This window comes from Macrotis lagotis, chromosome 5 (assembly GCF_037893015.1).
Source record: "Macrotis lagotis isolate mMagLag1 chromosome 5, bilby.v1.9.chrom.fasta, whole genome shotgun sequence".
Classification (NCBI taxonomy): domain Eukaryota; kingdom Metazoa; phylum Chordata; class Mammalia; order Peramelemorphia; family Peramelidae; genus Macrotis; species Macrotis lagotis.
In genome coordinates, this window is record NC_133662.1 from 260587413 (window position 1) to 260812059 (window position 224647).

Below are 224647 nucleotides of genomic sequence, written 5' to 3' on the forward strand. Positions count from 1 at the left end.
GATCAAAAAGTGTGGAGTCTTTGAATCAGTTTGTGCTTGCTCAGCAGGATGTGGCTCTTGAGAAGGGTGACCACTGAAAGAAGAACCAGGTAGACCTGACTGACCATGAGGTTAGACTAGGAGCTGGGGCTCCAAGAGTACAGATTTGAGCCAAATGGAAATATCTATTCAATGGTCCCTCACCTGGAGAGTATTATCCCTAGAAAAAGCATAATAGAGAAGATGTTTCTTAGTTTTTGTTTTAAGCAGATGCAAAAGTATGTTTTTATGAGGCTTAAACATGGATTTTATTTTGTACAGTGAGTAACTTTTTTTTGGTTTGTTTGGTTTTTTTTTTCAAAGCAATGGGAGTAAGTGACTTGCCCAAAGTCATGCAGCTAGGTAATTATTAAATGTCTGGGGTCAAACTTGAACTCAGGTCCTCCTGATCCCAGGGCTGTTGCTCTATCCACTGCGCCACCTAGCTGCCCAGGTGAGTAATTTCCAAAAGGTACCTTGATCATTCCTTTTGGGAAGACTGGACAGGAGCCATTCTTAATCTTAATTTCAGAGATTTCTCTCTGCTTCCCTGAGGTGAGGGCATGAAGAGAGAAGAGACTGAGAGATAAATCTGATTCTCCCTCTGGAGGTATTGATTTCCCAGAGACTGCGCCCAGGCTATAGAGGAGTCCAGAAAGAAACCCTTTTAGAGAATATGCTGCCTCAGGTAACACAGGGACAAGAGAACTAGTGTGGGAACTCCTCAACAAGTGGGACCAGATGGACGTCATCTTTCTCTCATGTTAAGATATGAGCTTTCCATGTGCCTTTGTTCTGGAGATCTCCAGCTTAGATCCTAGTCACCCAAGTGGCCATGGTCTATAGATTCCATCCTCAGAAAGAATACAAAGTTATATAGTCAAACTTGTCAACAACATGCTTATATGAATCCAACTGTGCATGGGACTTAGGATAATATCATTGTTATCTTCATCATCATCATCATCATTATCATATATCATAGCCTTCACATAGATCTAGAAGGTTTATAACGTACTTTATAAATATTAGCTCACTTTGCCTTCACAAAAACCCTGGATATAGGTGCTGTTCTTTGAAACAAACAAATTTTACTTAACTCTTTGGAATGAAGAAAACTGAAAAAAGCTAAAACAAATTACTATTTAAGAAATGCTCCTATAAACTAATACCTCAAGTCATTTCAATATTTTGGAAATTGCTCACAGAGTAACTATTTCAAAAATCCTTAAACTCATCTCATTGAATTTAAATGCAGCCATGACAAATGTATAATCTTTTGTGCCAGTACTGTATATGTATATGAAATATATTTTAATGAGATTATATAACATACATAATTTTATTCTATTTTATTTTTATGTTATACTAATGTATTTTAAGAAATAAAACTTAAACCGGTTTATAGTCTAGTTTAGATTTTGGCTTCTTAGAAACAACCACTTTTCTGACTGTTTTCATGAAATCTTCTGCACTACAAAATCATGGTCAGCACGAATTACAAACACGCCTATTTAAGCACAAACATTTCTCAGAGCTGCTCCACTAAAGCCACCTTACAGTTTCCCAATTACTTGATAATCTATTTCACCATCTTTTCTGATAGGACCTTCTAAAATCGTCCTTATGTCTAATCTTGCTTCCACACAGCTAGGAAATGGAGTTAAGTGACTTGCCTGTGGTCAGTCACACAGATAGTAAATAATAAGTGTCTGAGGTCAGATTTGAACTCAGGTCCTCCTGACTCCAGAGCCGGTGCTCTATCTACTTCACCATCTAGCTGCCCCCAAGATGACTTTTTACCACTATAGGTATAACTGAGGAATTAGGACTACTTTTTTTTTTATTTTAGGCAATGGGTTTAAGAGTGACTTGCCCAGGGGCAGCTAGGTGGTGCGGGGGGGGGGGGGGGGGGGGCAGCTAGGTGGCAGTGGATGGAACACCAGCCTTGGAGTCAGGAGTTCAAATCCGGCCTCAGACACTTAATAATTACCTAGCTGCGTGGAACTTGGGCAAGTCACTTAACCCCATTGCCTTGCAAAAAATAAAAATAAAATAAAATAAAAGAGTGACTTGCCCAAAGTCACACAGCTAGGCAGTTATTAAGTGTCTGAGGTCAGATGTGAACTCAGATACTCCTGACTCCAGGGCTGGTGCTCTATCTACTTCACCCTCTAGCTGCCCCCAAGATGACTTTTTACCACTATCAGATAAAAGTCCCATACCAGAGTGTTCCATATTGCCAATCACCCAGTCAATATCTCCTCCATATCATCAATGTCATGGATTGGCACTCTCATATCACTTTACAGATTAACATCAGATAAGTTTTTCAAAAGAAATATTTACAAGAATGGAAGTATATTCCCCTGAATAAGGGACACATCCTACTCCAGAGCTCCTTGGTCCCTGGGGTGACTGACTCAAACTGCAAGCAGTTACTATAAAACATTTGACCTACCCAAATTCTCTTCCAACATTGATAGAGATGATGGACAAAGTTTCTCCCTTCCTTGCAAGAAGTTGAGAATTGGAGGCTTAGCAGTCATTGAAGCCAACCCATACTCCAAAAGAATCATCACTATAACAGATCTAACAAATGGCTGCCTAGTCTCTGTTTTCTTTAGGAGCAAAGGAACCATGGCTCTTATACAACAAACTGCTTCTGGTGATTCCAGGTGAAAGATTCCCTCTTGGTTCATTGTCTTATTGTGGCAGAGAGATTGGCGTAGTTCAATGAAACTATGAGCAATGCCCTAAAGATTTATCCAAAACAGACAGGTTATAGTGGAGAGTTGTGACAAAAGGTGATCCACTGGAGAAGGAAATGGAAACCACTCCAGGTTCTTTGCCAAGAAATACCCCATGGTAGGAAAATGATTAAAGAGGCAATATCAGAAGATAAGCCCTTCAGGTTGAAAAGTATTCAGTAGGCTACTGGGGAAGAGCAGAGGATAACTACAAATAACTCCTGAACTAAAGAAGTGGCTGAGTCAAAGTTGAAAAGAAGTTCACTTGTGTGATTGATTGTTGTTCTTTCTAGGAAGACCATGACATCAATGAATAATGACATGCCATACACATTATGTTGATTATAATGAGGGGGATGTTGTGCAAAGACATCCTCCTCACTGCCTTTTCAAGAATCCTTTTCACTCTGTGGCCTGACTTTATAGGAAACAGGACTTCTGATAATGGCCTGGATGCTGTGGGAGTCCTTGGCTTTATGTTTGTGGATCCCTTCCACATCATTGAGGCATGGCGCTACAACAATGCCAGGGTCACACAGTCATTTATCAAGAAAAGTAGCTAGTGGTTCAAAGAGGAGATACCTTCAACTCAGGTCTTCCAGACCCCAGACCCAGTATATGATTTCTTGGCAACAAATTGTTGAAAACCTGGATATACTAAATCTGTCTCTCGATGGTCTAATCATTAGTATGCTGCATACTCCCTCTGGAAACCAAATACTTTGGTTTCCCAGAAGTTGCCCATCAGGTCATGGAAATAATGCCAATATATCACTAGTTGACATCATTTATGGTCAAAACTATGAAGGTATCTGGTCCTCTTTGACCCACCAACTACTATTCTTGATAAATGAAAACATTCTTAGCAAATGCTTTCTCTCTGGTCAGTCCAACTGGGTTGGCAGTCCAATGTGAGACAAGTCATCTCCTATCCCAGTCCCAGTCTCTCAGCACCCCCTTAACACATTTAGCTGAGTGTCCCTTGAGGTCAAAAAATTTACTTGGAAAAAATTCAGAGCAGGTCTGAGTCACCTGGATACCCATCTAGGAATAATGGAAAAAGACCTTGGTTTTATTGTTGGTTTTCAGAACTGCAGCCATGATTAAGAGGGAGAGCCAGGGTCATTCATACCCTCTCACTAAGGTTGTATATGTGTCTGTTGATGAAGGAAAATTCAATGCTGTAAAGATCAATATTGTATAGGAATCTGGAATGTGATCTATGAACCAAAATCTGTAGATGGTCAAACAGAAGATGGAAAAATTAAACCTTGATATCTTGGGTGTCAATGAACTTAAATGGGAGAGAATGGGTCAATTTAATTCAGGTGATCATTACATCCACTACTATGGGCAAGAATCCCTTAGAAGAAATGGAGTAGCCCTCTTGGGTAATAAAAGAATATATTATCAAAAATGACAGAGTGATGTCTGTTCTAATCCAAGGTAAGACTTTGAACATCACAGTAATAAAAGTCCAGGCTTCAACCACTGATGCCAAAAAGGCCAAAGTTGACCAGTTTTATGAAGATCTACTACATCTTTTAGAAATAACATCCAAGGGGCAGCTAGGTGGTGCAGTGGATAGAGCACTGGCCCTGGAGTCAGGAGTACCTTAGTTCAAATCCAGCCTCAGACACTTAACAATGACCTAGCTGTGTGGCCTTGGGCAAGTCACTTAACCCTGTTTGCCTTGCCAAAAAAAAAGGAAATAACATCCAATCAATGTACAACATGGAAACAAAGTAACGACTGGCAGATTGCTTTCCGTGGGGGGGGGGGGGAGTAAGATTGGGGGGAAATTGTAAAACTCAAATAAAATCTTTAATAAAAGACAAAAAAAGAAATAACATCCAAAAAATGAAGTTGCCTCATCATAGGGCATTGCTAAAGTAGAAAATCAAAAGATAATTGGAATGAGAGTTTGATCTCGGAGTACAAAATAAAGCAGGGCAAATACTAATACTAAGATAACTCGCTGATCATACCAAAGACTTTCGATAACCCAAAAGGCAACTCTCTACATAGACATCACCTGAGGGTCAATATGGAAATCAGACTGATTATACACTTTGTATTCAAAAGTGGAAAAAGCTCTTTACAGTCAGTTTAAACAAGAGCTGGGGCTGACTGTAAATCACATCTTGAGTTACTTGCTGTAAAATTTAGACTTAAACTGAAGAAAGGAGGGGAGAACCACCAGACCATTCTAAGGTATAACTTAATGTCCCCTATGAATATGAAGAGGAGAAAATGAATACATGGGGTTAGCTCTGGTAAATGGAATAACAGCTATGGACAGAGGTTTACAATATCGTATAGATTGCTGCTGGTGTTCAGTCACTTCAGTCTTATCTGAAGCATCATGATCCTATTTGGGCTTTTCTTGGCAAAGATACTAAAATGCTTTGCCATGTCCTTCTCCAGCTTATTTTACAGATAAGGAAACTGAGACAAACAGGGTCAAGTGACCTCTCCAGTCACACAGTCATTTATCAAAAAGAGTAGTTGGTGGTTCAAAGAGGAGATATCTTCAATTCAGGTCTTCCTGATCCCAGACCCAGTATTATTCACGGCACCACCTCGCTGCTCATTGTACAGGAGACAACAACAAAATCCCAAAGCAATTCCCTAATTGATAAATGGTCAAAGGATATGAAGAGTCAGTTTTCAAATGAAGACATTGAGGCTATATATAATCATATGAAAAAAATGTCCCAAATTATTATTGATTAGAGAAATGCAAACTAAAGCAACTCTGTGGTATCATCTCACACTTAGCAGATTGGCTAAGGTGACCAAAAGGGAAAACGATCAATGTTGGAGAGGTTGTGGGAGGATTGAGACACTAAGACATTGTTGGTAAAGTTGTGAATGATCCAACCATTCCGGAGAGCAATATGGATCTACGCCAAAAGAGCAATAAAACTGTTCATACCCTTTGAGCACTTCCAATTCTAGGCCTATATCCAGAAGAAATCATTAAAAAAATGGGAAAAGTCCCACATGTTCCAAAATATTCATAGCAGCTCTTTTTGTAGTGGCAAAGATTTGGAAATTGAGGGGATGCCCATCCATTGGGGAATGGTTGAACAAATTATGGCATATGAATATTATGGAATACTATTGCTCTACAAGAAACCATAAAGGGTCAGATTCTAGAGAAGCATGGAATGAATTACAGGATCTGACACAGAGTGAAGGGAGCAGAGCCCAGAGTGCATCGTGAGATGATCAACCTTAATTGGAAGTAGCTCCTCTCAGCTGTTCAAAGAGCTAGGACAACCCTATTAGATCAGCTAGGGACAATGCTATCCCCATAGAGAGGAAGAAAACAAAACAAAAAAACCATTCAGAATCACTACATTCACTTTTTAAAAATATATATCTCTTATGCATTTCTTTCCCTTAATCCTAATTCCTCATCCTGAAAATGACTACTCTGTAAACATGTTTAACACATATGTTCATGTACTCTCTGAGGTACCACCCCACACATCTCAGACTGACCAATATGACCAGAAAGGACAATGATCAATGTTGGAAGGGATGTGGGAAATCTGGGACACTAGTACATTGTGGGTAGAGCCGCAAACTCATCCAACCTTTCTGGAGAGCAATTTGGAATTATGCTCAAAGAGCAGCAAAAATGTGCCTCCCCTTTGATCCAGCAATACCACTACTGGGTCTATACCCTGAAGAGACTATGATAAAGGGTAAAAACATGACTTGTACAAAAAAATATTCATAGCAGCCCTGTTTGTGGTGGCAAAGAATTGGAAATTGAGTGAATGTCCATCAATTGGGGAGTGGCTTATCAAACTGTGGTATATGTATGTCATGGAACACTGTTGTTGTATTAGAAACCAGGAGGGATGGGAATTCAGGGAAGCCTGGAAGGATTTGCATGAACTGATGCTGAGTGAGATGAGCAGAACCAGAAGAACACTGTACACCCTAACAACAACATGGGAGTGATGATCAACCTTGATGCACTTGCTCATTCCATCAGTGCAACAATCAGGCACAATTTTGGGGTATCTGTGATGGAGAATACCATCTATATCCAGAGAAAGAACTGTGGATTTTGAACAAAGACCAAAGACTATTATCTTTAATATTTTTTAAGAAACCATTATCTTATTATATAATCTTGCTATCTCTTATGCTTCATGTTTTTTCCTTAAGAATATGATTTCTCTCTCATCACATTCAACTTAGATCAATGTATACCATGGAAACAATGGAAAGACTAACAGACTGCCTTCTGTGGGGGGTGGGGGGGAGAGAAGCATGATTAGGGGAAAAAATTGTAAAATTCAAAAGAAATAAATAAACAAATGTGCATGTACAATACTAATCTAACTTCATAGCTGAGGAGAGGGAGGTGGAAAGGGAGGGTGGAAGGAAATTTTATAATTTAAAATTATGCATATGCATATGAATGAATGCTAAAAATTTTCATAACATGTATTTGGAAAAATAAAATATCAATGGAAATTTTTTTAAAAAATAAATTCTAAAGCAAAAGAAGAAGAATAAGAAAGCAAAATTGTTAACTGATAGAGTTTTACAAATAGCTGAGCAAAGAAGGAAAGCAAAAGGGAAAATAAAAAAGGAAAGATACCTAATTGAATATAGAATAACAAGGAGAAATAAGGTTTTCTTAAATTAACAATGGAAAGAAATAGAAAAAAAGTAAATAGAATAGGAAAGACAAGAGATCTCTTCAAGCAAATTAGAGATATCAAGGGAATTTTTCCTGCAAAAATGGGAGTGATTGGATTAGGGAAGAATTTTAGGGCTAGACAATATATAGAGAGAGCAATACAAAATGGATTATTTTGGTTATCTAAAATTAAAAAACTTTTGCACAAACAAAACTAAAGCAACCAAAATTAGATGAAAAGCAGAAAATTAGGGGAAAATTTTATAATATTTCAAATATATAGAGTACTGAGCCAAATTTATAAAATCTTCCAACTGATAAATGGTCAAAAGATATGAAAAGGAAGTTTTCAAAGAATACCAATATGACTACCTATAGTCATGTGAAAAAATACTCTAAATCTCTAATAATTAAAGAAATGCAAATTAAAACAACTCTGATATACCACCTCACACCTCAGATTGGTTGATATGACCAATAATGTTGGAGTGGATGTGGGAAAACTGGAACACTAATGCATTACTTGCGAACTCCATTCTGGAGAGTAATTTGGAACTATGCCCAAGGACATATCTTTGATCCAGAAATACCATTGCTAAGTCTGTATCCCAAAGAGATCAAAAAGGAGGGAGATGGGGAGGACCTGTTCAACCAAAAATATTTATTGCAGCTCTTCCTATGATAGCTAAGAATTAGAAATGAAGGAATACCTATTAATTGGGGAATGGCTGAACAAGTCTGTGGTATAAGATTGTAGTAGAATATTGTGTTATAAGAATTGACAAGTAGGATTATTTCAGAAAAACCTTGGAAGTCATACCTGAACCAATACAAAGGCAAGTGAGCAGAACCAGGAGAACATTGTACTTGGTAACAGTAATGTTGAATAATGAAGAACTGTGAATGTCTTGGCTGTTTTCAGAAATATAATGTTTAAAGATGATTCCAAAGGACTGGAGATGAAAAATGGTCTCCTCCTCCAAAGAAATAACTGCTATTGACTGACTACAAACTGAAGTATACTATTTGTCTTTTCCTTTCTTTCTTTTTTTTGAACAAAAAAACTCTTATAAAAATGGCTAATATGAAAGTATCATATATATATATATATAATTACATATAATTTTATATAATTATACATATATAACTTAAATCAGATTGTTTACATCTCAGGGAGGGAAGAGGAAAAGAAGAGAGGAATAGAATTTGGAAATGAAAATTTTAAAATGAACAAATGTTAAATATTGTTTTTACATTAATTAGGGAAAAAACAATATTTCTAAATGGGCATGATAAGAGACAAAAATGGTAGGAACTTAACAGAGCAGAAGAGATTAGGAAGAGGTAGCAAGAATATCCAGAAGAACTATACAAGAAAGACTTTAACATCACTGATAACATGATAGTGTGGTCACTGGTCTAGAGTCAGATATCCTGGAGAATAAAGTTAGGAAATATCCCTAACACCTAATGTAGGTGACAAAATTCCAGCTGAACTATTTAAATTCCTAAAAGATGATACTGTTAAAGTACTACACTCAATATAACAATGAATTTGGAAAACTCACAATGACCACTGGATTGGAAAAAAATATGATCCTAAAAAAGGGCAATCCCAAAGTATATTCAGATAAGATATTTAATATTAGATTTTGTGTTCATCTCACATTCTGGAAAGGTTAGATTTAATATTCTGAAATCTAAACTTTAGTAATATGTGAAGTGAGGATTACCAAAAGAGGAAGTTGGTTTTCAAAGAGGCAGAGGAACTAGAGACCAAATTGCCAACATTGGTCGGATTTTGAAAAAAAGCAAGAGAGTTCCAGAAAAATATCTACTTTTGCTTCATTGGCTCCACTAAAGCTTTTGACTGGGACAGTCACAACAAAATGTGGCAAATCAGGTCATCCTACTTGTCTCTTGTGGAACCTATATGTGAGTCAAGAAGCAATAGAAATGGGGCGGCTAGGTGGCGCAGTGGATAAAGCACCGTCCCTGGAGTCGGGAGTACCTGGGTTCAAATCCGGTCTCAGACACTTAATAATTACCTAGCCGTGTGGCCTTGGGCAAGCCACTTAATCCCATTTGCCTTGCAAAAACCTAAAAAAAAAAGGCAATAGAAACAAACATGGAACAGCTGATTGGTTTAAGATTGGAAAAGGACTATGATAAGGCCTTATTTATTGAAATAAATGTAAATGTATGTAAATGAATAAGGTTGTCACCTTATTTATTTAATTTATATGCAAAGTACATCATGTGAAATTCCAGGTTGGATGAATTGAAAGCCAGAATTAAGTATGCTGGGAGAAATATCAACAACCTCAGATATAGAGATAATTCAACTCTGATGGCAGAAAGTAGAGAAGAATTAAGAAATCTTTCGATAAAAGTAAAAGAGGGGAGTATAAAAATTGGCTTAAAGCTCAACATTTAAAAAATTAAAATCATGGCAACTGGTTCCATCATCTGGAAAATAGAGAGAGAGATGAAATGGAAGCAGAGTCAAATTTTATATCCCTAGGCTCAGAGATCACTGCAGACAGTGATTGGAGCTATGAAATTAAAAGGTGTTTGCTTGGAAGGAAAGCTATGACAAAACCAGACAACATACTAAAAAGAAGAAACATTGCCTTGCCAACAAAAGTCTATAACAGTCAAAGCTATGGTTTTTTTCAATAGCAGCATATGGCTGTGAGAATTGGACTATGTGAGAATTGGACTATAAGGAAAACTGAGCACTAAAGATTTGATTCTTTTGTGGTGCTGCAGAAGGTTTTTGAAAGTTCCTTGGACAAGAAGATCAAATCAGTCACTACTTAAGGAAATTAAGTCAGGCTATTCACTGACAAGTCAAAGACTGAAGCTGAAACTTAAATACTTTAACCACATAATGTGAAGATAGACTCATTAGAATAGACCCTGTTGTTGGGAAAGAATGAAGGCAAAAGGAAAAGGGGATGGCAGAGGATAAGATGGATTGAGAGTATCATGGAAACAATGAACATGAACTTGGGACAGACTTTGAGAGACAGTAGAGAATAGAAGGGTCTGTTGTGCTTTGGTCCATGGGATTTTGAGGAGTCTGACATGACTGAATGGTTTGCCAGCAACAACAGTGAAAGGGATTCCCCCCCCCCACTTCATCTGGGTCTGAGGAGATAGGCATCCTATGTCAAGATTCCAACACATGCCACCATCCATGTGAGGGTCAAAGGAGAAACCTTCAGCATTGATACCATTTGAGGCTGGAATGTCAGAGCTGCAGAGGAGTGGGCAGAACAGATGGTGGAACTGAAGTGCTGTACTTTCAGAAGGAACTATCAGAAGTGAGGGAAGACATACAGCCTAGGGAAATATCTAAATTCATTCTATACCTGTTAGTCATGTAAAGAGGGAATTCCTGAGAACATGAGTATCTTAATATCATTGTTCTCCCATGTGAATATGTGAGATTTCAACATGATTCTGTATTAGAGATCTCTAGCCCAGGATCCTGGATGTGGCCTACATATTTTTCTTTCTCCAGCCCATGAAGGAGATGACAGTTAAAGTCAAACGTAGAGACAGTCCTTGAAAGAATTCAATTATGCATGATAAACTTAGGATCTGATAGACTTTAAGCTAGATAGAAACTTAGAGGTTATCCAGTTCAACACTATAATACTTCCCTGTATATCAATGAAATGATTGAGGCCTAGGAAGAGGAAATGTTCACCTAAGATCAAACAACCAGACAGAAGACAAAATACAGACACAGCATGAAGCTTTGATCAGAGCTGCTTTTTTTTATTAAATGGGGAAAAAAAACATATTTCTTGGCAGGGGAAAGATACTCTACCATGGTCTGTTTCTAGTATAGGAACAAGTGGCATAATGGTTGAAGGATTGAAGTCAGAAAGATGAGAGTCCAAATCTAAACTCAGACACTAATTGTGGGACTCTAAGGCAAGTCATTTCACCTCTATTTTCCCTCAGGTTCCTCATCTGTAAAATGGAGATAACAGAAGGTACCAGCTACTTTCCAGGACTGTTATAAGGATTATATGAGATGATATTTAATAAACATGATTTAAATGAGAGCTGGGAGTAGTGGCGGTAGTGGCGGCAGCAGTGATGGTGGTACTAGCAGCAGCTGCAGCAGTATTAACAATAGTATTAGTAGGACCAATGGTAGTAGTAGGAGTAGATGTTCTAGGAATGCTTCCATGATGAAGAGGAGGCATAACGTATAACTATCTCACACCCTAGATCCTACCATCATCCTGATTCATCTCCAGTCATCAGCTTCTTTAGCTCCTCTGGAATGGAATCTCTGGGGCACAACTGGTACCTAACGCTCTCTGCCCTCTACTGATATGAGGACCAATAGTGCCAGATGCTACAGGGATCATAGATGCCAATCACCAGCAGAGCAGTCTCGGGATCAGTAGGTACCAGAAGAAGAAGGTGATGAGGAACATGACATCTCAGGTTTACCTGTCCTCCAAGGATGGCCAGTAATTGGATAATAGAAAAGCTCCCAAGTGGGCAAACCATAAGCCAAGCTTGAATACCCAAAGCACAGGTTGGTTCATCACCAGTCATCACCAGTACAATCAGAATGTTGAGCAACACCAGCAAGAGAGTGATGATGAGCAGGGCAGTCCCTTGAAAGGTCAATGCCAGGGAAGTTTGCTCCAATTTTATCTGTCACCTGGTTAACCAGCCCCAAATCACTACGTCCACCAGACCACTGATGATAAAGAAACCATACATGGTCACATGCTGCCAGGTGTTGTTTTACAAGAATTGCCACCTAGGTTCTTTCTAGACCATGATTGCTAATCTATTTGATGCTGGTAGATAGGAGAGTTCATCTATGATGACAGCTATGTAGACGGTAGCCTTCACCAGACCTTTGATTAGAGATCTGCTGCAACTAGCCCCATGGACAACCAAGAGTCATCATCAGGCATGCTGGCATCTCATAATACCAAAAAAGGAAGAAAACAGAACCAGGAACCAGAGGTCCCATGAATGAGGCCATAGGAACTCAGTTCCAAGAATAGACTAAGAAGCACAAACTCTGAGTGGGATTGTTCCCAAAGAGAAAGAACGTCTGGCTTGGAACTTGCCCATCCTGGCCACTCAGAAGACTGAACTCATCATAATTATCAGTTCCAGGATAAATTGCCCCATCTGCTTCTAAAGACTGGACTGTCACAGTTGAAGGAAAGATGCCACCACCTGGCCATCCTTGGAGGGCATTGACATGAGCTCTCCCCTCAGTTCTACTAGTGTCCCTGGTTCTTTTGCCCCTTCCCAGTCCTGCCAGCTGAGTTGCCCTCTCTAGCCCCCACGCTCCTGATACTCTAGGCCTGGAGAGGCTGGGAGGAATAGACTGTACAAAACCGAGGTTCTTACTAAACTGCTTCTCATTCCATATTTCATAATTGAACTGCTTCCATGTGAATTGCTTCAGGAAGATTCTGAAGATTACCTGGCAGGATAAGGTGCCAGACACTGAGGTCCTTTCTCAGGCTGAACTGCCAAGCTTTTAAACTCTACTGCAGAGAGCTCAACTCTAATGGGTTAGTCATGTGGTTCAAATGCCAAACATATGTTTACCTAAAAGATTATCTCACAGAGAACTTACACAAGGCAAATGTTCACATGGAGATCAGAAGAAGTGACACAAGGACAGTCTCAAGGTCTTTCTGAAGGGCTTTGGAATGAGTTGTGCAACATGGGACACCCTGGCACAAAACCATCCAGAATGATGTGCCCACATCAAAGAGGGCATTGGGCTCCATGAGCCAAACAGAATTTCAGAAGCTCGAAAGAAATGTAAGATAGACAAATCTAGAGACATCTCCATCTCAAATGTTCAAACAGAATATTCTGTCCGTGACCTGTGGTAGAGTGTTATGTATTTATGTTGGTCTGATCAGCCACAGTCAGATACAGAGAACTTTGACCCCAACATAGTGAAGTCTTTTGGATCTCTTCAAGGACAAACAACAAAACTGCTGGGAAACAAACTCTATCACCTTCCACACAATCGGCACACAAATATTCTTATTCCCTAGGCCTTCATCACCAGGCAGATTTGGTTTTAGGGTCATAGGCTGCATAGCAATAACAACATTCTTTTTTTCCCTATTCTCCTATCACCACTTCCTTCCCCTTCCATTCCTCCCTTTCCTTATTATCTTCTCCCTTTGTTTTTCCTGACATCTGGCAACGATTTAATTAACCATTTGTGAGAGAAAGATCGCCCTCTAGATGGCATCTGGAGTACATAGTATGTGGATATAGTATCAGAGTTGGAGGCAGGAAGACCTGGATTTGATTCCTCCATCTAATGCTTATAGATTTTAGGACCACAAACAAATTCGAGGTTAAGTGACTTGCCCAGAGTCATACAGTTTGTAGTATCTGAAGCTAGATTTAATTGCAGGTCTTCCTGATTGCATAGAAGCTGGGGCTCTATTGACTGGCACCACAGCTTATGGTAGAATGACTGAAGGGTGTCTCATGATCCTAGCACAAGGTAACTCTCGGGCTGTCTCTGAGTGATGGCTCTTCTCCTTTCATCACTTGCAACTGAGCAGAAGCCCCATATAAGGAGACTGGAAAATACGATCTGTACTTTGTGATGTCCAATTGGCACCCTTTCTCTTTCTCTTCTACCCACCCTGCCTGCTATGCCCTGTTTCAGAGAGAAAGACAGACAGACAGACATTCGACAGACCAAGAGGAGTTCCTAAGGCATGACTTGGACAGTTCCTGCTGCTAGTGCAAGATTTCACATCCCACTTCTGTTATTTACTACCTGCGTGATCGGATAAGTCACTTAATGTCCTCAGGTCTCAGTTTCCTCAGCTGCAAAATAATGAGGTTAGACTAGAAGGGCTAGTCTTGTAAGTTGAGTATCCAATGAAGTCATGGGTAGGATGTTCCAACAGACTTGGAACTCGTAGACTAAGTGCCCTCTGGTGGTCAATTGAAATACGGCAGCTTCCCAGAAAGACCATCCCATTCACTATAGAAGTCAACAGCATTAAGGTCTCAAGAATTATAAAAGCAAAGAATGAATATCCTTGGTCTGGTATCCTTTGCCTCCATCTCCCCAAATAGACGATTCATTCAATTAAAGAAAAGATCTTAATTGCTGGTGACTAAGTCCATAGAGGGAGTGTATTGTTGATCTAGGTCAAGAAGGAATATCCTTTAATTAACCAAACCAGGAAAAATGATTTTCCTTCATTTCTCTGGGATCCAATTAAGAGAATTTCATGATGACCTAACCAAAAGAGGCAACTGGATTCATTCTGAGAAGGGAGATCTTCTTCCAAGGGGACACCTTTATTAACATTGTTGGTATTCTTTTTGGTAAGTCAAAAACCCTAACTGAACTGTTGATGTTTGTTTTCTGCCACTTCAGGAATTTCATTTTCTGATATCCATTATTAATATGGCATTAAACCTGTAAAATGATTTGGCAGTATCATCATCCTATCGCATAGTGCAACAACAGAGCTCTAACCAATATCTCTCCATCTCTTATTTGTCTTGTTTTATTTCTATAAAGTGGATTTAATAGTTGAATCTGTAAAGCCCTGAATATATCTTCATAGATGATATGCCCAACTGTGACACATTTCAGTTGCTCCTCCCTCCCCCAGATATATTGGACATGAAACATTAGAGTAGCTCATACATGCTCCATTTGACAACATAGAATGCTTAACTCATTTTCATAGAAGCAAAAAGGATAAAAATCAAGACTTGCTATCATGTTTTAGGGACAGCCTTCATATAGGATGCTTTGGTTTTCATTTTCGAAGACCATGATATCAGGAAAGTGATGCCATGACAAGGACACAAATGGGAGTTGAGTGAGATGGTTACTGGACTAAGTCCCCAGCCTCACTTTCTCCTCCAGAGCCATCTGAGTCCAGTGGCCTGATAGGAGTCAGGACATCTGCAGATGGTCCTAGATGTGAAGCGATCAGGGTGAAGTAATTTGTCCAAGGTCACACAGCTACTGTCAAGTGTCTAACAGTGGCTTTGAACTCACTTCCTCCTGACTCCAAGGCCAGTGCTCTATCTACTGTGCCATGTAGCTGCTCTAATATAACCCTGGCTTTCTCTTTACGTATTACTAGTACACTTTCTTTATTTATTCTCCTCCCGGTTTCTAAAGTAATCATGGTGGTATGGAATATGTTTATGTTAATTACTAAAAATGACATCTCTCACTAATGAGTTAGTTCTGAGGCCCATCACAGTTTACTAAATACAATTCATTTAATAATTTGGTAAACTGTTACCTTTTTGGTAAATGAAAGAAACTTCTCTTCCCAGAAGTCATTGAACTTCTCTAAACCTCAGTTTACTCTTCTGTAAAATGAGAAGTTTGGACGTGCTCAGTTCTAAATGTGTGATTCCATTATCCTATCTGCTCATTTTGTCAAACGCCCTAATTCCTCAAACTTCAACCTGACTAACATCATTCCTGACTATGTTGCTTATTACTAGGATACAAAACAAAATAAATAATGATTTCCAGTTATGTCCAATTTGAGAAAGCTCATACTCAATTCATCTTTACCATTTCTTCTTCAATTCTTTTTTTTCTTTTTAGTTTTTGCAAGGCAATGGGGTTGAGTGGCTTGCCCAAGGCCACACAGCTAGGTCATTACTAAGTGTCTGAGGCCGGATTTGAACCCAGGTACTCCCGACTCCAGGGCCAGTGCTCTATTTACTGCACCATCTTCCCCTTCTTCAATTCTTGAAACTCTGTGCCACCATTCAGTTTTCTCAGGATACACAGCTCTCTTCTTCATAATTATTTTTATGTTTCCTTGAAAAGCATGAGCCATTTCGGTCTCTATTGAGATCTTGTTCTTTTTTTTTTTTTTTAGGTTTTTTTTTTGCAAGGCAAACGGGGTTAAGTGGCTTGCCCAAGGCCACACAGCTAGGTAATCATTAAGTGTCTGAGACCGGATTTGAACCCAGGTCCTCCTGACTCCAGGGCCGGTGCTTTATCCACTATGCCACCTAGCCGCCCCAAGATCTTGTTCTAAAAGAATCAGGAAGATTGCTATTGCATGTGGTAGACTGAGACCGAGAGTATCATCATAATATTGCACTAGTTAAAATAGGGAATAGAAAGGGGAGATGGGAAGGACATGAATCAGTAAAACTACTTTTAAAGTGGGAAATATATTGAGAAAGAGACTACTAGGTGAATACAGCACTGGGCCTAGAGACAGGAAAACCTGAATTCAAATCCAGCCTAGTCATGTGACCTTAGGCAAGTCTCTTAACCTCACTTACCTCGGTTTCTTCATTTGTCAAATGAACTGGAGAAGGAAAGAGCAAACCATTTTAGAACTTTTGCCAAGAGAGGCAGCTAGGTGGTGCAATGGATAGAGCACTGACCCTGGAATCAGGAGGATCTGAGTTCAAATTCATTTCAGACACTTATTAATTACCTAGCTGTGAGATCTTGGGCAAGTCATTTAATCCCATTGCCTTGGGGGAAAAAAAAAAAGAATTTTTTTCCAAGAAAACCTCATTTGGGGCCACAAAGAGTTGGACATGAAGGACATGATAGAACAGCAACAAATAGCAACATATTGGGAAAGGAAGATGATGAAAAAGGTTGTCAATAAAAATAATTATAAATTTTATTTAAAGGCCAAGACAGGGGCGGCTAGGTGGCGCAGTGGATAGAGCACCGGCCCTGGAGTCAGGAGTCCCTGAGTTCAAATCCGGCCTCAGACACTTAATTACCTAGCTGTGTGGCCTTGGGCAAGTCACTTAACCCCCCTGCCTTGCAAAAACCTTAAAAAAAAAAGGCAAGGACAAAACTCATTTCTCTCCCTATTCACTGCAGACCTAACTACCCCCAATATAAATGACCTCTTGCTTTTTGAGGTGTTTGCCCAGCTGTCTTCCTGTCCCTGGAGTGATCTAGGCCTGCCCTTATAACTGGTGCCTGGCCTGGCCTCTCTCTTGCTTCATGGCAGCCCATCACATTTCAAGTCATTCATGCCCTGGGACTAATGGCATCGGTCCAGGGGTCAGTTTTCAAGCCTCCTCTTGTGTGTTGTTTGTAAAACTCCTTCAGGATAGAGACCATCATTCTTTTTTTATTAATTGTATCTTCAGCTCTTAGTAGAGTGATAAGCCTACAGTAGGGGCTTAATAAATGTTTGTTGGACTAGATTGGAGTTAAGCGTCACTTGTGTACAAGTGACTAGTCCAAGATTCCTTGAGGGCCCAGTCTGGGCCAGGGTGGATTCTAGGCCCAGGCTGGCATAGAGCTACCCTCCCTGACCAGGACGAGACTGGCTTCCAGGAAAGAGACAAGGCCAGACAGCTTCATCTCTCTCCAGCCTTTTGGAAAGTTGTAGCTTAGGAGGCTTCTGGCTCCCGTTTTGTACCAAAACAGGTCGGAGTGAGAAGCATTCGCTGTCTGTCTGGGTCTTGGCAGAGCCGGCAGGTTAGCCAGGCTTTTTGCCAAATTCTTACTCATGGGCCCGCCCAACATGCCCGAGGACTTCCATCACTGACCCAGCTGCCAGAAGTGAGGCAGAGAGCCCAGGGCAGGCCCCGGGGAGACAGAACCAGTGACAGCAGAGATGAGAGACAGGTGCCTCTCCTGGCAGCATGGGCAATGGCCTGTCCTGCTCCCAGGCTTGACAGCCCCCAAAGCCAGGCCAGGCACAATTGCTTTCTAAACTGGGCCTCCTCCCTCTTTCTTTGGACGACAGTAAACGGGAAGCGCCACCAGCCCCTCACAAGTCAGGGGACCTCATCCCCTGACAAGTGACCTGCCTCCCTGAGCTCCTACCCCATGCCCATGGCTCTTCCTTCCCCCTCAACCAAAAGACAACATCAGAATGATGAATTGGAAAAAAAAGTTTTTTAATAAATATACATATTTCCAGTAATGACTCTGCTCAGCTCAGGGCAAGGACAGTGAGGTTGGAGGAGAGGGGGGAAGGAGCCTTTGTGCTGAGTGAGGATAAATTAAAAATCCCAAAAAGCTAGTGGCACTATATACAGGGGGTTAGGGAGGAGAGAGGGACAAAGGGACCCAAAGGCCAGGGAAGGGGCCTTTTAGGCACTTGGGGCGGGGCACAAGTCGGGGGGATGGGAAGAGGCGGAGCAGGCAATGCAGTGTCGGGGCCTGATACTGGCTCCAGTTCGGGACATCGGTCCCAAATAGAGAAGGGAGCTTAGGGTGGGAGAGACAAGGACTCTGCTGGCATCGGTTTTCCCGTAGACGAAAGGATTTTCCCCATGCACCTCTCTCTCAGTCCAGCCTCCTACTCCCTTCGCCCCCTGGGTCTTCTTGTACATGCTTTGTTTGATGAATCACTTAAGAGTCCCCAGCTCCTTTGTCCAGCTCTGGTTCCATCCTGGTCTCAGAGGCTTCAGGAGACACAAGGAGAGGGGGTGGGGCAGAGCTCTTCCCCTCCCAAGTCCCTGGCTCCTCGGCTCCCCCTGAATCTCTCCAAGTCAACATGAAGCCCTCGGGGATCCCACACTTACCTCCCGATGAGCAGTGGGAGCAACACCGATTTTCCTTCCCAGAGCCACAGGCCAAGGCAGGGGGACAGTCATCCCTTTCACAATGAGGCACCCCAGCCTAAGGGCAGGACAAGACGGGTCACTCAGTGGGCAAGTTGGTTCCTCGCACACATCTGGGCTCCTCGTGTCTCTTCCAATGCCTTTTCTCCCCATCTTGTGTCTGCCCGTATGTATCCCCTACTCGTCCCCCCCTCGAGGCCTCCCTTCCATGTGTTTTCCACTATGACCCCCTCCCGTATTCACATTCATCCTACTCACCCCACACCTGCAGGTAATGCAGGTCATTTCTCCAAAGGGGGGCACTGACGGGTGCCACCGCTGACTCTCAGGGAACCACTGACCCCCAAAGCGGCAGCCTCTCGGTCCGTCCGCCTGCATGGGGTCCCCCAGCCAGGCCCGAGATCCAGAGCCTGCTGTGGGAGACAAGGAAGGAGGAGGCTTGAGGAGTAAGCAGAGACCCCCTTCCCCTTTCAGCCAGGTTGCTCAAGATGAAGGCCAGATATTCCTTGGGGCAGAGAACACCTCTCCTTCCAGGAATTGGGCTACGATTGACTCCCTCACCTGGGCACTGCTTGCAGCAGTCAGTGGGGTTGACACGGATAGGCTGGGCACAGGTCAGTCGGGGACATTGAACCTTCTCACAGTGGACTTCCCCTGTTGCTCCCTGTAAGGGGAATCAGCAGGGTGGAGGGGACAGGGAGAATGAAAGGGGCCAGCCATCCCACTTGCCCCATCCACCCATATAGTTCATCTTTTTTTTTTTTTTTGGCAAGGCAATGGGGTTAAGTGACTTGCCCAAGGCCACACAGCTAGGTCATGATTAAGTGTCTGAGGCTGGATTTGAACTCAGGTCCTCCTGACTTAGGGCCGGTGCTCTAACCATTGTGCCACCTAGCCACCCCCTATATTTTTCATCTTAATACAAAGCAATAAACATTCTTTAAGTACCTACCATGTACTGGCAATGGCACTAGATGATGGGGATACCAAAGCAAAAAAATCATCCAGGCTCTCCCACCCACACCCACCCCTCCCCACCTGAGTCCCTGTTCTCTCTTCTCTAGTCTAAACATCCTCTGTCCCTTCCACCAATTTTCCTCTGACACAGACTCTGGCCCTTCACCACACTGGCTGCCCTTCTCTTCACACTCCAGCTTGTGAATGCCCATAAGTTGTGCCACACAGAACTGAATACAATAGGCCAGATGTGGGCAGAGCAGGGCAGAGCCCGGCAGGACTGTCACCCCTTGTTCTTGGAGGCCAGCCCTCTCTTGATCAAAGCAGCTTCTCTGGAGGCTGTGCTCCATAACTGACTCATGCTGAGGCCCCCAGAGGGATGGGAGACCCGAAGGTCACAGGTCTAGAGACCAGTTTGGGAGTATGGTCATACCTTGCAAGTGCAGATGGCACACTTGATGAGCCCAAAGGGGGGCACCACAGGATGCCAACGGGTACCTGCCGCACGCCAGCTCCGGTCACCATCAAAGTAGCAGCCTGGGGAGAGAAAACAAGGTCTAAGGTCAAATCACAGAGTCTAGACCAAGGTCAACCAGTCAAGAAGCAATTGTTAAGCATTACTTACTATGTATCAGGCACCATGGGACGCAAGAATCTGACATTCTAAACAATGACAACATAGAAATATCTATGCACATGCAATATAAATGAGAGGAAATCCCAGTGGGAAAGCACTAGCAATGGGAAAAACCAAGAGAGGTCCCCTGAAGAAGGCAGAGCTTGAGCCAGGAGGCCAAGATGACATGGCACACAGTCGGGAGGAGGACTGTCATACTTGGAACAGCCAGGAGGCCCTTATCACTGAGCTGTCGAGTTCACTGAATAAAGTGTCAAAAGCTGAGGAAAGCTTGGGAGATGAAGAATTTTAAATGCCAAAGTATTTTATCTTCAATCCTGGAGGCAAGAGTCAAATTTCAATTCTAGAAACATGGGTAAGAACCTACTAGGTGCCCAGGCACTGTCCAAGGTCCTGGAATAAGCTCCTTGAGAGTGTGTGATTTTATTCTTGGCAGCTCCTATCCCCACATATCTAGCCCCAGCTCCTAGCACAAATAGGAGTTTAATTGATCTCCATTGTATCATTGATTAATTGAATACAAAGAGAAAAAAAAATAGACCATTCCTTCAAGGAACTTCGAGTCATCAGTGGGGGAGAAAGGGGCAAAAATTAATAAGACAAGGTAGAATGTAGTGAGTACAGAAGGGAGGGCTAGAGAAAGAATTAGGAGAAATCTGAAGAGAGAAAGATTGCTTTCAGCTGGGGAGACTAGAAATGGCTTCTTGGAAGGGGTAGCATGGGAGTTCAGTACTGAAAGAAGGGAGGGGCTTCAGCAATGAAATAGAAAGGACTGCACATGTGAAAGCCAGGAGGTAAGAGAGGGTGGACAAGAAGAGATTGGGAAACACTTCAGCTTGGCTGGGATGTAATGAGGAAAGGGAAGACCACAACATCAGGGAGGTGATGCCATGGAAAGCACATAAATGGGATTTGAGTGATGGAATGCTGTGCTCAGGCCCCAGCCTCACTTTCCCCTCTAGAACCATCTGGGTCCAATGGCCAGATATGAATCAGGATGACTGGAGATAGCCCTGGATGTGAGGTAATCAGGGTTATGTGACTTGCCCAAGGTCACACAGCTAGGGAGAATCAAGTGTCAGAGGCCAGATTTGAACTCCTATCCTGACTCTAAGGCCAGTTTTTATCCACTGCACCACCTAGCACCACCCATGTGGAAAGGGAAAATATGGGCCAGACAATAGAAAGTCTTAAATGCTAAGCTCAAGAGGTTAGATTTTCTCATGAGAGAAAAGTCAGGAAAGGCTTTTGAGTGGAGGAATGATATGATCAGATGTGTGCCTTAAGAAGGTGATTTGGATATCCGATAAAAGATGGAATGGGGAAGAGAGAGACAGCATCATAGCATCAGCACTCAACTGAAAGGGATTTCAGACCCATCTAGTCTAGCTCTCTCATTTTACACTGGGGAAACTGAAGACATCTCATGGGCATGTCAAACTCAATAGAGACAAAGAGAATTTATTTTTCTCCAAAACTTTTTCCTCCTCCAAGATAACTGATTCCTGTGGAGGGTACCCTCATCCTTCCAGTGGCCCATGTTTGAATTTTTGCAATCATCCTTGTCTTCCCTCTTCACTCCCATATTCAGTCCTCATATTCAAAATGTATTTCTTCCTCACTTCTGCCTTCCTGGAGACTCTCTCAATTCCTTGAAAGCACAGGTCCTGTGCGACCTCTTACCTCTTATCTATCTGTCTGCCTCTACCCCTCTGGTAGAATGGAAGCTATTTGAAGGCAGGCAAAACCATTAGATTTTTGTTCGTACACTGTCAGTACCTTGCTCATACTAGATGTTTTATAAATGTTACTTTAAATGCAACAGTTTGAAGGTGCCCAGTCAGAAGCCAGTTAGCCATAGTCCAGGGAAGAGATGGTTAGGATCTGCCCAAGAGGAACAGCTTGCCAGCTGTTAAGGATCCCTCTGTCTCTGTCTTTGTCTCTGTCTCTGTCTCTGTCTCCCTGTCTGTCTCTGTCTCTCTCTATCTCTCTGTCTTTCTGTCTCTCTGTCTCTGTCTCTGTCTCTGTCTCTCTCTCTCTCTCTCTCTCTCTCTCTATATATATATATATATATATATATATATGTGTGTGTGTGTGTGTGTGTGTGTGTGTGTGTGTCTGTATCTCTCTGTCTTTCTCTGTCTGTCTCTCTCTCTCCCTCTGTCTGTGTGTGTGTATGTATGTCTCTTTCTCTCTTTAGATACTCATGAATTGGAAAATGCCTAAGCAAGCTGTGATGCATGAATAGAATGGAATAACATTGTGCTGTAAGAAATGATGAAGATAAAGATAATGACAACAGAGAAGCCTCAGAAGATTTCTGGACACTGAAACAGAATGAAGTCAACAGAACCAGGAAAACAATATTTGACCACAAGATAATGGAAAGACAGATAACGGGATAATTGAAACCCAACATGGTGAAATTATAAATACCAAACTAGGCCCCAGAGAAGCACCATGAGAAGGCACCTCTTTCACTTCATTGTTAAGTTGGGAGAATGTAAATGAACAACACTGCAGATAATTATCATAATAATATGGACTAATACTTATATAGCATTTTTGTTCCAAGTATTGTGCTAAGTTATTATCACAGCTGAGCCTCATAACCACTATGTGCTTTATTGTGCCCATTTTACAGTGGAGAAAACTGAGGCAAACAGAGATTAAGTGACTTGCCCAGGGTCACACAGCTAGTAAGTGTCTGAGGCCAGACTTGAACTCAGATCTCCCTGCCTCCAGGCCACTGTAGCACCTAACTTTCTCAGATAATATCAGATGCTTCCATTGTGTTGGTTGGGTTTGCCAACCTGGTTTTTTGTTTTCTCTTTTTTTTTACTCTGTCTTAAAGAAAGGCTCTCTGGGTGCAATACCCATACCACGGAGTAATGTTAGTTCTACAAAAATAAAAGAGTCAAAATTTGAATTTAAAACAATGACTTGCTTTGCATTTCTTTGGGACTGCTCCGGATAGACTTAGTTATCTATCTGTCTGCCTCTACCCCTCTGGTAGAATGGAAGCTATTTGAAGGCAGGCAAAGCCATTAGATTTTTGTTTGTACACTGTCAGTGCCTTGCTCATACTAGATGTTTTATAAATGTTGCTTTAAATGCAATAGTTTGAAGGTGCCCAGTCAGAAGCCAGTTAGCCACAGTCCAGGGAAGAGATGATTAGGACCTGCCCAAGGGGAAGGGCTGGGGGAGGTAGAAGGAGGGCAGCAGATTCAAGACTTTAATGAGGAATTTTCACACTCAGTGCTCTCATACCCCCCTTTTCTCCTGCCCTCCTATCTCCTAGAGCCACCCCCCCCCCAGGAGCTCCCTCTTTCCCTCCAAACCCTCCTTCCTCCATCACCTTCTCCTGGGTCCCGACTCCGATCCAGCCCCTGCCTGTCTCCAGTGTCCAATTTTTCTGCAGTCAAAGAGGTGGGAGTGGAGGGTCAATTTTCCCGCGCCCCCGAGCTGCCCCCTTCCCGCGCCCCGCTCCTCTCCTCTCCTCTGTCCCCCTCCTCCCCCCATCCCTGTTTGGTTACTGGGACAAACGGGACAGCATTGGCCTGGAGCCTGCACAGGGTGAGGGCAATTCGAGGGTGGACACACCACGGGGTCACAGATCACTGTTCTTCTCTGTCAGAAAAGACGGCAAAGGGGGCGTGAGGGGTGGTGTTCCTGGCCCCCACTAATATCAAGTCCCTCCTTTAACTCCTTCCCAAGCTCCTTCTTACCTGACAGGTGCAAAGAGAACAGATTGGGTCATAGTTGGGAGCCCAGCGAGCTCCATGGGGGCGCTGCTGCCCCTCAAAGAAACAAGTGTTGGCATCATGCAGGTGTCCACCCCCACCCACTTTAGAGACTGCTGGAGCAGAAGCTCCTGGCATGGGCTGGGGAACCGCTGGATCCACAGTCTCGGGGGTCACAGGCGTTGCCATATCTGGTGCTTCAGAGTTGAGGAATCTCACAGGCGCTGCAGCCCCAGGCAGGGCAGGAGCTGTCCTTTCAGGCAGAGGTGCTGCCAACCGAAGGCTGCCCACCTCACACTGATTGGGGATGTGTACCTGATTGGGTAGGAAGGGACAGTGGCTAGATCCGGGCCTAGCTCCCTCCCTTGATCCCTCCCATCCGCCTCTCCCAGGGCTTCCAGGAAGCCTACCCATGCCCAAAGTTCCTTAGGATGGTTCAGACCTTCCCATCCACCTCTCCCAGGGATCCCAGGAAGCTTACCCTTCCCCGAAGTTCCCCACGGGGGCTGCTCTTGGTGCTGACTAATAGGAAGGCCAGGCCTTGGGAGAGGTGCTGCAGTAACTCAGATCCCAGGTCCTTCACGATCCCCTGGGCCTACAGACACAGGAACACCCAATCAAAGACCTGATTTAGAGCTGGAAGGAACCTCAGGGGCCATCAAGTCTGACTCCATATTTTACAGATAAGGAAACTGAGGCAGAAAGAAAGTGACTTGCCCGAGGAGACGCCTACGGCACGTGGAGCTCTGCCTCCAAGTCCGAGGCGTGCAATAGCACACAGAATGGAGTAAGCTTAACCTTGGCGTATCTTCCCAAGCCTCTAGAACTCTAGAACCATCAACTGAGCACGGAGAACAACCCTCTGATGACCCAGAGGAAACATAAGCTGAGAGGAAGGGGCGTTCCCAAGGCGGGAGGGTCACCACAAGCGCCAGCCAAAGCCAGACTTGGAGCTGTGAGTACATCCATGGCTCTTCCTATTGCACCTGGGCCACCAGCCTCCATCTTCCCCAGGAGGAGTCCAGCTAGTGTAGAATGAATGAACTCCTTCTCCTCACTCCCTGGAGGGCCATGGGCCATTCCTTATTTGCCCACACAATGCTCCCCACTGATGCCCAGCAAGTTCACTCACCTCAGGACCATAGAATCCCTTCAGCAGACGTTGGGGCCCTGGGAGGCCAGGGGGGCCAATGAGGTGAACAGTAACAGTGCCCTGCTCAGAACCACTGAGCCCGGCCAGCAGGACCTCATAATGCAGGTGGCAGTGCCCATCCAGGAAAAGCCAGGCATGCCCTGCAGCCTGGCTCCGTATGGGGGGCAGGGCCAGAGCTCCTGCTAGGGGCACAGGAAGCACTAGAAAGGGGGGGCACAAGGTAAGGAGAGGAGCTTCCACAACAGAGAGCACCAAACTCAACCTGCCTTCTCCAGGGAGATCCTGCCCCACGATGCCACCCACATGCCTTGAAAGTCAGCCATTTCATCCTCCTGTCCATAGGTTCTCGGGGGCAAAGTTGCAATGGGCTGAAAGTACTCACCATCTTGACGGGCACTGTATCCACTATAGGGCACAGTGGCAACATGTCCACGGAGCTCTCCTTCAGGGAAGTCCTTGGTGCCCACATTCAGAAACAGTTCATTCTGGAGTAGCATGTGGACTCCTCGGGCACCTAGACCTGGACACATGCCCACAATCTGGCAAAGCAAGGCAGGGGAGAGGGGGAGCCCATGGAGTGTGATGGAGAGGAACCATTAGTACCTGAGTATTACATAAGCATACACACATACACATACACACACACACACACAAAACATGCACATACATACATACACATATGCAATTTCTATGAAGAGGTGGGGGATTCTGGATGTGAATCCACTACATAGAACATCAAACTTTTTCAATGGTCTATTTAGTCTTGATTATTTTTTCTTTTTTCTCTTTTTTATTCTTCCTCACAAAGGATGACTCTCTAGGAGGGCAAGGGGGAAGAATATATTGGGGGAGGGGCAGCTAGGGGGCACACCAGATAGAGCACTGGAGTCAGGAGTACCTGAGTTCAAATCCGACCTCAGACACTTAATAATTGCCTAGCTGTGTGACCTTGGGCAAGTCACTTAATTGCATTGCCTTAAATAAATAAAAATGTTTTAAAAGAATATATTGGGGGCAGCTAGGTGGCACAGTGGATAAAGCACTGACCCTGGAGTCAGGAGTACCTGGGTTCAAATCTGGTCTCAGACACTTAATAATTACCTAGCTGTGTGGCCTTGGGCAAGCCACTTAACCCCATTTTCCTTGCAAAAAAAAGAAAAAGAAAAGAAAGAAAGAAAGAAATTTTTTAGGGGAGGCTAGGTGGCACAGTGGATAGACCACTGGCCTTGGAGTCAGGAGGACCTGGGTTCAAATCCAACCTCAGACACTTAGTTTACCTAGCCATGTGGCCTTGGACAAGCCACTTAACCCCATTGCCTTGAAAAATCTAAAAAAAAAAAAAGAATATATTGGGGGATTTAGGTGATATAAAACAAAAGCTTATTTTTAAATGAAGCCCTCATTCCACCTCCTCAGCCCAGAGGAGGGCTCCCTCCTCCAAACACCCTTCCCCAGGATGCCCTCACCATCTGCCCTCCTTGTTGACCCCTGGTCATTTGACACAGGACACTGCGCTGGTTCCTCCTCCGAGGTTTGGTCTCCAGGGTCACAGCCATGACCTCACTGGCTGTGCCAACTACCTGAACCTAGGAACCAGGGGGAGGGTCAAAGGCATGAGGCCCCCAGACTTTCCGATGCCCAGCCTCCCCTGTAAGCAGCTCTCACCCCACCCCACCTGACAGTCCCTAACCTGGTAGAGCAGAGAGCCATTCCCTAGGAGTCTGAGACTGGCTGAGCCTGCAGCGCCAGTCTCCACTGGTACCAAGGCATCTGCACCACAGAGGACACTTTGCAGGGCTTTGAAGAAACACAAATAAAGCTGAAGAGGAGGGGGGGGAGGCTCAGGCCATGACTGTGATCACTTCTACTGAATGAACCCCAAGCTTTGGCTTAGAACTCTACCCCAAGCTTGCCACCTCAGAGATACCTCCCCACCCCTTTTCCCCACCCAGGTCTAGGATGGTCCCTTCCACCTTCCTCAACTTCCTATAGGCATTAAAACCCATTTGCACTCCCTCCCTAGGGGTGGCGGTCCCAGGGCAGCCACTCACTGTCACAACTCTGCCTGGCAGTGATGTACCCACTGATCCGGGGACCAGGGCCCTCCTTCCTCTCCAAGGATATCTGAAGTTCTCCTAGAGCCAGCCACTGCATCTCCTGGGTCGTAAGGTCAGGCAATACCTCAGCAAAGCCAGGCTCCTGGAGAGAGAACAAGGGAGAGCATGGCAGGGCAGGGCTCAGCCTCAAGAGAGAGGGTTGAGAGGATGGGCATGGGCATGGGCACTTACATGGGCAGAGACATTGGCCTGGAGCTCTCGGAGGAGCTGGTCCTGATGTTGAATCTGCAGCTGAAGAGGAGTGTGGGAAGATCCTGCCAACACATGGAGGGAGGCCTGTCTACTTTCTCTGCACACCCCTGTCCAGTGTTAGATACCCACACACTATACCCTCCTCCCTCCTGGCTCCCTGAAAGAAGCTATAAAGCCTCATGGAGGGAGGGCCAGGTCACACTAATGCCTTGGCCCAGTTCTTCTCACTCACCAATATTCTGAGAGTCCAACAGCCCCTGGGAAAGTAGGAGGAAGTGGAGAGAGTCTTCTGTGTCACTTAGAGTGAGTAGGGCAATCCCCCCAGTGTTGGCTTGGGGTGGTCCCTCTACAGTCAGGATGGCACTAAAGGTCTCTAAAGGGGACAGGGGGAGAAAAGGAATTTCAAAGCATCTCCCTTTCCCTAGGCCAACCCATATCTCCCCAATACTGACTCAAAAGAAGGGGGTGGCAAAAGATCCCCCCCTCTGCTGAGACTAGGGCTTTCCTATGGATGGATGGATGGATGGATGGATGGATGGATGGATGGATGGATGGATGGATGGACAGATAGAGGAAAGGATGGAGGGAGGAATAGAGGGATGGATAGACAGATGGATAGATGGAGTGAGGAATGGAGGGAGGGACAGACTGACGGAGGGTGAGAGGGTGAATGGAGGGGTGGATGGAAGGGCAAAGAGGAATGGAGGGGTGGCTAGAAGGAGGGAGGGATGGATGGGCAGGCAGGCAGATGGATGAATGGATAGAGGGAGGGAAGAATGGAGGGTTGGATGGACAGATGGATGAATGGAGAGATAGATGGATAAATGGAGGGAGGTATGGACAGATGGAGGGAGGGAGGGATGAATGAATGATGGAAGGAATGGATGGGTGGATTAACAGACGGATGGATGAATGGATAGAGGGAGAGAGGAATTGAGGGTTGATGGACAAACTGATGGTTGAATGGATCAATGGATGGGTAGATGGAGGAATGGAGGGATAGAGGGAGGGAGGCAAGGATGGACAGATGATGGATGAAGGGATAGAGGAAGGAATGGAGGGAGGGATGGAATGAATAGACATGGATAGATGGATAGATGAACAAACAGATGGATGGATAGATGGATGGGTGGGTGGGATAGAGTGGATGGATAAATGGATGGATGGATGGAAGGATGGATGGATGGACCACATACTGCAGAGATGAGGGCAAAATAGAAAAAAGCAAAATGTTCCCTCCCTCAAAAAGCTTACATTCTAATAGAGAAGAAAATAACACAGGGTAAGGTGCCCAGAGAGAAGTGTTTTGGTGAGGGAAGTCATAGGAATCATGGGGGGGGGGGGGGGGGGGTCATGAAGCAATTGATTAAGAGCGCCAAGTCAGGGCTCAGTTTCTCACGGGTTCCCCAAGCCCCCTGTCAGTCCTCACCTGCTGCCAATGCCCGGTGTCGGATCAGGGCCCCCCAGACCTCACCTGAGGGGTGAGTGGGTGTCACCAGTACCACGTGCAGCTGCTCAGCCCGAAGGAGCCGAAGGGACAGCCGGGGCAGGGCCCGCCACATCCCACAGACCTGAAGCAGACATACAGACAGAAAGACGACACAGGGGAAGAGACAGATTCATAGAGACAGAGATAGTAGACAGCACCCAAAACAAGAAGACTTGGGTGGGGACCAAGCACAAATAGATGTCATCCAGGAAGAGGACTTTAGAGAAAAGAGCCCTGAATTTCTCAGGCAAAACCCTATGTGACTTTGAGCCAATCACTTCCTTCCCTGCCCCTCTGCTTCCTTAGCACCAAAATTCAAGGCCTAGGTGGTGTGGAAGGGCTCCACGAGCTTTAACTCTAGGATCCTCCAAAAGGATCAGCACATGGGCGAAGCCCCGCTCTCCTACAAGCTCCCCCCCCTTCACCCCAGTCCTGCAGCCTGGTCCAGGGAGCAGGCAGGGAGGGGGAGGGCCAAGACTGCGTCCAGGGCTGGGGAAAGGGCTCACCAAGCCATCCTGGGCTTGGGGAGCAGGGTGTTCGAACAGGATGCTGCCACTTGGGTCTGTGAAGCGAACTCGGGTGACACGATCCAGCCTGCGGAGGGGGAGGAGGCGGGGACCAGAACATGGAGCTCCCAGGGCATCCCTTTGTCAATCCCTCCCTGCCCTTTCCCCAGGCTCCTTTTCTGGTTTGGACCCTCCTGGGGACCCTCCCTTCCTATCCCTCTCTGCCCCTCCCTCAGGCCCCACCTCTCCAGGACTCTAGTACCCCAGTCTTGCTGAACCCTGCTCCCACTCAGCTCACCCTCGGTAGGAGACGGAGAAACGCAGGGTGGACCGCAAGAGCAGCACCCGGCATCTGCCTACTGCCTGCGACCCCCTACCAGTCAGCAGCGCCACAAAGTCTGCAGGGAGAGAGGAGCCTGAGTCCTTCTCAGGAACCTCCCAGGCCCCCAAAGCCGAGCTCCCGGGCCAGGAGTGCTCTCCGTGGATCGGTCTTTAGACACCCATTTCCCCACCTCCCCCTGCCCCTATGTTCCTGCCTGCACACACCAGGTGCCCCGGGTCTTGCCAGTCCCTTATCCTCCCTGCCCCTACCCCTCTGGTACCCGTGAGTCCACCCTTCCTGGCCCTAATCTCCTGTTCCGGTGTACCCACCCTCCCTACCCTCCTATACCCATGCGCCCGCCCTCCCTGGCCATATCCACCTTATACCTGTGTGCCCACCCTCCCTGGCCCTACCCCTCCGTACCCGTGCGCCCATCCTCCCTGGCCATATCCATCTCATACCCGTGTGTCCATGCTCCCTGGCTCTATCCCTCCGAACCGTGCTCCCGCCCTCCCTGCCCTTACCCCTCCCTGTGCCCGTGCGCCCATCCTCCTTGCTCCCGTATACCCATCCTCCCTGCCCCTCCTGTACCCGTGCGCCCGCCCTCCCTGGCTCTGCCCCTCCTGTACCCGTGTGCCCGTCCTCTCGCGCCCTCTTTTCAGCTGCGGGGTCCCCGCGGTTGCTGTAGCTGCGGTGCTCGGGGTCCCGAGGGTACTCGAAGGATGCCGCCGAGTGCTGCCTTTCGAGAGCGGTGCGTTCTGGCCAGTGGTGGAGGGCGGCCCAAGAGACAGAATCAAGAAAGTTTCACTCGGACCACGAACGCGGGGAGGCGCAGCAGGGGGAGGGTCCCCTAGGACCAGCCCCTTCCCAACCTCCCAAGGGCTGCTGCCCCTGCACCCCAGCAGGGCTACAGGGAAAGCGGAGGAAGAGCTCAGTGACCCCGAGGAAACCAAGGGGCTGAAGGAGAGAGGGGATGCAGCCGGGATCCCGGACCAAGAGCGGGGGGCGGAGGCGGAGCCTGGGGCTAGGGGGCGGGTCTTACCAGGGGGGCAAGTCTGACAGCAGTGACCCGGCAGCTGGCGGGGTTGCCCGCAGTTCAGCACGGGACACTCCGGTTTGATGTTCTTGCAGCTCACCCGTCCTGGACCCCTGCCCCGACGGCCCCACGAGGGCTGCGGCCAAAGTGGACATAGGAAGGGAGAGTGGTCAGGACGGGGGGGGGGGGGGGGGGGCGGCCCAGAGACTGGCTGGAGAGGGGCCCCTTTGGGGCACAGGGGGCGGCCCTCCTTCCAGGGAGGAGGAAGAGGGTCAGCGGACAGGGCGGTCTGGAATTAGGGACCCCGGGGCCCTGGGATGAGGGCTAAGTCGGACGGCCTGCCCTCTCCCGTGCTTCCCACACCCAACCGCCGAGGCCGTCGCCCCAAAGGGGCCCGGGGGGCCCGCGCGCGCCCCCCTCGTGCAGCCCCCGCCACCCCGGCCGCCCGCCGCCCAGAGGGTCGGTGCCCCAAGCGGGGCCCCCGGGGGGGCCCCTTGGCAGCGAGCACTCACCAGCTCGCAGAAGCAGATCACGCAGCGCATGACCCCAAAGGGCTCCCCCAGGTCCGGGTGCCACGTCTCCTCCAGAGCGTAGAGCTTCCCCCCGAAGGAGCAGCCTGCGGGACGGGCAGCCAGCTGGCAGCCGCCGCCGCCGCCCCTGCGCCCCCCCCCCCGCCCTGGCGCGCCCGCCCCCCTCCTCTGCGGCGCCCCGGGCCCCGCGCCTCGTGCCAGGCGCGCCCCCCGGCCCCGCGCCCGCGGCGGCGTCGGGCACCTGCGCCCCCGTGCCCGCAGCCCCGCGCGGCCACCTACCTGCAGCGCCCCGGGCGGGCAGCGGCTCCTTCTCGGGCCGGATGGGCAGCTGGGGGAGCTCGAGGCCGGAGCCGCGGGCGGCCCGGGGCCCCAGCAGCAGGAGCCCGAGGAGCAGCCAGGGAGGCGGCGGCCGGGCGGCCGGGGCGCGGACGGGCCGGGCCGGGCCCTCTCCCGGGCCGGCCGGGGGCCGGGCCGAGCCGAGCCGGGGCATGAGAGCGGCGGCGGCCGGGCGGGGCAGGCCGGGCGGACCGAGCCTAGACGCGGGCTCCCCGGCCCCGGCCCGGGGCCCGTTTTATGCCCGCCGCCCTGGGCCCCGGCCGGGGGCCTCCTCCTCAGCAAACGGGGCGGCGGCGGCGGCGGCGGAGGCGGCGGCGGCGACACGGCGAGGGGCCGGGCCGAGCCCAGGCCGGGGGGTCCGGCCCTGCAGACGCGGCCCGCTGCGGCTGGGGGAGGGGAGGGGCAGAGCGGGAGGGAGGGGCTGGAGGGGGGCCAGGGGAGGGAAGGGCCCCACTCGGGGGCGGGGCGGGAGCCCCCCCTCCAGGGGACGCCACCTGGGGGGGGAGGGAGCGAGGTGCGGGAGGCACCCCTTGGAAGGGAGGGGGGGCGCCTCTGGGGCTCGGGCATCCCGGGGACAAAGCGGGGTCCTCCCCGGAGAAGGAGCCCGGCCGGACACCCCCCCTCCCCGCGGGGGGGAACCAAGGGAAGACCCCCCCCCAACACCTGTCTCTTGGCGGGAGAGCCCCCCTTGCCTCAGTCCAACTCCGAGGGCTAGCTCCCCTCCCCCCTCCTGCGCCTGCCCTGCTCCCGCTCCAGACTCCCGGGGGCTCCAGCCTCCCGCCACACCCGGATCCGTCTGCCTTGCCCTCCGTCCAGTCCCTTCCCTGGATCCTTTCTGCACCCCAAACTCCAGGGGGGCGGAGACGTCCGGCTCGGACAGGTTTGCTGAGCACGACTCGTCTCCCACCGGGAAACGCACTTGCCTGCCTCGCTTTCCCCCTCTGAAGCTCTCAGGCCAAGCCTGGCCTGCCCCCCCCCACTCCTTGGACTCTCTCTCAAGACCTCCCATCTTGACCTTGTTTGCCTCACTCCTCAGCACCTGCACACACACCCCCCACACACACACACCCCACACACACACACTCACACGCACACACATGCCCCCCTCTACCTCAGCTCCCCACCACCCCTCCCTTCCTAATCTGAAAAGCCATCTTGTCTGGCTAGACTGGAAAATTCCAGAATTTAGGCCTTGTTCCTGAGGAGACAACATGCGAAGGAGAGGAACTGGGGGAACGACACAGTGCAGGAGGCCAAGGGGGCCTCGGCAACCTGGAGTTGGGGTGTTCCCAACGGGGCGCTGGCTAACTGTTTAACAACCAGCTCCCTGCTCTCCCCCCACGCCACCTCTTAGCTTTCCCCTGCACAAGTCAGGCTGCCTCCATCACTGTCTGGGGTCTAGATGATCAACCAAACAGCAGGTCGAGATTCCCTTTGCAAATGCTCACACTGAAAATTTAACGACCGGCTCCGGGGCTCAGAAGTCAGGCATTTGGCTCCAGGAGACTAGGGAGTGGGAGGAGCCATTCACTAGGAGGCCCAGCAGTCCCTTCCAACAGAAGTCCACAGAGCTGGCCATTTCCTCTGTCACACCAGCGAGTTGTTATGTGTTAGACGCTACTTTGCATTGGAGATAGACAAAGCAAAGCAAACACAGTCCCTCCCCAAAAGGAGCTTCCATTCTGATGGGGAGACACCAAGAACACTCAGTTTGGAAGGGATGCCAGCAGAACTGGTGCCAGTTATCTCAGGGGAAGAAATGGAGCAGCAGAGAACAGGGAAGGGAGAGGAAGAGTAGAGGAGGGAATTCCAGTGACCCGAAGTAATGGCCCCACCAAAGGTTACATCTCCATTCCCTCCTAATCTACCCCCCCCAAGACATCTGCACTGCCTTCCCTCAGCAGTGTCCCCAGTAGGATCGTTTTCTATCATAAGAAACGTCCAATTGGTGAAGAGTGTAAAAAAAGAAAAATGACAACCAGTGGAGTGGGAAGCCAGGACAGGGATAGTATTCCATCCAAGGATGTCATTAACAAACACCATTCATGGAGAAGAGAGCATGCGGTGGTCTGGAGAGAGGCAGAGGCAGAGGCAGAGCCAAAGACAGAGACAGGCAAGCCCTAACTGCAGAAGGGCGCTCCATAGACTTGACCTCAGACAAGAGGATCTGGATTCCGGTCTTGCCTCTGATGCTAGCTAAGGGAGACTGAAGTCCTTGATTTCTGCGTACTCCCTAGAATTTCCCAGTCAGGATGCTGACCGGAGCTGAGAAGAGGAGCTCAACTCTATCAGTGAGATTTCAGTCCAGTTCCCACCCTAAGAGTGGGGGAGATCTTTTCACAACCATCCCAGGAGAAGTCTTGGGTTCCAACTCCCAACCATCCCCCTCGCCTTTGTAGAACAGGTGCCACATTTGCCCTTTCCTGGAGAGGAGGCCCCAAGTTCAATTGAATAGAGCGTACTCTTTTGTGGATTTGTGGAGGGGCTACTCTGGGTGAGTGGACCAAGGTGCAGACTAGGGGCTGTGGGTCCAGAGTGGGCGGGCGGGAAGAGGAGGGCGTCACATCCGGGGGCCCCAGTCAGTGCTTGGGTGGCTTCCTGCTCTGATTGGGCAGGAGTGACCAGGACAGGCCAGTGACCCTACTGCTCTGGAAGGGCTGGGCCCCGCTACCCTAGGCCTCCTGCTGTGCCATCTTCCAAGCACCTGGACACTTGGGCTCTTCTCCACTTGGTGAGTATGGGTAGGAGGGCTGGGGGGGGGGGAGGTGGTATGGCTAGTTCAGGGTACAAGAGGTAGGAAGGAGGCATTGGGCTCCCAGCTGGGGGAAGGGCAGCCACACTGGATCCTCCAGTCACTGACCTTTGTCAGGAAGCCTGGAGCCTCTTCCCAGAATGGGAGGAGCAGGCCCGAGCCTGAGCTGGAGTAGGGGGTGGGGTGCGGGGGAGAGTAAGGAAGGCCTTGTTCATGAGGCAGTTAGTTCACGATGGGGAGTTATAAAGGGGTAAAAAGAGGAAAGGGAGGTGACAGGTTAAACGGGGCTGACACAACCCTGTGAACTCTAATGTTGGGAGTGGGGGGCAAGGGCTTCTTAGGATGAATGCAAACCTCCCCATCACTTTTCTGGACTGTGCCAGTCCAATCAGAGGCTGATTTCAGGGCCTTGGGATCTGGAGGCTTGAGGGAAAAGAAAGGCAAGTCGGAGAAATTGAAGGTAAAGGGGGGGAGGGTCTAGCCCTGTTGACAGACTTACAGGAAATCCCAATATTGAATCAGGTGCAGACCTCTTAAAACAACTTGTGAAAAAGGAAGCCATGTGGGGGGTCCTATGAGGAGATGGGAAGAGGCCTGCTGGGGGCAGGGAGGAAGGAACAACCCTGAAAGTGTCTAGACCACAATTAGCCCCAGAAGGGGGACATGATCCTATCCAATGAAAAGTCAATTCCTGGAAGCCAAGAGCCTCCAGGTCATGGCAAGATCCCCATTCCTCTGCTTGAAGCCACAATCTGGTCTGCTTAGGAATCAGATTCCAAGAGGCAAGTGGGGGGGGGAGAAGTGGGGGAGGGAGTAGAATAGGGAGGCCAAGTGGTTTTAGGTGAATGTACCGAAAAGAAGAAAGCTAACAGCTAATGGCAAGCTCTCCATCTCCCTTTTGATGGCCTCCACCTCCAGAGCCCCAGTTCTATCTCCCAGGTGCCCCCCCCAGATGTCCTCCATGGGAGCCCTAAATCCTTGTCCATTCACATCACCCCCAACCCTACATGCCATCTAAAACTCAGAGCTTAGGGGCCCAGGTTAAGCCAGTAGCTGATCCCCTGCCTTTTTCAGTCCACCCCTACCCCCATCCCTAGGGCCATGGCCATCTTCACCTCCAGTCAAACCTTGGAGGATCAGGAAGGGATGCTACACATTGACCCTGCCAATCTTGCTGTTGCTTCCCTAGAGTAAGCACATAGATCCCAATGACTGCCTCTATTACCCCATAGCTTGGAGCTGGTCAGGAAGTATTCTGTTCTGGGACCCCAGCCCCTGTGCCCCAGTCACCAGCTGCCCACCTCACCCAGCAGTGCAGCGTGCCAGCCGCCTCCATGGCCTCAGGCAGAGCCCAGGGGAGCAGGCCCCACATAGGGAGCCGGCCCAGCAGCCCTCCTGCTCAGCATGGAGCTGCCTGGTGAGTAGAACAAGCGTGGGGAGACCCCCAGTGGGAGCAGGGGGAAAAGGGATCACACTTCAAGGTCGCCCCTGAGAATTAGGGTTTGGAGCATCGGAGTCTCTGGACAGCCAGCCTGCATTTAGAAGAGGAATTTCTGGACCCTCTCCAGACTAAGAATAGCTCCTATTTTTATAGTGCTCTAAAATGTACAGAGCACTTTCCTTTCAATATAGGGAGTATAAAGAATATCTTCATTTTACAGACGAGGAAACTGAGGTTTACACAGGGGAAGTAACTTGTCCAACATCATATAGTTAATGGGTGGGAGGGTAAGGATTTGAACTCAGGTCTTTCTACCATCCTCAAGCTGGCCTCCACGACAACATCCTTTATTCCAACTAATACCATCTGCCTCTCTCCCTCATGCCAGAGCTGCTTGTGGTGGCCATGTTTCTCCTCACTTCAAGATTAACCCTCACCCTGACTAGCCCTGCTCCCGTCTGCGATCCCAGACTCTTCAACAAGCTGCTCCGAGACTCTGCCGCCTTACACAGCAGACTGGTAAGATCATCCCTACTCCCCGCCATGTACCCGGGAGCCTTCCCTCCTCTGAGGCCCCCATGGAGAGCTCAGAGGGCCCTCACACTCAACACCCACACTCCTGATTCACAGAGTCAATGCTCGGACCTGGATCCCCTGCCCATACCCGTCCTGTTGCCCACTGTGGACTTCAGTCTTCGAGAATGGAGAGCCAAGACGGTGAGAGACCACCCCTCACCCCAAATTCTGTGGCCCTGAACCTTTCACCCTTGGCCCTGAATTCTTGGCCATCCTGCCCACGACGGCAACCTGCTAAAAGAAGGAATTCTGTAGTCTGACATCTATTGTATGGGTGACCCACGTCTGGGTCATTCAGAGATTGTAAAAGCAGCATCCTGTTTTGTGCGAGCTGTTGATAAAATAAAATTAGAATACCCACATGTTTATATATGTATACACAGCTATATTTTTATTTTACGTGTATGCATATAAGGATATCCATATCCATGTGTGGAGAGACATAGAGATATGTGTAACTAAACGTGTGTCTGCCTGAATGGATATCTGTGTGTCTCTATAGACATATAGATTGTGTGGTTCTAAACACATGTGTGCTGCCTTATGGATAGATGTGTCTATTTGGACATACAGATAGTCGTGCGGTTCTAAACATGTGTTCACATGTGTGGATGTCCGTGTGTGTGTAGACATAGCTATAAGTGTAGCTAGCCATGTGTATCTGTATGGTTATCTGTGTCTATAGAGACACGTAGGTATGCATGTAGTTCTAAATACATGTGTTCACATATGTGTATACATCTGTGTGTGTAGACATAGCTATAGGTATAACTAAACATGTGTGTGTCTGCCTGTATGGATATCTATGTGTCTATAGAGACATGTAGATATGCGTGTAGTTCTAAACTGGGGCTGATTTCAGGGCCTTGGGATCTGGAGGCTTCAGGGAAAAGAAAGGCAAGTCAAAGAAACTGAAGGTAAAAGGGGGGAGGGTCTAGCTCTGTTGACAGACTTAGGTGGATATCTGTGTGTGTGTGTGTGTGTGTGTGTGTGTGTGTGTGCGCGCGTGTGTAGACATGGGTGCATATGTAACTCTATAAACAGATGTGGGCCTGCAGACAGAGAGATGTATACACACATAGATATAGATACAGTTCAGACAGCTGGCCCCCTCCCTACGGGACAACCCAGTTTTGAACCAAAGTTCGGGGCTCATTCCCATCTCCTAACTATCTCCAGCCCCAGATCCCTTAGAACCTGGATCAGCCTAAGAAACGGGAAGAGCTACTCTTCCAGTAGAGGGTTGGGGGCTTCCCTGAAGCCTCCCACCTCATCTGAGGAGGCAAAGGGGACCCCTCGAGCCCCATCTTACACAGTGATTTAAAATGTGGGCGAATGAGTCCCACACTAGGATCAAGGATCAAGTGAGCTAGCACAGGGTAAACCTAGCACAGGACCTCCCCACACTTTATTTGGAACGTCTGCCACTGCTTTGGCAAACGGTCTCATGAAAAAGATCCGATTGTGTTTGGCCACAAGCTTTCCGTGAGCCAGCAAGGGGATACAGCGGCTATGCATCTTCCTTCCCCACTAGAGTATAAGCCCCTTGAAGGGAGAGATGGCTTTTGGTCTTCCTTGTATTCCTGGCCCTGGGCAGGGGTCCGGCCCACTTAAAAGCACTTGTTAATCCACTGACTGTGGGCCCTCCCTCTTAGGAAACACCTTCATAAAGGGAGGGACCTCCCAACTGCCGGGTTCTGTGGTCAGTCCTCCAGTTATGGGTCCCTGTCAGTTCAGCCAGGCTGGTTGGAGGATCATGGATTGAGAGCCAGAAGGGGCCTTCACAATCCCAACTGGGCCCAGCTCATTTTACACCTGGAGAAACTGAGGCCCAGAAGGTACTATGCCTTGCCTGTGGTCCTACGTGTGTAAGTGACCCGGGTGGGATGTGAACCCAGAGCTTCTGACTCCAAGGCCTGTGCTTTATCTACTTTGCCTCCGGTGAGGCTACCAGAACCAGCATCTCATCCCAGGCCACCCTTGAGAGAGGAAGGACATGTCCTTAGCTCCACTCTGACTGCACAGTTTGGGCCCCACGGTCAGGGACCGACTGACCTGGAAGGAGATCAACCATGAGCCACAGGGAGTGAGCTTCAGCCTTGGTGGGGGCCGTCAGAGAAGGTCCTGTGTCATCCCAATGGGCAGACTGGGCAAGCTGGGAGCCAAGAGCCAGATGGTTGGCCTCCTGGATCTGGCCTCTTCCTAGACCTGGCCCGCCCCTCGGTTTCTTCACTGTGCTCTTCCTGCCCGATCTTTCTCTCCAGGAGCAGACCAAGGGCCAGGAGGTTCTAGGAGCTGTGACCTTGTTGCTGGAAGGGGTGATTTCGGCCCGCAGACAGCTGAGCCCCAGCTGCCTCTCTTCCCTGCTCGGGCAGCTCTCGGCCCAGACTCAAGTCCTCCTTGGAGCCCTGCAGGGCCTCCTCGGGAGTCCGGTAAGGCCCACCCAAAGGCCTCCTCCTCCTCCCTGGTCCAGCTCCTTCCAGAGACCCCGGGACTGTCTACTGCTGGGTGGGCCCCCGTAGGCCAAGGGACCCCCTGCCCTTTCCAGAGACATGATCTCTGGCCTTGGGCCTCACCTCTGCTCCAGACTCTCCCCAAGAGCCAGACTGCAGCTCACAGGGAGCCCACGGCCATCTTCCTGAGCTTCCAGCAGCTCCTCCGAGGAAAGGTGCGTTTCCTGCTTCACGCTCCAAGACCCATCCTCTGCACCAGGCAGGACCAGCCAGCCACAGCAGTGCCAGCCAGGGGCTCTGTGGCCCCCAGCAGGACATCCGGCCTCCAAGACAAGACCCTTGTCTTGTTGGAAAGGAGCCCCGGGAGCTCCACTGGAGCTCTGGAAGCTCCCAAGGGGGCCCTCAGACCTCTAAACGACACAGCCAGCCCCCAGGACAAAGGCCCCACACACCTGAATGGGACTCTTGGGCCCTCCAACAGCACCCATGCCATTTCTCCCGTACCCTCAGCCCAAACACTGGGAAACTCAGAGGAGCCCCCTGCCTTCCAGTCACCCACTCCCTGGCCTGGATGGATTATTTCCCCAAGCATTCTTCCCCCTGGACACCATGTGCTCTCCCCTCCCTCGGCCAGCCTAGTCACCCCTACGCCCGGGCCTCCCATCCTTTCGACGTCCCCCTCAGCCACCAGCCCAGGTAACTGGGCTTCTGCAAGCTGCTGCCTTCACTCCCAGGATGAGACTAAGGATGCTCAGGATATTCAGGGCACCACCCCCTCTTCACCTCCCTAGGGCCCAGTCTGAAAAGAAGGTGCTCCTGGGAGTTGGCCAGGATACCCAGGATACCCCCCGCCCCAGTCCTGGCCTGCTCCAGGCATTGCCCAACCTTGCAGAACTCTCTGGAGCCCAAGACCAGGAAACAGGGCCCAAGAGGCCTCTCCACAATCCTCCTGGAAGCCTCCTCTTGCCAGACAGATGGAAAGGGAACATTTTTCACTGTATAATTTCAGAAAATATTTTTTTAAGCAGATAAATAATATTTGTCAGAAAAACTGATTCTCCTGGAACCTTCGGTTCATTTTTCCAGAACTCCCCCAGTCCCCTCTGCTTCTCCTCAAGGTTGCCTTTGAGCTCAGAGGAATACAAAAGGCAGGTCCCTACATTCCACATTTAGAGCTTATCCAGACCCAAGCCCTCCAGTCTCCTTCTGCCAGAGGGATCATCTCTCAGAGATTCCTCACGATGAAGAGGAGTCCCCCACCCTGGCAGGCTTCTGAAAGGCATTCCAAACACTCCCCCCACCCCCCCACTTGACTGCAAGGTGCTCCAAACTCCCCCCCCCACCTGCCTGGGGCTCACATCAAAGGGGTCTCCAAAAGTAGGGGAGAAACCCCCCTGAAGGTGTTAGAGGTGAAGTCAAGCCCTGCAGGAGAGGGTCCTTCTAGGAGGAGGCTGACAGGAAGCCCGGGCCCCCTCACACCTCAGCCCCAGGGAAGCCCAGACCTGGCCAGCACAGCTGAGCAAACAGCCTGCCTGGGAGAAGACACTTCCCCAGGTCCGAGCTCCTGCTTCCCTCCCGTGGAGGCGGGGAGAAGTGCAGGAAGCCGGCCAGCCCACTCCCCACAGTAGGAGATAGAGTCTAGGCCCTATTTCCCAGAAGCCCTGAGTGAGGAGCTCAGTGGTCTTAATGGGAAAACTGCCCATGAATCACAGAATAACAAGCTGCCCAAGATCTAGGGCAATCATTTTACTGCCCTTGGCCCCTACCCACAAGATTCCTCAGACCCAAGAGCGCTCTCTGTCCTTCATCATACAGTCTTGGGCAGTGAGGGCTTACTAGTCCAGGCAGCCCAGCCAGGAGGCGAGAGATTCTCAAGGACAAGACCTGCCCAGCTCACCAGTGGAATCCCTCTGGAATGACTCTCCCATCTTCCCCAAGGAAAAGCAAGCTGTGACTGCCCCAAGATAAGACCTTATCAGAGGCCAGGGGCTCTGGGCTCCCAGAGTGGATTCCATGAGGGGCAGGTGGGGGTCAAACAACACGAACCCACAAACCACAAGCATGCAGGATGGCAGTCACCACCTGAATGCCTCCTGGGCCGTCTAAATGGGGATGGGAAGACATTTCACCCTCAAAGGGTCTCAGGCTAAGGAAAATCATTCTGAGAGAAAAATGAAGCATTAGATGAGGCTTCAGAGCTACCATCTCTCCCTTCCCAAAAGAATACTGAAACTTAAAAGAGGGTCCAAAGCCATGAAGCCACCAAGGTGGCAAACCCGGCATCAACCTTCGGGCCGATTTCAGAAAACCGAGCTTTTGCAGGCACAGAAGTTAGCCAGGCCGAGCAAGGGAAGCTTCCTGCCATCTACTTCTGTGTAAACCCGATGACGGGCAATGGTCAAATAAAACTTTTTATAGCATATAAATGAGCCACTACCCAAATACAAACTCTGCCTTTGGTACCCCAAGATTCAGGATGATTTGAACACAAACTCCACAAAGTTTCAAGCAGTGAGTGAAGGTTGACCTACATAGCTCAGAACCAATAGCCCCCTGGCTCATGGAAAGAAAAAGATCTTTTTAGTCAGAACTAGTCCAGTCCCCAAACCCAGCCCACTCCTGAACACCTGCCAAGCCAAGGAAAGGAGCGCTTTTCTTCCCTCTCACAGGCCAGGACCCCAGTTTCACTGTCAGGACATCAATATTTCATGTGGATTGGTCCAACTGCTTTCCTGGGACAGTCAGACTTCCTATACCTCCAATTTTTTGGAGAAAATCATGTTCTCCCTTCATCTACTCTGAATCCACTCCCATTCCTCCCCCAAACTCAAGGCTTCAACAAGCTGTCCAGATTCCCACAGCCATCCATCCCCAGGCCTTCCCACACTGCCCTCCCCTTTCATCTCCCTCCCAGGGAGACCAACAGAAGCTTCTTTACTTTCTTCCTGCATAACTCATTCACTTTCAACTAATTTCCCTAAATCCCATTCTTAACACCTTCTTCATAGACCTGAAAATGGCAGGGAAGGAAACACCCTGGGCAGCACTGAAGGGAGGTCAACTCCAGGGGGCTCATGAGCTTCAAAAGGACAGCTCCTGGATGTCCCCCTCCCCCCACTGATATTGCCCTTCCCTCCTGGGTCCCTCCTTGCACACAACCACTAAAGCCTCCCTCACGTCCCCACTCTCCCGACACACAACCATGCTTCTTCATGACCGTGTCTGAGAGCCTCCAGTCATGGTCACACACACACACACAACACACAGAGTCTATCCAGAGGCTAACTGACCAAGAGCCCAAACAGTCAGCCACATTATCTCCCCCCCAGCCTAAGATCATCATCATCATCATCATCACCATCTTCATCAAAAGCTTCAGTAGAACCTGAAAAGACAATTTCCAGGGGTAGAGTAGAACCAGAAGAGAAATGAATACAAAAAAAGTACAGTTTAATTGAACACAAAGAATCTGAGAGCTCAATTTGAGCTCTTCCAAAGGGGTCCCAAGCAAGGGCTAAGAGGCAGTTTTTCCACTTAGTTCCGACCAACAAAGAGATTCCAAGTCTATGAGGTGAAGGAAGAACTTGTTCCTCTAGGGAGAAAAGCCCTTCCTCGACACTGGAGTCACGCCCCAAGCCAGGCCCAAGATGGGCAGCGAGAAGAGAGCCCAGGCAATCGGGCTCAGAAAGCCAGCTTCTTCATCAGCAGATACACTCTTGAGTCTACTTCAAAACCGTGCAAGTTGTTGGCATCTCCCTGGAGTCTCATGAGCAGGCCCCCGTAGGACACATAGGCAGAACTAAAGCAAGAAGATGGCACTCCGGTCAGCCTGGTCTCCACAGAAGCTCTACCTCAACAATTCTTCTTGCCAGCCTGGGGCCAAGTAACAAAACAGGCAAAAACAAAGCCCAAGGTGGCCCAAGACGAGGAGAACAGGACAGGGTCTATACCACAAATGCTACACCTACCCTCTGGTCCAGAATATCCCAGGTTATGAGATAAATGGAGCACCTCAAGGTATTAAGAGCCCACCCTTATCCCCCACCCCACCGGACAGCCATCTCTGTGCCAAAGCAGAAGGTCTGGCAGTGCATCTCTTCTCCAGGAAACAGAAAAATCAGGACTTTTACAGGCTGGGAAGGTACTTACAGACGAGTGGCTGCTTCCGTGGAGGTCTCATCCCCCTCGATTCTGTACACTTTCCCATACATCACATACTCAAACTGGTCAGCCCTGTGGAGTAAAAAGCAGACACTGCTGGGGTCCCTTTCCCCCAGCATATGTCCCCAGGTTTGGTAATCAGCAGAAGCCAACAGCTCCAGAGTTGGGCAGAGAAGAAACCCCATAAATGCTTGTTGACCTGAGCCCTTACATGGAGCAGACAAAGGAGGCATGGTTTCCCTTTGGTGCCTCAGGTCCTGCTCAGCACCCAGTATTCAGACCTAGGTCACCTAATTGTCCAGAGACTATCATCGAAGTAACTTAAAAATCAGGTTAAAGTTAAAAAGCTGGCAGGGCAGTTTCTCTTCCCTGACCCCTCACCTGGATGGCCGGTCATCTGTGGGGTTATACTCCCCATCATCCAGAGTCCCATCTTCATACAAGGTGCTGGCTATCACCAGTCGGAATTTGTCACCTGAAAATCAATAACTGATTTTATGGGGAGTCAGACTGTACATTTTGTCATCCTTACTTGGTTTTCTTCACTTTTTTCACTGAAAGCTAGTTCCCTGTCAGGACACCACCACTCTAGCTCATGCCAAGTTAGCATTTCTCTTCTCAAACCTGAGGTGTCGAATGCTCTTTGCCACTGCCCTGCACCAGGTCACTAGGGCTTTCAGCAGGACTTAACATGGGCTAGGTATGTCAATTGTTAAATATGTGTAGATGCCTGTACATACATACACACATGTATGGCTATCATATATATTTACAACTCTTTTTCAACATTACTTTCCCTTTCATTTTTATCCATCTAAAAACATGATTCTGTCATTACTTATTAGAGAAATGCAAATTAAAGCTTCTCTGAGATACCACCCCACACCTCTCAGACTGGCCAATATGACCAGAAAAGATCATTGTTGGAAGGGCTGTGGGAAATCTGGGACACTATTACATTGCTGGTGAAGCTGTGAATTCATCCAACCCTTCTGGAGAGAAATTTAGAACAACATCCAAAGGGCAACAAAAATGTGCACACCCTTTGATCCAGCAATACCACTACTGGGTCTATACCCTGAAGAGATGATAAAAAAAAGGGTAAAAACATCAGTTGTACAAAAATATTCATAGCAACCCTGTTCGTGGTGGCAAAGAATTGGAAATCAAGTAAATGTCCTTCAATTGGGGAATGGCTTAGCAAACTGTGGTCTATGTATGTCATGGAACACTATTGTTCTATTAGAAACCAGGAGGGATGGGAATTCAGGGAAGCCTGGAGGGATTTGCATGAACTGATACCGAGTGAGATGAGCAGAACCAGAAAAACACTGTCCACCCTAACAGCAACATGGGAGTGATGATTAACCTTGATGGACTCACTCATTCCATCAGTGCAACAATCAGGGACAATCTGGGGCTGTCCCAAGGGATACCATCTGTATCCAGATAAAGAGCCATGGAGTTTGAACAAAGTTCAAGGACTATTACCTTTAATTTAGGAAAAAAACTGTTATCTTATTGTCTGATCTTGCTTTCTCTTATACTTTATGTTTCTTCTTAAGTATATCCTTAAGGATAGGATTTCTCTCTCATCACATTCAATTTGGATCAACATAGAACATGGGAACAATGTAAAGACTAACCGACTACCTTCTGTGGAGGTGGGGGGGTAAGATTAAGGGGAAAATTGTAAGACTCAAAATAAATAAAATCTTTAATTAAAAAAAAGGCAAAAAAATGATTCTGAAAAGAGAAACCCAGGCTTTTCAAGGTCTGTCACAATTTGGCACCAGCCTACCTTTGGCAGCCTTATTTCACATTACCTCCCTTTCCCCCTTCTGACCCCCACAATTCATTGTGTTCCTGTCAGACCAGACTATCTGTTTCAAGAACCTGACATTGCCCACCCTCAACATTCCCTTAATGCACTTTTGCTTTTTCTTCCTCCTCCTTTCCCATTCTTTTTTTCTTCAAAGTTCCACCCAAGATGCTGCTGCCACCACTGCCTCCACAAAAATCTTCCCGGATACCCTCAGCTAAAAATATTCTCTTCCTCTTGAATTGTTACTGGAGTACTTTTTACCTGGAGCTCTCCTTTGTATCCATCACATTGTTCTTTTATCATAACTGTCTGTCACTATTTTCTTCTCCCTCCCCCGCCCCCCAGAAGATAAGCTCTTTGAGGTCAGGACTCTGTATCCCATAGGCTCTGACACAGAGAATCCTGGCTGCATTATATTGCACTGCTTCCTAAGTCTTGTTACATTTCTCTGGAAGCTTCCTATCTAGCACTTTGGATGGCACAAAAGTCTTCTGTTCATTTGCCATTCCCCAACTGCTGTCTATAAAGTCTCTCTTCAGTTCTTCATTATGACAAATGCTGCCACCATGAACGTCTAAGTGCTACAAGTCTCCCTTCTAACACACAGTCCTTGGAAACACCAGTCACAAAATATGAACAATTCTGTGCCTCTTCTACTTGGCTCCCCTGCTTTCCAAAGCAATGGGCCAACATCTATTTCACCACATCTTCCACAATAAGAAAGGGGATCATTTGTAACTCTCTTTGTTGAATTACTAGGTATAAGGTGGCACCCCTAGTTTTTGTATTTTCTATTTCTCTGCTGAGAGAGGCCAGAAAGTTTGAAGTGGTTACTGACCATGTGTGTTTCTTTTTCTAAGAATTTCACAAACTCCAACAAGTCTATAGAAAGGATTCAGAAGATGACACAAGCAAACTGGACATTTTTGTGTTTCTTTTTTTATTATAAATAATGATGTTTATAGTCTTAAGTACTATCTTCTAATTTTGTTTCTTAAATATTTGTTTTTGTTGGTAGTGTCTATGTGTGGAATACAAATCATTTTCATTCAACAGCAGTTATCAACAAGACCAGGAAAAATGGCAGACTGTCTGCTCATCTCCTTCATCAAATACTTACCCAAGTCCACAGGATAGATCTGGATGTTAACATCTAAGATGAGGTCCATCTTGAAGGATTCACTCTCACAATGCAAGCGGGACACTAACAAGAGATTAACAGTTACAGGAGAGATGCTTGTGAAGACAAAGGTAAGAGGAAATAATTAAGGATACCCATGCCTCTGGCTTCTGTTCCATCTTCTACCACTGATACACTGTGAATTGGGGCAAATCATTTCCTCTCCCCCCAGAAAACTTGTTTCCATATATGTAAAATGAACAGAGATGATCCCTGGGATCCTTTCCAGATGCTGCTATGACAGTGGTCAAGCATGGAGCATCCTCTAGAGGATTCTCACACTTTCTGAGTGGCAGAGGGCATCTTCCCCAGAAAGAGAAAATGGATGTGGAGGTTGTGGAAGTAGTTCTGACAAGAAGATATATATGTCAAGGAACTGGGATGAAGGAAGACAGTATCTATCTGTCTGTCTATCTCTCTCTCTCTCTCTCTCTCATATGTGTGTTTCGACCAGATAAGCCATGTGGGAGATGAAGAAAATGTCTTTGTGTTTGGTTAAAAAGGAGGGCAGTAATCTCAACAGAAAGAAAATCCCTTTGGAAAAGTGGCAAGAATGAGAGTCAGTGAATACTGGGCATAGGTGGACCGCTGAAGAAGAGAAGAAAGAAGATGCCCTAGGTCAATGGGGAGGCAGTTGAAACACCCCAGGACTTGGTGGGGGAAAATCCTCCTGGGAAGATGAGTATGTAGAGGGGTTTCCTCTGGAAGGAAAAGTATTTTCTGGACCCTAACCCTACAAACATTTATTAAGTAAATGTGACATGCCCTGTGCTAAATGCTGAAGATATAAAGTAAAAGCAACCCAGGAGCTCTCCTCAATGAACTGACAGTCTACTAGGGGAAAAGAGACAAGATAAATACCTCAGAGGAGAAGGCCCTGGTGTCTGAGAGAACAAGAGCCCTCAGCAGGACACTGGTGACATTCAGGCTGAATCTTGGAAGGAGGTAGAAAGGGGGAAGCATTTCAAGAATGATGGAGGGCCAAGAGGTGAAAGAGAGGGGACTGTGTGTGAAGAGCAAGGAAGTGATAGCAGGGCTGGAGAAGAGTGAAGTGGAAGAAGACTCAAAGGAGGCCAGGCTGGGAAGAGTTTTCAATACCAAACAGAATTTACATATCAGGGAGTCAGTCCAGAGTGTGCAAAGGGGGCAGTGACTGCTTTAGGGAATTCCAAGCAGCCAGACTGAGGATGGAGAAGAAAGGCAAGGAGGCTCCTCAACAGGCTGTTGGTATCAGTTCAGAGCAGGGGATGAGGGCCTGAACTTGGTCCTGACTGTGTAAGAGTGGGTGTTGTCTCCTTTTGTATCCCAGATACTCCACTTAACACAGGTTTTCTGACAGAGGAGATTCAGGCAAAAGATAAGAGTGGAGATTTGGAAACAGTCTGGATCTGTGAGGTGAGTGAGAAAGCGTGAGGATTGAGAATCATGCCAAAGCTGAGAATAAGAATGATGCAATATGTGGGGCAGCTAGGTGGGGCAGTGGATAGAGCACCGGCCCTGGAGTCAGGAGTTCCTGAGTTCAAATCCAGCCTCAGACACTTCATAATTACCTAGCTGGGTGGCCTTGGGCAAGCCACTTAACCCCATTGCCTGGCAAAAAAAAAAACCAAAAAAAAAAAATGAATGCTGCAATGTGGAAGTGTGGAAGAAGGGCAGCTTTGGGTGGAAAGGCTGTGAGGTGTTTTAGACACAGGAGGTGTCTCAGGCAGCCAGTGCGGGGAGGATGGGCCCGGACGAAACGGAGATGATAAACGCTGACAAGAGAAGGAGCCGGGCAGAGCTCCGGAGGGCCTCCCCCGGGATGGGCACCGGCTGTCTCTGCCATTACCGGGCAGCTCCTGGAGGGCACAAGCAGGGCCAGGCTTCCCTTCCCCGTCACGGGGCGACTCGGGGCCTCCTGTCTGGGGGGCGCCCTAGCCCACCGCCCGCCTCCAGCCCCCTCCCCCGCCCCGGGGCACCGGACCCCGCCACATCGCCCCCTCCCCAGCCCCCCGGGCCTGGAGGCTCCCCGAGGGCAGCATCCCCGGCGCTTCGCGGATCCGAAGGACGGACGGGGAGGGGGGGGAGAAGCGCAGGTTGGGGGCGGGGCTCCAGGGGGCAGGGAGGGGGGCAGTTGAGGGGCGCCTCACCTCGGTCGAACTTCTTGCCCTCGGGGTCGATGTCCTTGACGTCGAAGATGTCCTCGAACAGGATGCCCGCCATGGCCGGCCCCGGGGAGCGACGGCGGCCGCAGCACCGCGAGCGGGAGGCCGCAGCGACTGCCGCGCCAGAGCAGGCCCCACGCGTGCGCAGGAGCGCGGCACGCCGGCCTGGGGCGGACGGCCATGGACGCGCTTCCGCTTCCGCTCGGGCTCGGCCCCGCTTCCGGCCCCGCCCCCGCCCCTCCCCTCAGGCAGCTGGCCTCGGCGCGACCCCGTTCGGAGCATGCGCACTTCCCCGGGGGCGGGGCCCGGCTCGGCGCGGGGCTCTCCGGGCGCCGGCTCCGCCCCTGCCCCTGCCGCCCCAGCAGTTTCTCGGAGCTCTCCCCGCACCCCGCGTCGTCACACCGTTCCTAGTTCGGTCCGTGAGCCCAGCTGTGTGTCCCCGAGCAGCGGAAGCCGGAGACCCTGAAAGACCGACGCGCTCGGCCTCCTCTCGGGCCCCAGTCCTGCCCCTCCAGGCAGCTCCGAGGCCTCCCCCCAAGCCCCGCCTTGGGACCGCCCCCAGTCCCTCTAGGCCTGTAAGAACGCCGGCCGGGTGCCCCGCCTCCTGGACCCCGCCCCGCCCCCAGTCCCTCTAGGCCTGTAAGAACGCCGGCCGGGTGCCCCGCCTCCTGGACTCCGCCCCGCCCCCAGTCCCTCTAGGCCTGTAAGAACGCCGGACGGGTGCCCCGCCTCCTGGACTCCGCCCCGCCCCCAGCCCGCACAGGCCTAGGACGAAGCCGAGGGCGGGCGGGGCGGGCGGGGCGGGCCCTCCCCTCCCCGCCCTCCCCTCCCTCCCCGCCCTCCCCCCGCCCTCTGGATCCGGTTCCGCCCCGAACCCGCTGGGACCCCTCAGGGCGCAGAAGAGCCGCGGCCCCGCCTCCCGCTCGGCTCCGCCCCGGCCATGACCTTGAGCTGGGGGCTCAGAGTCCACGGGGCGCCCCCGCGTTTGGGACAGACTGTGCCGACTCAGGCCGGGCCTGGGGGCTGGTGCGGGCCTCGCCTCCCTCCCCTTGTCCTCCTTCTCCTCCTCCTCCTCCCGGGGCCCGGCCGGGGGCGGTGAGCACGGCCAGTCCTGGGGTGAGCGCTCCCCCCCAAGTCCCGGCCCGCTGCCCCCCCTGGCCGCCTGCTCCTGGCGCCGCCCGCACCTGGCACCTGAGCGCTCGCCCCCGGCCGGCCCCTCCCCACCTGGCCCTGGCAGCCCCCTCCCCCGCCGCCTGCCTCCCCTGCCCGGGGACAAGGTGCCTCTTCCCCCACAGGACTCGCACGTCAGCAGCTCCTCAGGTGTCGGGTCTGGGGCCCTGCCAAGAGAAAGCGACCTCTGCCCCCCCACACCCCTGCCTGGTTAGGACCAGTCTCGGGGAGCGGCCTTTGCGACTCCCTCCAAAGTTCTCCCCTGCCCCATCACGATCGTCTCCCGCCTCCTCTCCGGGCCCAGCTAGCACTGGAGAGAGGCACGAGAGAGAAAAAGGAACTCTCCCACGCCTCCCCCCAGAAATCCGCTGCTCCTAGCCTTGCTGCCCCCGTCCCTTCCACTGTCTTGCCATTCTGGCCCCAAGAAGACTCTCCCCCAAATCCCACCCAGCTTTTCTCCTGGCCTCCGCTGAACAGGCCTTCCCCCGTTGAGGAATCAATTTAACCAATTCTTACTAATAGAATAACACGCAAAAGAATTCTAGGAACATTTAGAGAACAGACAAACACCAAAAGAGCCCGTTCCCTTCGTGGGCTTGGGCCCTACAAAGAGAGGCGAAGAAGGATCAAAGTGCATCAGAGCAAAGGAGAGACTTGAACGATTCTAGGAAAATTCTGGGAAGGAGCAAATACTTTGGCCAGGAGAGGAAATTGCATGTTGATTTTAGGGAATTAATAATTCAGTTTGGTTGAATAAATGAATAAATATGAATGAATAAATTTATCAAACAGTGGGGAAGAAAGAGTGCATGGAGGCAGAGCAATGGAAAATAAACTTGGGAAGGTAGGTCAGAAGAAGCAAACTGAAGATCTTAAATCCTATTTGAAATTCATAGTCAAGGCAATAGGGAGCCACTAAATGTTTTAGAACAGGGGAGCAAGAAGATGCTTTGGTAACCCTATGAGAAAGGCTTGAAAAGGGATTTGAGGCAGGAAGACCAGTATACTCCAGGCCAGAGGTGGAGAGGACCGGAATGAATGAGGGATCTGGCCCAGTAGAAAGAGACTTAAGGCATCTAAAGGAAGTTGGGTGGGTAACACTTGGCATCTAAAGAATGTTTCTTGGTTATTGTAGCTCCTATATGACTCTGACCTCTTGGCCTCTCCTTGAGGACAGGAACTCTCACTGGCATGTAGTAAATGATTAATCCTGGTTGGCTGATTGTTTGATGACACTCTCATCCCCTCTCGGTCCCTCCCTCAGAATGATGCTAGGGAAAGAGGACTGAATTTGGAGGCAGAAGCCCTGAACCTGAATCTTTGTTTCCGCTAGCTAGAACGAGTCATGGGTCTGTAGAATGAGCTGGGATGGATGGGTCTTGTCCCCTCTAAGATTCTAGATTTCTAGAATTCCAGAAAGAGCAGCAGGAGTGGCTCCTTCTGTCCCCACATCAGTCCCTCACCAGAAATCCCATTTGCCCCGGAGTGAACTTCCTTCCCCCAAAGTCCCTAGGTCCTGGAGTGATGGGGCTGGGGGAAGATGGAGGGAGTAGGGCAACGAGAGACCCCAGCTCGGGGGGCAGAAGCCTGTTGCTGTGGCAAAGACCCCAACTCCCGTGCCTGGCTTGGCCTCGTTGGCCGCGATGGCTCCCCCAGCTCCTGGGATCCCAGATGTTCTGCTATCTCAGAGCTGGGGGGACCTTAAGCCGTTCTCTGCACACCACCTTCGCTTTACAGCTCTGGAAACTGAGGTTTGATAACTTTTCCAAGGTCACACAAAGCCGGACAGGAACCCACGTCCCCGGCCTCTAAATAAATAGGTACGATCCTGCCAGTCTGGGGCCGGGCGGGGCCTCGGAGGGGAGGGGCTAGCGCCCCAGTGGGAAGGGTCAAGGGAGGGGAGGGGGCGCCGTCCCAGGGAGGGGTCTCCCCCGCTCGGGCTTCCCTCTCCTGCGCTCCGCGGGCCCCCCGCACCAGCTGGGGCCAAGGGGGGTGGGGCAGCGCAGCGGCTCCGGGGTCCCGAGCCGCCCCGCTCCGGGCGGAGCAGCTGCTGGACTCTTGGGGAACCGCCCCTGGCCCGCCCGGGAGGGGAGGAGACCGGAGGGGAGTAGGGGCGACTCCGCCAGCCTCGGGCTGCACTTGGGAGCCTGCGGGGACAGGCTCGAGCCGAACCAACCGGGGCGCCGGGAGGACAGGCAGCAGGGAAGCTGGGGGGGCCCGGGCTCGGGACCCCGAGGCACAGCTGTCTGGAGCCGGACCCCCAGGCCAGGCTTGGTCCTACGTGGAGGAGATGGCGGCGGCCGTGGAGGAAGGGATGGAGCCCCGGGCTCTCCAGTACGAGCAGACCCTGGTGAGTGGAGACCCTGGGAGCCCATCCCAGATGTCTCACCACCGCGGCTGCGGCTGCGGCCTGGGGTGGGGGGCGAGTCTGGGCAGGACCTAGTCATTACCGCATCTGCCTCTTTCCCCTGTCTCCCCCCCCCCAGCCCCCCAGCCCATACACACAAAAGAAAGTAGGAATAAGAGATCCACCCATGTGGGGAAACTGAGGCAGGCCTGGGGTGAGTAACAGAATAGCCATAAGAAGCGAAGATCGGAAAGGCAGAGCTAAGGAGTCCGGGACAGAGACTCCCGTGGGATGTCCCCGGCTCAGGATGTCCCCGGCTCAGGATGTCCCCACCCTTTAACTCCTTCTATCTCTCTCACCTGGGCACAGCCCAGAGCCCCAGCACCACCCACTGCAGCTCCACATACCATCTCCTGCGGCCACAGCCCCCGTTCTTGCTGAACTCTAGCAGCCCCCAGCTAGGCAAGAACTGTGGCTCAGACTGACTTGGGGGTGGTGGGATGGTCTGCTTCGGTTGAAGCCAGACCCTGGGTGGTAGGGTGGAATGCAGGCCCAGTTCCAGTCCTGGCCCTTGGTGTCCTCTGACCCCATTAGGGGGCCTAGATGACTGGGGCTCTGGGCTGAGATGACTCACTGGGCTGATCTCCACTGTCGTTTGGCATTTCAGCTTCCATTTATCTCCTGCCAGCACCCAAGGGGAGGGCAATCAGGATAAGGGGATGCTCCCCAGATCAGCATCCAGCCGCTGAGATAGAACCTCAACCCTGGGGAAAGGCAGAGGAGTGGTTAGAAGAGCCCCAGCCAGCTTGGGCCGGGACTGAGAACAGAGAATGCCAGGAGATGCCCTGCCTGGAGCCAGTGAATGGAGAAGGAACTGGCCAGCAGGATCACTTTGAGGGAGGGGGTAGCTGAGGAGGGGGGGTGCTAATGAGGAACAACAAGAGGAAGGAGAAGGAAGTGGACTCAGTGGTGATGAGGCAAGGGGAGGGGAATCAGCAGTTTCGGGGACTCCGGGGGAGACTTCAGGAACTTTTCTCTGGAAAAACTCAACCTACATCAGGGGGAAATAGATCCTGAGAGGCTTCTATCTTAAAAGGCCTCTCTCTGTCTCCCCAGTCCTCTTGCCCCACCTCCTTCTAGGGATCTGCCTTCATTTCTGCCTTTGGGATGCAAAGCCAAGCCCCTTCTTGCCTTTTGTTAGGTGATGGGTCTGTCTTCTCCTACCACACTGCTCTCTTATCCCTCCCCTGTCTTTTCTTCTTTCTGTCTTTTCCTTTCTCTTTTTCTCTCTCTCCTTCACTTCTACATTCTCCTTCTCTCCTTTCTTATCTTCTTTCTTTCTCTTCCCCTTTTCCATTGCCTTTTCTTCTCTCCTCCATTCTCCCTTTCTCTTCTCTCCTTCCTTTCCTCCTTTCTTCTCCCTTTTGTTGTCCCTTCACCTCTCTAGCCTTTCTTTCCTTCACTCTGCTATTCTCCTCCCTTCTCCCTTTATTCTCTTTCCCTTCTCCATTAGCTAGTTTCCCTTCCTGTCTTTTCTTTTATCTCCTCTTTCCTTTCCTGTCCTCTCCCCATCTGGTGCCCTTTCTTTTGTCCCTTCTACGTCCTCTCTCCTCTTTTCTTCTCCTTCTCCTACCTTCTTTTCCCTTCCTCTTTCCATCTTCTCCCCTTGATTCCTCTTTCTGCTCACTTCTTTTTCCCTTTTCCTCTCTTTAACTCTCTTTCCTCTCTTCTCTTTCCTTTTTCTGTCCTCCCTCTGTCCCCTTCCTTTCTTTCCCTTTTCTTCTCTCTCCCTTCTCTTTCCCTTTGTCTTCCTTTAATTCTCTTTTCATTTTCCTTCCCTTTTCCTCTTTCTTCCCAAGCCCCTTCTTGTCCTTTCCCTTCTCTTTACCTCCATCCTCTCTCCTCTTTCTTCTCTTTTCTCTGCTTCCTCTTCTCTCCCTTCCCTCTCTCAGTCTCTCTCCTCTCTCCACTTGCCTCCCCCCCATTTTCCAGTCCCAACAGGAGTCCTTTGTGTCGTGCAGCTCTGCGGGTGGTGGCCGGAATTTACTCCCCCCCCACATACACACATACCCAACTTGGCTGATCTAAATCAGTAGCTCAGTGATTTTTCCTCTTTCCCCACCCCCACTTCAGCATCAAAGCTCAGAACCTTAGCCCCTCAAGTCAGCTCCTCCCCATCACCTCCACGAAAAGGTTTCCCATCCCCCACAAGTTACCCCTCCCTCATGAAGGGATCTAAGGACCCAGCGTGGGCTTGGAGGGGTCAAACTGGAACTTCCTCCTTCCTTGGGTATTGAGTCTAGGTCTCTGCTACTGACTAGGCTGGCAGGATTGGGGAAGGATGAGAAGAATGGGGGGGGGCACAGAAAGAGGATTAGGAAGGCAGCTGAGGCAGTCCAGGCCAGAGAGGCCCAGAGAAAACATCGTGATCAGGATTGCAGTATCCCCTTTCCCTAAGCCAGGGAGTCCTGGGCGGGCCTGGCCTTCAGCTCTCCTGCCTCCCGGCCAGTGGCCCCCGGGCAGCCAGGGCTCCCTGTGACCTTCTCTCCTCCCACTTCCTGACTTTCTAACTCAATTTGTCCAGTTGCCCAAGAACCCTGTTCCTTATCTGTGACCCTCCGACGAAGGCTGTGCCCACTGGGGGCGTGCCCCCACACCCTGGCTTGGACTCTCACTGGTACCCAACAGCCCCCACAGACTGTAACGTCTCTCTATTGTTCTCTCTAGCCCAGCTCCATTGGCAGTGCCCCGGCTGTAGGAGGAGGGTGGAGGCTGGGGATGATATGCAGGACTCTCCTAGGATCCTTGTCCTCCCCCCACCCTGCCTGATGCCCCTCTCCCCCCCACCCCCAGATGTATGGCCGCTACACCCAGGACCTCAGCGCTTTTGCCAAGGAAGAGGCTGCCCGGATCCGCCTGGGGGGCACTGAGCACTGGAAGGGGCCTCCTTCACCCCGAGCCCCCCCTGAGCTTCTGGAATATGGACAGAGTCGTTGTGCCCGATGTCGCAGTGAGATGAGGGGCAAGGGAGTGGGAGAGGGGCAGATTCACCAAGTGGAGGGGTGCCCAGGGCTGCTGCCCAGAAAGCCTGAGGCATCCAGGGTCTCCCTTGCTGTGGGGGGGAGGGGAAGAAACTGGCTTTGAGCAGTGTCCCCACTCCCCCCCCCCTTCCCTCCCTTGCCCTAGTCTGCTCTGTCCGCTGTCATAAGTTCCTGGTCTCAAGGGTTGGTGAAGACTGGATCTTCCTGGTGTTGCTGGGGCTGCTCATGGCACTGGTCAGCTGGGCCATGGACTATGCTATTGCCGCCTGTCTGCAGGGTGAGGGGAGGATGCCTTAGCGCCCCACTTAGACCAACAACCTGTCAGCCCCGGGGGGGGGCCCAAATTGATGTGCTAGGGCCTGGCCTGGCCGGAGTCCCATGAGCCACTGTCTTGCTCCCTTTCCCCTACCCAACACCCCCACCACTCACTGACCTTCCCAGCCTCAGTCACAGCTTCCCCAGAGAAGCCAAGCTCTAATCTCTGGACTGCCCGAATCCCTGGTCCTTTCCAAACCATGCTGACCGCTTCTGCTGCCACCATTCTGCTGTTCCTCCAGTGGCCACTGTCACCACTAATGACCCTCCTAAGGCCACACTGCTCCCCACAGCTCACACTCCCTCATATCTGCCTGCCATCTCCCAGGACATATATCCTTCCCTGATACAAGCCAAGTCCAGAGTGTGTGGGGGGAGGCAGGAAGGGAGGGAGGTCACTCACTGGGAGTCCGCATCCTGTGTCCTTACAGCTCAGCAATGGATGTCCCGAGGCTTGGACACTAACCTCTTGCTGCAGTATCTGGCCTGGGTCACCTACCCTGTGGTCCTCATCACCTTCTCAGCTGGATTTACCCAGATCCTGGCCCCTCAAGCTGTTGGTAGGGTAAAGAGAGAAAGGGGTGGGAAGTGGGAGGTATGGAGAGGGGGGACGATTCCTTCACATCCAGATCCTGTCTGACCCCTCTGCTGATCCCTTTCTCTTGCCCAGGTTCTGGGATCCCAGAGATGAAAACAATCCTACGAGGTGTCGTACTGAAGGAATATCTCACACTCAAGACCTTTGTGGCCAAAGTCATCGGGTTGACTTGTGCCTTGGGAAGTGGGATGCCCCTTGGCAAAGAGGTGACCTCAAAATGGGCATCCAGCAGTAGAAGGGGATCAGGGAGAGAGAGTCCTGGATGCAAGGAGCAGCTGGAGGGGAGGCCAGGCTTTTGGCTAGAGTGTGGTGATTCGCACTCGTATCCCTCTCCCTCCCCAGGGCCCATTTGTGCATATCGCCAGCATGTGTGCAGCACTCCTCAGCAAGTTCCTCTCACTCTTTGGGGGCATCTATGAGGTAAAGGGAATGCTGGGATCGGGGGGGGGGACACTGGAAGCCCCCAGGCAGGGAAGAAAGGAGCTTAGGACGACAGAACCAGAAGGAAATGAAAGAGAGGCCCAGGGTCTAGTCCTGTGGAGACTCTCCAGGCCTGTCTCCCTTGGTCCCTCAGAATGAGTCAAGGAACACCGAGATGCTGGCAGCAGCTTGTGCTGTGGGGGTCGGCTGCTGTTTCGCTGCCCCCATTGGAGGTAAGAGCCCTCAGGTCTGGGGCACCATCTCCTGGCCTTGTTTACCCCTCCTTCTTGGCAGCTCCCTTGCTCTGACAACCTTATGTACCCTAAAATATAGTGGATGTGCCATAAAGAGAATCCTTGATTTGGAGCTTAGGAAGTCCTGGATTCAAATTCTACCCCAAACATCTCTGCGATCCCAGACAAGTCAACAAGCCTCTCCTCCATCACTGACCTTCCCAACCTCAGTCACAGCTTCCCCATAGAGGCCAAGCTCTAGTCTCTTGACTGCCCAAATCCTCTCCCTCCCCAGGGGCCCATTTGCACATATTGCCAGCCTAGGTATGGCACTCCTCAACAAGAAAGAGTTGGGCCTGATGGTCTTGCAGGTGCCTTCCAGTTCTGGTGCCACCCTGGGCCCATCTCCCTCCCTTCTCTCCCTTTCTGCAGGGGTCCTGTTCAGTATTGAGGTCACCTCCACTTTCTTTGCTGTCCGAAACTACTGGCGGGGCTTCTTTGCCGCCACCTTCAGCGCATTCATCTTCCGGGTTCTAGCAGTCTGGAACCGGGATGAAGGTGGGTGAGGGATGAGTTAGCAGACCAGAGGGCTAGCGGCCAGGAAATGGGGTGAAATCGTTGTTATCAGGCAGACTCAACAAGAATAGCTAGCACCCTAAGTTTTTTGGGGGGGTTGGCAAGGCAATGGGGTTAAGTGACTTGCCCAAGGCCACACAGCTAGGTCATTATGGAGCATCTGAGGCCGGATCTGAACTCAGGTCCTCCTGACTCCAGGGCCGGTGCTCTGTCCACTGCGCCACCTAGCCGCCCCCAGGCACTCTAAGTTTTGCAAAGAGCTTTACCAACAGCTCTGGGAGGAATGTTCTAGTATTCTTGACCCTCATTTTATAGATGAGGAAACTGAGTCTGAGAGAGTTGAAGCGACTTGCTCAGGGTTTCCCAGCTAGTCAGTGTTTGAAGCCGGATTCAGGCTCAGGTCTGGAATCCAAGCCCAGCACCACTTCATCTCTCTCTTGGATCTAATGGAAGCTTCTTGAGGACAGAGACCGTTTTGCTAGTTTTGACTTTGTGTTCACATCCCCCCCCCCACCAAAGCACAGAGTAGGTTCTTTACCAGTACTGGCTGAGTATCACTGAATTGCCTTCTCCTGGGATAGTGAATAGAGGGCTGGGGGAACTGGAGATGGAGAGCACCTGGGTTCAAATCTTGATTTAGGTACTTACTGCTTTTGTGATTGTGAGTCCCCCCAGCCTTCCTGGGCCCCATTTGCCTCCTCTGTAGAATAAGGAGATCATGCCAAATGACTGTGAGGTGCCCTCCCCGTCAAATCCAGGCTCCTAGGAATTGAATGAGGGGAGTTCAGAGGAGACAGTTGGGGGGAGCCCTTTGGACCAAGATTGCCTCGCTCTGCTTTCTCTCCTTCCTCCCAGAGACCATCACCGCCCTCTTCAAAACTCGATTCCGCCTTGACTTCCCTTTTGACCTACAGGAACTCCCAGCCTTTGCTGTCATCGGGTAAGACCCAGAGGGTGGACGAGAAGGGTTGGGGGGACGGCAAAGAGTAAGCAGATGAGGAGGAAGGTGGTGGATAGCTGGAAGCCCAAGCAGCAAGGACCTGGATTAGGATCAGTCTTCTGCTTTACCCTCATGCTTCCTCCACTCCTAGAATTGCAAGTGGCTTTGGGGGGGCCTTGTTTGTCTACCTGAACCGCAAGATCGTCCAGGTGATGCGGAAGCAAAAGACCATCAACCGCTTCCTCATGAAGAAGTGAGTAGCATCTGGCCCCACCTTGCAGAAGCTGGGCAGGGGTACGGGGTTGGGGCTTAAGAGAGGAGGATCATGGAGGCAGGGATGGACCATCTAGATCTCATTTTATAGATGGGGAAACTGAGGCCTGGGCTGGTAAAAGACTCGCCTGAGGTCCCAGAAAGAGTATCAAAGACGAGAATGTGAACAGAGATCCTCTGATTCTTTTCATTTTGTCCCCTCACTACCCCCTCCCCCAGAGGACCAAGATATCAAAAGAGCAGTTAGGAGGGCAGAGGCCAGGCCACAGCTTTTCTAGGCCGAGAGAGCCCAGATCACATAAAGAGTGAGGGAAAGCAGACTGGTTCCTGGGCTCCTCATCAGCCTGGGTTCTTTCTGTACCCTGAATGAGGGGAGCTCAGAGGCCCCTACCTGCCCTCCCCCACCCTGCAGCCCACCTCTCTGGACCTCAGCCCCTTCATCCTGCAAGATGATAGGGATGGTGAGTTTGGTGAATCCAAGCGTCCTGAGTCCAAATCCCAGTTTTGCCTCTTCCCTGAGGAACCCTAAGCAGTTACTTTTCTCTACTGAACCCTGTTTTCCTCTGTAAGAATGCCGTCAGAGTAGATTCTAAGTTCAACATTAAGGCTATTGAAATGCCCCTTCCAGCAACAAGCTGAGACTTCAAGGGGGGGGAGGCTTAGCGAGGGTCTCTCGATGCCTCCCAGATCCTAACACTGATGAGCCAAAGAGGTCTAGGACCCCTTCCGGCTTGACGTCCTGGCTTTGAGGATGGCAACCGAAGCAGAGGGGGAGATCACGGGAGGAGAGGTGGGGCCCGAGAAGGGAGCTCCCCTTAGTGAACTCAGCAGGCACAGGCAGCATGGGGGAGGGGAGGGCAGCTCCAGTTGAACCCAACATCTGAATAAACAGCCCTGAGCATGGATGGCTTCCCTCTGGCCCTGACCTTCACCCAAGAATCACTGAGACATGGAAGCAACTCCTCTACAATCTCACACAATGAGCCCTTCAGAGGTGTGGGAGGAGGCTCAGCCCGGAGTGTCTCTGCAGAGGGCTGGGGGAAGGACGACATCCATCTGTGAGACCAGGCTCAGGCAGGCCAAGCTCAACCATCATTCTGGGGCCTTGCACAAGTCACTCCCCACCCTGTGCCTCAGTTTCCCCATCTAAAAAGAGATGCTTCGGCTAGGCAGCCTCTAAAGTCTATCTCCAGGATCCCGTGACCTCTTGGGACCTCAGGTTACTCATCTATAAAATGATCTCAATGGCCTCTCCGGGCTAGCTTGGAACCCATGAGGCTTTGGCTGGGCCTCTCCTATCAGCATCCCCAAAGGCAGCCTCACCACAGGAGATAAACTGGCCTTCCCAGCCCCCACCTCGACTGCTTTTGTCTTTAGGCGTCTGCTCTTCCCAGCCCTAGTGACCTTGCTCATCTCCACCCTGACCTTCCCACCTGGCTTTGGGCAGTTCATGGCTGGACAGGTAACTTTTCTTGGCTCTGCACTGCCTCTGGTTTTCCCATCCCCTTTATTTTTCCAGTGCCCCCCTCTCTGATTCTCTGCCTAAGGAGCCACCCCTTGCAACAAGGAACAAAAGAGAGGGAAAAAGTTAGGAGAACCTAACTTTGCATGTCCACCACAGCTAACAGTGTATGTAGTATTCCACACCCAGAGTCTCCCACCTCATGATAAAATGGAAATCTAACCCCCCCTTTGGACAGGGCTGAAAACAGCCCTACTGGACTCAGCTCTCAGGCCCTGGAGCCGCCTCCCTACTTTTCTCTCCAGCCCTAATAACCCTCTCACCTTCAGCTCTCGCAGAAGGAGACTCTGGTGACTCTGTTTGACAACCGCACTTGGGTCCGCCAGGGCATCGCGGAGGACCTGGAGATGCCCAGCACTTCCCAGGCCTGGAGCCCTCCACGGGCCAACGTCTTCCTCACCCTTGTCATCTTCATCCTCATGAAGGTGGGGAGGCCTTTCCCCTCCTGGGACAGTGGGTAGCAAGCCTCCTAAGTCTCAAATCCCATTTCTGAGCATTTTCCTGCCCGGCTTCAGAAGCCAGGGAGAGAGGTTACAAAGAGGTAAATTCAGACCCAATCCGAAGAAACACGAGGCAGCGACAACTCTCTTGGGAGACAGTGGGCTCCTCCGCCTGGCGGTCTTCAAGGAGACCTTAAAGGAGGACCCCAAAGAGAGGATTCTAATTCAGGGAGACGTGCTAATGACAGCTCTTAGATTCTGGGAGATTGGGCAAGCCTCAGTTTCTTCATCTGTAAAATGAGGATTATATTTGTCTCACCTCCCCCAAGGTTCTATCACAAGGAGAGTCTTAAAGTTCTCCAAGTGGTTAAATCTAGGTCTCTGCCTTCAGGAGCTAAAGAAACTTCTTGTGGCAAGAATAGTTAACAATAGGGGTGGCTAGGTGGTGCAGTGAATAGAGCACTGGCCCTGGAGTCAGGAGGACCTGAGTTCAAATCCAGTCTCAGACACTCAATAATGACATAGCTGTGTGACCTTGGGCAAGTCACTTAACCCCATTTGCCTTGCAAAAAGAAAAAGGAAAGAAAAGAAAGAAAGAATACTTAACAGTCATAATATTAAATAGCTACCACTTCTGTAACACTTCAGAAAGGTTAGGGCAGAGGTTGGCTGCTGCCCCCACCCACCTGCCAGTACCTGAGCATCTGAGAAGTGACTCAGCCAGCCAGGATCTCCAGCCGGGGCTTCTTCCCAGAAAGACACTGTTCAAGGGCTGGGGATACAAGGACAAGCAAAACCCAGCCTTCCCCTCAAGAGGCTTATGTCTTAATAGAAGAGAAGAACTCTGTAAATAACTAGGAAACACATCACACACATATATACATACACACACACACACACACACACACACGTGCACATGCACAAGTGTTTCCTCCGCAAACATCATTAGGCAAATGTGAGCTGTTATCCAGTAGTATAGAGAGTAGATTTAAAACAGTCTGAAAAAAAACAGTACTAGCAGCTGAGGAAGACAGGAAAAAAACCTCCTTCAGGAAAGGGTTCATTGCAGAAGTGAGGAAGGAGGGCATCCCAGGCATGGGGGACAGCCAAGGCAAAGACTTGGAGATGGGAGATGGAATGACATGTGCTAGGAGCAGCGAAGAGACAACTCTAGATCCTAGAGTATGTGGAAAAGACTAAAATGTAAGACCAGAAAGGTAGGAAGAGGACAGGTGAAGGGCTTTAAATGCCAAATAGAGTCATAACAGGGTATCCAGATGATGCAGCTGATAAGGCAAAGGACTTGGAGTTTAAATCCTACCTTAGACATCTGATAACTGTGTGCCCTGGACCTGTCACTAAATGTTTCTATTCTTTAGTTTCTTCAACTGTAATATTGGGGATAACAACTCATAGTGTTTTGTGAGGATCAAATGAATGAATATAGATAAAGCTCTCTGTAAATCTTAAAGTGTATAAGTGATGACAGTGGTGGTAGAGATGATGATGATGATGATGATTTTGCTGGTGGTAAAGATGATGATGATGATAGTGGTGGTGGTAGAGATGATGATGATGATGATGATGATGATGATAATGGTGGTAGTGGTGGTGATGGTGATGGTGATGATGGAGCCACTAAGGTTTATAGGTTGGGGTGGGAGTAAGACGGTCAAAGCTGCACTTTAGGGAGATCACTTTGACTGAGAGGAGTTGGAGTCAGGAGACAGTGAAGGCAGAGATAAGCTGGAAGGTGACAAAGGCCCATCCCTTTGTCTTCCCTCTCTGCAGTTCTGGATGTCAGCTCTGGCCACCACTATCCCTGTACCCTGTGGAGCCTTCATGCCAGTCTTTGTGATTGGTGAGTTGTCAGTCACTGGCTGACCTCTCCAACTCCCCAGCTCATCCCACTGGGGCTCCTCTTCCCCAGCCTATGCCTTCTAGGAGGTCAACTCCTTCCAAGTTTTGTCCGATCTTTCTCCCTCCCTGTTGAAGAAAGGTAACTGCCATGCAGTGACAAGAGGTGGGGGCTTTGGAAAGAGAGGGTTTGATTTCAAATCTGGGTTTTGTCACTCATTACCAGTGTGACCTTAGACAAGCCACTTCTTCTCTTTGAGCCTTCAATTCCTTATCAATAAAATTCAGGGCTGGGATTCAATGACCTCTGGGGCCTTTCCCAACAATGATCACTCTTTGTGCCTCAGTTTCTTCTTCTGTAAAAAGATGGGGTTAGCCTCGATGATCTCTGAAGTCCCTTCCAGCCCTCAGCCCTGTAGCTACAAAATCCTAAGGGCTGGTGCCATGAGCTCTGAAGGCTGCCTGCCTTTGGGTCACTCTTTGCCCGTCCCCAAGCTTCTGTTCTCATCCCTCTCTTCCAGGAGCAGCATTTGGGCGCCTGGTGGGGGAGAGCATGGCCGCTTGGTTCCCTGATGGCATTCACACGGACAGCAGCACCTATCGAATAGTGCCCGGGGGCTACGCTGTGGTGGGTGAGTCAGAGCCCAGAACCCAGGCTCCTCTCGTAGGGAAACTCCTACCCCAACCCTGCAGCCAGCACAGGCTTCTTGGCCTCTGCTGCCACCTGCTGGCAGAAAAAGGCCTTCCTACCTTTCCAGGTGCCCAGGGTTGGATGGGAATGCCCCAAATGTGCCAGGCCCTCTCCCACCCAAAGTACTCAGTTCTTAGGCTCCAGTCAAGTAATCAACCAACAAGTCTTTATTGAGCATCTACATTGTGAGAGGTACCAGAGGTACAAAGAGGAGGGAGGGAAAGAAGGAAGAAGAAAAGGAAGAAAGAAGAAAGGAAAGAAAGAAAAGAAAGAAAGAGAAAGGAAGGAAGGAAGGAAGGAAGGAAGGAAGAAAGAAAGAAAGAAAGAAAGAAAGAAAGAAAGAAAGAAAGAAAGAAAGAAAGAAAGAAAGAAAGAAAGAAAGAAAGAAAGAAAGAAAGAAAGAAAGAAAAAGAAGAAGAAAGGAAGGAAGGAAGGAAGGAAGGAAGGAAGAAAGAAAGAAAAGAAAGAAAGAAAGAGAGAGAGAGAGAGAGAGAGAGAGAAAGAAAGAAAAAGAAAGAAGGGAGGGCAGGAGGGAAGGGGAGGGAGGGAGGGAGAAATCTTTCCTTTCAAGGACCTTACATTCTATTGGGAAAGGCTCCATCCTGCAGTGGTCACTGGGTCGGCCTTTCCCAGTGGTGTGTGCCTCTTGGCTGTTGGGCTGGGAATCTGCCGAGGCAGGGCTCTGGCCCAGGAACCTTGGGTGCTCCTCCCCAGGTGCGGCGGCGCTATCAGGGGCAGTGACCCACACGGTCTCCACAGCAGTGATCGTGTTTGAACTGACGGGCCAGATCGCACACATCCTGCCAGTCATGATCGCGGTCATCCTGGCCAACGCTGTAGCCCAGAGTCTGCAGCCCTCCCTCTATGACAGCATCATCCGCATCAAGAAACTGCCCTATCTGCCGGAGCTGGGCTGGGGCCGGCACCAGTATGGGAGGGGGTGTTGGCTGGGTGGGGATGAGAGTGGGGGCTGGGAAGGGTTGGGGCTGGGGCTGAGGAAGGGGTCCGACCTGCTGAGGGGGTGGGGAGGATGCAAAGGAGCCAATCTGATCTCCGTATCTCAGGGTCCACCTTTGGTTTCAGCCCCCAGAATCTTGCTGGCTCTCTCCCTCCCTCCCAGCTGTCGGTGACTTTGAACCCGCCTCATGAACAAGTCTGTTCTTGTGTCCTGCCCTAGGACAACTGAGGCCCTGGCCTGTCCTAGGAGATCCAGGATCAACTTCCCCTCTTTGCCTCCCTAGGCTCTTGTCCCAAGTGGCCCCAAACAACTGAGATAGTCGAACTGACCTTAGTAAGGCTCGGTGACCCCTCTCCAACCCAGTTCAAACTTTTGCCACCACAAAGGCAACAGTGAATGGCCAGGAAGACTCCAAGTTCAAGTCTGACTTTTCACACAAATGGGCTGAGGGACCCTGGGAGCTTTCCTGAGCCTGTTTCCTTTTCTGTAAAAAGCATTTATACTAGATGACCTCTGAGCCCTGCTCTCACCACCCCCCAGCCCCAGCTCTGGAGCTGGGAACCTATGATGTCAGCTCTCTGTCTCCCATTGGCAGAAGAAATTTGCTCGATGGGAGTTCCCCACCCCGATGAAATCACAAGTCTGGCCTAAAATGGGCCAGGCAATGGGCTAGATAGACTCTGGGGATGCAAAGACAAACCCAACCATGCCTGTCCTCAAGGAGCTTCCTGGGCAAAGCTCCTACCTACCCCAGGCTATCAAGGTCCCAGGTGTTTCCAGCAAGTTCCTGAGGCAGCATGCTCTGAAAAAGAGCCCCAGCTCAGGAGGGAGAGATCCCAGGGTTCGAATCCCACCCATCCCTTTGTGACCTTGGCCAAACCCCTTCTCCTCTCTGAGTCTCAGTGAAATGGGGGGTGGTGGTGGAAGAGGTCATCTGCAAGGAGTCCCCTCCCTCTAAAGTGACAGTGCCCACTCAGCCGGGAGAAGCCTTGTGGCGTCCTTGCCTCCACCTCTGCCACAACTCCCCTTTGTCTTCCAGGCAGTACCGGGTACGAGTCGAGGACATCATGGTCCGGGATGTACCCTACATTGCCCTTAGCAGCACCTTCCGAGACCTGAGGATGGCGCTACACCGTACCAAGGGCCGGACCCTTGCACTGGTAGAGTCTGCAGGTAACAGGAAGACTGAGTCTGGTGGCGGTAGATAAGAAGAGCAATAACCAGATATTGCCAGAGCATCTTTAGTTATCTTACTTCCCTGGTCACGACAGGTTACCAACTGTGGACATGAGTTCTAATCCTACCTCTAACCCTTATTACCCATGTGGCCTTGGGAAAGAGAAACCCCTTCTCTTTAGGAGACAGTGATCTCAGATTGAGGGGCTGGTCTTGAAGTCCAGAAGGCCCGGGTTGGAATCCTGCCTCAGCCTCTTACCAGCTGTAGAACCTGGGCAAAGTCATTCCATTTCTCTTCTCCTCATGATGGGGCTGGTCCAGATGACCACTGAGGCTCCCTCCTCCCAGTTCTAGACACCAAGGATCTGAGTTCAGCCCCCGCCATCCACTCTATTGGGGTTTGGGGTGGACAGGTGACCGTGGAGGTAAAATGACTCCTCTCCCACTTGTATTGGGCATATTTCAGTCTCTCCCACGAGCCCAGTGGGTTTCATGGCTGCTGTGGAAAGAGCACAGACTTTGGAGTCCAAAGTCCTGAGTTCAAATCAACCCATTTCCACTTACTTTCTGACCTAGTCTCTTCAGGGCTTTAGACCCCAGCTTCCTAATCTGCAAATAATGGACAGCTGAGCTCCCACAGGAGTCAGAACTCCTGGGGTCCATGAACCCCTATTTGGAGTCTTTTAAAAAGTATCTTGACATGTCTCTCAACATGTCTGGTTTCTTTTGAATCCTATGAAGCTTAAGCATTAATTGGATGAAGGGTTGATGGGCTCGAGCAGTTAGCCTGTCCAGGGTCAGTGACATTTGAGGGCCTAGCCTGGGGATTTATGGAAGTCAAGTCCTGCTCTGCCATCCATGAACGATGATCTCCTAGGCGTGATTGTATTTTTATCATTTATTTTGTGAACTGTTTCCCAATGACATTTGGACCTGGTTTGGGCTCTGGAGAGCCATGCCAACTATCCAATGTTCCTCTGCTGGACCCGAGACTCAGAGGGCTTAGCCAAGTCACAACCCAATCAGACCTCAGCTTGGACACAGGCTCTGTCAGATCTAGGACCTCCTCTCTGGGTTGAGGTTCCTCATCTTTATAACCAGAGGGTTGGCATCAGTGACCTCTGGAAGTCTCTCTAGACCTAGATGCCTCTCTGTGCCTCGGTTTCTTCTTCAATGAGTTCTCTTCTGGACCAATCATTTAACCTCTTGGTGCCTCAGTTTCCTATCCTGTAAGGGACACCTAGCCCCTTCATTTGTGATAGAACATGCCTCCCTAGATGAAGCCCCCCCCCATGCTCATGACCCCTCCTCTCTCCAGAGTCTATGATCCTGTTGGGCTCCATAGAACGTTCCCAAGTGGTGGCCCTCCTCAGTGCCCAACTCAGCCCTGCCCGACGCAGGCAGTACCAGCGGGACCAGAGGACTGCCCAGGTCTCTCCCCCTCCAGAACAGGAGGATTCCCAAAGCCCAGAAACTGGTGTCCACTTTCAGGTGAGTGAGGCCCATCGGGGAGAGCGAAGGGCCAAAAGCAGATGGGGCAAGGGAGGGGGTTCACTTGAACCCTAGGGGTTATGGGGGCAGTAAGGGAGAGCAGAGGGGTGGATGCTGTAGATGCACAGATGGGACAGCACAGTGAGAAGAGAGGGATGAATCCAGGGCTGGATTCCTACTTTGTCATTTCCTTTTGGGGCAAGTCATTTTGAACCTCTGTAGACCTCATTTGGGGATGTGTCACTCAACACTGACAAGAGTCCACAGAACTCTAGAGTTGAAATCAAGAAGGTTGGTCTTCCCGAGTTCAAATCCAATCTCAGACACTTCCTGGCTAAGTGACCCTGGGCAAGTCACTTTACCCTGTTTGCCTCAGTTCCCTCATCTATAAAATGTTCTGGAGAGGGAAGTGGCAACACTTCAGTATCTCTGCCAAGAAAACCCCAAATGGGGTCCCAGAGAGTTGGCCGTGACCGAACAATAACAAAACCCAGCAGCCACAGTTTCCTTAAATGTAAACCGAGAGGACGAAACAAGATGGTGCCTACCAAAATGGGAGGAAAGGGCCGCGTGCCTCTGGAGGCTGAAAGTCTGAACGATCACTTGTCACTCAGGGGTTCTAAGTCGGACTAGGTCTCAGAGGAAGGATCCTTCCAATTTTATAATACCCTTTATTTGTAAAATATGGGGGTTGGGTTTGATGACCTCAGACATTCTTTGCAGCTTATGCTCCACTTATGCTGAGCCTCAGTTTCCCCCCTGTACAATGTGGGGGTTGGGTCTGAAGGGCTCTGAGGTCACTTCCCCCCCAGGTCTAGGTTCCTATGATCCTCTGCAGGTGGGCACTGACGAATCGGGTCTCCCTCCTCCCCGGGGGCAGCCACGAAAGCCACTGAAGCCTGCCCTCAAAAGAGGATCCCTCAATGCCTCAAGCTCTGGGGTGGAAAGCCCCCCCGGTGAGTCCTCTCCCCTTTCCCCACCAGCACCAAATCCCTTTGACAGGAAAAGCACTTTTGTAGTGGCTTCTGTCCACATGCTGATCACTCTCATAGTTGGCATGCCGGTGGCCACACCAGGACGGTCCCAGGCCCCATGAGGGTGGGGAAAGATGAGCTGAGGCCTCAATGATTCACTGGGGGGGGGGGTATGTTTGTCCTTCAGGGGTCCATGAGCCAGCTGGCATCGCCCTCAGGAGCCTCTTCTGCGCCAGCCCCCCGGCAGAGGGGAACTCAGAGGTACCCCATCCGTGCCCCACTGCCCAGCCTTTCCCTCTCTGTCTAACCTCTGTGCTTCCTGCCCCCTGAGCTCTGATCCCTAGCCCTGCTGCCAGGCTCAGTTTCCCTCTCCTCCTCTCCCCCCCATCCCATAACATTCTTCTCTCTGGTTTGGCTCTAACCAAGTTGGAAAAGTCGGAACCATGTGAAAAACGCAAGCTGAAGAGAGTCCGCATCTCTGTGGCGGTAAGTGCTGGCTGCTTCCTCCTGGTCCCTTATCCCCAAGCGGGGGGCGGGCAGGGGGTCTGGAGCCGGTGGCCCCTCCTAGCCCCATCTTCTCTTCTCATCCCTTCTAGAGTGACTCAGACCTGGACATTGAGATGACTGCGACAGAGGTGAGGGCCCAGGGGATTTTCTGGGAATGTATTTGGGCCCCGACGGGTCAGCCCTGGGGAACCCCCCCTCACCTCCTGATCTCCCCTTCCCCAGATTCTAGAGTGGGAGGAGCAGCAACTGGATGAGCCTGTGAATTTTAGTGACTGCAAGATCGACCCTGCCCCTTTCCAGTTGGTGGAGAGGACGTCTCTGCACAAGGTAGGATCCCCGGGGCACTCCTCCTCCTATTGCTGAGGAAGCCAAGGCCAAGGGCATAGCATTAGGCTGAGCAAGCATCAGGGCCTGGACCTCTGACCCCAGTGTTCTGTCTCCTCTTCCATGACCGGTTCTATCCCCAGAGGCTTAAAGAGAGATCAGAGGATCAACTATTTAGACCTGGAAGGGACATTTCGGGAAGCTGGGGCCAAGTCCCAATTCTGCAGAAGAGGAGTCTGAGGTCCAGAGGGACCCACCAAGGTCGACAGGCAGCCCTGTGGAGCAGCCCCAGCCCCTCCTGGGCTAGGATGCCTGCGGAGGCTTTTGTGCAAGATTACATTTAGGCCACAGAGTTCAACACTGAGGCAACCACAAAGGGGGAGAAAGCAGCTGGGGAAGGCCAGGAAGTTGGGTCCAGAGGGAGAGAAAGGAGGGAGGGAGAGAAAGCTCTGCCAGGACCCAGGAGACAGCTACAAGGCCAGGAGGACAGGAAGCTCTGAATACCCATGGGCACAGCTCCTGGGCTGGAGGGAGCAGGGGGACCGCCGGAGAGGGCCCAGGGGTCCAGAGAGGGAAGAAGACCCCAGAGAGGCCAATCATGTGACCCAGCACAGTTCTTGGAGGTGAGACCGATCTGAGTAGGGTCTCCCAGGAGGCTCCTTCCACAGGAAAGATCTGGGGGAAGAAAAGGCAGTAACTAAAGAGGAGGAGGAAGAGAGCCGGAAGCTGCTGCCAAGGAGACTGGTCCCAATGCCAACTCCATTCAGGCTTGACAGAAAGGACTACCGAGGCCAAGAAAGCACCAACAATTACAAGGCAGACTCCTTGGGGCCCTTGAGCCCGAGCCCAGGAAGAAATGGGAGCCAAAAAAGAGTGGGCCTGGGCAGGCAAAGGTCCTCCGTTCAAATCTCACCACAAATGAAGTCTTCTTTCCAAATCTCAAGTTTCCTTCTCTGTAAAATGGGAGGTTTGAATAAGATTTAAGGCTCCTTCCAGGGCTCAGCCTCAGCCTGTGGATCCTAAATTGAAGACCAAGGAGTCCCATGAGGAGAGATGTCCAGATATCTGAAGCCTCGGCCTCAAGCAGCAAGGGAGGAAGTAAAATCACCAACCACGTTTCTGAGGCCATCTTTGAGTTTATAGAGAACACTTCATGGCCAGCTGGATGGTGCCCTATGCTCAGAGCCCTGGGTCTAGAGTCAGGAAGTCCTGAGTTCAAATCCAACCTCAGACACTCACTGGCTGTTCAAACCCCACCAATCTGCTCGTCTCGGTTTCCTCATCTGCCAATAAGCTGAAAAAGAAAATGATAAACCACTCCAGCATCTCTGCCAAGGAAACCTAAATGGGGTCATAAAGAGTCAGCCATGACTGAACCGACTAAATGACAAAATCCTCACCTTGCCCCTAGGAGATGGCCATGTAATTATTATCATCATCTTTGTTTTTACAATTGAGAAAATTGTAGTTCAGCCTGGATTGAGGCTTGCCCAAAGCCCCAGAGCAAGTCGAGGTTCGAGTTGGCTGGAGGCCAGACCTCTGAGCACCATGCCTGGGGCCTTCTCCATGGTCACAAGCTGCCCCCTCCCCCTTGGGTGGAAAAGGATGAGCCATCCATCCACAAACATCTAGGGAAAGACTTAGGAGCCGAAGGAAAAGAAGAAGGGGACGAGCCTAGAGAGTTGGGGACTTCTGGGGCTGAGCTCCTTCTGCCCCCTCTCCAGCCTCACTTGCAAGGTCAGGTCAACATAGTACTCAACAGGTGGAACAACTTCACAAGTTACCCAGTCCAACTCTCGTATTTTACAGGTGAGTAAACTGAGGCTCAGACCCTAGGATCATAGACCTAGAGTTGGAAGGGATCTTAGCTTATGTGGTCTGACTCCCTCATTTTAGTGGTGAGTAAACTGAGGATCCCCGCAAAAAGTTAAGTGACTCACCAAGGCCACTCAAAAACTAAGAAGTGCCTGAGGATTTGAAGCCAGGTCCAGAGCCAATGCCCTTTCCCCTGTACCACACTGCCTTCCCACACTTTCAGAGATAGGTATTGGCAGTCTTATCGTTGCTATTTTGTGGCTAGAAATGGAAGCCTAAAAAGTGAAGCCATATGTCATACATACTGAACAGAGAGTCAGGGCTTGGGCTTGGAGTCAGGAGACACCCGGGTTCAAATCCTACCACTGACATCTACTAGCTGTACCAAATCACTCCCCCACTCTGAGACTCAGTTTCCCTCTCTGTAAAATGGGATAATTTTCTGTTCTTCCAGTCATAGGCCCAGAGCTGGAAGGGACCTTTGAGTTCCTCTCATTCTACAGATGAGGAAGCCAAGGCTCAGAAAAGAAAATGAAGGAAACACATTAAGTGCCTACTGTATGCACTGTGCTAAGCCCTTTACAAAGATGACTCCATCCGATCCTTCCAATAATATCAAGGCTGTGACTGTGCCCAATTTCAGAGATGAGAAAATTGCTGCTGAGATGGGTATGGGAAGTGGCTTAGATTCAGAGCTGACCTCAAAAGTCCTTCCCTTCATTTTACGGAAGAGGAAACTGAGGCCCAGGGAGCATAGGGGCAATGTATCAGAGAATCATGAATCTGGAGGTGGAAGGACCTCCGAGGCCATCTAACCCAGGGCCATGTTTTCAGACTAGTTGGCCCCCCAGGGCATTCTCATCAGAGGCAGAATTTGAACCCAGATTCTCTTATCTCCTCCGTGAGATGGACCTAGAGATCACTCTTGATAGTTAACTCTGGGCTGGATATACAGTAGGTATTTAATAAATGCTGGTTGACTAACTGATGCTCTTCATCAGTGCCAGTCAGGATCAGAACTCACATGCCCTGCCTCCCATTCCACTGTCCTTTGGGGGCCCCAACATCATGTCTACAAACCCTTCCCAGAACCAAGGCAAGAAGCTGACAGAGGCAGAGAGACACCTTCCAGATTCACCTCTGGTTCCATTTAATTCAAGAAACACAGATTAATTGTCTGCCTGCAGGGCACTATGGGGGGCAGTTGGAGTGCAGAAGTGATATACCTGCCCTCCTTGAGCTTACAGTCTAAAAGGAGTGGTCAAGATACACACACAGACAGGACAATACAGGAGGCCCAGCCAGGTTGCCTGTGAGAAGTTTCAGGGGACAAGGTCACTTCTAGCTGGAAAACAAGGGAAGACTTCTTGCATAAGTTAGGTTAGAGCTAGAGGGTCCTCTAGATACCCGCTCCAACCCCTTCATTTTATTATTGAGGGAACTGAACCCCAGAAAGACAAGAGACTTGCCTATCACTGCTAGTAAGTAGCAGAAACCCAAGATTCCCAGCTCCTGATCCAATCTTCTCTCCAGAAAATTGTGTAAGAAGAAACAAATAATAAATCAAAGCTGGTGATGGACTGTTGAAGCCTGAGAACAATGAAAAATGATCTACAGGGAACAGTGGACCACAAGCAAAGAGCAGCCTTGTCAATGCCACAGCATTCTAGGGTGCTTTACAGTTTACAAAATGCTTTCCTCGCAACAACCTAATGAAACAGGCAGTGCAGGGAATATCCCCATTGAACAGATGAGGAAAATGAGGTTACAAGTGGGTAAGTGACTCAAAGTCACTTGGTTAGAACAGAGCAGCAAAGTGGGGGCTTGAACCCATGTTTTCTGACTCCAAGACCAATTTTTGAAAAAGGGGAAGCAGCTAGATAGCACAGTGGGTAGAGTGCCGGCCCTGGAATCAGGAGGACCTGAGTTCAAATGTGACCTCAGACACAAATTACCTAGCTGTGTGACCTTGGGCAAGTCACTTAACCCCATTACCTTGAAAAAAAGAAAAAAGGGGAAAGGGTCTGTACACTACCAGTCTTTAAGTTTGACTTGATTCCCAGAAGAAAAAATTTCTTAGATATAATATTAAAAGGATGCTCTAGGAAGATCTAGAAAAGGAAGCAATGTTCACAAAGTCAGTCTAACTTCGTTAAGATTGAGTCATGCTGGGGCAGCTAGGTGGTGCAGTGGATAGAGCACCGGCCCTGGAGTCAGGAGGACCTGAATTCAAGTCCAGAATCAGACACTTGATACCTACTAGCTGTGTATCCTTGAGCAAGTCACTTAACCTCATTGCCTTACACACACACACACACACACACACACACAGAGCCATGTCAGACGACTCATTTCCTTTTTTGACAGAGTTGTTAGATTGGTAGAGCAGAGAAATGCTGCAAATACAGTTTGTCTGACTTTTAACAGTGTTCGGCAAAGTATCTTAGGCTAATTCTTGAGAAAAAGATGGAAAAGTGAAGGTAAAGCTGATAGTACATTTAGGTAGACTCGGCACTTGAATGACTGGACCCAAAGGGAGTCATTAATGGCTCTGTCACTTTGGAAGGAAACCCTAGGGGAGCGTCTCAGACATCTGGGCCCTGGCCCTGTGCATTTGAAGTTTGCCTAGTGTCTCAGATAAAGATGTTGAAATAATGCAGATCGTTTATAAATGTCCCAAAAGCAGGGAAGATGCTCCCATATTGGGCAGCTGCATCAGGATCCAAAACATCTCATCAGGATAGAATTGCAGGTCTACTCTATTAACTTGAAATTGAATAGGCATAAGGGCAAAGTCTTGCATTTGAGTTAAAACAAAAAATGCCAATGTGTTCACAAATACAAGATGCGAGAGGCATGACTGAATAGCAAAGGAAATGGATCTGTGGGTTTTAGCAAACCCTAAGTTCAATATACATCAATGATGTGATATGGAAACCGAGGAGAAAAAATTGAATACAGTCTTAGACAACATCAAGAGAGATGGAGTATCACAGACCAGGGAAAGGATGTAAACGCCATCCTCGTCCCTAGTCAAACATTATTTGGAGCATTGCATTTGGTTCGGGGCACCACCAAGTATCCTAAAAGGTGCCCATTGGAGGGTATCCAAAGGAGTAATCATAATACTGAGGAGTCTCAAGTTCAAGTTTATAAAAAGATCAGTTGAAGGAAATGGCAATATTTATTAAGCCTGGAGAAGATTTGGAGATGTCATCAAGCATTTGAAGAGCTGTTCTGTGGGAGAAAAAAAATTGAATTTTCTTCTGCTTGGCCCCAAAGGGCAGAACCAACAGCAACAAATGGGAGGAAGTTGCCAAGAGATCAATTTGGAATGAATGTCGAGCAAAGCCCCCAAGGGGACTGAGCTGTCAGGGTTAGACCAGGTGGCCAGAGGTCCAGTCTAGCTAGGAGCTTTGGGGAGGACATGATTCCTGACTCCTGGCTTCTCTCATGATAAAGTCAGCTTTCTTCCTCTGTAAAATGAATAGAAATGAAATCCAATTCCATCATTTTACAGTGGAGGAAACTGATGCTTAGAAAGTACAAATGATTCTCCCAAGGTCTTGAACTGGTAACTTAAAAAAAGAATGAATTTTTAATTTTTTTTTGTTTTTGCAAGGCAATGGGTTAAATGACTTGCCCAGGGTCACACAGCTAGGTCATTATTAAGTGTCTGAGGCTGGATTTGAAGTCAGGTCCTCCTGACTCCAGGGCTGGTGCTCTATCCACTGCCAACTGCCCCCTAGGATTTATTTTTAAAAAGGGGGGACAGAGAGGATCAGAGGGAAACATACTGCCCCCCCCCAGTGCCTGGCTGGTAGTAAGAATCTAATGTTTGTCGAAATGAATGAATGAATGAATGAAGAGATAGGAGCCATGAGTAAAAAAAAATAGAGCAAGAAAATAAAGCTATAGGATTGCAATAAAGCTATAGGATTGCACCAGTGAAAATCTCATAATGAAGAGCCCATTTCCCCTAAGGAGAACAATGGAACCCAGGCTAACTTGCAGCATGTGAATAAAGACTAGATGGACACATTTTCTGACAACAGTGCTGAATTGGTTTTACTAAGAGTGTGAGAGGTTGTGACCTAGAAAGTCCAGTCCTCTAGGTCTGTGTTCCTATCTTGGATGATCTTCCAGATGGGGAAATTAGAGCAGCTGCGCTGCTCCGTGAGGCTGAGCTGGACAACCGAGTCCTTCCCCCTAATCCCGTGGGCCTTCTTTGCAGGAGGGGATTCCTCCTGCAAAACCTTTGGGCCAAGTTTCCCTAAGATTAATTCTCCTGTTCACCCCCTGTAGACTCACACCATCTTCTCACTACTGGGAGTGGACCACGCTTATGTCACCAGTATCGGCCGACTCATTGGCATCGTCACGCTTAAGGAGGTGAGGGACAATCTAGAGGGAGGCCAAGGGCTACCTTCCTGTTTCCTTTACCCCCCCCCAAAAAAAAGCCCCACTAATACCCAGTCAGTCTCACCTAATAGAGCCTTGAAAAGAAGTTGCTTCTCCTCCTTCCCCTCCCTCGACAGCTCTCTGTGTCCCCTTTTCAGCTTCGGAAAGCCATCGAGGGATCTGTCACGGCCCAGGGAGTGAAAGTCAGGCCACCACTGGCCAGCTTCCGAGACAGCGCCACCAGCAGCAGTGACACAGAAACCACGGAAGTGCACTCCCTGTGGGGCCGGCGCCCTCGCCATAACACGCCCCATGAAGGCAGCCCCTCGGACAGCGATGACAAGTGCCAGTGAGTGTGGTGGGGACATCTGCATCTCCTTGGACACCAGCCTGCCCCGAAGCACCTGCTGCAGTCTGGAACCAGATTCTCTTCTGGGACACCCATGGGACCAAGCAGGCACAAGTCCCAGCAGTCTCCCGGCTAGGTGCCCTCCCCTCCCCACCGGACTGGAGCTGCCAGCTGCGCCCTGGGTATCTCCACCTGGGATCTGGGCTATGAGCGGGCAGAGGAGGGACCAGGGCTGCCCAGCTGCTGCTCCTCTCCTGTAGAACAGGACTGGAATGGGGGACGTCCTGGAATCTCCAGGGACCAGATGTACATAGAGATTTACAAAGATTTTTATATTAATTTAATAAAACAGATTCTTAAATAGAACAAAATAAACCCCTAATGAGCCACTCAAGTCTGGAATGTCTGTCCCCATGCCCTTACCCTGGCCACAATCTCAGTGCCATGCCTCCAGGGCCTGGTCTGCCTTTCTGTCCTTGGACACCTACCAGTGATGCCCTGGCCCAGCCATGGGCTCCAGGTGGAAGCCCAAGCTCATGTCCACCTTTCCTGGGACCACTCTTCCCCAAGGGGACACCCTCCCAGCTGGCTGAGGTTCCAGTCACTCTTGGTCCAACTCTAGCCCTTAGACACAAGATTTCACTCCTTCCAGCCCCTGCCCTCCTCAGACCCTGGATGAAGTTTCCCAGCTCAGGACTTTGCCCCACACGTTACTTTCCCCCCAGTTTCATTTGCTGGAATTGCTCAGGGATGGAAGACGGGAAGGAGAGGTACAGGGGGTCTACTCCCCTAGTCCCCATCCCCAGGGTGCCTTCAAGACAGGAGAAAGAGGAAATGAGGTGAGGAGGAGAATAGGAGCCAGGGCCCCACAAGGATACAAAACTGAATGGAGGGAGGGTAGGATGGTGGAGGAAGGGGCAGAGGCAGAGAAAAGGAAATGGGGGCAAAAAACTCAGGAGATCCAGGTTTAGAACTGGAGGAGACGTAAGATCCGTCTAGTCTAACCCCTCCTTTTACAGGGGAGGAAACTGAGGCCCAGGGGTGAAATGACTTGGCCAAGGTCATTCCTACAGGAAGTTAAGCATCCAGGGCAGAATCTGGCACCAGATCTGAGGTGCTGTCTCTATGACTGAGAGGAGAAAAGGAGATGAGGGCTGGCAGGGCCAACTGGCGGTTTGTCTCCCCTCCAGGGTAGGGCCCAGATTGAAAGAATAGACCAGAAACCCCATTTCTCGGGGGGGAAAGATTTAGCAAAGATGAGAAGCACAGCCTCCAAGCACAGAGCATGAGACAACACGAACCCAACTGGGCTGGGGGCCCTCCGTCCTCCAGTGCCAGAGGCCGGGAGGGAGGGAGGGAGGGAGCCGGCCCAGCTGTGGGGGGTGGTCACTCACTCAAGCACAGCATTTGAAGTGGGGAGGGAGAAGAAAACGAGGGCAGGGGGCTGGGTGGGGCCAGGGGGAAGGAGCATGGAGAGAAGAGATCCTTCTCTTTCTCCTGGAGAACAGTCCCGGTGGGGAGAAGTACCCCCCTTGGGGGAGTCACCTCTCTCTCTGGGGAAGGGCGGAGGGGAAGAGGAGGTATGTGAAACAACTTTGTGTTTTGTCTTAAGAACACGGACATGACTGCCCCAGCTGGAGCGATGCCTCCAGGGGTCCCCCAGGAGGCAGGGCAGAACATGCGCCCCTGGCCCCCAGCCCCCCGCCTCCTCTCCAAACACTTTCATGCAAAACAGACAATGGAGGAGTGGGAGCCTCCTGGGAGCCACCTGGGCGCTGGTGCTGAGCCCGGAAGCCTCCTGCCTCCCCCACTGGAGGTGGCCCCGAGCCAGGCCAGGGCGTGGAGGGCCCTGCCCCCCAGCCAAGGCCAAGGCCAAGGAAAGCATGCCATCAGCCACCATGGCTTTCAGTTCACTGTTCCTCGGGCTCAGCCTCCGTCTCCTCCAGGGACACCACCCCCGAGGAGGCCACGTCGGATACTTTCCGCCGCAACTCCCAACTGCCCCCGGGTGGGGGGCACAGCGGCTGGCAGTCCTTGCAGGCTATGGGCTCATCCTCGGCAGGCGACAGGCAGGACTCTGTGTAGGACACAGAATAGAGCGAGTCCCGGCGCTCCAGGGGGCCCAGGCTCTGGAAGGCACTTTCCCTGCTTGGGGGCAGTTTGGCGAGGAGAAGCTCTTCGGTGAGCAGCTTGGTGGCCAGATGGGCCGGGGAGCCCAGCAGCCCGTCCTCCAGGCTGCACAGGCTGGAGCACAGGGTCTCTGGAGACACGGTCTGCGAGGACTCGGTCTCTGGGTCGCAGGAGCCTTGACGGAATGGTCGCGAATAGCGCCGCCCAGTGAGGAGGTCCTGGAGATGTGGCCCCAGCTGCCCAGCTAGGTCTGGAGAACAGGAGGAGAAAGGGGTCAACCGGGTCACACTCCCCAGCTTAGGGACCAAGGTGGCACCAGGAGAAGCCAAGAGCCATACCCAAGAGCCCGGCTACCCTCTAGGATGCTACTGCCTCGATGAGGCTGGTGGAGAACAAATGGACAAAGCAGAGCCTCGGAGCAGAGCCACAGGCCCCAGCCGAGAAGCCCCAGCTGAGCTCGGGCCCACCTTGACAAGGCCCAGCTGCCAGCCAGCCGGGAATGCCAAGGGGATGGAGTGCGGGGTTGCCAAGCTCAGTGCGGTGCTCTTCCTGTTTGCCTGGGTCCTCTCCATCCCCAGCTCAGCCCTGAGCTATCTGTCCCATTTTTCAACTGGAGTCACCTGGCAGGCAGCCTGCCCCGGAGGCGAGGGGAGGGGAGGGGAGAAGAGGAATGGAGCCAGACCCTTCACAGAGAAAAAGGGAGGCCTCTGAGGAAAGGGATCGTCAGAGAAATTTCTGGGCTTGGGAGGAATCTGGCCAGGGGCTTGGGAGGAAAGGGGGGGACAATTCCTGAACTGATCATTTGCCCCTCATGCCATATGGTCAGAGACTTGGAGCTGTAAGGATGAGTGGAGATCATCCAGTCCTCGTTGTACAGATGAGGATACTGAGGCACAGGAAGATGCAGTGATTTGCTTCCTGGAGAGAAGGCCCAGGCCTCTCAGCCCCATTTGGGTTGGGAGGATCTAGTTAGGAAATGCCCTCCATTCAATCTGTAATGTACAGTCTCTGAGACCTGATTGAGGCAACCTCAGACAGGGCTAAGCAGCTTGCCTCGGGTCACACCACTAACGGGTCTTCCTGAGTCTGAGGTAGGTTCTCTCCTCATCAGTCTCTCAAGTTGGATCCTCACTCCACAGAATTAACAAATGCTCAGGGTGGAAGTTACCTACCCTGGGTGGGTCCAACAAGTGTCCATTTAGGGAATCCCCTTGAAAGCCTCCCCAGAAAGAGAATCTCCGGCTGCCTTCATGCCCTGCCTCCAGTGATGGAGAATTTGGAACCCGAGCTCTATTTCTTAGCAACTTTTTCCTGACATTCAAACTAAATCTGCATCTTTGCCAATCTACCCAACCCAGCCATCCTTTCAGGCTTTTCTTCTCCAAGATGAATATTATATGCCTCCCCCCCAAGTTCCTTCCACGGAATCTCATTATCCTTCTGGTGGCTGACAGAATCCTCCCTCACAGGAGTGGCCCTCCATCACATGGAGTTAGCATCCCCAGAGCAGAAGGAAGAGTGATGTGTCCGCCAGTCTTACCTCCCCAGTGAAGTGATGGGAGCAAAAACGGAAGGGACCTTGGGGGCCTCTAGTCCAATCCCCTCAGTTTATGGAGGAGGAAACCGAGGTCCAGAGAAGTTATAAGGAACGTAACTTAGGAAATGACTTCTAGAACCGAAAGGCGCCACAGAGGTTACCCACAAGTGGATAAACTGGGATCACACAGTAAGGAATGTGAAGCCAGGCCTCTGACTCCAAAGGCAATTGTCTTTCCATTGTCCCAAAGGGAAGGAGAATTATTGTTCTTTGCTAACCTGTGGGTTGGGGGCTGTCAGCTCCTGCAGTAAAGTCCTCATCATAGGATTCATCTGTGGAGTCCTCCCCATCCATGGAGGACCACGCCCGAAGCTTGGCTTCTGCAATGGCGAACTGCTCTGCCACCCCTGGGTTGGGGAGAGGGAGGAGCACCATGATTCACCACAATATCAAACTGAGTGGAAGGGATGGGGTGGGGGGCTGGGGGCACGGGGGGCAAAGAGGATGGACCACCATGTCACTCAGACCCCAGGACTCACCTGCTGCAAACCGAGCTTCCTGTTCCCCCTCACTGAGGTCCGAGTAGGAGGAGAAGGCAGATTCCAGGGCTGAAGGTGAGTCTCTGGGCTTACTCCAACCCTTCCATTCAATGAGGTGGGCTACTCGACCCTGAGCCATGGCGGTAGGCTTAGTCACGTGGTCCTTCACCACTTGGGAAATTCCTAAGGGATGAGAAGAGGGTGCTCTTGATGAGGGAAGTATGCTAGGAATATGTTCCCAAAGGCAATGAGGATGGTTATTGGAGCTGGAAAAGCCATTAGAGGTCAACTAGTCTGACCCTCCTATCTTACAGATGGGCAAACTGAGGTTCAGAAAACTAAGAGTTAGAACTAGAAAGGACCCTAGTGGTCCCCTCATTTTAAATATAAGAAAACTGAGGCTTAGAGATGTGAAAGCATCACAGACTTACAGCTGAAGAGACCTCAAAGATCAAATGGTTGCAGTCCTTCTTACAGATGGGTAAATAAAATGGTATTGGCAGCATGGCACAATGGAAAGAACCTGAGTTCTAGTCCCACCGCTAAGGTTTATTATTCATGTGACCTTGGCCAAGTCCCCTTCCCTCCCTAGGTCTCAGCTTCTTCCTCTGTAAAAATGAAGAGTTTGAACTAGAGGGCCTCTTAGGTATCTTCCAGCCCCTGATCTCCAACCCTGTGCCAATCACTTGTTCAAGGTCACCCGGGTAGGAAGCAGAAGAGCTGAGAATCAAAGCCAGGTCTCCTGAATCCAAATTCAGCATGTTTCCCAGTACACCATGAGGCAGTGGGTGTACGCACATCCACGCACATATGTCTGCCTGTTTGCACGGAGGGGCCGCTGGTTCATCCAAAGGAGGGGAGGGGAGGGAAAGGAGGTTTTGGAAGCATCTGGGAAGACACAGGGAAGAAAAGGAAGGATTTCTGCAGCATCTCACCAGAAATGATACGGCCCCATGACAGGGACCACACAGAACTCTTTCCCTATAGTCCGGTCGAAGAGAAGGCTGAGGAGGGTCCCCAAGTTCAGGAGTCCCCCCTCTGGGGGAGAGAAAGGAAGGACAGATCAACTGATCCACAAGGAGTGGACGCACAGGACGTGGACACGCTAGGGCCAGTCACTAGGCGCACTCAGAGGGGGCCAGTGGGGAGGGGAACTCTTGGCCTAGCTGACTTCGGAGGGTGCTGACTCTGAGCTCTGTGCGGGCTGGGATGAGGGGTGGCAGGTAGGGGAAGAGGAGGGGGTCATACCGTGCAGGGAAGAGCGGGCCAGGGCAGCAATCTCCTGAATGGTGAGTGCTCTCCGGGACTTGGGAAGCATTTCGACAGTGTCTTCAACATTCACCTGAGATTAAGGAGGCAGCACAGTGGGGGGTCAGCTAGCTCCCCCTCCCCAGGAGTTACACCCCAGCTGCTCCAGGGCACGGCCTGGCAGTACTACCTTCCCGTGGCTTCTGGGAAGAATCAAAGGAGTCAAGTTGAAGTTCAGGTTTGACCCAAGTGGGACTGGTTCTGCAAGGCGTCAGCCACCGGCAGAGTAAGGAGGTCACCCAGGGAGAAAGATGGGGAGTGGGGGGGGGGGGGGACAAGGGCTTCCCTGAGACACAGCAATCGCCACGTATGTCGTTCTTATAGCTTAGTAAGGTTTGCCAAGAGCTCGGAGGGAGCAGGGCAGCAGCAGGGTTCAGCAGGGAACGGCCACCCTGGACTCTCGCTCCCAGCCGATTTTTCACTTCACACACGGGGTGGGGGTAGCCTGCCCCCAGCGCCATTGGGCTCTTTGTGCCTGGGCCCCAACCTCAAGGCCAGCTGGCCCCAGACGGCACCTGGCCAGTGCCAGTGACCTCCGAGGGAAGCCAGAACCCGAAAGCCCAACGAAGGGGCGGGGGAGAGCAGCAAGCCTGTGGTCCTCGTCAGCCTCTAGCCCTGCCACGAACCCCATCCACGTTCCCTCCCAGAGCTCCGAGCTGCCGGCTGCCTGAGACAAGGTGTACATCTCCATGGCAACAGATCACCATGGAACAGTCTCCCCGGATACCATCAGGGATGCACTGACGTCAGCCCTGGTGGGGCTGGTATGCCAGGAGCGGGGGCGTGGGGTCTGGGAGAAGACGTTTGCCAAGAAAGGTACCCCTATATTTGTGGGGAGGGGGAGGGGAAGAGAGAAAGAGACAGGGAAAAGAAAAGGAGGAGGTCTGGCTTTACAGGGCTGCGGGACCCCCCCTCACCAGGAAGAAGTGGGTGCTCTGCCCCCGATTCCCAGTCCCATTGCCCCCACGCCCCCACCCCCAACAGAAGGAACCCGGCACCTCGGATGAGTCCTGGCTGTCCACGGATGGCGGGTAGGAGGGTCGGCTCCACCCAAGCAGGGTCCTCGCAGGCTGCCTGGGGGGCAGCCCCAGGACTCCGGGCAGCTCTATCCACTCCGCGCCCCACTTGGGGTCAGCAGCCACTGGGGAGGGAAGGCCGATCAGTCAGGGCATCTCTCTCCTCCGCGTCTTCTCTTCCAGCTTTCCTAACCGCCTCCGCCTCACCCTTTCCACCGAGCCTCGTCTCCTCTTGGGCCAAAAGAGAGCCCCTGCGGAGGGCTCCTGGGCCCCGAAACACCCTTCCTCCGAGGCAGGCTGCCCTCTGCCCCCCCAGACCCGTCCCCTCTTCCAACTTCTCCACTCCGCAGGGGCCACCTTCCTGCCCATCTCAGCAGCCCGGCACCGGGCTCCTGCCCCCCGGCTCCCCAACCCCGTGCCCCGAGGCGCCCCGGCCGCGCCCCGCCGGGCGGCCCACCATGCCTCCTCCTTCTGTTGCGGAGAGCCGCCACGGACACGCTCAGGCCCCACACGGAGATCCCGGCCATGTTTCCCGGAGCCCGCAGCCCAGCTCTGTGGATGCGCTTCCTCCCGTCCCCGCGGCTGGCTCGGGACCAGCTCCCTCCCCTCTCACAAGCCACACTCGGATTCACGCCCAGAGCACTTGGCGGCTGCCGCTGCGGGGGGCGGGGGGCGGGGGGCGGGGAGCGGGGGGCGGGGGGCTGGGGCCGGCCCGGGACTCACCTCTGGCCGCAGCAGCCGCGTCCTTCCCCGAGCCTCGGCCGGCGGGCGCTCCCCAGGATCGCTGGCGGCCAGAAGGGAGACGCAAGGTTACGGCCCCTTGCCCTCCGCGGGGGGCCCCCAGCTGCGGGGGGCGGCCTCCAAGGTCAGCCCACCCCGTGCCCGGCGCCGCGCGGAGGTGCCGGGGTGCCCGGAGGCCGCCAGCTCGGGGCCCCTGCAGTCCAGTGGGGCCCCGGCGGCCTGGGGGAGAGCAAGGGCTGCGGGGCCCCGGCCGCCCGCGCCCCCGCGGATGACCCATCGGGACCCAGAGCCCCGGCCCCCCGCCGTCGCCCCCCAAGGAGAGCAGAGTGGGGGCCCCGGCCCGGAGGCCAGCAGGCCCGGCGGCCAGCAGGCCCGGCTCCGGGGGCCCGCCCGGGGGCACTACAGGTCCCAGCATGGCCCGAGGCCGGGGGGCCCGGCCCGGCGCCCTGGGGGGGCCCTGGGCTCCCGAGCCCCGTCCCACCCTCGGGGGCGGGGGGAGGGGCCGCCCCCCGGGGCCCGGCGGGCCGTGAGCGCGCAGGGAAGAGGCCGGGCCGCCCCCCGCCCCCTCTTACCGGCGGGGCTCCGGGAGCCGACGCAGCCCATGGCCGGGGGCCCCGCGAGGCTGGGCGGGGGCCGTCACCTTCCCGAGCCCCGGGAGGGAGGGCAGGAGGGAGGGGCCGAGGCGCCGCCGCCGCGCCAGAGGGGGAGGGGAGTGCGCGGGGGGCGGGCCGTGACGCCGGCGGGGGGGGCGGGCGCGGCGTGACGTCACGGCCGGGGAGGGGCCGGGCCGGCGGCCGCTGTCCGCGCTGGCCCCTCCGCCCCCGGCGCCCCGCCGCGGGGACCCCCGTCACCCCGCCCCAGCGCCCCCCCCCCGCAGAAAGCAGAGAGGCGGATCTTAATTGAATTCATGTTTAATAATTACAGGCACCGTGCCCCCCCCTTGTCCCCTGCCCAGGCGGCAGCAGGGGAGGTGCGGGGGGCTGGGGCGGAGCGCCCCCAGCAGCGAGGACGGCCGTCCCAAGAGTGATTTTCTTAAAATAAAAAAAGGACCCCAGGGGTAGGCGGTGGCACCCCACCCCCACACCAATTTTATGACTTTATATATAATATATCTCTATGCCCCGGGGGAGGGGCGCCTGGCATCGTCCTGGAGGGGCCCAGGCAGCCCCGAGCCATGCTGCCCGGCAGCCACCAGAGCTCAGACACGCCGCGCCACAGGCGCCTCCCGGCCCCCCCTGCAGTCCTGCGGCCGCGTGTCCGTGGGGCGCCGGCCGGCCCCGCCTCAGTTGTGGTCGGACTCGTCCTCGGCCTCGCGCAGCCACGTGAAGAAGGCCGTGACGGACTTGAGGGCCACGCCCTTGCCCTGCTGCTCGGCCGGGTCCTTGCTGCTCTCCCAGCTGTAGAAGGCCTCCTCCTTGACCACGTCCTCATCGTAGAGTGCGTCGAAGAACATGCGGAGCAGGTCTGGGGGGGAAGCGGGGCCTGGTGAGGCGGGCACGGAGGGAAGACTGCCCGGCCCGGCCCCGGCCCTTACTGGCCCCGGCCCTTACTGGCCCCGGCCCCCCGGCCCTGGCCCCGGCCCTTACTGGCCCCGGCCCCCCTGGCCCCGGCCCTTACTGGCCCCGGCCCTTACTGGCCCCGGCCCCCCGGCCCCGGCCCCGGCCCTTACTGGCCCCGGCCCCCCGGCCCCGGCCCTTACTGGCCCCGGCCCCCCGGCCCTGGCCCCGGCCCTTACTGGCCCCCCGGCCCCCCGGCCCCGGCCCGGCCCTTACTGGCTGGCTGCTCCAGAGTGACCACCAGCGCCTGCAGCGCGTACAGCGCCTGCAGCTCCTTCTGCTCGTCGTTCACGTATTTCTGTAGAAGCTTCGCTCGGGCCTTCAGCACGGCCACGTCCACCCGCAGGGGAGACTCGACTGGGAAGGAAGAGAGGGCCTCAGTCCTGAACCCCACACGGAGGATCAGCGCCCCCCCCCAGAACCCCTCCCCAACCCTTACAAATGATGGCTGAATAGCAGACGGCAGTCATGAGCGCGCGGACCAACGTATTGGAAGCCACCTGCTGCTCGTTCAGGTTGGCCTGGGGATGAGAGAGGGGGTGCCATGAGCAAGACCAGCCTTCCCCGCAGGCCCCCCCCGGCCCCAGGCGCCCTCCCCACCTCTATCCAGTCGTAGATCCGCTGGTTGCTGGTGCTTTCCTTCAGCAGTTTCTTCAGTTGCTGGCTCAGCTCCTCGGAGGTCAGCTCTCGCTGGCTGGGGGTCTCCGACTCCTCTCCCAGAGTGTATTCCACTTTCTGAGACCAAGAGTTCAAGGGTCAGGTGACGGCCACAAACAAGATGGCCAACCAAACAAGAGAAGGGTGAGGGGCTCTGCCCCTACCTGCTCAGTGACAAAGGCGCTGATGTCCTGGTCCTCGGGCAGGAATTCCTTCCAGCTGAGCCCAGCCTCCCGCCACAGCACCCCGACCTTTTTGTGACCCTGGAAAAAAAAAGGCAAGATCCCTTCAGCACTCTTGTGCCTCCCATCTGGCAAACCAAGTGGCCAATGCCTATTCCTTAAGATTACTTCTCCCAAAAAACTAGATGAGTCTGGCAACCATCGGGTTTACACCAACCTGTCACACCACACCCTCTCAAGTTACAAACAGATGCATGAACTAGACAGGTGTCCTACAAGAATTTTACCTTTCCGATCAAGAACTCATAGAGGATTACTGAGGTAAGTGTTATCTAACAGGAAATTCAAGTTAAATGAATGAATTAAATAACTATAAGAAAAATAAGATGATCGGGAAAATCTGCAACAAATTTCTGAGAGAAAACCTGGAAAGACATGAACTGATGCCGAGTGAAGGGAGAAGAACCAGAACATTGTACACGGTAACGGCAACATCGTGTGATGATTTAATGAGACGAAGCTTTCCTCAGCAGTGCGTCAATCAAAGACAATTCCAAAAAAGACCTGTGGAGAATACCATCCACATCCAGAAAAAGAACTATGGAGTCTGAATGAATAGACCAAAGCATACAGTTTAATTCTTAAAATTTGTTTTTCTTTCTCATAGTTTTTTCCCTTTATTATGATTCTTCTTTCATAACATGACTAATATGGAAATAGGTTTAATATAATTTTACATGCACTACCTATCAGATTATTTGCTGTCATAAGGACACAGCAGGAGGGAGGGAGAAAAAATGATCTCAAAATCTTACAAAAATGAATACTGATGTATATGGAAACTGGAAAAATCATGGGGGGGGGGATTTTTGCCAGGCAAAGGGGTTAAGTGACTTGCCCAAGGTCACACAGCTAGTTAATTGTCTACAGGGGTCATATTTTCAGTAAGGTCCTCCCGACTCCAGAGCCTGTGCTCTCTCCACTGCACCACCTAGTTGCCTAAGAAATAGGCAGTTTTCAAAGAGAAATTCAAACTATCAATAATTGCATGCACACAATTCTCTAAATCACTAATAACTTTGCAAATGCATAATAAAAATTGCTTAATTCTATTCAGACTGGCAAAAGCCAACAAAAGAGGAAAATTTTTCAAAGGAGAACCTGGTGAAGTTGGGAGTTGGTATAGCCTTTCTGGAAAGCAATTTGGAATGAAGCCCACAATACTGTAGTCAATGACCATAAAACTAAGACTCCAGCTTTGAGGGTAAGAATTAGCCATATGACAAAAACAGCTGCAGAAACTGGGAACAGTTTTGGTAGAAAGTAGATACAGACTAACATCTCACATCAGATTTCAAGATGTGGGTCATTCCCCAATAAATAAATGGTCAAAAGGATATAACTAGTTAAGAGACTTCATGAAAAAAAAAATCAAAGTTTTCTATATAGTCATGTAAAAAATGTTCTACATCTACTGAGGAATACAAATTAAAATAACCATAAGGCAAATATAAAATACCACCTCAACTATCAGACTGGCTAATATTACAGAAAAGGAAAGTGATAAATTTTGGAAGGATTCTGGAAAAATATGTATTACTAATGCACTGTTGGTGGAAAAGTAATCTGACCCAACCATTCTAGAGAGTAATTTGGAACCATGTCCAAAAGGGCAATAAAATTGACCCAGCAATATTATTACGAGGTCTGGACCACAAAGAGATCAAGGAAAAAGGAAAAGGACCTACTTGTAAAAAATATTTATAGCAGCTTTTTTTGTGTGGTGGCAAGGAACTGGAAACTGAAGAGATGCCCAACAACTGGAGAAGGGCTGAACAAGTTATGAGTCTGATGGAATACTTAAATGAAAAGATGGTCAGATAATGACATATGGACCGATGCAAAGTGAAGTGAGCAGAATAACATTATATACAGTAACAACAATACTACACAATGTTCATCTGAGAATGCTTTAATTATTCCAAGCAATACAATAGACCAAGACAAATCTGAAACACAGGATGAAAATTACTATCTACCCTCCAGAAAAAGATCTGATGGAGTCTGAATGCAGTTTTTTGGTTTTTGTTTTTTGTTTTAGGTTTTTGCTAGGCAATGGGGTTAAGTGGCTTGCCCAAGGCCACACAACTAGTTAATTATTAAGTGTCTTGAGGCCGGAATTGAACTCAGGTACTCCCGACTCCAGGACCGGTGCTCTATCCACTAGGTCACCTAGCTGCCCCCCTGAATGCAGATTTAATTATCATTTTTACTTTATTTTTCTTGGGGCTTTTTGGGGGGTCTTTTCATTTTTGCAACATGGCTGACTAATATGGAAATGTTTCATATGCAATCTAAAGCAAATTGCTCACCTCAAGAAGTGAAGGAATTTCAAACATAAAATTTTTAAAAATATTAAAAAACTTTTACATGAAATTGAGAAAAATTTTAATATATTGACCCAACATAAAAGGAATTGGGCCCACAAACTTACTAAAATGTTCAGACCCAATGTCCCAGTTATCCCAGGATCATCGTTATGTACAACAATCTTCATGGCAGGCCCAAACTGGCAAGTAAGGAACAGCCAAACCAAGTGTGGCCTAGAACATAATAGGGTCTTACTGCAGCTTGAGAAATGAAGAAATTGGGCAGTTTCAGAGAAAATCACTAAGCCATAAGACAGAACGACGTGAGTAGAACCAAGAGAACCAACAAAGTCTTTAGAACTGAGATCCACACATGTGTCCAAAAGAAGGAGGCGAGCACAAGCCAGGCCCTCTCCTAACAGAGAGCTGGCATGCGCTTCCAAGGCAGAGAGGAGAAACAATTAGGCACATCTTATCTGTAAGGGTCTGAGGAAGGCTCTTTTATTTAGTCACATTTTCAAATGTGGTCAATGGGAATCTGTTCTGCTGGATCATCACACAGGTTATTTATCAGGGTCTTTATTAGCTAGTGCAATGGGAGCAGTCGCAAAACATGTTTAAGGACACGTGTGTGCATTTCAACAAGAACCTCTCCCAGCTGCTAGTTTTTTTTGCCATAGACTATCATCAACAGAAGCCAAGAGTCTTGTGGCAGAGGCACGAGCCCAAGTCCCAAGATGCCAATTCTTAAGTGCTATCACTGCTGTCCTCCATGAGACCCCAGCTCCGCCCCACCATTTGCAGTCTTCCTAAATACCACCATCCCCTGCCCTATATGATTGTCCACCTCCAAACTTCCTTACTTTCACACACATTCACTGCGATGATTGAGGAGGCAAAGAGGTCTTCAGCCTCCTCCCCTCTTGCCTGGATGACTGCCAGTCTCCTGAGTGGTCTCCCTGCTCATTCACCTCTCACCTGTTCATCCTCACAGCTACCATCACATCCCTGAGAAACAAGCTAGATCATGTCATTCCCTTTGGCTACAACAAAACCCCAGACTCTTCACAAAGTATCTCAGTAGTTAGTCACCATCAGGCTCCCGTGGACCTCTTTCACTAGCCAGCTAGGTGACCCAGTAGAAGGCTGGCCTTGGGACCTGCTTCAAACACCACTAAGTCACCATCTCTCCCATTCCAGTGACTATCTCTACAGATCTGGGAGAACTCTGAAAGGTGAGTTGTTCCTGTCCCTATGGGAAGTTCCTCTGGATTCTCCCAGTTGTTGTCTGAGCTTCTCAAGTTAGCAGCTACAGATTCAGCTTACACACACATGATTTCCTCCTACTAAGATGGCAAGAGCTAGTTTCCATGTTCTCTTTAACCCTAGAACTCATCCTTACTAACTCCTTAGAGCACTGGTCTCAAGAACACTGGAGATGCCACTGGGTGCTAACAGGCGGAATTGAATGAAAAGTTTCAAAGGGACTCGTACTACCTTCTAGTATCCATTTTTCAGTGAGGTTTTGCTTCATTGAGAGCCCCACCAAATCCCAGCCTCCCACAGGTCAGCTTGCTTATCTTCTCATCACTCCTTTTGTAAAATAAGGGGCCTTTTCCCACAGCAACGATGGCCCCCTCAATCAATTCAAAAGCATGTGGCTTAAGTGCCCACTCTATGCCAGACGCTAGAGAGACACTGCCCCCGTGTCTGAGCCACAACTGGGGAAGAGAGCATGGACACAGGTTGGTAAACAGAGAAAATCAAGACAAAACAACATGAGATAGTTTAGGACTGACTGTACTAACAGTCACAACAGGAGAAATCAAAAACAAAAAAAAAGGGTTGGAGCGGCTAGGTGGTGCAATGGACAGAGCACCAGCCCTGGAGTCAAGAGTACCTGAGTTCAAATCTGACCTCAGACATTTAATAATTACGTAGCTATGTGGCCTTGGGCAAGCCACTTAACCCCATTTGCCTTGCAACAAACCTTAAAAAAAAAAAAGGATTCATCAAATAGCAGAGTATGGAGTGATTTATCTGTTAAGCTATAGATAAGGGAAGTATTTAAGAACAAAGAAAAGAGCATCACAAAATTTTAAATAATTTTGATTATATAAAACTAAAGTTTTTACACAAACAAAACAACAAAACCAAAATTAAAAGGAAAGCAGAAAACTGGGAAAAATTTGTAGCAAGGAGGCAGTTGGGTGGCAGCACAGTGTTAGACCCTAGTTCAAATCTAACCTCAGACAATCATTACCTAGCTGTGTGACCTTGGGCAAGTCACTCAACCCCACTACCTTGAATAAATCTTTTTTTTTAATTTGTACCAAAAATCTCTTATATAATGCAAATATTCCCTCAATTGATAAATGATCAGAGTATAATAGGGAGTTTTCAGGAAAAAAAAAAATCAAAGCTCTCTATAGACATGAAAAAATGCTCCGAATCCCTATTGATCAGAAAAAAGCAAATTAAAACAATGCGCAGATACTACCACCTCACAATCTCAGACTGACTAATATGTCAAAGTAGGAAAATGTTGAAATGGGATGTGGGAAAAATGGGACACTAATGCACTGTTGGGAGAGCTGAGAAATGATCTAACCATTCTAGAGAACAACCTGGAACTATGCCCAAAGGGCAATTAAACACTGCACAGCTTTGATCCAGTAATATCTCTACTGGATTTGTATCCCAAAGAGATCATAAAAAAAGGAAAAGACCCACATATACAAAAATATAACAGTCTTGTTTCTGGTGGCTAAGAACTAGAAATAGAAGGAATGCCCATTAACTGCTGCTTGGCTGAACAATTTGTGATAATGAAATTGTGATGGAATATTACTATCTATAAAAATTGTCCAACAGAATGATTTCAGAAAAACCTCAACTTACACAAAAAACTGATGCAAAATGAAAGAAGCAGAACCAGAATACTGATAACAGCAACACTGTATGTATGATCAACTGTGAATGACTTTTTCTCAGCAATACAATGATCTTAGACAATCTCAAAAAGACTTGGAAGGAAAAATGTTACCCATCTCCAAAGAATTCCTTTTGTTTTTAATACAGACCAAAGTATAATATCTTTCTTTCCTTGTATAAAAATGACTATTATGGAAATGTTTTACATGATTATATATTACCTATAACAGATGCTTACTGTTCTCAGGGAGGTGGAGAGGCATAGAATCTGAAGCTCAAAATGTTAAAAATTGTTTTAACATGTAATTGGTATAAAAAAAAGTTTCAGAAAAAAGAAAAGTTTCATGAAGAAAATGCCACTGGAATAATTTTTGGAAGAATTAAGGAAATCTAGGTCAGTATAAATATGGTGAGATGGGAGATGGAATGCTATGACTGAGGAACACCAAGACCAAAGTGGTTGAACAAAGGGATTCAGGCATAAATAAGGTTGCAAAAGGTGCCAAAGTGGGGGCAGCTAGGTGGCGGCAGTGGATAAAGCACTGGCCCTGGAGTCAGGAGTACCGGGGTTCAAATCCAGTCTCAGACACTTAATAATTACCTAACTACGTGTAGCCTTGGGGGCAAGCCACTTAACCCATTTGCCTTGCAAAAAAAAAAAAAAAAAAAAAAAATGCCAAGGTGGGGCCAAGCTGTGAAAAGGTTTAAAAAGTCAGAGGACCTAACATTTCATTCCAGGGGATCACCAGTTTGTTGAGTAGAGGAATGAAGAAAACCACTGGAAATTGTGTAACAAATGATTGGGAGATTGGGTTAAGTTCAAGAGGAAAACCAGTCTGAGGCTAGTTAGGACCCTGGGTGCCTAAGATGGGAGAGCCCTTGACAAAGGGATAATCAGAAGAAGGGTGGCTCTGGGAGTGGGGGATATACAGAGCTCGTTTTGGTCATGCTGAATCTGATGCACCAACATCCACTAGGCAGATGGAAATGTGCAAACAGAACTAGGAAGAGTCACTCAGGATGCCTCACAGCCTGGGGAATCATCTACAGAGTTAACTGAGCCATGGGGGTTTCAGCCTGTCATGGTCCCAAGAGCCAGGGCCCAGGACAAATTTGGGCTATGCCCCCAGGAAGGGGATGGTGAAGAATGAACAGCAGTCAGCTCAGAAGAGAACCACTAAGAGAAACCTTGCCCGATTTTCCTGACCCTCCTCTTTTGAATGTCTTCTCCCTGGTGAGCTTTTCCAAGTCCTCCTATTTTTACTCTTGCCCCATAATTGCTGACCTCTAGGACCATGGATTCAGAGCTAGAAGAAACCCTGCAGTACATTCCTCAATAACCTCATCTTATTGTGAAGATGAAGATAGTGATGCCCAGAAATGAAGGGCCTTGCTCAAGGTAAAGAACACGGGCAAGAAGACAACCATCAGCCCATCCCTTCTCCATGACTCAGAGCATCTCTAAAAATTTGTGACTGCACAGCAGATGGGATGAGGGCAGGTTCTTGGGCCACTTTTCCTGGACTTGGCCCTGCAGTGTGCTGAGCGGCATGTGTGAACGGTTGGCCATGTGTCCCCACATGAAGTGAGCTGAGTTAATCTAACTTTAACTATCACCCGATGACTAAAGACCGGGACCCAACATTTGGGGATGGGATTTCTGGCTCAGCACTCCTACTAGAAAGCCTTTGCCCCTGCGCTCCCCCACTCACCACACTTTTGCACAGGAGCCCCAGGATCTCCAGCAGCAGGGGAGAGGCTTTGCCAAGGGGTTTCAGCGGCTTTGAGATTTCCCTGTGGGGACGGAGAAAGCCAGACCTTGGGTCACTTTGTCACCTCCCCCAAAGACAGTGCTAAGTCTGGCACGTTAACTGTGCAGGAACTGAAAATTATTACACCAAGGATTATTACCTGAAAAACTCCCCCATGGGCACCCCACCTTCCCGAAGGATGGGTGTCACCAGTTCTGCCAAATACAGCCATACATGGGGGATGTCAATCTCCATGTCTTCAGCCACTTCCAGGATCTCATGGAGCCTATAAAAGATCAGAAGTCAGGACCTGAGGGGCTCTGCCTAAGGAAAAACAAGTCCCATATGTGGTGGCTCGTCAGGTGCCTCTTCCCCAAGGCTACCCCCAACACTGGGAGGAGCCAGCTTACCCTTGGTAATATTGGGTGGTAGTGAGGTGACCAGCAGAGAGAAGCTGGTGCAACAACTGGCCCATGTGTTCCCGGGCAATGGTGCTGCGCTCCAGGGTTGACTCGATGCCGTTCCGAACGAAAATGAAAAGCAGCGATGGGGAGGCAAGTTCCTGCACACACTGTACCGCTTCCTGGGGAAGTGGAGGAGGGGAGGGGTCAGGTGGGCCCAGGCCCCCAAAAAGGTATTCCAATCCTCTTCCTGGAGCCTCTCCCTGCCTACCCTACAGCTTACCTTCATGTCATTGAGATGCAGGAACTCCTCAATGATGGCTTTTGACTTCTTTTCTAGCTCTTCCTCAGACAACGCAGCCTTGGGGGGTCCCGTGGGGGCAGCGGCTCCCTCCCGTTTCACTACAGAGAAGGAACAAGAGGGAAGTGGAGGGGCCCCCAACTTGATCTGGACATCCGCTTCCTCTTGGCCTCCGCCTTGCCCCTTACCTGCGTCCCGGCTGCGGTCCCGCTCCTCAGTCAGGCTGGCCGCCTTACGCAGCCCCTCTGGTTGGAGAGGTCGCTCTCGGCTCCGCTCCTCTACTTCTTTGCTGAAGCTCCTCTTGGGGATCTGGGCCCGAGCCCGGTCCAGGCGGTCCCCACGCTCTCCTCCCCGCTCACTGCGCTCCAGGCGATCTCCCCGATCCCCAGCTTTCTCCCCACGTTCCCGGCTCAGGCTGCTCCTGAAGGAAGGACCAGCTGAACCTCGGCACAAAAACCCGATCCACCCAGGCTGGGGGGGGGGGACCGTGGGCTGGCCTCCCCGAGTGACCCAAGAACTCACCTTTGTACCACCCGCCGCGTGTCTGTGCTCTCAGGGGGTGCTGCCTGTTGAAGGGCTGAGAAGCGGTTCAAGGTGCTGGTGGATGCCCGGGCTGTCTCAGAGGCTGGGGAGACAAAGACCCAGAAATGCAAACTCCCTCCTTCCTAAGGCCCTGGCTGTCATCCCCTCACACTCCAGGCCACAGCCCCTGCACTCCTACCTGGGTCTGCAGGCTTGGCTCCCATGCCCCCACTGCTGCCCTTGCCCCAGCTCAGACGTCCCCCAGGGGCAAAGAGTTGGTTGTTGGAGTCAATGGATCCAGGCTAAGGGGATCCAAACAGAAGAGAATCACAGGTCAGCAGCCAGAACCCAATCCCATTCCAACTTTTCCAAGTACATGGATCTAAAGCCATGAGGTGAAAATACTAGCCCCCACACACACATACATTCAGCCTCATCAGTTTGTGGAGCCAGCCCTGTGCTCTTCCTTCTTGGGCTTCCTACCTTAGTGATCTTGGTGAGTCGGGAGGTATCGATGGGTCTGCTGCCTTTGCTGATAGGAACAGTATTCCAGCCTCCGTCATCCACAATCAAACCCCCTCGGCCTAAAAGAGTGTGGGGATCAGCCTCGGCCTGTTAGGAGCTCAACCAGCCTCCAATCTCCTCAGAACCTCAGCTCCATCACGGGGTCTCAGTGGCCCAGACACATGGCACTAATAAGGTCATCACTGGAGAGTCCCATACCTCCAACACCCCCCACACACAATCCCACTGACCTTCTTGTACAGGGGATGGCACTACCAGTCACCCCATTGTTAGCTTCTCACATGTCTTCCCTCCCAATCACAAACCAAAGTAGCCTGGTGTCACCCTCATGGAAGGACTCACTGCCTGGGGGAGGTCCCGGGGGGCCCCGACGTTTGTCCCCGCCCTTGGCCATGAGTTGCTGGACTTTGATATGCTCACGATGTTCCTCCATCTCAGCCTCTTTATGAATCTGGTCAATGGTCTTGGGACCCTGGTCTCCCCGACGGGGCACCCAGCTGCTCTACAAAGACACGGCCAAAGACAACTCAGGGCAAGAAAAAAGCAGAAGAGACTCGAGAAAGGTGGGGGGGGGGGGGGTGATGAGGTCAGGAGTGAGAGATGGGCTTAGGAACTGGAAGTATACTCAGGGTGGAAAGTGCAGCCTGGGGAGCTCTTACTTTTCGGAGATCTAACACGTCCTGCAGCATAAACCGGATTCTTGAGGAAGTCTTCTTTTCCTTGATGATCTTCTCCATTTGGTTGAAATACTGATCCATCCGGGGCTAGAAGAACAGGCAGCAGAACCCTCAAGAGGGCAGGACAGGGTAGAGGCCCCAAGACCTAGGTGCTAGCCTTTCCTCAGAACCTTGCAACCCCCCTCCCCCAGGGAGGGGATCACTACCTTAGCCTTCTCAAAGTCCAGGTCTTTGCCAATGGTGGTGAGCAGCCGGCAGAGGCACTCTAGGGACTCCTCGTCGTGGTTCTTCAGCAGCTTGACCACACAGTCGTGCATGATGGCCTCTGTCAACATCTTCAACTTAAACAGTTCCCCAATAAACTTGATGTTGCCCAGGGACCGACGGCGGGCGATGTCCCTGGCCTCTTCCAGCTCCTCCTTCAGACGGCCCCGTTCCTCGGCCTGGAGTCACAGGAGAGGGGCAGAAGTTAGAGTCAGCTCTGGCGGGAGCCCACAATCTTAAGAGAAACAAAAGCCTCCCACCCTCACTCTGCCACCAGTTCTAACAACTACCACGAGCCCTTCACCAAGAAAAGCTACAGATAGATGAGATGGACATAGCTGTCTACACAAGTCACACTAAAGAAAAAGGAATCAAAGTATCTCAGAATTCCAAGTGAAATGAGTTTCTGCAGGAGTCCTAGCTTGGCTGCAAAGGCTAAAGGCCCCCCACCAACCCAGGATGATGTGGGGGCCCCTTAGGTAGTAATGCCCTCTGGTTGAAGTTCTAATTAGAAGGAAAAGACCACGAGATAATGGTGGAAAATAGCTCAGATGCCAAGGTGGAAAGTCCCAGAAGCTGAGCCAAGCCCAGACTTTCTTTGGGAGGCAATGGGAACCCGCCCAAGATTTCAGAGTTAACAGACTATGGAGGAATCGAGGGGTGTGCTGTCAGCCAGCCCCATGCCCACCCCCCCACCCCCCAGGCCTGAGGAGCGAGGGGCAGGAGATGCCCTCACCGTGGCAGCCTCATCCATCTCCTTCTGCTTCTTCTCAAATACTTCGTCATCATCTTTGTCTTTCTCAAATTCCTTCTGGCACCTGTTCAGCAGCAGCTTCCGGAAGTTGACAGTGACCGTGGGCTTGTCAGTGGTGGGCACCTTCAGCTGTGGGGAGGGAAGGGAGAAGTTATGGAGGGAAAAAGATTCTGGTGCAGGGCCTAGGGGGGAGCATTCAGGGAAGGCACTGACCCCCATGAGGCAGCGGCACATATTGGCGTAGGCCACGGAGAAGTTGGGCTCTGAGATGGCCTTCTCAAAGATCAAGTCAATGACCCCTTTGAGACGCTCCTCCGTGTCGATGGCCAGCTGCTGCACTTGTTTCATCAGCTGCTGGAACATCTGGGGCGTCAACTTGTTCAGAATGGATCGCACCCTTCGGAAGAGGTCCTGGAAAGGGAGGGGAACAAAGCAAGGCACGTGAGGCTTCAGCCCAGGGGAGGAGGTCGGGGCCCTGGAGAGGCCAGGGCCAGGAAGACCGCCCGCCCGCACCTGCGTCTTGCTGCCATCGGCATCCTCTTCTCCCCGGTCCTTTTCCGTGGGGCCCCGCTTGCTACTGGGCTTCCAGGCCTTCTCGGCTTTGTTAAGCTTCACGTCCTCGCTGAGCAACACCGTGGCGATGATCTTCCGCGGCTCCTTACGAAGGCCCTGCTGGGAGCGCCGGGGGCCAAGGCCAGCCGGCTGAGCAAGAGGGACTGAGTGAGAAAGGCCATGGGAGAAGCCACACGCCCCCACTCTCACCTCGATTTCCCCAAATCACCCACTGTGAGGTTGGCCCAACATTCTCACTCACCGGTCCCCGGGGGAGCTCACTGCCTGGGCCCCCTCCAGGCCCTCCCCTTGGGGGACCCCGATTGCTGAGGTTAGGTCGACCCAAGTTGGCAAAAGACGGGGTGAAGTCGGGGCCAGAATTCATGATCGTCAGCCGGGTGGGATCCAGCGGCCGCAGAGGCGTCTTGTTTGCCTGTTTGCGGAAGGGAAAGCGAGCCTTCACTGGCAGGATAGGAGCCCCGTGGGCACCCCAGACAGAGAGCGTCACCCCAGGCAGAACTCCTCCCTCAGCAGTCAGTACCCACCTTCCTGGCCACACTAACCTTGTCCAGCACCACGTCACTAATGTGAGGCAGGCCCTCTGGCTTCTGCATACTGGCAAAAATGAACTGGAATCCAAGCAGGAACTCACGGTCATAGCGCTTCTTCTCCTCAGGATTTAAAGGCTTCCACTGATCTGAGAACAGAGGAGCCAAAGCTTCTAGACGGCGTTGGTGGCCGAGGCCCCGCCATCCCCACCTGCCTGCCCTGTCCTGGCTCGGCCCCAGCCCGACACCCACCTGACTTGTACTGGTACTTCTGGTCCCCAGGCTGAATGTTCTCAGCATCGTCAATCTTGTCTTCCTTTTCCTCCCAGGTTTCGTCAGCTTCCTCGGGCCTGGGGCTTCGAGGGCCACCCTCCAGCTCTACCCGGGTAGGGGACTTGTTTTCCAACTCCAGTGCACCCTCACTGCCCTGGGGGCAAAGGATATTCTGCTCTAGGGTTGATGCCAACCCCCCCACCCCAGGAGCCACATCTCCTCCCCATGCCTCCATCCCCCTCACCTCCTTGAAGGCATCCAGCAGATCGCCCACCGTCTCCTTCTTGTTGAGCTCCTTGATTCTCCGTCTCTTCTTTGGCACAGATGTTGCCACCACTAAAGGGGACCAAAGGCCGGAATGCTTTAACATGCCCCCACCACCACCCGTCCCCACGCAGCCCAGCTCTCTGGGCTGGTTCCAATGTTCTCCTCAGATCCTCAGTTCCATCACAAGGCTTCAGTGGCCCAGACACAACGGCACAAATAGGACCTCATCAGCGAAGAAACACCAAGCCCACCTCCTAGCCCCCCCCCCGCCTCCCCAGCCCCCCCTCCCCTCCCCGAACCTATTCCACAGAGATTGTTGCATACAGAACAAGCTAAGGAGAGCCCCAGATGCTTCAGCAACTGAGCAAGCGAGTCCGTGAAGGCGATCCCACCCCTCTACCCCTCACCTTGGGCGGCTGTCTCGTCAAGGCTCTGGGGAAGGGGGGCTGGGGTGGGGGTGGTCTCAGGGGGCAACGATTCCTCTCCTCCCTTCTCCCCTTCAGTCTCCCCTTCCTCCTCTTCCTCCTCCTCCTCCTCCTCATTCTCTAGCTCTTCCTCCTGGGCAGGAGGTGCAGCAGGTGGCCCGGGAAGGTCGGCAGGGAGGGTGGGGAGTGCCGGCGCTGGTGCTGGCGCCGCCGCCGCCGCCACCACCACCTCCACCTCCTCGGCCGGCTCCTCTGGCTCAGCAATAGGGCTCAGGTCCATGGCAGGGGGAGAGGGGGCCCCGTTGGGCAGCTCCTCAGGCTGGGCCGTAGGGGCCACAACTGTGAATTCCTGGGGACAGGCTGGGGGGGGTGGCGGCACGGGAACCGCTTCAGCCTGGCCCACCTCTGGCTGGGCCTCGGGCTCCTCCGCAGGGGCCACGCCGTTGGGCTCAGGAGAAAGCGCGCTGTCCGGAGGTGGTTGGAGGCTGGGAGCCTGGGCGGGGGCAGGCTCAGGGACTGCTGGAGGACTAGTCACTTCTGCCTCTGGGGAAGGTCCAGGGGAGGCACAGGGCTGCTGAAGAGGGAGAGCAGGGCAGGGTGGCTCGGGGGCTTCGTGGGCAGTGGAGACGGGTTCCTCGACAGCCCTCTCCATCATCACCGTGGCTGTCATCGTGTCCTCGGTGATAGGGAGGCCCGGCGGGCCCGGCTCGGGCCCCGGTTGTAAAACTGGAGGTGGTGGTGACGGGGCAGGGGAAGGAGAGGATGGCTGGGATGGAGACTCGGAGGGGCTGTGCTCGGGGGCGAGCCCGGGCCGGGCCACAGTGGTCGCTCCCTGAGGCCGGTCATCTGTAAGAGAGGGGAGCCAAGAGTGACCGCCTGCAAGACCGCTGTCTGCTCCCTCCTGGTCAGGGCCGCTGGAGGCCACTTACCTGGGCGGATGATGACAGCAACCTGGGGAGTCTCCCCATTAGCCTGAGGCTCCAGACCTCCTCCTGTCTGTGGGGAAGCGACAGATCAGCCCTTCTGTCCTGAGGGCCACCCCCTCCCCAGGGTCCCTGGCCCTCCAGGCCGGCCGACCCCTCTCCCGTGGGCCTGGGGGTGAGAGCAGTGACACCCATTAGTACCTGGGGAGGAGTGGGGGTGGAGGAGGTCCGGGCCCCAGACATGATCTCCTCTGTGATATCCTTCCCTCCCTGGTTGGGATCTCGGATCCGAATCTGAGAAAAGAGTGTGAGCTGAGTGGGGAGCAGGGGGAGCCCACTTCTCCTCCCTGCCCCCACTCCGCCCCTCCCCCACTAGGACACAGGTAGTTAGATAGCAGCAACCCCCTGAATTCCACTGCTGACCCAAGCACCCTGCTCCTGGAGTCGTAGCCCCCGCCCCCTGAGACCCCCGACCTCACAGAGCGTCCAGTGCATCACAATGGCCTCCCTCACTGCTGCCCCCCCAACGCTCTAAGCCAGCAGCAGACTCCTCCCTCCTCCCACCTCAGGGCCTCAGCTCCAGCCCTCAAACAGCCCAATTCTGGCCAAGGCCTGCCTGGACTCTGGGCAGGGCCCGGCTGTGAGGGGTGGAGCCACAGTGACTCAGCGGCTTCCCCAGCCCTGGCACCCCATTCTGGGCACCACGCCCAGAGCAGAGGCGGAGGCTCACAAGAGCTTCCAGGCCATGGGGGGGGTGGGGGCACAACACACATGACAAACCATTCCCAACAAACAAAAAACCAACACTGAACCCTCAAGAACCCAGATCCCTTGGGTCTCCCAACTCCCCCCCCGCCCAGCTCCTCATCCCTGCTCCTGGAGGAGCTCAGCATTCATTACCAAGCTTTCAAAATCCACAGGTCCCTTGCCCTTGCCCCCTCCCCTCCTGGCAGGAACCCTTCTCCCACAATCCCCCTGCTCTGACCCACAGTGCCCTAGCTCCCACCTGATCAGACCTTTTCCTTCCCAGATCCCCAAGTCTCCCTTGCTGTCGTGGCTCACCGTCTTTCTTTCCCTCTTGGGAGCAATCTGGGGTGGCTGGTTCATCATGACTGGGGCGGGGGCCACGCCAGGTGGAAACTGCTGCACACCCTGAGCTGGGTAGTAGGCACCGGCTTTGCAGAAGGGGGTCAGGTGGGGGTAAGGAGGACGAGTGATGGAAACGTCAAGACCCAACCATGGATGAAGACCCGCCTGTGCACCCCTCGGGCCACCAGAACCTGGCTTTCCCTAAACTGGAGAGGAGCTGAGCCAGGGCCTCTACCCCTTGCTCCACCCCCCCACCCCCAGGGAACTCGGCGTCTACAGAAGCCGGGGAACCAGTCTGAGCTGCGTTTACAAGAATTCCTGACACACACCTCCTGGTGGAAGGCACCCCCTACACACACACACACATACATCTACAGAGACACACCCCCAATCATCTAGGCCCTGACCCTAGGTCAGAGATCCAAGAATATCACCAAAGGACTCCGGTGTGGGATGTCACTTCCTTTAGCCTCCTCAGGGAGTGAGGACAACATGGTGCCAGAAAAAGATCAGAGAGACCCCGCCAACTTTGGAGCACCCCTACCCTCATGTCATGACCCCCATCTCCACCTGGCTCTAAGGCCCTCTGGCAAAGATGCGGATGCTGTGGACAGGGAATAGGAAGTGACAGCCTGGTCTGAATCAAAGAGGCAGACAGGGAGAGAAACCTTCCCAAAGAACTGCCAAATGGGGGCAAACCATTCACCACCTGTGCTCCCCAACCCTTTGCACAGGGGGTCTCTTCTCTGTCTTCTGATAGGCCCTGGCTGACAGCTCATGCTCTAATACTCCTTGCCCTAGGGAGGCCTCCAAGTCCCCTGGCAACAGGATAAAGTCTATTCCCTCCCACCCCCCACTATTTGTTAAACATTAAGCACTGATTATTAATTCTGTCACTTGTTTTCAGAATCTGGGAAATCATCCACAAACCCCTGCTCCCCCCCCACCCCCCACCCCTGCACCTGCCCTTTCGGGCTTACCGTAGGTCCCAAATTCAGTGGGGCTTGCTCCAGGATAGAAACTGGGGGCTCCTGGCTGCACTGGATACTGCTGGGTCGGGACAACATAAGTGGAACGGCCCTGGGGTGGGGGAAGGAAGGGCAATGAATGCCTGAGCACGCTCTTGGGCCAGACCCCTCAGCCTAGAAATAGCCAAGTGTCTCAAGTCCCACTTGAAAGCAAGGGAGATCCCTGCCTCACCTGTCCAGGGATGTAGTAGGCGCCTTGGGAGGCTGAGTAGGAGATCTGGGAGGGGATCATCATCACTTGGGAACCGGCGGGGTAGACGTGGGCAGCCGGGCCAGGCCTGGCGGGGGCTGCACTCTGCACTCGGGAGGCTGCGCTACTTGGGGGCTGAGCCCGACTCGGATAGAAATGCTGGGAGCATGAAGAAGGAAAAGGAAGGGACAATGTTACAGCCGGCTCCCCCGTGGCTAAACCGAGACAGGCTGCTGTGGACACAGGGACTCCCCTAACCAGCCGCCGGCCGGCCGATCACTGGCTCGCTCGCTCGTCCTCCAGGCCTACCCCTCATCTCCAGGCTCTCTAAGGTGCTCTCTCTCACTCCCAAAGAACCATGCACTCCATATGGTAGTGTAAAAAGGGCCCCCTCGTACAGAAGCAGCCCTGCCTTCCCTGACCCTTCCAAGCAAGAGATAGACCAGCATGCACTGCTCTGCCTCCCTGCTCCGCCCCCCCAAGACACTAGGGAGGAGGCTTTTAACATGCCGGGCTCTTTCCCTTCCCCAGACCAGAGGCTTGGAAAACTAAGGTCCCTCAGCATGCACCACACCAACCCCCTCCCCGCTAGGCGGAGCAGGAGGCTCTCTCCCACCACCCCCCAGGACCCTGTCCCTGCTGCCCCGCCCGTGACTGGGAGACCAGACTACGGTCCAGGATCAGGCAAGAGGCATTACCTGCAGAGACCTGAATCCTCCCTGAGAGCACATGGGGACAGGAAAGAAGAGAATTATCCCCCAGGTGGCCAGGGATGGAGTGAGAATAGGGAAAGAAGCATCCCTTCTTAGGAGGAAGGAAGCGGGGAAGGGAAGAAAAAATGGGGCTCCTCTCCCCCACGGGCTAGAGTGGCAACAAGGGACAATGACCAGAACTACTGCGACCACCAGGAGAAGAGAGGAGACAGAAAAGATGTAAGCTCCATTAGGGCCACCCCAGGTGCACTGCTCCCAGCTCTGTGGGGCTCCCCGTTAGGGTCACCCCCATAACCTAGGCGTGTCTCCTGTGGGCACTCATTATCAAATAATGCACTGAAAAAGAGGAAGGGGACACAGGAGAACAAGGATTGGAAGAGATCAGAGTCAGGTGCGAGGAGCCAGGCCCTGACCACTCTACTCTCCTGGTCCTTCCCCAGCCCCCCCTCCCCAAATCCCAGCTGTCTCCCCACAGACCCTCACCTGGCGGGACTGAGAAGGCGTGTTCATTTGGGTCGCTGGTGGCGGATTAAACACCACCGGTGCTGTCTGCCCCGGGGGGAACGCCGGCTGAAGAGGGGGAGACCAGAGTTCAGCAAGAGAAACTACGGCAAAGGGAAGCTGGGGGGGGGGGGGGGGGCGGGTACGAAGTGGGCCAAAAAGAGATGAACTAACAGGTCTGAGGCTGGCAAGGTCCCCCAGAGCCAGGAGGCCACGGTCCTCTCCCTCTCCGAGACTCCCACTGGCCCCCACCCCCAACCGGGTCCAGAAGCCAGTCTTCTCTACACTCCCCCACCATTACCTGGGGGAGTCCGGGGGATGGGGCAGGTGGGGGGCCTGTGGGCTGTGGAGCTTTGTTCATTTCATTTGGTGCCACATCAGGGTCCCCCCAGCACCTGTGAAGAGAGGGGGGGGTCTGAGGCCTTGAAGCCTAGTTTTCGGTGACCCCCCGCTTCAGAGATTTCTAGACTGGGCGCCCGGCCCCACCTGCCCTTCACTCACCCCCTCGGGAAACAACAAATCCACGCTGGGGCCTACAGGCTCTGGGCATCCGAGGGGCCTAGGATCAGAAGGGGAAGGGGATCAACCGGGCTCCGGGGCCCAAGACCAGCCCGACTGGAAATTCCAGGTGTCCGGGCTCCAGAGAGCAGCAGGGAAGGTCACCCCCCCGGGGCAGCAAGACGGCCGGAGCAAGGGGCTTTGCCGAAGCAAGCACGTGAAGGACAAAGTGCCGGGGCGGCCCCGCCGGGCCGGGGAGGGGACGGGGGCCGCGGCAGCCGGCAGGCGCTTCGGCTCACGGAGGGCCGGGCCCCGGGCCTGGCCCGGGCCGCCGCGGGCCGGACGCGCAGGGGGCGGCCGCGGGCACGAGGCTGGGCCGCCGGGCGGTGCTGACCTTCCGGGGCCCGGAGCCCCGGGGCTCCTCTCCCGGGCACGCGGCGGGGCCGGGCCGGGCCGGCGCGCGGGGGAGCGGGGGAGGGGCGGGCAGGGCGGGCAGGCCCGGGCCGGGGCCGGGGCCGGGGCCGGGCCGGGACCGGGGCCCGGGCCGCGAGCTCCTCCCTCCCGGGGCGGCGGCGCCAGAGAACAACGTGTCACTTCCCGCCCGCCCGCCCGGCCCGGCCCGGCCCGGCCCCGCGCTCGGCGCTCGGCGCGGCCCGGCGGGCGGCCCCGGCACACGTGGGCAGGCAGGGCGCCGGGCGGGCGCCGGGGCCGGGCCGGGCTGAGCGCGGGGCCGGGCCGGGCCGGGCCGGGCCCGCGGGGAGGGCGGGCGGCGGGGCGGGGCCGGGCCGGGCCCGGCGCGGCGGCGGCGGGGTCGGGCGGGCGGCCCCGGGCCGGATGGCGGCGGATGCCGGGGGGAGGGGGCCCGGCTCGGGCCCGGACATGGCGCCGTTACCTTCAGTCTCCTTCAGTCCGCGCGGCCGAGCCCCACGCAGCCGCACAGGCGCCGTCCACGACCATTTCCGGCTCCCGCACACCGCTCCGGCTCCGCCGCCGCCTCTTCCCCGAGGCGCAGGCGCAGGCGCAGGCGCAGGCGCGACCCGGCCCGCCACGTGACCGCCGCGGCGCAGGGGCCTGGGAGGCGCCGCTCGGGGGCCGGGGCCGCCCGCGGCGCGTGTCGTCAGCGGCGTCACGCACGCACGCACGCACGCCGGCACGTCTGCCCGCCCCCCCGCCCCGCTGGAGCACATGTCCCAGGAGCCCCCGGGGCCCGGCCCCGCATTCCGGGCCGCCGCGGGAGGCGGGGGAACAAAGGGCCGGGGCCGGGCCGGGCCCCGGGGGCTCCGTGTCTGGGGGGCCCCGAGGAAAAGGCAGGAGGGCAGCGCGTCCCCAAGACGCCGGGGCGCGGGCGGACCTGGGAGCTGAGGCCGAGCCCGGCCGCAGGGCAGCCCCCCCCCCCGGATTACCGGGAAGACCCCACCAGGATTTGACAGGGAAGCCCGACTTCTGGGGGCCACACTAGGCCAGGCCCATCTCCGGGGCCGGGGCCCCTCACTTTGCCCCCGAGGTAGCGGCGCCGGCAGAGGGTCGGACTGCGGCTGCCAGGGCGGCCCCGCTGCGCTCGGGCCTCGCATCCACAAACAAGTCTTGCACTTCCCCCTCATTTGACCTACAGCAAACCCAGCTGGGCCCCGGGCCGTAACTAGGGGCCCCGGCCGTAACTAAGGGCCCCGGGCCGTAACTAGGGGCCCCGGGCCGTAACTAGGGGCCCCGGGCCGTAACTAAGGGCCCGGGCCGCGGCCGACAAGGCACGGGGCACGCGGTCCACGCGGGGGCATTTTGCTGAGCGTGCACTTAGGCTGGCAAAGCTGCCAGGCGTGATGAAAGGATGCGAGAGGCCGCTGTGCAGCACGCACACGCAAAAACCTCTCCACCTTGTTCTAACAAATGCACTGAAGGAGGGCCAGGCAGACAGGAGCCCTGACAGGCGGCGACCCCCACCAAAGCTCAGCTTCAGGGCCGTGGGTGACCCCGAGCCTGAGTGAGACTGCTCCGCCTCCCCCCCAGCAGCTCTGGGGGCAGGCACCACTAGAGCTGAGCAGCACCCAGCACATGCTAACAAATGAGCCGAGTCCCCTCCTGGAAATCAAACTAGCCTGAACCTGGGGGGGCCTCAACCCCACCTGGCACATCCCAGCAAAAAAGACACAAACCAACCATAGGGCACAAGAGCTTTAATTCAACATAGTCATCTCATTCCGTAACAAAAAAGGAGGGAAGCAACTTCTCCTCAAGTGTTGGAGAGCCACCCTTGGAACAGCCTGAAGTCCGAATCGAGGGCCCCCAGGGCCTCTCAGATGTCATAGTTGGGGTTCTTCCGCAAGATTACGAAGCCCTCCAGGATGGGAGTGACAGGCAAAAACTCCTCCGTGGCTAGCTCGGCCCGCTCCCCGTGAGCCAGCAACACGGGGGTAGTGTGCGTCTGGAACCCCGTGATGGTCTTGGGCTTCCCGGCCTGGCCCACCACGTCCACTGCCTAGAAGGTATAAGAGGAGAAATGGCATTGTGGAGCAGCAACACCAGCAGCCCTGCTGCCCCAAACAGTTCCAGCCCCTGGAGATCCTCTCTCTTACCTGGCCCACGCGGACAGATACCGGCAATGGCCGGAGTTCCTCGTCGAAGGTGACCAGCATTCGGGGCTGCATGGCAGCCACCAGCCCATACAGCACATAGTGTGACTTGCCCAGAATGACTAAGAGAAAGCAGCCCAGAGAGGCAGGTGACCACCTTTTCCCCACCCCTCCCCAAGCCCACCTCCTCAGTCTCCCTGCTCCTCCTTCCCTACACTGCCCCTAGGTTCCCCACAGCTGCCTCTCTCCTGCCCGTGCACTGCTGGCTCCCTTAGTCTTGGGGACAGTCTCCCTGACTTGAGAGATGGAGAAAAGTGACCTAAATCATCAAATACAATGGCATTATTGGCTGATCCCCAGAAGACAGCCAGCCCCAGTGGCGTGCTCTAAAGCAAGTCTGGCCAGGACACAAAGGGTACAAGGAGCCCACCTCTACCCCAATGTGTAGAACCTGAACTTCCAGGGGCCCCCACATCTTAGCAGAGTCGCACTGAGCCCGGGCCAGCCTTTCTATGACATTTCTGAGAGGGACTCACTGTTGCGGACATCGAGGAAGGAGACGAGCACGGTGAGCAACCCAGCCACAGCCACCTGACTCATAAGCTGCCGATCACTGTGGTAGGGGCAGAGAGTGAGGGTGCCCTTCCCCAAGTGTGTCAAGCCCTGTTCAGGACACAGAGAAGGTTAGGATTGTAGGAGGGGTGCTGCCCAAGCCCAGCCTCCCAGAAACCCTGGTCCTCCAGGCCAATGCCCCACCCCAACCACCATCACCTATCTCCAGGTCTCTTAGAGAAGAGCAGCCCCCTCACCTGGGCCAAGCGCACCATGAAAAGGTTGTTGGGGTCTTTGGCATGGTACTGGGCTAGCTGGCGCAGCATGGCAGCCAGCCGAGCATTGTTGGTACCTGGGAAGATGAAGCAATGGAGGGGGGTTCCTGGGGGCAGGAAGGCTGTACATTCTGTCAGTGCCCAAACCTGACCCAGATGTTCCCTTGTGACCAAAACCTGCCCTTGTCTGCTCATACTCACCACTGCCCACCATGCCCATGGCAAATATGGAATTATAGGACACTTCTGGGTCAGCATCATGGGAGAATTTGCTTAAGGTGTCCAAGATGTTGAGCCTTGGGTTGGAGACCGAGATCAGAGCCAAGGCCAGAGGGACAGCCCGGCGCAGCGTCGGCTCCCCATACCTAAGCTGGGGGTGGTGGTGATAAAAAAAAAAAAGTCATAGAGTTCCCTGGTCTCTGACGCAAATCTATGAAGGTCCTTGGGGGGCCAAGGGGTGAGTCACAAGACAGAAGCTGGAGCCCTTGCTCTACTATGTGTGGGCTTCTCATTTGCCCCTCTGTGACACGTGAATGGGACGGATGAGAGCAAGACGGGAAGAGGAGGATCAGAGATCCCATACCAACCCAAACCACACTGCCCCTGCTGAGTACAACTGCATAAATAACACAACAGAATCTGAAGAGCATCTGGGGAAGAGGAGCTCAAAAGGAGAGGTGGAACAAGGTGGCCTGGGCACTCTGGGACTTTCCCTCTCTGCTCCCCTTTGTGCATGTGAAGAGGTGTTTTCTGACTCACCTAAATGTCTAAGATTTTACTATAGATAAAAGCATGGGTCTAAATGATTTCTAAAGAACATGGACACAACCCCATCCCCTCCATACAGACAGCCCCCTCCGCACTCTCCAACAGCAACTCACCAAGTGCCCAAAGGTCCGCAGAGCCATTTCAGCCCCAATCTCCTCCCCCATGGCAATAAGGGCAATGCCCAGGACAGCCACTCCCTGTCAGAAAAAGGGGAGGCACACCACCAGAGTGAGTTCCAGAGTCCCTGGAGCTGCCAAGTGTGGGTTCCTCTGAAACAGCACAGTCCCAGAGTCCCACACCAGGGAAACCAGCTCCTCCCAGAACCCCAGAGGCCCCCAAGAAGCCAGCACCCTCTTTCCCCAAGTCTCTCCAGGGGTCACCTGGTGTGCCCCCATGTCAGCAGGAGCCTCTTTCTTGTCTTTGTCCTTCTTCTCCTTCTTGTCTTTATCCTCTTCCTTATCCTTGGAGTCAAAGTGCTCGCTGCAGATGTGAAGCAACTGCTGCACCTTCAGCACATTCCCCGAACCTGGGAAAAAGAAGAAAACTAAGTAAGATGAGAGACAAACAGGCCCAGCAGGTGATCAGACAATCAGGGTGACTTTCCCCAAAGGAATTACAGGTTTGTGACGCTCCTTGGACCCTCACAAGGCCTAGTGTCACCCACATTTTACAGATAAAGGAAGCTGAAGAGGGGAACAAAGGGTGGGGTCTCAAAGAAGGGACATATCTTTTAATGAGGACACACACAGACCTGCATAGGCACACACATCCACAAGAGTGTTGGCAAAACTTCGGAAGGGCTCAGACACGACCTCCAGAGCTGCCAGGATGGCTTCAATGGCCTCACCCTTGCCTGAGAGGAACAGAGAGTCGTTCAAGGCTCCTGGTAGGCCCTATCCCCTCCAAGGTGCCCTTCCTCCCCTGGGCAGTCAGACTCACCAAGGTGGTTGAGGCCCAGGCCCAGGGGAAGCCAACGGGCATAAGTGTCCTTGAGCTCCGTCTCAGATTTCTCCATGATGGTCTGCAGGATGGTGGAGGTAACATCTCCATTGCAGGAACCCACCGCGATCATGCCGCAGGCCAGAGCTGTAACACCTGCCACCTGGTAGAAACAAAGGGCATGCTCAGGATGGGCTTCACCGTGAAAGTCCTCACTCATTCTCTGTGATCTGACTTTCTTCTACCTTGAGGAACATCCTTCCTGTCCACCCCAGGCAGCTTCCTGCTACAGGTACGGCCAACCTTGACACAGCAGCCAAAAAAGACCCTTTCCTTTCCTTCCCTGGAGCCTTAGAAGCCTCAGTTTTCCCATCTCATCTTCTTCCAGGAACACTGAGGTCTGAGACCCGGCAAGCCGACCCCCGGATGAGAAACTAGGAACACACCGAGCTGAACAAGGTCTGGGTTCCTGGGTGGCTTTGTGCCAAAGGCTCTCATCTGCCTGGGATTGTTCACAAATCCCTGTCCTTCCCACCATACCCAGGGAGGATCCCAGGGTCAAAGCCTCTTCCCCAAGACAACAACCCTCGAGACACACCTCCATGCTGGACTTGGAGTCTCCCATCACTGGCAACAGCAGAGTTAGGACATCCTCACGATTAGAGCCAGCATAGGCCAGGCCAAGCCTATGAAAGCCAGAGAGAACATGAGACCGTGGCCTAGACAGAGGGCAGCAGATGAACAAGCAAGCAGGCGGCAAGGAGCTCACCCAAAGATGGCACCAAGCCGCATGGTATTGCTGTTATGGAGCACGTAGTCAGAGAGCAGGGCCAAGGCTGGGTCGCACTCGTTTCGGACTCCTGAGTTCACAATGCCACAGGCAAGGAGTGCACCTGACTGTGAAGAGAACAGACTCCATTCTCTGGCCAGTCTTTCCCCAACTAATTCTAAGAAACAACTCGGATCCCCACCAACTTTCCACACTCCCGTGGTTCTCTGGGGGCTGCAAGCCTCATCAGGGAGAGATAGGGATGCCATGATCACAGAAAAGGGGGAGGGGAGGGCTCACCTTGATGTAATCCTCAGAGGAGTAGAGGTACTTGTCAATCTGGGTGAGGCCCCCATCCACATCCCAAAGAAGAATCATACCCAGGGAGGCAGCCGCACTCAACATTCCTATGGGGGGAACAAAGTGTCACCCCACACTGGACCAGTGTCAAAGGACCTAGAGGAATGGGGTGGGGGGAGAGCTTATGATCGCACCATGATCCTTGTTCTTGTAGAGCCACTTGTTGCCATCATCTGTGAGCAGCTTATCTTGGCCAAAAGCTGCATTGACAAAGCCATTCACAAAGGAGGCTGCAAGATTCATGCGAGCTGAGTCCACCTGGGAGCCACTGCCCCCAAACCCTGCAACAGAGAGGGGAGAGAAATGAGAACTGGCTCCAGCCACCAGGCCTTTGCCCAAGCCTGCTCCAGACAATGAGCCTGCCTAGGCTTTGGGGAGGGGTCATCACAGATTTGCTTTATGATCGTTAATGTAGGTCATTCTAAGATGCCATTATTGTTACTGTGAAAATGATGGGAATGGCAGAGCCTCTAACCAAGATGGATACTTCTAGAATCGCTTCTATGGACAGGGTATGACACAATGCCCCCAAGACCCAATGGCTACTCACTGTTGTTTTCAAGGTGAGTTTTATAAATGTCATCAGGCACCTTGGGCTCCATGATATCGAGCTGGAAAGCAAACATTCCAGAATTAAATTATAATCCCACCAAAGGCAAGAAAAGCTTCTCTTGAGTTTTTTTCCACAAGGGGTGATTAGGGCCAAAAATAACCCAACAGGAGAGACGGCACAAAAGAGATTAAAAAGCACTAATCTGGGAATGATGACCCAAGTTCAAACTCTGCCCATAACAGTCATCTAAGCTATTTGAGCCTTGAGCCAAGTGCTTGAATTAGTGCCAAGAATATAAATAAAGGGAGGCAGGTCCTGGCCTCAAGGAGCTGATGGCTAACAGAGGAGGATTGAGTCTAAGACCCCTTCCAGCTCTTCTGCTCTTCCATATTCCCGACTTCTCTACCCAGCCCTCTGTCTCTTCCCTCTGAAACACTAAAGGGGGGGGGTGACCTTTCCTCCACCTTCCTCAGTGTTGGGAGGAAAGCCCTTTCAAATTGCCAGGTACTCTGGAAACATGAGACATGGCAGGATGAAGCCTCACCTCCCTCGCCAAGGCCAGGAAGTTGCTATTCAGCTGCACATTAGACATGATCTCAGTCAGGTCCTCATACTCTTCGACATCTTCACTCAGTTCCAGGAAAACCCCGTGCCGGCCCAGCATGAAGGCCATCTGCTTCTGAACCACTCTGGGAAAGAAACGAAGAATGGTCCCTGGAGTCCCACCTTTGCCCCTCCCTCTGCCCCTGGTGACCCTCACAGTGACACATACACATCCTTGCAGGAGGTGAAGATGTCTTCCACCAGCTCCATGTCATTGAGCATCAGGGCGAGTCGTAAGGCCTCTGGGAAGCGGCTGAACTTTCGAAATACCCCCAGGGCACAGCGGAGCAGGGCTGAGTTCTCAGGCTCCGGAACATAACTCACACAACTTGAAAAGAGAAGGCAAAGGGGCCTTGCTCAGACCAGAGCTCCTGGCCCCAGCACCCCAACCCCCCCCCCCAGTCCAGTCCTTCCCTTCCCTTACCTGGTGAGGTAGAGACAGACTTTGGCATAGGCATTGTCATCAATGTCCTTCTCCAGCATATCCATCTGTTCAATCTCCATGAGTAGGTCGCACGCCTCATGCTCTGCATTGTGGGCCATGTTGTAAGGGACAATTTCCTTCACCAAGGTGAGCAGGGGCTCCCGCTGAGACTTCTCAGCTTCATCGAGCTCTTGCCACTCCTTGGCCACTTCACCTGCCAGATGCCTGTGGGAAGCCCAGGCATTAGAGAGGAAGGACCCCTGACCCAGGGCCCTTGAGGCCAAATCAAGCCTGAGACTACCCCCAACGCTCACCACTCCCAGACCAGCTCTTACCGAACATACTCATGACCCCACGAGGCCAGCTCCTCCTGAGAACCCACCAGTCGATACTTTAGGCATTCACGCTCTCCACTCATGGTCATGGCCAGGACAGAGATGATGTCGGCTGCAAAGCGCTACAAAAAGACCACATCATGTTGAGTCGCGGAGGGACAGTACCAGAAGGAGGGACCCCAGCCCTGAGCAGGCTTAGACCCAGAAATGAGACCAGCCCATATAATGGAAGAAGAGTGGCCAATGATGCCACCTCCATGCATGGTGCCACCTGGCAGCACAGGGTGGGACAAACATGGCACCCCAACAAGGAAACACTTCCCAACTATCAACATGAAATCAGACTATAGATCCCAACTCTTGAAGGGGGTAAAAACAGCAACACCAAAATATAAAGTTGGCACTCAGAACACAAATACCAGTGGATTTGTCCCAGCCACGTATACGCGTGCGTTTATATGCTCATCCTCCTAGATCTGAGGTTCTTCACCTGGGATTCTTGGACCCCAAGGAGGTCCAAAGAGGACAGATTCTTTTTTTTTTTAGTTTTTTTTGCAAGGCAAATGGTTAAGTGGTTTGCCCAAGGCCACACAGCTAGATAATTATTAAGTGTCTGAGACCGGATTTGAACCCAGGTACTCCTGACTCCAGGGCTGGTGCTTTATCCACTGCGCCACCTAGCCTCCCTGAGGACAGATTCTTATGGCATCTGTGAACCATTTTTATTTTCACTAATCTCTAAAGCAATTTCAGTATTTCCTTCAATTGTTTAAAAATACAATTTGAAAAGGAGCAGTCGCTATCATGGCTTCCCCTGACAGTGCCTGAGGTGGCCAAAGACACAAGCAGAGCAAGAACTGCAGTTTTCCATGGAGAGATCTGAAAACTTACTATTTTATGTCTTATTTTTTCTAAGTTATTTTTAAATTTGTACACTTCGTGGATTTGTGTCATCATTGTGCAGGGGCCATGCTAATCTTCTCTGAATCATTCTAATTTTAGTATATGTGTGGTTGAAGCAAGCACATGATTTAGTTTGTAACAAAAGTCTATCTTTAATGTTAACAAATTGCTGATGACACTAAGAGCCTGACATCAGGGTCTGGATCTGTGGGGTCTAATCCACACCCATGTCACCTGCTCTGAACACAAAAAGTTCAGAAACTCAGAGTGAAGACCCAGTCCTGACCCCGGATGACTGCAGGTAAGGAGATGACTCAGTTCTGCCCATCCACACAATGGGGATACTTGCACAGTGGTAGAGGTTCACTGCATTCTTGTGCTGAAATCACCTTATGAACCTGCACATGCTGCCAAGACACGAGTTGTTAGAATGGCTTGGGCTCACCTTATTCTCGCCAGGCTTCATGTTCTCATAGATCTCCTTTAGCTTGCTGTAGTGTGGGCGCAGAAATTTCAGAGGCTTCGGCACTGAGGTCATGGAGGTCGTTGAAGAGCGAATCTGCCTCCGTAGCTCCTCCAGGGCTGGTCTGTAGAGGGATGTATCCTTCTCCTGGTGGGGAGGAAGAGACAGAGAAGGATTTGGGTAAAAAAGGAGCTATACTTCCTTCAAAATTGACAAGAAAGCTTAGGACAGAGTCTTTCATGCCAAAAATATGGGAATACTTATACATGTGGCAAACCAAAGATGGTTTTGGCAGACCGTATACAGTGAGTACGAATTTATTAAAAAATCACAACCACAAAAGCAGGTTAGTGTGTAGACAAAATAAACCGGAAGAGAACCCAGGAAAGAAAACCCAACATGCTTTTATTATTAAATTCACGTATGTGCTAGTATTTCTTCCCCTCACTTGGCCACGACCGATATTATTTCGTGGTTCACTGGCACAGACAAAGCAACCAAGTGGGGGAGGCCGGGAGGCCTCGCAGGAAGGAGGGCGGCTCGGGCTCCTGACTCACCCCGAGTCGCTCCACCAGCATCTCCAGTTCATCCTGAAGCTGTTTGTCCTCCTCGGACTGTGGCGGGAGACACGGGTCAGCAAGCCTCTCGTGCCCAGGAGAGCCGCGGCACTTGCGCGGGCCCGGGCCCCCTGAACCCCCCGGCCCCCCGGCCCTCTGAACCCCCCGGCCCCCGGCCCCCGCCCCCGGCCCTCTGAACCCCCCGGCCCCCCGCCCCCCGGCCCTCTGAACCCCCCGGCCCCCGCCCCCCGGCCCTCTGAACCCCCCGGCCCCCGCCCCCCGCCCTCTGAACCCCCCGGCCCCCGGCCCCCGCCCCCGGCCCTCTGAACCCCCCGGCCCCCCACAACTCGGTCACCCAGTGGGACCGGGGAGGAGCGCGGGGCGCCAGCGGGGCCGGAGGAGCTGGATTCCAATCCAGCTGGGCCAGGAGCCCGCGGCGCGCGGCTGGCCGACCCTGGCCGTGGCCTCCAGGAGGCCCGGGGGCCGCTGGGGGAGCCGGGGGGCCCCGGGCCCGGGCTCCAGTCCCGCTGCCGGCACCCCCCGGGCCTGGGTCCCCTCGCCCTGGCGGGGGGGGAGGGCCCCGGGGCCCGGAGGCCGTTGGGCGCCGGCCGTGACTCAGCCCGAGGCCCGGGCCGGGCCGCCGCTCACCAGCTCCTGCTCCTTCTCCTTGTCGCTGGGCTCCCGCCGCTCCTTGCCGCCGGCCTTGTCGTCCGCGGCCCCGGAGCCGCCCGGAGGGGGCTGCGACTGAGGCGGCGGCGGCGGCGGCGGCAACACCGCCTTGTTGCGGCCGCCCGGCTCCATGGCGCGCTCCGCTCCGCTCCGGCCGCCCCCGGCCCACCGCGCATGCGCGCGCCCGCGCCCGCGCCGCCTCGGCGGCACGCACGCACGGCACGCGCGGCGCGCGCGTCCGGACTACAAGTCCCAGAAGGCGGCGCGCCCGGCACGCGGAGACCACGGGTCGCCCTATGAATGGGCAGGCGGCGTGCTTGCCCTGTCTCCTTGCTGCGCATGCGAAAGACATCTGGCCCGGGCCCCAGTGCCTTGATGCGTGCGTTCATCCATTCATTCATGCGCTCCTTCATTCATGAAACCAGAGATTGTTCAATGGTTATCACGCGCCAGGCTCTGGCCAAGCCGGGGCGGCTTAAACGGAGAGTAAGCAGCCCCTGCCCTCGGGGGGCTTCTGGCCCACCGGGAGACTGCCACGGGACCCCGGGGCCAGCGAATCCAGCCTTTACACAGCCTCACGCTATGTTGCTGTTCTATGTGATGTGACAGACGTCTTAGGTTGGTTTACGCAGCTTCGCGTTATAATATCGTTATATACCTAACGGACATCTTATTCACACAACTTCATATACTTTTGATCTATCCGGAAAAGACATCTTATCCAGCAGACTGTTAAGGCTTACAGAGCACTTGGTAGTCGGTCTCATGTGATTCGCACAACAACCTGGGGGGGGGTAGGTGTGATTATTGTCCCCATTTTACAGAAGAGGAAACTGAGGCAGAGGTTAAGCCCCGTCCCCCCCCAAAAAAGCAGATCCATTTTGATTCTTGGTCTCCAAAATCATGCCCATCCTCCCAGTAAACTATAAACTCCTTAGGAGGCTCCCATCGGTGTCATTCTGCCCCCTCCACATCCTCCTTCATGCATCCCCCCCACTCCCAGTCCTTAGAGTAGGTGCTTAATAAATTCCCATTTTTATTGACTGAGGTGAAGACAGCCTCCCCTGCACCCAGAACTTCCCCTTCACAAGCCAGGCTGGACTGTTCATCTGGAGGCCTGGGATTCCTTCCTCCACCAGTGACATTCTACCTGTAGGACTGTGGACTGATTTATTTGTACTCTGAACATTAGATCCCTTATCTCTAAAATAGAGACACATCCCTCTAGAAACTCTTAATTCCTGATTTCCCTGAAGGGTGCAGGGAAAGGATATCTGTGAAACCATATAAGTGGAGGCTATTATGGTTGAATCTTCGATGAGTCCAATCATTTGACCTGGAGTTTCAATGTATCAAAGGTTGCACAAATGAAGATATTATGACCAAAAAAAGGATTACTGAAAATTATCACCTATAGCTGGAAAAATAAGTAAGTAAAATATTGATTTTTTTAGAAGTTCTGTCATTTATTGAAAAGAAAAAAAGGCCACATTGATCAGTTAGGAAATCAGGCTGGCTCCCTATACATGAGTATAATATCATATAAGTTATTTCTCTTTATTTTACTGATTTCATTGGCATCTGTTAGCCCCACAGTTTCAGGTGCTACTAGGCCAAGGCCTTCTGAGACACTATCAGAAGTGTGCTATTTGTGAACACAAATGCATATGCTAATATAAATATGAAAATATAGATATATGAGGGGACACTTGGTGGAATTCTAAATTTTATCCATTTCTTTTGTGGAGAGAAAAAAAAAATAACTTCCAGGGGGAGGCTAGGTAGCGTAGTGGATAAAGCACCAGCCTTGGAGTCAGGAGTACCTGGGTTCAAATCTGGTCTCAGACACTTAATAATGACCTAGCTGTGTGGCCTTGGGCAAGCCACTTCACCCCATTTGCCTCGCAAAAACTAAAATAATAATAATAATAATAACTTCCAAATTTGATATCTACTTTATATCAAAAGTACCCTTTCAAAAAGGTAAAGTCCTTAGATATGACTAATCTCAATAATTTTTTTCTAGTCTTTCAAGGCTGGAGAATGGAAAATCAGAGAAAAAGCTGAGGCCTCTCTGGGATGTCAGACTGGTCCTGGGGCAAATTGGACTCTGAAGGATGTCAGAGTCAGACACCCTTTTCTGGATCTTCCCCTCTATCACTGGCCCTGACTCACAGACAGAAACAGAATCTTTTTTTCCTCAAAGGACTTCCTGGTGTTTAGAAACTTTATACAGCTAATCAACAAAAAGGTAATTGAAGGGTAGAGAGGTCCAAATAACAGGATGGGAAAGGATAGCATTTGGGTTGCAGAACTTTCACAGAAGGAGGGCTTCTAGGCAGGTGGAGGTGAAGAGAGAGAGGGCATGCTAGGCAGAGAGGACGGCCCAGGCAAAGGCCCAGAGGGGGGACCTAGACTATTGCTCAATCAATATGCATTTATTAATCAACTACTGCTTATGAAACACACTGTTAAGCACTGAGATACAGAGAAAGGCAAAAAATAGGCCTTGCTCTCAAAGGAAGCCAATGTAGCAACCAATTGACAATATACATTGGAGTTAATAGCATTAAGTGGGGATCAGGAAAGGCTTCTTATAGAATATGGGATTTTAGAGGGGAGCTGAAGGAAGCCAGACAGTGAGAGGAGGAGGGAGCCTATTCTAGATATGAGGTGAAAATGTCTGGAGCCTGGAGGTAGAGTGCCTTCTGTGGAGAACAGCAAGGAGAAATGAGTGTAATAGAAAACAGAGGATGTGGTACAGAGAGAAAAAGATGCAAGAAGTCTGGAAAAGTAGGAAGGAGTTGGGTTATGTACAAGTGGCTTTAAATGCTAGGAGATTTTATGTGTAATCTGGTAGGTGACAAGGAACCATGGTAGTTTAGTGAGGGGAGGGAAGGGTGGGGAGAGACAGGGACAGACCTGAAAGTGATGAGGGTCTGCCTCAGGTAATGATGGTTGGCTGGTTGGTTGGTTGGTTGGTTCTTGTCCTTTACTATTGAAGACCAAAATGACAACACTACGTTTGAGACAAATGGTAGCATGTCCTATGGTGACTGATCAGACCAACACAAGCCCAGAATGCTCTACCATAGGTTGGGCATAAATAGTCCATGTGAACACCTTGGGCGGGTCCTCTAAACTTACAGATGTCATGTTTCCTGAGGTGGTCCTGTGCCTGTGTCTTCCATACTACACAAAGTTTTTCAATAAGACCTTCTCAGGAATTACTTCTTCTGACCCCCCCGTGAGCTATTGCCCTGTGTGAGGTCTGTGAAATAGTCTTTTGGGCAAGTGTATGTCTGGCATTCTAACAATGTATCCACCCCATCATACCCTCTCTGTTGGAATGCTAGAAAGCTTAGCTGAAGAAAGGCCCTCAGTGTCTGGAATCTTCTGCTGCCAGGTGATCTTCAGAATCTTCCTAAGACCGTTTAAATGGAAGCGATTCAGTTTCCTGACATGGCACTGGTAGACTGTCCAGGTTTCACAGGCAAATAGCAATGAGGTCAGCACCTCGACTCTGTAGACCTTCAGTTTGGTAGTCAGTCTAATAGCTCTTTTCTCCCACACTTTCTTTCAGAGCCTCCCAAATACTGAACGAGCTCTGGCAATGCAAGTGTCAACCTCAGTGTCAATGTGGACCTCCTTGGAAAGGACACTGATGGTATCCAAAGAGAGAAGGTAGTATATAAAAAGAGATGCCGTGAAAGTAAAATCAACAGGATTTGGAGACAGAATGGAAATAGGGGAGTGATAGATGTTGTTCTTTGTTCTGGAAGAAGACCATGACATCAGGGAGGTGATACCAAGATAAGTACATGAATTGGATATGAGTGAGGGGAGCTGTGTTAAGTCATCAACCTCACTTTCTCCTCCAGAGTCATTTGGGTCCAGTGACCAGACATGAATCAGAACAACTGGAGGTGGCCCTGGATTCCAGAGAATCAGGCTTAAGTGACTTGCTAAAAGTCGCATAGCTAAGAAGTGTGATCCAACTGAGGTTGGATTTGGACCCAAAATGTCCTGACTTCAGGATAGGCATTCAACCCACTGTGTCATCTAGCTGCCCCTAGGGGAGTGAAAGAGAAAGAAGTTTAAGGATAACTCCTAGGTTGGGACTCACAACTGGGAGAGCAAGTGGTGACTGGATGGATAGGGGGAATCTCAATCATAATCAGAAAGTTTGGGAGAGGGAAAAGTTGGGGGGGGGGGGTTGAGTTTTAAACACATTGAGTCTAAGATGTCTACAGAACAAACCAGACAGTTGGAGATGTAAGACTGTGGCATAGAGAGACAGTAAGTCAAGATAAAGAGATTTGAGTCATTTTCATAGAAAAGATAATTTAATCCCTGGGAGTTAAAGAGATCACAATGGTGCAAGAGATAAGAGGCCCCAAGACAGAGCCTGTGGAAACCCAGGAATATCAGGCCTGGGTAAAGATTTAGCAAAAGTGATTGAGGAGGAGTAGTCAGATCGGGAGGAGGAAGAGAAGCAGAATAAGGGGGAACACCACAGTGTCAAAGGCTGCAGAGAGGTCAAGGAGAAGGAGGACTGAGATAATGTCTTCAGCTTTGGCAGTTAAGAGATCTCAGATAACTTTGAACGGGCAGTTTCAGTTGAGTGATGGAGTCTGAAGCTAGATGGTAGAAAGTGGGAGGCATTATGTGGGGCTAGATAGATACATCAAGGGAGAGCTTTTTGAAGAGGGGGAGAGTGAGAGAGTGTGTTATAGCCAGTAGACAGTGAGATACTGAGGATCTGCTGGAAAAGTCAGAATGAAATGGTCTGCCTTGGCAAGAGAAGGGCCCCTTCAAAGGGTGAGACAAAGGTAAAGGAGGAAATGGTAGCCCCAGGTGACTGTGTGATGTGAGATTAGACAGAGAGCAGAAGAATGGAATGGCCTCCATTTTTTCAGTGAAATATGAGGCAAGAAAATGGGTACAACTATTTTGGTAAAGCAGTTTGGAATTATACAAATAAAAAGATGAAAATTGCCTTTGATCCAAAAATTCTATTCCCAGGTTTATACTCAAAGGAGAATAAACATGAACAAGAAGAAAACATTTTAGTGCCACTTGCTATGGAAGCAAAGATGCCCATCAACTAAATTAAACAAACTGTGATCCATGGATGTTATGCAATATTCCTATGCTGATGAGTACAGAGAAGTCTTTAAAAAAACTACACAAACTGATGCAGAATAAGGTCAGCAGAACCAAGAAAAAATATACTCAGTAAATACAACATTGTAAATGGGAAGAATAAATCACACAAACACAAAATCAAAAATGGATGTTGCAAAATAATAAAAAACAAGTGAAGAAACAGGGGGTAAAGAGCACCCCCAACCTACCACAAGGGCTGTGCATTGTACGTGTTTTCAGACTATTTCAATGTATTGGTCAATTTTGCTGATTTTTTCCCTTTTTTTTTCCTTCTTTGCCTTAATGCTATCTGTATATGGAATTGTTCACTGAGAAGGAAGGGATACTGGTGAAAAATATGAGAATGTAAAAAAAAATTCATGAAAATATATATTTAAAAAAAAGGTTCTCAGCTCAAAGGGTGAGGAGAAGGGGGGTTACCAGAGGTTTGGAGAAGAATTAAAAAAGGCCTGAAAGAATCATTGTGGGGTCATCTTAGGTGGCACAGTGGATAATGCACCAACCCTGAAATCAGGAGGAACTAAGATCAAATCCGGCCTCAGACACTCAATAATTACCTAGCTGTGTGACCTTGGGCAAGGCACTTAACCCCATTGCCTTGCAAAAACCAAGGAAAAAAAGAAGAATCACTGTGGAGAGTGGAAGAGTGAATCAGTTAGGGTTTTGCAGGATAAGATTGGAGATAGGATTAAGGAACAAGAGACTGGAAAGAAGAGGATATTGTAGACATGGACCAGTTCACTAAGGAACCAAGATGGCAGCCAGGGCGAGGATGATGGCCCAGGAAAGAATGGAGGGAATTGGAGTTCAAAATGAGATTCTAGAGCAGGCTTTGGGGTCATAAGGCAGAGGGAGAAGTGGAAAGACAAGTCGTGATCAGATAAGAGCATTTCAGTGAGGAAATGGAGTATTCATGGGAGATGACAAAATCAAGTGTGTGAACCATCTCTCTAGTGGGAAGGATAGGTCACAGGGAGGACTTTAAATACTAGAGAAGGACCTGGTCTATCCGGAGGTTGAAACAAGCTGTTGGAAAAGGTGACAGGAAGGGGAGAAGTCACTAGAAAAGCTTGAACTGATGGCCACAGCAAAGAAGCAAGCAATCTTGGTTGATTTACAACTGTTTATTGGCATAGCATCATCGTAGAACAGAAACCATCTTCCCCTCCCACCATCCATGTAAAAATAAACTCTGCCCCCAACTGACTCGCCTGCCCTGTCCGCCCTCATTTGGGGGGACACTCCAAGCCTGGAGTCATAAGACACTGTGGTTGGCTACATTCCCCCTCTACTCTTCCTCAGCACAACTCGAATCGGGATGCAGTGGGCAAAGGCTTTTGGGTGGAAACTCCAACTAAAAGCTGACTCCAGGGGAAGGGAGACAGCAGCAATGGGGAGTAGCCACACTAGGCTCAGCTCCCAAGGCTGAGGACAGGGGTCTGAGTGGGGGTCTAAGGACCTGAGACAGGGACTGAATGGAGACCCAGCTGATTTTTAGCTGGGGTCCTGAGTAGGGATGTCAGAGTGCCTAGGGACTACTTTTCTCTGTTCCTTCAAACCTCTGAACTTTCATCCTTTTGTAGCTAGCTATCAGCCCCAGCCCCAGCTGGATCAGACTGGGACAGAAAACCAAACAGTACCTCACTGGCCAGCTACCACTGCCAGGGTCACTCCATTGTGTCAGTGGGGGAGGGAAGGGACCCAGGTCCTGCTCCAGACATCTGTCCCACCAACCCCCCTGTTCAGGGGTGGGCTTTGCATCTGCCCCAGGATATCTGGCAAGTATCCGGGCTGGAAAAGAGGGGCTGTCACAGTGAACGACGGAGGGGCTCAGCTCAAACCAGAGGAGCCACCTCCAACCAGTGGCACATGGTGGTGGTGGAGGAGAACGGGGAAAGGTGAGGGAGCTCTGGCTAGGGCATCCCAGTCAGCAGAGGGAAGCAAGGCCTGGCTTCTCACTTGGCTTTCGCTGCATCCTAATCCCTGGGGAGAGGACTGCCCAGCATAGTTGGTTCCCTGGCACAGAAGCCCAGGACTCCTAGGGAAGGAAAAGGGATCAGGGGCAGGAAAGCACACTGGCTGCTCCTGGTCCCTACCACACCTCACAGAGCTGCCCAGGATTCATGGGAGAGCCAACAGGACAGTTGAAGTGTTGAAGGAAATCCCGAGAATTGGAGAGAGTTCCCAGCACTCGGAAGCGGGCAGGACTATGGGGGTCCGTCACCAAGCCCTCATGGGAGCTCTCCGGAGTCCGGACGGAGCACCACACCTATGGGTCAGGACAGACAAAGATGACCTCACAAGAAGCCTCCCACTGGCCGACCCTACCAATCAGGCCTTCAGCCCATTCACCTGCCCTCTAATCCTTCCTCTTCAAGACCCTTCCTCCCATCCTCCCATCCCCCCACCCTCCCCATCTCCCCCACCTTCTCCATCTTTGCCCTGGACCTTCTGAAAATCTCAGGCACAATGCAAAAGACCTGAGTTCCAAACCTGCTTCTTCCACTCACTCCCTGCATGGCTTCAGGGAAGTCCCTAACTCTCTCCCCTCATTTATAAAAGTAAGAGATCTGATGACTATTCTGATTTTAAATTAGTGAAGGCCCAGGCTCCTTCTGATTTTAAATTAGTGAAGGCCCAGGCTCCTGGGCAGAGCCCAGAGGCAGACAGTCCTAGGGACTGGGTGAGGGGAGCATGGGAGTTGAGATGTCTGCAGGGTGCTGAGAGTCCTGAGGGCGAGGACCTGAAAGGTCCTTCCATGGCAGCTGCTAAGTAAGTAAGGGTGGGACAGACCTAGGAAGGGTGGTGAAGGGGGGGAAATAAGCATTTGTAGAACACCTACTGTGTGCCAGCAAAGTCCAGGAGGAGAAATGGAGTGTGAGGGAAGAAGCATTTATTGAGCACTTACTGTGTATTGGGCAAGTCTGAAATAGGAAGTGGAGAGTGTGTGAGGGAATAAGCATTTATAGAGTGCCTACTGTGTGGGGGGCAAGTCTGAGAGGGGTAGTAGAGTGTGTGTGGGGGGGAAATAAGCATTTATAAAACACCTATTCTGTGTCTGACCCTGAACAAAGCACTTTACAAAGATGATCTCATTTGATCCTCACACTCACCCACTTTACAATTGAGTAAATTGAGTCAAACAGAGGTGAAGTGATTTGCCCAGGGTCACATAGCTAAGACGTGTCTAAGGCTAGATTTGATGTCAGGTCTTCCTGACTCCAGGCCCAGGCCTCTTTATCACTTTGCCATCTAGTTGCCTCAGTGGCCACCTCCTCCTCCTGGGCATAGCCAGGGAGTAGTGGAGCAGCAGCCAGACCTAGAGAAGAGGCCAAGAGATAAAGTACCTTCAGGGAAAAGTGTTCTATGGACCATGGAGCATGAGAAAATGAAAGGAGATGAGAGGATGAGAGCATGGAGCCCAGATTGAGAATCAGGAAGAGCCTCAAGGGGACCCTTTGGGTCGTTCCCCTTATTTTCATGTGGGGAAACAGGGTCAGCCAGGTGGCCATAGCAGTGAATGGAGTTCCAGTCCTGGAGTCAGGGGACCCGAGTTCATATCAAGTCTCAGACACTAATGAGCTTTGTGAACTTAGAGCAAGTCTCCTCCTTTCTGTTTAACTTAAAATGGGGATAATCACCGAACCTACCTCTCAGGATGGCCTTGGGGTTATTATCCCTAGTAACCTCTATTGTCTCCACAATAAACAAACAAAAGAGGTGAGGAAACTGAGGCCTAGAGTAAGGAAGTGAGTGACTGAGTGCCCAGGGCTCAGTAAAATGGAAGCTTAGGATTCTGGGGTCCAGAGGACTGAGATCAGACACTCTTGCTGTCTGGGGGAGGGGGAGAGGCAAGATACTGAGGAAGAAATTCAAGTTTTGTACTAGGTTCAGATGCTTGCTTCTGTTATTGCTGGTGTGGTTGTTTGTCCATCAAATATCCATAAAATCCAAAGACTGGTTGCCCTAAGCAGTTCCTGCTGATGGAACTCAAGATCTGGGGTTCCTGATCTGAAACCCCACATTCTGGGGTCAGGTTTCAAATGAGGAAGTGTAGGGAAAGAGTCCCCTCCACCCAGTGATCACAGAAGAGGGCCTGGGATCCCAGAAGCAGTCCCAGGAGAGGGATGTGGGCATCCATGAGGCAATGTCCTGGTAAAAAGATGTTTCTGCCCATAGCTACAACTCCAATCATGAAACATTTGTGTACTGTCCAGACATCCAGAGGCACACCATGATGCCTAGAGAGCCACAGACTTATGGAGACTTTCACAACCAAGAAGTTCCCTAGGAAGAGCCCCTGGCCCTCCTAGGTATCGGGAACCAAAATTCAAAAACAAAAATGAAACAGTCTTTGCTTCTAAGTAGCTTCCCTAGACCCCATTCCAACCCTGAAAGGAAGGCCTAGGGTCATCTTCCTAATTTTCCTTCCATCATTTTCCCTAGGAAAGACAGCCCGAAGTAGTCTTTAAACCTGATCACAGAACCTACCTCTCAGGGGGACCTTGAGGCATTATTCCTATTAACCTCTATTGTCTCCACAATAAACAAACAAACAAAAGAGGTGAGTAAACTGAGGCCTAGAGTAAGAAAGTGAGTGACTGAATGTTTAATCTCATCAGTATATTCTGGAAAAGGGTTGTCCTCCCTAAGTTTCTTTTTCCTAGGAAAGACATTCCTAAGTAGCCTTTATAACCTAATCACAGAACCTACCTCTCAGGGGGACCTTGGGACATTATCCCTATTAACCTCTATTGTCTCCACAATAAACAAACAAAAGAGGTGAGTAAACTGAGGCCTAGAGTAAAAAAGTGAGTGACTGAATGATTAATCTCATCAGTGCATCCTAGAAAAGGGGAAGTCTGTGGTTGTCCTCCTAAGTTTCTTTTTCCTAGGAAAGATGGTCTGAAGTTGGTTCTTATAGCTTAATCATATCAGTGTATTCTGGAAAAGGAGAAAGTCTGTGGTTCCCCTCCCAACTTCTTTTCCCTAGGAAAGACAGTCTAAAGTGGTCCTTATAATCTAATCACATCAGTATATTCTGGAGAAGCACAGAATAATGGGTCCCCTGAGCCCTACAAAAGGATGAGAGGTGGACCACCCAAGCCTTCACCTCCCCAGCCCTTGCCCATTAGGCTAAACTGCCACAGCTTGACCCCTGCCCCCTAAATGTGAAAGATATAGACATTCAAGTCTTCACTTTTGCCTGAAATGCAACCCCAGCGTCAGTTAGCTTAGAGCTCAGTTATCCATTAGTGAGGGTTACTTTGAGGAGCTTGGGTGGCTTCCAGCATAAAAGTTCACATTGACAGAGCTCTTTTCCAATCATTTTATTCTCTCAGAAACTCTGAAGACAGGGAGTAAATTATCCCATTTTCCAGATCAGGAAGCTAAAGACAAGAACTAATCTGACAGAGAAAGTGTTTTTGGGGGAATTATGTTTGTGAGGAATAAACTTCCCAAGCTACCCTGGGAGTTAGCACAGTAGAGATGGAAGAACCTGGCAGTCCAGGACTTTTTCTTTTTGTCTTTGTATTTTCAGGACCCTGCACAGCACCTGTCTAATGGGCTTTTGTGGATTCATAGATACCAAATAGGAGAAATTACTGATTTAGGATTCACAGGGTTAGCTTGTTAAGTATTCAAGGACTTGAACCCAGACCATGGAGTCATAAATATAGATTTAGAGCTTAGAGCAGATTTGCTTTGGATTTCCCATTTCTCCAGCCCCATGTTATTTCTTCTTTCCATCATCCCCTCAGCAAGACAAAGGACAAAGAGGGACAGAGAGGAAAAGGGATGGGAGAGGACCTGGGGTGAAATGCAGCCTGGGAAGTGACTGTACCTGGGCAAATCCCACAAAGAAGAGCTGGTGGTTAGTGAATCCCACAGCTGGGAGGTGCTGCTCCTCGCCATGCTTTCTCAGCCATGTCTTGTAAGCCTAGGACCAAGCATATCATGATAGTTCCATCTCCATTGCCTTGGAGCATCCCCTTCCCCACTTATCAGACCTTCCTGGCTCCTTCTGCCTGTCAATCGATGGAGGGACATGCAGGGCAGAAGGCCTGGTTTCAGGGGAAGAACCACTCACTCACATTATAGGCAGCCTTGAGGCCCCCATTATCAGCAATATTCTCGCCTAATGTCTGCCGTCCGTTGAGCCGCTCACCATTGACCTGATACCGTCCATACTGTTCCTCCATACAGGCTGTGTGGTTCTGAAAGGCAGCCAGGGATTCGTTCTGCCACCAAGGTCGGAGGTTCCCCTCTTTGTCATACTCCCGTCCTGAGCAGATCATAGAGACAAATAGATACATGTTCATTGTTGGTAGAATTGCATTTTTTTCCCAAGGCAATGGGGTTCAGTGGCTTGCCCAAGGCCACATGGCTAGGTCATTATTAAGTGTCTGAGACCGGATTTGAACCCAGGTCCTCCTGACTTCAGGGCCGGTGCTCTATCCACTGTACCTAGCCGCCCCTACCCACTATATTTTAGAGAGGGAGAATAGAACCTTCGTCTTGCTGACTCCTGGTTCAACTCTCTGTTCACTAGGGCAAGGCATTGAATTCAAAAAAGGAGAAAGGGACTGAATCCTACTCTTAGATGCAGATCGCAGCTGCCTGGTGACATGAAGGAGGCAACACAGGACTGCCCACACTAGCCTTTGCCCCTTGCCCGTAGAAGTGGAGGATGTTAGAATGACTGCATAGGACAGGCCAATCAGCCATATCTGGGGTTTCCTACCTTGGTCATCAAAGGCATGTGTCAGCTCATGACCCATCACCACACCGATGCCTCCAAAGTTCAAGGCCCTGGACAAGATCAATTTGCCATCCGTCAGGACCTGCCCTTGGCTTCTGGGTCTTCAGTGTGCCTTGGCCTCAGGCACTACTCCCTGAGCCCAAGAGGCCCTGCTTCTAACCTCCTCTCCTCTGTGCCCCCTACCATCTTTTCACATATCATCATCCAACGCTCCCAACCCCACCCTGAGGCTCACTTAGGGTGATTCCGGGCATAGAAGGGGGCTTGCAGGATACCAGCTGGGAAGACAATCTCATTCTTGGTTGGAAGATAGTAGGCATTCACTGTCTGTGGGGTCATGCTCCATCTGGACAGGGTGGCATGAAGGATGCATCTCATTTGGTCAGAACTGTAGTGCTTTGGGTCTCCAAGGTCATGCCCACCCCCAGATTTTTAGGTTCATTCCCTTGGCCCTCAAATAGTCCCGCTCCCAGCCCCAAGCCCTGGCCCCTCTTCATCTTCCCAGAGCCCAAAAGTTGACAAGCCCCCTTCACTCTCACTGGTCCCGATTGGGAGTCTTGCGAAGTTGGTCAGCCATCACCTTGGCAGAAAAGTTGTACAAATTCAGCATATTCTGGAAGAAGGAATCTTCTGAAACTTCATACTAGGGGATAAGGAAGGAAAAGAAGCCTGGACATGACCTACAATCTCCCACTTCTTTGCCTTTGCACATGCCCCTTTTGCCAGGTCTAGAATGCCCTCCTTTTCACCTGTGCCTCTTAGAATGCCCAGCTCCCTTCAAAGCTTAGCCAATGTGCCAGCTCTTCCGATAGACCTTTCCTAATTCCCACAGGGGTGGCAACTTTGCTTGGTTTTTGTTTTTTAACTTATTCATCTCCATACATCCCATTCCCCCAGTTGAATATAAGTTCCTTGAGGACAGGGTTTTTATGTCCCTTGCACTTCTGTCTTTTATGTTTTGTCTTTTCCTATTTGTATGTACACTTCCTGATACTAGGGACTATCTGGTTTTCTTATATTTGAATATCCAGGGCCTTAGTTCTAGTGCCCGTCAGATAGCAAGTACCTAATAAATATGGACAGTTCCCAATTCCTGACCAGGCTAGATGGAGTGGGTAGCTTCCCTTGCCAGTCAGAAACTTTTCCTCGGGGAATGGGTTAGGTGGAAAGACAAGATAGCTGTTGGGATAAGGAAAGCAGGGGGAACTCACACCATCATAAACATCATCCAGCTCTTTGGGGTCCAAAATGAAGTCAGGGAAGCCAATCATATCATAGATGGCATCAGCCTGGAGAGATGAGAATTCTCAGATATCTGAATTCCTTAGACTCTTCATTTAGTTATTCATTCATTCAACAAACTTTTTTCATTAAGCTACTTAACCCCATTGCCTTGCCAAAAAAACCTAAAAAAAAAAAAAAAGAATTTTGAATTTGATCTAAGGGGTGATTGGGAGCCACCAAAGCTTCTTGAGAAGAAGAGGGGCAAAGATAGGAGAAGGTAGTGATAGAGTAAGGGGAAGCCAGTGAGACCATTGTCATCATCAATGGAAATGAGAACTTGAAATGGGGACAGGAGGAGAGAGGAGATTAATCAGAGATATAGGTTTAGAAGGTAGAATTGATGAACGTTGGCAGCTGATTGGATGTGGGCAGTGAGGGGAAGGAAGGCCTTAAAATGTCTGCATTGGAATGCCTTAAGAGGATGGTAGTAACCTCTACACAAGGAGGGAAGTTTGGATGGGGAGTTGATTTAGAGGAAAAATAATGAGTAGTCTTTTGGATTGCTTAAGCTGCCTCAAAGATGTCCAATTAGACAACGCTAAGCCCTGCTCCCTCCCCTCTCCACCCATTCTCCCCATCCCTAGCTGCCCCTTACTTTCTCTTTGGCTGCCTGCCTCGTCTTTTCATCCATCCAAACCAGGTGTCCCAGGGCCTCTTCAAAGGCCGCCCTTATCTCACTGATCATCCCCTCTGCCTAGGGAGAGAAGGAAGAAAAGGGAAAAAGTCTGAATCCAAGTCTCTATGAACTCTAGCCTTTCCCACCCTTACCCCAGCTAGGCTGACCAGGGTCCCACTCCATTCCTGAGAACATGGAAGAGCCAAAGGCCTGGGTACTCACAATCTCTTTGCTCTCTCTGTCAAACATTGCTTTCACAAAAAGGGATCCCAAGGCAAATCCAAGAGCATCATCGGTATTGGAGATACAGGTCTGCCACCGGGGTGTACAAGACTAAAGAGAAAAAAAAATAGTTCTTTCCCAGTCATCTCTCTCTCTCTGGGGCAGAGTGCTTTCTATGAGAGATTTGGATAACTCCCACCTCCAAATCTGATATCAAAGTTACACTCCTAGACCCCTCCCCTGAAGGGCATAGGATGACAGAGTTGTTAAAAAAAAAAAAAAGATACCTTTTAGTTACCTTTTCCTTTTTTTTTTTTTTTTTGGTTTTTGCAAGGCAATGGGGTTAAGTGACTTGCCCAAGGTCACATAGCTAAGTAATCATTAAGTATCTGATCTGAGGCTGGATTTGAACTCAGATCCTCCTGACTCCAAGGCTGGTGCTCTATCCTCTATGCCACTAAGTTGCCCTTGCCCTTTTTATTTATGAAGGCCCAGAGAGATAAAGTAAGCTAATGACAGATCTAGAAGTCCTAAACTGAGACTCTGAGATTGCTTCACTCTATTGTGTGGTGGAGAGCAATGTCATGAGGCCCACCAGCTCTAACCAGGCCTCATGAGCAATCTCGATCATGTTGGTCTTCTCCACAGACCTCTCCTTCTTGGACTCCCTTGAGGACCATTGGCTCCCCAAATGTCTTTGCTCTATTCCATATCAGGGAAGGAGGGGTGGCTAGTTGGCACAATGGATAGAGCACTAGCCTTGGAGTCAAGAGGATGGGAATTTGAATCTGGCCTCAGACACTTGACTGTTACTAGCTGTGTGATCTTGGGCAAGTCACTTCACTCTGACTGCCTCATATCCAGCGCCATCTCCAGTCATCCTGATTTATATCTGGCCACTGGAGCTAGATGATTCCAGAGGAGAAAGTGAGGCTGAGGGCTTAGCACAGCCACCCCCCTCACTCAAATCTAATTCACGTGCTCCTCATGGCATCACTTCCCTGATGTCATGGTCTTCAAAAATGAGGGACAAACATCAGGGAAGGAAGAGTCACGAACCTGGAGATCAGAGGCAGCCCAGAGGCCAAAATGATCACCTTTTTAGTGCCATAAAGAGTCTCTATCAACTTCTCTTGTGCCGATTCAAAGCGCCGGTCCAGACTGGAGGCCGTCTTTTGGACAAGGTTCCAAACCATGTAATTGTTCAAAATGCTGGCAGATGAGAAAAGGGGAAGGAGAGTGAAGGAGAGACAGCAAGGGGCAATGGACAGAGAACTGAACTGGGAGGCAGGAAGGCCAAGGTTCAGATCCCCCATCAAAACCTACTAGATGGGTGAGCCTGGGCAGCTCGCGTAATCCCTGTCTGTCTGCCACAGTTTCCTGGTCTGTGAAGGGACAAAACTTCCTGTTACCTCCACAAGAGGGTTGGGAGGACGAAGTTAGAGAGCCTCTATAAATGTCAGCTCTTAGGGTTAGCATATGACTCCAGACTGCAGAGAGGAAGGTCACTGCATCTGAACGCGGTGATGCTGCAGCGTTCATCCATGACCAAAGCCAGGGATGGCTACCAGGGCAGGAGTCCCCAGGAACAGCTACGCTAACTCACATCCGTCCCAGGCTGCTGAATTGGGAGGAGGGGGAAAGGGAGGGGGCAGAGGATGTTCAAGGACACTTTGGGCTACACTTGCCTATCTCAGCTAGGGTTTCTCAGAATCCCAAATTGGGTAACCTGCTTTGGCACTATGCTCAGGGAGCCCCCAGACATGCTCTGCAGCCCATCTCTCTCTCTCTCTCTCTCTCTCTCTCTCTCTCTCTCTCTCTCTCTCTCACACACACACACACACACACACACACACACACACACACACACACACACATTCAATTCTTCCTCTTGGGGGTCTGCCGCTGCCCCCCCCCACCTTCTCTCTGTGCGGTTGATGAGCTCCGACACCTGCTGCAAATAGTCAATCCCATACACCACCACGGGCTCTGCCTCTCCCAGCTCCAGGGGTGACAGGGAGAAAGATAGGAAATCCAGCCACTCCACAGAGGGAGCCAGGGCCTAGGAGTGAGGAGAGCAGAGGGAGAATGAGGTCAAGGAGATTTCCTATCTGCCCTAAGTTCTGGTCAAGTCCTCCACCCAGGCCCTTCAGCTTCTGATGCAGGCCCTGACATCCTGTCCTGTTGCTATAACAACCGCATCTGGTTACTTAGGAATTGCAGAGGGGAGTGGAGGAGGGACAGGAACAGCCTGGACATCCTCCCCCTCCCCTAGCTCTGTCTCAGAGTCCAGTCCCAGCTGCTGCTTAGCTGAGCCTATGGACTAGGCCCAGGGCAGAAGAGACTGGTTAGATTTCCTTGGTTGGGAAGGGAAGCAGCTGATGGGAGGAGAGACCAGAAAATCAGGACAATTACTGAGGTTCACAAATCTTCTGCCCCAGTTTCAGGGTAATGTCTGTTTTCCTTGACTCACCAGAGCCCAGGGATTCTGTCGGTATCTTTTAGAGAGCCCAAAAGAGTGGGGCATATAAACCTTGAGCCACACCAGGGAAGGAGGGTATACCTGGGAAGCCCCCCGAGCCCTCTCCCAGAGTCCTTGGCCCATCTTTTGTCCTCCCCTCCTGGCCTGCCCACCTGCAACTCGGCAATGCTCATCTTATTGTAGATCTTTTCTTCATCCCGCCGCTGGTCCTGGGGTACCGTGATGTTGGCCAGCTCGATTTCTAGTTCTATCACCTGCTGCATCTGCTCCCTTGTGGAGTCGGGGTGGCCACCCAGCAGAGTCCCTAGTTCCACCATGTAGTCCAGGTATGCAATGAGCACCTGTAACCATGGGAGGAGGCCCTGGGGACACAATCCTCCCCTCCTGCCTGTTCTGCTAGCCCCTACTTGCTGAAGCTGATCCCCATTTCCAAAGTACTGTCCTATTTCTGAAGTGCTCCCCTATCCATGGGGGGGGGGGGGAAGAAACAGTGTGACTCAGTGAGACACAGTTTTTATTTATCATCAAAGGACTTAGGTTTGATCCTTCTAGCGATGTGACCTTGGACAAATTCCCTGATTTCTCTGAAAGAAGGTTGCTTTGTACTCTTTTTTAAAAAAAGAACTTATTTTTGCAAGGTAATCCCAAAGTTGAGCAAATAAACTGACTTGTCCAAGGTCATACAGTTAAGCAAGTTGGGTTTTTTTTTTAACGTGTCTGTGGACAAATCTGAACTCAGGTCCTCCTGACTCCAGGGCTGGTGCTTTATCCACTGCGCCACCTAGCCGCCCCAATTCCTGTGTAATTTTGAGCAAAGTTAAAGTTTCACTGGGCCTTAGTTTCAGCTATAAAATCAGGTGACTGAAAAAGGTAGCCTTCCATTTCCTTCCTGCTCTAGATTTTGGTTCTGATGGTCTCCAGATGTCTCTCTACTCTTCTGATCTTCCTCTTAATTGTCCATGTCTCCTGAGCCAGCCCCAACCAACAAAGTCAAGTAATTACTGCAATCCTGCCTTTTCTAGCACCTTCAAGCCAGCTGGCCCTTTTTTGTCCCTTTGGAGGCAATCGAAATACAGTGACTTACCCAGGATTACACAACTAGTAAGTGTCTGAAGGTGGAGTTGAACTCCAAGTCCTAAATATGTACTGTACCACCTAGAAGCCCTTTACTAACTTGATCTTTTGTTGTGACTGCCTTGCTAGGCTCTGAACCTGGAGTGATTCAATCTAGGGTCGTCATCCTTACCATCCATCCTTTTGGTTCACCCCTACAATCGTAAAGCCTCTGTGATGCCTCTCTATGCTCCAGGCCTAGAATATTCATGACCCAGCCTCCTTCAGAAGCTAGATCAAACACAGCCTCCTACATGGGACCATTTGTGAATCTCCCAAGAATGCCTCCTCTGAAGTTACCTTGTAGCCCCCCCCCCCTTACCTGCTCATTTGTGCGTGGCCTGCCAGAGAATGTAAGTTCTTCCTGTGTAGGGACTTATTTTTTCTCTAGATGTTCCTAACTCTAGGTACCTTAAACCTAGAACTCATTTCTTGGAACAAAGTAGGAATTTTAGAAATGCTTGTTGATCAATTAGTGACTGGAAGTATTCAATTGGGGCGGGGGGAGTTTGGGAAAATGATGAGATTGTAAAAATAAAATAACATCCAAAGACCATTTTTAAGGCTACAATAATAAGTCCTTTAAGGTCAGCAAAGGGAAAGTGATAGATTGAAAATATAATTCTCATAATTCTCATGTATATGTACCCTCTAAGTATTTTTTTTGTTTTTGCAAGGCAATGGGATTCAATGACTTGCCCAAGGTCACATAGCTAGGTAAGTATTAAGCATCTGAGATCAGATTTGAACTCAGGTCCTCCTAATTCCCGTGCCTATGTTCTATCCACTGTACCACCTAGCCACCCCATCCTCTAAGTATTAAATGACCCTTGCATAAGCAAGCTTTAGCTCCTAACACCACTTGAGAAGTTGTCCCCCATTTTTCCAAAGAACAGCCTCATGGTTAGGGGTCCATCTGGGTTCTGATGTCCTTACAGAGGCTAGCTCAACAAAGATGCTCACTAATTTAGCCAAAGTTGAGTAAATAAAAACACATTCCCCACTCAGCGATCAAATATCTCAAAGAATCAATATATCAGCAATCAGCAAAATAGTCTCTAAAATCTCAGAGACGGTACTTTTCCTGGCAGGAAAAAAAATACGTGAAGCTATCCTTACAACTGCCACTACTAAACCCCATCTTGTTTCCAACCCCATTTAGGAGTTGGCAGGATCCCATTCTCATCTCCTGTCCTCCTGAGGTCTCAATGAACTCTCTAGAGTATCCTTCAACAAATCCTGAGTTGGACACTAAAGCTTGAGGCCCTTCCTTTGTCTTTTCTCCTAGGGAGGACTCTGAAAGACCACACAATGATTCATCTAGAGAGACCTTGACCACCAATTTTGCTGAAGTGGGGAAGTCCTCATTTTCTAGCAACGTGACCAAGAACAGATCGTGTCACCTAGCTGGGCCTCAATTTATAAGATAATCGAATTAGCTCATCGATTAGAGCTGGAGGGAGCCTTGAGGCCTCTCCACTTTACAGATGAAGGCCCTAAGATCCATAAAGGTTAAATGACTCCCAGATCTTCCTGGTCCAGCAGCCTCTCCAAAATGATCTCCCTAAAGACCTAAAGCTTAGGCTGTTTTAGCACACTTCTCGCACTCAATACATGTTGACTTTCCATATCAACCACCTTTCTCAAGTTCGCCCTCCTAGCTCTGTCCCTTCTTTATTCATTCAAGTTGATTGAAAAGGTTGAAGGCCTCCATTAAGAACTTTCTACTTTCTTTTTTTTTCTGAAAACATCTCTATTGGCGCCCATCCCTTCACTGTACCCTTCCCTGTGAACTCTCCTACCTCAAATCTTGCCACCAACTTTTTTCTTTTACTTTTTTTGCAAGGCAGTGGGGTTAAGTGGCTTGCCCAAGGTCACACAGCTAGGTCATTAGTAAGTGTCTGAGGCCAGCTTTGAACTCAGGTCCTCCTGACTCCAGGGCCGGTGCTCTATTCACTGCACCAGCTAGCCACCCCTTGCCACCAACTTTTATCAAATTCAATGCCTCCCTATCGTCTGTCTCTGGGACCAAGTATAAACTTCTGCTTAACAACCCAAAGTTCTTTTCACCTTGGTCTCACTCTACCTTTCCAAGCTTATTGTCCATCCCTCTTCCTGCTACCTGAACTCTATAGTCCAGTTAAACCAGCTTTCTCCCTGTTCCTTCTGAACCAGAAATGCTAGTCAGACAGCAAATAGTTAACTTGTACTCTGTATGCTGCCTTTCCACCTACAAAAACAGCAGGGCTTGTGTAACCCAAGGAATGTTAGGTTTTTGCAACATCTCTGGAGAAATGTGTTATTTTGTGCCTCTCCTCAAGCTGATAGAGACTGTCTCAGGATCATGTTATCTGGTCAGAAATTTCGCCATATCATGTATCTTGTGTCCTGTAAAGCATTCTCATATATTATGTCAAAATATGCTCTAGACAGGGCCCAGAACCTAAGCCATATTTGTTCAGAAAGCATAGAAATGTTGTTCTTGTGACTTCAGACCTACGCTACCTAGCTGCTCCTGGGTATGGTACCAGGGCTTAATAAATGCATCCCTACTGAAAGAAAGACTGATAGACTAGTCATTATGCAATCTAACAAACATTTATTTAATACTTTCTTGTTCCTGGGCTGTGCTAGGCTAGAAAAACAAAGGTCCTAAGTCAATCAGACCCTGCCCTCTAGGATGGGGAATTACCTTAGCATCAACTTGTCTAGACAGGCCAGATTCTAAAGAACTGTTCCACAAACTCTGCCACTTCATCAAGCTACAAATCTGACCACTCCCTTTCCTTTCATCCCATAAAGTGGACAGTCAGTCCTTACCTTATTATTCCCCTGTCTCTGCCTGTCAAAAACCCTTTTATGTATAGACACCAAGTTTAGACCACCTGGAAAGGAGGAATGCAGAATAGCATTTAAGACATCCCAAAGTTCACTGGGGAAAAAGTCCAGGAAAGCAACAAGAAATAAAAAACATTCCTTCAAATGGCTGGGCCACAAGCAGGAGATGCAAGAGAATCTCATACAAAGAAACCAAGAAACTGAGGCTTGGTCAGATGAAATCCATGACTGAAGTATAGATGGTGTTACTTTGTTCAATAGAATTAAGAATAGGTAACTGTTGGATTTTCTATTTAGTAGTACTCTCTATTAAGAAGATATAATCTGGGGCGGCTAGGTGGCGCAGTGGATAAAGCACCGGCCTTGGAGTCAGGAGTAGCTGGGTTCAAATCCGGTCTCAGACACTTAATGACCTAGCTGTGTGGCCTTGGGCAAGCCACTTAACACCATTGGCTTGCAACCCCCCCCCCCAAAAAAAAGATATAATCCCAGGAGGAATTGGGAGAAGGCACTTGGATGATGGTCAGTGGATAGAGAATCAGAAGAAATTTTATTAGAGATCATCTAGATAGAAGGAGGAAATAGAAAAGGAAGTTGATCACAAACAGCATATGTGCTAATAATAATATAATAATCATACTAGCTAGAATTTATATAGTGCCTATTTTGCATCTGTGAATTAAGTTTTTTGCAAGGCAATGGGATTAAGTGACTTAACCAAGGTCATCTAGCCAGGTAATTATTAAGTGCCTGCATTCAGATTTGAACTCAGATCTTCCTGACTCCAGGGCTGGTACGCTGGGGCACTTAGCTGCCCCTAACACTGTGCTTTTCTTTTTTTCTCTTTCTCTCTTTTTTTATTTTTTTAGGTTTTTGCAAGGCAATAGGGTTAAGTGGCTTGCCCAAGGCCACCTAGCTAGGTAATTATTAAGTGTCTGAGGCCGGATTTGAACTCAGGTCCTCCTGACTCCAGGGCCGGTGCTTTATCCCCTGAGCCACCTAGCATTCTCAACACTGTGCTTTTCAAATGTTATCTCATTTGATCAACATAATAACCCTACTATTAAGATCCCCATTTTACAATTGAGGAAACTGAGGTAAATAAAGATTAAATGATTTTTTTTCCAAGATCATAAAAAACTGGATTTGAATTCAGATCTTCCCTGACTCTGGGCCCAGCACTTTATCCACTGCGCCATCTAGCGATGGAGGCTTCAGTTACCTAGATAATGGAACTTTCAGTTTAAAGCAGAACAGTTAATTATTCAACTTTAAAGAAGAAACTGAGGTCTCTGACCCTAGAAAGAGTAATGAGTGGAAGTTTCAGAGACAGATTTAGGTTTCTTGTCATTAAAAAACTTTCCATAAATCAGAGTCGTATATTCCACAGAAGTGGAATAAACTGCTTTGGATGCTTAGTGGGCTCATCAGAATTAGGATAATGTTCATCAGGGGTATTTAGAAAGAAGCTATATGACCACTTCTCAGATATGCAGTTTTGAGAACTGTTTTTTCCAGGTATGATTTGGACAATGTCAGCAAGGTGGCGCAGTGGATAGAGCAACAGGCCCTGGAATCAGGAGGACCTGAGTTCAAATGCGGCTTCAGACATTTGATACTTAAAAGCTGTGTGACCTTGAGCAAGTCATTTAACCCCATTACCTTGCCAAAAAAGAAAAAGTAAAAAATAAATTCAAATCTAACCTCAGATACCTGCTGGTTTTGTGGCCCTGGGCAAGTCACTTGATCTGTTTCCCTCAGTTTCTTCATCTGCAAAAATAATCTAGAAAAGGAAATGCCAAACTACTCCAATATCTTTGCCAAGAAAAACCCAAATAGTCTCACAAACAGTTGTACATAACTGGAATAACTGAATAAAAACAATGATTTGGACCATTTTGTGGATGAGGTCCCTTCTAACTGAGGGTCCTCCAAAAGAATGGAAGTTTTGTTTTAGTTTAGTTTTATTTTTTATTTTTTTTAGTTTTTGCAAGGTAATGGGGTTAAGTGGCTTGCCCAAGGCCAAACAGCTAGGTAATTATTAAGTGTCTGAGGCCGGATTTAACTCCTGACTCCAAGGCCAGTGCTCTGTCCACTGCGCCACCTAGCTGCCCCAGAATGGAAGTTTTTTGATAGCAAAGATCATTTTTACTTGTTATTTCTAACCTCTGGCACACAATAGATTCTTTTTTTTTTTTTTGGCAAGGCAGTGGGGTTAAGTGACTTGCCCAAGGTCATACAGCTAGGTAATTATTAAATGTCTGAGGCCAGATTTGAACTCAGGTCCTCCTGACTCCAGGGCTGGTGCTCTATCCACTGCATCAGCTAGCTGCCCCAAGATTCTTAATAAATGATTGTTGATGGCCTCTAGCTCACAGTAATTCTGTGCTTGTATCATCTCTGCTCTTTTTAAATTCCTATAGTAATGTACCATTCAAACAACATTACTCATCTATTCCTTTATATCTATCTTTTCCTTCCTTCTCCCAAAGAGACTGTAAACTCATCAAGATAGAAGACAGTGAACTCCAAATTAGGAAAAACTGAGTTCAAATTCTGCCTCAGATAGTTACCATGCATGTGACTGTGGGCAAGACAGCTCCCCTTTCAAAACCTTCCTGTAAAATGAAGGGTTTGAGTTCACTGGCCTGCATAGTCCCTTCCAGCTCTAAATAGATAATATTACCCCTCTTGGTACCACTCAGAGTGCATAGGCCAGTGTCCTAAACAAGGTAGAGAGGCTTATCAAAGTTTGTTGATTGAATGAATGACAATAACCTAACTTTGGAGTTGCTAGGTGGAATTGCCCAAGCCCCACCATGAACAGAGAAAATAAGAGGACAGGGGAGGCTGCAGAGAGACTCCTTACTTTCTCATTGGCTGTCTTGTTCAGGTAATAATCCCTGGAAGGCAGAAAGAGACCAGACTGATCCACCTGTAGAAAAAGGAAAAAGGGTCATCTGGACTGGCAAGGTGGTGGGGAAGAGGAAGCCACATGAGCTTCCCTCCAACAACTGTTGGATCCAGGGATCCAAGAGCATATGCACACAACCTGTCTTTGGATCCTGCCCAGCCTCTCACCTGAATAACATTGCTGTTGGAGCTTTTGGCATCTGCACTGACATAGACTGTGAAGAATGGGCTGGCCCGGTAGGTCCCAGACACCATCTTTAAAACATCCATGAAGTTGTCCTGTGCCCAGGGTCCTGTGATGTTCCAGCCTCCAATCTAGAAGAGAGGAAACCCAAAAGGCTCTCTGGTTCCTGAACTCTCTTTTCCTTTGGCTCTAGGTAAGAGGAAGGACCTGCCAGCTAGGCCCCTCTGATCCTCTCTTTCTCCTTGATCTCTCCCACAAGCAATCCCCATGTCCTTATTCCTGAACTGGGTCTAGTCCCACCTTGTCAATGAGGTCTCGGAGGGGCTGGGCCCCCAGCTCTTCAATTCGTTGTTCCCGGAGGCAGGAGAGATAGTAACGTTGAGTCTTGCGCTCTGCCTCGCTGGTGGAGTTGAAGGTCTCATTCTCTGCATGTGTGAGAGGGCATCATGTCACCATCTCTAGCCTCAAATCCTGCCTCAGCCACTCATGAGCTGTGTGACCTTAAGCCAGTCACTTACCCTCTGCCCTCTAGGGTCATTTCTAGCTCTAGATCTGGGATCCTAAGATCCCTTGTTTGCAAATATGTCAGGGAGAAGGGAAGTACACTGTCAAATAACTAGGGATCTGGGTGAGGGAGCTGTTGCTACTGCTGCTCTTTGCCTCAACAGGGTCAACACCTCTATGGAGTTCTGGATGGAAGACAAATCTTGGCATCTTAATCTCTGTCCAGGGAAGTCCTGTAGAGTACCTGGACTTTACAAGATCTCTAGATACTCATTTCTCCAAGGCTACACATTCATTCATTCAATGTTTAATAAGTCCTGACTTGTACAGGGTTGTTGAGGAAGCCAGTGTGCTGCAGGGAGAGCTGGTGTTAAGAAGACCTGAGTTCGTTTTGTTTTCCCCAGACTTCTGCTGAGCCTGGCAGCGGGCCTACCAAGATTAATTAGCACTCCACATGACTTTTTCTTTAATCTCTTCTTAACGTTTCTATTACTTTCTTTTGTGTTGTAACTTCTTTTCATAAATCTCTATTTTCTTTTCACACCTGCATTTCCCAGGTCAAATCAGTGGTTCTTCACAAGCAAATTATCGATCACGGGGCAACATTTTTGGAGAGCCTGCCAGGAGACCTCTACCTTGACCTGGGGAACTAGACCATGTTCCATAGACAAACTGAGACTTTGGAAAAACCTTAGCTTAAAAGGCCAAGGTCTCTCCTGGGGTCATCTCCAGTCCTCCTGATCTATATCTTGCCATTGGATCCCAATAGATCCAGAGGAGAGTGTGAAGATGATGACTATGGACAATCCTGCATCACTTAAATCCACTTTACTTGCAAGTCGGACATCAACTACCAACTGTCATTGGTCCTCTTCAAAATTAAGGACAACAAAAAAAACAAAAAAAATTAAGGACAAGAAGTTCTGGGGCAGAACCAAGATGGCACGACAAAGTTAGCAGAGCTTTTCTCTCCACAACTTTAAATATAACCTCTATGCAGACCTTAAAACTACAGATTCCACCAAAAAAAGAACAGAACACATTCTCAGTTCAAGATATCATGGAGCATCTTCAGGAAAGGTCTGTCTCCTCAGGGGTAAAGGGAAAGTATATCCCAGTGTAGGTAGGAAAGCCATTGTGCATCTCAGGTTCCCACTCCAGATAAAGTCTGAGTCATAGGAACATAAATACTGGATTGGGAGCAAATGACTGCATAGGCAAAGCCTGAGCATAAAGGAAACAAATCTCGGCATAAGCAAGCAACACCTGGGTTGCATAGGCAACACCTTGGCAAGTGGTATGCCAGGACCAGACCCTGGTTGCAGCACATTGGGCCTATACTTCCTGTAGCCCAGGAGCAGAAGTCAACTATCAAAATGAGCAAAAAAAACAAAAAGAGTGCTAACCATAGAGAAAGCTCCAATTCCAATAGGAAGGATAAAAATGTCATCTCAGGGCAGCTAGGTGACACAGTGGATAGAGCACCAGCTCTGAAGTCAGAAGTACCTGAGTTCAAATCCAGCCTCAGACACTTAAAAATTAGCTAGCTGTGTGACCTTGGGAAAGCCACTTAACCCTATTGCCCAGCCAAAAGAAAAAAAAAAGGAAAGAAAAAAATGTCATATCAGAAGAAGAAAGCAGTGACAAATGACATACGTGGGAAGTCTTGGGTTTATGAATTGGCCTCAAATCCCAAACCTTGGCAGAACTTTCAAAGGGTTTTAAAAACCAAAGAAGAAAGGAAGAAGAAAACGGAAAAAAGAAGTGAGAGTCATACAGGAGAATTATGAAAAATTGACTGAGGAAATCAACCCTTTGAATTGGCAAAGGAAACACCAAACTTGGCATAAACAACCAAAAAACCCCAACAACCCAGAGATACTGTCAAGGGCATTGACTAATGAGCAAGGCACAACTGAAGGGAGAAGTGCGACTACTCAAAGGGGGATGAGTCCTAGCCAAGAGGAAGTAACAAGTTCTCTTCTTCCATCCTTACATGCTACTGGACCCAAACAATGCCCCCATACATGCAATCTATGCAATTTCTTAGTTCATGTTTTGTCAAATAAAATTAATAATTTACTACAATTTTTATGACAACAACAACAACAACAAAAGAGGACCTGGGTTCAAATGCTGCCTGATACTAGCCAGACAGTCACTACGGACTCTCCTCTATGACTCAGATGATTTGGACTCAAAAAGCTAAGTGCCGACACCACCAGGTGTTGTGCTAGTCCTGGTCTCCCCAGAACAACAAGGAAACAGCCTCTACCCTCAAGGAGCTTAAGTTCAGTCTATCAAGGAGGTGACAAATATGGGCCTTATACTTGATCCATTAATATGAGGATATAGAAGGGGTGTGTGTGTGTGTGTGTGTGTGTGTGTGTGTGTGTGTGTGTAGGCAATTGGGGTTACACTTGCCCAGGGTCACACAGTTAATATATCTGAGATTTGAACTCAGGTCCTCCTGACTGCAGGAACAATATCTAAAGAAAGTATCCTCTAGGAAAAAATGAAGAGAGATGTCTTCAACATGCCCCCAACACACACCTGAGTTCAGGGTTTCTTATCAGTGAGATCCTAGTCGAGTTATTGAATGTTTCTGGGACTTAATTTCCTTATTTATAAAGGAAGGGCTTGAGCTAATTGCTTTCTAAGGTCTAGCTTTATAGAGAGAGCAAATTAGGGGCAGCTAGCTGATGCAGTGGATAGAGCACCAGCCCTGGAGTCAGCAGTACCTGAGTTCAAATCCGACCTCATACACTTAATAATGACCTAGCTGTGTGGCCTTGGGCAAGTCACTCAACCTCATTGCCTTGCAAAAACCTAAAAAATAAAGAAAAAAAAGAAAGAGCAAATTAAAGGGAGAAGCCCTTACAACGGGTGAGCCATGAGAAAGGCTTCATGGACAGGGTGGCCCTTGAGTCAAGTCTTAAAGGAAACAGTGGATTCTAATAGGGACATAGGATCAAAAACTCTAGAGCTGAAGCTGGAAGGAATCTCAGAAGCCACTGAGTCCAATCCCTCCATTTTACAGAAGAGGAAACTATGATACAGGGAGGTGAAGATCCTGCAAGTAGGAAGTGGTCGAACTGGGATTTGAACCTGGGACTTCTCACTCTTCCCATTTTCACAGTGTTTATCTACTAAGTGACAAATGAACTGCTATCTACACATACGGCATCGTGCTGGGCTCTGGGGATACAAGAATAGAAGGATAGAAGAGTTATACCTTCCCTTTACCCCTGAGGAGACAGACCTTTCCTGAAGATGCTCCATGATATCTTGAATTGAGAATGTGTTTTGTTCTTTTTTTGGTGGAATCTGTAGTTTTAAGGTCTGCATAGCAGTTCTATATAAAGTTGTGGGGGTGGCTAGGTGGCGCAGTGGATAGAGGACCTGAGTTCAAATCCAGCCTCAGACACTTAATAATGACCTAGCTGTGTGGCCTTGGGCAAGCCACTTAACCCCATTGCCTTGCAAAAATAAAAAATAAAGTTGTGAAGGGAAAAGCTCTGGAGCAGCCTTCAAAATAGTATTTGAGTTCAAGGAGCTTAATCGTATCAGCGTATTTGAACAGGAAAATAAAATAAATACAAATGAAACAGATAAATAAATACAAAAAAAAATCTTGAGCCGTTCAAATGCAATGAAGGAAGCCCAAGTAGCTAGGAGATTGAGAAAGGCTTCCCATACAGGTGGCATCTGCATCTTTAAGGATTTTAGGAGGAAGAAGTGAGGGGTGAAGTGTGTTCCAGGCAAAGGAAGAAGGTGGCACAGGAAATGCCAATTTCTGAGAACAGTGGGTCAGTTATACTGGATAGTAGAAGGCCTGAAGGGAAACAATGTACAACAGGGTTGGAAAGATAGACTAAAGGAAGCTTAGAAATGACTTTACAGACAAAGAAAAGGACTTTTTCATTTTATCTTGGGGCAATAGGGAGCCACTGAGGGTTATTTGCCAGGTGAGTACCCTGGCACAGGCTTAGAGTTGTGGGAGCAACAAGAAATCTAGTTTAACTAAAATATAAAATAAATGGAGAAGAGTACTGTGATCTAAGTCTCAAAAAGTGGTAGGAACTCTTGCTGGGTTCCAAAAAGAGAATTAATACAGATCTTTCCACCCCTGGCATCCCACCAATTTCATCCCTCAAGGTAATGGAAAGTCTCTTAGTAGAAACAGACTTGGGTCTATAGTCAGGGGAAAAAGTAATAGCCAACATTTATATAACACCGTGCTAAACACTTGATAATTATTATCTTATTTAATCCTCACAACCATGGGAGGCAGATGCTATTATTATTTCACAGATGAGGGAATTGAGGCAGAGGTGAATTGACTTGCTCAGTGCCACATTGCTGAATTTGATCTCAGGTCTTCTGATTCCAGGCTTAATGCTCTATATATTCTGTTATCACTAGTGGTACTTGGTTCCAGTACCACTGAGTTACATGACTTTGGGAAAATTGCTTTGCCTTTCTTTCTTTTCTTTCTATTTTCTTTCTTTCTTTCTTTCTTTCTTTCTTTCTTTCTTTCTTTCTTTCTTTCTTTCTTTCTTTCTTTCTTTCTTTCTTTTTTTCTGTCCATCCATCTTTCTTTCTTCATTTTTTTTTGCAAGGCAATGGTGTTAAGCTACTTGCCCAGGGTTACTCAGCTAGGTAATTATTAAGCATCTGAGTTTAGATTTGAATTCAGGTCCTCCTGACTCCAGGGCTGGTGCTCTATCCACTGTGCCACCTAGCTTCCCCTTTGCCTTCTGAGCCTCCATTTGTTAAATCTGGAAAATGGACAACAATATGAGGCTGTATGACAAAGTGGATAAAATATCAGGTCTCTGGGGCAGCTAGATGGAGCAGTGGATAGAGCACTGGCCCTGGATTCAGGAGGATCTGAGTTCAAATTTGACCTCAGGCACTTAATGATTACCTAGCTGTGTGGCCTTGGGCAAGCCACTTAACCCCATTTGCCTTGCAAAAACCTAAAAAAAAAAAAAAGAAAAAGAATCAGGTCTCAAAGTTAAGAAGACCTGGGTTCCACTCCCACCCCTGATATATATACTCACTGTGTGGCCCTCTTTGTGCCCTAAGGTGGTTCTCTGAGACTATTCTGAGGTGCAGAACAATTTGGTCCCAGATCTTTACTAGGGATGCCACTCAGCTGGGAGTCTCTCTGGATACATTTGACCCACAATACTTCCAAGTGCTGCTCAAATCAGATTGAAATATAACTATGAAATAGCTAACAAAATAAAAATTCAACAACATATAGATAATGTTCTTATGTTGTTTTCTAAGTCAAAATGCACTTACAAGTATCCAGTTAGACACTGTTGCACTACACCAAAGAAATCATTGTGAAATTTTTTTAAAAAAGGAAATAGTGATGATAATCCCTCACCTCCACACTGCAGAGGGGACTAGTGAATAAAAGGTTTTGTAGACTTTTTTTTATTTTTGCAAGGCAATAGGGTTAAGTGACTTGCTCAAGGTCACACAGCAAAGTAAATATTAAGTGACTGTGATCAAATTTGAGGTCCTCCTGATTCCAGGGCCAGTGCTCTATCCACTGTCCCCCTTAGCTGCCTCTTTGGTCTTCAATTGCATTATAGAGATGCAATAATTTTTGTTATTATTATTATTATTATAGGTTATTAACTCCCATCAGTACCTTGGACAGCAACTAATCCTCTCTCAAGTTGACAGACACAAGAGGTTCAGAGAGGTAAGGGATTTTTCCCCCTCTAGCTAAGGGCAGAGAGGGCTGTACAACTTTAATCTCTTGCTTCTTAAGCAAAGACTTTCCCAATGCTCTCTCCAGCTACTCTGGTCAGCACAGACCACAGATTTAGAGGAAGGGACCTCAGAGACTAAGTTTTTTTTTTATTTACAAGTATAAAAAAATAAGTAATTTTATTTATTTTTAAGGGGGGGGGGTTGCAAGGCAATGGGGTAAGTGGCTTGCCCAAGGCCACACAGCTAGGTAATTAAGTGTCTGAGGCGGGATTTGAACTCAGGTACTCCTGACTCCAGGGCTGGTGCTCTATCCACTGCACCACCTAGCCACCCCTCAAAATAAGTAATTTTATTAAAGAAATGAATGAAAATACATAAGGAGGATTTAAAATACATTTATATCTAATTTAGAGTAACCCCTTTCTATGCCACCACTCAATTCTGGCAAGCTAAATAGAAGGAAAATTTTCACCCCAGTTTTAACAGAGATGTATCTATTATATTGCTTGTTGTTACTTAAAAAAGTCAATCATAAGGTAAACATCCTATCATCAAGGTACTTTTTTTAAAAAAACAAAAACTCCATATCCTTAAAAAAAAAAACCCTTCTTTTGACTGTCATTTTCTCAAGAAAATATCCTATCTCCCCCCTCTCTTGTAAACTCCTAGAAAAAGCTATCTAACCATACTATTCTCTCTCAATTGAAACCTGTCTCTCAGGTTAATTAATTGACAAATGTGATGACCTTTCTCAATCCCTATCCATTTCGACTTCTCTGCAGCTTTTGATTCTCCTGACCATTACTTCTTCTGAAAACTCTTTTGTTTATGAGTTTTATGACAATTAAGCCTATTTTTTTTAGAGAGGAAGAAACTGAAGCCCAGTAAGGTTAAGTATCTTATTTAAAGCAGATAGTAATTGTGAGATGAGATTGGATCATATTCCAAATTCTGCGCTGGCTATTGTGTCATTAGGATTTTTCTTGGTTGGGTGACACTTCCTACTTCTCTGTCATCACTAGGGTCCTCACCTGCCTTTCCCTCCTTGAGGAGATCCTGGTCTCTGATATGACCCTTCCCCAGGTGTTCTCTAGATTACCCAGGTAACTCACCAAGGAGATGTTTCAGCACAGCCTGATTCTGGTCCCAGAGACTATTGAAAGTATTCCATCTTGAGCGTCCATCTGGCAGTGGGTTTCGCCGCATCCAGCCACCACAAGAGAATTGGTAAAAGTCTTCACAGGGGTTCACCTCCCGGTCCAGGGATTCCAGAATCTTACCAGCCACTCGAATGCAGGCTTCAGTCAGGCAGGTGTTATTTAATGAGACTGTGCCTGAGAAAAAGTAAGGGAGAAAGATCCTCCTTCAACAAAGGAGGAGAAACCTGATGCTCAAAGAAGAAATCAAGTGACCAATCCATACACATTTATTGTGCCTTAAATCGAAATACAAAAACTCAAGTACAACAAAGACTGCCCTCAAAGAGCACCATCCCCTCCCTCCCATGATATATGTATCATTCCACAATATTTTAATGGAAAATTAAATTTCAAATATCTGGAGAAAGTAGTCATTTAATGCTTTGCAGGAGATAATCAGAAAAGAATTCCTGCAGGAAGTGACACTTGAGTTGAGCTTTTAAATACATTTTTTTAAGTATTTAAGGCAATGGGGTTAAGTGGCTTGCCCAAGGCCACAAAGCTAGATAATTATTAAGTGTCTGAGTTCAGATTTGAACTCAGGTCCTCCTGACTCCAGGGCTGGTGCTCTATCTACTGTGCTACCTAGCTGCCCTAACCCAGGGATTCTATCAAGTAAGTATTTATAAAGCGACCACTCTATAGTAGATGCTAAGGAGTGAAAATCCTCTGGAGTCATTCTCAACTCTTTTTCAATATCCAAAATTCTATATCTAATCAATTGCCAAGCCTTGCTGATTCCACCTCCCTATCATTTACCCTCACACTACATTTAGGTAGGTAAAGCCCTCAGCACCTCTCACCTTGACTATAGCAACAGTCTCTTCATTGATCTCCCTGCTTAAAGTCTCTCCCCCCACCCCCATCCATCCTGCATATAGTTGTCAAATTAATAGACTTTTTTAAATCCAATTTTATTTTCACTTGTGAATTCTCTACCTCTTTTCACTCATCAAGAAGGCAAGAAATATATAACACACATAAAAAGTCATGTAAATATATTTCTGTATTATCCATGTTCAAAAAAATTAAGAAGAAAATTTCTTCAAAATGACTTATGAATTCAGCATGTGGACATGGATAGCATGTTTGATCATGAGTTAATTGGAATTGTGGTGGATCATTGTATCAATCAGAATAGCTAAATCTTTCACAATTCATCATCATACTGCTGTTGCCTTGCAAATTATCTTAGGTCTGCTCACTTCACTTTGCTTCAGTTCATATAAGTCTTCCCAAGTTTCTCTGAAACTGTCCACTTTATCATTTTTTACAGCACAGTAGTATTTCATCACATTCAAATACCATAATTTGTTGAGTTTTTTTCTTTCTTTTTGGAGGCATTTAGGGTTAAGTGACTTGCCCAAGGTCACACAGTTAGTAAGTGTCTAAATTTGGATTTAGCCTCCTGACTCCAGGATTGGTGTTCTATCCACTAAGCCACCTAGCTGCTTCAAATACTATCACTTGTTCATCCATTTCCCACTTGATGCACATCCCTTCAATTTTCAATTCTTTGCCACCACAAAAAAAGGGCTTCTATAAATATTTTTGACTGATTATTTTTTTGCAAGGGAATGGGGTTAAGTGGCTTGCCCAAGGCCACACAGCCAGGTAATTATTAAGTGTCTGAGGCCAGATTTGAACTCAGGTATTCCTGACTCTAGGGCCAGTGCTCTATCCACTGTGCCACCTAGCTGCCCTATAAATATTTTTGTATCTATGTGTCCTTTCCCTTTCCCTTTGAACTCTTTAGGGGTATAGACCTTGTAACAATATTGCTGAGTCAAAGGGTATTCTTAATTTTATGGCTTTTGGGGCAGGGTTCCAAATTGCTCTTCTGAATGGTTGGATTAGATTTCAGCTCCATCAGCAGTATATTAATGAACATATTTTCCCACATGCCCTCCAACATTTGTCATTTTCCTTTTCTATCTTCTTACTTAGCCAATATGATGTGTATGAGGTGGTATCTCAGAGTTATTTACATTTCCCTAATTATTAGTGATTTAGAGCTTTTAAACCTATAAATAGATTTATTTCTTCCTCTGAGAGTTGCCTGTTATTATCCCTTGTTCAATTAGCAATTGGGAGATCAATAAGGCTCTTATTCTTATAAATTGGGCTCAGTTCCATATATATTTGAAAAATGAGACTTTATCAGGGAAAAAAAAACTTGCTCCAAAGATTCCCCCCCACACACAATACAGTTTCTTTCTTTTTTCTAATTTTGACTGTTTGAGTTTTGTGCTAAAACTTTTTAACTATATGTACTCAAAATTATTACCTCCCATCAACCTCCCCCTCTCTCATCTCTATTAGTTTTGAATGTTTCCACCATTCATAGGTAATTTCTTTCATGTTTTGCTAATTTGCTTTATGATATCACTCTTTGTGGCTAAATCAGGTACCCATTTTGAGCTTATCTTGGCAAAAAATATGAGAGATTGGTCTATACCCAGTTTCTGCTGGACAATTTCTCAATTTGTCCTGCAATTTTCTCAAATAGTATTTGTCCTATTATCTGCAATCTTGGGCTTACTAAATATGAGGCTACTGTGCTCATTTCTTTAATTTATAAATAGTCTACTAACCAACCATTCTATTATTTAGCCACTATCAGATTGTTCTGATGATTACCACTTTGTGGTATAGCTTGAAGTCTGGTATTACTAGACCCCCTTAACGTCACTTTTTTTTTCATTGATTCCCTTGATATGTTTGATGTTTTGTTCCCCCAAAAGGGTTTTGTTGTTATTTTTCCTAGCCCTATAAAGTGATTCTTGGGTAATTTGGTTAGCATGGCACTGAATAAATGAACTAATTTAAGGGTTATTGTCATTTATAATATATTGACTAAGCCTACCCATGCATAATTAATCTTGCTTCAGTGATTAAAATCTGTCTTTATTTGTATGAAATGTTTTGCAATTGTGTTCATATAGTTCCTGTGTTTGTCTTGGCAGGTAGATAGATTCCCAAGAATTCTATATTTTCTAAAATTATTTTAATTGGAATTTCCCTTTCTTTCAGGAATTTCTTCCTGCTGGGTTATGTTGGTAACATATAGTAATGCTCGTGGTTTGGGTGGGTTTATTTTATATTCTGTAACTTTGTTGGAACTGATTAATTTCTTTGGTTTTTTTTTTTAGGGTTTTTTTGCAAGGCAAATGGGGTTAAGTGGCTTGCCCAAGGCCACACAGCTAGGTCATTATTAAGTGTCTGAGGCCAGATTTGAACCCAGGTACTCCTGACTCCAGGGCCGGTGCTTTATCTACTGTGCCACCTAGCCGCCCCTGGAACTGATTAATTTCAACTAGTTTTTTTTTTAGTTGACTCTCTAGAGTTTTCCAAGTAAACCATCACATAATCTACAAAAGTGATAATTTTGTTTCCTCATTGCCTTCAATTTCTTTTTCTTATCTTATTGCTATAACTGGAATTTTTTTTTTAGGTTTTTGCAAGGCAATGGGGTTAAGTGGCTTGCCCAAGGCCACACAGCTAGGTCATTATTAAGTGTCTGAGGCTGGATTTGAACCCAGGTACTCCTGACTCCAGGGTCGGTGCTCTATCCACTGTGCCACCTAGCTGCCCAAAACTACTTATCATTTTAAGAAAAGCTCCATTTATTACTGTATTTGCAAACTGATATTTCTAAAACTCATATCTAGCTATATCACTCTAATGGTCAAGAATTTTTATTAGAAGATCACATACAGGTCTTCATAATTTATTTGTCCATAACAATTATGCTTTAATTTTGCTCCCTTATTTTATATGACTCTTTAAGATTTCAATTTCATAGCATTCCTTCTGTCTCTATGCCTTTGCCTAGGCACTTTCCTAAGACTGGAATCATCTCCCTCTTCACCTTTGCCTATTGGAATCCCATGTTTACTTTAAGGCTAAGCTCAAACAATACCTCCTTCAAGAGACCTTTCCTGAACCCTCGTTTATTAGTCTCATCTTTAGAAATCATTATATATATTCTTTGTTTTTTTGTTTAGTTTTTGCAAGGCAGTAGGGATAAGTAATTTGCCCAAGGTCACACAGCCAGGTAATTAAGTGTCTGAGGCTGGATTTGAACTCAGGTCCTCCCAACTCTAGGGCCAGTGCTCTATCCACTGCACCACCTAGCTGCCCCTTTGTATATATTCTTTATTCACCTGTCTATGAGGTGAATGGTCTATTTATTCCCCAAATAGAACATAAATTTCTTGAGGGCAAGACTATTTCACTTTTATATTTGAACTTCCAGATTCTAAATTAGTGCCTAGCACACAGTGGGTGCTTAATAAATATTTCTTGATTGATTATTTGATAAAATGTACATGATACAATCATAAACTCATAGATTTAAATAATTAAAGGATCTTATAGTTTACTTAATCCAGTCCCTTTTTTGAGTTGAGGAAAAATGAAACTCTTTCCCCAGACTATTGGGAAGTATGGAGGAAGGATGTAAAGAAGCTTATAGCTTTTTATAAAAGAGAGAATTTGGCAGGAAAGTCACTCAGTCAATAAATATTCATTCATTACCTACTATGGATCAGGGACTAAGCTAAGCCCTGGGGATGCAAAGAAAGGCAAAAGACAGTCCCTAGTCATCTTCTTTTTTTTTTGCAAGGCAAATGAGGTTAAATGACTTGCTCAAGGTCACACAGCTAGATAACTATTAAGTGTCTGAGGCCACATTTGAACTCAGCTCCTCCTGACTCCAGGGCCAGTGCTCTATCCACTGCGCCACCTAGCCAGTCCGACCATCCCTATTCTTGAAGAGCTCATAGGCTAATGGAAAAGAAGTCAAGCACCAAGGCAGAAAGAACTCAAGGCTTTTCTCAACCACCACCATCCTCACAATTCTAGGAATTCCATCATGAATTCACTCCTCCACTGCTTCCTAAATTGAATAAGAGATCTTAGGAATGAGGGTCATAGGATTTAGAGCTAAAAGAAACCTTTGAGATTATCTAGGTCAAACCCTGGCATTTTAAAGATGAGGAAACTGAGGCCCAAAGAGTTGGTGTCTTGCTCAAAGTCAGAAAAGTAGTAGTTAAGTCCTCTGCCTTCATTCCGAGTACTCTTTCCACTATATCATATTGCATCCAATGACTTGCTCAAGGTCACAGAATAACAAAATCTCAGAGCTGGGAGAGACCTCAGTAGCACCAAATATGAACCAAAAAGAAGCTTCCTCTATGACACCCCCCCCAAAAAATTAATTTTCTAGTCTCTGCTTGAAGAGCTCCAGGAGGAGGATTCCCCACCTGCAGAGACAGCCCTTTCTAGAATATTCCTTCATTCATCAAGCATTTATGGACAGATCCTGCTTTGGCTGTGGGCATTACTACAGCGAGAAAGAATCAAACAATTGCTGTTGCCTTCAAGAAGTTTACTTTCTTCTTGAGAACTTTCTCTTGGCATCAGCTCTGAAGATCATGAAGCTAGGAATTCAAAGTTAGGCCTCTAACTCCAGATGCAGGTGCCCCCCCCCCAAAAAAGGGGCGGCAGAACCTGGAGCTCACCTACCTTGACTGTACTGGACCCCTAGGGTAATGGAACAACCCAAGAGCAAGATGCCCAACAGCAGAGAGATGCCCATTAAAGTCAGTTCTAGCTGTGTTCGGGAGCCCAGGAAATTTCCTGACCTTTTTCGGAAGCCCACCTAGGGGAACAAAGTGAAGAGAAAAAGGGAGGAACTATAAACTAGAATAATAATGATAATAATGATAGCAATAATAACAATGACGATGAGGATATAAAACACCTACTTTTGGTAAGTACTATTTAGAAATAGGAATGTCATTTGATCTTCACCAGTCTTATTATCCCCATTTCCAGGAAAAGAAACTGAGGCAGATAGAGGCTAAATGACTTGCCCTGGGTCACATTGTTAGTAAATGGTTAAGTCAGGATTTGAACTCAGCATTTACTGACCCTAGGTTTAGTGCTCTATCCATTGCACAAACTTAGTGAGATTCTGACAGTTATGATGTTCTAAGAAGAATGAAGAATGTGAAATAATAGGATCATGGAACAAGAGCTAGAAGGTTCTTCAGAGAACATTTTGTTGAACTCTTTCACTTTACCTTTAAGGAAACTGAGCCCAGGAAGATAAGGTAACCTGGAAACTAAGGCTAAAGGACCCAGAGGTCATTCAGTCCCACCCTTTCATCTTACAGAGGGGAAATTTGAGACTCAGGAAAGCTTAGTGATTTGTTCAAGGTCCTCTTGGTTGTAAGCATCAGATGTGGGATTTGAACCCAAGTCCTCAGACTTTAGGCAATCACTCTTTCCTCTGCATAAGGATAATGGAACCCTTTTAAAAAGGAAAGAAAAATCAAAGGAAGATACATTAAGTAACCTGAATGCTAATCCCTCTCATTTGTGGAGTGCCTTAAACTTTGGAAAACACTTTACATAAATAAATGATTTCATTTGATTTTCACAGTAACTGCAGGAGGTGGATTTGAGGTGGGGGTTTTGGTCCAACTGTGACTACTTGAACCTAGGGTACTCCCAGTGTGGAACTTCCCTTTACTAATGAAGCCCACCTGACTGTCTTAGGGAATTTCTGGGACACAGAAAAGTGGACAGGATTAGAACTGAAGTCTTCCTGATGACAGTGCTATGCCACACTGTCTCGTGGGATGCACTGAAGAAATATCAGAGTGCTTATTATACTGCTCTGTTTGAGAAACACTTTCCATCCCTTCGTGTGCAGTTAGCATGACAGCAAAGTCAGTATCTTTGGGAGAAGGCCAACCTTGGAATCTGGAAGACCTGAGTTCAACTCTGATCAGACCAGGAATGTGATCCTGGGCAGCTATAGCATTATAGAATTCAGTGTTTGAGGGAGTAGTCCCATTTTATAGAGAAGTAAACAGAGGCTTAAGAGAATTCAGTGACTCACCCAAGGTCATACAGTTCCTGTAGGGAACTCCACCAACACAATTTTGTTGTTTATCTGTATTTGTAACTTAGCATAAAAGACTGACCCATAGTAGCTTGAAACAGTGTTGATTGATAGGAATCTTAATGCGTGCCTCAGGCCCTGAGATGGCAAATCACTGGTTCAGGGTCACACAGCTGGTATGTAGCAGAGTCTAGACTTGAATTTGGGTCTTTTTTGTTGTTGTTGTTGTTATTTTTGCAAGGCAATGGGGTTAAGTGACTTGTCCAAGGCCACACAGCCAGGTAATCATTAAGTGTCTGAGATCAGATTTGAACTCAGGTCCTCCTGACTCCAGGGCCGGTGCTCTATCCACTGTGCCACCTAGCTGACCCCAAATCTGGGACTTTCTAAAGTCAAGGTTGTTCTTTTCCCCACCTCCTTCCCCATGTTGCCCTGGATTTGTCATTGATATAGGTAAATGAAGAGATGTGGAAAACACTTTGTAAACAGGCCAGTAAATGAATACCAACCTAATATCATTAATTAGTTGAGTTAACTCTGATCAGTGAGCTACAAAAGACTTGTCCAGTCCATTTATGAAGTCTCGGCCTGCTGGTTTCTTACCATGAGGGAGCATGGAAAGTAGGAGGCGGCAGTTAAGCCAGTATAGTAGGAAGGCTTAGAGATTCAGAATTGGAAGGGTTTTAGAGGTCTTCTGGGTCCACAGCCTTCATGATACAGACAGGGAAACTGAAGCCCAGAGAGATCACAAAATAAAATTTGGGGAGTTAAATCATCCTATCCCCTTCATTTTACAGATGAATAAGCAGGTCTAAGAGTGAAATGATCTGCAAAACATCACACGGCTAGTCAATGTGTGAGCCAGGATTCCAGTTCAGGTCCATTTCATTTTCTTGCCTCCCACAACTAAAAAGTGAGTGGGGGGAGGGGAGCTGACTGCAAGGAGGCACCCTCTTCCCCAATCCCACTCCCCAATAGCTCATGCAGACCTCCATAACATCTGGAGAGGGAATGCCATCAGGTGAAGGCTCAGGGGCCTCATCATCTCGAAGGGTGGTCCGCTTATACTCCATCATCTGCAGAGACAGAGACAGAGGAACACAATTGTCAGAGTGAGGGAAACTGCCTTCTCTAGGGGCCCTCAGTTCCTCTTCTCCTATCCCCTTGGGGTGGGTCCCTAGAATGCCTGAATCTGTAGCACTTTGTATTCAACCAATGTCATCCACTAAACATTGATTATCTATGGAGAAAGGGGGAGGGAGAGATCTAGAAATGACACTGCTCTAGGAGGGTTTCCAGAATGGTGATGATGCATGAAGAGGCCCATGACCTCCGGGAGGGGCTGTCGTGAGTGAGGGAGCACTGTGCTAAGTCCCCAGTCTCATTTTCTCCTCCAGAGCCATCTGAGTCCAGTGGCCAGATAAGACTCAAGATGACTGGAGATGGCCCTGGGTGGTAGTGGGATAGGGAAAGATGGAGGGAATGGTTCCTGCCCTCCTGGAGCTTGCAAGGGACTCTCCGTGCACAGAGGGAGCACAGCACAAGTGGACGAGGGAGGACTCTGTGCTCCTGTCAGTCTTTTCGCCCTCCCCAGCTCTCCAACTTTCTCCTCAAATTTCCTGTTCCACAGTCCCAGGGAAAGAGACCTGCCCACTCCTGTCCGCGCAGCCCCTTCCATTTCAAGTGCAACTCCCCAGGACAGCTCTCTAACGTAGCTGGGCCAGCTCACCTTAAGGGTGAGGTAAAAGTTTGGAGGTGGGAAAGGCAGCTTTCCTTCCCTCCCTCCCACCCCCCCCCCCCCATGGCACAGCAGTTTATTTGGTTGTTTTTGCTAGGGCTGACCCCCAACCTGCCTCCCCGGTGACCTGGAGCCAGGCACAGCCTACGGATGAGGTAAGGGTGTGGAGGTGGGACCTACAACTGTATTCAGGGAAACTCCAGGCTGGAGGCGCCGAGGCCAGCTCCCCACCCCCACCCAGCAGAGTTTCTTGGCTTTCCCCTTCTAGGACATCACCCCTCAATTGCCTCTCCTGAAGGCAGGGCAAGGAAACGGAGTGCGATCGGGAGCGCACCCCCCACGTTCCGCTCCCCTGGTCCCCAGCTTCTTGCTCACTCCCTCGCCGCGCCCCCAAGCCCAGACACCGCGCCCCAACCTCCCCCCCACCTGGTTTCTGCCTCCCAGCCCCACACTCACGCCTCCGCCCAGCTCCTGCAGGGCCAAGCTCATGATGGGCTGGGGGCGGCCCCTCCCCAGGCTCGGCTAGGCTGGGTTTGGCGGCCCCCTGGCTGGTTCGGCCGGACCTGGGCCCCCAGCGCCTCCTCCACCCGCCATGGCCAAGGCCGAGTCCGGGACTAGCGGCGGCGACGGTGGCAGCGGCAGCCGGCGCCACAGCCCCCGCCCTCCAGGCTCTCCCCCCTCCCAGAGCATCGGACCTGGGGGAGGGGACATGGGAGGCGGAGCCCCGGCGGCCGGGGAGCACCCCAGCCAGGGGCGCGGGGTGGGGAGGGCCCTGGACCCAGATGGCCGCGCGGGGGCTCCTCTAAGCCCCTCTCCTCTGCTCCCCAACAGCCCTGCCTGTGGCACCTGAAGCCCCTTCTAGTCCCAAGAAGTCAGCCCTTCCTGCTTCCCTCCCTGGAAGTTCCGGGGAGCATCCCTCTCCCATTTGGGATGCAGCCACTCACCCTGGAGAATCTGCCCAGGAGTTGAGGTTCGCTGGCCACCAGCCCGCCTCCCTCCTCCCCCCACGCCCGGGTTCTGCTGCCAGTTTACAGACGTCGCTCAGACTGGCAGATCCTCCCGCAACAGACCTCACAATCCCACCCCTCCCCCAAACAAACAAACCAACAGCGTCCCCGGGGCTTCAGGCCAGAGTGGAGCCCTCACTCGCCCGCTGCCCACCCTCTCTAGGACCGGGTGGCCCATTCTGGCCCCCCCCCTCAACCCAGCTTACACAGCCAGGAGGCTCATCTCCCCTCTGCCAGACTCCCAGCCAGCCTTATCTGCAGAAACAGTCCCTCCGCCCCTTCCTTTCCGAGCCCCCTGAGACTGGCTGCAGCCTTGGAAAAGGGACTTGCAGGTGGGGTGGGCACCCAGGCACATCATCCCCTCTTTTAATACCTTTCAGTTCGAACTTCTTAGGACCCTACTATGTGCAAAGCGCTACCTTTTAAAAAAGAAAACCATTAACATTTCTCTTGGGGGGGAAACAACGCATTTTGTTCCTTTCTTTCTGGAGAGATTACTATTTTTTTTAAGGAATTTTGCAAGGCAATGGGGTTAAGTGGCTTGCCCAAGGCCACACAGCTAGGTAATGATTAAGTGTCTGAGACTGAATTTGAACCCAGGTCCTCCTGCCTCCAGGGCCGGTGCTCTATCCACTGCGCCACCTCGCCGGCCCTGGAGAGATTATTTTTAAGAATTAAATTTAGCCTAGTATTCTCCCATCTGTGTGAGCTCCATGAAGAGCTGGGGTCTTTCATTTTTTATGGGTATCCCCAGAACTTAACATAGAGCACGGTATAGATCCTCAAGGTTTTCTTTCTTTCACTCATTCGCTAAATTCTTTAAACTTCTGAGACTATCCGAAGCAGAAACACCAATAAAGAAACAAGTCTTATCCTTCTAAGAGACTCTATGGCACCAGATTTGGAGATGGAAGGTACCTTGGAGATCATCCCAGCCCAGGATGGCCAAGAAGCCCCTGTTCCCCCATCCTTGGCACATGTTTATCCAGTCCCTTTCTAAGAACCTTCACTAAGGGAGAGGCCACCAGCCCCCCCTTTCACCTTGGGCTCCCTCTAAGTGGTAGAAATGTCCCCTCCTATCAGATCTAAGTCTGCCTCTCTGCAACCTCTGTTTCCTAGTCCTGGGGACAAGAACAAATCCACCCAGGGCAACCTTGCAAATACTTCAAGGCAGATGGTCTTTTCTCTCCCTTTCATCTTCCTTTGTTCAGGCTAAACATTCCTTTTTTATCAACTGATCCTTTCATTCAAGGCAAACGGTCCAGGCCCCTCAACCCTCACCCAGTCCCTGGTCACCCTGTGTGGGATTCGCTCTGGTCTGACAATATCCTTCCTGCACTGGGATTCCCAGAACTGGAGACAACCCTCCAGATGTGAGTTGAGCTATGTAAGGTAGATCAGTTAGGTCGTGGATAAGACAGTAGGTTTGGAGGCAGAAGATGTGGGTTTGAATCCCTCCCAAGACACTCACTACAAGTATAACTCTGAGCAAATCCCTTCACCTCTGTGCCTCAGTTTCCTCATCTACAAAATGAATGGAGTTGGACAACCTGGGATCTAAATTTCCTTCCAAGCCTAAATCAATGTTCCTGTTACCCTAACTCACACAATCTCTCTCAAGTTGAGATTTCACATCATTAAAATGGGGGTGTACTAGCTGGGCAACCCTGGGCAAGTCACTTAACCCACTGTTCCACAAAAACAAAATGGAGGTAATAATCCACCTTCCAGGGATGTTATGCGTCTCCATTGCGATAAAATCTGTAAAGGGATTTTTGTTTTTGCAAACCATAAAGTCTTATATAATATTTGCCATGGTTACTGCTCCTGAGACATATGAACTTTGTGCCCTTGGACAATTCACTTATTTGGCTGTACCCCAGACAACTAAAAACTACAGTGGTTCCTTGTTCCCCCTTTCCATATGTCTAAGCCACAGAGTCCATAATGGAACTTCCCGAGCTTAATGAAATCATCAATCCAGCTACTGCAGCTGGAGACCATGCACAGCAAATCTCCCCTGTCATTTGTTAAATCAGCTGATGATGTTTTATTTTAATGCACTGACTCCATCTTTTTTTATAAATAAAGTACAAGAATTTGGCATAGGAAATCCAAGAGTTTGAACAACGACCCAATTTATGTCCCTTTCTTCAGTCATTCTACTGTTCCCATCTTTTCACAAATTGTCCCTGGCACAGAACACTCAGATGATCAAGGGAGGGCAACAGTGGGCTCAGTCTTTGTAGGAGGGATTGTTTTGTTTTCATTTCTGGCCATTATTGACCATCTGGATTATTTTCAAACACTTAAACAGAAACACAGACTTAAAAATCTTTAAGGAGTCCCCAGATTTTCTCTCAAGTTTCCTCAGAAATATAGATCGCCCCCCCCCCCCAGCATCATAGGCACAAGACTTTTTGTGCTACTCATTAAGCTCTCAGGGCAGCTAGGTGGTACACAGCGGATAAAACATTAGTCCAGGAGTCAGGAGGATCTGAGTTCAAATCTGGTTCCAAACTCTCAGACTGAACACAGGGCTATCTCTGGTCATCTTGAAGAATCTTTGTCCTAGAGGGAAGCAGAGTAGCATAGTGGGAAGAAATGATGGTTTTGGAAACAGGTAGCCTGAATCCTCCTTCCACCATTTATTACCCCAATGACCTTGAGCAAATCATCAAACCTCTCTGGTTTCCAGCTTCCTGAAAGGCAAAACAAGGGAGTTGGACTTGGTGGTCTTTTCAGTCTTCTGACCTCCTTATCTACAATATTCCATTCTCTCCTCTTCATCCCTTTGGCTCATGCCATTAGGAGCAGCTAGTCAGCACCCAAATCTAATTCATGTGCATGTAATGACATCATCTCCCTGGTGCTGTGGTCTTCTTCGAGAAGGATGGACAAACATCACTCCCTTGCTATCCCAGGAGGAACTATGCTCTTAGAATCCCTAGGTCCAGGTGGCTAGGTGGCACAGTGGATAGAACACTGGCCCTGGAGTCAGGTGGACCTGAGTTCAAATCCAGCCTCAGACACTTAATAATTACCTAGCTTTGTGGCCTTGGGCAAGTCACTTAACCCCATTGCCTTGCAAAAACCTAAAAAAAAAATCCCTAGGTCCCTTTAAAACTGAGATAACTGCCACCTCCTCCAGGAGACTTTCCCCAATACTCCAGCCTTCTCCTCTGATTACCTTCCTATATGTGGTCTCCCCCTTTAGAACAGAAACTCCCTGAGGGCAAGAGATGTCTGCAATTTTTCTTTGTATCTCCGGTGATTAGCACAATGCAGAGTAAGCCTTTAAGTCCTGCTTATTGGTTGGTTGCTTCTATGGCAGCACCCCCAGAACTTAAAACAGCACTTAGCATGTTGAAGCACGTAATAAATGTCTTTTGATTGACAGGGAATGCCCTATTATCGCCATTTTATGAATGAAGAAATTGAGACTCAGGTTAAATGACTTGCCCAGAGTTACAAAGCTAGTAGGTATCAGTCAGAATTCAACACTTTTCCTGTCTCCAAGTCCAGGCCGCTGCTAATTGACTGGTAATAGCAACCTCCTGGCAAGACATAATCTGACATTTCTTTTGAAAACCACCTTTATTGATATCTTTTGCTTTTACATTACCCTCCATTTCCCAATATTTCCCTGTCCCCTGCCAAAAGGATAAAAAAAAAATAAAGTTTGACAAAACTAACCCACATATCAACTAAGTCCAACCCAGTTCTACAGAACCCCAGTTGGAGAAGGACCCTTTGAATCTCTTGTCTCTTTGACCTTTCCTGCTCTAGCCTTCATCCAAGGTTCTTTCAGTCATCTTAAGGGACCAGATGCTGAAGGAAATTCCTGACTGGATGCTAGGTATATTTTTGTCTTTGATTGCCTCAGATCAGCTGCAGGACAATCATTCCTTTCTTTCAGGCCTTATTCTCTCTCACATCCTTCAGGGTAGCTCTTCTAAATCTTCTCTTCTCCCTTCAATGCAACAACTCTCAACTGACACCAACTGAGGCTATTTTCTGTCCTGACATTAGACGGGTCTTCCATCTGTTTAAACTTTATTGACCTTCATTGACCTCACCCGTATTCTGCTCCTTCCATCTTCTCTCAAAATTGGTCCTTAGAGTTCCTTGCCTGATGAATACCTACTCTTTTGGCATTTTTTTTAAAAAAAAAACAGTTTTATTCCTGCTTAGGGATTTTTATCAATTATTTCCCCATACATTTTGTCATTGTTCTTTCATAATAATGACAGAGTTAAAACAAGCTCACCTCATGACTGTTTCTTAGTCATCACCCTCTTTGACTTCTCTGAAGCCCATCTGACCATTCTCTCCTACTGGTTTTGCTGCCACCATTCTCTCTGATTTGTAAATGTTTGACTATTCCTCCCCAGGTAATTTTGGAGGATCATCATACATGTCCATTTATAATGCACATTGACTTTAACTCAGGTCTTGCCTCTTCATTGGCTATTGTACCATCGATTCAGAGCAGAAAGTCACTTGGAGACCATTTGGAGATCTTCCCCTTTGAGATGAGCAAACACTCCAATGAAGGATAAATGATCTGCTCAGGGTCATGTGGAAGGAAGTTTAACTGGTACTCTGGTGAAAGACAATCTGTCCTTGCTCAGAAAATGGCCACTGAGACTGAAGAGGTGCTGGAGGTGGCACAAGACATGACCCAATGAATGATGAACTAAACAATGAATAGACAAGGAGGTGCTTACTAAATTCTGAAGCTGTGTTAAGGGATGCAAATTCAAAAGAAGTTTAATAGAGGGTCACACTATCAATGGGGGTTGGAGGTGAAAGTATGGAACTTTAGACTGGGAAGAACAATCAATCATTATGCTCTGTCCTGAGTGAGCAAAATGAAGGCATTTGCCTTCAGATGTTTTCATGTCTTCATGTCTCCCTATTTGGATAGAGAGGTGGTGGCTACAGGTACAGAATAAGGCATACATTTTCAGATTTAGTTTTCATGTTGCAGAAAGGGAAAGAACCATAGGAAAGTGAGGTTGAAATTAAAAGAGAGAAAAGAACATTAATTTAAAAAAAAAAAAAAACCTTTGTTCTAAAGGAAAGACCAGGGCCAGTCTTTAGTAGACTCTTCATAAATGTCACTGCCAAGTCAGAACCAGCCAACCACCATTAAGTAATGTCCTAAAATGTCCTCCCCTAGGGTCAGCCTCTCTCCCTACCCAACCTTCTATACCTCAAGCTACTTCCTCCAGCTGATGATGGTGAAGCTCTTTTTCCTGACTGGCCTCTCCTTGAGTGGATTTCTCAAAGTAAACTGAATAGGAGACTGTGCTGGAGGACTCTGGCCAAGGCTCAGAGGGACATCAGGCTCTGGAAAGGCCTTCCCTCTGTACCTGTGGGCAGAAAAGGGATGCCCCAGCACCTCTGTGGGAGGGAGCAGAGGGAGAAGAGGTCTAACACAGAAAGTGCTTAGTTTCTAGACTCTGTCCAATAAGTATCTATCTTTATCTACATGGTGGAAAGATCCTGTGAGGGTATAAGACAGAAATGCAGAGAGAGATCCAGGGCCGAGTCAAGACTAGAGCCAGTCTTCCCCCCCCCCACTTACTGTGGGAACTCTACAAAGTTGTCACTGGTGGGAAGAGTCCTGGCTTGGGGGGATTAAGATTTGGGTTCAAATCAGACTCTACTTGGAATTTACTGAGCTAAATGATCCTAGGCCAGTTTTTCCCCTTCTCTGAACCTCAGTTTCTTCATCTGTAAAAGGAAAGGGTTGGAATAAATAATTCCTAAGCACCCATCAGCTCTAATTCTAAGAGGTCTGATAAGTGATCGGGGCTCCTGGATCTTCCCTTTGGGCAGGGGTGAAATGGGGACCATATTACTTGTCTTTCCCATCCCCTACCCCAATCCGGCCTGGCAGCTGAAGGCGAAAACAGAGTGGGGAGAGGAAGCCCTTTATAGCCATCTCAGAAGTGTTCCTGTTGTCCTCCTCGTTTGGAATCAGGGCAGATCTGGGCCTGGGCCATGGCGTGTATCCATCCTTGGGGCCTGGGCAGCTGGGCGCCAGGGCTGACGCTGGGAGGGAGGAGAAGGGTGGGTGGGCAGGCAGAGGATGCCAGAGGCCCAGCCCACGTGTACACCTGCGTGCCCCTCATGCTAAGCGGTTCCGGTGACGGCCACGGCCGCCGAGGGAAGGAGCTGGGGTGGGGGAGGGGGCAAAGGAAGGCCAGAAGCCGCCCCGAGTGATGCGCGCCCCCACCCCGGCTCCATGACACGCGAGCTTGGCGCGCTGGCTGGGTCCCGGGGCGCTGCCGTTGAGAGGAATCCCCCCGGAACGGGGGCCCCGAGCTAAGGGACCCCGAGCTTTGGGCCCTGCCCGGGCCCCCAGGGAGGAGAGCCTAAACAGGGGGCCCTCTGCCAAGGGCGCCCGGGGAAGGGAGAAGAGCGTCCTCGGGGCGCCCGGCGCTTGCCCCCACCAAGGCCCCCGCCCCCCGCCCCCGGCCGGGGGGCCCCGGGCTCCCCGCCTCCCCAGCTGGGCCCTCTCCGCCCCCCGCCCCGCCCCGCTCTGCCGCAGTCCGGCCTCTCATTGTCATTCCGCGGGCGCGCACGCCGCCCCCTCCGCCTCCGCCCCCCGGGCTCCGCGCGCCGCGGCCCTCCTGTCCGCCGGCTGGCCCAGGTCCGCCAGCTCCTCGGCGGCTTCTGCCGGCCCAGCGGCCAGGGCGGGCTGCGCGGGGCGGCCCGGGGGGCGGCCCGGGGGCCGCGCCACTGCGGCCTGCCGCCGCCGGCGCGGCTAGCGAGGTAGGGGCCCCCGGCCGGCGCGCGGGGGCCGGCGCGGCTGCCCCCCAGCTCCGCTCGGCGTGGCGCACACGCACCCCCGCGCGCCCCCCCACGCGCGCCCCCGCGCACACGCGCAGATCCCCGCACAGCCAGCCGCCCGGCCCGCAGCCCCCAGCGCTCCTCGCCCCGCTGCAGCATGTCGGAGATCCTCCCCTACAGCGAGGACAAGATGGGCCGCTTCGGCGCCGACCCCGAGGCCTCCGACCTCTCCTTCAGCTGCCGCCTCCAGGACACCAACTCCTTCTTCGCGGGCAACCAAGCCAAACGGCCCCCCAAGCTGGGCCAGATCGGCCGGGCCAAGAGAGGTAGGGCGGCCTGGGCCCCCCCCCCCCGACCCAGAAACCGGCCCCCGGCTACGCCCCCCGCTCCATCCGAGCCGACCGCAGCCCCCCCACCCCGCCCCGCTCCTGCCGCAGCCCCGACCATCGGGCGCGCCAAGGGCTCCCCTCGCGTCCCGGGCCCCCGGTGGCCCCATTCCTGCCGCTGGTCTCCGGGACTCCGGGGTCCCGCCTGGCTTGGCTGGGGGGGGGGGATCCCCGAGGCCGCCGGCCTGAGGCGCTGTTTGTCCCGCAGTGGTGATCGAGGACGACCGGATAGATGACGTGCTGAAGGGGATGGGGGAGAAGCCGCCGGCCGGAGTGTAGGGGCGCCGGCGAGGTCCGCGCCCGGAGCGCAGGACGGCCAGGAAGCTGCCGGCGCCCCCGGCCCCAGCGGGCCGGGGCCTCAGGAGCCAGCGGCTCGGGCCGGGCCGCCGCCGCCGCCGCCCCGGAGCTGTCCGCTTCAGCACCACGGCGGCGGCGCGGCCCGCTCGGGGCCCGGCCCGGCCCGGCCACGCACTTTAGGACTCGGGTCGCGGCCCCACCCCGCCCACAGAAACGGACACAGAAGCGCGTGGCGCCCGGCGCCACGGACATGTCATCGCCGCCCCCCGCCCCCCGCCCCGCACGGCCCCCGCCCCCCAGCCGGTTCGCAAGCTGAGCAGCGCCCGCCGGGCCGCCCTTCCCAGGGACGTTTGGCTGCACCTCGCATGCATGAGCCTCCCCCCGGAGCCCTGCCGGGGGGCACCCTCCGCCCCTGCCCGGCTAGCCCCCCCCTGCGTCTGGCGGGCCCCCCCCCGCAGCCTCTTTCTAAGGTGTCTGCTCGGCACATTTGTATTTTTATATCCGAGTCTTTGTTTACTGGATCTTCTAAAGCCCCCCTTGGTCCGGGCCACGGCTAATCCGCGCCTGGCGGATGGGCTCAGCCCTTAGGCGACGACCTCGGGAACCCTTCCCCTCCCCCTTGGTCCCCACTCACGCGGCCAGTCTGGGGTTCTGGAGCCCCGCCCCTTCCCAGGCTGAGTCCCGGGAGGGTCCCCCTCGTCTCCCGCCTTGCACCCCACTGCTCCCTGTCCCTGGGGAATGCACTGCCTCTGGGATGATGCCAAAGGGGCCCCAGGGATGCAGCACTGTAAATGTTCCCTTCCCAGCCCCTTCCTCCCGTCATCGTCACTGTACCAGGAGCTCCTAAATAAAAGAGACCTGTACAACGCCTGGCTCCTGCCTCTCCCGGGCTGCCTGTGCTTGGGGAAGCCAGCTCTAGGCCCTGTGGCTCAGCTAGGCATCTGCCCTCCCAGAGCTCAGGGAGGTAAAGAGGCGGGGGGAGGGGAAGACAGGAGGAAGCCTGCCAGGCTGACCCCCCTTCTCAGCCCCCACTTCTGGGAGGCTCTGAAAGCCACAGGCCCCGGGGTCTGAGTCATCGAGTGACTCATAGTGGATACTGGAAGACCAAGCCGGCGCAGCCCAAGAATGCTGGTTTGGCTTTCCAGCCTGAGGCGCTAAGAGACCCCCACCAACCCCAAAATAGCCACATCCATAGATCATTCTTTAAAAGTTTCTGGACGGATTTCCAGACACAATCTTCATTCGAGCCCCTGAGAAGCAGGGACTGCAATAACAGCCCCATCCCCATTTTACAGATGAGCACACTGAGGACTGACAGACCAGACTTGGGCCTGATTCCAAATCTCCTGAACTCTATTCCCCAGGATAGTCATGCTGGAGAGGAGAGTTTAAGGAGACAACTTGTGACAGACACAGGTCGCCACACCTGGGGCCTCATTTGGCTTTCTTTCCCATTGAGGATGGGGGCAGTCTCGCTGGGGGACATTCCTGGCAATTCCTAGAAAAGGATAAGACAGTGGCGTGGCCAGCAAGGGAAGCTCAAGAATGGGCAAGCAACACCCAGAGGGGGGGCCCCCGGCTGCTTGGTGCACCCCTTCCAGGCTGATCGGTCAGCGTTCCTGGGAGAGATGCTAACCCCAACTCAAGGCCAGGACTTTAGCTTCCAAGGCAGCTATGGTAGGTAGAGAATGAGGGGAGAGAGGCAGCTCAGCTCAGAAAGCACCCAGTCGCCTTGGACCAGAATCAGCCTTTAGAGCTCTATGGCACTGAGGAAATCCTCCTTGTCAGAATCTTGAAGGAAGCACGGTGAAGATGGGGGGCTTGGAGGGGCATGCAGCCGGGCCCCCAAGGCTTGCTGGGTTGGACTCAGCTCACCCCCCTTGTGCATGAGGTAGAAATGGAAGTGGAATCCGCTGCCATAGGATGCATGGTGAAGAGACCAACCGTAGTTGGGCTGGGCATAGTGCCGAACCCGAAAGTGGGGAGCTGCTGCCGTCAGGGAGATGAACCGACCCCGAGGAGTCAGCACTCGACTCACCTAAAAAAGGTGGAGGAATGAGCAGTCAGTGGGGTCTGGTTTGGGGTCTTGGAAGGCCAGTGGCCCCTCCTTCCCCTAGCTCCTTCCTCTCCTTCCTCTCTCCTCCCAACCTATGTGCAAAGATATCCCATCACCCTAGCCTCAGCAGTGTGTTTTGGGAGGTAGAGAAGCTGGATTGGAGATTGGGTTTATGAAGGGGAACGGTCTGATGGAGCTGTCTCCCAAGTTAGCCACTAACCATTCCCAAGCTCTCCTGTCTGAACCCCTGGGCCTCCATGGAACCCACTTCCATAGAACCAAGTTGTTTGGTTCCAAGCTCTCTTTAATCTTTTTTTCTTTCTGCCCTGGGATAGTAAGGGCTCTCCAAGGTCATCACATGCTACTTCCCCATCTTACAGAGAAGGGAAGGACTGGTCTAAGGTCTCACAGCTGTTCAAGGTGGGGTGAGATTGGAATCCAGGCACCCAGTGTTCCTCTTCCCATTATAGGCACGTTGCTTAGTCACATTCTTTTCTCCTTCACCTTATTCTGTCCCACTTCCCACTCTACCCCTTTCCCCTCTCCTCTGCAGTCCTATCAGATCAGCACTCACTAGCTCTCTCTAATCTCACCTCACTGAGAACTTCATCCACAGTCTGAACACCCTCTGGGGACACCGTCCAAGGGTCTCGTTCCCCAGCCAGCAGAGCATCCAAGGTACCCTTCTCTAGCACCACATCAAAGCTGCTATTAGGGAAACTGAGAGCTCGGGCATCCATTGTTTCCCAGCGCAACATGGGGACGTGGGCATAGCGGTCCCGCATAGCGGCCACTACCACTGGAGAGTAATCCACACTGACCACATTGGGAAAGCCCCCACACAAAAGCTCATAGCTCAGCGCACTGTTCCCACAGCCTACAGGGGAGGAAAAAAAAAAGGAGGGGAGGGGAGAGGAAATGGTTACTGAATCCTGCTTCATCCCCGGGTCCCTTTCTCCCTCTCCAGTTCCATGGCTGACCCTTAGGAGATGGGAGTTGGCACCCTAAAGGCAAATTCTTGTCTTGGCTTGCCCCTTCTTCCAAGCTAGAGGTCTCCCACCAGCCCTGTCTCATAGGGATTAGGTTTCCTTTTATCAGCATTAGTTCCAGTAACAGGATCAAGGGATCAGCTCTAGGTATCTCCCTAATCCTCTGGAGGCCACTCCAGTCATCACTGATGGACAGCTTGGAGTGACTCAGGAAGAAAGGACAGTCTTAGTCCAAGAACTTCCTCAGGCTTCCTAGATAGATGAAGACCTAGGGGCAACATGGCTGACATTTTCCCATCCTCAAGTCTTGAGTAGAGAGGGGGATGCTCTACTGAACCCCAATACTAGACCTTCCAAACCCTCCCTGAAGCTTCAGTCTCCAGGGGCTAATGCCCCAGTCCAATCCCCACCTTCTGCCAGCCCATGTCCCACCCTGCAAGAAAATCCAATTGGTATTTATTAAAGTGCTCATTGTATGAAGAGCACTGAGCTAGGTCCCAGGGATATAATGACACAGCCCCTGCTCTCCAGGACATTACCATCTATCCAAAGATTCACCATTTGCAAAACCATGTAAACAAAGTAACTTGAGAGAGGGAAGAATACTAAGAAATGGGGGGGAATGAAGGGAAAGACTTCACTGGGATCTCAGAAGGCTTTTGTCTCACTCCCCCCCCTCAAAACAGGATTTCCCTCTCTGCAACATTCTTGGTCTCTTGGAGCAGCTCTGATTCTTTGGCAGTTCCTCCTTCAACAGAGGCTATCTAAACCTCTGCTAATCTAAAACATTCTGCTCTAGAACATAGACTCAAGTGAAAAAAAAAAAAACAGGAACATGAGGGGCCAGGGAACATGGTAGAGACTTGTGGAAGGCAGTTAAGACCAAAATATCAGAAAGATCTAAGTCTGAATCCTGATTCAGCCATTTTCTGAATAGGTGACCCTGGACAAGTCATTTACCTTTGGTGCCTCAGGTTCCTCATCTGTAGAATGGGGATAATAATAGCACCAATCTCTCAAGGTTTCTGTGGAGTTGAAATGAAGCAATGCATGTAAAGTGTAAATGTAAGGTACATAAGTTATCATGTTGGTAAGGATGGAACCAGGAAAGAAGAGGTGCCCTAGCTTGCTCAGGCAGAAGTCACCAAACTGGTCCAGAGACATGGTACAACTGGGACTATGGTTTACAGCTGAAGTGCTCTCTCTGACAAAAACAGGAGGGCTGATAAATTCTGGACTTGCAGTAATGATAACCTTGTGTTTCAAAAGATGACGGGGTTAGCTATTCTGGTCCTGATCCTGCCCAGCAAGGAAAATCACCAAGTCCACAAGAGAGAAGGGGGTTAGGAAGTGGGTCCAGGACATGCGCTAGTTATTTGGGAGGAGCAGGTTCCAAAAGACTCAGAAGAAAGCTGGGTAGGATCTAAAGGTCCACAGGACTGCAGGGGACATTGGCCCATGGGGGAGGTAAATGTTTGTTTAAAAGAGAAACTCTGAAAACACAAACAGATACTAGAAGTGAAAAAGAGATGAGAATAGAATCAAAGGAAGATGAACAGCCACCAAAAGCAGGAATAAAATTCTAGAAGAAGCAGAGCCTAGAATGAGCTCAAGCCTGGCAATAAATGGCCATTTGCAAAGGCTTTTCTAAAGCTATGCTGGAGGCAAGGGGAAGATCAAAGAAAAGAAGGCCCAGGTCCTCTAAACCAAGACAGATGAAGCGATAATAAAAGGAGAGATTAAAAAGGTCCAACGACTCAAACCTGGCTGATTTCTCTGCCACAGATAACAAACTTCTGACTAAAAAGACCAAACAAATAATTAGCTCAGAGGTGACCTCAGCCAGGAAGAGCTGAGTCTATGTCCCACCTCTCCACACACTAATCCTAATAGCTAACATTAGGATTTGCAAAGCTATAGATTCTACCCTGCTTGGACCTCACAACAAACTCATAAAGTAGTTGATCTTATTATCCCAAATTTTATAAATGGGGACACTGAGGCACAAAGGGCTTAAGAGATTTGCCCAGGGTCACAACAGTTTCTGAGGTAGGATTTGGATGTCAAAGCCAGCAACTCTCTAGACCTAGTGGCCTTTGGGCAAATGACTTAACCTCTTCCTGCTCCAGCTTGGGCAACACAACTGCTGATCTGTATTGGGAGATGGAGTTCCCTTACCTTCCTGAGGAAGGAAACTAAAGATCCAAACAAAAAAAAAAAATGGCTAAAGAAGAATCAGAACGTATGGGAGGTGAGGCCAAGACAAGGAAGTATAATGAGTCTTGGTGCCTAGGAATACACACGAGAGTGTCTAAGACCTGACAGATGTGGGCTGAGCCACAGGTCCTTGAAATGCCGCAGAAGAGAGGCCACTGGATTGGAAAAGAGCAAAAACATGCTCCAGTTTTCAAAGGCCCAAGAGTCTGTGTGGGAATGATCTGGGGATGTTATGAAAGAGATGTTCTGGTCGTGCCAGACCAGTCTTGTTTCCCCCTCTCTCTTCCCTCCTTGATGCTGTTCCTAACTTGGTATTCCAGACATCTTTTCAGCTTCATTTGAATGGGGGCAATTATGAGCTTCTCCCAGGGTTAGCCTGCAGCTCCCAGTATACTCCATCCACTGAGCTATAAAAGAGAAGGCAGTGCCGAAGGAAAGCACCTGGGTGTCACAAACACTGGGGAGTGGAGCCTCTCATGTTGGGGACCTGGGGAGAAGCCTACAAAAGACAAAGTAGAGTGGGTGAGCGGGGTGTGAAGCAGACAGGGAAACAGAAGCCTGAGCTGCAAAGGATCATGACTTCAGCACATAGAGGCTATCTAGGTACCCCCTCACTTTACAGTTAAGAAAATAGAAGCTCTGAGAGTTTACGTGGTCACTGATCATCAGGGGTGGGAACTGGACGCAGGCTCCATGGCTTCATGCTGCCTCTTCTATACAGAAGGCTCCACCATTTTGTTATTTAGTTGTTTTCAGTTGCGTCTGACTTCATGACCCCATCTGAGGTGTTCTTGGCAGAGATACTAGAGCAGTTTGTCATTTCCTTCTCCTGTTCATTTTACAAATGAGGAAACTGAGGCCCACAGGGTGAAGTGACTTGCCTAGGACCACACAACTAGTGAGTGTCTGAGACCAGATTTGAATTTAGGAAGTTTTCCTGACTCTAGGCCTTAACTTTCCCACTTAACAGATGAGGAAACAGGCTGTGATTTGTCCACGGTCACTCAGCTAAGCGAGTATCTGAGGTAAGGTTCACATGTAGTCTATGACAGAGATTTTCCCAGCTCCAAGACCAGTATACTATCCACTCACTACAGCAAACTGCTTCCCTAAGTAAAACAGAGGGTATTCAAGTCAAAGTTGTATAACCTCTTTTCAAGAATCTTGTAGTCGGGATTGTTTTTGGTTTTGTTTTAGATTTTTGCAAGGCATTGGGATTAAGTGGCTTGCCCAAGGCCACACAGCTAGGTAGTTATGAAGTGTCTGAGGTCGCATTTGAACTCAGGTCCTCCTGACTCCAGGGCCGGTGCTCTATCCACTGCGCCACCTAGCTGCCATAGTGGGGATAGTTATTCAGGTACAACTAGGACTAGAAAAGCTCCTGATTTTCAAGTCTGGGATTTGGAGACTCTTGGCTTTCTCGGGATTAAACACCAATGATCCTCCTTTGGCCTGACGTAGACTCTGGACCTCACCATGTTGGTCTCCTTCGTCAGGATACACTCTGAGTTGGCCACTCCTTCCTAAACTTTGAGGTCCAAAACTGAATGTATCTAACTCTCCAGGTGGGGTTGTCTCATTTCCCTTAAAGAGACTGCGTCCATGGGGATGACCTCCCCTGACTGGGGTAAGATCTAATGGGTGTTTGCTTCTGCCAGTGGAGCTCCCTAGGGCTGGAATTAAGGTAATTACTTGTTTTAGCTGCCAGTGCCGGGGAAGGTTTGGCCCAATACCCTCAGCCTCTCTCCCTCCCTCCCAAAACAAGCCCCTTAGATAGAACTATCCCTTCCTACTCCTCTGATTTCATGTATCTCCTCAGCCCCTCTCTCCCAGACTACTCCTTGGTCATTGTGGCTTCCTGGTACCCCTCAGTCCCTGTCCCACGCCCCCACGTCCCTCCCCCCCGACCTTCCTCTGCCTCCATTCTCACTGAGCTCTCTTCCTCCTTGGCCCCCCACTTTTCTTACTACCTAACCCCTCGGGCCCCCTCCTCGCTGTAGTTCAGTCACTCTCCATCTGACCATCACGACCCCACTTTCTTGGCAAGGATGCTGCAGCGGTTTGCCATTTCCTCCTCTAGTTCCAAGTATCAAAAACTGAGAGAAATGGGGTGAAGGGACTCGTCCAGGGTCACACAGGTAGGGTCTGGGGCCAGAGCTGAACCCAGGAAGATGAGGCTCCGTGACTCCGGGCACAGCACCCTCTCCCCTGACCCCCTGGCAGACCCCTCAGACCTCCCTTACTTCCTGATTTCTTTTGTTTTTTCAGTTTTTGCAAGGCCATGGGGTGAAGCGGCTTGCCCAAGGCCACACAGCGGATTTGAACCCAGGTCCTCCTGGCTCCAGGGCCGGTGCTCTCTCCGCGGCGCCACCCAGCCGCCCCATTCCCTAATGTTTTGGGCTCCTCTTCGCCCCCAGCCCCCCTTAATCCCTGTCCCCCTGCACCCCGGCCCCCAGCCAGCCCCCAGCCAGCCCCCAGCGTTGGCGGCCTCCCTTGCCCCCGCCCCCCGATTAGCATAGCCCCGCCCTCCGGGGCATACCCAGCACCAGGATCCGGTCCCCCGGCTGCAGCTCGGGTTCCAACAGGTCCCGGAAGGCCCCGAAGCCGCCGAACCACTCGTAGGGGGCCGCGTCCCGGGCGTGGCGGTAGCGCTCGTCCCAGTACTGGGCCTCCCGGTACTCCGAGCTCTTCTCGGGGAGCGGCGGCGAAGAAGCCATGCTACGGCCGGGGTGCGGTCACGGGGGGCGGTCAGGAGCCAATCGGAGCGAGCAGGGGGCGGGCCCCAGGCCGAGCCCCAGCCAATTGGCGCCGGCGGCGGCACTTCCGAGGCGGGACTTCTCCGATCGGGGCGGAGCCTCCTCTCCGGCCGCCCATTGGGCCCCCAGCTTCCGCCTCCTCCGCCGCTTCTTCTTAAGAAACACGTGGAACTTCCGTGCGTGCGCCGGGCACAGGCCGCCGGCTGGGAAACCGCTCCGCTGGCCCCGGCTCCCGCGGGCGGAAGGCGCCGCGTGCCTGAGACCAGGGAGAGGTGGCCCGGGCCTCCGGGGCCCGCCTGGAGCTGCCGCCCGACAGCGGGCCGCCCAGGACTCCCGCCGCTCGGAGGGGCCTCGCGCCCCGCCTCAGTTTCCCCGCACGTCCATCCCCCAGCCCTTCTGCCTGGCGCGCCCCAGCCCCGCCTCTAGCGCGGGGGGGGGGGGGGGCGGGGGAGGGGCCGGGCCGGCGGCGCAGGCGCAGTGCGGAGGCGCGCCGGAACGCGAAGCGGCGGCCCCGGTTTCCAGCGGCGGATCCGGGCGGCTGAGGCGGCGCGCCGGGCAGATGGCGGCGGCGGGGCTGCGGAAGCGGGGCTCGGGCCCGGGCTGGGGCGCGCGCTGGGGGCTGGGCCTGGGGCCGGCGCCGCTGCGGCGGGCCTGGCAGGAGCGGCGGCTGCTGCTCCTGGAGCCCCGCTACACGCCGCTCGTGGCCGCCTGCCTCTGCCTGGCGGAGGTGGGCATCAACCACTGGGTCATCCGCAGGGTGGCCTGTGAGTGCCGGGCGGCGGGGCGGGGCCTGCGGGGGCGGGGGCGGAGCCTGCGAGGGATAGGGGGGCCTGTGAGGGGCAGGGGCGGGGTCTGCGATGGAAAGGGGCGTGGTCTGCGGGGGCGGAGCTTGCGGGCGTCGGGGCGGGGCTGTGAGGGGCAGGGGCGGGGCCTCGGGGGTCTCTGTCCACCCTCTGGCTGGGGGCGCCCCGAGCCCGGATCTCCTGGGGGGACGCGGGAGGAGGCTGGAGGGGAAGGCACACAGGGAGGGTGGGGGCGCCTAGCCCTGGGGGCCCGCCCCTCCCCCAGCCCCCCGGCCCCCCATCTGACCAGCCCGCCCCCCCAGACACGGAGATCGACTGGAAGGCCTACATGGCCGAGGTGGAGGGCGTCATCAACGGCACCTACGACTACACGCGGCTCCGCGGCGACACCGGCCCCCTCGTGTGAGTGTGGGGGGCGGGGGGCGGGGCCGGGGCGCGGCGGGGCGCTGAGTGGCTCGTGTGCCCCCTCCCCAGCTACCCCGCGGGCTTCGTGTACATCTTCATGGGCCTCTACTACGCCACGAGCCGGGGCACCGACATCCGCCTGGCCCAGCACATCTTCCTGGGCCTCTACCTGGCCACGCTGCTGCTCGTCTTCCGAATCTACAGCCGCACCAGGAGGGTGAGGCCCCCCCCGGCGGGCACCGGGATGCCCACCCGTGCCCCTTCTTTCCCACTCCCCCATTCACCCACCATTTGCGCCCCACAGTGACCTCGTAGAGGACAGAACTGGAGCCCGGAAAGGGCAGGGGCTGCCCCCGCTGAGGCCCTTAGGGAGGTTCCAGGTCCTGCCCTCTTCCCGCCGCAGGTGCCCCCTTTTGTCTTCTTCTTCATGTGCTGCGCCTCCTATCGCGTCCACTCCATCTTCGTGCTGCGGCTCTTCAATGACCCGGTGGCCATGGCGCTGCTTTTCCTCAGCGTTAACCTCCTGCTGTCCCAGCGCTGGGGCTGGGGCTGCGGCTGTTTCAGGTTCAGACTTCTCTCCCTGGTCCGGTCCCGCTGACCTGCCTGAGCCCCCTCCTCTCCAGCCCCCCCCCACACACCACTTGGGCCTGGAGTTGGGGAGGGAGTTAAGATTCCTTGTGGCCCTTCCCTGAACAGAATCCGGGGTGTATTTGTGGGCGGCAGGTGGGCTCTGTAGTGCGCCTTCATGGGAGTTTGTAGGGCCTGGGGTCCTCAGTCTGCTGTCCACGTAGGAGGTGGAAAGTGGGCCCAAGAGGCCTTGGGGCCTCCGAGACTGACTCTCGATATCTCTCCTCCCCAGTCTGGCCGTGTCGGTGAAGATGAACGTGTTGCTCTTCGCTCCGGGCCTACTCTTCCTTCTCCTGTCTCAGTTTGGCCTCCGTGGGGCCCTTCCCAAGTTGGGCATCTGTGCCCTCCTGCAGGTACACGACCACCATTCTCCCCTTGGTGGCAGTAGCTCCTCCCTCGGTTCCCCTGCACAACACTTTCTCTTCTGCCTCCTCATTCTTCTAAAAAAAGCTTCTCTAGTCTCTTGGCCTCCTCCAGACCAAGACTTCCAGCCCCTGTCCCCACTCCTGGCCTAACAGTGGGTGATCTGGAGCCTCCTTCAAGAGAGCCGTGGGGGGCAGGACCCGACAGCCCTGCCACCCCTTGGGGTGGCCACATTGGCATTCTGGCATTCCATCCATCCTCAGGTCGTCCTGGGCTTGCCGTTCCTTCTGGAGAATCCAGCTGGATACCTGTCGCGTTCTTTTGACCTGGGCCGACAGTTTCTCTTCCGCTGGACGGTGAACTGGAGGTTCCTGCCTGAGGAGCTCTTCCTGAATCGGGCCTTCCACCTGGCTCTGCTGGCTGCTCACCTGACTCTGCTCACGCTCTTTGCCTTCTGCAGGTGGCCCAGGTGTGTAGGAGGCCAGGGTGGCAGCCCAGGGGTTCTCCTTGGGGATAGGGTGGCCATTGGTCAAGGAGGGAATGGCAGGGTGGTCAAGTTGTGCCTTCCCTTCCCAGGTCAGGAGAAAGCATCCTGTCACTCCTAAAAGACCCCTCAAAGAGGAAGACTCCGGCCCGGCCCCTCACTGCAAATCATATCCTCTGCCATGTGGGAGGCTGAGAGGTGGGGGAGGGGAGGGAGGGCAGGGGCAGTTTGTCCCTCTGCCTTTGTCCTTGACCTCAGGCACAGATCGTTTCCGTGCTCTTCACCTCCAACTTCATTGGCATCTGCTTCAGCCGCTCCCTCCATTACCAGTTCTACGTCTGGTACTTCCACACGCTGCCCTACCTCCTCTGGGCGATGCCCTCCCGCTGGCTCACGCACCTGCTCAGGTAGGCAGCCCCCTGGGGTGGGAGGAGTGGTGGTTGTGGCCGTGGGGGTACCCACCACCCATCTGAGCCATTTCTCCCCCTCAGGCTACTGGTGCTGGGCTTTATCGAGCTCTCCTGGAACACCTACCCCTCCACATCCTGTAGCTCCGTGGCCCTGCACCTCTGCCATGCCATCATCTTGCTGCAGCTGTGGCTGGGCCCCAAGGACTTGCCCGAAGCCTCCCGACCCCTTCAGCCTAGCAAGAAGGCCCCGTGAGCTCCTACGCCGGAGGGTTCCCATGACCTGGGACCCTGGGATACTCACAGACTCTGGTCCCTGTAAAGTCACTTCCCAATAAACCTGGCTGAACCCAGCCCTATGCTGTGCCCACCCTTGTTCCATCAGCCTCCTCTCAGACACCCCATCCTGAATGAGCCCAGACCCTCCGGGGTGGGGGGCAACAGTTCAGAGAAAAATATGCATGCCTGGAATCCTCAGAGGCACTTTATTGCAGCCACCAGAGAGGGTGGAGACCCTCAGACCAACCCCTCCAGCCCTGGCCCAGGCCCCAAGAGGGAGCAGGAAGTGGACAAGGGGAGGAGGAGAGCAGGCACTTTGAGTGGGGGATGGGGAGAGACTGGGCCAGGCAGGGCAGGCTGACCCCTGGGGGAGCCCCCCCTCCCCCAGCCACGGGCCAGGCCTCAGACGTTGGCCGGGCTGTAGCACAGCAGCCGCAGCTGCAAGTTCTGGTCCCAGTGGCGGAGGAGCAGGAAGAGGCCTCGGGCCGCGGCCTTGAGGGTGGCCAGGTCCAGCCGGTCCGGCAGGCGCTGGGCCCTAAGCCAGCCCTCGGCCTTGGCTGCCACCAGTTCCCACTCCCCCAGGGTGCCCGGACAGCGGTGTTCCAGCCAGGCCAAGGCCACGGCTGTGGCCCAGCTCCGGCCCCTCAGGTCGGGGCCCCCAGGACCCTCGGTGCCTTCCGAGGCTTCTGTGTCTGAGCCGTGCCCACTGTCCACCTGGCCTGGCCCTTCCGAGCCTGTGCTGGGGGACTGGCTACCGGAAGCCGTCACACTGTCCCCAGAGCCTGGGCCGAGGAGAGCCCACGGGGAGGAGGCCGAGGCTGGACTCAGGGTGGCCCGGTGCACCGCGAAGGGTGAGGCCCTGCACAGCCTCTCATGGGGGATCTGCACCGCCGCACAAAAAGGGCCATCCAGGTGGAAGGAGCCAGCTGCCTCCTGGAGCCGCACCTGGGAGGGAAGAGGGAGAGGCCACAGGCTCAAGTGGGGGGCTGGGACCTCATAGATCCCCTCCCCATGTCTCCCAATCTCCTGGGCCCTCACCAGTGGGAGGTAGTCATGGTCGCTGCCGTCCTTGTCACCGTCCCCAGCCGAGCCCTGCTCGGGCTCTGGGCGGTAGAGTCTGCGGCCAGAACCAAATCTCCTCCAGCTGAGCCTGGGAAGGAAAGGCAGCGTCCCCACCTGTGCCCTCCTGCCCGTCTGGGGACCTCCCAGCCTGGGTCCCTCCCTCCATTTATACCTCGAACCAGCGCCGTTGTCAGAGTCCCGGGAGCTGGCCGAGGAATTGTCCGCAAGCCCTGGAATAGACGGACAGATGACCCTCCAGGCCCCCCGGCCCCCGAGGTCTGGCTGCCCCCCTTCACCGGGCGTTACCTTCAGGATGACCAGGGGCTTCCGGAGGGTCCGCAGAGGAGGCAGGGGCTGGGCCTGGCAGCACTGGCTCTGTAGAGAGAACAGGCCAGGAGAGCCCCCTGAAGTGTGGCCCAGGGGGTCTTGGCCAAGTGAAAGCGGCTTGTGGAGGGGCTACCTGAGCTGTGAATCTGGAGGGCCCCAGGGAGGGTCTGGCGGGTGACGGCGTCCACAGCCACCGGGTACGTGAACAGAGAGGCGGCCGCAGTGGCCTTGCTGGTCTGGAGGGCTCTGAGCCGGAAGCGGCGGGTGGGGCCTGGGGGGCAGAGGTCCAAGGGTCAGCGATCTGGAACCTGGCCGCAGGGCCTTCCTGCCCTCCCCTGCCCCGGGTGGCTCTCCTGTGCCCACCTGGCTCCGCTCCCTGCAGAGCCAGCTGCTCATTGTCCCGGACCACAGAGGCCGCCGTCAGCCGGTGCAGGGTTTGGTCCCAGGCCTCGCCCCGCTCAGCGGACGCTGGCACAGGATCCTCGGGGCCCTCCAGGAACGGCTCCAAGCCGGCGCCCACCTCCCAGCACACGGGCTGCCCATCCTGCAGGGCCCGGACTGCCACGTGACACCGTGGGGGGAGAGGAGGTGGAATCGTGGGGGAGGGGACAGATTCCTCTGCATTTGGGGAGGGGGCAAACATGAAGGGGGGCTCCATCAACATGTCCCAATCCAGGGGTGTCGGGGAGAGCAGGTTTCCTACAAGGAGGATGAAGGGTGACATTTAAAATCCGAAAACCAACGGAGGCTTGGAAGCGACTCCCCCCTGCAGGGCCGGGTCTTTGGAAGACTCTCCCTTGCCCCCGGGGCCATCTTCCACCCCAGGGGGTTTCTCTTCTCAGGGGTTCAGGGGAGTCCCCGCACACCCCATCTCTTACCTGAGTCGTCGAGACTTCTGCACAGCTGTTGCCTTTGGTCTGGGCTTGGTTTATCCAACTGTCCACCCAAGGATTGGTTCCTTCGGGGCTGGGGGACAGGGTCCTGGCCCCCCTGGGGGGTTGAGAGGCTGCGCCCTGTGAAAGCGGCTTTGGGAAGCCGGCCTGGCTTCTCCAGAGCTAGGGATGGAGCCTGAAAAGAAGGGCACAGCTTGGCACCAGTTCAGGGGAATCCTTCCCGGCCTTCTCCCGTGCCCCCCACCCCACTCTCGCCTCACCGTGAATGGGACCGATAGAGGCAGTGGACAGGAGTGACTGGTGGGGGCGGCGGGGGCGGGGTCTCCCCAAGCCAGGCTTCGGTGACCCTGCTGAGAAGGGAGAACTGGGGGGGCGCTGTTCTCGGGGGAGCCAGGGCCCCAGGATCCTGGGGACTCACTGCTGCCCGGAGACCCAGGCCCCGGCTCTGGGCTGGTGGAGCATCGTGTCAGGACATACTGCTCACGGATGTAGGAGGAATGAAAGATCCGCCGCCAGATGGCTGCATCTGATGGGGGGTCTGGCCCCGGGTCAGTGACTGGATCTGCAGGGGGGTCAGCACCTGCCGGGAATAAGGAAGGGGAGGCCCCCGGCTTCCTCCCGGTCCCCTGCGGGCCTTCCCACCCCCACTCGGCTCGCTCGGAGTCCCCAGGAGCACAGCGGCTGGAATGCCCAGCAGATGCGGTGCTGGGCTCTGGTGGGTCGGTGGCCCCTGTGGGCTCACTGCCGTGGCTGGTGGCTGATGGTTCCTCTGGAGATGGGAACACGGAACCACCGGAGCTCCTCCATCCGTGCTCTTGGCCCTGAGAAAGGACCAAGGAGGAGAGTCTCTTGGAGCTTCCAGAGCCCTGAGCCTCAGATGTTGTGTGGGGGAGGACCAGGGCCCGCCGGATGGACACCCCCATCTAACGTGTAGCACAAGACCCAAGAGATCCAGGCAGGACAGGCAGCCCCCCGCCCTACCTAGCCACGTGGACCTTTTGTCCCCCGATAAGAGGGCAAGCTCCTGGAGGACAGGGACCTTCTCCTACATTGAAGGTGCTTAGTAAGTGCTGAGATGGGTACTCCAACAGGAGCCTGGCCCCAGCCCCCGCCTTAGGCACGGTCTGGTGCCCCCATCGCCCCTCCGCCCCAGACCCCGGGCTCACCACAGGCGGTCGGGGCCGGAAGCCTTCCACGCGGAAAAGGGAGCAGTAGCCGATCAGCCGGTCTCCTGGGTAGAGCGTGGGGATCTCCCGTGGAGTCAGCATGGCTTCCACGGTCTCCGGCATAAACCAGTCCACGGAAATGTCACTCAGAGCCGGCTCCAGTGCAGTCCGGAGAGCCCGCACGAGCTGCAGGGATGCGGGGCGGACGGTTAGCGGGCCGCGTGGGCCCACCCCCAGGGCAGCCTCCCAGGCCCTTCAACTCACCATGGGCTGCAACCTCTCTCCAGGGCCCAGAAAGTAGGCACGACCCCGGCTGAGGGCAGCCAGACCCCGGAGCAGCTGGCGGCAGGCAGCGCCCAGCCCGAAGGAGAAGCACCTGCAGGTTGGACAGGAGAAGGACTGAGTCGAGGGCCCGTAACCCAAGGGGCTGCTCGGGAGCCCTCAAGCCCAAGTCTTACCTGACCGTGCCCGCCTGGCGTCTCATGAACTCAAGAGCGTGGTGGGTGGCGGAGGCAGCAGGAGCTGCACCGGTGAGCAGGAGCAGCTGTCGGGGGTGGCCCCGCCGACCCGGCTGCTCCAGGGCCCAGCGAAGCCCAGCCGACACGTCGGGTCTTTCCCAGCCTGTTGGCAGGGCCTCGATGCCCTCGCAGGCCAGCTGCACAGTGTGCTAGAAGAGAGAAGGGAGGAGGGCCGCGGCAGGATGGCACGGGGCCCCTGGGAGCCGAAGCCCTGGGTTCCCATCCCGACTCAGTGCCTCTGGGCGGGGGGCTTGGACTAAAAGGTATCCGTACATGGAGGGCTAGAAGGGTCTTCCCGGGCCATTTAGACAATCCAGCTTCATCTGATGGATGAGGAAACAGGTTGAGAGAGTCTCAGCATCAGAGGCTTGAACTCAGCCCTGGAAGGCGAGCTGACCAAGGGTCCCCGGGGGCTCTCCTTTGGGGAGGGAATCCAGTTCCAGGAAGGGGGGGGGGGGGGACTCACGTCATTGCAGGGCTGGCTGCCTTGGAAGAGCGGGTGCACGGAAGAGCCGAACGTGGCGATGTTGATGAGTGTCTGGGAGGGGAGGGACTTCACTGCAAGGAGCAGGGCTTCCTGAGGAGCAAAGGGGGAAGTGAGGGCCAAGGAGCTGCCTAGGCTAGGGCAGGAAGGTAGGGCACAACCCATCCTGCCCTCGCCCCCTGCCCCCGGGCTTCCGCTCTCTTCATCACTGTCTTCACTGGCCTTGTAAGTAGCTCCGTGGCTGTCCACTAAGAAGAGACACTCCCTCGTGGCTGAGCCAGGATCCAGGGACCCTGAGTTCAGATCTGGGCAGAAGCTCAGGACCAGCACTGGGTTCAGGAGGATGTCCTTGTGGAATCGGCGCTGCAGGAACCACACCTAGGCACCGGACAGGCGCATTGAGTCATGCCCAAGAAGTCTGGCCAGGGCCCCTCAGCGATGGGGGTACCATGGAACACTACTGCTTCAGAAGGAGCAAGGAGCAGCCACTGGCACCCATGGGCCGGGCATATTCCTGTCCTTTTCCTGGGGCTCTCTATTCATTAATCACTCAATCTATCAAGAGGAACCCCTAGAAGGACTGCCTTTGGGGACCACCCGAGAGTGAGGAGAGCTAATTCTGCTAGTAGAAGACCAGTGGGTAGAGCTAGGAAATGGGGCCAGGAAGAGCGTGGTTTATATCCCACTTCAGACCCTGATTAGCTGAGTAACCTGGGGCGTCCTCAGTTTCCTCATTTGTAAATGGGGTTTGACCTGATGACCTCTAAGATCCCTCCCAGGCCTCAATCTAGGATCCCTGGGGTTAAGATAAATCCATCTCTCATTCTGTGTCACTGGCAGGAAAAACCTGGGGAGGACCATTGGCCAAGTCATAGCCCCATCTCTGAGCTCAGTTTCCTCATCTTTAAAATGGGGATACCTTCCCAGGGTCATAGACAAAATGAGATGATGTTCCCAAGGGTGCTTCCTGGACTGGAACACTCCATATAGATGCTATCTATTCTCTACCTCTCCAGGGAATTGGCCAGCAATGACATGTTCCATATTATCTTTCTCCCCTTTATGACAGGGCCTTTGGTTATCATTCTGGGATCTGAGTCCCAGTTTACTACTGTCTGAAGAATGCAAGGAGCCAGGTCAGCTGAAGGGCCCACCTCCACCTCCTCAGACTGCCCCATCTTCCCCACTTTCCTCCCCTAAGGTGTCTGATCTCCTCCCACCCAGCCCCATACCTGCCGGTCCCCATCACTGTCTTTTCGGAGGAGACGCTGGAAGTCCCTCCGGCTTCTCACTCGGGCTTCATACTCGGCTGCACTTAGACCACCTGCCTCCAGCATCAGATGTGGTTGGTGAGGTTCTAGCAAGAATGGAGTTTAGGAGGGTGCCCCCTCAGGAGAGCTGTTGGTCCCCTCCTGGCTGCCTCTGCCGAGATGAGGACCCCAGCCTCAGCTCTGACCCGCCTTCCCTCCCGACCCTCACCACTGGGGTGCAGCAGGATCTCCAGGGCCCGGTCACAAGGGTGCCCTTCGGCTAGGGTGATGCAGATAGTGGCTGCAGAGCTGGCATGAGGAGGGGCATCTGCTCGGAGGGCATGGGAGGGACTCTCCAGGCCTGAGGGGACAGAAAGGGAAAGGTGAAGACTGGAAAGGGGAAATCATAGCCTCCCCCTCTCTGCCGCTTCAGTATACACACATAACCCCTGTGGTTCAGAGAGGGATGTAAAGTACCCCAAGGCCCGGGATAAAGGATATTCCCAATTTCCATTCTGGCTTCCGTATGGTAAACTCTGAGGGCAGGTACAATGGCTTGCTTTAGTTTCAATACTTCCAGAATCTATCATCTCATTATTGTTTCAGTCATATCTGCCTCCCTCCACTGAGGCAAAATGAAGCCCTTGGGTGCTGGGACTAAAAATATTTCATTCTCCATTAATTAGCTGGAGTTTTGACCCATCCCCCCATCATTGGAGCGGGAGTGGGGGGGGGGCACAGTCCAGCAAGTTATACACACTCAAGGTCCTTCCCCTTGCTGGAAGCTGCACCCATTTTGTGGTCCCCAGCAAAGCTTTCAAGAACCCTGGGCCATCTTGAAGCTATGATGAGGTGTTGGGGAATAGGAGGTGCTAACGTCCCCTCTCCAGAACCAAACAGCAGCAGCATCACAACCGACACTTCTTTAAAACTCTTTATATCCATTATATCCATTTGATTCTCATAACAGTGCTGGAAAATCAGTGCTAATATTTATTATCAGTCTCATTTGACAGATGGGGAAAGTGAGGCTCAAAGGTGGGGTGGCTAGTAAGTGTCCAGAACTGTATATGAATCCATAGCCTCCTGACTCATTAGGCCTTTAGATTCAGCCCAACTTTCTCCTGCAGCTTCACTCTCCAGGGTTCTGGGATGCCAGGCCCTGCTCACAAGAAGCTGATATTCAGTATGTTATTTGGACAACCGGCTTAGGATAATAGATCATATGTTCTCGGGTTCAGACAGGGAGCTGGAAGGGACCTCAGAGGTCAAATACTAGCCCCAAATCCTCATTTCACTGGCCAAGTGACTGGCCCAAGGTCACAGAGAAGGCACAGGTGGGAGAAACAGATGGACCAGGCAAGTTTCTAGAAGTTACTGTAAGATAGTTGTCGACCCTATTGTGACTATTAGCATAGACAAAAGGATTATCCATGAGGAGTGGAGGGGGGGGGCAACTCAGTGGCACAGTGGATAGAGCACCAGCCCCGGAGTCAGGAGGGCCTGAGTTCAAATCTGACCTCAGACACTTAATAATGGCCTAGCTGTGTGAGCTTGGGCAAGCCACTTAACCCCATTGCCTCCCCCCCCCAAAAAAAAAGCAGAAGGGGAGGGAGCTCTCAGATCTCAGCCTCTTGTCTCATGCCACCTTCCCTGTGACCTTGCCCTCTCCCAAGGATCTTTTTTTTTTTTGGTTTTTGTTAATTGACTTGCCCAAGGCCACACAACTAGGTCATTATTAAGTGTCTGAGATCAAATTTGAACTCAGATCCTCCTGACTCCGGGGCCATTGTTCTATCCACTGCACCACCTAGCTGCTCCTCCCAAGAGTCTTTTAACACTTAAGAAGTTCACTTCTGTCCATGTGTCAATCATCTACTTTTTTGGTGGATCTCTTCCCATTTTCATCTTTTCCTACGTGTCTATCCATTCATACATTAGTCCATCCTTCTGCCCACCCATCCATTAAAAGATATTCACTCTGACCATGGTATCCCCTGCTAAGTGAACTCCTTGTTACCTTTTGGCTCAAATAGAAATAGTCCTCTGACATTAAAAATCCTTCAAAACCTGCCTCAACCCACCTTTTAGTCTTTTTTTTTCCAAGGCAATGGGGTTAAGTGACTTGCCCAAGGCCACACAGCTAGGGAATTATTAAATGTCTGAGGCTGGATTTGAACTCGGGTACTCCTGACCCCGGGGCCGGTGCTCTATCCACTGCACCACCTAGCCACCCCTACCTTTTAGGCTTAGTCTATAGTATGCTCCTTTCCACACTCTCTGATTCAGACCTCACCCAACGTTTGCCTCATCTCCCATTTCTACGTTGTCTCTTCTGCCCCTGTTTCCCCTCCTCACCTCCATCTGTCTCTTCTTGTCTTCAAGATTCAGCTTGCATACCCAATCTGCCCCCAACTTATCCTTCCCAATTGAGGCAGCTAGGTAGGGAAGCAGACAGAATAGAATGCTCCAAGACAAGAGTTCAAATCCACTCTCAGATACTTATTACTGTAAGAACCTGGGCAAGTCATTTAACTCCCACCTTTTTCAGTTTCCTCAACTAGAAAATGCTAACAGTGTCTAATGAAAAGTGCTTAGTTCAGGGCCTGGCCCATAGTAGCTACTTAATAAAATACACTAAGCTTTTTACAAACTGTATCTGTGTCTCTACACATACATAGCCACATCTATATATGTGAGATACAGAGACAGATCAAATCTGCTTCTCTACTAACTTGTCTCTCCTGGCTGAATGGAAGGGAGAGGGCCAGGACTTTCCTTTGGGCTTTTGTATTCCCAGTACCCTCCCAGCCTTGTATACAGTAGGTGTTTAATATGTGTCTACTCCCATTTCATGGGGCTTCTCAAAGGTGGAAGGAACTTTTGTTCCTCTTGTGGTCCAGGGCCTTTCTACAGTAGAGCTGTACTTGGCTTCCTGTCTGACCCCGGGGACATCCCTGGGGGAGAGAAGATGCCCAGGCATCTGGTATACCCAGTGAGACATACTCACCTGCCAGCAGGCATGGTCCAGTCACCAACATCTCAAAGGAAAAGGTGTATGGCCCTGGACAGCGAGCAGGGCCACTAAACATGTCCCTGGGGGCTGGTGAGTCTTGCAGGGCAGGCTCCTCATCCTCAGGAGTGCCCACCCCAAAGCAGCTGGTGGGACTGGAAGGAAGGGGCCATATCACTCTTAGCCCTCCATGACTCCCCCCCTCCCCTGCCCCAGCCCCAAGGAGTCAGCCCTTCACTCAGTTTCTTTCAAGGGTCTCCTGCAATGCACCCCACTCCCCTCCCCATCCTGTGCTTCTCTGCTTCCTCTGGCTGTACCCATTATTGTTCCAATGCCTGCCCTCTCTCAGCTGATTGCTGCTCACCCCAGGGAGGCCCAGAGAAGCCCAGGCAAGGAGGGAGGGAGAATCACCATAGGCCCAACCTGTCGTCACAGAGGCCAGAGGGTCTGGTTGGGCTGGACTGCGCCAGGGGGGTGAGGATGGAGGGTAAGGCTACACGTATCGCCCCATCTGGCCTCGTGTGAAGCTCCCTGCTGCTCCTCAGTGACACAGTGATGGTCCCTTCAGGGGCGATGAGGCCTGTGGGTAGCACCAGTGTGGACCGAGCCTGGGCCGGATCGAGAACCAAATGACCTGGGGTGATGGGGTCAGAAATAAGAGTGGTCCTGAGATCGAAGGTGAAGCTGGCATCCGTCAGCAGCGGATAGAGATTGGCGAGTACCAGGCTCTGGGGCAGTCAAGGGAAGCCCTGGGACGGGCTAGTAGGAAAGTGGGGGCACTTTAGGGAGTGAGCGGCCCAGCGGGACACTGGCCCTTGACCTTGCCCACCCAACCACCTCAGTCTTGTTCCTCATTCTCCGCCATCCTCCTCACAGGAGCAGTGGCAGAGCAGATGGAGGCCCGCAATCCAACTGCCTGGTGGGGAAGGGGTGGATCAGAGGGTCTGACTCAGAGCCAGTGGGAGTGGGGAGAAAGTAAGAGAGGTGAAGAGATGTGTTGGGAGTGTCTCTGGAGACCAGAGCCAGAAGGCAGAAGTGGAAGGGACTTTGGGGACTGGCTAATCCAGCCCCATTATTTTACACAGGAGGTATTTGGGGGCTCTCTGAGACTTCTGAACTGCAACTCGGTCTCTGGGGACACATCGCTGTCTCTGCCTTTGTCTCTGTTCATATCTCTGAATCTGGGTGTGCTTATACCTCCATCTCTTCCTACCTGTGTGCAGACCCACCCGGATCTCTGTCTCTCCCTGTGTGGGTGTATATCTACCTGTGTCTTGTCTTTTTGGGGTGTCTATGTGTAGACACACCTGTGTCTCTTCCTATCTCTGTGAAGACACACCTGTATCTCTTCCTATCTCTGTGTAGACACACCTGGATCTCTTCCTATCTCTGTGTAGATACACCTGGATCTCTTCCTATCTCTGTGTAGACACACCTGGATCTCTTTCTATCTGTGTAGACACACCTGGATCTCTTCCTATCTCTGTGTAGACACACCTGGATCTCTTTCTATCTTGTATAAGACACACCTGGATCTCTTCCTATCTCTGTGTAGACACACCTGGATCTCTTCCTATCTCTATGTAGACACACCTGGATCTCTTTCTATCTTGTGTAGACACACCTGGATCTCTTCCTATCTCTGTGAAGACACACCTGGATCTCTCCCTATCTGTAGGTATGTCCCTGTCCCTGTCCCTCACCCTGGGCACAACGTCGGGGCAGGCCAGCTTCTGGACGCAGCTCCCTGCAGCAAGGCCGGCTGGGACTCCGGTGGCGGCTCTGCAACTGGAAGGAGACCCGCCTTCCGGCCGCTTCTGCCTCAAAGCCGGACACCACTTCAGCCTCGGCCTCGGCCAGTGGATATACGAACACCCCTGTGTGGATGGGGAGACTGCAGATGGAGGGCTGGCCCCGTCCCCCCAAACTCTCACACGGCTGCTCTGTTGGCCCCCCTGCTTGTCTCAGGTTTCCAACCGCTAGCCCTTCGCCTCACCTTCCACAGGCTCTGGTGCTGGGTTGTGGTACGTGAGGCGGGCACTGAGACCCAGGCAAGGGCCATTGGCACAGGCCCTGACCCACGAGTCCTTGAGGGGCAGAGGAGTCCAGGTGGCTGGGCAGTACAGGCCGGGCATGGTGGCCCTGTCCGGCTCAGCTGAGGCAGTGGTGAGGGATGAACTTCAGAGCGGTCCGGGGCGGGGGGTGAAAGATGCTCCTGGAGCTGTTTTGGGAAGTCGCAAGAGTGAGACTCAGGGCTTTCCCGAAGAGGCCAGGGCGGCAGGTGCGGACCATCTGCTTCCCTGTTCTCCCCTCCGTTACCTTGGGGAGAGGCCGGGAGGCATCTCCTAGTAACCAGGGGCCACAGCGTTAATGAGGAGCTGGAGGGGGCAGGCGAGGGAAGGCCAGATGGGCGCTGGGGGTGGGGGAGTCCCCACAACTGTCCACCCCCGCCCTGCCCTACCTGCCCAGGGCCCTCGGGGCTCGCAAGCGGCCGCCAGCTGCTGCAAGGGGAGGCGGAGGCGGCTTCAAGGGGCTGCAGACTCTTGGCCCGGATCCGCCGGGGCGGGAGCGAGGGCAAGAAAGGACGGGCGTCCCGAAGCAGCTGCTCCGTCCCTCTGGGGCTCCCCGGTTCCCTCCAGCCGAGGACGGCAGCCCCGGGAGGGAAGGGGAAGCGGGGAAGAAAGGAGGGAGGGGCTACTCCATTCATTGTCGCCTCGGGGGTGGCCGGACTTGGAAGGCGGGGCTGCTCCAGGGTTCCAGGAGCAGCCGGCCAGCCCCCTGCCGCAGAGCAGAGCGCATGGGGGGACCCAAGGAGGGCACCCGTGTGGCTGCCCTCCCTGTCTCATCAGCCGCGCCCCCCCCAAGGGCTGAGAAGGCCCGGGCTGGGGGGCGCGGCGGGATGGGGGGCTCGCCCTGCCCTGCCTCCCCGGCCCAGCCCCGGCTGCATCCCCATCACCTGGTGCGCTGCCCGCCCGCCCGCTCTCCGGCCGGGCTGCGGCTGCTCTCCCGCCGGGCCGCCTCGGACTGTCGGCTCGCTCCTTCTCTGTCCCTGCAGCGCTCCCGCCCTCCTCCTCCCCCTCCTCCCCTCCTCCTCCTCCTCCCCCCTCCCCCTCCTCCCTCCCCTCCTCTCCTCCCCCTCCCCCTCCTCCTCCTCCCTCCTCCTCCTCCCCCTCCCCCTCCCCCTCCTCCTCCCCCCTCCTCCTCCTCCCTCTCCCGGGATGATGCCTGGCCCCGCCCCGCCCCCATTCTCCGGGGAGACCCCAGCCGAGAGGCAGGCGTGGCTCCCGGCCCCTCCCGGCCCCTCCCCGCCGGCGCCTCCTGCCGCAGCGCAGCGGGGAGGTGGGCCAACCCCGGGGCACCCCGGCCCTGGTCGCCACCCCCTCAACCTTGAGGGGGGGAATGGGACGGCCCACTGCCCTCCACCTTCTCGGCGATCCCTCACGGTGGCCCGCCCTGGAAGGAGCCCTGTCTTCGGCGAGATGCCGCGCGGGCGCCCCAGCCTCTCCCCGGACTGTCGTTCCCCTGCTCCACCTCCAGGGCCCAGCCTTCCATGGCCAGCCACCCCGGGGGCCGAGCTGGCCCGAGGCCTTGCCCGGGAGGACACTGGGGCGCAGAGATGGGAAGGGGCTCACCCAAGGATGCACAGCGCGGGGGCAAAGCTTGCGCCAGGACTCGAGCCCGCTAGTCCGGGGCTTTTTCACTACAAAATAAGGCCCTACCGAGCCTGGTGAGGGCTCCCTGTCCTTGCCACAGGAGCCCTTCCTATGCCACACACAGCCCATCACCACCCACACCGCCCTCCTCCTGAAGGAGGACCAGAAGGTGGGACTGGGTGTTCCTGTAAACAAGAGGCAGTTCTGGGGGGGGGGGGGTGGAGAGCAGCAGAGTGTGGCCTCGCAAAGTTCGATGTGATTTCACCCCATTTCACAGATAGGAAAACCAAAGCTTAGCCAGAAGAAATGATCTGGGAGACACTGGGTGGGACCAGCATTAGAAACTCCGCTTGTGAATTCGGTCACTACTATTTACTGACTGGAGGGCCAGAGGCACCTCCCTGTGCCTCGGTTTCCTCATCTGTTCAATGCGGGGGCTGGACTCCTGGTAAATCCTGTGGACATTAAATAGCTTTTTGTAACAAAGACAGCAGAACACCAAAAAAGTCCTCAGCACTGAGCTCCCAAGACCCTCCACCTTTCCTCATATCTGACCCAGAGTTGCAAGGGGCCTCATTTTAGAGAGGAGCAAGCTGGGGCCCATGAAGCTTAATTTACAAACTCAGGAGAAAACAGATGATGAACTATTCATCATTTTGGAGAAGAGGAAACAGGTCCACAAGAGGGAAGTGCCTTGTCCAAGGTACCTAGAAGCGCAGCATCAGAGGAGTAGCAAATACAATCTATACATTCAAAAGAGCTTTGAAAATCTCCTGCCATCATTACCCGTCTCAGTTTACCTCCCGTTCCACATTGCCCACTTTCCCAAATTCACTCCATTTTCTCAACATTCTTTGGGTTCAGAGTTCTTACTGAGACCATAGAGGAGGCAGAGTTGAGAAGCACATACACACCCTTTTCTCCTAGACACTTGTCTCTCCCCTCTGGGTTTTCATATTACCACTTGCTCCTGATTCTCCTCTAGCCCTGTGAAATAGGTAATACAGGTATTGTTAATGACCTAGGGTCACTAGCGACATGGTCATCAGCTATGATTACTGTCCTTCTGTATCTGTATGGTCTTCCCATCTAAGCAGCAAAGTCCTGATGGTGACTTGAACCGTAGATCTCTTTATCTAAATCCTCCCAAATCGATTAGGTTCTCCATAACTGTCTATTAGCAATGATGATGGCAAGCCTTGATCAATGTTCTACAGAATGTTGAAGATTCTCATTTTACTAAAGAGCAGGAAAGTGAGGCTGGAAGAACCCCAGATTACCCACCTAAAATCATAGGGCAGTAATCGATCCTGACAGATACTGGATTAAACTCAACAAATATATAAATATATATATATATATACATATATATATATGTATATATATATATTATATAAAGCACCTACTATGTAATTTTTGTTTGTTGTTTATCCTTCATTCTCAAAAAAGACCATGACCTCAGGGAAGTGATATCCTGACAAGCACATGAATTGGATTTGAGTGAAGGGATGTTGTGCAAAGTCATCAGCCTCACTTTCTCCTCAGAGCCATCTGGATTTACTGGGCAGATATAAAATCCAGGACAATTGAAGCTGGCCCTGACTATGAGGCAATTAGGGTGAAGTGACCTATCCAAGGTCAAATGTCCAAGGTTGGATTTGAACTCATATCCTCTTGACTCCAAGGTCAGTGATCCCCTGTGTCACTTAAAATAGAACTGTCCCTGCCTTCAAGGAGCTTATACTCTACTGAGGGATACTAGGCAGGGTTGATTAGGCAGTCTCTGACCAATTTCATGGTTTCTCTCAGTGAATGATGACCTTTGTTTGGAGACATCTGTTGTCCCAAGGAATCGGGGCATGTTCTGATGAGCCTTCCCTCTCCTGTCCTGCCCTCCCCTCGACTCTCTCCTCTTCAGGTCTGTTTTTTGTCTCCATCTGTCCCTTTCTGTGTTTGTCTAACAATCTGTCTTCCTCCTTTTTCTCTCACTTTGAGGAGTCAGATCATTAATCAGCACTTCTGACCAATACACAGCACCCCACCCAACAGTTGGTGCCAATTTCTTACAAAAGCATATAGTAAAGGTGATGTATCCATAAAGCCTGGGGGTGTAGTTCATGAATTACATTCATATATCCCAAATACTCTGTAGAGGAGCAAGGCTTTTGAATTCACTAGGCAGCAAGATCCAAGAATCTAGCCTGCTACCCAAGGACAGATTTTCTGGGCACTCATTTTGGGGAGAAAGGCAACAAGGTGGCACAATGGATAGAATGCCAGGGCTAGAACCAAGAAGACTCATCTTCCTGAGTTCAAATTCAGCCTCAGATACTTCCTAAGTGACAAGTCACTTCACCCTGTTTGCCTCAGTTTTCTCATCTGTAAAATCAGTTGGAGAAAGAAATGGCAAATCATGCCAGTATCTTTGCCAAGAAAACCCCAAATGAGGTCACAAAGAGTTGGACATGACTGCAAAATAACTGAACGACAACAGAAGCCAGGGACAGTCATCTCTTGGAGATGGCAGAGCCCGGTGGTCTGCATGGCAACAAAACTAACCCAAATGCAATGCTCTCATTGAAACTGTTCTCACTTTCCTTCCTTATTCCGGGAGTGAGGCATAATGCTGGCAGCTTTCAAGAGACAACACATCGTCCTTCCAACACAAAAGGAGCCAAAGGATCCCTACTGAGGCAGTTAGGTGGCACAGTGGATAGATTCCCTGGACCTGGAATCAGAAAAGACTCATCTTCCAAGTTCAAATCCAGCCTCAGCTACTTACTAGCTGTGTAACCCTGGGCAAGTAACTTAACCTCTATTTACCTTCATCTACTGCAGAAGAAAAAGGAAATCATTTTAGTATCTTTGCCAAGAACATTCCATTTTGAACTGGCAAGTCCATGGGGCACAAAGAATGGATAGGACTGAACAACAGCCACAGATTTTGGGGTGTTGTTTTGCAAGTCTGACCAGTAGGTGGGCCTTATGAGTGAGGGTAAGAACTTGACAAGCTCAAGACTCCTAATTTCTGCCTAAATAACGTTGATACCTCTCTAGTCTGAGCCACCCAGTTTCCACCAGGGTCACCTAAGGAAGGCCTTGCTCCTTGCTCTCTGTTCAGCATTTTTCTCAGTATTCCATGCCCTTTTCTTAGCTCCTAATCCGCAGGGAGACACCTCTATTAATCGTGACATTTTTGCAAGGATCATATTAAAAAGGGCATTCCTTCTTTTTCTGGCCCTGTTTTAGCCTTGGTTAGTGGAGGCAAAGAAAAGCTCTTATCTTTAAAAGGGAGAAAGTCTTCCTCTTTGTCTCCCACACTATGCATAGCATGAAGCCAAAGGCAGTATTAATGGCCACTAGGATTTATGGGAGCATTTTGAATAATGTAGATGATGAAAGCAAAGAACAGGAAAATTAAAACCTATTACTCTGCCTGCCTGTTCATTGTCTAGCTGAGAGGTGGGGACGAGGATTTTATATCCCAGAGATGATGGGGAACCACTGATGATTTTTGAGGGGTGGGTAAGTATGGACAAAACACTTCAGATACTCCAGTATGGTCCAATCTTCCCTACAGTTAACTGCTTTCCTGCCAACATGACACTGACATTCCTCTGCTTAGACCTAATCTACTGGGTGTGTGTGTGTGTGTGTGTGTGTGTGTGTGTGTGTGTGTGTGTGTGTGTGTGCTTTAAGTGTACAGCTGAGTGAAGAGAGGTAGTAAGGTTTCTGAATTATCCTGACATGGAGCAGAGTACCTCAGCAGGTAAGGAGGTCCCCATCTCTGAAAGTCTTCAAATGAAAGCTGGATGGACAATGATTTCTTGGAGTGGAGTGGGGGTGTCAAAAAAAAGGGAATTCGCATTCAGGAATAGGCCAAACTAGATGATCTCTGGAATTTCTTTTAGTTCTGATGAGACTGTGAATCTGGGATATGAAATAAAAGGTCTCTGCCTGGTAGAAACTTCCATTCTCAATGGTACACATAGGAAGCAATGAAATAACAACATAGACTTAAGAGTTTGCTCTGCCAACTCCCCAAAGACTCTTTCTTCCTGGGAGCTATTCTTTTAATTCAACTAAGTAGCCCCCCAAGGAGGTGGTGGTACTTTGGTTATGGCCTCGGGGGTGGCTTTCCCATAGGTAGTACTTGACTCATAGATTATATGATCTGCTTTCCCACTTGGATTTCTAAATTAAAAAGTATTAAAATAGATAAGTATGATTATTCATTCTTCATATGTGAAGAGGACCAAAATGGCATCACCATATTGACTCAATGTACCGTGTGTCCAACTGTGGCTCAATATGATATGGACAAAGGACACATCAGTTAGGGCAAGATTTAACCAACACCTAAGCTCTCTAGTTAGAAATGGGAGTTTTTATTTCTTGCCAATCCTCAATTGGTATGAGCAAGTGAATGAATAAATGCATGGTTGGCTGCCTAACCTAATTCTGACCACTTTCTATCTCATGCTTGGACCTGAATGGAACATAGCTTTCTCATTCTGAAACTTTCTTTCCGTTTTTTTTTTCTTCAAGGCAATGGGGTTGAGTGACTTGCCCAAAGTCACACAGCTAGGTATTTACTAAGCATCTGAGGCCAAATTTGAACTCAGATCCTCCTGACTCCAGGGCCAGGACTCTATCCACTATACCACCTAGCTGTCCCTAAAGCTTTCTTAGTGATCTGGTCTCACTGGCCTTACTAGAAGAGATTGAAGTTATGAGAAAGGTCCTAAGTCTATTTGTTCACAGCTCAGTCTTCTTTTTCCCCCACCTCTTCTTGTAAAAGGCAATTGTAAAACAGCATTGACACCTTCTGCTTGATCTCATGAAAATGTCCTCTTGGCTTTGAAGTCAACCAAAGATGCAAGCAAGACTGGCATCATATCTGAATGAGAGGTAAGGAGGTTAGCTCCTTCCTCCTTTCACATCATCTAAATGGGGGGAAACGGTCCTCTCCTGTCTTATTTATTTTTCTTGAGTCTGTTTTCTGTTTTCTCAGACGAAAAGTTACTCCATAGGAAGAGATAATTCATCTGCTAGTATTGTATAAGGATGCATCTTTGACAAACAATTGTGGAGCTTAATGTACAGCCTCATAGCTCCAAAAAAAAGAGAAAATTTTAAGTCATTGGCACCTTCTTTCTAAGCTCATCAAAATGTCTTCTTGGCTTTGAAGTCAAGAGATTAATTATTTCCGTTATCCTTTGTTTTTGGATAATTTTCCCCTTCTCTCTGGGCTTGAGGTATCATTATTATAATGGCTTCCACCTAAAGTCATCCATGGTAAATCCTAGAGAATAAAACTTCATGTCTAACCTATATTTTCTGTCATTTTATTTTATCCCCTATATTTTTAAGGCTTATAGTCACTTATGCTCAAATAAAGAAATACAAATTAGAAAAGGCAACTAGAGACCCAAAGTATAAGGCCAGATTCATCTGCTAGTTAGCTGCTGGGAAGTAGTGGCTATGTCTGCTAGGGTGGTGGAATGGAGAGTAACCTGTTTTTTCCCCCATCATGGGAAATCAGAGGTAGTCCTACAAAAAAGAAGAGAGAGGAAAGAAGGGGAGGGGAGGGAGGGAAGGAGAGAGAGGAGAGAAAAAAGAGAATTGTCACTTCTTCAGTAGGGTTGAAGAGTAGGAGTGAAAACCAGAGAGGGTCCAGTCTCTTGTTCTTAAATCTACTGAATTGGTGACAACACATCTTGGCTCAGCAGCCAATCTTTCTTTTTAATATATTTTATTTTATTTTTCCAATTGCATGATATGAAAGATTTTTTTTAGATTTTTGCAAGGCAAATGGGGTTAAGTGGCTTGCCCAAGGCCACACAGCTAGGTAATTATTAAATGTCTGAGACCAGATTTAAACCCAGGTACTCCTGACTCCAGGGCCGGTGCTTTATCCACTATGCCGCCTAGCCACCCCGATATGAAAGATTTTTAATATTCATTCACTCGCATATTTATGTTACACATTTTTCTTCTAGTGAATGTTGTACATGTACATTTGTCTTTAACATGTTTACATATTAGTCATTTTGTGTATGAGGAATTAGGACTAAGGAAAAAGAAAGAAAACCATGGGATAGGAAGGAAAAACAAAAGTGAAAGCTTTAAAAAGTGAACATAGTATTCATGCTTATTCTGTAAGGGTTTTTGTTATTTTTGTTTTTCATCTGAATATGGATGATCTTGTCCAGAACAGGTCTCCAAGGGTTGTCCTAGCTCTCTGAACTGCTAAGAGGAGTTGCATGCTTCATAGCTGATCAACATACAATGTTATTGTTAATGTATACAGTGTTCTCTTGGTTCTGCTCCCTTTGTTCCACATCAGTTTGTGAAATTCTTTCCATCCTTCTCTAAAGTCTGAACATTTATGGTTTCTTATAGAACATTAGTACTCTATAACATTCATATAACATTTTCAGTCAATTGATGAGCATCCCCTCAATTTCCAATACTTTGCCACTAGAAAAAGATCTGCTACAAAAATTTTGGAATATGTGGGTCTTTTCCAATTTTTTATACTTCCTTATGGATATAAGCTTAATATTGGTATTGCTGGGTCAAAGAGTATGATCAGTTTTATTGCTCTCTGCAACCAATCCTTTCTAAAATAGCATTGCTGGAGCCTTCCAACCCTAGTGTAACCCTCAGAGGGAGAGCAGCAAAGGACTAGTCAAAATATGAAGCCCATCAATGTGATGCCATGGTAGAAGAGCTTCACACAGGTTCCTCGGGGTGGGATAGGATGGGGTTCCCATCTAACTCCTGTTACACCCACATGAGTGTGGGTGTAGTATTCAACCCCACTATTCCCCACTCCTCTTGTCTTTCTTTTGAATGAGGCACCACATTCAGAGCCATTTTTAAATACATCATTCTTATCCCAGCAAAACTCAGTGATTCTTACAGAGGCAAATTTATTTCCTTGTATAAACTTGTTTCTTATTTTTTTCTCCTCCTCCTTCTTAATTTTTTCAAATTATGTGCAAAGCCAATTTTTACAAAATTCAGAGCCCCAAATTTTTCTCCTTTCCTCCCTTCCTGACTCTCTTCTTAAAATGGTAAGCTGTTTAATATAGGTTATACATGTGCACACATGTAAAACAGTTCCATATTAATTATGGTTGTGAAAGAAGAAACAGGAGGCGGCTAGGCGGCATAGTGGATAAAGCACTGGCCTTGGAGTCAGGAGTACCTGGGTTCAAATCTGGTTTGAGACACTTAATAATTACCTAGCTGTGTGGCCTTGGGCAAGACACTTAACCCCATTTGCCTTGCAAAAAACCAAAAAAAAAAAAAAAAAAGAAAGAAAGAAAGAAAGTAGAAACAGAACAAGGGAACAAGGGGTTGGGGAATCACACACACACACACACACACAAAATAACAATAGTACACATCAATCTGCATTCAAGTTCCATAGTTCTTTCTCTGGATGTGAATGGTATTTTCCATCTCCAAGTCTTTTAGAATTGTCTTTGATCACTGTATTGCCTAGAAGAGCTAAGTCCACCATAGTTAATCATCACACAACGTTGCTGTTACTTTGTACTGTTGTCTCCCTGGCTCTGCTCCTTTCACTTTGCATCAGTTCAAACAAGTTTTCCAGGGTTTTCTGCCTGTTCATCCTCTCTTATTGCATAATGGTATTCCAATGCATTCATATACCATAGCTTCTTCAGCCATTCCCCAATTAAAGGGTATCCCTTCAAGTTCCAATTTTTTGGCCACCATAAAGGAACTCAGAAGGCGCTATCATAGGTCAGTCAAAATAGGCCATGTAATTATTTGGGGTAGAGTTGGCTCTAAATTTGTGCATTTTATGTTTTCTTTGAGCTGCTTCAACACTGTCTTGCTCTTGGGGCATAGCACCTTCTCTGAAGAGGGCATGCCATGTTGGAAGTCCTGTGCCAGTGTTTCCCATTTCATACACTCAATGTTAAAGTTCTTCAGAGAGACCTTGAGAATGTCCTTGGATCACTTCTGACCTCCATGTGAGTGTTTGCCCTGTGGGAGTTCTCTGTAAAATAGTCTATAGGCTATAGGTTTGACATTCAAACCATGTGACCTACCCATGAACCGGGCAAACTCTGCCTTGGAGTTTGAATGCTTGGCAGTTTAGATGGACAGAGGAGCTATGTCCAGTACCTTATTTTACCAGGTGATCTTCAGAATCTTCCTAAGACAATTCAAATGGAAGTGATTCACTTTCCTGGCATAGCACTGTTAACCTGTCCAGGTTTCTCAGGCATACAACAATGAAATCAGTACAAATGCTTCATAGACCTTCAGTTGGCTAGGCAACACTTTCTTTCAGAGCCACCCAAACTTTGAACAAGCTCTGGCAATGTCTATCAACTTTATCATCTATGTGTACATCCTTGGGAAGCATACTGCCAAGATAAGTGAACTTGTCCATAGTATTCAAAATTTCTTCATTTGCTATAATCAGTGTGGTTCCAGGTATGATTATGTGTTACCAGCTGGAGGAGAACCTCTGTGTTCTTGATGTTAATTGTCAGACCCTAATGAGCACAAAAAGAAGAGAATAGTTTCATACTCTGTTGCATCTTAGTCTAAGAGGCTGCATTGAGTGCACAATCATCTATGAACAAAAAATCATGTACCAACTCTCTCTTCACTTTAGTCTTGGCTTAGTCTTGGCTTTTAGACTTTCCAAGTTTAATAATTTACTGTCAGTGTAGACCTTGATGCCATTTCCATCTTGTTAAAGGATCCAAAAAAATCACTGAAAGCATCATGTTAAAAAAACAAAAACACAGTTGTGCTTCACTCCATTGGTGACTGGGAAAGTGCAAGAGTATCATCCATTATCCTGAACTTGTCCAAGCATGCTGCCATGAAACTTGTATATAATACTGATGAGTGCCCACAACTAAATTCTTTTTCCTTTGGTTTTTGCAAGGTAAAACCCAGGGTCACACAGTTAAATAAGTATTAAGTGTCTGAGGCTGGATTTGAACTCAGGTCCTCTCAACTCCAAGGCTGGTATTCTATCCACTGTGCCACCCAGCTGCTTCTGCACAACCAAATCTTGCCATGATCTTCCATAAGTGCTTATGACTAACAGTGTCAAAGACTTAGGTCAGATAGACAAACATTGGATATAGATGTCTGCTCTGCTCCTGGATTTTAGATTTCCTAAAGTTGTCAGGTAGTATACACCATGTTGAGCTTTCCTCGACACTTTCTGAAGCCACGTTAGCTCTTGGGCTGCTGACCAGCTTTTATTTGAAGGATCAGCCTCTTTAGGAGACTCAGGCAAGAATTTTGCCAATAATGACTGAGACAAAGAGTCAGAGACAGAGACAGAGAGGGAGAGACAGACAGAGAGAGAAAGAGAGGAGAGAGAGAGAGAGAGAGAGAGAGAGAGAGAGAGAGAGAGAGAGAGAGAGAGAGAGAGAGAGAGAGAGCTCTTCATGTGTTTTTCACAGGATAACCTATTTTATTTTTCTTCATAGAGAGACAATGGAGGCATCTTTGAACTCCTGGGGGAGGAACCTAATGGTATTGAATACTCTTCTTCAGTTGCATGTTCAGCCAGAAAGGAAATGATTTCAACCTGAAGTATATGGTCAATGGCTTCAGCAATTGTTGACAATGGTCTGTTGAGAATGCTATGGAAATTTTCAGCTCATCTCTCCAGAATCATGCATGTCTTTATCCTTAATCAATGTAGCTCCAACAGTACTGGGGAATTAAGATGTCTGGGTCTTTGATCCATAGTCTTCAGGGCATCATAAAATGCTTTAGATTGTTATTATCAATGTAAAACTGAATTCCTGAGTTACCTTCTAGAGAGTCAAAAATCCTGCCTCTTTCTAAGCTTTGCTTGGAGTTTATTCTGAATGGATTTGGTCCAGATAAGTAAATGAAATGTCTTACATCAAATCTCTGAAAGCTGCTCACTCCTTTTCTGTTGTCTACTGTATGTTGCTGTGGTACCCAGCTGGTGGTGGCTGGTAGTACCCAAAGAACAAGTTTGCAGTGCGATGTCTTGAGAACTCAGATAACTGAGTAGGACCAGAGGATGTTGATGGAACTTTAGCAATATTTGGAGTTTGGAGACTTTTTAGTTATCAAATGCATCTGCAGGAGTGGGACTGGGGCTACAACTCAGACATGTGGGATAAGTCTTTTCTCCTTCCTATGACTATGACATTGGAGGGAAGAATTGATGGTAGTCTTCATTTACCAATAGCTTCTGTGACCCTTGGTTCCTCTGGGAGGTATCCAGGCTGCTACCAGAGCAACTTCCTCGGGAAGCTATTGGGCTGGTAGATGTTTGCTGCTTTCGCTCACCAAGTCAAAAGAGTAAGAAGCAACTTGGGTATATGTGTGTGGGATGGTTCTTGGGGGAAAGATAGAGTAAGGTTGATGACTTAATACTGTGCTCCTTTTTTTAAAGAAAAATTAGTTCCCAAACATCTACCTAAACAATAAAGTGAATGTAGTTTTCTTTTTGAGTAAAGGCTAGAATAAAGGTAGATATGAGATATGAGCTATATCTGGAAATTTCTACAGACTGTAAACTGGGGTGTAAATGAGGTCTGAGCCAGCATTATGATAGATTTATAAAATATATATATGTATATGTTAAGTAGTGTCCACCCTTTTTCTAAAAAGGACAGAAAATAACATTTTTTGTGGCAAATATTGAGAAAAACTTCTTGAGACAGATGGCTCCTCCAATAAAAGTGCTAAGGAAAAACAAGACAGTTCTGAGAGGCCATGAGTGAAAGCAGCCCCTCTGAGAGAAAGCAAATCATTGAGGACAAAGGTGGTTGCAGTGTATTGTTTCCCAGAAGCCAATTTACATATTTTTGTTTAGGACTTGAAAATGTATTGATAGGGAAACTATTATTCAGAGGACTCTGTAGGGTCTCTGAGACAATTATATATTGTCTATTTTTGTCATTTCTGAGAGAAATGTGGATTTGAAGTTTCTCAGCCTAAGATAGAGGGAGATAAGTCTTTGAGAAGACAGAGAATTAGCTAATAAGAATTCTCTTTCAGAAGCTGAGACACTATCAGACAATGGAGCTGAGAAATCGAGATGACTAGAGACCCATAGGCTCAATAGTTGATTGGGAGATGATCTGATTGGAATAAAACTATTGATGGGAACTGATGGGAGAATCAGAATCTTTTTCCATTTGAAGACCTATTTGAGCAAAGAAAGGCTGCATTGAACTGTATTTGTATCAAGAAAACCTGAGTTCAAATCTAACTCCAGATATCACCTAGCTGCATGACCCTGGACAAATCATTTAATAATCTCTCTGAAATGTAAGTCCTCATCTGTCAAATGTAGTCATAATAGCACTTGCTCTTAGGGCTATTGGAAGATAAAATGAGATAATATTTGCAAAGTAGTTTGTAAACCTTGAAACACCAAATAAAAGCAATTATTATTATTTCCTTCAAGTGTCATCTTCAGTTTGAGACAGGCAGCACTTGCCTACATTTCCTTTATTGCCCTATATTCAAGATTAAAAATCTCATTGTCCAGAGATCCAATTTGAATAGCTTTTTAAATTGCAGGCTTAAGGGAACTACTTTTCACTTAAAGAGTGTAGGAGTAGGGGGTGGCTAGATGGCAGCTAAGTGATGCAGTGGATAGAGCACAGGGCCTGGAGTCAGGAGGACCTGAGTTCAAATCCAGCCTTAGACACTTCATAATTACCTAGCTGTGTGACTTAGGACTTTTTTACAAAGTTTATTTTTATGCAAGACAATGGGGTTAAATGACTTGCCCAAGGTCACACAGCTAGATAATTATGAAGTGTCTGAGTCCGAATTTGAACTCAGGTCGTCCTGACCCCAGGGTCAGTGCTCACTCCACTGCACCACCTAGCAGCCCCAGGACTATCTCTTAGCATCCAGCCAAAGGAGTGAACCTTCTCAGTTTTGCAGATCCCAGGCTTAGGACTGTTGTTTGTTAAAAGATTTGCTTTCTCCTAGGTTCCTCTCCTTATGCCGATGATAAATGTTTGTTTAGGAAAAAGGGCCCATTGTGGCATAGGCAGGTCTGAGGATTCAGGCTCACTGATTCATCTTTGCATATATCTAAAAAGGTCAGAAGCAAAATCATCTGTCAATGGATCTCGAGTCTTTTTGTTGTGGGCACCTCTTGCATCAAAGTGGCATACTTTAGACCTTACCAGTATGGATCATGGCCCTATTCTCCATAAATTCCAGAATAGCTCCTTTACAGATATTATAAAGTTTTTCTGAGGAGAAAGCAGACTAAAAGTTTGCAAGATGGCCTTTCTGTTCTCAGTATCAAAACAAGCAATAGAAATTCCCCAAAGAAGCACAATTGCCAGAATCTCTGAAACATTGATTTTAGGGGAAGAAATCCACTCAAAAAATTGAAAAAAAAAATAAAGAAATGTTCTCTGAAACAATTAAAAAAGTATCAGGGATGAAAAGAAGTAAATGAAAAAGTGGCAGAAGAGAAATTACTTAAATAATTCCAACAGAAACACCAGACACAAATCGAGTATTCTCTCAAGAGATGGTGAAATGGATAAGAATTATAGAAAAGAAATTAGAGAAAGAAAATTGCCCAAAGATTATGCAATGAAATAAAGAAGGAACTTAGTGTGACTAAAGAAGAAGACAATCATGAATCATTGATATAGAAACATTCATGGACAATTTAACAATTAAAAACATCAATGAAAAAATATAATTCTTTCATTAGAAGATAGAATGATGGAAGCAATAGTAAATGAAGAAAATTATACACAGAACACATAAGGTTCCTCAATTTCTTTTTTTAGGCTTTTGCAAGGCAATGGGGTGAAGTGACTTGCCCAAGGCCACACAGCTAGGTCATTATTAAGTGTCTGAGGTCAGATTTGAACTCAGGTACTCCTGATTCCAGGGCCAGTGCTCTATCCACTGCGCCACCTAGCCGCCCCAAGGTTCCTCAATTTTTACAAAGTGAATTGCATACAATTATTTTTAAAAATAATAAGACTCTGGAAAGATTTTTTTACTAAGACTACAGAGTCTTAACCAAGAAACTCAAACCGTAAAGAACCAGTAGTGTATTTGTCATTGATGCTAATTGAAGAAAATAGGCTTCAGAAGATTTGGGCAGATTTGGGAAGTTAGTCAATAAATATTTACTACGTACCCATTTGAGTCATCAGGCACTATGCTAAGTGTTGGGGCTATAAAGGAAGGTAAAAGATAGTCCCTGGTCTCCAGGTGCTCAAACAGTCTAAGAGGGGAGACAGTATGCAAATAACTCTACATAAACCAGATTCAACCAGAAGAAACTGTAAATAATCAACAGAGAATTGTTGTAATGCTGTAATGAAGAAAATGGTCAGGTAAGAAGATAGTGTTAAGAATATGATTGGGATTTCTGTCCTGATTAATTATAGGAATGATGGGATCTTGGCCAAGGATGGAATACACTGAACCAGGGCTAGTAAGAATGTCTTTAGCCAGAGTTTAGCAAATTTAATCACCAATTAACATTAGTTTATTAAAACATCTCTAATGTGACAGACACTATTCTAGATGTTATGGATCTTAATGAAAAATAAGGCATTTCTTCCCCTCAAGAAGCTCACATTCTATTGGTGAGGGGAAATAAACCAGGTTTGCTGATTAAGTAGCCATGTAGGATATGCACAAAGTAATTTGGGAACACACAGCTTGGGGGAATAGAAATGCCTCTTGAAGGGAGTCAGGGCTTCCACTAATGGTGATGAACATCTGAACTAGGGCAAAGTTTTAGTGAATAAAGAGAAGGTGCAGACAGGAGAGGCATGATGGAGGTAGAAATGGCAAGACTTTGTAACTCAGTGAAATGAAGAAGCACATTACAAATATTATCCCATTTCATTTATGTGTTTATTTAAAATAGAAGATATTCCTACTCCAATCTTCTGAAGAAGGGTACGATCCATGGGTGTGTGAGACACTGAAAATATTTCAGACATTTCTTTTTTTAATTTATTTAAGGGAATGGGGTTAAGTGACTTGTCCAAGGCCACACAATTAGGCAATTATTAAGTGCTGAGTCCACATTTGAACTCAGGTCCTCCTGAGTCCAGGGTCAGTGCTCTATCTACTGTGCCGCCTAGCTGTTCCTCAGACATTTCCAATGTATTGATCAGTTTTGCTGACCACTTTGTTTCTTTTTTTGGTAAGGCAATAGGTTAAGTGACTTGCCCAAGGCCACACAGCTAGGTCATTATTAAATGTCTGAGGCTGGATTTGAACTCAGGTCCTCCTGACTCCAGTGTTCTATCCACTGCACCACCTAGCTGCCCCTCTTTCTTTCTTTAAAAATATTATTTATTATACAGGATGGGTTCTCTAAAAGCAAAATTAAGGAAATTTTCGGTTATGTAAAAAAAATCAAGCACAACTCACAACCCATTCAGAATACCCACTGTGAGTGCTGAATAACTAAACACCTGTTACGGGTGCGGCCTTACTGTTCTCAATATCAAACCGGGACTCCCTAGTTCTACCTCCTTTAAGTAGAGGTGAAACTATAGGCCTAACAGAGCTGAAAATAAAATAAATTTGAAGTTAAAAAAAAAAGAATATAAACTCCTTAAGAATAGGGAAGTTTTGTATTTTTGCTTTTTGCTTTGTATTTCCAGTGCTTAATACATATTTATCCATTCACTCATTCACAGTTAAAGCAAATCGTCTCTAGGCCTGCCAGAGAGGAAAATCTTGTCATGGTCAAGAGGAAAATCCTCAAGTGCGGGCAGTTGCTCAGAGGGGACAAGGCCCTTCCCGTACAAATTAGAAACTCCCACCTGAGATGAGGAAAGCATCTTGAGTTAGGGTAAATAATACCCACTTATTTCCCCCTGACCCCTGCAACCCGATCTTCTTGACTTTTCCCATGCAGGGTGAGAGCATCACTATTCCTGCAGCAACCCACATTTGTAACTTCAGTCCTCCTCCACCAATCTTTACTCTCTCTCATTTTCTATATCCAATCATTGGACAAGTCTCTACAATCTCTACAGCATCCTTTGTATTGGCCCCTTTTCTTCAATCACAAAACCAATCATTCTGTCCTGAGTTGAGGTTGTCACTCCTCATCTGGATTATTCCAATAGCATTCAAAGTGGTCTTCCTGTCTGTCTCTCCTTTTTCTTTTTTGTTTTTTTTTTAAATTTATTTATTTAAGGCAACGGAGTTAAGTGACTTGCCCAAGGCCACACAGCTAGGCAATTATTAAGTTTTTGAGGTCACATTTGAACTCAGGTCTTGTGACTCCAGACCAGGGCTCTATCCACTGTGCCACCTAGCAGCCCCTATATCATTTTTAGAAGTCAAGTCATTCTCTTTAATGTAAGTATTGCTTGTATAGGCTAAAGTTTTTTAAATTTTATTTTACAGAGAATTATTATAAATAAGGAAATATCAATATTAGCTATCTAAAACATTTGTATATAACATTGCAACTAGAATCACATAGAAGATTGCTAATTAAAAGAATGTTTCCTCACCAGAAGGATAAGGACAGTGGGAGTGCTTCCTATAATGTGCTTATTTTTTTTAATATTTATTTATTCTCTTTTTATACAAATAATGTTTTTTATACATTAATAAAATATTTTCGTTTAAGAGTAAACAGTATACCCCCACAAAATATAGACTCGCTTGAGCGATAAAGTAAAGGGGAGAGAAAAAAATTAAAATGAAAAAAAATAGTAATAATTGTAGGTATGGCCAGGTGGCACAATGGATGGAGCCCCAGCCCTGGAGCCAGGAGCACCAGAGCCCACATCTGGCCCCATACACCCAACAATCATCCAGCTGTGTGACATGCAAGCCACCCCAACCCCACTGCCCTGCAAAATCCAAAAAAAAAAGAAAATAAGACCCAAAAGAAAATAAAATAGTAATAATAGTAGGGGCAGTTGGGTGGTAGATTGAGCACTGGCCCTTGAGCCAGGAGCACCTGGGTCCAAATCAAGCCTCAGACACCCAACAATCACCCTGATATGCGGCCCCTGGCAGGCCACCCAGCCCCATTTGCCCTGTACCCCCCCAAAATAATAATGATAAAAATGTGCTTCAGTCTGTGTTCAGGATCTGAATGTGGTCAGAGCCCCAGAGTCCTGTTCCAGGGGACAGAACTCGAAGTCTCTCTTCACTCCCCTCCCTCAGCTCAATGGGCTCATGCCCTGGGGGCTCCTGCTTACCAGCTTCACCTGCTTCTGTTTCTAGATCAGGGCTGTGCTGGCCAAGCTGCTAGCTGTGTGCCCTGAGGGCTGGGCTCCACGTGCTCGCTCTGGCAGAGGTCCCCCGCTGTTCCCCCACTTTGTGCCCCGGGGTGTAGCTCAGGAGACTCCCCCACTGCTGTGAGCTGGGGCTCCCAGCGCCCTGGGGCTGCCTCAAGGAGGCTGAAGTTCTTTCGCTCTGGCGGGCCACCCCTTCGGCAGGCCACCCCTCCAACCCTGGGGAGCAGAGCCTTTCTGCTCTTTTCCAGGTTACCTTGAGTAGGAGAACTGCCTCATTCGGTCCCTCTGTGGGTTCTGTCTCTCGAAAGTTTAGTTTCAAAGTTTTATCAGAGAGCACCTAAGAGACGTTGCTCTCTTGTTGCCATCTTTGTCTCTTCTTTTTCTAATCTGTCCTCCAAGAAGGTGGTATTTTGATATTCTTTTTAAAAATATTTTTATTTTTTAGGTTTTTGCAAGGCAATAGGGTTAAATGGCTTGCCCAAGGCCACACAGCTAGGTAATTATTAAGTGTTGGAGGTAGGCTTTGAACTCAGGTCCTCCTGACTTCGGGCCAGTGCTCTATCCACTGTGCCACCTAGCTGCCCTGGGGTTTTCTTGACAGAAATACTGAGAGGTTTGAAATTCTTTCTCCAGCTCATTTTACCAATGTGAGGCATACAGAGTTAAGTGACTTGCCCAAGGTCACAGAGCTAATGAGTGTCTGAGGGCAAATTTGAACTCTGGAAGATGAGTCTTCCTGGCTCCAGCCCCTATGCTCTATCCACTGTACCACCTGGCACAGCACATACATTGTGCCCAATAAATAGGTACACACATAAATATTTGTTGTTTGATTGATTGTCCAACATCACACATGTAGAAAGTATTAAAGTCAAGAATCAAATCTAAATCTTCTGATTCATATTAACACATTTAATTATACCTTAAAAATCAAGTAGGAAGGGGGGGTTAGGTGGTGCAGTGAATAGAGCACCCACCCTGGAGTCAGGAGGACCTGAGTTCAAATCCAGCCTCAGACACTCAATAATTGCCTAGCTGTGTGGCCTTGGGCAAGCCACTTAACCCCATTGCCTTGCAAAAACTAAAAAAAAAAAAAAAAAAAAAAATCAAGTAGGAGGAATTCAGTAAACCTAGGAAGGTGCTGAGAAAAGTAAGCAGAAATGGAGAATTCTAGACCCATTGACCACAATAGGGCTTTCCATGAAAACACCTCTACTAGGGTGGGTTGAAATGACCAATCTCAATCCCAGAAATTAGGTGATGTTATATCCCGCCCTACTCCAAATCTCTACTTTCTCTAGATGGAAGATTATGGGAGTAGAATATGGCATACACCATTAGATGTGGTTTTTTATAATTGATTTTCTTTGCTATAAGAGAGTACTTGGTGACATATATTGAAGAAGCAAATAACAAAGGAAGACCATGAAAATGTGCTCTAAATCATGGATACTTCTAAAACTGTATGTTAAAACAGTGCTGAGTTTTTCACACACACACCCCCCAAATTGGCAAAGATAACAAAAATGGGAATGGTCAATATGGGTAGAATTATGAGAAGATATGCACATATTAAATGGGATTTTGGTTTGGGATTATGCAAGAAAAATGATTGAACTGTCCATACCCTTTGACTCAGCAATGCCCCTATTGAATTGATATGGTCTGCCACAGAGGTTCAAAACAGAATAAACATCAGGACAGCACATCCCAAAATGGTCACATTTAGGGATGTCCTTTGTGGTAGCAAAAAATTGGAAACAAAGCAGGTCCCCAGGGATTAGGAAATAAACTAAGACAGATGAATCTAACAGAATTATTATGCAGTTAAAATGACTAAAACGAGGAATTGAGAGAAATGTGGGTATATTGTAAGAATTGATGCAGAAATGATGAAGAAAGCAAAGCAACAATCTACATACTGACGGCAATAATGTCAATGAAAAGATTCAACAGAAAAGGAATTCAAATTCTTATGAAATTGAAAATCATTGAAGCTTATGGAGAACAAATAATGAAATAAAGTTCCCCCATTAAAGGTCTAAAAGGACACAATATCGCATACATTTCCAGAGCGGATCAAATGTTTGGCTTAATGGTGTTTCTCTGTCAAAATGGAATGTTCAGTCTGGAAGGAGGTGGGTAGAAATGATGACCACGTAAAGACAAAAGATATCAACAGAATGCATTTTTAAAGGACGTTGGTACAATCAAGAAAAAGAACACTCAGCTGACATTGCTAATGTCTGTAATCAGGGAACGGAAAGTCCTACAAAGATGAGAAATTAAGAAAACAGAAGCAGAGAGATTAAATCACAACAAAGCAAATGCAAAGAGGAGAGTTAAAAGAAGATTTGTTTCCTGACTGTCAGAATTGTCTCCATCTTGTCACATATCTCCAGACTTGCACCTCTCTGCATTCTGTCTCAGATGATTAGTGGAGATGTGTCTTCAGTGACCTTTACACTGGCGCCATCACCAAGTCAACACTAATGTGTCTGGGGATAGATAGCATTTCTTCTCTCCTAAGTCTAAACTCAAAAAGTCATGGCTAAGGCAAAATAGCCAACTGAAAATGTCACTATCTATACTTGCACCTTCATTTTTTTATCCTTCCTCAGCTGACCTCACCGCTCTCCATGCGACTGCTCTCTCTCCAAAGTCATTTGTCTTCACTTCTTTTCTCTGTCTTCATATTCCTTGACCTACCATTAACCATTCCTTCCTTCTAAATACTCACCTCTCTGTTGGCTTCCATTAATACTACCCTCTTCTCAAATGCCTTTGGTGGCTCATTCCCCACTCCCCTCTTCCAGCTATACACACACACACACACACACACACACACACACATACACACACACACAACTGCTAAGGGAAAAACAACCTCCCCGTGTCCCCTTTAAACAGATGGGGTTGATGGATAAATGGTTAGATGACAGGAACAGGCAGTTTTTAAGGAAAATATCCATGCTATCAACAACCATATGGAAAGATGCTACAAATAACTAATAATAAAAGAACACAAATTAAAGCAGCTCTGAGGTTCCATCTCACATATATTAAATTGACAAAAATGACAAAAATGTTGTAGAGGCTTCAGGAAATCTATTGGTTGAGTTGTGAATTGATCTAACTATTCCGGAAAGCAATTTAGAACTATGCTCTCAAAGTCACTAGGCTATGGATATACTCTTTGATCCTAGTCAAACAGCAACATTAGGCTTATATTCCCAACAGATCAAGCAAATAAAAAAAAAGATCCACGTATGCAAAATTCATATGGTAGTTCTTTCTAGCAAAGAACTGGATACAAAGGGAGTGTCCATCCACTGGGGAATGGCTGGACACATGGAATATTAATATAATAGAATATTATTTTGTCATAAGAAATGGGAGAATTATATGATGTACAGTGAAGTGGGAAGAAGCAGGAAAATAATTTATACAATACAACAATAGTGTAAAAAAAAATAACATTGAAAGCTCTAAGAATTTTTTTTTAGATTTGTTGGTTTGTTTGTTTGTTTTTTTGCAAGGCAATGAGGTTAAGTGGCCTGCCCAAGGCCACACAGCTAGGTAATTAGTAAGTGTCTGAGGCTGGATTTGAACTCAGGTATTCTTGACTCCAGGTTCAGTGCTCTATCCACTGCACCACCTAGCTGCCCCCAAAAGCTCTAAGAATTTTGATAAGCAAATACAATAAGCAACTTTCAGAGGACCAATGATAAGGCATGCCATACTTCCTGACAGAAAGGTGGTAGACTTGGGGTACAGAATGAGACATACATTTTTTGATATGGCATATTGCTTGATTGCATATTTGTTCAAAGGGCACTTTTTTTTCCCTAATGGTGGGTGGAAGACAGGGTCTATGTAAAGAAGAAAGAAAGAGTGAGAGAGAGTGGGAGAAAAAGTAAGAAAAAGAAAGAATAAGTAAAAGAAAGGGAGAAAGAAAGAGAAAAGAAGAAATACAGAAAGAGAGAGAAGGAAAGGAAAGAAGGAAAGAAAGAAAGGGAAAGAAAAAGGAAGAAGAAAAAAGAAATGGAGGGGCAGCTAGGTGGCGTAGTGGATAGAGCACCGGCCCTGGAGTCAGGAGTACTTGGGTTCAAATCCGGTCTCAGACACTTAATAATTACTTAGCCGTGTGGCCTTGGGCAAGTCACTTAACCCCATTGCCTTGCAAAAACCTAAAAAAAAAAAATGGAAGAGGAAGGAAGAAAAGAAGAATGCTAAATCATTTTTAAATGCACAGAAGAAAACAGAAGGCAGGTCAGAAACAGTTAAAGATAAGGACAGCTTTGCAAGTTCCATGTTGAATTTATTATATATTGAAAAAAGCAGAAAAGTAAGCTGTAATTTAAAGATTGATAGTTTCATGTACAATCTTTTTTTTTCTGTTCTACTATGTGCATGGAAATTCTCATTTTCTTTAGTATTTAATTTCAAAGATTTAAAAAATCTTTTTTTAAAAAAATAAGGGGATGGGGGCAGCTAGATGGAGCAGTGGATAGAGCACTGGTCCTGGAGTCAGAAGGACCTGAGTTCAAATCCAATCTCAAACACATAATAATTACCTAGCTGTGTGACTTTGGGCAAGTCACTTTACCCACTGATTTACCCCCCCCCCCCAAAAGAAAACCTTTGAAAAAAATAAGGGGATGGGATTATTCTTTTCTCTGTCCGTCTCTATGCAATTTAATAATGCAGAATTTAGAGATTTGTATGAAGATATATCCCCTCCCACCTGGATCATTGCCTTGTTATGGTAGAGGGGCTTGTGTAGCTCAATGAAATTGTAAGTTATACCCTTCAGAAGTATCCAAGATGGCCAGATCACAGCGGAGAGTTCTGACAAAACATGATCCACTAGAGAAGAAAATGTCAAACTCTTCTTTGCAATAAATAAATAAATAAACAAACCATGGAGGGACTAAAATGATGAGAGAAGACATCAGAAGATGAGCCTCGCTGGGCAGAAGGTGACTAATATGCTACCAGTGGAACAATAGACAACTACAAATAGCTCCAGTACCAATGAAGGGGCTGGGTCAAAGCTGAAGGAAGCTCAGCTATGGATACCTCTGGTGACAAAAGGAACACCCAGTGCTGTAAATATCAATATTGCATAAGAACCTGTAATATAAGTTGTAAGAATTCTGCACCTTGCTAAGTTGGATATGATCAAATAGGAAATGGAAAAATTGAATATCAGCGTCTATGAATGTAAGTGGATGGGAGTGGGTAAATTTAATTCAGGGGATCATTAAATACACTATTGTGGGCAAGAATCCTTTAGAAGAACTGGAGTAGCCCTCATGGTCAATGAAAGGATGAGAAAAGCAGCACTGGAGTGGTCATCTCAAAAATGATAAAATGATACCTGTATGAAACCAAGATAAACCATTAAACAACACAAAACAAGTCTATGCTCCAGCAACTGGACAGGCCAAAAATGAAGAGCTACATCTTCTAGAAATAACATTTAAAAAAAAATGTCACATTCGTCATAGGGGAATCGATTGAAAATTAGACTAAGAGGCTACTTTGGCCTCTTATGAAGCAGAGGAGGCACCAAAAGAGTTTTGTCAAGAGAACTCACTGGTTATGGCAAACAACCCAAAAGGCAACTCTCCATATGGACATCATCAGATGGTAAATATGGAAACCAGACAGATTATATACTTTGCAACCAAAGATGGAGATATTCTATACAGTCAGTTATAATAAGACCTCTAGCTGACTGTGGATCAGCTTATGAGTTTCTTATTGCAAAATTCAGACTTAAATTGAAGAAAGAAAGAAAACCATCAGACCATATAGGTATGATCTAAATAACATCCCTTATGAATATGAAATAGAAGTGAAAAATAGATTTTTTTTAGGTTTTTGCAAGGCAAATGGGGTTAAGTGGCTTGCCCAAGGCCACAAAGCTAGGTATTTATTAAGTGTCTGAGGTCAGATTTGAACCCAGGTACTCCTGACTCCAGGGCTGGTGCTCCGTCCACTGTGCCACCTAGCTGCCCCTAAAAAATAGATTTAATGGAAGAGATCTGGTAGAGTGCCCAATGAACTATGGACAGAGTTCACAGTGTTGTATAGGAGGAAACAGTGAAAAATAAAAACAAGAAAGAATGACAATAATGAAACAACAAACCAAAATGTATGGGATACAGACAAAGTTGTACTTAGGGGAAATTTTATATCTCTAAACACTTACCTTCATAAAATAGAAAAAAAAAGCAGGTCAATGAACTGGGCATGCAACAAAAAGCAAAAACAAAAAAACAACAAATTAAAAATCCCCAATTAAATCCCAAAATTAAAGGAGAAATTAATAAAATTTTCAATAAGAACACCAGTGCAGTAATAAATAAAACTAGAAGCTGGTTTTATGAAAAAACAACAAAATAGATAAACTATTGTTTACTTTGATTTAAAAAAGGAAAAAAGAAAACCAAATTACCAGTATCAAAAATAAAAGGAATGAATTCATCACTGATGAAGAAGAAATTAAAGCAATTACTAGGAGCTATTTTGCTCAATTATAAGTCAATAAATTTGACAATCAAAGTGAAATGGATAAATATTTACAAAAATATAAATTGCTTCGTTCGCAGAAATGGAAATAAAATACTTAAGTAATCCTGTCTTAGAAAAAGAAACAGAACAAGTTATCCATGAAAGAAAAAATCTCCCGGGCCAGATGGATGCACAAGCCAATTCCACCTAATATTTAAAGAATAACAAATCTAATCCATATAAACTATTTGGAAAACTAGGCAAAAAGGAGTGCTACCAAATTCCTCTTAATACGCAACTGTGGGGGGCGGCTAGGTGGCACAGTGGATAAAGCACCAGCCCTGGAGTCAGGAGTACCTGGGTTCAAATCTGGTCTCAGACACTCAATAATGACCTAGTTGTGTGGCCTTGGGCAAGCCACTTAACCACATTTGCCTTGCAAAAAAAAAAAAGATGCAACTGTGGAGCTGATACCTAAACCAGGAAGCGTTAAAACAGAAAAAGGAAACTATAGAACAATTTCCTTACTGAATATTGATGCAAAAAAATTAAATAAAATACTAGCAAGGAGATTATAGTAATATCGCACAAAGATCATAACTCTGATCAGGTGGATGATGACGATGATGATGTTTATCCTTTGCTTTTAAAGAAGACCATGACATCAGGGAGATGATACCATGGCAAGCACGTGAATTGGATTTGAGTGTGGGGGGAGGGTGCTAAGTCACCAGCTTCACTTTCTCCTCCAGATCCACCTGGATCCAGTGGCCAGATATGGATCTGGATGACTAATGATGGTCCTAAATGCAAGGCCATCAGGGTTAAGTGACTTGCCCAAGGTCACAGAGCTAGTAAAGTGTCAAGTGTCTGAGGCTGGATTTGAACTCCAATCTTTCTGACTCCAAGGCCAGTGTTTTATCCACTACACCACCTAGCTGCCCTCCAAAAGCCATACAAGTTGGCCAGGAATGGGACCTGGATTAACTGCTGGGAGGGCAGCTATGCTAATCACTAGACCACCAACACCAGTGGAATTTATTCGAGGAATGCAGGGCTGGTTCAATATTGGGAAAAACTATCACTGTAATTGACCATATCAATGGAAAAAATCCAGTATAAATCAGATGAACTAGATGTGGTAAAAGCTTTTGACAAAATTCAGCACCCAGGGGCGGCTAGGTAGCACAGTGGATAGAGCACAGGCCCCGGAGTCAGGAGTACCTGACTTCAAATCCAGCCTCAGACACTTAATAATTACCTGGCTGTGTGGCCTTGGGCAAGCCACTTAACCCCATTGCCTTGCAAAAACTAAAAAAAAAAAAAAAAAAAAAAAATCAGCACCTATTACTATTTAAAAAATACTAGAAAGTGTAATAATAAAGTGAACATTTCTTAAAATAATTAATCTTTTTATTTATTTTAATAAGTAATATGTAATTACAACCATTAATAAGTAATATCTGTAATGGGGATAAGCTAGAAACCTTCCCAATAAGTTCAGGGCTGAAGCACAGAAATAAGCAAAGAAAAGGAAATCAAATTAATTAGAATAGGCAATGAGCAAATAAAACTATCACTCTGCGGATGATATGATGGTATGCTTAGGGAATCCTAGAGATGCAACTAAAAAAGTAGTTGAAACAAATAATTTGCAACCTTAGCTAAGTTGCAGAATACAAACACACAGTAACATTTTTATATATCACCCACAAAGTCTAGCATCAAGAAATAGAGAAATTGCATTTTAAAATAGCTCTAGAAAATATGACATCACTGGAGTATCCCTGTCAAGACAAACCCGGAAACTACTGGGAAACAATTACAAAACACTTTCCATACAGATAAAGTCAGTTCTAGTAATTAGAAAAATATCAATGGCACATAGGGAGGCCGAGTCAATGCAAAAACAATCATTGTACCCACTTATTCCTTGTCATGCCAATAAAACTAGTAAAAATGATTTTATATTTAGAAGAAAAGAACAAAAGGTCAAGAATACCAAGGGAATTAAGGCACACAAATGTGAAGGAAGGTGGCCAAGCCATACCAGAGCTCAAACTGCTTTAGAAAGCAGGAATCATCAAAACAGTCTACTACTGGCTAAGAAACAGAGTGGTAGATGGTGGAATAGATCAGGTACACAACACAATGTAGTAAATTACCATAAGAATTAGATTTGATAAATCTAAATAATCCAATATTAGACAAAAACTGCTGGGAAAACTGGAAATCAGTATGTTAGAAACTAGGTAGGTAGAGAACAATATCTCACACCATACAGCAAGATAAGATCAAAATGGTTTATACGTGATTTATACCTAAAATGTGGTATCATAACCAAATTAAAGGAGCATGGAATAGTTTACCTGTCAGATCTACAAAGGAGGGAAGAATTTAGGGCTAAACAAGAAATAGAGAGCATTATAAAATGTAAAATGGATCATTTTGATTATATCATATTCAAAAGTTTTTTCAAGGTGGGGCAGAGCCAAGATGGCAACAAGAGAGGATCTCTCATAAAACTTCTAAACTAAGGACTCTAACTAAATTTTCGAGAGGCAGAACCCACAAAGGGACCCAGTGAGGCAGTTCTCCTACTCAAGGTAACCTGGAAAAGAGCAGAAAGGCTCTGCTCCCCAGGGTCAGAGGGGCGGCCCGCCAGAGGGGTGGCCTGCCAGAGGGAAAGAACTTCAGCCTCCCGGAGGCAGCCCCAGGACAAAGTGGGGGAACAGTGGGGGACCTCTGCCAGAGCGAGCACATGGAGCCCAGCCCTCAGAGCACACAGCCAGCAGCAGCATGGCCAAGGCAGTCCTGATCCAGAAGCAGGGGAGCCAGTAAGCCAGAACCTCCAGGGCATGAGCCCATTGAGCTGAGGCAGGGAGTGAAGAGAGGGAGACTGCCAAGCTCTGTCCCTGAAACAGGACTCTGGGGCTCTGACCACATTCAGATCCTGATAGCAGTCTAGGCTCCCCCATAGAACAGCAGAGCCCCCCCCATCTCAGCCCCATGGCAGAGGTGGGGTGCTTATGGTCATTCATAGACCAGGAGGGAGGACAGAGCCTCACACACTGAGACCCTTGTGGGAGTGTCCCAAAAGCTCAGGAAGCACCCCCAAAACAGGCTAAGGTTGGAAAAATGAGCAAGCAGAGAAAAAAGAGGAAGACCATTGAGAAATATTTTGCATATGAGCCCAAGAAGGATCAAAACACTCAGTATGAAGATGAAGAAGCACAAGCTTCTGCATCTAAAGACTCCAAGAAAAACAGAAATTGGGCTCAGGCTATGACAGAGATCAAAAAAGACTTTGAAAATCAAATGAGGGAGTTAGAAGAAAAACTGGGAAAAGAAATGAGGGAGCTGCAGGAAAAACATGAAAATGAAGTCAGCAGCTTAGTCAAGGAAATCCAAAAAAATGCTGAAGAAAATAGCATGCTAAAAAACAGCTTAGGTCAAATGGATAAAACAGTTCAAAAAGTTATTGAGGAGAAGAATGCTTTAAAAAGCAGAATTGGCCAGATGGAAAAAGAAATAAGAAAGCTCTCTGAGGAAAACAAATCCTTCAGACAAAGTCTAGAACTCAGGGACATTGATGAATTTACGAGAAATCAAGGACTCAATACTTCAAAACCAAAAGAATGAAAAATTAGAAGAAAATGTGAAACATTTAATTGAAAAAACAACTGATATGGAAAACAGATTTAGGAAAGATAATTTAAAAGTTATTGGAATACCTGAAAGTCATGATCAGGAAAAGAGCCTTGACATCATTTTCAAAGAATTGCTACAGGAAAATTGCCCTGATATTCTAGAAGCAGAGGGCAAAATAGAAATGGAGAGAATCCACTGATCCCCCAAGAAAGAGATCCCAAAAAACCAACCCCTAGGAATATTATAGCCAAGTTCCAGAACTCCCAAGTCAAAGAGAAAATATTACAAGCAGCCAGAAGGACACAGTTCAAATATCATGGAGCTGCAGTCAGGATCATACAGGACTTAGCAGCAACTACATTAAAAGCTTTGTAGGGCTTGGAATATAATATATTGGAAGGCAAAAGAGCTTAGAATACAGCCAAGAATGAACTACCCAGCAAGGCTGAATGTCCTCTTCCAGGGAAAAAGATGGCCTTTCAATGAACCAGGGGAATTTCACATGTTCCTGTTGGAATGGCCAGAGCTGAACAGAAGGTTTGATCTTCAGATACAGGACTCGGGTGAAGCATGGAGATTGGAGGAGAAGGGGGAAATATGAGGGACTTGATGATGATGAACTGCATGTATTCCTGCATAGAAAAACGACACTGATAATACTCATATGAACCTTCTCAGTTAATAGAGCAGGTAGAGAGAGCTCTTAGAATTGAAGCACAGGAGAAAGCGGAATTTGAAGATAAAATATGGTGTAAAAATGGAGTCAATAGAAAAAAGGGAAATGTAATGGGAAAAAGAAAAAGGAGAGAAGGAATAGACCAAGATATTTCATAAACTAAGATTTTTCTTTATTACAATGAGCTATTGCAATGATACGGCAAGGGGGAAGGCAAGGAGGAATGAGGGAATTTTTGCTCTCATCAGAGGTGGCTAGGAGAGGAAACAGCATATATACTCAATGGGGTATAGGCATCTGGAATAAGAAGGAGAGAGAGGGGGGACAGGGGGAAGGGGGGGGATGTGAGTGATGGAGGAGAGGATGGACCATGGGGGGGGGGGAGAGTGGTCAGATATAACAGATTTCTTTTTAGGTTTTTGCAAGGCAAATGGGGTTAAGTGGCTTGCCCAAGGCCACACAGCTAGGTAATTTTTTTTTAAGTGTCTGAGACCAGATTTGAACCCAGGTACTTCTGACTCTGAGGCCAGTGCTTTATCCACTATGCCACCTAGCCACCCCAAAAGATTGGGTTTTTTTAGTTTTTTTTTGCAAGGCAAATGGGGTTAAGTGGCTTGTGTAAGACCACACAGCTAGGTAATTATTAAGTGTATGAGGCCGGATTTGAACCCAGGTACTCCTGACTCCAGGGCTGGTGCTTTATCCACTGCGCCACCTAGCTGCCCTACATTTTCTTTTTTACTTCTTGCAAGGGGCTGGGATTGGAAGGGCCTGTCCAAGACCATAGGGCCAGGTGGATGCTGGGCCTAAGGAGTGGTATGGGGGCTCGGGGCCTCTTGGCCCCAGGGCCAGGGATCTCTCTGCTGCACCACTCAGATACCCTACAGCAGAGTCAGAGTGAAAGGAGAGAGAAAATATAGCACATGGTAGTGGAGAAATACAAAAGGGGGAAGTTGTGATCAGCAATGGCAACGGTGGAAAAATATGGAAGTAATTTTGTGATGGACTTATCATAAAGAATGTGATCCACCCGCAACAGAGTTGGTGGTGTTGTAACACAGACTGAAGCACATTTTTAAAATTATTATTATTTTGGAGGGGTTGCAGGGCAAATGGGGCTGGGTGGTCTGCCTGGGGTCGCATAGCAGGGTGATTGTTGGGTGTCTGAGGCTGGATTTGGACCCAGGTGCTCCTAGCTCAAGGGTCAGTGATCTGTCCGATACTGAGCTTCCCCTACTATTATTACTATTTTATTTTATTTTATTTTAGGTATTTCTTTTTCTTTTTTTTTTTTTCTTTTTTGGTTTTTGCAGGGCAGTGGGGTTGGGGTGGCTTACATGTCACACAGCTGGGTGATTGTTGGATGTACGGGGCTGGATATGGGCTCGGGTGCTCCTGGCTCCAGGGCTGGTGCTCTGTCCACTGCGCCACCTGACCATGCCTACAATTATTACTATTATTTTTTAATTTTAATTTTAATTTTAATTTTTTTCTCTCCCCTTTATCAAGACTCAAGCAAGTCTATATTTTGGGGGGGGAGGGGGTATTTTGTTTACTCTTAAACAAGAATCTTTTATTAATGTATATAAAAAACATTATTTGTACAAAATGAGAATAAAATATTAAATAAAAAGACAAAAATAAAAAAGTTTTTTCACAAGCAAAATCAATGAAATCAAAATTAAAAGAAAACATAAAACTGGGAGAAAATATTTCTAATAAGTCTTATTTCTAAATATATAGAGAAATGAATCAAATTTGTAAGAATGAGTCCTTTCACAATTGATGATAGGTGGTCAAAGGATATGAACAAGTAGTTTGCAGAAAACAAATCAAATCTATCTGTTGTCACATGAAAAAATGCTTGAAATCACTACTGACTAGAGAAATGAAAATTAAAACAACTCTGAGCTATTATCTCACACCTATCAGATAGGAAAATGAAAATGATAAATATTGGATAATGCACTGTTTGGTAGAGTTATGAATGGATTCAGCCTTTCTGGAGAGCAATTTGAAAAAAATATTCAAAGGGCTATAAAAGTACATGCTTTTTAATCCAGCAATACCACTACTAGGTCTGTATCCCAAAGAGATTAAGGGGTGGCTAGGTGGCACAGTGGATAGCACACTGGCCCTGGAGTCAGGAGGACCTGAGTTCAAATCCATCCTCAGACACTTAATAATTACCTAGTTGTGTGGCCTTGGGCAAACCACTTAACCCCATGTGCCTTGCAAAAAAAAAAAGAAAGAAAGATTAAAAAGGGGATAGAGGTAAAGGACCTTTGTGTACAAAAACATTTATACTAGTTATTTTTATGGTGGCAAAGAACTGGAAATTGAGGGGATGGTCATCAATTGGCCAATGGCTGAACAAGTTGGGGTACACTATTGTAATGGAATACTAATGTGTTATAAGAAATGATGAGCAGTATAATTTCAGAAAAACTTGAGGAGACTTACATGAACTGATTCAGAGTAAAGTGAGAGAACCAGAACATTGTATACAGTAAACCCAATAATGAACAATTATGAATGATTTACTTATTCTCAACAACACAATGATCCAAGATAATCTCAAAGGATGAGTGTTGAAAAATGCTGGTGTCTGAATACAGGCCAAAGTAGACTACTTGTCGCTTCCTTTCCTTCTTATTTTTTTCTGGTTCAAGTATTCTTCTACAAAATAACCAATATGGAAATATATTTTACAGTATCGCACATGTATAACCCATATCAGATCATTTGTCACCTCAGGAAGAGAGGAGGGGAGGGAAAGATAGAATTTGGAACTCAAAACTTAAAAAGAAGGTTAAAATTATTCTAACATGTAATTAGGGAAAAATAAAATATTATTAAAAAAGAAAAAAAGAGAAAAGGAATGACAAAGAAAAAAATATACCTGTGTGCAGAAGTCTAGAGAACAGTAAGGAAAGATAAGGTTTTCTTAAATGAGCAATGCAAACAAATAGAAGAAAAGAATGGGAAAGACAAGAGATCTGTTGAAGGAAATGTTTCATGCAAAAGTGGGCATGATGAAAGGCAAAAATTCTAGGGACTTAACAGAAGTAGGAGAGATTAAGAAGAGGTGGCAAGAATAAACAGAACTATCTGAGAAAGATCTTAACATCACCAGTAATCATTATAACCACTATGGTGTGTTTACTGATTTAGAGGCAGACATCTTGGAGAAAGAAGTCAACTGGACTTTAGGAGGCTAAAATCCTAAAAAATTTGATGTTATTAAAGTGCAGCACTCAATGTGCCAGCAAATTTAGAAAACACAGTGACCACTGGACTGAAAAAGATTAGTTTACATCCCAATCCCAAAGAAAAAGGTAGTGAGGAAGAATGTGCAATTACCAAACAATGCCATATGCCAGCTAGGCTTCAGCAACATGGGGATGGAGAATTACCAGAAGAACAGGCTGGTTTTTGAAGAGGAAGAGCTAGAGGACAAATTGCCAACTTTCGCTGGATTATGGAGAAAGCAAAGGAGTTCCAGGAAAAGCATCAACTTCTGCTTCATTAGCTAAAACCTTTGATGATGTGGATCATAACAAAATGTGGCATGTCCCCAGAGGGATGGGAGAAAGAGATCATCTCACTTGTTTCCTAAGAAACCTGTTTGTAGATCAAGAACCAATAGTTAGAATGAAATATGGAACAACGGATTGGTTAAAAATTGAGGAAAAGAGTGTGAAAAGGCTATATATTGTCACCTTAGTTATTTAACTTATATGCAAATTTATATATATTAACAAATGCCATACTGGATGAATCAAGTCAGAACTAAGGTTGTTGGGAGAAATCAGATATACATATGATAGATATCACACTGATGATAGAACTGAAGATGAATTAAGAAGCTACTTAATGAGGATGAAAGAGGAGAATGTAAAAACTGACTGGAAACAACATGAAAAACATTATAATCAGGGCAAGTGGTCCCATCGCTTTGGGTAAACAGAGGGAGAAGAAATGGATGCAGTGTCCGATTTTATATTCTTGGGCTCAAAGATCCCTTGCAGACAGTGACTATATCCATGAAATTTAAAGATAGTTGCTCCCTGGCAAGAAAACTATGGGAAATCTGAACAGCCTACTAAAAAAGCAGAGATATCACCTTGCCAACAAGTCTGTATGCTCAAAGCTGTAGGTTTCCAGTAGCAATGTATGACTATAAGAGTTGGAGAATAAGGAAAGCTTAGTGCAGCAGAATCAACATTTCCAAATTGTGGTTCTGGAGAAGACTACAAGGAGATCAAGTCAATCAATGCTTGAACTTCATGCAGGCTTTTCATTGGAAGATCAAAAACTGAAGCTGAGGCTTAAAGATTTTGTTCACATAATAAGGAGAAGGACTTATTGTAAAAGTCTTTGATGCTAAGAAAGCTTGAAGGAATGGTGGAGGATAAAATGGCATGGAAACAACTAACGTGAACCTGGAAAGACTTCAAGATAGTGGAAAATAGAAGGTGTACTATGGTCTATGGGGTCATGAAGCGCCAGAAACAATTGAATGACTGAACGATCCCAGCAATCCAAGATACAAATCATTAAATTGCTTATAATTTAATTTATAACAATAAATAATGAAATTTATAATAAAATTAAAATTTATAATTATAATAATGTATCATAAGTTAAATCAACAATACACATTAAAATGTTAATAAATAATAAATTGAGAAATAATCCATTTTCTAATGGATAAATAGTTAAAAAATATGAACAAGCTGTTCTCAAAAGAATTGTAAAGTATTCACAACCACATAAAAGAACACTCCGGATCACTCATATTATGAGAAAGACAAATCAAAAGCACCTGAGGTTTTACTTTATACTCTACAAACTGGTTAAAATGACAAAAGAGAACAGCAGTCAATGTTGGTGGGATTGTGGAGTGTTGTGTAATGACATCTATATTAATATGTTGGTGTGAACTATGAAATAGTACCAGGTTGTTTTGTTTGTGTTTTTGTAAGGCAACAAGGTAACATGGTTTGCCCAAGGTCACACAGCTAAGTAAGTATTAAGTGTCTGAAACCAGATTTAAACTCAGGTCCTCCTCACTCCAGGGCTGATGTTCTCTCCACTGTGCCACCTAGCTGCCCCTTGGCACCACTGTTTTTTAAAGCAATTTGGAATTATGAAAATAAAATGACTAAAATGTTCACATCCTTTGAACAGGATTCTTTACTCATCCTATGCCCTAAGGAAGCCATTAATTTTTTAAAAAGAAAAAGCTCCCATGTACCCTTAAATATCTATAGCAACACCAAGAATCAGAAACAAAGTAGATGCCCATCAGTTAGGGGATGGCTAAACAAATGTTGGTACATCAATTTAATGAAATATTACTCTGCTGTAAGAAATGTGTTATAAATACAAAGAAGCATAAGAACTGATGTAGATTGAAGTGAATAGAGTCAAGAAAACAATTTACATAGTAACTATAACCTAAATATTTTTTTGGGGGGTTTTTGCAAGGCAATGGGGTTAATGGCTTGCCGAAGGCCACACAGCTAGGTCATTATTAATTGTCTGAGGCCGGATTTGAACTCAGATCCTCCTGACTCCAGGGCTGGTGTCCTATGCACTGCAGGCCACCTTAGCCACCTCTTATAACCTAAATGCTAAACAATGTTAATGTTTATTGTTTTTTTGTAATTGTAAATTAATTAAATGTTCAACTAAAACAACTTAAATACATCAGAAAATCATAAGGAATCATATAACAAAATTATAAACAAATGGGATTCAAATGAACAAATATGAGAGGACACCCTCAGTTCACCCCTTTATGGAGGTGAGAAATGCACAAATGATATAATTGTATATTTTCGAGGTATTGTTCAGTTGTACTGATTTTTTTTTTCCCTTTCTCTCTAAAAAAGATACTATGTGCCTTATGGGGTGGTTCTCTGGGTGGGAGAGGAAAGGGGAGGATATATGGGATACTATGAAACAGAAGATCCCAATAAAAAACTTTAAAAAGTAAGTTGGGGGTGGCTAGGTGGCAATGTGGATAGAACAACCCGCCCTGGAGTCAGGAGGACCTGAGTTCAAATCCGGCCTCAGACACTTAATAATTACCTTGTAATTGTGTGACCTTGGGCAAGCCACTTAACCCCATCTGCCTTGCAAAAAAAAAAACACTAAAAAAAAAAGTTGGTATCTTCAAATTATAGATGAGTGATGCTGACTTCTCTTGTAATACTCTAACCATACTATTAAAGGGATCCTTAGAAAGGACTAAGGTGATCAATAAAGGCCAAAGCCGGTCATGCCCCATGAGTCTTGTTTTGTTTTTTAGTAAGGTTAATAGTGCTTGGGGACACTCTATTTGCAGGAGCATCATGGTCTGTCACGAGGAGTGGACTCCGCTCACTTGCAGAGGTTTTATTTAAGGAAATACACTCACAAGGAAGTTCAATTTCTCAAGATGGCCACGAGCGAGCGGCAGCAGCTGCCTCCCCTGCCCATAAATTTCTGGAATTCCAAGGATGCAATTGCTGCTGCCAGAGGTTTCCTTCCCATAGGTTAGGGTTTCCATTAGAGCTGAGTACTCTGCCCCCTCGTGGGGGTTTGCAGTTTAATTTTAGGCCAGGATCATTTATAGTCAACATTTGTCTGGGGCAACAGGTGCTATAGTGGTGTTTACAGTGTTTTTCTACTGTGTGTAAAGTAACAGAACTGACCCCTGGCTTGAGTGATCCACTCAGGCAAGAGGAGGCTGCCATGGGACCCAGGCTGCACCTACCTCTACCAGGATAGGGTTTTTTGGTTTGGTTGGTTTTTTGTAAGGCAATGGGGTTAAGTGAGTTGCCCAAGGTCACACAGCCAGGTAATTATTTGTTGTCTGAGGCCAAATTTGAATTCAGTTCCTCCTGACTCCAGGGCCGGGTGCTCTATCCACTTTGCCACCTAGTCTCCCCTCACTTGATTTTTAAGCACCCACAAACAATCAAGTTAATGCTTAGAGAAGTACTGGAAAAGCTGACTCTTACCCTCCTCTGCCCCCTTTCCCACTACACTGACACAGACACTGCAAATGTAGGAGGGAGAGATGTTTTGTACTTCTGTTTCCTGGGTTGTAATGGTAAAATACCTAGGCCGCTCTTTGGAAAGTGGATTTAGTCTGTTGCCGGAGACATATGCAAAGTTCATCCATTTATTATTTCCTGTGTAGACGGTTGGGTCAATCTCTTCTGAGAGGTTTAAATCTTTTGTTTTCAAGAGGTTCTGCAACTTTGTGAGGCTTAAAGTCAATCGTAATGAAAACAGGACTATCTGGAGGTCCTTATCATCCACAGGGAATCCCTCATCAACTTGGACTCATCCCTGGATCTCATCCATTAAAGTCGTGAAGAATTTGGCCACATGTCACCCTATTTTACGTACAATCTGTCAAGGAGTCTTGCATTATTTTGATCTATGAATGGTAAACAGTCTTTAAGACCATTTTGTTTGACCAAATCAACTTATTTCATAATCAACAAGCAAACACAAAGCACTGTGCTTTTTAAACTTATTTTTATTATTTTAAAATATTATTTCACTTGATCTTCAGGATGCCCTGTGAGATTGGTGCTATCATTGCCTTCGTTTTACAAATGAGGAAACTGAGGTAGCCAGAGTTTATGTAACTTGCCCAGATTCAGACAACTGGGAAAGCTCACGTTTGAACTCGGATCTTCTTGATTCCAAGTCTGGTGTTCTATCGCCTGCTGCCTCACCATCTTGTCTCCTCAGCCAATGGGGAGATGATAAAGACGCCCATTGTAGACTATCACTGGAGAAACCTATTTGTTCCCCATTGAGGATACCTTTAGTAGAACTGATGATTTCCAACTCTATTATGTATAAATGGAAACAATAGGCTTTTCCATTTCAGTTGTTATTAAATGGTTTCTGTGACCTATTTGTGATTTTCTTGGCAAAGATGCTAGAGTGATTTTACCATTTCCTTCTACAGTTCATTTAACAGATGAGGAAACTCAGAGGCAGAATGGCTTAAGTGACTTGCCCAGGGTCACATAGGTAGTAATTGTCTAAGACTAGATGTGGGATAGATTTGAACTCAGAACTTTCTGACTCCAGGGCTAGTGTTCTATTTATTACTCCACCTAAATGCCCTTCCAGAACAGGAATTCCTGACATTCTCTGTTGCCTTTTTTTCTTGTATTATTAAGATCTGATTTTTTTCCCCCTATTTTTTTGGTTAGTTTCTCTTCCTTCAGATACATTATGACTCAGTCCTTCAGTGTTTGACAATTCTGTCACCTCATGCACAGACTTTTCTCACATACGGCAGATCTATTTTGGTTGCTCTTTCCCATTTTTGTTCACTTTAGTGCTATTTTAACCCACTTAAATTATACAAACATTATAATTATATAAAATTATATTGTGTAAATTATAATTATATAAATTACATATTCTATTTCTAACTTTACTTAGATTTTGTCTTTGCTTTTGAATGTAAAATATAAATTCAGCTAAGAAGAAACAGGCTCTGAGAAAAGGTGTTGCATAAAATGACCTCCAATAAAACATCTAATAGCCAAAATCCAAAGGAAATTGTTGCAAGTCTCTAAAGTTATGATTCATTCCCTAATACTTTCAAAAGTTTTTATCGAAGCAATAGACAATGTATTTTGATTTGTCGTTTTAGTTTAGAGCTCTGTGGTAGCTCAGCTTCATTTACTAAAGCACTTAGTAAACCCGCTGATGGGTGGCATAGCCTTGCAGGCCACACACATCCCACAGGCCGCATTTTGGACAGCCCTGCCCTAGTAGATGAATGGTCAAAAAGAGCAACTGCCTCTCTTAAAAAGGAAAGCAAATTATCAATAGCTATCTAAAAATGCATTTACAATCACAAGGAACAGAAAAGTATAAATTAAAGAGCTGTAATCATTACTTTAGACTCATTAAATTGGAAAAATAGCAAAAAAAATCATTGTGGGTAGGAATGTGAGAAAACAAATACATTAATTCACCATGCTAGAACTGTGAATGGGTCTGAACATTCTTAAAAATTGGAATTATACACACAAGTTATTGAAGAGTACGTCTTTTGACACAGCTGTCTCACTTCAAGGCCTACACCCTAGGGGTGTGGCTAGTTGGCGCAATGGATAGAGCACTCTCTTTGGAGTCATGAGGACCAGAATTTGAATCCAGTTTCAGATCTTAACACTTACTATGTGACCTTGGGCAAGTCACTCGTCCCTGACTTCCTCACATTTAGAACCATCTCCAGGCGTCCTGATTCATATCTGGCCATTGGACCCAGACGGCTCTGGAGGAGATGAGGTAGGTGACTTAGTACAGCACTCCCTCACTCAAATCCAATGCATATGCTTGTCATAGCATCACCTCTCTGATGTCATGGTCCTCTCCAAGAACGAAGGATAAACATCATCACACCCCAAAGAGTTCAAAGAAAATGAAAGAGGTCTACATATACAAAAAAATTAGTAACCACTTTTTTGTGATGAAAAGAATTGAAAATTAAGGGGATGTCGATTAAGGAGGGCTGAACAAATTGTGGTAAATGAATGCAATGGAATATTATTATAAAGTAAGAAATGATAAAAGGGTTGAATTTAGAGAAACTTGGGAAGATTTGCATGAACTGATGCAGAAGGAAGTGATTAGACCAGAACAAATTTACATAATATCAAACCTTTTTAAATGAACAGTTTTAGTTCTTTTTTTAAAGGTATTTGCAAGGCAGTGGGGTTAAATGACTTGCCCAAGGTCACACAGCTAGGTAATTATTGTCTGAGTCAGGAACTGAACTAATGTCTTCCTGACTCCAGGGCTGGTGCTCTATCCACTGCACCACCTAGCTGTCCCTAAATGAACAATCTTGAAGGTTTTTATAAATTGATGAACAGTGAAATGTATAGATTTATGAGTCAATGATGCCACAATGAAACTACTGGGTCAAGACTTTTAGAACTTCTTGGATCCTATCAAACTATTGTCCTAAAGGCTGAGACTAACCGCTCTTAATGACTTTATCAAGAATGGGTCATGCTACACTAACATTTTCTTTTGGGATAGGTTTGTTGAACTAGGGGGAAGGGGAAGGGAATAAATAATTATTTAGAGCCCTAGGCTAAGAGATTTACAAATATTAAATGAGTTTGATCCTCACAACCACCCTGGGAGGTAGGTGCTGTTATTGTCCCCATTTTATAGTTAAGGAAACAGAGGCAGATAGAACTTAAGGGATTTTCTCAGGGTCATCCTTCTAATTAACTGAGGCAGATTTCAAACTCAGGTCCTCCTGAATCTAGCCCCAGTTATTTTTTTAGGTTTTTGCAAGGCAATGGGGTTAAGTGACTTGCCCAAGGCCACACAGCTAGGTAATTATTGTGTCTGAGGCTGGATTTGAACTCAGGAACTCCTGACTCCAGGGCCGGTGCTCTATCCACTGTGCCACCTAGCTGCCCCCCCCCCCAGTTCTTTATATACTGTACCACCTGACTACAATGACATAGTCTTACACTTTGGTACCCCCCCCAAAAAATTTTATAAATACAAGCTAGGGGAGGCATAATCATGAGTTACTTTGAAAAAAATCTGGAGGCTTTAAGATACTACAAGCTCCATATGATTTGGGGATAGAACATGACAATCAAAAAGGCTAATCTTGGATGGCATTAGGAGACAGACTTCAGGAACAGGGAGGTGATCGTTTAAAGGGCCTCCACCTTTGTTAGAGGTATCTGAATACTGTGTTCTATTGTAGACACTACAATCATAGAATGTTGTTAAACTGGAGGGTGTTTAGGGGAGGGCAACCAGGATGGTAAATGGACTTAAGTTCACAATAGAAAACTAATTGAAGTAATTTGGGATGTTTCAGTTGGAGAAAATTCTACCTGGGGATGTGACAGCTCTCTTCAAATCACTTAAGAGCTGTCATATGAAAGGTTGGTTAACCTTTCTGTTTGGATCCAGAAGACCTTGTGACAGTTATAAGGATATTTCAAAAAGTTCAGTTTATACTGAATGCCAGGAAACATTTTCTAAAAATACAGGAAAAAAAGCCTTCTAGGAGTAATGATTTGCCTCCAGAGGTAACAGCTTTCTCTTCCTTGGAGGTCTGCAAGCTGGGCCTGTATAACAACTCATCTGGCTTACTATAGTAGGGATCCCTTTCTTGTATACTCTGGAGTAGATGGCATGAGGTCATACATAGCTATCAGGTCCTATGAAACATAGCTTACCATAATTAGGGAATAATTTAAGATGGAGCAGCTAGGTCGTCCAGTAAATAAGAGCACCAGCCTTAGAGTCATGAGGATTTGAGTTCAAATCTGGACCCATACATTTATTGGCTTGTGTGAGCCTGAGCAAGTCACTTAATCTTGATTGTTTCTAAAAAAAAATTTAACAATTTAAGATAGATGTATATGAGGGATTATGACTATGAAACCTCAAATAAACACAGAAAGACAAATATCTCTATATGATTACAACTTTGAGAATAACATCTTAAATGACAAAACTGACCAAAAACCAATCCTTTCTTGGAAAAAACATGAAACTATATGTGAGATGGTGCCTATTATCACTTTTTTTTCCAGTAAGGCAATGTAGTGGTGACTTGCCCAAGGTCACATAGCTAGGTAATTATTGTCCAGGTCAGGATTTGAACTCAGGTCCTTGACCCCAGGGCTGGTGCTCTATCCACTGCTCCCAATACATATTATCACAAGGTTACAATAGATTTAAGGCTGAAAGGGATATCAGAAGTCATCTCATCCAATCACCCCATTTCATAGGTAACAGAGACTTGAAGAAATGGCCTGCCACATCAGTAGGAAGTGCCCAAGTCCGGATTTCAACCTGCTGCCTCTGGCCCCAAATTCAAGGTTCTTTCCACTATGTGGTGCGGTCACTCTTGGATGTTATTTCACTTAACTGTTTTTTTGAGAGCAATATATTGTGGATATTCAGCTAGTACATTGTGATGTATTGAAATAAAATTTTATCAAAAGCTTTTTATTTCTTAAAGAATTCACTTTATTCTCCTTGATAATGTGATAGGTAGGAAGATTCTTTCATGGGACACAGCACTGGGCCACAAGTCAGGAAGTCTCATCTTCCCGAATTCAAATCTGACCTCAGACACTATGATCTTGAGCAAGTCACTTCACTGTTTACCTCATTTTCCTTATCTGTTAAACAAAATGGAGAAATAGCAAACCACTCCAGTATTTTTGCCTGAGAAAACCCTTAATAGATTCAGACATGACTGAACAACACTAATTACTTGTTCATGACAGAGACACTCACTCTGTCTCTGCTCTTTATGTATTTTCTAGAGGGAAGATTTATCCTTTGTCTTTGCTGTTCATAGAACAAACTCTGGGAGAATTATTGGGCTAACTCTGGAAGCTGACACATCTGTTTTCAATGCAAAATGTAGCGTTGGGAAAAAAAGAGCTGGTCATATAATGAAAGCAGAGAATAACAGATGGAAAGGCAGAGTGCCCATAAAATATTAATAGACCTAGAGTAACCAAAACATCCATACCCTTTAACCCAGAGATCCTGCTGCCAGTCATATACCCTAAGGAAATCCCTGATAAAAAATGAAGAGTGTGTGTGTGTGTGTACAATGAATTGAAAACTCAGTTGACGTCCATTAATTGAGGAATGACT

General features: G+C 49.2%; 11 protein-coding genes, 1 long non-coding RNA gene, 3 other non-coding genes and 1 pseudogene across 26 annotated transcripts; 5 read left to right on the forward strand and 11 right to left on the reverse strand.

The window, feature by feature from the left end:
- Positions 1-11684: 11684 nt before the first annotated feature.
- LOC141489541 (transmembrane epididymal protein 1-like) lies at positions 11685-18798 on the reverse strand (annotated as a pseudogene).
- On the reverse strand, positions 18385-31760 carry CHRD (chordin). 2 transcript variants are annotated; one of them, XM_074190428.1, is made up of 22 exons: positions 31694-31760; positions 31188-31317; positions 30775-30903; positions 30122-30221; positions 29824-29911; positions 29258-29399; positions 28061-28201; positions 27808-27890; positions 27571-27718; positions 27210-27316; positions 26986-27105; positions 25902-26058; positions 25499-25719; positions 24848-24961; positions 24352-24681; positions 24160-24253; positions 23982-24038; positions 20420-20523; positions 19591-19693; positions 19288-19439; positions 18991-19087; positions 18385-18870 (listed from the first exon to the last, which is right to left on the reverse strand). In XM_074190428.1, the coding sequence occupies exons 1-22, from the start codon at positions 31721-31723 to the stop codon at positions 18818-18820; spliced, it is 2700 nt and encodes an 899-aa protein (XP_074046529.1). In that variant the 5' UTR covers positions 31724-31760; the 3' UTR covers positions 18385-18817. The 2 variants fall into 2 exon arrangements, with proteins under 2 accessions (XP_074046529.1, XP_074046528.1); XM_074190427.1 differs by having other exon boundaries at positions 19288-19442.
- Positions 31761-34631: 2871 nt separating this feature from the next.
- On the forward strand, positions 34632-40257 carry THPO (thrombopoietin). Its single transcript, XM_074189600.1, has 6 exons — positions 34632-34778; positions 36032-36216; positions 36629-36759; positions 36871-36957; positions 39081-39248; positions 39404-40257. Exons 2-6 carry the CDS (start codon positions 36204-36206, stop codon positions 40058-40060), a joined length of 1056 nt encoding a protein of 351 aa, XP_074045701.1. The 5' UTR covers positions 34632-34778; positions 36032-36203; the 3' UTR covers positions 40061-40257.
- Positions 40258-42698: 2441 nt separating this feature from the next.
- On the reverse strand, positions 42699-48789 carry POLR2H (RNA polymerase II, I and III subunit H). Its single transcript, XM_074189601.1, has 5 exons — positions 48565-48789; positions 46376-46459; positions 43812-43905; positions 43419-43502; positions 42699-43068 (listed from the first exon to the last, which is right to left on the reverse strand). The coding sequence occupies exons 1-5, from the start codon at positions 48635-48637 to the stop codon at positions 42951-42953; spliced, it is 453 nt and encodes a 150-aa protein (XP_074045702.1). The 5' UTR covers positions 48638-48789; the 3' UTR covers positions 42699-42950.
- A 2894-nt stretch (positions 48790-51683) lies between these two features.
- Positions 51684-75381, forward strand: CLCN2 (chloride voltage-gated channel 2). Its single transcript, XM_074189602.1, has 24 exons — positions 51684-52099; positions 54950-55106; positions 55283-55414; positions 55884-56012; positions 56123-56256; positions 56393-56470; positions 56625-56703; positions 57136-57261; positions 58135-58219; positions 58371-58472; positions 59870-59954; positions 60284-60439; positions 62246-62315; positions 62833-62943; positions 63717-63930; positions 65000-65133; positions 66455-66627; positions 67466-67583; positions 67789-67862; positions 68028-68087; positions 68198-68236; positions 68331-68435; positions 74553-74639; positions 74807-75381. The coding sequence occupies exons 1-24, from the start codon at positions 52040-52042 to the stop codon at positions 74999-75001; spliced, it is 2703 nt and encodes a 900-aa protein (XP_074045703.1). The 5' UTR covers positions 51684-52039; the 3' UTR covers positions 75002-75381.
- On the reverse strand, positions 75323-82949 carry FAM131A (family with sequence similarity 131 member A). 3 transcript variants are annotated; one of them, XM_074189604.1, is made up of 7 exons: positions 82841-82949; positions 82251-82311; positions 81510-81652; positions 80452-80545; positions 79204-79386; positions 78943-79071; positions 75323-77377 (listed from the first exon to the last, which is right to left on the reverse strand). In XM_074189604.1, the coding sequence occupies exons 4-7, from the start codon at positions 80519-80521 to the stop codon at positions 76908-76910; spliced, it is 852 nt and encodes a 283-aa protein (XP_074045705.1). In that variant the 5' UTR covers positions 80522-80545; positions 81510-81652; positions 82251-82311; positions 82841-82949; the 3' UTR covers positions 75323-76907. The 3 variants fall into 3 exon arrangements, with proteins under 3 accessions (XP_074045705.1, XP_074045707.1, XP_074045704.1); XM_074189606.1 differs by lacking the exons at positions 82251-82311; positions 82841-82949 and adding an exon at positions 81985-82093; XM_074189603.1 differs by lacking the exons at positions 80452-80545; positions 81510-81652; positions 82251-82311; positions 82841-82949 and adding an exon at positions 80012-80445.
- Positions 82950-83163: 214 nt separating this feature from the next.
- Positions 83164-103183, reverse strand: EIF4G1 (eukaryotic translation initiation factor 4 gamma 1). Of its 3 annotated transcripts, XM_074189607.1 has the most exons (33): positions 103061-103183; positions 102172-102229; positions 101972-102065; positions 101653-101739; positions 100439-100615; positions 100219-100318; positions 99212-99324; positions 98351-98443; positions 98156-98222; positions 97209-98072; positions 96779-96870; positions 96514-96688; positions 96277-96410; positions 95976-96146; positions 95675-95863; positions 95375-95572; positions 95144-95290; positions 94350-94586; positions 94126-94230; positions 93809-93968; positions 93425-93525; positions 93141-93243; positions 92942-93044; positions 92608-92840; positions 92402-92520; positions 92128-92300; positions 91878-92003; positions 91679-91760; positions 84646-84744; positions 84425-84559; positions 84264-84345; positions 84041-84181; positions 83164-83732 (listed from the first exon to the last, which is right to left on the reverse strand). In XM_074189607.1, the coding sequence occupies exons 3-33, from the start codon at positions 102029-102031 to the stop codon at positions 83551-83553; spliced, it is 4848 nt and encodes a 1615-aa protein (XP_074045708.1). In that variant the 5' UTR covers positions 102032-102065; positions 102172-102229; positions 103061-103183; the 3' UTR covers positions 83164-83550. The 3 variants fall into 3 exon arrangements, with proteins under 3 accessions (XP_074045708.1, XP_074045709.1, XP_074045710.1); XM_074189608.1 differs by lacking the exons at positions 101653-101739; positions 101972-102065; positions 102172-102229; positions 103061-103183 and adding an exon at positions 101155-101487; XM_074189609.1 differs by lacking the exons at positions 101653-101739; positions 101972-102065; positions 102172-102229; positions 103061-103183 and adding an exon at positions 101344-101438.
- LOC141490338 (small nucleolar RNA SNORD66) lies at positions 93581-93654 on the reverse strand. The gene has a single exon (XR_012469176.1). It is a non-coding gene; the product is annotated as a small nucleolar RNA SNORD66 (small nucleolar RNA).
- LOC141490339 (small nucleolar RNA SNORD66) lies at positions 96961-97037 on the reverse strand. The gene has a single exon (XR_012469177.1). It is a non-coding gene; the product is annotated as a small nucleolar RNA SNORD66 (small nucleolar RNA).
- A 1141-nt stretch (positions 103184-104324) lies between the features above and the next one.
- On the reverse strand, positions 104325-113079 carry PSMD2 (proteasome 26S subunit ubiquitin receptor, non-ATPase 2). Its single transcript, XM_074189610.1, has 21 exons — positions 112885-113079; positions 112237-112293; positions 111662-111826; positions 110314-110435; positions 109979-110203; positions 109724-109882; positions 109496-109640; positions 108949-109009; positions 108533-108679; positions 108339-108445; positions 108039-108166; positions 107868-107955; positions 107270-107432; positions 107082-107183; positions 106711-106856; positions 106444-106527; positions 105764-105932; positions 105545-105639; positions 105272-105398; positions 104739-104857; positions 104325-104641 (listed from the first exon to the last, which is right to left on the reverse strand). Exons 1-21 carry the CDS (start codon positions 113035-113037, stop codon positions 104459-104461), a joined length of 2745 nt encoding a protein of 914 aa, XP_074045711.1. The 5' UTR covers positions 113038-113079; the 3' UTR covers positions 104325-104458.
- Positions 111235-111337, reverse strand: LOC141490265 (U6 spliceosomal RNA). Its single transcript, XR_012469122.1, has one exon. It is a non-coding gene; the product is annotated as a U6 spliceosomal RNA (small nuclear RNA).
- A 177-nt stretch (positions 113080-113256) lies between the features above and the next one.
- Positions 113257-118232, forward strand: LOC141490192 (uncharacterized). 2 transcript variants are annotated; one of them, XR_012469089.1, is made up of 5 exons: positions 113257-113523; positions 114162-114334; positions 114932-115156; positions 116489-116589; positions 117931-118232. It is a non-coding gene; the product is annotated as an uncharacterized LOC141490192 (long non-coding RNA). The 2 variants fall into 2 exon arrangements; XR_012469090.1 differs by lacking the exon at positions 113257-113523 and adding an exon at positions 113539-113658.
- Positions 118233-119187: 955 nt separating this feature from the next.
- Positions 119188-169137, reverse strand: ECE2 (endothelin converting enzyme 2). 4 transcript variants are annotated; one of them, XM_074189616.1, is made up of 20 exons: positions 168878-169102; positions 163726-164009; positions 151834-151920; positions 149458-149593; positions 143842-144063; positions 136790-136914; positions 136474-136620; positions 136262-136327; positions 129594-129782; positions 128879-129021; positions 128057-128171; positions 126960-127070; positions 126717-126815; positions 126049-126126; positions 125377-125480; positions 125073-125183; positions 124820-124887; positions 124170-124360; positions 123920-124015; positions 119188-120343 (listed from the first exon to the last, which is right to left on the reverse strand). In XM_074189616.1, the coding sequence occupies exons 1-20, from the start codon at positions 169053-169055 to the stop codon at positions 120167-120169; spliced, it is 2727 nt and encodes a 908-aa protein (XP_074045717.1). In that variant the 5' UTR covers positions 169056-169102; the 3' UTR covers positions 119188-120166. The 4 variants fall into 4 exon arrangements, with proteins under 4 accessions (XP_074045717.1, XP_074045715.1, XP_074045714.1 ...); XM_074189614.1 differs by lacking the exons at positions 163726-164009; positions 168878-169102 and adding an exon at positions 153527-153582; XM_074189613.1 differs by lacking the exons at positions 163726-164009; positions 168878-169102 and adding an exon at positions 153039-153124.
- CAMK2N2 (calcium/calmodulin dependent protein kinase II inhibitor 2) lies at positions 160509-161098 on the forward strand. The gene is made up of 2 exons (XM_074190429.1): positions 160509-160719; positions 160988-161098. Exons 1-2 carry the CDS (start codon positions 160551-160553, stop codon positions 161056-161058), a joined length of 240 nt encoding a protein of 79 aa, XP_074046530.1. The 5' UTR covers positions 160509-160550; the 3' UTR covers positions 161059-161098.
- A 501-nt stretch (positions 169138-169638) lies between the features above and the next one.
- On the forward strand, positions 169639-172575 carry ALG3 (ALG3 alpha-1,3- mannosyltransferase). 2 transcript variants are annotated; one of them, XM_074189617.1, is made up of 9 exons: positions 169639-169858; positions 170200-170299; positions 170372-170519; positions 170706-170866; positions 171162-171282; positions 171556-171761; positions 171869-171944; positions 172038-172183; positions 172268-172575. In XM_074189617.1, exons 1-9 carry the CDS (start codon positions 169654-169656, stop codon positions 172437-172439), a joined length of 1335 nt encoding a protein of 444 aa, XP_074045718.1. In that variant the 5' UTR covers positions 169639-169653; the 3' UTR covers positions 172440-172575. The 2 variants fall into 2 exon arrangements, with proteins under 2 accessions (XP_074045718.1, XP_074045719.1); XM_074189618.1 differs by having other exon boundaries at positions 169736-169821; positions 172268-172574.
- Positions 172576-172590: 15 nt separating this feature from the next.
- On the reverse strand, positions 172591-184229 carry VWA5B2 (von Willebrand factor A domain containing 5B2). 2 transcript variants are annotated; one of them, XM_074189611.1, is made up of 20 exons: positions 184132-184229; positions 183172-183396; positions 182879-183052; positions 181599-181809; positions 181173-181330; positions 178392-178523; positions 178145-178269; positions 177135-177290; positions 176895-177005; positions 176369-176577; positions 176175-176286; positions 175911-176096; positions 175005-175565; positions 174730-174919; positions 174215-174550; positions 173985-174122; positions 173831-173899; positions 173697-173754; positions 173501-173612; positions 172591-173407 (listed from the first exon to the last, which is right to left on the reverse strand). In XM_074189611.1, exons 2-20 carry the CDS (start codon positions 183308-183310, stop codon positions 172865-172867), a joined length of 3720 nt encoding a protein of 1239 aa, XP_074045712.1. In that variant the 5' UTR covers positions 183311-183396; positions 184132-184229; the 3' UTR covers positions 172591-172864. The 2 variants fall into 2 exon arrangements, with proteins under 2 accessions (XP_074045712.1, XP_074045713.1); XM_074189612.1 differs by lacking the exon at positions 174215-174550.
- Positions 184230-224647: the final 40418 nt, after the last annotated feature.

What these genes read in the sequence shown, in the direction of transcription:
- PSMD2 (XM_074189610.1), bottom strand. Translation starts at nt 113,037, where the DNA reads ATGGAGCCGGGCGGCCGCAACAAGGCGGTGTTGCCGCCGCCGCCGCCG. An exon ending in GTCTGTCTCTACCTCACCAG is followed by an intron (nt 109,883 to 109,978) that starts GTAAGGGAAGGG and finishes TCTCTTTTCAAG; the next exon opens with TTGTGTGAGTTATGTTCCGG. An exon ending in TATCTGTCCGCGTGGGCCAG is followed by an intron (nt 104,642 to 104,738) that starts GTAAGAGAGAGG and finishes TATACCTTCTAG; the next exon opens with GCAGTGGACGTGGTGGGCCA.
- ECE2 (XM_074189616.1), bottom strand. Translation starts at nt 169,055, where the DNA reads ATGGCTTCTTCGCCGCCGCTCCCCGAGAAGAGCTCGGAGTACCGGGAG. An exon ending in TGAGCATTGCCGAGTTGCAG is followed by an intron (nt 129,022 to 129,593) that starts GTGGGCAGGCCA and finishes CCTCACTCCTAG; the next exon opens with GCCCTGGCTCCCTCTGTGGA. An exon ending in ATCAACCGCACAGAGAGAAG is followed by an intron (nt 128,172 to 128,878) that starts GTGGGGGGGGGC and finishes CTCATCTGCCAG; the next exon opens with CATTTTGAACAATTACATGG.
- ALG3 (XM_074189617.1), top strand. Translation starts at nt 169,654, where the DNA reads ATGGCGGCGGCGGGGCTGCGGAAGCGGGGCTCGGGCCCGGGCTGGGGC. An exon ending in GGCGACACCGGCCCCCTCGT is followed by an intron (nt 170,300 to 170,371) that starts GTGAGTGTGGGG and finishes CCCCCTCCCCAG; the next exon opens with CTACCCCGCGGGCTTCGTGT. An exon ending in CCCGGCCCCTCACTGCAAAT is followed by an intron (nt 171,945 to 172,037) that starts CATATCCTCTGC and finishes TGACCTCAGGCA; the next exon opens with CAGATCGTTTCCGTGCTCTT.
- CHRD (XM_074190427.1), bottom strand. Translation starts at nt 31,723, where the DNA reads ATGCGCTGCGTGATCTGCTTCTGCGAGCTG. An exon ending in GTTCTCTTTGCACCTGTCAG is followed by an intron (nt 24,254 to 24,351) that starts GTAAGAAGGAGC and finishes CTTTTCTGACAG; the next exon opens with AGAAGAACAGTGATCTGTGA. An exon ending in GAGTCGGGACCCAGGAGAAG is followed by an intron (nt 20,524 to 23,981) that starts GTGATGGAGGAA and finishes TTCTCTCCCCAG; the next exon opens with GCTGCTACTTTGATGGTGAC.
- THPO (XM_074189600.1), top strand. An exon ending in GAGAATGGAGAGCCAAGACG is followed by an intron (nt 36,958 to 39,080) that starts GTGAGAGACCAC and finishes CTTTCTCTCCAG; the next exon opens with GAGCAGACCAAGGGCCAGGA. An exon ending in AGGGCCTCCTCGGGAGTCCG is followed by an intron (nt 39,249 to 39,403) that starts GTAAGGCCCACC and finishes CCTCTGCTCCAG; the next exon opens with ACTCTCCCCAAGAGCCAGAC.
- POLR2H (XM_074189601.1), bottom strand. Translation starts at nt 48,637, where the DNA reads ATGGCGGGCATCCTGTTCGAGGACATCTTCGACGTCAAGGACATCGAC. An exon ending in ACAGATGACCGGCCATCCAG is followed by an intron (nt 43,503 to 43,811) that starts GTGAGGGGTCAG and finishes TTTACTCCACAG; the next exon opens with GGCTGACCAGTTTGAGTATG. An exon ending in ACGGAAGCAGCCACTCGTCT is followed by an intron (nt 43,069 to 43,418) that starts GTAAGTACCTTC and finishes TTCTTGCTTTAG; the next exon opens with TTCTGCCTATGTGTCCTACG.
- FAM131A (XM_074189606.1), bottom strand. Translation starts at nt 82,054, where the DNA reads ATGGCCGGGATCTCCGTGTGGGGCCTGAGCGTGTCCGTGGCGGCTCTC. An exon ending in ACAGCCAGGACTCATCCGAG is followed by an intron (nt 80,546 to 81,509) that starts GTGCCGGGTTCC and finishes CCTTAATCTCAG; the next exon opens with GTGAATGTTGAAGACACTGT. An exon ending in TGACAGCCCCCAACCCACAG is followed by an intron (nt 77,378 to 78,942) that starts GTTAGCAAAGAA and finishes CCTGTTCTCCAG; the next exon opens with ACCTAGCTGGGCAGCTGGGG.
- CLCN2 (XM_074189602.1), top strand. Translation starts at nt 52,040, where the DNA reads ATGGCGGCGGCCGTGGAGGAAGGGATGGAGCCCCGGGCTCTCCAGTAC. An exon ending in CCTGGCCCCTCAAGCTGTTG is followed by an intron (nt 56,013 to 56,122) that starts GTAGGGTAAAGA and finishes TCTCTTGCCCAG; the next exon opens with GTTCTGGGATCCCAGAGATG. An exon ending in TTGAGATGACTGCGACAGAG is followed by an intron (nt 68,237 to 68,330) that starts GTGAGGGCCCAG and finishes CCCCTTCCCCAG; the next exon opens with ATTCTAGAGTGGGAGGAGCA.
- CAMK2N2 (XM_074190429.1), top strand. Translation starts at nt 160,551, where the DNA reads ATGTCGGAGATCCTCCCCTACAGCGAGGACAAGATGGGCCGCTTCGGC. An exon ending in GATCGGCCGGGCCAAGAGAG is followed by an intron (nt 160,720 to 160,987) that starts GTAGGGCGGCCT and finishes TTTGTCCCGCAG; the next exon opens with TGGTGATCGAGGACGACCGG.
- VWA5B2 (XM_074189611.1), bottom strand. Translation starts at nt 183,310, where the DNA reads ATGCCCGGCCTGTACTGCCCAGCCACCTGGACTCCTCTGCCCCTCAAG. An exon ending in GATCCTGCTGCACCCCAGTG is followed by an intron (nt 178,270 to 178,391) that starts GTGAGGGTCGGG and finishes CATTCTTGCTAG; the next exon opens with AACCTCACCAACCACATCTG. An exon ending in CGCCAGGCGGGCACGGTCAG is followed by an intron (nt 176,287 to 176,368) that starts GTAAGACTTGGG and finishes TCCAACCTGCAG; the next exon opens with GTGCTTCTCCTTCGGGCTGG.
- EIF4G1 (XM_074189607.1), bottom strand. Translation starts at nt 102,031, where the DNA reads ATGAACAAAGCTCCACAGCCCACAGGCCCCCCACCTGCCCCATCCCCC. An exon ending in CATCCCCCGGACTCCCCCAG is followed by an intron (nt 101,740 to 101,971) that starts GTAATGGTGGGG and finishes CCCCCTCTTCAG; the next exon opens with CCGGCGTTCCCCCCGGGGCA. An exon ending in CGCCTTCTCAGTCCCGCCAG is followed by an intron (nt 100,616 to 101,652) that starts GTGAGGGTCTGT and finishes TCATGCTCCCAG; the next exon opens with CATTTCTATCCGAGTCGGGC.